The 288,358-nt window shown below is 38.7% G+C and overlaps 1 protein-coding gene across 2 annotated transcripts; it reads left to right on the top strand.

The window, feature by feature from the left end:
• The first annotated feature begins 72,500 nt into the window (after positions 1-72,500).
• LOC149820888 (uncharacterized) lies at positions 72,501-272,785 on the top strand. 2 transcript variants are annotated; one of them, XM_089982560.1, is made up of 22 exons: positions 72,501-72,919; positions 88,416-88,478; positions 99,623-99,939; positions 100,070-100,166; positions 100,236-100,313; positions 100,410-100,469; positions 100,835-100,939; positions 102,482-102,592; positions 105,029-105,070; positions 105,367-105,459; positions 105,540-105,730; positions 120,322-120,408; positions 120,484-120,593; positions 120,698-120,819; positions 120,970-121,012; positions 121,092-121,183; positions 138,852-138,900; positions 196,286-196,356; positions 196,553-196,660; positions 210,470-210,555; positions 211,278-211,323; positions 272,581-272,785. In XM_089982560.1, the coding sequence occupies exons 1-22, from the start codon at positions 72,779-72,781 to the stop codon at positions 272,632-272,634; spliced, it is 2,166 nt and encodes a 721-aa protein (XP_089838686.1). In that variant the 5' UTR covers positions 72,501-72,778; the 3' UTR covers positions 272,635-272,785. The 2 variants fall into 2 exon arrangements, with proteins under 2 accessions (XP_089838686.1, XP_089838685.1); XM_089982559.1 differs by having other exon boundaries at positions 120,322-120,593.
• The last annotated feature ends 15,573 nt before the right edge of the window (positions 272,786-288,358 follow it).

Genomic DNA, 288,358 nt, shown 5'->3' with positions numbered 1-288,358 from the left:
GAGAGATGATTATCACTGAGATCCAAAACCTTTAATTCTCTCATAAGTAGTAAATTGCCTGGCTTAATTAGTGAGCCAGGAATGAGGAAACTCATCAATTATTTCTGGCAAGTGTTGAAGAGGAAGATGCATTGAATAGAAATGATGCAGTGAGTGATGGTGATGCAACATTGCTAGATGCTATATAATGCTGAATGTTGGATGCAACAGAGACATTAACGAGAGGAAACATATTTGAGATACAGGAAACATGCATGTGTGAGTGAAAATGGAATCAATTAGATGATAATGCTCAAACGATATAGATGTTGTATTGATGCAGGATGATAGTAATCAGATGCCAAGCATGACATAAAACATAGCAGATGCAGGTTGATGCTCTGCAACAAGACATGTTGCAGCAATGCATAGGAAATCAGAGGATGCTGATACACAATTACAGGAAAATGTTGTGTGGTGAATCAAATGCAGATGAAGTGTGAATGAAGATGCAAAATAGAAGAGGGAATACAATGCACAGGTGATGTTGCAAATCCGATAGGGTTGAGGCTTGATGATGCAGAGATGGGATGGATGACAGAGAGCAGAGGAATGCTAATGCACAAATGTTGAAGATGACAATACAAGGGCACACAATGAAATGAGGGAATCAAGCATGTAGGTGAACGAATACAATAATTGCAGAATCAGAAATATAGGAATGCAATAAAGCACAGGTAAATCAAATAAAAATGTTGGATTTCACAGCAATTTAAATGTAAATAACTTCAAGGCAAATCAGATCAGATGATCTTTTCACTGCAAATCCGAGCAGAAGATTTATGATAGAGTAAAGCAGATGTTCAAATCTGCTTTCATGGCAGATCAAAGCATCTCTGATTCTACGGTAAATCAAAAGAAGCATTCATGGTGAAGTTGCTTTTCATGGGAGCAACTTCAGGACAAATTCGGCTTCCGAAAAGGAATTCGGCAAAATAAGTTCACAGTGAAATCAATAAGAGATTTCACAGCAAAGATGAGCAGAGTAGAAGATCAAATCCGATGCTGGATCAGATCTGATCGTATGCAAATGCAATGCCAAAATAAATTGGATGTGATTACTATAAAATGTAGAGAAGAGGAAATGCAACACGCAGAAGCTATTGATGAGGTGAAATGCAATAACAATACATGATCGATGAAAAAAGAAATAAAATGAAAGGATGATGCGACAGATACATAAAATGATGATGGAATGATGTTTTGCAGATGAAACCAGATGATGCTGAAACACAAAACATGAACTGATGGTGAAAATGCAAGGCACCACTAGAGACTGATATACGATGCAGATAAGGATGCAAATCACATCAACCGATGCAATGGATTTACAATAGAAAATACTGATGCGATGCAAATTTTTCTAAATCGTGGATGTATATGATGAACATATTTATATGATGCAGTATTGAATCAAGGAAAAGAAATATTTGTAATAAGATGTAACAAATGAAACAGAAATTGATATGTGTAAATTATGATGAAATCAAAAGAGCATTAAAAACACAAATCCATAGAAGAGAAAAGAGGAGAAAATGAGCTTCTTACCTGATTAACAGGAGCAGATCAGGGAAGGGAAGGCTGGCTTCTTGATGTTATCCATTGAGGAGGACAGATCCAAAGCTTTCGTTTAAGAAGAAAGAAGGAGAAGGCAAGAGGAAGAAGGAAGGAAAAGAAGAAAGTGGGAAGAGAGATCAGAAGGGAGGAGGGAAAGAGAGAAAGGAGAGGAGCTCGATTTTTCTGTTCCTCGTTTCAAAAGATTGAATCCCCCTTTTCCCTTTCCTTTACATGAATTTATAAAGGAGAGGGTGGTTATGTCATTTTTTAAAATGCCCCTTTTGGATTTTTAAAATTTTAAAAAGAAGGCTTTAGTTGCAAAAATTTTCAAAAACTCTTTCTTATTTAACCTAAAGTCGCTTTCTAAAATTAGGCATTTTTTTATTTTTCAAAATTAATCCAAAAAAATGTTATAAGGAATACAGGTGACTTAAGAGGTGGGTCCTAGGGTTAGAAAAAGTAATTTTGGAAAAATTGGGGTGTTTATAAAAAACTAGACCAATTTGGTTTTAAGAAAAGAAAATTCGAGTTGGAACTCGAATCCCAAAGAAAAATTAAACCAATTCAGGTTTTAAGGAAAGAAAATTTGAGTCAGAACTCGAATCCTAAGGGAAAAGTAAACCAATTCAGGTTTTAAGGAAAGAAAATTCGAGTCGAAACTCGAATCCCAAATAAAAAACTAAACCAATTAGGATTTAAAGGAAAGAAAATTTGAGTTGAAACTCGAATCTCAAACAAAAATTAAACCAATTCTGATTTAAAGGAAAGAAAATTTGAGTCAAAACTCAAATTCCAAAGGAAAATTAAACCGATTCAGATTCAAAGAAAAGAAAATTTAAGTCAGAACTCAAATCCTAAAGAAAAATAAAAAATTCATATTTGAAGGAAAGAAAATTCGAGTCAGAACTTGAATCCCAAAGAAAAATTAGACCAATTAGGATTTAAAGAAAAGAAAATTCGAGTCAAAACTCGAATCCTAAAGGAAAATTAAACCAATTCTAATTTAAAGGAAAGAAAATTCGAGTCAAAACTCGAATCCCAAAGGAAAATTAGACCAATTAGGGTTTAATATGTTTATTTATTTATGTGCAATAATATGTTTATTTATGTGTTTGTGTACTTACATTTCAATAAGTGAAAATGTTTTAACTATTGAATATGTGCATATGTACTAGCAACCATATTAGCCTCCACCAACTCGCGTGCACTGATTCTTCTGGCACAAAGCACACTTGTGGTTTCTAGCATTGACAGAGTCCCATGAGGATTTGTTGGATTAGGTGCGTTTTCGAAAATTCTTGGAGATCACCCATTGAAACATCGGCCACAATCTCGTAGATTCAATTGTGCGGTTTTTTAGTCTGTCTTCAAACACGTTCATCTTCAGAGACATTAAAAAGACAATTACATTGGAGGACATGACACGAATCACCAGATTGATGGGAATCTAGTGACTGGACATTGTTGGAGATCAATTAAGGATTTGGGTAGTGTTCTCATAGATGTAGATAATGAAGCATGAGACGGTGTTGGGGTCAACTTATCATGGTTAAAGAACTATTATGACCCCACATTAATAAAAAAAATTGGTGAAAAGCTGGTGTCGACTTTTAAAGAGAAGAGAGAAAAAAATCTACAGAATATCATCAAAGCATTTTTGCTCTACTTTTTTTATGCATGCTTATTCACCGACTTGGGTGAGAAGGTGATACATGGATCGTACTCGGAATTGTTGCAATCATTGACCTTATATATATATATATATATATATATATATATATATATATATATATATATATATATATATATATATATATATATATATATATATATATATATATATATATATATAATGCAATCATGTGTTTATTTCTGTGTTAGTGTACTTACATTTCAATCAATGGAAATGTTTTAACTACTAAATATGTGTATGTGTACTTAGGGTCACATTAGCCTCCACCAACCTGTGTGACTGATTCTTCTGGCACAAAGCACACTTGTGGTTTCTAGCATTGACGGAGATGCATAAGGATTTGTTGGATCATATGTGTTTTTGAAATTTCTTGGAGATCACCCTATGGAACATCGACCACAATCTCATATATTCAATTACGCAGTTTTGGAGTCTGTCTTCAAACAAATTCATCTTCAGAGACATTGAGATGATAATTACATTGGAGGACGTGACATGAATCACCTGATTGAAGTGTCATGGGAAGCTAGTGACTGCACGTTACTGGGGTCATTTAAGGATTTGAGTCATGTTCTCATAGATGCCGATAATGAGGCATGGGATGGTGTTGGGGTCAAGTTATCACGATTAAAGAACCATTATGACCCCACATTGACAAAAGAATTCTAGTAGAAAGTTGGTGTTGACTTTTGGAGAGAAGGGCAGAAAGAATCTGGAGAATCTCAGTAAAGTATTTTTGCTCTACTTTTTTTATGCATGATTATTCATCGACTTTGGTGGGAAGACGATCCATGAAACATACTTGTAATTGTTGCAACCATTGACCTTTTATGTATATATATGTAGTCATGTGTTTTTCTTTTATGTTTGTGTACTTACATTTTAATCAGTGAAAATGTTTTAACTACTGAATATATGCATGTGTATTTGCAACCACATTAGCCTCCACCAACCCGCGTGCACTAATTCTTCTGGCACAAATCACACTTATGGTTTTTAAAACTTAGAGTCCCATAAGGATTTGTTGGATCAGATGTGTTTCCTAAAATTCTTGAAGATCACCCTATGGATAGTTACAGTCTCGTAGATTCAATTGTGCAATTTTGGAGTACATCTTCAAACACATTCATCTTTAAAGACATGAAGATGACAATTACATCGGACGACGCGATACAAACCACCAGATTGAAGTGGCATGAGAAGCTAATGATTGGATGTTGCTGGGGTCATTCAAGGACTTGGGTCGTGTTCTCATAGATATAGATGATGAGGCAAGGGATGATGTTGGGGTCAAGTTTTCATGGTTAAAGAACCATTATGACAACAAAATTTGGTGAAAAGCTGGTGCCGACTTTTGGAGAGAAGGGCAGAAAGAATATGAAAGCATTTTTTGGTCTACTTTTTTTATGCATGCTTATTAATCGACTCGGGTGGAAAGATGATCCATAGATATGGAATTGTTGAAACCATTGACTTTATATATATATATATATATATATATGCAATCATATGTTTATTTCTGTTTTTTGTACTTACATTTCAATCAATGAAAATGTTTTTGGATTGAAAATCTGAACCTGAATCCCATTAGCTTCTCAAGTCCAAATCTGCTTGAATTTCCAAACCTGGATTCATCTGGCTTCTCAAGTCCGAGTCTGGTTGAATATCCGAACCTGCATTTTTACAGTTTTTAGGATTTAAATTTGGGGCTCGTTCATGATTTGGGTTTTGCTTCAATGTTAGGGTTTGTTTGGGCATGCCAACATACTGACATGCATGGAAAAAAGAAAAAAAAGGGGTCAGAAGTCCTGTCCCATCCGAACCGGTTGAAGAGTCACTTTTTCGATCAATTGTCAAACAAAAATAAGTAAGTTCTCCAACAACTTTAGCTTAGTTCAAAATCCAAAATCCAAAATCCAAAATCCAAAATCCAAAATCCAAAATCCGAAGTCAAGTCAGGTTAGGTTTGACATCGCTCACACGGACAAGAGTATAGGAAAAGAAGGCGAAAAACCATTCCTTCGACTAATTCATATATCGTGGGAAAGAGAATATAAAAGGACAGAAAATTTAGGGCTCGATCGCAACGAATCCGTTGCGAAATAAATCACTCGCTCTCCTTTCCTACACTCCCTCATTGAATTCCTCTATTAACTACCGCAATTTCCTTCAAATTTCTTAGAATTTTCCTCCCTCTCCCTCTCTCTTTCCCTCTAGGGTTTTGATTCTCTTGTTCGTCTGCAATTTGTAGAGCTCTTCTTCTTCTTCTTCTCTCTCTGTGTTCATCATATATAGGGCTACATTGATCGGTCGCCAGGGGTTGCATGATAGTGCACGAGGGGCACTCTGCGGATTAAGATAGGAGAATGGAGGTAGTATTGGGGGGCCTGATTTAGAGGATGGAGTGGATTGGGATTAACGGCGGAGGCGATGAGTCTTCATCCAGAGAGTATCACTTTCAAGTTCTTAAGGCGATAGAGGCGGCATACTTGAAGATCCAGACACACGTCTTCTTCTTCTTCTTCTCTACATGCTTCGATATGCTTCGTATCTTTTGTTCTTTATGTTTTATCCAAGAATTTTGTCTGTTTATTTATTTGGAGTTTGATTGTCTTGTTTCTTGTCTACACTCTTGATTATTTGTTGTTTTGCTAGGATTATAATCTTAATTTTTGGGTTCAAATGATACACAAGTCTGTCGTATCTAATTTCTGCTCACCAATGGGAAACACTTGTGAGGTTGTTTTGGTTTTGTGACAGAATTTAATCTGTCGCTAATTCATCGCTAAAATTTAACGACGGATACGTATCCGTCGCTAATGTTCATTGCCAATTTAGTGACGAATTAAATTCCATTAGTCTGAATGATATGCAAGTCTCTGTCGTGTCTACTTTCTGTTGACCAATGGGAAACACTTGTGAGCCTATTTTATACCAAATTTTAGATGCATATCACCGACCACTGTTGTCATTTGAGACTCGTTTTTCGGTGCATATACGATTATTTTGTACCAAGTTAGTTTGCTTAAAGTGCTTATGGTGGGCTTCATGTCAGCCTTGTAAGAAAGATCAACATTTAGAAGCTCGTTTGGATGGAGTATATTCTCTCGTCACAATGCCAAACTAGGATAAGTAAGATTTTGGCATGATCTGCATTGGAAGATTGACAACTGACATCTGGATTAGCGGAGAGGCCTTTGTTGGATTGCATACGTCAATGCAGTTGTCAGCAATGTTTTAAAAGTTATAATTCATGAGGTGGTCCTTAAGTAAGTTTATAAAGAAGGGGAAAACCAAAAGAAGTAAAACTGGGAAGTGTTAAGGAATTCATCAAAATAAGATAGTATATAACATGAACATCAGCATACAGGTGTAAGAAAATTTTTGAAGCTCTTAATATTATAAAGGAAAGAGAAAAATGCATGGAAGATAGCTCACATCATGTGATAGCTAGATTGTAGACTTATATAGTCCTACCTAAGCACTTCTACATTTGAACCCTGCAGGTTTATCATGCAATAAAATAAAAAAGGGGCTTACCAATGGCTTGAAATGGACACATGGGTTCAATGATTATGAAACATTGCTTCTTATTCTTAAGAAAAAAAGGAAGCCTTTCTTCTTATTATATCACAATATTCAGACAATTTGCCATTAACTATTGCACATGGCTGCATTGTCGTAGATGGTGTTAAGAAATCATTTAACATGCATCCATTTGGAATAGGTTTATATGGTATAACACTTGAGTAGAAAAACCTTAATATGAAGGTGTGCAAATGGGAGTGACTCTGCTTCAACTGAGCACTTTTATTTGTCGTTTGAAGTAGTGAAGAACACCAAGTGCCTTAGCATATCTTTTATCAAAATGCCTATTTTATTGGACTGTAACCTCCATGTTGGCAAGGTGGGCCCACCAGGTGTCTCGGAAAAAACCGTTTGGGATCTGACTCACGACTGTACGAGTCAACTCATATGACTCGGCAATTTTTACTTTTTAGGTTTTTTAAAAATAAAATTTATTAAAAAAAATCTACATTTAAAAATATTCAAAAAATAAAATACAAGAAAATAAATAAAATATAATTCACAAGATGTCAAAATGATGGATTGCATATCAAGATATAATGGAAAAAATGTGAAAAACAAATAAGCATGCACACCAGCTATCAAGAAAAAATGGTATGTAGTTAATCCAATTATTTTCTCATAATAGTCCTTGTTTTTTATTTTGAAATGTTTCAATTTCAGCCTATCTAGTTCATCGAGAAAAAGAGTAAACAAACTACTAGACATCTAATAATTCAATTATTCACTACCGATTTACCAGGTTCAACACCGTGATCCATGCAAGGCTACAATTGAGCACCTCTCAAGCATAACATGAGCATACTATCAAAATAAATATAAACCTGAACAACTTGCAGGTTGCAAAGCTGCAACTTCTCTTAAGTCTGTCAATGGTAACTCAACTTAGCACGATAGTTGCTTATGACCTTCCAACCTTCCACTTTCCAACCAGGCTTACAAAAATGAGAGTTATGGAGTTGGAGACTTTGGGAGTATGGGATGAGAACGCAAAGTGGCAAAAAAACTACATTTTATTAAACAAATGATAAGGATATGCACGAGAAGAATTTTGAATTGACATATCATATGATTTTCCTTCTCAAAATAGGTTTCTCAAAGGTAAAAGCTGCAATTTATATGCAGTACCTGAATCGGCTGATTTTTAAACAACTCATCACTCGGTTGAGTTCACCGGGTTCAACTCGAGTGGGAAGAAGAGTTTAGGCTAAAACAAGTTTGTCTAAAACTGTCATCCATTTGGTATCCAACTTGAACCATCATTGAGTCAACGAGTTGACTCGCTGAGTTCACCAACCTTACTTGTTGGGACGTGGGGGCTTCAAGTACATGTAAGGAGCTTGTGGCCTTTAAGTTTGTGAAGGATTAGCATGAAAATGTGACTTTGATAGCATAACTTCATATCTTCCAAACTGCTCGTTAGTTGCAGTGGACTTGTTGCCTTCTATTTTTAGAATAGTGTAGTTGGTGAATGGTACAAGGCAACAAACCATCTTGACTACAAGCCACATTATACTGCCGTGGAATCATATGGATCGTGAGCATAAGCAGGACCAATCAAAGAGTTGAGAGGAAGATTTCGGGTAAGCACACCTGAACATTATCTAAGATTTGAGAATTGGGCTTAGGCATGTTGGAATCAAGAAAGACATAAACTGTTAAAATACATGTAATTCATATATATATATAATTGTCTAAAATACCCGATAGGGGTATTTTAGTCATTTCACAAGTACCCGATAGGGGTACTTGTTTTTCTTATTTTATTTTCCCTTTTATTTTTTGTAAAATATATTTTTCCTTTTTATGTTTTTTGCTCACACAAAAGGAGCCCCACCATGTAGTCGATGGGGCCCCCAACGGTCACATTTGTGACCGTTGGGGAAATGTGGCCGTTGGGGACTCCCAACGACTACATGGGGAGCCCCTAGGTGGCTCTCCTTTTAAGGCCTCTTGGCCATCCCCCCTCTCCTTCTTTTGTATATAAATAGGGGTGAACCCCTCTTGTATTCTTCACTCTTGAGAGCTCTCTCTCTTTTTCAATAAGAGACATTTATATTTTTATGTTGTGTTGTCTCTTGTGGGTTTGGGTATTAGCCCTTTTGTTTGTTCATTAGTGGATGTTGTAAGTGCTTAATGCACTCTTTGCTTTTCCGCATATTTCATTACATGGTATCAGAGCAAGGTTTATGCTCTTCTTCTTAATATAGCTAGTTGTGTAGCTATATTTTTTTTTCTTGTTGTATCTCTCTTCTTTTATTCTCTTGTGAGTGATTAATATGGAAGGAGAACAAAAGATTGATCTCTCCTTCAAGCTCAATGGCTCCAACTACATGATGTGGGCCACCGCCATGGAGAACAACCTCAAAGGAAAAAAACTTTGGGGATACGTTATGGGCACCATTCCGGAACCACAACTTCAACTAACTAAGATGGATGGTGATCAAGAAAAAGCTCTTGAAGGAAATGCCCACATGAAGGCCATTGAAGATCACCAATCTAAAATAGAAGATTGGGAAAGTAAGCATGCCGAGATTTTTGCTTGGTTCATGAACAATGTGGAGCTCAAGATTTGCGCCAACATTGCCAAATTTCGGATGGCGAATGAAGCATGGTTCTTCATGAAAGGTATGTTTACTCAAAAAGACCTTGCTCGTCAATTCTTTCTTCAAGAAAAAATCTGGACTATCAAGCAAGGAGAAATGAGTGTAAGGGATTACTTTAACACTCTTGGTCCTCTATGGGATGAACTATCTTTACTAGAACCAAAATGGGTTTCTAGTGTGGATGTGGAATTAAGGAGAGAACAAATGGAAAAAGAACACTTTTTCCAATTTTTACATGGGCTTAGGCCCGAATATGAACAAGCTAGATCTTCCCTCCTACATAGATCTAAGCCTCTTCCCTTCGAAGATGCCATAGCCGAAATATGCCAAGAAGAAACCCGTCTTGGCATGATTAAAGGAGGAGATGATGTCTTGGCCGTATCAAAACCCGACAACCATATGAAAACTTACAAACCTCCACATTTTGGAAGACAAAATAATTATAATGGCAATTATAAAAAAGCCATTTGCCATCATTGTCAAGAGCCGGGTCATATAAGACCTAATTGCCCTAAGTTGAATGAAGCACCTAAAAATAAGGTTGCTTCCGTTGAAGAAGCTACTCAAAAAAAAGAGGAAGCAATCAAAGGAAAGGACTCTTTTTCTCTTGCTCAACTATCGGAAGCACTACAAACTCTACTCAATATTCCATCAACTTCAGGTGCCGCCATAGCTTCTTACTCTTCTCCAGGTATGTCGTCTTGGATCCTTGACTCTGAAGCTTCCTTTCATATGACCCCCCTTGAAAATGAGCTTTTCGACTTATGTAATAATTATAAAAACTCCTATGTTTCAACTGCCGATGGTACATCCTTACGAGTAAAAAGTTTTGGAACCTTAAACTTTTCAAAAGATTTCTTTGTGCCAAACGTGAGAGTGGTACCTCAACTTAACTTAAATCTTCTCTCTATTGCTCAAATATGTGATCATTGATGTGAAATCTCCTTCTCAACTAAGGATTGCTCTATACAGGATCTCCGGTCCGAGAAGCAGATTGGGCAAGGCCATAGGAGGGGAGATCTCTATTACATGAGCAACTTGAAACTCTCCACTAACTCTTTTTGTAACCATGTCCAAGATAAAAATATTGATATTTGGCATCAAAGACTTGGACATCCAAGTTTCTAAAAAATGTACTCCTTTCCATTTGGAAAGAAATTTTGTAATGAGAAACATTTTGTTTGCAAGAATTGTATTTTTGGCAAAATGAAATCTACTTCTTTTCCAAACCAAACTTTTGTGTCTAAAAGACCTTTTGAGTTAGTCCATTCGGATGTTTGGGGTCCTTCCCCCGTCATGTCTAAAGGAAGGTATTCCTATTACGTCACTTTCATCGATGACTACACTAGGTATGTATGGATCTACTTTCTCAATTTAAAATCCGAAGTCTTTGACTTTTTCAAAAAAATTCATATGATAGTTAAAAATCAATTTTCAAGTAATATTTCTACTCTTAGATCCGATTCGGGTGGAGAATATTTATCAAATGAATTTCAAAACTATTTAGAAGTAAATGGAATTTGTCATCAAAGATCGTGTCCTAGGACTCCCCAACAAAACGGCTTGGCCGAAAGGAAGCATAGACACATCATGGAAACCACTAGGACACTCCTTATTTCCAAAGAAATTCCAAAGAGTTTTTGGGCCGAATAGGCCTTAACCTCAACTTACTTAATAAATAGAATGATATCTTCATCCTTACAAAATACATCTCCATACGAAAAACTATTTGAAAGAACACCCGATTTCAATAGATTAAGAATTTTTGGATGCAAATGTTTTGTCCTTACTCATAAATGGGACAAATTATCTCCTAAAGCTATTGAATGTGTTTTCTTGGGATATGGAGAAAATCAAAAGGGTTTTAGATGTTTTGACTTGAAAAATAACAAACTCTATGTATCCAAAGATGTAACATTTTTGGAAAATGAAAATGGTTTTGTGAAAACTAAAGATATTGACGAAAGTGAATATGCTTTTTTATTTGATCTTCTATCTCAAGAAGATGAGACTCCTCAAGAAGAGGAAATCTCTAATGAGTCTTTGAATGACCTAGAGGAAATTCCTCTTGATAATGTTATAGATGAAAATAATAGACCAATCCAAACCTATGTTAGGCATGGTCAACAAACTCATATGAGCGCCTTAGAAAAATACTCTCAAGTATCCAACATAGAAGAAACCTCTTTAAGGAGATTCGGTCAGATCTCCAATCCTCCCAATAGGTTTGTTTCTTATGAGTCCCTAACTCCAAGATATAGAGCATGTCTAATTACGTTGCATTCATTTCATGAACCCTCACACTATAATGAGGCCAAAGATATTCCCCAATGGGTTGAAGCCATGAACTTAGAGCTTAGTGCCCTTGAAAAAGCAAAAACTTGGGAAATAACTTTGTTACCCACTGGAAAGAAATCAATTAGATGTAGATGAGTCTTCAAAATTAAAACTAAGAGTGATGGTTCATTAGAATGTTATAAAGCACGGTTAGTAGCTAAAGGATATACTCAGGGAATATGGTATAGATTATGAGGAAACCTTCGCACCTGTTGCTAGAATGACTAGTGTTAGGACTCTTATTGCTATTGCGTCAGTGAAAAAATGGCCTATCTATCTACTCGATGTTAAGAATGCATTTCTAAATGGCGAATTAAATGAAGAAGTTTACATGGATCCCCCACCAGGAGTATGTATTGGTAAAAATAAAATTCTCAAACTTAAAAAGGCATTATATGGTTTAAAACAAGCCCCAAAGGCTTGGCATGATAGATTTAGTAATATAATGACAAGTTTGAATTTTCGTTCATGTTATACTGACACTGCTTTGTTTGTGAAAAATGCAGGGTCTTCAGTAGTTATTTTACTACTTTATGTTGATGATATGATCATCACAGGAAGTGATGAACAAGGCATTAATGATATTAAGAAGGTTTTGAAAGAAAATTTTGATATGTCTGACCTTGGTTTCTTAAGATATTTTTTAGGAATTGAAGTGGCGTATTCTCCTCGAGGATACATTCTCTCTCAGATGAAACTTGCTGCTGACATCTGTTCCAAATCTGGTATCTCCGATGATAAGAAGACAGAAACCCCAGAAGTCATCAATGCAAAATTAAGGTTGGAAGATGGAACACCTCTCGAGGATCCTACTCCCTACCGGCAACTTGTTGGGTCTCTAACCTACTTATCCATCACTCGGCCAAACATTGCTCATGCCGTCCACTCTGTCAGTCAGTTTCAACATGCACCTACAACCGTGCACATGGGTGCAGTCTTAAGGATCGTCAGATATATCAAAAATACCATAACTAAGAGAGCTTTTCTTTCCTCTGCCTCATCACTTGATTTAATTGCTTATACTGATGCAGATTGGGGAGGAAATCCCAATGACCGAGTCTCAACTACCGGATTTTGTGTTTTCTTAGGTGACTCTATGATTTCTTGGAGATGCAAGAAGCAACACAAAGTATCCTTGTCCTCGACGGAAGCAGAATATCGTGCTATGGCCACTACAACCATGGAACTTGTGTGGCTAAGAAGCCTCCTCAGTGATATGGGCATTGTCATCTCTACTCCTTCGAAGATGTGTTGCGACAACAAAAGTGCAATCTATATTGCAAGCAATCACACCTTCCATGAGCGTACTAAGCATATTGAGATGAATTGCCATTACGTACGTGATGAATACCTAAGAGGAACCATAGCACTACCTTATGTCACATCAGAGTACCAGTTGGCGGACTTCTTCACTAAGGCTCTTGCGGCTCCTCGATTTTTGTTTCTCCTTAACAAGCTTTCGGTTATATCCCCGTAAAGCTTGAGGGAGGGTGTTAAAATACATGTAATTCATATATATATATATATATATATTTATATATATATGTAATTGTCTAAAATACCCGATAGGGGTATTTTAGTCATTTCACAAGTACCCGATCGGGGTACTTGTTTTTCTTATTTTATTTTCCCTTTTATTTTTTGTAAAATATATTTTTTTCTTTTTATGTTTTTTGCTCACACAAAAGGGGCCCCACCATGTAGTCGATGGGGCCCCCAACGGTCACATTTGTGACCGTTGGGGGCTCCCAACGACTACATGGGGAGCCCCTAGGTGGCTCTCCTTTTAAGGCCTCTTGGCCATCCCTCATCTCCTTCTTTTATGTATAAATAGGGGTGAACCCCTCTTGTATTCTTCACTCTTGAGAGCTCTCTCTCTTTTTCAATAAGAGACATTTATATTTTTATGTTGTGTTGTCTCTTGTGGGTTTGGGTATTAGCCCTTTTGTTTGTTCATTAGTGGATGTTGTAAGTGCTTAATGCACTCTTTGCTTTTCCGCATATTTCATTACAATAACTTGTATTGGAGAATGAGAACTAGAAATGCTAGTTATTTTATTATGCAAACATCATATCCATACAATTTTATATTACTTGAAAAAGATTTAAGGCTATTCATATGAGAGCTTGCCCAATCACAAAAATACGCGGTTGAATCCATGTCTAAGGGACATGCCAAGTATATGGCTCATCTTGGCTGACATGACTTGACACTAAAAATGGTTCTAAATGCTCTTTGATTCATTGTGGACATGGTCAAGGTCATGCATGACATAGTATTGACCATGTTTAATGTCAAAAATAGTGACTTCTATTTTTCCATTTGTTTAGAGAGAGTTATTAAAGCAGCTGGTAATGTGTTGGTGTTCTTCACCAAAGAGAAAAAAAAGTTTTTGGCAAAGGGTATAGAGTGGGATGGGATGTGTATTGCTAATTTAGTAATCAAAATAAACAATGTTACTTGTACATATACAGTGATATATATAGAGAAAGAGAAAGTGGTATGAATTAAATTGTTTCATATAAAATATAGACCTCTATAGAAACTTGAGACTAAGAAGTGCTATTGTAAAAGACAACTTTCCCATACAGAGATATATAGAGAATCATTGTCCCAAAGAAAATATCAGAAAGTAGTCACACAACCTCGTAAACCCCATATAGCAGACGTCCTCATCACTGAGCTTTAGGTCCTGTGAAAAACATAAAGGGCGCAAGGTCAGAATCAAAGATCCTGCGTACGAATTCTTCTAAAGATCCAAGTAGGCAAGAAAAACATAAATCAAATCCATGCAATATTTTTAGAGGAACATAAGTACAAGAATCTCATAACTTAATAGCTATTCAGGCATTCAAGATTAAATATCATGCATCGACTATAGTTAACAAGGAAGTAAATAAATAAAATTGCATGAACTAATGCAAAACAGTAAATATGCATGATATCAATGCACATGCATGATTAACTTATTAAATTATTATTAGAGCTTTTTCTTTTTATGCATGTCCCTATTAAATGCATATAAATTTAGTTTCACTTTTCATTAAAACCTGTGGATACTAAAAACGTCTCAAAGTTCAGGATAGGTTCTCAGTTGTAGCTTAACACACAATTTGTATTTTATTACTCGGTTCCACACTTGTCCCTCGACTGATATAAAAAATTAACACCATCTATCAGAACATTAGAAATCAACATCTAATATAGAGACACAAGGGAAATCAACATCCACTGATGCTACATTCTTAGTATACCAATACCAACAGTTGTGTCTACACACTACCCCCAAGCAAAGTCGCGAAAAACTTCCTAAAACCGTGGTCGAGAAGTGAACCACCATATCGGGTTCAAGGGCACAATCACATATGAAGTTTTAGTATTCTTACGGTTCCCCAAAATCGCCATCAAGGATTCTCACACTATGGAAGAGACATCCAGGAAGAAAAATATTAATTTCTCTTTTATCTTTTTATCAAGAGTCAAATTCTTTATAAAAAAGTCATTTTGCAAATCAACATGAAAAAAACAACATGAGACCTTGGTCCGTTATAATATTTAACAGTGCAATTAATTTAGAAAACCAATAATTTTAAACGAATTTTGCAATGCATAAAAAAAACTTTAGCAACACAAACACCTAGCTCATATGGCCTACAGTGGCTCATATCTGACCACCGATGCATCTTATGCAAAAATCCTCAGTGAACATATTACCACATACATTTAAACATGTCCACAATGCATATTCATTCATACACAATAAGAATGTACGTATAAAAATAATTTACATATGCATATGATGTAATGAAGTATGCAGAAGAATCAATAATGCAAATGCATTCACAAGGTCCAACTTTGGACTTGGCACAAAGGCACATAAAGAGGCAATCCACTAGGGGATAATACGAAAAGGCCTTACAAGAAGGCTACACATAAAAAAGATAGATTCTTTTTATTAAAGGAGGAGCTTAAAAGAACTTAGAAAGCACAAGGGGGAGTGCCCCTATTTATACACACAAGGGACCACAAGGGGGCTCCCAATAAAGTCGTTGGGAGCCCCAACGACTCTATGGTGGCCCCCTCTATGTGGCTTAAAAAAATAAAATAAAAAAAGGAAAAAGAAAAAGAAATACAGAAAAAAAAAAAGAAAATAAATACCCCTATCGGGTATTATAGTGTATAAGAAGGAATATATATATATACATATATATATATATATATGTTAACACCCCCCTCAAACTTTACTGGGAGATGACTGAAAGTTTGTCAAGGAAAAACAAGAAGCGGGGAGCAGGAAGTGCTTTAGTAAAAAAGTTTGCAAGCTAATATTCAGATGTGACATATGGCAGTATAAATGTCCCACAGTGATACTCATCACGAACATAGTGACAGTCCATTTGTATATGTTTGGTCCGCTTATGGAAGGTGTGATTGCTCGCAATATAGATGGCACTTTTGTTGTCACAGCAAAGCTTCGAGGCGCCGAAAATTTCAACTCTCATATCTTGAAAAAGACTTTGAAGCCACACAAGTTTCATTGTAGTAGTTGTCATAGCCTGATACTAAGCATCAGTAGAAGATAACGAGACTTTCTGTTGTTTCTTGCATCTCCAAGCATTTAGAACCTCCTAAAAAAATACAAAAACAATAGTTGAGATTCTGTCATTTGGGTTTCCTCCACAGTCAGCATCAGTATAAACAAACAAATTTAATGAAGAGAGTGAGGATAAAAATAACCCTTTAGTTAGAGTGTTTTTGATGTAACGAATGATCTGAAGAATGACACTCATATGCACAGTTGTAGGAGCATGCTCAAATTGGCTAGCAGAGTGAACAACGTGAGCGATGTCTGGTCTGGTGATAGTCAGATAGGTGAGAGATCCAATGAGTTGTTTGTAGGGTGTAGGATCTTCCAGTAGAACTCCATTTTCCAACCATAGTTTAGCATTGATAACCTCTGAAGTCTCTACCTTTTTATCATCTAAAATTCAAGATTTGAAACATATATCTGCAACAAGCTTCATCTGTGATAATATATACCCTCGGGAAGAGTATGCAACTTCAATGCCAAGAAAATATATGAGAAAACCTATATCAGACATATCAAAATTATCTTTTAACATATTTTTAACATTATTAATACCTATTTCATCATTGTCTGTGATGATCATATCATCAATATAAAGTAAGAGAATTACAATGCTATTACTTGCACTCTTAACAAAGAGAGCAGTGTCAGTATAACATGAACGAAATCCCAACTTAATCATGATAGCACTAAATCTATCATACCAAGCCTTAGGGGCTTGTTTAAGACCATATAAAACTTTTAATAGTTTAAGAGTTTGACCTTGTTCAAGAGTAATTCCTGGCGGAGGATCCATGTATACTTCTTCATTTAATTGGCCATTAAAAAAGACATTTTTAGCATCTAATTAGCATATAAGCCATTTTTTAGATGATGCTACATCAATTAGGGTTCTGACACTAGTCATTCGAGCAACTGGGGCAATTCGAGCAACTGGGGCAAAAGTCTCCTCATAGTCAATGCCATATTCTTGTGAGTATCCCTTAGCTACTAATCTTGCTTTATAACGTTCTAAGGAACCATCACTTTTTATCTTAACTTTGTAAACCCAACGACATCCAATAACTTTTTATTTGGAGGAAGTTGAACTATTTCCCAAGTTTTAGCCTTTTTTAAAGCATCTAGTTCTATCCTCATTGCTTTAATCTAATGTGATATATTTTTTGCTTGATTATAATGCGAGGGCTCATAGTAAGAATGTAAGGCTATTAAACAAGCTCTATAATTAGGTGAAAGAGATTCATATGAGACAAACCTATTAGGTGAATTGATTCTCTAGAGGATCGCCTAAGGGAAGTTTCTTTTAGAGGTTCGTTAAGTCGCGAGAATTTTTCTAAAGTACTAATAAGTTTCTCTTGCTCGCGTCGGGTGTAAACATGGAGATTGTCACCATGAGTTGGTGATATTTCAATGTTATGTGTATCTTCACTATTATGTGCATTTTCTAATATTTTCGGATGACTTAAAGAGTCATTATTTATATTTTCTAAAAGATCATTTAGAAACATATATTCAATTTAATTTTGTTTGTCTAATACTTCAAATATGTTCTCATCCTCTAAAAAAGTCACATCTTTTGAGACATATAACTTATTGTTTTTATAGTCAAAGCATCTATAGCTCTTTTGATTTTCACCATATCCTAAAAATATACATTTAATTGCCTTTGGTGATAATTTATCTCTTTTATGTAAAAGAACAAAGCATTTATATAAAAAAATACGAAGATGATTGAAATCTGGTGTCATTTTAAAAAGTTTTTCATAAGGAGAGATGCTATTTAATTTTGAGGACGTCATTTGATTGATTAAGTATTTTTAGGAATATTTTTAGAAATAAGTAATGATCTAGTGATTTCTAAAATATGCCTATGTTTTCTTTTGGCTAGACCGTTTTGTTAAGGAGTTGTGATTATCGCAAAATTTTTCCTCTCGTAATGTTCTCTCTCTTCCTTCTCTTTTCCTTTCCAACCTCTTATTTTCCTCCTTTTTTAAAGGAGAAAGATAAAAGACGGAAAGAAAGAGAGAAGAGAAAAGAAAGAAGAGAAGAGAAGATGAATTCTTTTGCGGGTCTCACTTGACCTTAATTTTGAAAATATTTTGAAATAACTCGCCTCCGTTTTTGAAATATTTGCGGGAAAACTGGGAGACGGGATCCGCTCGTCGGTACGAGGTTCGACCATTCCTGGCGCCTTTACCAGGGGTAATCGAACCAAGGGTTGAATTAATGCCTTTTGCTTTGCAGTGAATTTATCTAAGTATTTATCCTAAGTCTAAAATGCACAATGAATCATGCTTGTGCAAATGCAAAGATGAATGCTCTTTTTTGAAAATATTTTGAAGAATTTCCAAGTGAATCAGATAAAGTGAAGAAATGTTTTCTAACTTAGAACTTAAGATTTGAAGTTCTAAGTTTTTAGAATAATCAGAGCTTAGGAAAATGAATTTGGATCTTTGAGAGAAATGATCTTAAAACTGAAGGAAAGAGAATTTCAAAGTCATAAATGGACTTTGAATTTGGAAGTTTGAACTTGAATGAATACTTGGAATGGAATTGAATTCTAACTTTGAAGTTTTGAAGTTAGAAGGAAATGTGGGGGATTTAAAGGAATTGAGGAATGGGATTTGGAACAGTTGGAATTTCAAGATGAAATCCGAATCCAAATTCTGGATTCTGAATAGAGTTTTGAGTTGATTTTTGGATTTAGGATCTGAAATAGGAACTTTGGTTTGAATGAAATGGGACTGGCTTTTAGAATTGGAATTTAAAGTGGAATTTGGACTTGGAATTTTGAATGAAATTGGATTCAAGATTTGGAATCCAAGATGGTATTTGGATCTGAAATCTGAGATCCGAGATAGGGTTGGACTCTGGATCCTAAGATGGAATTGGATCTGAAGTTTGAGATCCAAAGTAGAATTGGATTCTGGATCCTAAACTGGACTTGGATCTGAAATCTGAGATCCGAGGTGAATTGGGTTTTATATCCTAAAGAATGGATTTGGATCTGAAGTCCAAGATTCAAAGTAGAGTTGGATTCTGGATCCTAAGAATTGGAATTTGGATCTGAATCTGAGATCCAATGGTAGAATGGGATCTGAATCCTAAATGGATTTTGGATCTGAAGTCTAAGATCCAAAGTAGCATTGGGTTCTAGATCCTAAAGGGAATTTGGATCTGTAATTCGGGATCCAGAGTGGAATTGGAATTTTGGACCCTATGGATTTGGATTTGAAGTCTGAGATCCAAAGTAGAGTTGTATTCTGGACCCTAAGAGTTGGAATTTGGATCTGAATCTGAGATCTCATGGTAAAATGAGGATCTGGATCCTAAATGAAGTTTGGATCTGTGATTGGAGATCCAAAGTAGAATAAGGATTTGGATCCTAAATGGAATTTGGATCTGTGATGGGAGATCCAAAATGGAATAGAGTTTTACACTTGGAAATCTGGGTCCAAGTTGAGATTAATTTTGTATTTTGGGTTTTGAAAGTCCAAATGGGACTTTTGAAGATGGATCTGGGTTTTGAAAACCCAGATTTGAACTTTAGGAAGGTTTGGATTTTGAGATTCAGAGTCAATCTCAACTTTGATTTTTTTTTATTTTGAAGATGAGAAGATAAACTTGATTTTTGAATTTGAAGATGAATCAGAAACTTCAAAGTTAAATTGAACTTTGAAATTGAATTTTGAATTGAGTTTGGAAATTTGAAGTTTGAATATGAAATGATTTTGAAATTTCAAAGTCAAATTGGACTTTGAAATTGAGATAGGTTTGGAATTTGAAATAGAAAAGATGTCAAAAATCACTTGGGTTTTTGAAAGAATTTTGGAAAATATGATGCAATTCTACCCTATATGATGAATGAATTTGAATAAGTTTGAAATTGGACTTTGAAAAGCTATTTCATTCTTTAAATGAATTAAAATAAGATTGAAAATATAATACATCCTTGACTATGGTCATTGAATGTATTATATGATAATCTATATTTAAATTCAAAAGAAGAATAAAATACATTTTTAGTGCTTTTATAGAATTTAAAATGAAATCAACCCTCAATATACCCTGACTATGGCCATTGGTATATATTTTGAGTTAATCCTAAGTTAAATTCTGATAAGAGAAGAAAAATATTTTGAGAAAATATGATGGATTTTGAAAGTGGATCCAGTGTGGATCCAATGTTATTTCGTAAAAGATAAGAATTCTAAGTTTTGTTCACACCCCGACTATGGTCGTTGATGTAAATCGTCAACTTAGAATTAACTTACCTCTTACGAAATGGTGCACGTGCCATTCGTGTTTCACCATTGTGGGGATTTTGAGAAATAAAGAAAAATGCATGGAATAAACCATTCATGGTATTCTATAATGCTCATTCATTCTACCTAAAGCAAGAAATGTAAATTCTTATTCCAACCTAACTATTACAATGTATAAAATCAAATGTACAACCCCAAATAGTGGCTTTATCTACATATTTCCTGCAAAACAACTTGGTTAGTATGGGAATAAAAGTAAGTTATACATACCATATGAATATTAATGGTGGAAAGGCTCAATATACAAAGATGTTTATGATGGAAAGGAGAAAGGTGATATATATGCTAATATGCCATCATATATATGTACTGTATGTGAAAACCCTTGCAGCTAAAACCCTTAAAACTTCCTAAAGCTAGAATTGTGGCATCCTTAAAGAAAATTTCTGTAGGTAGGATCAAGAATTCTCCAGCGTACTTCTCATTAGTGTGAGAAACAATCTCAACTATACCACTGCAAAAGGGGGTAATAGGTGTAATGCAGCTGGGAAGGAAACTGAAAACATGAAGTGCTGGTGGTAGGCTGGAGTGTATTTTGAGACTGAAAGCAGTTGGGTAATGGGATGGAGAGGAGCAGCAAGGTGATGCTATGTGAGCAGCATCATGAGGCTGCTGTGCTTGACAAATGCATGAACTTGTAATGATTTTCATATGGTGCAAGAATTAAAGCCACAGTGAAGGGGCTATCCGTGCAGTGGAGTGGCAGGGAGAATAGGTGGAGTGAAGGACTTGATATATGATAATGGACTGTGGATATATTGTTTGCACAGGTGTATGTGCTACCATTGCATGGTCATGAATGCTAGGGGTTGTTGATGGTACAGAGGTGAGACCGGGAGGTGGATACTCGCAAGACAGTGGATACAGGGTATCGACATTTGTAGGCACTGTCATGGTTGTTACAACAACCTTCAGTAAATGATCACTATCCTAAAGGGACAACTCTCTCAGAGATGGATGTGACGAGCTTCACCTCCAAGGTTTGCTCATTTCTGATCAAGCCTTCCAAGGAATCAAGGCTAAGGACCTTAGGCTACTGATATTCAGGACTCTTTACATAAAGCCCCATGAGACCCAACCATTTTAGGGGTATTTTGAACTGTAGCAAGCACGGCCTCTGTACTGCAAATGTGAGCCATCGGCTAAAATCCCCTGGATCACCTCTCTTGAATGGAGTCAACAAAATGATCGGGTAGCCTTTGACTTATAAGTGATATATCAATGTACCTAAAAGCAGTATATTCTTTGCTACTGAAAATTTATTTGAAAAAGTAGTTTAAAATCTGTAAAAAAAAATCCTCTGCCATATCAATGAAGGTTGTGGCACACTTTGAACCGGCAGCTGCTCAAATAGATATCACACTTATTGAAATTTCACTGTCAAATTCTGATATGGTTGTCTCCAGAGGAGCTGCCAGTGAAGAGAAACAAAGGGTGAGCTTTCAAGCTGGAATGGTTTAGTCTCCGGATCATATGCAAGAATGTGATTGCATATCCAGAGCCTGTGAAATGAGACAGCCATTGTTTTGCCAATCCAGCTGATTGACCTTAAATATTAGCAAAATTCAGCCATTTGCTGAGTTTTTTTTTTTGTAACTCCATGTAATTACAATGCTCAAATGAATCAGAACTATACCCTGCATCCTTATATTTTCAAAAATCATTCATAAGGTAAAATTACAGATACTCTTATGCTCAGATTCAATCATAAGTAATTTTAACCTTGGATCATTTAGCAATTCAACAGATAATAAGATAAATGAGGAAGAATCTAATATACCTCATGCATCCAGATTTTGCTTAGAAGATCTGTCCCGGATTCATATGTTCCTGAACTTACTTTTCTCTTCTTCTTTTTTATGGAGATATCACACAGCAGACCCTACATATATCATAGTACATGGGGCATGTATAGGGCGCAGGAAAAACCATTAGATGGAAGTTAAGTGTTAGGTGATAGGTGAAGTTAATGGGGATCAGAGCATGAGCACGAGGTAAGATGTCTGCAAAAAATTATGATGATAATTAACTATCCACTCTACATTCAGAATTGATGCAAAGAAGTGCAGAGGCATTTATAAATCAAAGTTTTTAATGCCATGCTAGTGAAGGAAATTTTATCTGTATTCAAGATATATGGAGAATGTTTACAAAAAAAAAAAGTTATGAATTAACAAAGCTTGTATGCTACAGAAAACTTCCTTCTAGTTTCAAAATAACAACTACGCAGGCCCCTATTGCATCTTGGTAGTGACGTTAACTCTTACATCCTCCTATCCTGGATCGATTCACTGCTGGAAAAAACTTGGCACCAAGTATTTCTTCAACCAATTTTGATAACGTCTCTGATCTATCAGTGTATGGGCTTATGACCATATGGAATTCTCTGAAGTGATCTGATGCTTTTCGTGGGCCATCACTGACGATGGCAATAACGAGGCTACCATAGGCGAGTCTTAGTTTCGGCGATGAGCTTCACTTACCCATGATTGATTAAGGCGATATCTGAGTTATTTCCAGAATGGGATGAAATAAAGCCCATCATGATAATGGCAGACCTATGAGAGGATGTTATGGGACCATCTGGTTATGCTGAGTTCTACAGGAAATTCGATCAGGAGATGTTATGGCATGCAACGATGAAGCTGGGAATATCAGTTAAAGCGACATCACCGGAATGTAAAACACATCGATGGAAGAATAACAGTAGGGGGAAACTGATGCGATGAATTACCAAAGGAACTTGAAATAGCCTAAGCAATCATATACTCTTGCATAAACCGGGAAGCCTCAATAAAACATAACATACGCATATAAAAATGTGGGAATTAGAAAATTCCCTTTGATATTGCACAGGGGGTGAGTTGAGATTGCTACAAACAATCCAACACTTCCCTTGGTGCATTAATGGGGGTCAGAACAGAAAATATTACAAGAAAACTTGGAGGAAATCAAAGAAAAAGAAAGGGTACCTACCGTATTCTTGTTGCAGATCCGGAAGGAAGAGGTTTTCCTTCAGTAGCCTTGTTTGTGGAGGGCTTGAATCTCCTTCGAACAACTCTAGATGAGATACTTCAGAGGGGCGCCCTTCGGCTCTTACAGGAGAGATCCTTATGTAGGGAAAATGGGGAATGGAAGAGAGGATGCTAGTAAAGAGTTGTGGGAAAAAGAAATCTGATCCCCCCAAAGGGGATGGGGTGTCTCTTCTTAAAGAGAGGCTGGATGGTTCGAGAATGGAGGCTGTTAAGGATCGAAGGTTGAGGAGAGGGGAGGCTGTTGGAAGATCAACGGTGGAGAGAGAAGGAAAGAGGTGCGGGAGGAATCTGTTAAAGCTTTTTCCTTTTTTCAAAAAGATGGTCCTCTTTTTAGGAAATTTTTTACAAAATGGTTTTGAAAATGAGGTTTTTGGTAAAAATGGCTTCAAATGCTTGGAAATCATCCGTTTTCTTTGTAGCTCTTCTCGATTTTTTTGGTTTTTATGTTATTTTTCTATTTTTTTGTATTTTTAGAATAAAATCCTAGAGCTTTACGAGAAATCAAAGATTTAAAACTAAATTTTTGTGTTTTTGTAGAATATTTACAAAAGGGAATTTTTCTGAGCTATTTTGAGAAAATTTCTTCAAAAAAAAAATGGGTTTTGATCCGGATTTCGAGGAAATGCGGATTTAAAGTGCTGGATTTGAACTTGAAAATGATTTTGAATGGATCAATATGGTTTTCAATCCAGAAAGTCTGAAGAATTTGCTTCGATTTCTCAGAAAATGGAGTTAGGGGCAAAAGGGTCATTTTTACAAGACTTTTGAAAATTTTGGGGTGTTCACAGATGCCCCTCTTTGCTACTAAGCCGGTTGAAAGCCGAGCTTAGTGGCAAAGACAACACTCCAAATTTTGAAAATGCCCCAGTCAGCAAGTCTGAACTGGGTGTGGAAGAATTATTTTGAAAATATGGTTTTTCAGGCTTAAAACCTTATCCTGAATGGTTTTGGGGGGACGAAATCCTCGAAAATGCTATGATTGAGTAGAGAATGAGGAAATCGTGATGAGACTTTGGATGGAAATTCTGAAATGGTGGGAAATGAAAATTTTGATCAGGTCTCATGGGTGAGACAAGATACTCTTTTTGGAATGATTCAGGTTTAGCCCTTAACTTGGATGGGACATTTTGAGAAATGCCTCGTGAATTGAAGCTCGAGTGTAATCCTATCCCGGATGGATATACAGAGCATGGGTTCCTTGACGAGAAGGACCATGATGGGATTGGAAGAAATCATCTCATCCAAACGAGGAATCTCGTTGGAACGAGACTGAGGTTTAACCCAAACCTGCAAGGAAGATACCTCGCAAAGCGAGGTTCCGGGTTAACTTTTAACCTGGATAGGGAATCTACCATATGGATTTCTCAAATGGAGATACCATAATGGGACCTTCAGAATTTGGACGAACGAATCCGAAAGGGGTTTTTGCGAAAGGAGGAAATATGGAGTCCCTAAAGCTTTGAAAAGGGGAAGAAATTGGGCGTCTCATTTGCTGAGACTGAAATAGCTTTTGAAATCAAAGAATCTTTCGCAAATGGTTCAGGTTTGACCCTTATCCTGAGTGGGTTGTCCATACGAAATTCTTCAATGAGAAAACCGTGATGGGACAGGAAGAGATACTTCCTTCAGAGGCAACTCTTTTGAGAAATATAAACAACGCTAGGTTGCATCAAAATGGATATTGAATGTTTATTTTATTTTTGGAATAGCTAGAAAATTTTGCCAATAAGATAAAATCATAGTAGGTTCAAACACTTGGAAATGTGCCCGTATGTGCAAAAGATATTCTCTCTTTTACCTAGAGTATTTCCCCCAAATGAGGTTAACTCCTCAGTTCTAAGAGTCAAATTCAAAATTTTAGCACTGATGATTTTCTTCAAGGAAGCTATCCATTTCCCTGATATGAGAATAAAAGAAATATTCTTAATTTCATAAAAGCAGAAAATGAAGAGATGTTGATAAAAGAATTTTGCATGAGAAAAGATGACTTCTGGCAACTTTGGCGGTTTGATATCTGGGTGTTTTCCCATGATGATCTTTTTGCACTCTTTTTGAGTCATTCGGCTTTCTCGGGTTTTTCTCATCATCCTTCATTTGGATGTTCTGACTTTTTCTCTTTTTCAGGGAAGGGCACGTCACAAACTCCTTCATCTTGGAGATTGTGAACACCCCAAATTTTTTAAAATCTTTTAAAATATTCCCTTTTTGCCCCTAAATTCATTTTCTGAGCAAACGGGTCATTTCAAATCTAAATTCCAGTTCATTTCTCTAGTTTTATTGAAATTAAATTCATTTCATATGTTTAAATTGATTTTGGATCTGGATCCACTGTCCAGATCCAAATCTGAATCTCCTTGTTCAAATTTTAAATCAAAATTCTAAAAATAGCCTTTAAATAGCTCGGACAGTCCATTCAACATCCGTTTAGATCCATCACATTGTATTTCTCGATTCAAGTGTCAAAACTCAAACATTTTCTCACAACCTGGGTCCAAACCTATTCTTCTGAAGAAATTTCCCCGAAATGGTCTGAAATTTTCAGGAAAATACTTTTGTAAATATTCCTTTTAGAAAAATACAAAAAAAATTAGGGTTTTAGTCTTTGTTTTCTCAAATCTTCATTCTAAAAATGCAAAAAAATAAATAATAAAAATACTCAGAAAAGAATGAAAAATTCAATACAAAAAGGAAATTACAAAAATAGTTTTTAGAAAAACCCCTTTTTCGAGGATAAACTTCTGAAACAAGCCTTCTTCTGGAAAGTTCGTAAATTTAAAGAGACCCCCTTTACAAAACCTCTTTTAGGGTTTTTGTAAAAGGGGCAGATGGGTTACCGCGCCTTCTCCCCCTCAACCGCCGCACTCCTCCATGGCTCCTCTCCTCAACCCTCTCCATTCTCATCGCCCAGCCGCCCGATCACCTTCCCGAGCCACCCATCTGCAACAACCTTCATCCAACCACCCATCTACAACCGAACCCCCCCCCCATCGACCCTTGATCTCCAACAACTCGAGTCAGCTTCTTCTTTAAGAAGGGGTCGCCTGTGCCTCTTCAAAGGATCCGTCTTCACCACACCACCGGTCTCCTCTTCTCTCTACTTCACAAACCGCATTTCACCCCTGCATCTTCTTCTTCCTTCTTCTCTGATCGGCCTTCACCCTTTCCTTGTTGCTTCTTCATGCATCATTCATCTTCATCTCCCCGGGAAACCAATCATCCTGGCAGCAGAACTACAGATAAGTGATCTCTTTCCTCTACTCTTCCTTTTTTTCCTGTAAGCATTTCTTTCCCTTTGTTGTCAACATCCATCGGTTTTGATTTTTTTTCGTTTCCCATCATTTCCCTCCTTTTTTTTTATAAAGCAAAGTGGTGGAATCGACCTGCAATGTATGCAGGATCGATCCACCCATTTGCAACATTGACGGAATCTATCGATTCCTACATTTAAATTCCCATTTTCCCTTTCCCTTGTTGTCATTTTTGTTTTGTTTATCTTTTACATTTTGATTCATCATTCAGAAGCACCAGATGGCCTTTCCATTGTTCTAATTCATCGTACTGGATTCATTCTTTTTTATGAGTTCTTCTATGTATTTCACATAAGTTATAATTCATTTACTATATATCGGTTTTTTCTTTACAGCATATCCCTTTTTCACAAATTTTTTTTTTCCTTTCATCCTAGCATCTAAATGTTTTTCGTAAATGATTTCTGATCAATGTCTTTGGCATTGATGTGTATTTATGTTTTCATTTCATAGGTTCTCATGTTTTTCATCTCTTTTTGTTCATTGCATTTTGAATCCACACCTTTCCTGTGAATTCAGCATTGCATCATCTGGCATACGGTTACAACATATCATCTTCATCAAACTGATGTCCAATAATGCCTATATTCGGATATACGCATCTCATCTCTCCATTCATTACATTTATAAGCATGCCTCTTTGTTCTGATTTCATGCTCGGATCTAATCCTCTGCTACATGGTGACTCGCGTTTTAAACTTCTTTCGGGCCAGTTGTTGCAATTTGTATCTTGAATGGTATAACCGTTTGTTCCTGATGTTTGTTGTTGCAATAAGATGTCGGATCATATTCAGCATTTGGATCTCGATGTTAGAATTCCTCTATGGGGCTTCGCACCATTCTCAAGAAAGGTAACTGAAGCTACTGGGGATATCGGTGATCCCTTGAATTCATGATCACCTGATCATGATCGGAGGTCTATGGGAAAGCTGTGGAGGCACTAAGGGCGATTATGGAAGCTGGAGTCGAGCTATTGACTTTGATTGCACCACTTGCTGCGATAATCACAGTGTCTATCACTTAGAATCACACCCACAATTATGTTAACAGGTGCAAAAGTATTGGAGTTTTGGTATCTGAATGGGGATGCTAGTCCTGTCTATGATATGAAACGACGCTGTTGAAGCCAGGACAACCATTTCAAAGACACTTCATGCTGATAAGTGCAGGCTTTACACTCATCTGGGTTACTACAAGGATGGTTCTGCTTTGGGTGATTATACTGCTTCTCGTTTTATAGCAATGAACTGTCACTGTGTATGCGTTTATTTCTGTTACTTTTGATTTTCCTCCATGACTCTAGATTGTGGAAATGTAACCCCATTGCAGATTTGTATTTTTGTATTAATACTCTTATGTCCTATCATTTCGGCTGCTCAGGTTATCCACTGTTTTTAGATTGTTTTCTAAATTTTCGGCATACTAGAAAATACAATTCTTGCGGGTCTAGCAACCTGGTTTTTTATAAACCTCACTGAATCTGATGCAGGAAGTCTTTTTATTTTCAGTACAATTGTTAGCAATTTGTTCAATTATCCTTGTACCTGACCTATATAATTCATGTTGTTTTCTATGATTGTCCTGCAATATCTGTCTGTTGGGAAGAACGTTTGCAGCTTCTTAATCATATACTTTGTTCTAACCATTTGATCAGTCCTGTGCCAGATGAAAGACTTTCATGATTGACCTAGTGCTGGCCATTCTCTGTTACTGCGAATTAAATAATGAAAATACATGAATGGAATCTTTTTGACAAAGGGGAAGAAGCTTCACGAAGTTGAAAGATGCTTATGCTACTATTCAAGAGTGACATTAGCATCTACACAACTACCTGGGAATATGACCTGAATTTAAAAGCATCTAGATAGTCACAACTCGAGGTATGAGGTAATCAGTTTTAAAATATGTGTGAAGCCAGCAAGGGTGGGTATATTATCATAGCTACAGGAGTGTTTTGCTAAACACTCACTTTGAACTTCATTTTATGTGAAAATCTAGTGCGAAGGCAGATCTACTGTAAGCAAATTATTATGGACACTTTCTGCATCTCGAGTGGCATAATCTATAATTTCAATATTTTACTGATTTCTATGTCCTCATCTCTAATGTTACGTCTTCCACCTTTCAGGCGTTACACAACATCACCGCCATCTGCTCTTCCGAGCAAAGAAATCTTCTGCTGGATCAATACCACCTTTTAGGATAGCGGAAGTGGCAATCATTCCTCAGCAGAATATATCTTCTTGTAAGATGCCTTGGTGCAAGTACTGAAGTCATCCTGTTCCAGCTCTATCAGATTAAGCCGGGTCATGGGTTTCGCTATCTAATTGCTTGGAGAAACAATAAATCAAAGTTCCAGACATCAAATTCACTCTGCAGTTATCATCTTGGATCATCAAAGCCTCATGTTACTATCAGCATCCAGGAGGACCAGCTGGTGTTTTGAATAACATCCTGCAGATGGCATCATAGAGGGTCAGTAAGTCTAACAATACAGTGATTCATATGCCTCATCTTCATAACAGGGTAAAAGGAAAATTTTCACAAAACCTATGCAATAACAAGTAATAAATGTAGGGATTTACTCAGGTAACTGCTCTCTATTGCTTTCTTCTTTTCTTTTGCATATACCTTGGCATACAATTCTCCGTTAATCTTAGTATATCATGTATGAATGACTTCCCACCAAGTATGAGGTGTCGAATTTTTGTTAGTATAAAGGTACATTATATCAATTGTCTTCTAGATTCAACATAGTACTTGGCAAACTGTTTTCTGTATGATAACCTGGAGTTCTCTATATCTTTCTTCTCCATTTAAGAAATTGAATCTCAACCCAATTCAAAATTTTGCAATAGTTAGATTGTAATGTTAGATTAGAATACATGAACATATATATGTCTTGAAAATTGCTCTTTTCGTATCATTTTCCCTTTTATTTTCAAATTCTCACAATGGTGAAACACGAATGGCACGTGCATCATTTCGTAAGAGGTAAATTAATCCTAAGTTGATGATTTACATCAACGGCCATAGTCGGGATGTAAACAAGACTTAGTGTTTTTATCTTTTATGAAATAACACTGGATCCACACTGGATCCCTCTTTTCAAAATCATCATATATTTCCTTCTTTTATTAGAGTTTAACTTAGAATTAGCTCAAAATATATACCAATGGCCATAGTCAGGGTATATTGAGAATTAATTCCATTTTAAACTCTATAAAAGCACAAAATATGTTTCATTCTTCACCTGAATTTAAATATAGATTATTATATAATACATCCAATGACCATAGTCAAGGATGCATTATATCTTCAATCTTATTTTAATTCATTTAAAGAATGGAATAGCTTTTCAAAATCCAATTTCAAAAATCTAGATTCATTCATCATTTAGGATAGAATTACATCATATTTTCAAAAAATTCATTTTTTTAAAAACTCCAAGTAAATATCTTTCTTCAAATCTATCTCCAATCCTTATCAAATCCGATTCATTCTTTCAATTTTCAAGATTCTATTTCATTGTTAAATCTCAAAATTCAATCAAACTCTGAGATTTCAAATTCATTTTTTATTCAAATCAGATTTCAAAGTTCAATTTGACTTTGAAATTCCAAATTCATTTATATTCAAATACTCCAAATCAAATCCAAAGTTCAATTTAACTTTGAGATTCTCTTCCTCTTCTACATTTCAAAATTCAAACTTCAAATTCAAGGTCTAAATCGACTTTGAAATTCATTTATTCAAGATTCAATTCCTGAATTTCATTTTCCAAATTCAATTCAAAATTGGAAATATGGATTCATCTTCTAAATTCCAGATTCAAGCTTCGAAGTCCAATCTGACTTTAGAATTCATTTGCATATTCAAAATTCAAATTCTCAAATCAAATTTTTGGAAATTCTAAATCCGAAATGGGATCAACTTGGATCCAGTTTTCTAAAAACAATTCTACATTGGATCTCAGACTTCAGGTCCAATTCTCCTTTAGGATCCAGACTCTAATTTCACATTGGATCTCAGACTTCAGATCCAAATCCATCTTAGGATCCAGAGTCCAACTCTATATTGGATATCAGACTTCAGATCCAAAATCCATCTTAGGATCCAGAATCCAATCCCACTTTGGATCTTAGACTTCAGATCCAAAATCCATCTTAGGATCCATAATCCAGTTTCACTTTTGGATCTCAGATTTCATATCCAGTTCCGTTTTAGGATCCAGAATTCAATCACATGTCGGATCTTAGATTTCTGATCCAAATCCATCTTAGGATCCAGAACCCAATTTTATCTCGGATCTCAGATCTCAGATCTTAAATCCATCTTTAGATCCAATTCCATTCCCAATTCTAGATTTCAAATCCAATTCCATTCTTCAGATCTCGTCTGAACTCCCTAAATCCATTTTCTATCCTTAAGTACCATTTGATTATTTCAGATCCATTCCAAACTTAAATTCAATTCCATCTCAAGTATTCATTTCCTTTTCTAAAATCAAATTCAAATTCAAAGTCGATTTTGACTTTGAAACTTCATTTCCTTTCATTTCAAAGCTTCAAGTCATTCTCTCTCATTTATTCTTCCAAATCCTGATTTACTTCAAGAACTTAGAACTTCTTTGATTTATCTCAAGTTCTAAAGTTAGATTCAGTCATTTCTTCACTCCTTTATCAAGTTCATCTCGGAATACTTGGAAATTTTCAAAAATATCTTTTAAAAAGAGCATACATCCTTGCATTGCACAAGTATGATTCTTTGTGCATTTAGAGTTAGAATAAATTCTTAGATTATATTTAGGCAAAGCAAAAGGCATAGATTTGATCCTTGGTTCGATTACCCTTGGTAAAGGCGCCAGGAACGGTCGAACCTCGTACCGACGAGCGAATCCCGTCTCTCCATCTTTTTCCCGCAAATTTTTAAAACGGAGGCGAGTAATTTTTTAAATACTTTTTCAAATCAAGGTCAAGTGAGACCACGCAAAATAGTTCATCTTCTCTCTTTCTTTCTTTCTTTTCTCTTCTCTTTCTCTTTTCTTTCTTTTATTCTTCTCACTTCAAAAAGGAGGAGAATAGAGGTTAGAAAAGGAAAAGAGAAGGAAAAGAGAAAAACCGCCAAGAGAGGAAAATTTTGCGATGATCACAGTTTTGGCGACCGTGATGGGACCCGTCTTCGTCCGGTCGAATTTGTGCCTTTGCTTTGCCTTTATATAATCTAAGTCTTTATTCTAACACATGTCAGCTACATTTTCATGCAAACCTTAGGAAGCCAAGATTTTGTCCTAAGCTGACATCATTGCATATAGGATCTAAGTATGGTTTGGTAGGACCATATTGAGGAGATTATCCATGTTCACATTAGACTTAGGTCTTAAATATAACTCTCCTCAATTTTTAGGGATTGAATGTAAAACAATGTATGCAAGTGTATGCTTCTTCTTATTTAAATCTATCTCTTCAGGACTTGCATTAGAGCCTTCTGATTTTATTGCATGTTGATCATACTTTGAAAACATCCCTACCTATATTGTCCCGGTCTTCACGTTGCTGGGCTGTCTCACTGAACCATAGTTCAGGAGAGAGCCTCACAACTGGACCACTTATCTGGGTTCGCGCCCCCCTACCACGTACCTAAGGGCCATAGTCCGAGGTATATCGGTAGGTGCTCAAGGATGTTGGGGAAGCCTTTACCTTAGAACCGAAGAGATATCTTATATGCCACGTACTTCGAGCTTCGGCTTGAGTATATCGGCGTACCTTGATTGGAATCAGATGATATAAATCTTAGAGTTAGGATTAAGGTCCTATCAGCCATTTCAAATGTTGCATATAGAGTCAGCTTTAGGGAGTGCTATTTGTGTATCCTTGCTTGTATATCTGTGATTATATGATATTTTATATATATCTTCCTTATATTTTCCAAAACCCTGGGTATATATTATTCAAAAATTTCCTCTTTTAAAAACCTAGGTGTATTGCCTTTTCTTTCTGATTTCTTCAAAATCTTTTTGATCCTGCCTGCTATTTTTCAAAAAAATTTAAATCTTTGTCATCTATTTTCAAAAACTTGTTTTCTTCCATCATGAGAGAAATGATAATGCCTATGAGGATTTTCAAAATCATAAAATCTCAAAGGTTTCTGCAAAAGTTTTTAAAAAGTTCAAATATTTTGATCTAAATCCCTTTTAAATAAACCAACATGTTGATTTTTCCTTTTTCAAATTAGGTTTTGAGAACCATTTGTCTTCAAAATCAATCATCTCATGTTTGTTTTCTCTTTCAAAATTGGTTTTTAAACCACTATCTTCGAAATCCAACCTCATGATGATCTCTCATGATGATTCTCCTTTTTATAGGATTGGATCTCGCGCTGATCGTTCATCTTACAAATGAATTTTCCTCCCAAAATGATTTCTCACTTATCTTTTAAATAAACATTTTCCTTTCAAGATCCCATATGCAGGCAGGATCAGAAAAACTCCTTTTTCTCAAAATCTTGTAAATCTTCAGTTAATTTTGATATCTTCATCAGTTTCATTCATTTTATTCATATTTTTATCAAGTTTTATCAAGTTTTATCAAGTTTATCAATATTTCCTCAATTTTATTAATTCTATTTACCCTTTCAGGTTAAGGGATAAACCTGACCCTCGTTGTCCGAGGTGTACCCCTTTCAGGTTAAGGGATAAACCTGACCCTCGTTGTCCGAGGTGTTCCCGCTCAGGTTAAGGGATAAACCTGACCCTCGTTGTCCGAGGTGTTCCCATTCATGATAAGGGATAATCCTGAAACCCCTTGTAGGAGCAACAACGCTACCTATAAGGATTCTTTTGTAAATACAAGTTTTTGTTAATCTTTATTGACTGTCTAGATTTATATCAATTTGCTTTCGCTAAATTTTCTTAAATTTTTCCCCCATTCAGGATAAGGGAAAATCCTGAAACCCCTCGTAGGAGCAATAACGCTACCTATGAGGATTCTTTTGTAAATACAAGTTTTGTCAATCTTTGTTGATTTTTTTTAGATTTATATCAATTCCCCTTCATTAAATCTCTTTAAATTCTATTCTTTTTCCCATTCAGGATAAGGGAAAATCCTGAAACCCCTCGTAGGAGCAATAACGCCACCTATGAGGATTCTTTTGTAAATACAAGTTTTGCCAATCATTGTTGATTTTTTAGATTTATATAAATTTCCCTTCATTAAATTTTCCTTAAATCCTATTCTTTTCCCATTCAGGATAAGGGATAATCCTGAGACCTCTCGTAGGGGCAACAATGCTACCTATGAGAATTCTTTTTGCAAATACAAGTTTTTATCGATCTTTATTGATTTCTAAATTTATATCAATTTCTCTTTAAATTCTATTCTTCTTCCCATTTCAGGAAAAGGGATAATTCTGAGATCACTCATAGGGGCAACCATGCTACCTGTGAGAATTCTTTTTACAAAAATAAATCAATTTTCTCAAATGTTCTACATTTTTTTCAAAGTTCTATATCCTTTTCTCTTCTCAAAGTTTATTCTTTTTATATCCCCCGTTACATACCTGGTCCATCTAAATCATAGATCATAAATTCTAAATCTTGTCATATCCCCTCTAAATTCAAGTCTCAGGTTACCTCTTCATAAAATCTTCCATTTCCCCTTCAGGTTAAGGGATAAACCTGAATCATTCTTTTCCTAAATTTCTCATCAAATGTCTATTCCATTTCCCCTTCAGGGTAAGGGATAAACCTGAATCATTCTTTTCCTAAATTCTCATCAAATGTCTATTGCATTTCCCCTTCAGGTTAAGGGATAAACCTGAATCATTCTTTTTCTAAAATTCTCGTCAAAAATGTCTATTCTATTTTCCCTTCAGGATATGGGATAATCCTGAAACCCCGGCCATTCTTCTTGCTTCAATTTCTAAATATCTTAAATAGGCCGATCTCTTTCCCGACTCTCAGTTGGAAAAACCTAGTGCTCGCATGTGTTATTTTGCTAAATTTTCAAAATCTAAAGATCAAGTTCAGTCCTCGTGCTGTTTGTTCCTCAGAAAGTCTCAATCTTAGATCAAATCATTAAATCAAAGGTCGTTAAATGATTAAATGAAATGTCCCAGCTACTTCGCTGGTCGTTAAATGATTAAATGAAATGTCCCAGCTACTTCGCTGGTCGTTAAATGATTAAATGAAATGTCCCAGCTACTTCGCTGGTCGTTAAATGATTAAATGAAATGTCCCAGCTACTTCGCTGGTCGCTAAATGAAATGTCCCAGCTACTTCGCTGGTCGCTAAATGAAATGTCCCAGCTACTTCGCTGGTCGCTAAATGAAATGTTCCAGCTACTTCGTTGGTCGCTAAATGAAATGTTCCAACTCCTTCGTTGGTCATTAAATGAAAAGTCCCAGATTTTTCTGGTCATTAAATGAAATGTCCCAGCTACTTCGCTGGTCGTTAAATGAAATGTCTCAGCTACTTCGTTGGTCGTTAAATGAAAGGTTCCAGCTCCTTCTCTGGTCGTTAAATGAAAGGTTCCAATTTTACTGATCAGAATGTCCAAAATCGTAAATTGCAACTAAAGGTCGCATCAAAATCTATATTGGGTAAATATTTCACATAGAAGTCATGAAAAATTTGCCAATTTGCTAAAAGTATTTGTTGATTTCAATATTCTTATTGCACAAAAGAATTACCTTAGATTACCTCTAGTATTCTTTCCAAAAAGGTGAAACTTTTTGTGAAAAAGGGATAAAATTCAAATCTTTTTCCTGTTGATCAACCAAAAGGATGAAAGAAATATCCTCGCTATGGTTAGTGAAATAAATATTCAATGATGTTGAAAAGCCAGAAACGAATTGATATTGATCATGGCTATGGCGCGTGTTTAAAGATGATTTTCTGGCAATCAGACAGTGGAAATATCCTGAGCTACAAAAAAACCCACTTAATCCATATCTTCTCATTTGAAAGTTGCAATCAAATATCTGCAAAAGGGATCTCTCAATTGTCGTCAAGATGAAGGCGAATTAAGCGAGTAGACCCCCGGGGCCAAAGAAGATTTGGATCACCTACCAAGATGAAGGAGTTTGTGAAGGATCCTTCCAGGGAAAGTTCAGATCACCGTCGAGATGAAGGCGAGTGTGATGGACCTACCGACAAACCCTAAATGATATTTGATTCCAGCTATCATCTAAAGACTTTTGAGCCAGTATCATATATAATCCCTGAGAAAATGAAGGATCGAAGCATCTCCGAGATGAAGGAGTTTGTGACGTACCCTTCCCTGAAAAAAGAGAGAAAAGTCAGGACATCTCCAAAATGAAGGATGATGTAAAAAGCACGAAAAAGCCCAATGACTCAAAAAGAGTGCAAGAATATCATCATGAGAAAACACTCAGATATCAAGCTGCCTAAATTGCCAGAAGTCATCTTTCCTCATGCAAAATTCTTTTATCAATGTCTTTTCAATACTTGCTTTTATGAAATTGAGAATATTTCTTCTCTTCTCATATCGAGGAAATGGATAACTTCCTTGAAGAAAATCATCAGCGCTAAAATTTTGAATTTGACTCTTAAGACCGAGAAGTTAACCTCGTTGGAGGAAATACTCTAGGTAAAAGAGGGAATATCTTTGCACACATGTGCACATTTTCAAGCGTTGAAGTTAATTATAAATTTATCTTATTTGGCAAAATTTTCTAGATATTCTAAAGAGTGAAATAAATATTCGATATCCATTTTTGTGCAACCAAGCGTTGTTTATATCTTCCAGAAGAGTTACCCCATTCAGTTGAAGTATCTCTCCTGTCCCATCACGGTTTCGAGAAATCCGTATGGTTGTTCCCACTCAGGTTAAGGGTCAAAACCTGTACTTCCTGCGAGAGGTCATTAAATTCAAAAGTTGGTTTCAGTCTCAGCAATGAGACGCCCAAGTTCATCCATTTTTCAAAACTTTAGGGAACCCCATTTTTTTCTTCCTCCTTTCGCAAACCCCTTTCGGATTTGTTCATCTAAACTCCAAAGGTCCCATCATGGTCTCTTCACTCGAGATTCCATATGGTCGTCCCCTTCAGGTTATGGTTAAACCTAAATCTCGTTCCAACAAGTTTCCCTTGTTTCGACGAGGTGTTTTCCTTCAGTCCCATCATGGTTCTTCCCATCGAGGAATCCATGCTTTGTATATCCATCCAGAACAAGATCTTGCTTGAGCTTCATCTCACGAGGCATTTTTACAAAAATGTCCCATCAAAGTCCTCATATATTCATTTCCCCATTCAGGTTATGTTGAGATATATTCGTCCCATCCAGGTTAAGGGCTAAACCTGAGTCATTTCAAAAGATTGATCTCGTCTCACCCATGAGACTTGATCAAAATTCTTATCTTTCACCATTTCAGGATCTTCGCACAAAGTCCCATCACGATTTCCCCATCTCTATCATTCAGTCATATCATTGTCGAGGATTTCGTCTCCCCAAGCCATTCAGGACAAGGCTTTAAGCCTGAAAAGCCATAATTCTTCCACACCCAGTTCAGATTTGCTGACTGGGCATTTTTTTCAAAATTTGGAGTGTTTTCTTTGCCACTAAGCTCGGCTTTCAACCGGCTTAGTAGCAAAGAGGGGTATTTGTGAACACCCCAAATTTTTCAAAATCTTTTAAAATGTTCCCTTTTTGCCCCTAAATTCATTTTCTGAGCAAACGGGTCATTTCAAATCTAAATTCCAGTTCATTTCTCTAGTTTTATTGAAATTAAATTCATTTCATATGTTTAAATTGATTTTGGATCTGGATCCACTATCCAGATCCAAATCTGAATCTCCTTGTTCAAATTTAAATCAAAATTCCAAAAATAGCCTTTAAATAGCTCGAACAGTCCATTCAACATTCGTTTAGATCCATCACATTGTATTTCTTGATTCAAGTGTCAAAACTCAAACATTTTCTCACAACCTGGGTCCAAACCTATTCTTCTGAAGAAATTTCCCCGAAATGGTCTGAAATTTTCAGGAAAATACTTTTGTAAATATTCCTTTTAGAAAAATACAAAAAAAATTAGGGTTTTAGTCTTTGTTTTCTCAAATCTTCATTCTAAAAATACAAAAAAATAAATAATAAAAATACTCAGAAAAGAATGAAAAATTCAATACAAAAAGGAAATTACAAAAATAGTTTTTAGAAAAAACCCTTTTTCGAGGATAAACTTCTGAAACAAGCCTTCTTCTGGAAAGTTCGTAAATTTAAAGGGACCCCCTTTACAAAACCTCTTTTAGGGTTTTTGTAAAAGGGGCGGATGGGTTACCACGCCTTCTCCCCCTCAACCGCCACACTCCTCCATGGCTCCTCTCCTCAACCCTCTCCATTCTCATCGCCCAGCCGCCCGATCACCTTCCCGAGCCACCCATCTGCAACAACCTTCATCCAGCCACCCATCTACAACCGAACCCCCCCCCCCATCGACCCTTGATCTCCAACAACTCGAGTCAGCTTCTTCTTTAAGAAGGGGTCGCATGTGCCTCTTCAAAGGATCTGTCTTCACCACACCACCGGTCTCCTTCTCTTCTCTCTACTTCACAAACCGCGTTTCACCCCTGCATCTTCTTCTTCCTTCTTCTCTGATCGGCCTTCACCCTTTCCTTGCTGCTTCTTCATGCATCATTCGTCTTCATCTCCCCGGGAAACCAATCATCCTGGCAGCAGAACTACAGATAAGTGATCTCTTTCCTCTACTCTTCCTTTTTTTCCTGTAAGCATTTCTTTCCCTTTGTTGTCAACATCCATCGGTTTTGATTTTTTTCGTTTCCCATCATTTCCCTCCTTTTTTTTATAAAGCAAAGTGGTGGAATCGACCTGCAATGTATGCAGGATCGATCCACCCATTTGCAACATTGACGGAATCTATCGATTCCTACATTTAAATTCCCATTTTCCCTTTCCCTTGTTGTCATTTTTGTTTTGTTTATCTTTTACATTTTGATTCATCATTCAGAAGCACCAGATGGCCTTTCCATTGTTCTAATTCATCATACTGGATTCATTCTTTTTTATGAGTTCTTCTATGTATTTCACATAAGTTATAATTCATTTACTATATATCGGTTTTTTCTTTACACCATATCCCTTTTTCACAAATTTTTTTTTTCCTTTCATCCTAGCATCTAAATGTTTTTCGTAAATGATTTCTGATCAATGTCTTTGGCATTGATGTGTATTTATGTTTTCATTTCATAGGTTCTCATGTTTTTCATCTCTTTTTGTTTATTGCATTTTGAATCCACACCTTTCCTGTGAATTCAGCATTGCATCATCTGGCATATGGTTACAGCATATCATCTTCATCAAACTGATGTCCAATAATGCCTATATTCGGATATACGCATCTCATCTTTCCATTCATTACATTTATAAGCATGCCTCTTTGTTCTGATTTCATGCTCGGATCTAATCCTCTGCTACATGGTGACTCGCGTTTTAAACTTCCTTCGGGCCAGTTGTTGCAATTTGTATCTTGAATGGTATAATCGTTTGTTCCTGATGTTTGTTGTTGCAATAAGATGCCGGATCATATTCAGCATTTGGATCTCGATGTTAGAATTCCTCTATGGGGCTTCGCACCATTCTCAAGAAAGGTAACTGAAGCTACTGGGGATATCGGTGATCCCTTGAATTCATGATCACCTGATCATGATCGGAGGTCTATGGGAAAGCTGTGGAGGCACTAAGGGAGATTATGGAAGCTGGAGTCGAGCTATTGACTTTGATTGCACCACTTGCTGCGATAATCACAGTGTCTATCACTTAGAATCACACCCACAATTATGTTAACAGGTGCAAAAGTATTGGAGTTTTGGTATCTGAATGGGGATGCTAGTCCTGTCTATGATATGAAACGACGTTGTTGAAGCCAGGACAACCATTTCAAAGACACTTCATGCTGATAAGTGCAGGCTTTACACTCATCTGGGTTACTACAAGGATGGTTCTGCTTTGGGTGATTATACTGCTTCTCGTTTTATAGCAATGAACTGTCACTGTGTGTGCGTTTATTTCTGTTACTTTTGATTTTCCTCCATGACTCTAGATTGTGGAAATGTAACCCCATTGCAGATTTGTATTTTTGTATTAATACTCTTATGTCCTATCATTTCGGCTGCTCAGGTTATCCACTGTTTTTAGATTGTTTTCTAAATTTTCGGCATACTAGAAAATACAATTCTTGTGGGTCTAGCAACCTGGTTTTTGATAAACCTCACTGAATCTGATGCAGGAAGTCTTTTTATTTTCAGTACAATTGTTAGCAATTTGTTCAATTATCCTTGTACCTGACCTATATAATTCATGTTGTTTTCTATGATTGTCCTGCAATATCTGTCTGTTGGGAAGAACATTTGCAGCTTCTTAATCATATACTTTGTTCTAACCATTTGATCAGTCCTGTGCCAGATGAAAGACTTTCATGATTGACCTAGTGCTGGCCATTCTCTGTTACTGCGAATTAAATAATGAAAAAACAGGAATGGAATCTTTTTGACAAAGGGGAAGAAGCTTCACGAAGTTGAAAGATGCTTATGCTACTATTCAAGAGTGACATTAGCATCTACACAACTACCTGGGAATATGACCTGAATTTAAAAGCATCTAGATAGTCACAACTCGAGGTATGAGGTAATCAGTTTTAAAATATGTGTGAAGCCAGCAAGGGTGGGTATATTATCATAGCTATAGGAGTGTTTTGCTAAACACTCACTTTGAACTTCATTTTATGTGAAAATCTAGTGCGAAGGCAGATCTACTGTAAGCAAATTATTATGGACACTTTCTGCATCTCGAGTGGCATAATCTATAATTTCAATATTTTACTTATTTCTATGTCCTCATCTCTAATGTTATGTCTTCCACCTTTCAGGCGTTACACAACATCACCGCCATCTGCTCTTCCGAGCAGAGAAATCTTCTGCTGGATCAATACCACCTTTTAGGACAGCGGAAGTGGCAATCATTCCTCAGCAGAATATATCTTCTTGTAAGAGGCCTTGGTGCAAGTACTGAAGTCATCCTGTTCCAGCTCTATCAGATTAAGCCGAGTCATGGGTTTCGCTATCTAATTGCTTGGAGAAACAATAAATCAAAGTTCCAGACATCAAATTCACTCTGCAGTTATCATCTTGGATCATCAAAGCCTCATGTTACTATCAGCATCCAGGAGGACCAGCTGGTGTTTTGAATAACATCCTGCAGATGGCATCATAGAGGGTCAGTAAGTCTAACAATACAGTGATTCATATGCCTCATCTTCATAACAAGGTAAAAGGAAAATTTTCACAAAACCTATGCAATAACAAGTAATAAATGTAGGGATTTACTCAGGTAACTGCTCTCTATTGCTTTCTTCTTTTCTTTTGCATATACCTTGGCATACAATTCTCTGTTAATCTTAGTATATCATGTATGAATGACTTCCCACCAAGTATGAGGTGTCGAATTTTTGTTAGTATAAAGGTACATTATATCAATTGTCTTCTAGATTCAACATGGTACTTGGCAAACTGTTTTCTGTATGATAACCTGGAGTTCTCTATATCTTTCTTCTCCATTTAAGAAATTGAATCTCAACCCAATTCAAAATTTTGCAATAGTTAGATTGTAATGTTAGATTAGAATACATGAACATATATATGTCTTGAAAATTGCTCTTTTCGTATCATTTTCCCTTTTATTTTCAAATTCTCACAATGGTGAAACACGAATGGCACGTGCATCATTTCGTAAGAGGTAAATTAATCCTAAGTTGATGATTTACATCAACGGCCATAGTCGGGATGTAAACAAGACTTAGTGTTTTTATCTTTTATGAAATAACACTGGATCCACACTGGATCCCTCTTTTCAAAATCATCATATATTTCCTTCTTTTATTAGAGTTTAACTTAGAATTAGCTCAAAATATATACCAATGGCCATAGTCAGGGTATATTGAGAATTAATTCCATTTTAAACTCTATAAAAGCACAAAATATGTTTCATTCTTCACCTGAATTTAAATATAGAATATTATATAATACATCCAATGACCATAGTCAAGGATGCATTATATCTTCAATCTTATTTTAATTCATTTAAAGAATGGAATAGCTTTTCAAAATCCAATTTCAAAAATCTAGATTCATTCATCATTTAGGATAGAATTACATCATATTTTCAAAAAATTCATTTTTTCAAAAACTCCAAGTAAATATCTTTCTTCAAATCTATCTCCAATCCTTATCAAATCCGATTCATTCTTTCAATTTTCAAGATTCTATTTCATTGTTAAATCTCAAAATTCAATCTAACTCTGAGATTTCAAATTCATTTTTTATTCAAATCAGATTTCAAAGTTCAATTTGACTTTGAAATTCCAAATTCATTTATATTCAAATACTCCAAATCAAATCCAAAGTTCAATTTAACTTTGAGATTCTCTTCCTCTTCTATATTTCAAAATTCAAACTTCAAATTCAAGGTCTAAATCGACTTTGAAATTCATTTATTCAAGATTCAATTTCTGAATTTCATTTTCCAAATTCAATTCAAAATTGGAAATATGGATTCATCTTCTAAATTCCAGATTCAAGCTTCGAAGTCCAATCTGACTTTAGAATTCATTTGCACATTCAAAATTCAAATTCTCAAATCAAATTTTTGGAAATTCCAAATCCGAAATGGGATCAACTTGGATCCAGTTTTCTAAAAACAATTCTACATTGGATCTCAGACTTCAGGTCCAATTCTCCTTTAGGATCCAGACTCTAATTTCACATTGGATCTTAGACTTCAGATCCAAATCCATCTTAGGATCCAGAGTCCAACTCTACATTGGATATCAGACTTCAGATCCAAAATCCATCTTAGGATCCAGAATCCAATCCCACTTTGGATCTTAGACTTCAGATCCAAAATCCATCTTAGGATCCATAATCCAGTTTCACTTTTGGATCTCAGACTTCATATCCAGTTCCGTTTTAGGATCCAGAATTCAATCACATGTCGGATCTTAGATTTCTGATCCAAATCCATCTTAGGATCCAGAACCCAATTTTATCTCGGATCTCAGATCTCAGATCTTAAATCCATCTTTAGATCCAATTCCATTCCCAATTCTAGATTTCAAATCCAATTCCATTCTTCAGATCTCGTCTGAACTCCCTAAATCCATTTTCTATCCTTAAGTACCATTTGATTATTTCAGATCCATTCCAAACTTAAATTCAATTCCATCTCAAGTATTCATTTCCTTTTCTAAAATCAAATTCAAATTCAAAGTCGATTTTGACTTTGAAACTTTATTTCCTTTCATTTCAAAGCTTCAAGTCATTCTCTCTCATTTATTCTTCCAAATCCTGATTTACTTCAAGAACTTAGTACTTCTTTGATCTATCTCAAGTTTTAAAGTTAGATTCAATCATTTCTTCACTCCTTTATCAAGTTCATCTCGGAATACTTGGAAATTTTCAAAAATATCTTTTAAAAAGAGCATACATCCTTGCATTGCACAAGTATGATTCTTTGTGCATTTACAGTTAGAATAAATTCTTAGATTATATTTAGGCAAAGCAAAAGGCATAGATTTGATCCTTGGTTCGATTACCCTGGTAAAGGCGCCAGGAACGGTCGAACCTCATACCGACGAGCGAATCCCGTCTCTCCATCTTTTTCTCGCAAATTTTCAAAACGGAGGCGAGTAATTTTCTAAATACTTTTTCAAATCAAGGTCAAGTGAGACCACGCAAAATAGTTCCTCTTCTCTCTTTCTTTCTTTCTTTTCTCTTCTCTTTCTCTTTTCTTTCTTTTATTCTTCTCCCTTCAAAAAGGAGGAGAATAGAGGTTAGAAAAGGAAAAGAGAAGGAAGAGAGAAAAATCGCCAAGAGAGGAAAATTTTGCGATGATCACAGAGATGCTCTGATCCTTCTTTTATCTCAGGGGTTCTATTGATCTCACTGGCTCAAAAGGTCTTTAGATGATAGCAGAAATCAAATATATTTTAGGGTTTGTTGGTAGGTTCATCACACTCGCCTTCATCTCGACGGTGATCTGAAGTTTCCCTGGAAGGATCCGTCACAAACTTCATCATCTTGGAGATGTTTCAAATCTTCTTTGGCCTCGGGGATCTACTCGCTTAATTTGCCTTCATCTTGACGACAATTGAGAGATCCCTTTTGTGGATATTTGATTGCAACTTTTAAACGAAAATGAGAAAGGATGGGTTGAGTGGATTCTTTTTATAGCTCAAGATATTTCCACTGCCTGATTGTCAGAAAGTCATCTTAAAACATGCGTCATAGCCATGATCAATAACAAATCACTTCTGGCTTTTCAACATCATTGAATATTTCTTTCACTGATCATATCGAGGACATTTCTTACATCCTTTTGGTTGATCAACAGGAAAAGATTTGAATTTTACCTCTTTTTCACAAAAAGTTTCACCTTTTGGAAAGAAATAGTAGAGGTAATCTGAGGAAATTCTTTTTGTGTAGTCAGACTTTTTAGAATCAACTAATGCTTTTAGCAAATTGGTAAAGTTTTCACGAATCTCTTGTGAAATAATCATTCAATATAGATTTTGATGAGACACTTAGCTGTAATTTAAAGAAAATGGTGCAAGAATCAGACCTTAGAAAACTGAACTGATGAAATACATTAGGTTTTGGAAATCCCGACCAGTTTATGAGAAACTGGATTTTTGATAATCCCGACCAGTGAAAACATTGGATTTCAAATCCCGACCAGTGAAAAATACTGGATTTCAAATCTCGACCAGTTATGAAAACTGGATTTTAAATCTCGACCAGTTATGAAAGTTGGATTTGAAAATCCCGACCAGTTATAGAAACTGGATTTGAAAATCCCGACCAGTTATAAAACTGGATTTGAAAATCCCGACCAGTTATAGAAACTGGATTTGAAAATCCCGACCAGTTATAAAACTGGATTTGAAAATCCCGACCAGTTATAGAAACTGGATTTGAAAATGCCGACCAGTTATAGAAACTGGATTTGAAAATCCCGACCAGTTATAGAAACTGGATTTGAAAATCCCGACCAGTTATAAAACTGGATTTGAAAATCCCGACCAGTTATAGAAACTGGTTTTGAAAATGCCAACCAGTTATAGAAACTGGATTTGAAAATCCCGACCAGTTATAGAAACTGGATTTGAAAATTCCGACCAGTTATAAAACTGGATTTGAAAATCCCGACCAGTTATGGAAACTGGATTTGAAAATCCCGATCAGTTATAGAAACTGGATTTGAAAATCCCGACCAGTTATAAAACTGGATTTGAAAATCCCGACCAGTTATAGAAACTGGTTTTGAAAATGCCGACCAGTTATAGAAACTGGATTTGAAAATCCCGACCAGTTATAGAAACTGGATTTGAAAATCCCGACCAGTTATAAAACTGGATTTGAAAATCCCGACCAGTTATAGAAACTGGATTTGAAAATGCCGACCAGTTATAGAAACTGGATTTGAAAATCCCGACCAGTTACAGAAACTGGATTTGAAAAATCCCGACCAGTTATAGAAACTGGATTTGAAAATGAAGGATTTAATCTGATGATTTGCAAAGTGACTGAATTTGGGAGGTTATAACCCGAGGGTTGAGAGAATGATGAGATTTTGAAGATATTGTAACCAAAGGTTGGGAAACTGATAGAATTTTAAAAGATTGAAGATATTAAAGGTTTGGGAATGATAGAATTGAGGAGTCGCACCCTAAGGGTTTGATCTTTTGAAATACACGACCAGCGGGAGCTGGATCTTTTGGAATACAGGACCAACGAGATGCTGGATCCTCTGGAAATACATGACCAGCGAGATGCTGGATCTTCTGGAAATACATGACCAGCGAGATGCTGGATCTTTTGGAAATACATGACCGGCAAAAGCTGGATCTTTTGAAAATACATGAAGTTTTGGGAGATTTAAGTCAGAACTTGAACTTAGAAGGAGAAAGGTTTTTTTGTCAGAAGACTGATTTTAAAAAGGTTACCGGTGTGAGAACCAGTTTTTTTTCAAATGAGCTCAATATATGATTGAAAAAGTTTGAGAAATAAGCAGTGTGAGAACTGGTTTTTAGAAGATAATTCAGGATTTATCCCCTTATCCTAAACGGGGGAAATAATAAAGAGAATACCTCATTGAAAGGAGGCATCAGGTTTATCCCTTAACCTGAAGGGGTACATTTTAAAGATAAAGGTAGATGAAATTTTAATAAGATTGAAAAATTTGTTAACACTTGACAGAGATGAACATTTGCTTGATGTAAATCTGATCAAACCAAAATGAATTAAATGAAACAAAAAATAAAGACCGCAAGACTAATTAAGATTTAACAAAATTTGAGGAAAAGAGCTTTCGTCTAATCCTGCCTGCATATGATGGAAGAAGACGATTATAAAAATGAAATAAAAATGCCCCAGTATCATGGAGAAGAATGTAAGAATTGATAGAAGATCATTATTTTATTGAATTGACTCTTTGAATAGTACAAAAGATTTTTGAATGAAAATTCTAAGTATAAAATTTCTTCAAATGCAAAGCATTGATGGGATCTGGCATCTCCACTCCATCTGCGTTGATTAGACGATACGAATTGCGAGGCAAAGCTTCCTTAACCACATAAGGGCCTTCCCAATTGGGTGACCACTTGCCCCGTGGTCGATGCTTGAGATGAGTTGTCGATCTGAGCACCAAATCGTTAACTCGAAATTTTCTCTCAATGACGGACTTGGCATAGTGTTGAGCTATCCTTTGTCGATAAGCTTGAGCATGCTCTGCTGCCTTGAGCCTCTTTTCATCCAATAAATCTAGCTGCACCAATCTCTACTGCTGATACTGATCAAGTGGCAATTCTATGAGAGAGGCGAATTTGAGAGCGGGCTTTTGGATATGGAGAGGTAACACTACTTCAGTCCCGTAAACAAGTTCTGAAGGAGTGGCATTAGTCGGAGTCCGAATGGTGGTCTGATATGCCCAAAGCGCGTCATGAATTTTCTCATGCCAATCTCGACCTGTCTTCACAGTCCTTTCCAAAATACGGATCAAAATTTTATTGGTGGCCTCTGCTTGGCCATTCCCTTGAGGATAATAAGGAGCTGAGAAGTGATGGAAAATTCTGAATTTAGAACAGAAGGTCTTCATCCTCTCATTTTTAAAATGGGTTCCATTATCTGAGACGATATCATGTGGTATGCCGAAGCGGCAAATAATGTTTTTGTGAATGAAAGAAACCACATGGTGATCTTCTACTGTGCGTAGAGTAACAGCTTCAACCCAATTCGTGAAATACTCTGTCGCAGCCAGGAAGTATTTGTGGCCGTTGGAAGCAGAAGGAGTAATCGGGCCGACGACATCAAAAGCCCACATAGAAAATGGCCAAGGAGAAACAATTGATTATAGATATGCGGCCGGAGCATGAATATAAGGCGCGTGTAATTGGCACTTGACGCATTTCTTCACAAATCTATGACAGTCTTGCTGCATGGTATTCCAATAGTACCCTGCTCGAACGATCTGCTTGACGAGAGTCTGATAACCGACATGGCCACCACAAATCCCTTCATGCGCCTCTTGGATAACTTCCATAGCTTCTTCTTTGTCTAAGCATCTTGCATACTCAGAGCTGAAACCACGGCGGTAAAGGACATTGGCAAGAATGAAATATCGGGTAGACATACGTTGAATTGCACGTTGCTCCCTTTTTGGCATCTCTGGTGGAAATTCCCCAGTCTCAATGAAATTCTTGATACTTTGATACCAAGGCTTCTCCTTCGGATTGACCTGGTTTACTTGCATAATTGAATCGAAAGTGGCTTGCTCGAGTCTGCCAACTTCGAAAGAGCGACATGACTCACCACCTTTGAAGGATAGAATGGAGCCTAGACTGGCTAAACCATCAGCTATCTGATTGTGCTCACTTCTGATGTGACTGAGCTGAAATTCTTCGAAGTTGTCCACAAGAGCTAAGACAATCTTCTGATATGGAATCAATTTTGGATCTTTTACTTGCCATTCAGTGTTAACTTGACTGACAACAAGTAGTGAGTCGCCAAAAGCATGCACTCTCTTGACATTGAAACTTTGCAGAATTTTGAGGCCTTGTATTAAAGCTTCATACTCGGTCATATTATGAGTGCATTGGAAACCAAGCTTGAGAGAATAAGGGATCATTTCTTTTTTTGGAGTGATCAACAGGACTCCAATCCCGATGCCAGACATATTTTTAGAGCCATCGAAGAACAAGTTCCAAACTGGAAGCTGTTGGATATTACAGATATGCTCATCAGGAAAATCATCCTCTGCTTTAATTTCTTCTGTTAGGGGAAAATCTGCCAACTGATCTGCGATCGCTTGGCCTTTAATTGACTTTTGAGAGACGTACTCTAAGTCATATTGCATCAGCAGGACTCGCCACTTTGCGATTCGTCCAGTGAGAAAAGGTTGTTCAAGAATGTATCTGAGCGGATTGAGCTTTGAAAGAAACTTAATTTCAGAAGCCAACAAGTAATGTCTCAATTTTTGGCACATCCAGACCAGAGCTAGACAAGTTTTCTCCATCTGAGAATACTTCTTTTCATAATCAATGAATGTTTTGCTCACGTAGTAGATGGCGTGCTCTATCCGGCTGCCTTCTTCATACTGAGCGAGGAATCCACCACAGGCATTCTGATTGACTAAAATATATAGCAAGAGAGGTTTCCCCAGCTTTGGTGGCTTCAAAACTGGTGGATTAAGGAGATATTGCTTGATGTGCTCAAACGAGAGCTGACATTCCGACCCCCATTCAAATTTAACTCCTTTTCTAAGCAAATGGTTGAAAGGCTCGCATCTCATGGCCAGATTAGAGATGAACCTGCGAATAGACTGAATACGCCCTTGAAGGCTCCGCAATTCTCTGAGATTAGTTGGAGGCGGCATGTCAATAATGGCTTTTGCCTTGGCCGGATCCACTTCGATCCCTTTCTTGCTGATAATGAAGCCGAGTAATTTGCCGGACTCAACTCCAAAAACCCATTTCTGAGGGTTAAGTCTCAATTTGTAAAGAATGAGTCTTTCAAAAACTTGACTAAGAGCATCAAGGTGATCCTCTTCTTCTTTAGACTTAACCAAAATGTCATCCACATATGCATCCATATTCTTGTGCATTTGATCATGAAAAATGACGGCCATCGCCCTTTGATAGGTTGCTCCGGCATTTTTGAGTCTGAATGGCATCACCGTGTAGCAAAAGGTTCCCCAAGGGGTAGTAAATGAGGTCTTCGACTGATCACGAACGGCCAACTTGATCTGATTATAACCTGAATATCCGTTCATGAAGGAAAACATGGCATGACCTGCTGTGCTATCGATCAACAGGTCAATGTTGGGAAGTGGATAATCATCTTTTGGGGTAGCTTTATTTAGATCCCTGAAATCGATGCAAATTCGAACTTTTCCGTTCTTTTTTGGGACTGCTACGATATTTGCCAACCAATCTGGATAATCAATGGCCCGGATGAAGCCTGCCTTTAACAAATCTTCAAGTCCTTCTTTGACTTGTTGTTCAATTCGAGGATCTAACTTCCTCAATTTCTACTTGATTGGTCTGGCTTCTGGTTTCAACTTGAGTCGATGCTCAACCAGCTTGATATCCAATCCTGGCATATCTTCGTAAGTCCAGGCAAACACTTCCTGATGCTTTTTGAGGAATTGGATGAGTCTAGCCTTTTCAATTTCGCTTAGACTCGACCCGATTTTGAGAATTTTCGGATCATCTTCCGATCCAATGTTGACATCCTCAGTTGGATCTTGAACCAAAGATGATGGTTCATCCTGCTTCTGAATGTGAGCAAATTCTGGCAAATCCTGAATAGTGGAATCAAATTCGGCTGACTCTTCAGTCTGTTCTGCTGCCTGACTGACTTCTGCTCTGTCTTTCATCTTAGGAAACCGTGCCAATTTTAGATACTTGGGATTGATAACAAATATTGTCATTGATTCAGGAGTTAAAAGGTCCTGAAAATGCCAAAAAAGAGGTTGTTTTGAGAAAATATACGAGCCAAAGCAAAGAATAATGACACAGACAAGGCATAAGAATGAATTAATGGATACTTGAAGAGAAAATTTTGATCTTTCATTGATTGAAGTAAAGTATTTACAAGACTTTTAACAAAAGATGGGACTGTATTGCCCCTACAAGATAAAAAGAGAATAAAAGAAAACAGGAAAACTAAGGCATCATCTTCACTTGTTTCCTTTGACAAAAACTGTCTTTTTGCTCGAATCCTGGCCGGTGAACCCCAACCCTGAACTGTCCGCATGCCGAACTGGAATGATGGGCCCTATCATGCCGTCTTCATCTTTTCCCATGCCTCGAAATGGCTGGTATCCATGTTTTATCAACAGATCGAATCCCTTTCTTGCTTTAGAAAACTGAGGAAATAAGGGATGATCTTTGAAGGAGGTGTAATTGATGCGTCCTCCTAGCTTGAAGAAACAAGGTCCCTGTCATTGGACCGTGGCTGCGACATTTTTTCTCTCCCATGACATCTTTTAGCTTCAGCATCTCTAGACTGTCACTGAGATTAATTTCCTCTGCCTCCCGAATGCTAGGAATGTCTGCTGTAAATGTGGGACAAGGAATCATAGGCTGTGGCAGCCTTTCTTCAGGGTCTTCGCCCAAAACAGTGGTAATCATTCCGCCCTTAGACCACTTTATGCATTGGTGGAGGGTCGACGGAACTGCATTGGCATTGTGGATCCATGTTCGTCCCAACAACAGATTGTAAGTTGGCGGCACATTGACGACATGGAACAATACCGTGTGCACAGAGTAATTGGTGAAGATCTCCAAAAAGACTTTGCCTTTGGCAGTTTGCCCATGATTATCGAAGCCATAGATGGTGATGGGATCAGGCACATATTCTTCCTCTTTTAATCCCAATGCTTTCGCTGTCATTTCTGGGCAAATATTCAGACTGCTGCCCCCGTCAACAAGTACGTGCGGGACAGTCATGCCCCTGGTCCTGACCACGATGTATAATGCATTGTTGTGGAATGAATGAGGCTTAAACAAGTCCTCATCTGAAAAGGTAATAGGCGCGTTTGTCATTGCTTGATTTACAATCTGCGCCATGTCATCGGGCGTGGTATCCGGTTTCACCTTGATCTTCCTTAATAGATCATCTAGTTTTTCTTTATGCTGGGGAGAGTCGTGAGTCAACTCAAAAATGGAGATGTTGGAGAGCGCTGTAATCGGCTTCTGAAGGCTTCTGGCTCGCTCTTCTGCTGCTTCTGAGGTTTCTGCTTCCTCTCTACCAGCTTCCTTTTTCAGAAATCTTTTTGGAAAAACTTGGGTTTTCCCATTCTCCACTGACGTGTTTCTGATGTTCAAAAATGAGAGGATATCCCCTCTCCGAGATGCAGGCTGGTCCTGGCGTAGAACCATTACCTGATGCTGCAGACTCATCTCCTCTTCGAAACAAGGATGTATGTGACTCTGCGGGAGAAAAGAACCTTCTGAAATGGTTGACACTGAATGTTTTGGGAATGGGGCGGACAGAATGTCCATTTTGCCCTCTTCTTCATCCTCTATGAGGATGCTTTTATCAATACAATCCTGAATCAGATGCTTCAAGACGAAGCAATACTCAGTGTCGTGGCCCATCGCTCTATGGAACTTGCAGTACTGTTCCTTAAATCTTCCCATGAGCACTAGTGGATCTGCCACCTTGGGAAGTTTTACCATCCCGTGAGACAGCAAGTATTCCAGAATTTTCTCCAAAGGCTGGTCGAGGGGAGTGAACTTTCGATCCCTACTCCAGTTTATATGTTTGGGCTTTTCTTGAAGGTCTCCCTTTTGTTGAGGACCGGTCGAGAGAGGCTTGTCATTGTTCTTGAAGAATTTGCCCTTTCTTCCCCTGTTCTGTTCGGGTTTTGCGCCACTGCCACTGCCCTGCTTGCTGCTACTGCCCTGATCATCCCCTGGAACCTCGACGGAGTAGGTGAAGTGTGCCTTCTTCTTTAGGTCTTGCACATTTTTGGCTAAGGCGACACCTTCATACATCCCGTTCTCTACCCCCATCTCGAGCCATTCTGCTCGCTCCGTCAGTTCAATAAACGATTTGGAGGGATATGGGAAGAGGAGACTTTTAAGGGGTTGGGAGAAATTATTGAGGATGACTTGGAGGGCATGCTCCTCAGAAATAGGGTTCCTCATTTTGTTGCAAAGGCTTCTCCACTTATGAATGAAGTCCATGGCCTTTTCATTGGGCTCCTGTTTCAGGTTGCACAGGTGGTTTAGGGTGGGCAAAGCTTCCATGTTGAACAGAAAGCGTTCAACAAACATATTGACGACTTTGTCAAAATCCCTTAGTTCAATGGGATTGACATGCTCAGCATACCATTTGGCAGCTATTCCCTCCAAACTGCGGGGGAAACAGAGGAAGAGGGCGCGGTTGTCTTCGTTGAATCGGGTGCATTCCGCGAAGAACATGGCAAGGTGGGCCTTGGGATCTCCGGATCCATCGAATTTAATGAATTTTCGGGGGAGATTCTCCAAATTGATGTCTCCTTCCAAACCAAGGTAGAAATCATGCCTGGTGTATGACCTTTTTCCTTTATCTCGGACTTGCAGGTCTTTGACTATTTTGGTCAAGGCCTGGATTGAGTCCTCTGCGGGGGTCTCATGCTTGGGCTTGTTCACTGACACTGGCTCCTCTACCGGCCTCTTGGACTGCCGCAGATGTTTCGGGATGTAAATCAACTGCTCTTCTTCAGAATTTCCTTCCGCTGACTCAGAATCTTCAGAGGTACTGTCACGCTGTACCTTTTGCTTGCTGATCTTGACGGGCTTCTTCATGGGCTTTTTCTTCGCTTTGCTCTTGGAAGCTGCCTTTTTGGGAGCAGCTTTGGCCTGCTCAACCATCATCTTGGTCATCATTTTCTGAAAAACCCGATACATGGCTGGATCAACATCACTCTCATCTCCAGAGTCATGCTTTTTGGATAATCTGGGAGAATTCATCTCCTCTAGCTCGCTGTCACTGTGTTGTTGAGCGGCCCTCTTATCAGCCCTTGTCTGAACCATTTTCAGATGCCAAAGCTTTCTTGCAGAATATGGGAATGGTTAGAGTATGGAGAAGCTTTTTGAAAAGCATATTTTCTTTGAGAGAAAGCAAGAAATGAAGGGATTTGGTAGACAATTTCAAGAGATTATCCCATTACCCGGGATTGGATCATCACACGATTTGTGATAATTGTATTACCATTTGATGATAACAGAGAAATGTGCCTTGTTACCTAGGCGAGGTCGTCAACCATGATAAGATTTGAAGAAATGCAGAAGGAATATCCCTTTTACCCGGGATTAGGTCGTCACTCAAGTTTTTGTGACTTTTATTTGCGCTACAAACAAAATACAGAAAGCAACATTTTTGGCCAAAAAAATAAATTTTTATTGATATCTTTAACTTTCAAAGACAAAGAGAGGGTGGGCAGACAGTTTGCCACCACTCTTGATATTCAGATGATACATTTGGCCCAGGAAAAATAGACAGAGAAATAAAGGAGTTCCAGGTATATTTAGCGACATGATATGCCCCAGACCACTTATCCGACTGCAGGTTGAATTCTGACACGTTGCCTGTCGGGAAACGGGTGTTGGCACGAACTTGCCGCTGCGAAAACTGCCTCAGACATCGTTCCGGCTGATAACCAACACAAAAGAAAGGGCCCATCAACTTGTAGCGCTTGTCATGGGCATAAGTGTACCGAGGAATAGTCTCCCTTCTATCAAAGAAATCCCAGGTGATCTCCTCCTGATGCAGCTTCTCGATCAGAGCTCGGTATTGGATGACTGTCTTCGGTTGCTTACTGTTGAACCTGAAAGAACTGGCCTTCGAAGGAACGTGTCGCAGGAACCATGACTGCAAGGCGTAAGTGCATCCTTCTACTAGAATGGTCTCCCCAAGAGCAAATCGAGCCAAGCCTCTGTAAAGGAAGGCTAATGCGGCCATGGAGACTGAGAGCTGACGGGTCTGCTTGCTTCCCCATCTCCGAAAGAGCTGAGCAACTCTGATATCTATGAAATTCTGACCATCTTGGAAGAAAGCTAACCCCACTGTACACAGGATCATGGCATGCTGAATCCTGTCCTTCGCTGCTCGAGACAGAGTGTCAACCTCTTTATAGGCTCCATACTTTTGATATAGTTCAAATAGGTCGATGAACTGATTTCCACCAATCTCAGTGAGAGGCCAAGATCTGCTCCCTGTTGCTCTAGCTAAGGCTTCTCGAACATCTACCCCTTTAATGTTGATCAAAAACTGCTGCTCGACAGGATCATCTGGCTGACCAGCTGGTTCGGGCAACCCCATAATGTCATTGAACTCATCCATCAGTAGAGTCATTTCTCCCCATGGAAACCAGAATGTGCAAGTACGTGGATTCCACCGTTCTGCCATGGCCTGAATCAGAGCTCCGTTGATGATTCGTTTGCCTGCCGCCGACGCCATCTCCAACCCACAGTCATCCAAGTGGTCTGAGAACATACGTGAGAAGGTGGCGAACCAAGAATAATACCACCATGGGAAGAAAGGACGAGACTGGATGACCCGCAGATCCGGGGGTCCATCCTGGATCTGATAGAAGACATGATCTTGGGGGAAGACAGCATCGAGGGAATTTGACGCCATTGAGATGATACTGGGGTAAAAAGGAGAAATGAGGAGAATTAGATAGAATGCAGGACTTATGGATAGACTTTTTAAACCTGAAAAAAAAAAATTGAAAGATTGAGGAGATTTTAAAAGAATTTTCCAGGGTTTTGAAGAAAATTTGATCTAAAAGAAAATGTAGGTAGAGAGAAATATACACCTGGGGTTTTTTAGAAATAAGGGTAAGTTTTGAATAATACACCCAGGGTTTTTAAAAAAGGGTTTGATACATACATGAGAAAATAAGAGAATTATCATACAACTTAAAGCTGCACAAACAAGGATGCGCACACAGCACTCCCTAAAGGCTGACTCTAAATGCAATATTTGAAATGGCTTGTAGGACCTTAATCCTAACTCTAGGGTTTAGATCATCTGATTCCCATCAAGATATGCCGATATACCCAAGCCGAAGCTCGAAATACGTGGCATAGAAATATTTCTTCGGTTCTAAGGTAATGGCTTCCCAACATCCTTGAGCACCTACCGATATACCTCGGACTATGGCCCTTAGGTACGTGGTAGGGGGGCACGAACCCAAATAAGTGGTCCAGTTGTGAGGCTCTCTCCCGAACTATGGTTCAGTGAGACAGCCCAGCAACGTGAAGACCGGGACAGTATAGGTAAGGGATGTTTTTTAAAACATGTTCAACATGCAAAAATCAGATGGCTCTAATGCAAGTCTTAAAGAGATAGATTTAAATGAAAGGAAGCATACACTTGCATACATTGTTTACATTCAATCCCTAAAATTGAGGAGAGTTGTATTTAAAACCTAAGTCTAAAGTGAACATGGAATAATCTCCTCAATATGGTCCTATCAAACCATACTTAAATCCTATATGCAATGATGTCAGCTTAGGGCAAGATCTAGGCTCCTATGGTTTGCATGGAAATGAAGCTGACATATGAAGAATAAAGACTTTAGATAATGTCAAAGCAAAAGAAAAGGCATAATTCGACCGGACGGAGACGTGTCCCATCACGGTCGCCAAACCTGTGATTATCGCAAAATTTTTCCTCTCGTAATGTTCTCTCTCTTCCTTCTCTTTTCCTTTCCAACCTCTTATTTTCCTCCTTTTTGAAAGGAGAAAGATAAAAGATGGAAAGAAAGAGAGAAGAGAAAAGAAAGAAGAGAAGAGAAGAGGAATTTTTTCGCGGGTCTCACTTGACCTTAATTTTGAAAATATTTTGAAATAACTCGCCTCCGTTTTTGAAATATTTGCGGGAAAACTGGGAGACGGGATCCGCTCGTCGGTACGAGGTTCGACCATTCCTGGCGCCTTTACCAGGGGTAATCAAACTAAGGGTCGAATTAATGCCTTTTGCTTTGCAGTGAATTTATCTAAGTATTTATCCTAAGTCTAAAATTCACAATGAATCATGCTTGTGCAAATGCAAAGATGAATGCTCTTTTTTTAAAATATTTTAAAGAATTTCCAAGTGAATCAGATAAAGTGAAGAAATGTTTTCTAACTTAGAACTTAAGATTTGAAGTTCTAAGTTTTTAGAATAATCAGAGCTTAGGAAAATGAATTTGGATCTTTGAGAGAAATGATCTTAAAACTGAAGGAAAGAGAATTTCAAAGTCATAAATGGACTTTGAATTTGGAAGTTTGAACTTGAATGAATACTTGGAATGGAATTGAATTCTAACTTTGAAGTTTTGAAGTTAGAAGGAAATGTGGGGGATTTAAAGGAATTGAGGAATGGGATTTGGAACAGTTGGAATTTCAAGATGAAATCCGAATCCAAATTCTGGATTCTGAATAGAGTTTTGAGTTGATTTTTGGATTTAGGATCTGAAATAGGAACTTTGGTTTGAATGAAATGGGACTGGCTTTTAGAATTGGAATTTAAAGTGGAATTTGGACTTGGAATTTTGAATGAAATTGGATTCAAGATTTGGAATCCAAGATGGTATTTGGATCTGAAATCTGAGATCCGAGATAGGGTTGGACTCTGGATCCTAAGATGGAATTGGATCTGAAGTTTGAGATCCAAAGTAGAATTGGATTCTGGATCCTAAACTGGACTTGGATCTGAAATCTGAGATCCGAGGTGAATTGGGTTTTATATCCTAAAGAATGGATTTGGATCTGAAGTCCAAGATTCAAAGTAGAGTTGGATTCTGGATCCTAAGAATTGGAATTTGGATCTGAATCTGAGATCCAATGGTAGAATGGGATCTGAATCCTAAATGGATTTTGGATCTGAAGTCTAAGATCCAAAGTAGCATTGGAATTTTGGACCCTATGGATTTGGATCTGAAGTCTGAGATCCAAAGTAGAGTTGTATTCTGGACCCTAAGAGTTGGAATTTGGATCTGAATCTGAGATCTCATGGTAAAATGAGGATCTGGATCCTAAATGAAGTTTGGATCTGTGATTGGAGATCCAAAGTAGAATAAGGATTTGGATCCTAAATGGAATTTGGATCTGTGATGGGAGATCCAAAATGGAATAGAGTTTTACACTTGGAAATCTGGGTCCAAGTTGAGATTAATTTTGTATTTTGGGTTTTGAAAGTCCAAATGGGACTTTTGAAGATGGATCTGGGTTTTGAAAACCCAGATTTGAACTTTAGGAAGGTTTGGATTTTGAGATTCAGAGTCAATCTCAACTTTGATTTTTTTTTATTTTGAAGATGAGAAGATAAACTTGATTTTTGAATTTGAAGATGAATCAGAAACTTCAAAGTTAAATTGAACTTTGAAATTGAATTTTGAATTGAGTTTGGAAATTTGAAGTTTGAATATGAAATGATTTTGAAATTTCAAAGTCAAATTGGACTTTGAAATTGAGATAGGTTTGGAATTTGAAATAGAAAAGATGTCAAAAATCACTTGGGTTTTTGAAAGAATTTTGGAAAATATGATGCAATTCTACCCTATATGATGAATGAATTTGAATAAGTTTGAAATTGGACTTTGAAAAGCTATTTCATTCTTTAAATGAATTAAAATAAGATTGAAAATATAATACATCCTTGACTATGGTCATTGAATGTATTATATGATAATCTATATTTAAATTCAAAAGAAGAATAAAATACATTTTTAGTGATTTTATAGAATTTAAAATGAAATCAACCCTCAATATACCCTGACTATGGCCATTGGTATATATTTTGAGTTAATCCTAAGTTAAATTCTGATAAGAGAAGAAAAATATTTTGAGAAAATATGATGGATTTTGAAAGTGGATCCAGTGTGGATCCAATGTTATTTCGTAAAAGATAAGAATTCTAAGTTTTGTTCACACCCCGACTATGGCCGTTGATGTAAATCGTCAACTTAGAATTAACTTACCTCTTACGAAATGGTGCACGTGCCATTCGTGTTTCACCATTGTGGGGATTTTGAGAAATAAAGGAAAATGCATGGAATAAACCATTCATGGTATTCTATAATGCTCATTCATTCTACCTAAAGCAAGAAATGTAAATTCTTATTCCAACCTAACTATTACAATGTATAAAATCAAATGTACAACCCCAAATAGTGGCTTTATCTACATATTTCCTGCAAAACAACTTGGTTAGTATGGGAATAAAAGTAAGTTATACATACCATATGAATATTAATGGTGGAAAGGCTCAATATACAAAGATGTTTATGATGGAAAGGAGAAAGGTGATATATATGCTAATATGCCCACATATATATGTACTGTATGTGAAAACCCTTGCAGCTAAAACCCTTAAAACTTCCTAAAGCTGGAATTGTGGCATCCTTAAAGAAAATTTCTGTAGGTAGGATCAAGAATTCTCCAGCGTACTTCTCATTAGTGTGAGGAACAATCTCAACTATACCACTGCAAAAGGGGGTAATAGGTGTAATGCAGCTGGGAAGGAAACTGAAAACATGAAGTGTTGGTGGTAGGCTGGAGTGTATTTTGAGACTGAAAGCAGTTGGGTAATGGGATGGAGAGGAGCAGCAAGGTGCTGCTATGTGAGCAGCATCATGAGGCTGCTGTGCTTGACAAATGCATGAACTTGTAATGATTTTCATATGGTGCAAGAATTAAAGCCACAGTGAAGGGGCTATCCGTGCAGTGGAGTGGCAGGGAGAATAGGTGGAGTGAAGGACTTGATATATGATAATGGATTGTGGATATATTGTTTGCACAGGTGTATGTGCTACCGTTGCATGGTCATGAATGCTAGGGGTTGTTGATGGTACAGAGGTGAGACCGGGAGGTGGATACTCGCAAGACAGTGGATACAGGGTATCGACATTTGTAGGCACTGTCATGGTTGTTACAACAACCTTCAGTAAATGATCACTATCCTAAAGGGACAACTCTCTCAGAGATGGATGTGACGAGCTTCACCTCCAAGGTTTGCTCATTTCTGATCAAGCCTTCCAAGGAATCAAGGCTAAGGACCTTAGGCTACTGATATTCAGGACTCTTTACATAAAGCCCCATGAGACCCAACCATTTTAGGGGTATTTTGAACTGTAGCAAGCACGGCCTCTGTACTGCAAATGTGAGCCATCGGCTAAAATCCCCTGGATCACCTCTCTTGAATGGAGTCAACAAAATGATCGGGTAGCCTTTGACTTATAAGTGATATAGCAATGTACCTAAAAGCAGTATATTCTTTGCTACTGAAAATTTATTTGAAAACGTAGTTTAAAATCTGTAAAAAAAAATCCTCTGCCATATCAATGAAGGTTGTGGCACACTTTGAACCGGCAGCTGCTCAAATAGATATCACACTTATTGAAATTTCACTGTCAAATTCTGATATGGTTGTCTCCAGAGGAGCTGCCAGTGAAGAGAAACAAAGGGTGAGCTTTCAAGCTGGAATGGTTTAGTCTCCGGATCATATGCAAGAATGTGATTGCATATCCAGAGCCTGTGAAATGAGACAGCCATTGTTTTGCCAATCCAGCTGATTGACCTTAAATATTAGCAAAATTCAGCCATTTGCTGAGTTTTTTTTTTGTAACTGCATGTAATTACAATGCTCAAATGAATCAGAACTATACCCTGCATCCTTATATTTTCAAAAATCATTGGATGAGTCTAGCCTTTTCAATTTCGCTTAGACTCGACCCGATTTTGAGAATTTTCGGATCATCTTCCGATCCAATGTTGACATCCTCAGTTGGATCTTGAACCAAAGATGATGATTCATCCTGCTTCTGAATGTGAGCAAATTCTGGCAAATCCTGAATAGTGGAATCAAATTCGGCTGACTCTTCAGTCTGTTCTGCTGCCTGACTGACTTCTGCTCTGTCTTTCATCTTAGGAAACCGTGCCAATTTTAGATACTTGGGATTGATAACAAATATTGTCATTGATTCAGGAGTTAAAAGGTCCTGAAAATGCCAAAAAAGAGGTTGTTTTGAGAAAATATACGAGCCAAAGCAAAGAATAATGACACAGACAAGGCATAAGAATGAATTAATGGATACTTGAAGAGAAAATTTTGATCTTTCATTGATTGAAGTAAAGTATTTACAAGACTTTTAACAAAAGATGGGACTGTATTGCCCCTACAAGATAAAAAGAGAATAAAAGAAAACAGGAAAACTAAGGCATCATCTTCACTTGTTTCCTTTGACAAAAACTGTCTTTTTGCTCGAATCCTGGCCGGTGAACCCCAACCCTGAACTGTCCGCATGCCGAACTGGAATGATGGGCCCTATCATGCCGTCTTCATCTTTTCCCATGCCTCGAAATGGCTGGTATCCATGTTTTATCAACAGATCGAATCCCTTTCTTGCTTTAGAAAACTGAGGAAATAAGGGATGATCTTTGAAGGAGGTGTAATTGATGCGTCCTCCTAGCTTGAAGAAACAAGGTCCCTGTCATTGGACCGTGGCTGCGACATTTTTTCTCTCCCATGACATCTTTTAGCTTCAGCATCTCTAGACTGTCACTGAGATTAATTTTCTCTGCCTCCCGAATGCTAGGAATGTCTGCTGTAAATGTGGGACGAGGAATCATAGGCTGTGGCAGCTTTTCTTCAGGGTCTTCGCCCAAAACAGTGGTAATCATTCCGCCCTTAGACCACTTTATGCATTGGTGGAGGGTCGACGGAACTGCATTGGCATTGTGGATCCATGTTCGTCCCAACAACAGATTGTAAGTTGGCGGCACATTGACGACATGGAACAATACCGTGTGCACAGAGTAATTGGTGAAGATCTCCAAAAAGACTTTGCCTTTGGCAGTTTGCCCATGATTATCGAAGCCATAGATGGTGATGGGATCAGGCACATATTCTTCCTCTTTTAATCCCAATGCTGCGATGAATTACCAATGGAAGAATAACAGTAGGGAGAAACTGATGCGATGAATTACCAAAGGAACTTGAAATAGCCTAAGCAATCATATACTCTTGCATAAACCGGGAAGCCTCAATAAAACATAACATACGCATATAAAAATGTGGGAATTAGAAAATTCCCTTTGATATTGCACAGGGGGTGAGTTGAGATTGCTACAGACAATCCAACACTTCCCTTGGTGCATTAATGGGGGTCAGAACAGAAAATATTACAAGAAAACTTGGAGGAAATCAAAGAAAAAGGAAGGGTACCTACCGTATTCTTGCTGCAGATCCGGAAGGAAGAGGTTTTCCTTCAGTAGCCTTGTTTGTGGAGGGCTTGAATCTCCTTCGAACAACTCTAGATGAGATACTTCAGAGGGGCGCCCTTCGGCTCTTACAGGAGAGATCCTTATGTAGGGAAAATGGGGAATGAAAGAGAGGATGCTAGTAAAGAGTTGTGGGAAAAAGAAATCCGATCCCCCCAAAGGGGATGGGGTGTCTCTTCTTAAAGAGAGGCCGGATGGTTCGAGAATGGAGGCTGTTAAGGATCGAAGGTTGAGGAGAGGGGAGGCTGTTGGAAGATCAACGGTGGAGAGAGAAGGAAAGAGGTGCGGGAGAAATCCGTTAAAGCTTTTTCCTTTTTTCAAAAAAATGGTCCTCTTTTTAGGAAATTTTTTACAAAATGGTTTTGAAAATGAGGTTTTTGGTAAAAATGACTTCAAATGCTTGGAAATCATCCGTTTTCTTTGTAGCTCTTCTCGATTTTTTTGGTTTTTATGTTATTTTTCTATTTTTTTGTATTTTTAGAATAAAATCCTAGAGCTTTACGAGAAATCAAAGATTTAAAACTAATTTTTTGTGTTTTTGTAGAATATTTACAAAAGGGAATTTTTCTGAGCTATTTTGAGAAAATTTCTTCAAAAAAAAATGGGTTTTGATCCAGATTTTGAGGAAATGCGGATTTAAAGTGCTGGATTTGAACCTGAAAATGATTTTGAATGGATCAATATGGTTTTCAATCCAGAAAGTCTGAAGAATTTGCTTCGATTTCTCAGAAAATGGAGTTAGGGGCAAAAGGGTCATTTTTACAAGACTTTTGAAAAATTTGGGGTGTTCACAGGAGTTCTTGGGCATGATCTTTGATGACAAATGTCATGTTGTTTTAAATATGTTTGAAATTCATTTGATAAGTATTCTCCACCGGAGTCAGATCTAAGAATGAATATCTGACTTTGAAATTGGTTTTGAATTTTTGCACAAAATTCTTTTAAAAAGTTAAAGACTTCCGATTTAAGATTAATAAAATAGATCCATACATATCTAGTATAAACATCAATAAACGTCACATAGTATGAATAACCACCTTTAGATAGAACCGGATATGGTCCCCACACATCTGAATGCACCAATTCAAAAGGTATTGTTGAAATAAAGGTTCTCGTAGGAAATGAAATAGACTTCATTTTTTCAAAAATATAATCTTTGCAATTGATATCTTTTTCTTTACAAAATTTGTTTCCAAAAGAAAAAAGATACATTTTAGAGTAACTTGGATGTCCAAGTCTTTTATGCCATGTTTCAATACTTTTATCTTGGACATAAGTAAAAAAATAGTTTGTAGGGAGCGTCAAGTGATGCATATAGTAAAGATCTCCCTTTCTATAGCCTTGCCCAATCGCTTCCTGCACTTGAGATCCTGCACAAAGCACCTTTGAGATGAGAAAGATATTTCATATCCATGGTCGACAATTTGGGAAAGAGAGAAAAGGTTAAGGTTTAGTTTAGGAATTGTTCTAACTTTTGGAACAAAGAAATTTTTAGGATTTAGAGTTCCAATGCCATTTATTTTGAGAAAAGTTTCATCAACCGTAGAGACACAAGATATTTTTGAATTGATGCATACATTGGTTAAAGCATTTTCATGGGGAGTCATGTGAAAAGAAGTTGCAGAATCTAAAGTCCAAGAATACGTATCGGGAGGTGACGAAGAAGCAATGGCAGCACCAGAGGTGGAGGAAGTAGCCTTTAGGATTTGTTGGAGAGCCATGAATATTTGTCCAAGTGTGTCCTTGAGATCCACGCTTTTGCCTGCATCTTCTTTAGTGGAGGATTCCTCAACGGAATCCACCTTAGGCTTGAAAGTCCCATTCAATTTTGGGCATGCGGGTTTGATATGTCTCGGCTCATAACAATGATGACATATAATCATTTTTCTTTCATCATTCCCTTATTTTTCAAAATGGGGAGGTTTGTATGTCTAAACATGATTAACGGGTTTAGATACGACAAGAACTTCATCCACACTTTTACTCATGCCATGCCGAGTCTCTTCTTGAGTAATTTCGGCAATGACATCCTCTAAAGGAGGAAAAGTGGATCTATGAAGGAGTGAGGATCTTGTTCAAATTCGGGACGAAACCCAAATAAAAATTAAAACAATCTATCTTGTTCCATTTGTTTTTGTCTAAGCTCCACATCCTCCATAGGTCGTTGATGGTCTTCAATTGCTTTGAGGTGAGCATCTCTCTCAAGAGCTTTTTCTTGACCTCCTTTAATCTTGGTGAGCTCAAGTTGAGGTTTCGGAATGGACCCCATTACATAACCCCAAAGTTTTTTTCCTTTGAGGTTATTCTCCATTGTGGATGCCCACATCATGTAATTTTTTGCCATTTAGCTTGAATGATAGGTTGATCTTGACCTTCATTGCTCTAATAAGGAAGTGTGAGAATAGAGAGAGTCACAACTTCACCTTACAAGAGTCAAGTGACTCTGATACCATGTAACGAAGTATGCAAAAGAATAAAAAATGCAAATGCATTCACAAGGTCCAACAATAGACTTGGCACAAAGGCACACAAAGAGGCAATCCACTAAGGGATAATACGAAAAGGCCTTACAAGAAGGCTACACATAAAAAAGATAGACTCTTTTTATTAAAGGTGGAGCTCAAGAGAACTTAGAAAGCACAAGGGGGGTGCCCCTATTTATACACACAAGGGACCACAAGGGGGCTCCCAATAGAGTCGTTGGGAGCCCCCATCGACTCTATGGTGGGCCCCCCTATGTGGCTTAAAAAAAGGAAAAAGAAAAAGAAAAAGAAAAAGAAAAAGAAATACAAAAAAAAAGAAAAGAAGAAAATAAATACCCCTATCATGTATTATGTGAAAAGACCATAATACCCCTATCGGGTATTATGGTGTATAAGAAGGAATATATATATATATATGAACACATGTTTGCAACATACATTTTTGTTTTCATGGTTCATTTCATGCATAACATCCAACGATACACATGATCATGTTAATGTAACAACAATACAATTTCAGAATTCATGTGTTCATAATATGCATATTTATGCCAACATAATGTTAAATTTCATGAGCGTATGCGAACAACCACATTTTTACCAAATTCGGGCATGCTCAGGTTACGAAATATAAGTACCGAGCCAAAGCCATGCCCCCATACACAGGACAACACTAACCTGCTATTGGTAGCATGTTTCTCATGCATAAACATACAACCAATAGTGTTGGACAGCAGATAATGTTGCACATAAATGTGTAATCTTGTTCTGCACTATAGCAGCCCACCAAAATTACAAATGGGATACCTCTCAGAGCATTAAGAAGCAATGCAATTTCAGCTAAACCATGACAGCATAAAGGAAACTACGGTTTCAACATGTTGCTAAAAAGAAACCGAAGAAAATAAGTCTAAGCAACACTCTAGTACATAGAGTAAACAAATTTTGTACTCTCGGTAACTTCCAACCATGCCAACCGATACATATAACCAGACATTATCACGCTTAACCTGTATCCGAACTTGACACGGGTCCATAAGCATCTAGCTAACATGAGTCAACATGAATCACTACACAAAACAAAGGAGGTCCAGATCTGTCCTTGTGAATAGTGGGACTGACATAATTCCAAACAACGTGCACATGCCAAAATAGAATTTATTGACTGATTTACCATTACATATATATATATATATATATATATATATATATATATATATATATATACACATATATACACATGTAGGGATATATGTGTTTATATATATATGTATATATATTGGCTGAAAAAGAAAGGAAATCATCTCATATATACATATATGTATATACATAATTGATGTGTTGTTATGTATATCCTTATATATACATATCGGTTTTTTGTGTTTCCCTTTTTCCTATCCACTAAAACATTACATAAACTTGACCTAAGCTATTTCTCCCCATTCGAATCAAGGGAGAAGCCCGTACCTTTGTTGAAGTTTGAAAAAGACCGGAAAAAAAATTAGACGATCGGAGAGGAAGGTCTCCTTTTTTCTTCTTCTTCTCCAACGATTTCCCTTCTCTCTCTCTCTCTCTTTCTTTCTCCTTTCCTCTTTCTTTCTTTCTCTCTTTTTTTTTTGAGTTTTTATAATAGAGGGAGTCCTCTAGAAGGTGACACCCCCCCTAGTTTCCCATATGGGTTTGGAAATAGCGCTTTCCTACGTGGGACTCTATCTCCGATCCTTCTTTCCTTATGTTGACTTTTTTTCTACTTACTACCTCTTTTAATACTTATCTTTTTTTTTACTCAACCGAATTGGGATCTTCTAGAGACCTTAATTATTTGGTAACTACCACATCTACATAAATTTCAGAATTAATTAAATTTTTAATTTTTAATTTTTAATTTTTAATTTTTAATTTTTAATTTTTAATTTTTAATTTTTAATTTTTTATTAATTAATAAATATCTAAAAAATTCCATAGGGTTTTTTACCCCTCTCGGAGTCTTTTTAACTTTAACTCCTCTTAAACCAAACCTTTATATTGAATTTTAAAGCTTTAATTTCGTTGGACCTGGATTTTGGATTTGGATCTAGATCCAAGATTCAAATCCATGTCTAATATCTATATGGATCTTGAACTGGATCAAATCCTAATTAATATGGGTCTTAGACTGAGTCCAGATTCATATTAACTTGGATCATACAGATCAGATCTGATCAAACCCAGACCCGGGTGAGCCTTTTTTGAAAAAATACAATTTTTGAGCCAACCGTAGCCTGAATTCAGGAAAATAAAATATCATTAAATTCAGAATTTGAGGCGCATCTAATGATATATAACTTGAATTTTGCTTGGATTTAACTTGAATTTTGCTTGATTTTAAAGGTCGAAAATAAAAGTTTTTATCATATCTTGTTTGGCTCGTTTAGGTCTTGTCAATGAGACCTGGGACGAACCCAAACTCAATTGATACCACCTAATATCGAGTATTTTACCGATGTTTCTATAACACAACCAAAATTTAATATAGTATAAAAACACACGATATTACACAAGACATGTTTATGTGTTTTCTTAGGTGAATCATTAATCACATTGAGGTGCAAAAAGGAACAAAAGGTTTTTCCTTCCTCATCTGAAGCTGAGTACCCAGCTATGGCCACAACCACAATGGAGGTGGTTTAGTTGAGAAGATTGCTGGCTCATATGAAAATCCAAATGCTAGGAGCTTCAAAGATATGTTGCGACAATGAGTGTTATCTACATTGTCAGCAACCACACTTTTTTACGAAAGAACAAAACACATCGAGATGGACTGCCACTGTGTACGAGAGAAATATTTTCAAGGGATTATTGATCTGCCCTATGTCATATCGAAGTACCAGTTGATAGACTTCTTCACCAAACCTCTCTTCATTTAGGTTTCACTTCCTTCTAGGAAAACTTTCGATCATTATACCGTAAGTTTGAGAGGGAGTGTTAAATTGTATATATATAAAACTGTATATATATATGTATGTATATACATATACATATATATATTTTATAGTTTTTTCTTTCTTTCTTGTATTTTCCCTTTTTTTGGGCTTAGTCAAACTAACTTGACTAAGCTCCCAACGATTAGATTTCTAGTCGTTGGATTGTTCCAATAGCTAGAAATCTAGTCAGTGGAAGGTCTTTCTTTCTCTTTCTTTTGGCTCTCTTAGCCCTCTCTCTCCTCTCTTGCCTATATAAATAGGGGTCTTTCCCCCTTTGTATGGTATGCTTTTTGCATACTTTGTGAATCAATAAAGAATATTATTTTTATATTATGAGCCCACTTGTGTACCCCTTTATGGGTTTTGTAAGCGAGTTCCTTGGAGAACACTTTTGTGTTTGTCCACTTGATAATGTTGGACATTTTGGTTCGTGATTTAAGGTTCCTTGTATCTTTATAATAACATACCAATGAGAAAGTACTCAAATTTCGCTCATAATTCGATGCATTACACGTCAAACTTAGAATTCAAATTGCAAAATTCATCAGTTTAGGATTTTCATGTCCAAATGAACACTAATTAGTTACATTCAACGAAAAAATGATAAAAACAATAAGAATCTCATAATTAACAAAAACATTTAAACATAAAAGTAATACTATATTTTAACAACATAATTGCAAACTTACACGGACTTTTTAATTTCTTTATTGTAACAATTGCCTCTGTACAAAACACCCCCTTTGCCTTTTTAAATGCATCTATTTGTGTTGTAATTTTCAACCAAACATTTGCGTCAGAAACCATTTTTTCAATACAATTATAAAAACAAATCATAACTTCTCCATCTGAGGTGAAGTTTTCAGCATAATGAAATTGACGATGTAAATAATAGGCAGCTGCATGCAAAGGCTTATGAAGTTGCAACTCCCATCATTTGTCAATAATGCCCTAAATAGGTTTATATTTTCTTTCAACATTATCAAGATTCAAAGCAATTTCCTTCTTTACTCTATCCATTGTCTCGTATAATAATTCCATATCAGGCTCATCCACATTCACTAATCGCATCACTTTCATGAGAGACAAGGTAGCTTTAATTGCTTTAAATATAACTCCAAAATTATAACAATATAAACAATGTTCTTAGCATCGGGCTTCTTATAGTAATTAGGTGATCTTAAATTTAAAGACATGAACACCGACTTCAACTCTTTCTTGTGGCATCCAATACTATGAAGCGTGAAATATGACGTAGCAAAACAAGTGACAATTGGACGCGAAGTTCTCTCTTCTTTGTGAACTTCCTTATCAAATTTAATATTCATGCATGACTATAGAATCTTGTGATTTTCTTTGCCTTTTCTATTGTATTTTTAAAAATTGATATTTTTTCAATATCTTGTAATATCAAATCCAAGCAATGACCGCACATGGTGTCCAAAAAAATGCTTTACCTGTTAACATATTCTCAACTGCCACATAATTTGGTGCATTATTTGTAATGAATCGCAATACATTATCTTTACGAATTTCTTTAATAACTTTTAGCAATTTTTTCATGCCACTGATTTCAACAAACTTCAAAAATATTATCCCTGAAGTGCTACTCACAAGAATATTAATTAAATTTCTTCTCTTGCTGTCTGGCCAAGAAGGTGGTTTGAACCCTCACCCATAATTTGCAACAACTTCTAATTTTGGAATAAAATATAAATTGTTATAAAGACTAATTGATAGGGCATTGACATAAAAAAACCTTCAAATGACATGATATATGTCTTTTCTCTCATCCCTTTTGAATGCACTATTAATTGTGGTTTGTCGTGCTTCTTTGTACTGTGTTTATTTTTGTCATACTACTTGATCCACTGACATTCACATTATTGGCCACAGATGATATTGAACCAAAATAAATACTCTTAATTTCTAACTTATTTTGTTCCTTTTGTTTCCTTTCCTTATGGTCCCTTAGATAATTCTGAAAAAAACATTTGTTTTCTTTCCTTATGGTCCCTTAGATAATTCTGAAAAAACCATTTCACGTCAGGTTGAACCCTGTCACATGAAATTACAATATGTCTTGTGCCAGCTAAATGATGTTTTAACCTTAAAATGCCACATGAATATCTTTCTGACAGGAGTTGCATATTACATGCCCTATGAGTTTCTTATCTTTTGTGGGATTTGGAACTTTAGTTCCATAATCCCATCCTACATCTCTTCCTATTGTTCAATGGCAACAATGCGAATGAAAATTATATGTAGTTATAATAACTCATAAGAAAAAACTATAGAAACTAAAAAAAGTTCTACAAACAAAGAATCAATTGCAAATTACATCTAAACCACAAATAACGAGTTATAAAAAAAATCAATTACAATTTCAAAAATTTTGGACACGGGGACTCGGCTATATATATATATATATATATAGAAGCAATAACATAGCAACAGAAAAAATTTATTAGCAATTTCATTGTCATTTATCAGTACATGAATATATAAAAATATCAAGTTTTTCAGTAGAGAAAATATGACTTGCATATGAAAATATACATCTTACAGGAAGAGGGCACATTCATGTTTCAGTTACCTTTGCTCTGGCTAAATCCTGGTTGTATTGTATTTATATTCCTTTAAATTGATAAATTGAAAGATATTTCAAAGCAACTTTCTAGTAGGCAGCTCACCCTTCGTTGGAGGAATCACGCTTCCCCTTAAAGATCACACATCCCCAATCAAATGGACTGCAGTTGCATAGACTGTGCAATGCAGTCTGTGACTGTGCACAGTCACAGACTGTGCAGTTGCAGTTGCACAGACTGTGCAGTTGCAGTTGCACAGACTGTGCAGTTGCAGTTGCACTGCATTGCAGTCTGGTTATATATATATATGTTTTAAAAAAAGTTATATAAAAAATGATTTTTTTTGTTTTTCGTCTTAAAAATGGACATTTTTGGACTTGGTCAAAGTTGACCGAGTCCAAAATGTGGACGGACTCGGCCTCGACTCTTTGACCGAGTCCGACTCGGCGTTGACCGAGTCTGGGCCGAGTCCGAAGCCGCACCCGTGTCGGGGCGTGTCGACTCGGGTGCGGCGCCTCCCTAGCCGAGTCCGTGTGACATAGGATCTAGCCTTATTTCACAATATAATCCCAAAAAATGAAGGACAAAGAGAGAGCCCTAAAGTGACGGGTCTCCCCTAATTTGGGTGAAACGTGGGCTTCTATGTGACACAGGCTCTTCTAACACCTGCGTTGCATCTGCAACCATGCGGGTGCGACACTTGGACACGACTTCCTTTGTGTTCGGTGAAGTCAACCATACCGAGGTCTATTTTTGTCAAAAAATAGATTCAGTTAACCCTAACCAAGTCCAGTTTTATCTATATAAAATTATAAATACATAAATGCACACACACACACACACTTTATATATATAAATACATAAATGCACACACACACACACTTTATATATATATATATATATATATATATATATATATATATATATATATATAGGGCAGGTACAAATGCACAGTAAAAAATAAATCAAAACCCTGAATTCTAACAATATAATTCATAGATATGTTAATTGAAAAAGAAACATAAAATCCCTAAAATTCTAACCAAAATCAAGCATGTATTCAAGAAATCATGTTTAATGTTGATTGAAATAAAAAGACAAAAATGCTTAATTAAATACTCATGGCATTTAAGAAACCAATTAAAAAACTTAAATTGTAAAAAAATCAAAGATTTAGAGGTTTAATAAGTAACAACCAAAATCAAGCATTCATTAATAGAATCTTGGGCAATGATATATAAAAAAGAAAAAATATCTCAAAAAACCAAAATATTGTAAATAAACATTTGCATCATTAGGAAAAATGCTAGCCAATACCCTAATCTCTGAAAATTTCATGGATTTATGTTCATTGAAAAAACCCCTAATATTCTAACTAAAATAAAGCATTCATTACATGCCTAATTGCTAATTAAAAAATATACAAAAAACCTTAAAACCTTAATTAAATATTTATTCTATTTAAAACATAAACTAAAAAAACAAAAAACCCTAACAAGCATCATACATCATGCTAAAAAATCAAATAAAACTCTTAAAATCAAAACATTCATGCTATTATCAGATAATTCTTAAGAAAAAGAACAAAAAAACCCCCTAATTAAACATTTCTAATTTTATATCATTCAAAAAAGTCCAAATCAATAGCTTAATTAAAAAAAATAATAAATTTATTTTAACTGAAATTAAAAAAAACTAATTGTCTAACCAAAGGAATACAGTCTAGAGAGAGAGAGAGAGAGAAAGAGGGGTGGGTATGTACTTGACACACTCGGCTCGGGGCCACCTTGACCTATAGTTGGTCCACAGGGTGACTCGGCCAAAAGTCGTTTGGGTATGACTTGTGACTCGGCAAGATTCGGCGAGTCAACGTTGATGATTTTAATTTTTTTGTATATTTTATAAATAAAATTTCTAAATAATAAAAATACATATAAAATATTAAAAAAAGGAAACATACAAAAATTAGACAATACTTCAAAAACTCACCACTCGGTCCAGTTTCATAGTTTTATGCCAAGCTTTCACTAGTTTTTGGCAACTTTGGGTTTTACTTCAGATAAGAAATCGCTAGGGTGTCTGCTCGAGCCAAGTCGATGGTTTGTCTTGGATGAGTTTGCCATTTGTGCTCTGACCCATTTGGGTCGAGCACGAGTGGTGCCCACCCCAACCCGGGGCAATGCCCACCTGTGGTTTGGGTCAGGGTGGGCACTACCCACCTACGCTCTGGGTTAGGGTGGGCACGTGCCCACCCTACCCACCATGTGGCTCTGCCCCTATATATATATATATATATCTGTACCTTCGCAATTGTAGATTTTTTATTGTTGAGGAATAACAATTGTAAATTGTTAATTTGATTTTTTGCATGAATTTCTGCATTATGAATTGATGATGTGATAATTATTTTTATTTCATTAGTGTTAATAAAACTGTTAAAAATTATATATATATATATATATATATATATATATATATATATATATATATATATATATATATATATATATATATATATATATATATATACACACACTCTCCCCGCACCCAAGTTTTATTAAAGTGCCGTATTGCCGCATCCACACCCACACCTATGTGACATAGGTGGGCTTTGACCCCCATTTGACGCAAACACCCTTAGGCGTGCCTTGGCTTGTGGCGTACACCTCATAGCCTATGAGGAGCATGCCTCAGGGTGTTTGCGCTTTTTCAGCGTGCTGCAAGGCGAGGGCCTTTGGATCCTCTAGATCAAATGAATGCAACTGTTGCCACTTTCCAATCTAGTTTTTCTTGTGAGATATCCATGCCATTCATATCATATTATCTTGATTACTGAATGTTCTCTATCTTATGCACCTCGTAATTTTTTGATATGTGCCATTATATTATCTTAATTGTTTTTCTTGTGAGATATGCATGCCATTCATAACATATTATCTTGATTATTGAATGTTCTGTCATATGCAGCTCATAATTGTCAGTTTTATAAGATAGAAATCGACTGGATTCAGATTCAAACTCAAATCCTTAAGTCAATCTGATAGCATTCCTATTGGCACATGTGAGCGTTGAACTTGCAACCTGCGGCGTACTAACGTTTTTTTGACACAACATTCTAACCACCTGCAAACTTGACAATTGCTGAAGGCGGATGGATAGAATATTTAGTAGATGATGTTGTAAATCTTCCCTAGCGACTTGTTCGGATGGACGCCGATTTGGATTAGGGCATCACCATTACGGTCATACTTGTTTTTGCTTTGTGCTTATCACCAGATCTGCAACGTAGCGCACAAGGGGAGCTCTGCGGATTACGATAAGAGAATGGAGGACGGATTGGGGAACCTGATTCAGAGGATGGAGGGGATTGTGATTAACAGTGACGGCGATGAGTCTTCATCCAGAGAGTGTCACTTTCAAGTTCTTAAGGCAATAGAGGCTGCAGAATTGACGATCCAGACACAGGTCTTCTTCTTCTCTACATGCTTCACTGTGCTCCGTATCTTCTGTTTAGTTATTTGCTGATTGATTGTCTTGATTGTTGTCTACACTCTTGATTATTTGTTATTTTGCTAGGATTATAATCTTAATTTTTGGCTTCAAATGATATACAAGTCTCTGTTGTATCTAATTTCTTATCACCAATAGGAAACACTTGTGAGGTTGTTTTGAACCGAATTATAGATGCATGTCTCCGACCACTGAAGTCATTTAGGTCCCATTTTCTGGTGCATATACCATTATTTTCTTGTCTGAATGATATGCAAGTCTCTGTCGTGTCTAATTTCTGCTGACCAATGGGAAACACTTGTGAGGCTATTTTGTACCAAATTATAGATGCATATCACCGACCACTGTTGTCATTTGAGACTCGTTTTCGGGTGCATATACGATTATTTTGTACCAAGTTAGTTTGCTTAAAGTGCTTATGGTGGGCTTCATGTCGGCCTTGTAAGAAAGATCAACATTTAGAAGCTAGGTTGGATGGAGTATATTCTCTCGTCACAATGACAAACTAGGATATGTAAGATTTTGGCATGATCTGCATTGGAAGATTGACAATTGGCTTTCTTATCTGGATTAGCGGATAGACCTTTGTTGGGTTGCATACGTCAATACAGTTGTCATCAATGTTGTAAAAGTTATAATTCATGAGGTGGTCCTTAAGTAAGTTTATAAAGGGGAAAACCACAAGAAGTAAAATTAGGAAGTGTTAAGAAATTCATCAAAACAATATAGTATATAACATGAACATTAGCGTACAGGTGTAAGAATTTTTTTTGAAGCTCTTAATATTATAAAGGAAATAGAAAAATACATGGAAGATAGCTTGCATCATGTGATAGCTAGATTGTAGAAATATATAGTCCTACCTGAGCGCTCTTACATTTGAACCCCCCAGGTCTATCGTGCAGTAAAATGAAAAAAGGGGTTACCAGTGGCTTGAAATGGAGACATGGGTTCAATGATTATGAAACGTTGCTTCTTATTCTTAAGAAAAAAAAGGAAGCCTTTCTTCTTATTATATCACAATATTCAGACAATTTGCCATTAAATATTGCACATGGCTGGCATTGTCTTAGATGGTGTTAAGAAATCATTTAACATGCATCCATTTGGAATAGGTTTATATGGAATAGCACTTGGGTAGGGAAACCTTAATATGAAGGTGTGCAAACGGGAGTGACTCTGCTTCAACCGAGCACACTTGTATATGTCGTTTGAAGTAGGTTGGAACTTAGAACACTAAGTGCCTTAGCATATCTTTTATCAAAATGCCTCTTTTATTGGACTGTAGCCTCCATGTTGGCAAGGTGTGTCCACCAGGTGCCTTGGAAAAAAACCGTTTGGAAAAAATCAACTCGTATGACTCGGGAATTTTTGTTTTTAGGATTTTGAAAATTAAAATTTCTTAAATCATAAAAAATACATTTTAAAATATTCAAAAAATAAAATACAAGAAAACAAATAAAATATAATTCACAAGATGTAAAATCATGGATTGCATATCAAAATATAATGGCAAAAATGTGAAAAACAAATAAGCATACACACCAGCTATCAAGAAAAAATGGTCTGTAGTTAATCCAATTATTTTCTCATAATAGTCCTTGTTTTTTATTTTGAAAAGTTTCAGTTTCAGCCTATCTAGTTCATCGAGAAAAAGAGTAAACAAACTTCTAGACATCTAGTGATTCAGTTATTCACTACGGGTTTACCAGGTTCAGCACCATGATCCATGCAAGGCTGCAGTTCAGCACCTCTCAAGCATAACATGAACACACTATCAAAATAAATATAAACCTGAACAACTTGCAAGTTGCAAAGCTGACTCAATGGTAACTCAACTTAGCACGATAGCAGCTTATGACCTTCCAACCTTCCTCTTTCCAACCAGGCTTACAGAAATGAGAGTAATGGAGTTGGAGATTTGGGGAGTACGGGATGAGAAGGCAAAATGGCAGAAAAACTGCTTTTTAGGAAACAAATGATAAGGATATGCATGAGAAGGATTTTGAATCGGCATATCATATGATTTTCCTTCTCAAAATAGGTTTCTAAAAGGTAAAAGCTACAATTTATAAGCAATAACTGAACAGGCTGATTTTTAAACAACTCGTCACTCGGTTGAGTTTGCCGGATTCCGCTCGAGTAGAAGAGTTTAGTCTAAAAAAAAGTTTGTCATATGGTAGTGGGCTTGTTGCCTTGTTTTTTAGGATAGTGTAGTTGGTGAATGGTACAAGGCGACAAAGCATCTTAACTACAAGTCACATTATACTGCCGTTGAATCATATGGATCATGGGCATAAGCAAGACCAATCAAAGAGATGAGAGGACCACTTCTCAACATTATCTAAGATCTGAGAATTGGGCTTAGGCATGTTGGAATCAAGGGAGACATAACTGGTAGTGGAGAATGATAACTAGAAATGTTAGTCATTTTATTATGCAAACAACATATCCATACAATTTTATATTATTTGAAAAAGATTTAAGGTTATGCATGTGAGAGCTTGCCCACGTTGTTCAATCCATGTCCAAGGGACATGCCAAGTATATGGCTCATCTTGGCTGACATGTCTCGACACCAAAAATGGTTCTAAATGCTCTTTGATTCATTGTGGACATGGCCAAGGTCATGCGTGACATAGTATTGAGTCTATTGACTATGTTTAATGTTAAAATAGTGACTTCTAGTCTTCTATCGTTACATTTGTTTAGAGAGGGGGAGAGAAAAGAGAGTTATTAAAGCAACTGGTAATGTGTTGGTGTTCTTCACCAAAGAGGAAAAAGGTTTTTGTCAAAGGGTATACAGCAGGATGGGATGTGTATTACTAACTTAGCAAACTATATTCACTTTCCTCAAAATTTACAAGAAAATCTAATACCCAGTTAGTGTGTAACGCCCCAAAATCATGGACTTGAAACCTTTTATGAAAAAGGTTGAAAACTTTGAAATCAATCATTTATCAGAGTTTAAAACAGAAGTTCAGCGGAAGATCAGGTTTAAAACAACAAGTCCCTAGACCTTGGGCACATTACAACCAAAAGCAGATTCCCTCTTACAAACCGATTTGCAGTTTAAATATATATTTTATTGAAATGAAAAGAAGAACCACATTTTGGTAATACAGTTTTAGAAATGCAGAGTTATAATCAAAAGAGATGCTTTCAAAGAAACCTTATACCGCATCTATCAAAAGTATCCCCAGGAGCGCAACGTCAGGAAAGGGCATTGCCTTGAGTGCATCGCGTCATCATGCCATCGCAAGCTGTCTCAACCTGTTCACCACCTGCCCATGAAAATGGGTCAGTCACACAACAGACTAGTAGGGGTGCAAAGGACAAGAAAGTGCAGAAGCTGCAATAAGTAAGATAAACGCTAGCCCAAGCAAAAACAAGCAAGACTAGCAGATCTAACCAAATGTGCTGTGGAGTAAGCAAAGCTCTAGTAAAGCAGACAACTACGTAAAAGAGCAGGAAGGATCAGAGTGCTTGAACAAACCACTATAGCAATCTCACAAATATAATAGGTGAAGAGTAACTAACTCTATCCACCAGCCAAGCAAAAGCAATTGCAAATGCAAAAGACAAGTATTCATAACAACATTCGAAATAAATACAAGTACCATTATATGGTTCAGCCTATCGGCCAACAGCTACATTAATCATGAGGCACAAGCTATTGCATCACAAACAATTTGTAAGCTACACAGGATAAGCAATCAACTAGTATGAGAAGCTAGTTATCACCAAGCACAGAACTGCGTAAGCAGTTTAACCAACAAGGGTAACGCCTCGACAGGCGTACCTAGCTCAACGAGTAGCATACCTAACTACCGAGATAACAAGCAAGCAAGCAATGCACGTCACAATATGCATATCTCAAGATCATGTGCATAAGTTATATCTTGTCTCATTACTGAGCAGGCCGTTGTGGGTACGCACAAGGCAAAACGTAGAAACAGCCGAGATCGATTCGGGGGTCCATTATGCTATGTATTTTATTATACCCCGAATGACTGACTGAGTCCGCTTCCTAAGGGGACGGTCTGTGACAAAGAGAGTAAATCCCCAAAGGCAAACAAAGGCCTAATGGATGCGCATCCGTACTTCTGCAGAAGTGGCCCAAAGGATTTCCCCTAACCTCCGATGACTAGAGAAGGTCGGATCTTTGCCCGAGATTGCCATATATGACTGTCCATCGGAGTTTTGTACCATCCATCCTCTCTCTTGATGAACCGTTCCGAATGAGCACGACGGAGGGTTTCTTAACTGCCGTCCCATTCTCATGCTCTGGTCTTTCAACCCAATCGAGCATCTTGCCTGTGAAGGCGCATGATTATTATTTAGGTGAGTTATACGCGCCATTGCGCGTTCGAGACAAGCACATAATTCACATCTTACTCACAGCAGTACGCATCGTAACTATTCACATATACAATCACGATGAAAAGGGGGTCAATTCTCAGTGAGGGTAGAAACATCACTCTTGTGATCTCAAACACATGCCATTGCATGTTCGAGGCAGACATAGGCTTCTCATCCTACTCATCGTAGTACGCAACGTACCTGTTCAAAAGTACAATCACGATAAGAGGGGTATGGATCTCTCGCACGAAATCCCAAAGCTTCTACTTTATAGAAACCCGCAGTGAACTCATTCCAGTTCCAACTGATCGTGCTCGGGTCCTTTAGACAATCGCGAGCAATCTGCCTATTAGGCGAAAACAACATAACAGAATTAGCTTAATGTGTCAATACACGCTTAGAGGTTACTATATACCTTTTGTTCTGCTCTCGTAGCCCAAACATATCGTATGAGACTAAGGGTACAACTACAAGAGGAGGAACATGGATCTCTCGTAAGAGATCCAACAATACCTTCACGAAAGAAGGCACCACAATCATGGTTGAACCAGAAAGCCTAGAAACTAGGTCTCGCATCAAAGGTGAGGTAGCGCCGATCTAGCGATGGCGCAAGTACCTCGCCAGGATTCCCGCCCCTACTCGTGCACAGGCTTCTAAACCAGGCTATCTGAGTCAAATCGAATAGGTGAACTAAGGTTGTAACACACCTATCCCGAATGCACCGATTTGGGAGATCTGGCCGCAATCACTTTACAAGCTATACATTCCGGAAAATAGGATCGCACCTAAGACGATGTCTTTTGAGAACTGAAGTGCATAAGTGCGTGCCGTGGCTTGTAAGCCAAGTGAAATGATATACACTATACATTCGAAGCTGCACGCAGGGAGTGTAAGCTGACAAGAGGCAAACTCATGCACATACTAATACAAAGGCAAAACGAGGGACAAGACTCGGTGGGCGAAGCCGCACCGCGAGGGTAGAATGCTAAAGCTCCACACGAGGTATGAGATCATACCTCGATCATCGTAACGCACAAGCAGGCAAACCCGTAAGCAACTCGTGAGGTAAGAGATCCTATACTGACCATGCGAGTGTAAGGGATGACTCACGAGGCATGGGGTTGCACCTCGATAGATCAATAAACGCAAGTAGGAAAAGGAGCGTGCGACAAAGATAGGATACATGCACGAACAAGGCATATGCACGAAGCGCAGCAACAAAGTAAAGACGAATACATACAAAAGGTAAGTGCAAGAGCAAGCACGACAGCACAGGAAAGTAAAATACGAAGAGTAAAGCAGAAGCAAAGCCATGGCGCATAAAGCGCGGGGCAACAAGTAAATACAAGAAGTAAAGTACAATAACGTAAAGGAGGACCAATCATCCTGGAGAACAAGGCAAACATAAGCAAGTAAATGCCAAGGCGCAAAGCGCGGGGCAGCAGGAAAGTAAAGTGCGAGAAAGTAGGGAGGACAAGGATCGCGAAACCGCGTCCTTGAGTAAAGAGACATGAAATGTAAAGACAGGAATGAAAAGCCTAGGCACATATAGCGCGGCGGCGATAGAAACGAAAGTGCAAGAAAGTAAAGAGGACAAGGATCGCGAAACCGCGTCCTTGAAGGTAAAGACATACGTATATATATTATACGTATACATATATCATCCTCTTTTAGTTATCTTTCTTATTTTAGCATTTATCAGTTCATTGTCCTTTCACGCAAGAATCCCCTACCTTAAGGGGTTGCGGGTCCTCGTACGCATGCAGCGTAGGCAAGCAAGAGCTCGAGCCACAGAGGGCGAGCTGGATCCACCGTTCAACCTGGAGATCTCAGAACATTAGCATATGCCGAATATAAACAAGAAGCAACAAGGCAACCAAGCCTTTTGCCTGCAGGAGGCAGAGGCAGGAGCTCTGCATCCTGCAGACAAGGGTGCCAGAGGCAGGGGCCTCAGCCCTGCTTGGCAACAACAGCAGAGGCAGGGAGCAGGAGCTCCCTGTCTGCTAGCACAAGGAAAAGCAGGGGAGGGAGCAGAAGCTCCCTGCCATACCTGCCACAACAAGGCAGGGGGGGGAGCACCCCCTGTCAGAACACAAGACAGGGGCGCAACCCCCTGCCGGCAGCAAGAACAAGGCAAGGGGGCAAAGCCCCTTGCCGGAGAACAACGAAATGCAGGGGGCAAGCCCCTGCTCGAAAACAGGAAAGCAGGGGGCTTCGCCCCCTGCCGGCAAAAATGCAGGAGGCAGGGGGACAAAACCCCCTGCCGAGAAGGAACAAGAGAACAGGGGGGGCTCCGCCCCCTGCTGGGCCACAAATACAGGGGGAACTCCATCCCCTGCAGCAGGCACAAGGACAGGGGGACAGAGGGTGCAGGGGGGGGGGGCTCCGCCCCCTGCTGGGCCATAAATACAGGGGGAACTCCATCCCCTGCAGGCAAAACAGCAGAAGGCAGGGGGGCCTCGCCCCCTGCCGGCAAACAAAAAGAAGACAGGGGGCAAAGCCCCCTGCCGAGAGGCAACACCAAGGCAGGGGGACCCCTCCCCCTACCGAGAATCACCAAAAGAGCAGGGGGGCTCAGTCCCCCTGCTGCCCTACGCAAAAAGGCAGGGGGGGTAACCCCCTGCCGACAAGAGGCGACAGGGGGCTCAACCCCCCTGTCGACCAAGAACAAAAAGGCAGGGGGGGGGGTAACCCCCTGCCAAAACAAGAGGCGACAGGGGGCTCAGCCCCCCCCCCCCCCCTGTCGTCCCACAGCAAAGAGAGTGACAGGGGGCGGAACCCCCTGCCAAGAAGAGCCAACGACAGGGGGCTCAGCCTCCTGTCGACCAACAACAAAGGGTGGCAGGGGGGTTTAGCCCCCTGCCAACAAGCGGTGGTGACAGGGGGCTCAGCCCCCCTGTCGATCCACCCAACACACAGGAGAAAAGAGGGGAGGGTTATACCTCCGAAGACCGTAGCGACCGGAGGAGGAGCGGCCGACAACCCCAGCGTCGAGGTCAACAGCGTCAGCCTCCCACGAAGGGGAGCCGAGAGAAAAGGTGGTCGCCGGAGCTGAGAGGTCGTCGGGGAACGAGGTCGTCAGTGGCCGGCGCAGTCGACAGCAGACAGGAGGGTGGCGACGAACGTCGGCGGCTGTTGTCGACCGAGGTCACCGAACGGAGGGGGGGGGGGGCGCTGCCGAGGCTCAAGGGGAGACAACGAAGGGGCGGCCGACGCTGCCAGCTGCCGAAGACCACCCAGAGGGGAGACGAGGGGCGAATCGCCGGCGCTCGGCGACTACAGGGAGGAACGCAACTCGTCGGGGTGGCTGCCGAAACTCAGAGGGGAGGCGGCCGGACGGAGATGCTCGCATCGTCAGGAGGCCGGCAGCGAGGATCATCGATCATCGGGGAGGCTGCCGGACTGAGAGGGGAGTGCTCCTATCATCGGGAGGCCGCAGGGAGGATCGCCGGTCGGAAACGCTCGCCGGCGTCTCCGATCGCCGACGGGAGCGTGATGGGGGCGGCGCAGAAGAGAGAGAAGGGGCGAGGGGGTTTGCCCCTCGCCCGAGACGCCTGCGTCTTTTTAAAAGACGCAGGTTCTCGAGAGTTCGAGAACCCGGGTCCGGGTTGAGCTCGGGTCCAGCCCGGATCCGGGCCCGACACAGGGGTCAGACTCTGACTCGTGTCCGACACGTGCCGGGCACGTGTCTGACACGAGTCAGACGCGATTTTTTTTTTCAGGGGCTTTACATAGTGTCCTACTTGTATCACTATCCTTTAGAAGAAATTCTAACATCCAAATAGTATCATGATTGAATTGGGATTTCCATGACTAAGAATTAGGATTCTTGTGTTCGGTATTCAGGATTCTTGAGGAAATGAGATTCGTACTTTAAGGACTTCTTGTTGCTTTGATCGAACCAAATCAGACCCATTCCTTAAGTGTTCCATTTACATATACACATTTATATGTATGTGCTGCATTTTAAACAATTTTTCTTACAAACAATTTGTTTGTTAATTATAAATATTTATAAACGTTGGTTTGGTTTAGTTTTATATGCAATAAACGAAATATATCCAGACAGAGCCTTTCATGCAGAGAAGAAAGAAAGAGAATAGAGTGCTAGGGAAGATTTCTGGATTCACGTTTCCCATTATGGGGACGTGCTGTGTAACCTCCTATAAAAAATAAAATGTTCGTTTACAATAATGCCCCTATATTACAAAACATAACATGTACATTAAGTGAGGGCAAAATAGACAAAACATAAAATTACAGTTATACACAAATTCGTGACCCAGATCCACATGAACCAGTTTTGGAGCGAATCTGGTTCAAAATCCAGAACTGGATCTGGGTCCAGATTCATGGTCCAGCTACTATCCAATACCTTCCCTCAAGTTGTACATGGTGTTCACCATGAACAACTTGATTTTAAGGTACCAAAATCTTTGTGTTGTCAATCCTTTTGTGAATAAATCAGCTATTTGATTTTTTGTACCCACAAAATTTGCCTCTAACTCTCCATCTTCAGTCTTTTGCCTGATAAAATGCTGATCAATTTCAATATGTTTCATTCTACCATGTTGAACCGATTAATGATATTTTAATGTCCCTTTGATTGTCACAAAATATCACAGCTTTTTGCAATCTTTCTCTCAATTCTGACAACAAAAATCTTATCCATGTAAGTTATGAAGTAACCGCTGCCATCCCTCTATATTCTGCTTCGGTGATTGATCTAGCAATTGCCCTTTGCTTTTTGCTACTCTTGTACTTGTTAAAGGCTTCGCATAGGCGACCTAGGTGCAACCCCACCGCCTAGGCGACTGGGCTTAGGCGGTGGGTTTGGGCGAGGGCCCTATTTTACCGCCTAGCTCGCCTAGGCTGGGACCGCCTAGGCCCTAAAGCCTTTTTGGTCTTTTTTGGTTGACGTTGACCACAAGTATAAAAAGGGGAAAGGGGCTTTCCCTTTCTCCTTTTTGCGCTCTCTCCCTCTCTTGCCCTTTTTGCTCTCTCTCTCTCTCTCTAGGGTTTTTGCTGCAGCAAGAAGAAGAAAAAGAAGAAAAAGAAGAAAAAGAAGAAAAAGAAGAAAAACAAGAGGTACAGCCTCTATCTCTCTGTTTCTCTCACTCATTGTCTCGTTTTCACTTTCTTTTTGTCTCATTCTCTCACTCTCTTGCTGTCTCGTTCTCACTCTTTGTCTCACTCTCTCACTCTCTCTGTCTTGTTCTCTCACTCTCGTTGAGGACATACAAGTTTCTGTACCTTTTTCCTTCAGCGAACATTTTCCTCTTGAGAAGATCCTTCATATAAACAAAATCAAGTGTAAATGTGACGCTAGAATTCATGTCGTCCGTAAGCTTAAAAATGAAAACCAACTTTTTTTTTTTATGTTGGGAACATGCAAGGTACTTAACAATGAGAGAGACTCTGAATTAGAGATAAGAATAGAAACATGACCAACATGTGAAATTGGGTGTCGAGTTTCATCACCAGTAACAACATTGCTATTACCACGATAAGGAATTAATTAAGAAAACTTACCCCACATTACCACTAATGTGATTGGTTTCTCCATATCTATATACCACACCCTTTATTCATTCTGCCTCAGATTCAAGCCTGTAAGTGCAGTGAGAAGGAGATTCTTGTCCAGTTTGACAACATTTGAACTTTTTGCCTCACTCGGTTGCCCTTTTTGTTGTTCCTAGCCATTATTATCCCTCTTAATTTGAACCATATTAACTTCTGAATTATATCTGGCATCATCTTTGTACCAACAATTTGCCTTTGTGTCCAGACTTTTTACATACATAACATGTAGGAACTCTTTGTCCTCGATTATAAGTGGAGTTTTTGAAGTAGGCAGTAAGCCCCTATCTCCACCATTGTTTTTACCACAATCTCTGCCTCCTCGATAACCACTGACCTATCCCACGAGGTCTAGTGAAAAGCACATCTTGAGAATCTCCCTGGCTTTTATTCATCAGACCAGATAAACCCTTCAAAGACATCTCATAATCTAGTAATTTTGGCCTCAAGTTCTCAAAGGTGGGAAGAGAAGGGAGGCATGATAATAAGGTTGATAAGATATGATACTCAGTACCTAAACCATTAAGTGTTTGCTGCACCTTGTCTTTATTTGGAACCTTGCAACCAATTAAGGCCACCTTATTCAAATATTCCATAATGTTGGTGTTGTTGTCTTTCTTCAAGTTTTGAAACTCTCTCTTCAAAAACATAACTTTGGATTATGGTATTTGGTAATATGTTTGTGCATGATACATCCAAAGTTGCATGGCTTTGCAATCTTTTGTGATACTGACCAATACCTCTTGTGAAAGGGTTGATGTAATGTAGGCAAAAAGAGCCCAATCTCTTTTCATTCAATTGATAAATTCTGGATTCTTAATCTACAATCTGCCCTATCTCATCCTTCTCTTCCTGCAAAATAGATTTTGCCGGGACCGAGATGGACCCATCCAGGTGCCCTGACAGATATTGACTCCCTGTGAAAGGAATAATTTGCCTTTTCCAGATTAAAAAGTTGGAATTATTTAACTTTTTGGAAACAATATGGGGGAAGAAATTTGAGGAAAGATTTTGGAGGAGAGTAGAAATTAAAATCAATGAAAAAAAAAGATTGAAACTCAACTTGATCTGCTCTGCAGTTTTTTTTTTAAATAACTGATCATGAGCAGTCAGACTAGAGTTACCAGTCGAGGAAGCGGGAGCGGGAAGCGAGGCACTTTCAAAATTTTAGGAAACGGGAAGCGTGGGACCACTTAGAAGAAAATTACGAACCGTCTCGGAAGCGAACCGGAAGCGACCTAGGAAGCGAACCGGAAGCGAGGGGGAAGCGAAAAAAATAAAAAAAATGAGAAAAAATGAGAAAAAATGGGGAAGCGAGGGGGAAGCGCGCTTCCCATAAATGAGAAACACGCTTCCCCATGCATTTCGGGGAAGGGCGCGTATCGGGGAAGGGCGCTTCCCCATACGCCTAGGCGCTTCCGGTAACTCTGAGTCAGACCTCAATAACACCTTGAATGAGGTTAATTCAAGAGGCTGAATTCACTAGGAATAAAACAAACAAGAATTGAATTTGCGATAACCAGATCCGAGATATCTAGATCTGATTTTATGATGTCTAGATTAAATAACACAGATAAGAGGGAAATCTGGATTTTTTTTTGAGACTGGAGACATGAATATAATTGAAAATATGCAATAAAATTTCATGAGTAATATGGGATTTCAACAAAGATATGACAATCTATATATATAGATCTGACATGTGATAATCAGATCTATACAATAGGACGGGCCTGTTAGAATCCTTCAAAGTCGACATCAAAGAAGCTGCAGAGAGGAGAGGAAAAAGATGCTGCAACTAATCACGATTTTCCGTAATGAAAAAATCCTGATCTCTTCCTTTTAATATAAGAAACAAAACCTAATACACAGTTTTTACAAGTAACCCTAATAAGTTACAAGTATTTACAAGTATGTCCAATATATGTTGGACATGTTACACAAATGTAGTTTGGATCCGGATCCGGATCCAAATCCAAACTCAAATACAAATACACAAATATCTTGTTTAATAGTCTCTCTCAAGTTGTGCATGATTTTGAATCATGAACAACTTGCTCTTTAGGAACCAAAAACGACACTTTGTGAGTCCCTTAGTGAACAAATCATCCACTTGGTCTTCTGTTCTAACATAATGAGGCTCAATCTCTTTTTCTTCAATCTTCTGCCTGATAAATTGCTGATCAATTTCAATGTGCTTGGTCTTGCTGTGATGAATATGATTAAGAGATATTTGAATAGCACATTGGTTGTCACAAAGGAGGGAGCAACTAACAATCGACTCCTTTAACTTTGTTAACAAATGTCTAGTCCATGTTACTTCTGCCGTAGCAACAACCATCGCCCTGTATTCGACTTTCGTGCTCGATCTAGCCACTGCCTTCTGTTTTCTACTACTTCAGGAAACAAGATTGGCACCAATGAAAATACCATAACCTGAAACTGACTTTCGATCATCAGGATCTCCGATCCGGTCTTCATCTGAAAAAACAATGATACCATGAGCAATATTTATGGATCTGCTTTTGGTGTACAAAAGTCCATCTCCAACAGTACTCTTCAAGTATCTCAGTATCCGTTTTACTGCATCCATGTGTCCTGTCCTTGGCTCATGCATGAATTGAGAAACTTGACTAACTGAATATTAGGGGTGGCAAAATCTGACACGACCCGCCAACCCGCTTCTTAGCCGGGTTCGGGTTTGGCTTAAATGGGTTCGTGTCGTAAACGGGTCGATCCGCCTAACTCGTTTATTAAACGGGTCCGGTTCGTGTTAGGGGTATGCCAAGCCGCCAACCTGGCTGACTCGTTTAATAAACGGGTTAGGCGGGCGAGTCAACCCGTTTACCCGAACCCGACCCGCCAACCCGCCCACTAACATGCCAACCTGTCGGCTAACCCGAACCCGAACCCGACCCGCCAACCCGTTTACCCGACCCGATTATTAAACAGGTTAACCATGTCGTGTCGGGTTACCCGTTTAATAAATGGGTCTGGTTCGTGTTTGCCACAGCCGACCCGTTTAATAAACGGGTCGGGTTCGTGTCAAGGTATGCTGACCCGTCAACACGCGGACCCGACCCGCCAACCCAACCCGATTGCCACCCCTACTGAATATGTGATATCGGGCCTGATAAATGTAAGATACTGAAGCATCCCCACTAAATTCTGATATTTGGTGGGATCATGATACAAGTCTCCGTCTTGTGTACCACACTAGGAGTAGCAAGAGGTTTACAATCCTCCCTTCCAGCCTTTTTTAGCAGATTCAAGGTGTATTTATGTTGGGTTAAAGTAAGCTTATTTTCTTGATTATCCACCTCTACTCCAAGAAAGTACCAAAGATTTCCAAGGTCCTTCATATTAGACAAGATATTCGTGTATTTGTATTTGAGTTTGGATCAGGATCCAAACTGCATTTGTGTAACATGTCCAACATATATTGGACATACTTATAAATACTTGTAACTTATTAGGGTTACTTGTAAAGATTGTGTATTAGGTTTTGTTTCTTATATTAAAAGGAAGAGATCACAATTTTTTTTTAACAGGAGAAAGCACAAGTTAAAAACAATCTGAACAATCTCATCAAGGGAGAGTAAACTGCGATTTTTTTTGTTTTTGATATAAAATTGCACACAGCAATAATAAAAACAGATGTCTAGAAAGAATCCAGGAAGACTACAGACCTCTATATCACATAGATGAAGACAAATAGTATGAAAACAAATCAGATCTGTTCATACACAGATCTGTTGTTATAAACAGAAAAGAAAAGAAGTATGAGCAGACATCAGATCTGATACACAGATCTGGAAAAAAAATCAGATCTGATACACAGATCGGACAAATAAGGAAGGAAGTATGAGCAGACGTCAGATCTACAAATCTGAAAAAAATCAGATCTGATACACAGATCGGACGAATAAATCCGATATGCACAGGTCGGCGGTTACAAAAAGGAAGAAATGAAGATATCGTAAACGGGAAAACTGATTTGACGCAAACCCAAATCAGTTTAAAAAAAAATTGGACGCAAAATGTGAAGGTAAGCAGAAAGGAATAAAGATTTGAATGAAAAGCTTAGAAGAGAAAGGATCTAGAGAATAGAATAGAAGCCGGCAAGAAAAAAAATATTTTAGAGATGGAAAAAGGAGTCGGCAGAATGGAAAAAGGTTTAGAAAAGAAATAAGAGGGATAAGAGGATCTTTAGAGACACACCAGCTGGAAACTTTTAGCCCTTAGATCAGATCCGCTCTGATACCATGTTAGAATCCTTCAAAGTCGACATCCAAGAAGCTGGAGAGGGAAAAGACTGCAACTAATCACAATTTTTTCATAATGAAAAAATAGTGATCTCTTCCTTTTAATATAAGAAACAAAACCTAATACACAATTTTTACAAGTAACCCTAATAAGTTACAAGTATTTACAAGTATGTCCAATATATGTTGGACATGTTACATAAATGTAGTTTGGATCCGGATCTGGATCCAAACTCAAATACAAATACATGGATATCTTGTCTAATAAGGCCAAACAAGAGAAAATATTTGAGAAAAAGCAAGACAACAATCTTAATTTTAAAAGAGTGCAAGAAAAGAGGGAAGAAAGATAAGACGATAATCTTCGTTGAAAAAGAAAAAGAAAAAGAAAAAGAAAAAGAAAAAGAAAAAAGAAGAAACCAGATCTGAAACCCATAAAGACAAAGGAGAAAATAGAGAGAAGAAAGAAGAAACAGGAAGAGGGGAAACAAAATAGGAGGATTGAAAAAGTCAAAACAGAATCTGTAAAAACATACCTTCGGTGCGCCCTATCGATCGATCTGCTCTGAAACCATGAAAATCTGGTATCTAATATAAAACAGAGCCTTTCACGCAGAGAAGAAAGAAAGAGAATAGAGTGCTAGGTCAGATTTCTGGATTCATGTTTCCCAATGTGGGAACCTGCTGTGTAACCTCCTTTTATAAATAATAAAATGACTGTTTACAATAATGCCCCTATATTGCAAAACATAACATTCACATTAAGTGAGGGCAAAATAGATCAAACAGAATTATAGTTATACACAAATACGTGACCCAGATCCACATGAACCAGATCTGGAGCGAATCTGGTTCTGGATCCAGATCTGGATCTGGGTCTAGATTCATGGTCCACCAGCTACTATCCAATAGGGCCTTGGTGGTATTTTGAATGTCGTGTTTCACTTTGTCCAAAACTCTTTTCCGCTCTACTTTTCCTCAAAATGGAACCCCTGGTCCAAAAAAGAGTGCTTCTAGTTGTTTCTGCTTTGAGATGCCTGTCAAATGCTCTGTTCTTATCTGCTGGAGTTTATAAACACATTCTAGGAATCTTGGTCTCAAATCAATCTGTTATTACTTGTATTATGATTATTGTGTCTGTTTCTCCTCACATTTGAAACTTTTAAACAGACATAGGGATGCATAACTCTTTCCAATGAAGCTTTTAATTATTTTTGTTACATATTTCTGTTCTTTTCTTGCAGTTGAGGGAGAAAGAGCACTTGAGGGATGAACTGCAAGCTACAAGGCGAGAACTTGATAATTATGTATGTGGCGATCCTATCTTATTTAAATTGCAAAATCTCATTATTTCTCCAAAGATATAGTTCTGAGTGTGTGCAAGAAGAATGAAACCAGTGCTGCATTATGTATACCTATGGAAAGATTTAATGGATCCAAGAAATGATTCTGAAACTGTCAGTGCCATAGCCTTGCCCCAGAAGCCCTCCATGGCCTCATTCATGAGCTCCTCCATGGTTCATCGAATAGTTGCCAGAAACAGGTACAAGTACTGGTATGAGTACGAGGTACTGGTACTTTTACATGAAGGCTTAAAAAGCTCCAGGTCCGTGTTTATCTGAAACACATATTGATATGATTCCATAAATACTGATACAAGTTTCTAATAAACATTGATATGGTGTCCAAAAATACACAGCAATGTAATAAAAAAAAGCATCAGGGCAAGTTTGAAAGATTTCCACCGCAGCCCTATTCTGCAGAAAATAAGAGAAGAGAAGAGAGAGACTTGCAGGAAAAAGGGAGGAGGCTGCACACATTAACCCCTCTCAACCCTAATATGATCACTTATATAACATGATTTACAATATGTGAATATTACAAAGTGCCATTGATTAATGAAACGAATATAGCACATGCTGAAAACAATATAAGTGAGCAGTTTGGATCCATCAGACGTTTGGATCTGGACCCAAACATTCCCATACTCGATGCACGACCTCTTATCACCCTCCCTCAAGTTGTACATGGTCTTGGACCATGAACAACTTGCTCTTGAGAAACCAAAACTGATGTTTTGTTAATCCTTTAGTGAGAAGATCTGCAACTTGTTCTTTTGTACAAACATACAACAGTTGAATTTCCTTAGTCTCCACCTTTTGTCTGATAATGGTCTATCTCAATATGTTTGGTGCGACTGTGATGAATAAGATTAAAAGCAATATTAATGGCACTTTGATTATCCACCATTAACACTGAATCCTTGACCTTTTCTTCAAGATCCTCAAGCAAATGTCTAATCCAAGTCACTTCGGCAGTACCAGATGCCATAGATCGATACTCAACTTTCGTGCTAGATCGTGCCACAACTTTTTTTTTGCGACTACTCCATGACACAAGATTTTGCCCAATGAATATGCAGTAACCAGATGTAGACCTCATCTCATCAGGGTCTTTCGCCCAATCTACATCTGTATAAGTAATAAGCTTATGCTTGGTCCTACCTCCCTCACTCTTACAATAGACAAGACCATCTCTTACTGTTCCCTTTAGATAACGTAATATCCTTTTGACTGCATCCATATGAGTCTCTCTTGGATCATGCATAAACTGAGAGACCTGATTAACAACATAAACAATATCAGACCTAGTAAACGGAAGATACTGTAAAGCCCCAACAATACTTCAATATCTAGTGGGATCAATGCATAACTCTCCACCATCTGCACTTAATTGCTGATTTAAAACACTAGGAGTCCCAATAGGTTTACAATCCGTCATACCTGTTTTGTTCAACAAATCAAGAGTGTATTTTTGTTGCAACAGAATAAGAAAGTCGGTCTGCCTGTCAACCTCTACCCCAAGAAAGTATCGAAGGTCTCCAAGATCCTTCATTTTAAAATTTTTCATTAGAAGAGTCTTCACTTTCTCTATATGTTTCTCTGAACTCCCAGTGATGACAATATCATCAACATATATGAGCAATAAAGTGATTACGTTTTCACGTTTGAAAATAAAGAGAGAGTAATATAGGGCACACCTGCGAAATCCACATTCTTAGATTTTGAGAGAAAAATTGTCAAACCACGATCTCGCGGCCTGTTTGAGACCATAGAGAAATTTTTGCAATTTACAAACCCATAGCCGAGGATCTCTTTCTACATATCCACGAGGTTGTTTCATGTATACTTCTTCCTTTAGATCACCATGAAGGAATGCGTTTTTAACATCCATTTGACTTAATTTCAATCCATGTTCTACAACCAAAGATATTACTACTCGAATAGTGCCCATTTTAACCACAAGATTGAATGTCTCATCGTAGTCCTCACCAAACTGTTGTGTAAATTCTCGGGCCACGAGTCTCGCCTTATAATGCTCAATGCTCTCATTGGGTTTATATTTTATTTTATAAACCCACTTGGAGCCTACTACATTCTTTCCTTGAGGCCTAGGAACAATTTCCCAAGTTTGACATTCACGCAGGGCAGCCATTTCTTCATTCATTGCCTCTATCCATTTTCGGGATTGAGATGCTTGCTCAAAGAAAACAGGTTCATCTTGCTTTGCAACTTGAGTCATGAAAAGTTTAAAATCCAAAGAAAAGTTTTTGTAGCTTACCCATCTATGTATAGGATGCTGTGTCCTCCCAGATCTCCTATTCTGTTGCTGTTCCTGACTCCTATTATCAACACTTTCAGAACTCCTATTCCCTTCTCACCGAGTGTATACAAATCCTGAAAAACGATCAGGCATCGTGTCATTCTTTCCCTTTGCAAATCTTTTATATCATCTGAAGGACATGATAATGAATTGCTAATCTCATTTCTATGAGTGTTCTCTGCGAATAATTTAGCACTCATCCATGGATCATACACTTCAACTAACCGTGAAGGTTCTACAGACGTACCCAAAATTTTCTCATCAAACAAAATACTTCTAGAGATTTTGATTCGCCGAGCTGCGGGATCATAACACTTAAACCCCTTTATACTCATCTACATATCCAACAAATTTGCACTGAACAACTTTGTCATGAAATTTATTCCTCAATGAAGCATCAATATGGACATAACATATACTTCCTATGAGAATTCATGTGTATGTGGTTCAACTTTCACAGGAGACATGAAAAGGGAGAGAGAGAGGGAGATGCACAATGGCTGGAGCGACACACTTGGGCTCGACCTCCAAACCCTAACCTTTATAAAATAAAACAAGTATACAATGAGCCTTGTAATATCAGAGATATTACAAGGATGCCATTAATGAAGTTGTATTGAGCATGTGTTTCATTTAACATGCCATGCGTATGGATCTGGATCTATATGCAAACTATATTTTAACACCCTCCCTTAAGTTGTACGTGATTTTGGAGCATGTACAACTTGCTCTTCAATAACCAAAATTAACGTCCTGTTAACCCCTTGGTAAACAGGTCTGCCACTTGATCTTCTGTTCGAACATGACGTAGTTCTATCTCCTTCATCTCGACTTTCTGTCGTATGAAATGTTGATCAATCTCAATGTGCTTCGTTCTGCTATGCTGGATAGGATTACATGCAATGTTTATTGCGCTTTGATTGTCGCATAGAAGAAATGATCGAATAATTGTCTCCCCAAGATCACTCAATAAGTGTCTAATCCATGTGGCTGCAACCATCTATCTGTATTCAGCCTCTGTACTCGATCGTGCCACTGCCTTTTGTGTTCTGCTGCTCCAGGACACTAAATTGTGTCCAATATATACACAATATCCAGAGACAAATCGTCTCTCATCTGGATCCCCTGCCCAATCTGCGTCTGTATAAGTGATGAGTTCATGTCCTCTATGCAGATTATTGTTCTTGCGATAAACAAGTCTGTCTCCTATAGTTCCTTTTAAATAGCGTAGAATGCGCTTCACAACTTCCATATGACCCTCCGTTGGAGCATGCATAAACTGGGATACTTGATTGACAACATAAACTATATCAGGTCTGGTAAGGTCAAGTACTGTAACATCCCCACGAGATTTCTATACGTTGTAGGGTTGACACAAAGATGACCATCTTCAGAGCTCAGCCTTTGATGTAATACACTAGGAGTACTGACTGGTTTGCAATTCATCATCTCGGCTCTTTCCAGAAGGTCAAGAGTGTATTTTTGCTGCATGAGTGTCAATGTGTCTTGTTGTCTGTCAACTTCCACACCAAGAAAGTACCTCAACTCCCCTAAATCTTTCATCTTGAAAGTTTTCATTAAAACTGCTTCACGTCTTGCACATGATTATCCGAACTCTCAGTGATCACAATGTCATCAACATATATAAGAAGTATAACAATGTCTGCCTTTTGGTAAATAAAGAGTGAGTGATCCAGATAGCATCTTCTAAAACCATAACTCTGAATTTGCATAGAGAAACTTTCAAACCAGGAACGGGACACCTGTTTCAACCCATACAAAGATTTCCTTAGTTTGCACACCCATGCAGTAAGATCCTTCTCGACATAACCAGGAGGTTGCTCCATATACACTTCTTCCTTTAAAATTCCATGCAAAAATGCATTTTTAACATCCATCTGGCTAAGGCTCCAACCTCGATCGACTGCTAGGGATATGATGACACGAATAGTACCCATTTTGACTACCAGACTAAAAGTTTCATCGTAGTCTTCACCATATTGTTGTGTGAATCCTCGAGCAACAAGTCGTGCCTTATATTTGTCAATGCTTCCTTCAGGCTTATACTTTGTTTTATAAACCCATTTTGAGTCAACTACATTCTTTCCTTTTGGCCGAGGGACTATTTCTCAAGTCTGGCATTCATGAAGAACTTCCATTTCTTCATTCATAGCTTCAGTCCAATGACGGGATTGAAGAGCTTGATTAAAACAAGTGGGTTCATCCTGTTTTGTGAGTTGAGACATAAACAACTGGAAATCAAGGGAGAATGTCTCATAACTCACCCATCGTTGAATAGGATGCTTAATGCGTGACGGCCTTTGAGCCAGATCATTGGCGATGCTTTCCACATTCCTCGGCTCTGTATTTTTGTCCCGTCTAGTGTAGATCTGCCCAGAGAAGCGTTCTACTGGGGGTGGCTCAACTGGAGACTCAACTGGAGATAATTCAACATGCATCTGCGAGTCATTCAACTCCCTACTCAAGCCGAAGGAAGAACAATTTGTCTGACATGTTTCTCCTGTATTATAAAAAAGATTTGCACTCATCCATGGATCATATACTTCTAATTCTCGAGATGACAACGCTGCAGAGTCATTGACCTGAAAATTTCTTTCGTCAAAAACAACATTTCTGGAGGTCCTAATACGTTTTGTAGTAGGATCATAGCATCGATAACCTTTGTATTCATCTGCATACTCAACAAATCTGCACTTGACAGCCTTGTCCTGAAACTTATTTCGTAGAGATGAATCAATATGTACATAACATACACAACCAAAAAACACACAGCTCATCGTAAGAGGGATGTTGCCCGAATAAAGTATAATAGGGAGATTTCCGATCCAAAAGTGCCATAGGAAGACGATTTATGATATGAACAGATGTGTGAAAAACTTCTATCCAGAGACTAACGGGCACATTGTTATCATGTAACATGCTCATCGCGCTCTCGACAATATGCCTGTGTTTCCTCTCCGCAACCCCATTTTGTTGAGGAGTATGAGGGCAAGAAACCTGTCGACTTATTCCTTTATCCTGAAGAAACACAATAAACTCGTTCGATGAATACTCTCCTCCACCATCACATTGTAAATGCACAATATCACAAGCAAACTTTGTTTTGACCATCGAATGGAATTCTCGAAATATTTGAAAAACTTCATGCTTGTGTTTTACGAAATATATCAAAGTATAACGGGAATAAGAATCAATAAAGATAACATAGTAACGACTGTCAGAAAGAGAAGGAATAGGTGCGGGTCCCCAAACATCGGAACAAATAATCTCAAATGGCTTTGAAGCTCTTTTATTTATAATATGAAAAGGAAGAACATGACTTTTGCAGAACGAATCTAGAATATGAAAACTTGAAATTTTAAAATAAACTTTGAAATTGGATTTTGAAATTGAGAATAGAATTTGAATTTAGATTTGGAATTTGGAATTGAAATTGAAATTGAATAGGAATTGACCCTTGATTTTGAAATGGGAACTTAAAAATGAAGTTCAAGTTAAAATATAGAATTCATAAATATGGAATTCAGAAATGAGAATTGAAAATTGGAATTTTGAAATAAAATTTTAAAACTGAGTGGAATTGAGAATGAAAGATGAATTTGATTTCTTAAATAAAAGTTGAAAATGGGGTTTTGAATTTAGAAATAAAATCTGTGTTTTGAGAATTTATTTAAAAAAAAATCACTTGGAATTCTAAAGACAACTTCAAATAATTTGAGAAAAGAATGCAATTCTACCCTAAATGATGAATGCTTTAAAAGAATTTAAAGATTGAAATTTAAAAGCAAATTTCATTCTTTAATAGAATTGAAATAAGATTAAATTATAATACATTCATGACTATGGTTACAAACATATTATAATATAATCTTTATTTAAATTCTAATAGAGAATAAAATAAATTTTTATGCCTTTATAGGATTTAAAATAAAATTAACTTTTAATATATCCATGACTATGGCCACAAATATATCTTAAGTTAATTTACATCTTAAATTCTGATAGAGGAAGAAAAGAATATTTAGAAAAATATGATGAAAATCAAATGTTATTCCATAAAAGATAAAAATCAAGTATTGTTCATATTTTGACTATGGCCATAAATGCGAATCATTTACTTAGGGTTATTTACGTTTTATTAGAATGGTGCACGTGCCATTCGTGTTATTCCACAGTGCTTTTTTGAAAATAAAGGAAAATGAAATGCTACAAGTAGTTGCGAGAATTTAAAATTGCAACTATATGTTCATACATTCTATCCTAAACAGAAAGGGAAAAATTCTCGTTAATCTGGAATTATTACAATCTTAGATTGAAATTGAAATTTCCTATTCTAGAAAGAGAAATCAAAGTCTTTTATGCTTTCCCTGCAAAAATGAGTTAGTATAAGGCTATAAAATGCAAAATAGAGAAAATAGAAAGTATCATGTTAAAACTAATCATGCACATGGTTATGCCTATTCAGACGAAGAAATGAATATGCAAAGTGTTATGCTTATGCTTTGATGAAAATGAGAATACATATACTAATTGAGAAATGCATATGAGAATGCCTATATTAATAGGAAAATGCATATTCATTTATCAAAGGACAATGCTCGTACTAATGGGAAAGTACATATGGGAATGCATATGCAATGCCCATGCTGGTGAGAAAATATACGTGAGAATGCATATGTGATGCTTTATGCTAAATGAGAATGAAATGAAATGTTATGATGTCATATAACTCATAACACACACGAACCGGCTGTCATAAGATTCAGAAAGAGCATATGGCTATAATGCAATTCAAGACCTAAAGCATGCGACTATGCTTAAGACACAATGCCTATGAATATGCTATGATATGATAAAGCACATGAACATGTTATGAAAATGAAGCAAGGGAAGTGAAATACTGTAATAAGTGAGGTGCTGAACATAATGTGCAAAATGTGCAGGAGATGTGCTGCATAAGTGCAATGGACTGATATCAAAGGTGCTGTGAAAGTGCTATGGAGAAGTGCAGGTGCAGCAGTGAAGAAGGCAGGTGCAGCAAGGGTGTGACTGGTGCATACTAAATCAGAATATGAGAAAACACACACACACACAATAAACAGAGAAAAGGAGATACAAAGACCTATTGATGATTCTATTTCTTTTACCAGATATAAAGAATAACATTAGTGGGAGACTGGCTCCCACTTTCCAGAAACAAGGCAACTAATTAACCAGGATATCATGTGCATGTAACATGCAAAAATTACACCAAAAGGACCCGCTTGTTGCCCACGTTTGCACCTGCAATAGAAAGAATAATCTGGATTTTTTTCTGCGTACATGTATCAACCACTTGTCTGATCCATGTGACTAGATTGAGGCTTCTCCAAGCCACCACTGGTGCTTTCTGTCATACAGTTAACATGCACTATTAGTTTTGCTGAAAAGCCAATATCCATGCTCCCAGAACCATCAGTAGGAAGAGTCATATACGCTGCCCCTTTAAACATCCACTCATCCCTCTTATGACAGTAAAAATCTTCAAGTGGCTCATTACATAATGCACATATAATCTGACTTTCATCGGCAAGGACCATTGGTTCAGACCTGTCAGCAGACAAAGTCATTTCACTGGCTGGGCTATGGATTGGGCCAGAGGATGAACCCGGCCTCCCTTCAACCCAGTCTCTCCAGCTAACATACCACTTCCTCGATATTCTCTTGAAACTGTTAAGTTCAAGCTTTCTTGAATCATGCCAGTCTAGGTGCTTGCTGAGATTGCTTTCACATAAGAGTCAAAGGCCACATATGTTGCATTGATGTGGAAGGTAATGAAACAGACCATTGATGACTGAATGGTGAAACTCTCGGATTACCTCTGGCTTGAACTCAACGCCTATCTGGGCCTCGATTTCAATTGTTGCATTTGAACAATCAGAAGGCCTCAAACTAGACTCAGAAACAGACAGCTCACCATCTGGAGGGATAAGAGGGGAGGTTGTTGAAACCAAAATTGAGGAGCCTGGCATAGAGCTACTGGTAACAAGGCCTTCACTCTGGTGAATCTGAATTGGCACCTGGAATGGGTTAGGCTTTGATGATTCTGGTTCTGATGTAGATATCAAACCCTTAGCAACTAAAGAGCTCAACAAACTTGAAAGTGGATTTGCCGTGACATTTACAGAATTTGAACTCTGTGATGAGGTACCTATCATCGATGATGCAGGTGGGAAGAGGGCAGGTGGTAGTGGAGTACTGTGCTGATGATGAAGTTTAGTGTACAAGTGCTGCTGTATACAGGTGCAAAGGTGCAGGGAATGCCAGTGCAGTAGTGCAAGTGATAAGTGCAGCAGGTGAGGGTATAGGTGCTGCTGTAAGTGCAGCAGGTGCTGTGTAATGTATAATGAACGATTACATGCAGATGCTATGTGCAGTGAACTGCTGTAAAAAAAAAATGGAGTGTTGCAACATGAGGTGGTGAGATGCTGTAAGGAATGCTACAAAATGAGATGCTGTGCAAATAAAACAGAGGCTAAGTGACAATAGAAGATTGGTTGCAATGCTCTTTACACACAATGGCATGTAAGAAGAGGTTTCTACAGGACAATTCATCATGAGTCTTTTAACATCAAACAACACTAAACTGAGGTCCATAGGCAGACAGGAAAAAATGGAAGGCACAAATATGAATTGTGGAATTTCATGTTTCTGACTAAATAACGAGGGATTGGAATCACTTGACAGGTATAGTTGGCCTGCGTTGAAAATCCCAACTCCTCATGGCTTTTGTTCTTGTGGATAAGCATGCCTAATATTGATTGCAACTTACCAGGGCCATCAAATACCTGATCCAGAACATCATGTCTACATGTTGTTCGACAGATCTAGTCCGAAACAACTTTTTCGTTAGTTCTGATTTGAAACAACATATGCATACTGTTCGGCAGATTTGATCTGAAACACCATATGCGTGCTGTTCGTCTGATTCGAAACGACATATGCAGGATGTTCAGCATATCTGATTAGAGATAGCATATGCACACAAAACAATATCAAGATATTCAGGTATACAAAAATAAAATCCAACGAATCTGAAATCAGAAAATATTTTTCAGATGCATGTTCGATCTTAAATATGAAAAATCAGCATCTATGGAATTGGGATCATACATATTTTCAGAAATTGATATTATAGGGAAATCGACAATCTCAACATATATATATATATATATATATTCTTTTAGATCAGATTTTCCTTTTCCATTGAATATTTTACATAAACTTGATTTAAAACCCTTTCTTCCTATATGAATCTAGAGAGAAACCTGTACTTTAGGTCGGAGACAGAAAAAAACCTGAATGATCTTCGGACGATCGGAAGGGAAAGGATCTTATTTCCTTCTTCTCTTTTCCTTTCTTTTCTCTTCTCTGTTTTTCTTCTTCTCTCTTTCTTTCTTTTCCCTCCATCATTCTCTCTCTCTAGAAAACGAAATCTAGAGAGACGAGTCAAACCTTTTTATAATTGTTTTTTAGCCTTTTAGAGAGAGGGTGACGTCCCCTCTAGAGTCCTTTTATAGATGATAGAGTTATATCTCTCTAACTACTCATATTTATCCTCTTATTAGCACTTATTTTATTTTATTTTTCTAATTTGGGATCTATCTAGAACACCTACCTAGGTAGTTATCCAATAAATAAAATTTCAAAATTTAATTAATTAATATTTTTATTAATTATTTAATATTAAATTATTATTTTTTAGAATATTCCTGAGGGTGTCTTCCCCCTCTAGGAGTCCTCTCAACATGGAATTTACTCAATTTAACCTTTTAATTGAATTTAAAATTTTAAATTGGTTGGACTTGGATTTTGGATCTAGATTCAAATCCAAGATCCGAATCCATATCCACATCCAAAATTCATATGGATCTCAACCTGGATCAGATCCTAGTTAATATGGGTCTTGGACTGGGTCCAAATCCATATCAACTTGGATCAAACGGATCCGATCCGATCCAGAAACTGGTAAAATAGAGGCGGGTCATTTTAAAAAAAATGCAATTTTCGAGCCAACCGAAGCCTGAATTCAGAAAAATAAAATATCAATATTTTCAGAAAAAAATGCGATTTCACCTGAATTTTGCTTGATTTTCCCTTGATTTTAAAGGTCAAAACAAAAAGTTTTATAAATCTTATTTGCCTCGTTTTGGTCTTGTCAATGGGTCCTGGGTCATGCCCAGACCCAGCTAACACTACCTAAAATCAAAGATTTCTATCAACTTACAAAATACTTAGTCAAAATTTTCAGAAATTTTAGAATAAAAACACACACTATATTACACTAAGCTATCACTATCGACATAATAAATACTCAAAGCACACAAAAGGATATGTATTCCGTATCACAAAGATGTAGGATAAACATGTTGTACAAAGATTGTATGACTCTACCACTCCATCTCCCAAATTTGGCCCTCGCTTACGTGTATATTGTTATGCGCGCATCTACTGGCATTGGTCAATATATCCAAAACCATTTAGTGTTGTAGCACTGTAGTATATACACTGATGGGGGCCTATTGTGTACTGTTGCAGAATGATTCATTAAGTGTTGCCCATTTTTGTGTTGTCACAGAACTCTCCATTCCAACTTCTGCTAATCTCTACAACTGACAGCCCAGTTGCAGCTTAGTCATGAAATTTCTGGATTTTCTAGTTGATGCTTTATTACCAATTGATCGGGCTTCATATGAAATTTGGAGAATTCTGCCTTTTCTTTTTCCAGCAGAGATCTGATCGAGCTCTGGTCCATTCTGCTGCTGGTTCAAGGGATGCATATGGGCCTGCACAGGGATCTTATGCAATGCAGAATTCAGATTCTGCTGTCAGTCAGGAAATGGAGAAGACCTTCTGGACAGCTGATAGTCCTGTAAGGAATTCACCTGGCACACTGGTTGTCCGCCAAGGTATGCTTCCAGGAAATCATGACTCCGTTCTACAAGCTTATGCCGGCCAACATTATGATCAGGCCTGCAGTTCAAATGGCACATTGAAGGGTTTTGCTGATATGGGTTTCTCTCAACCGCCTTCGTCATCCTCAAGGTTTTTTCTCATTGTTTTACTTACACTGTGTGTTTATCACTAATTGGTTGTTGGTTCTCTCATTCTATAGTGATGTAATTTGCTTTTTTATGAGTTAAAATGCTTGAGATGCCCTGGAAACTGCAAACAGGAATCTGAACGAAGCCGAATATAATCTTGGTTCTAATGTGGTTACTCACGGGATGATGCAAGTTCAAGAAGGGACTAACATGGTGCTTTGTAAACAGGTATATTCATGAGATGTGTATGTCAACAAACATTCATCTGTTCCTGATAAATATTGATCTATGTTATAGGATTTGATTCCCAAAATTAGAGAACGTGATGAGGAGATAATGCAACTGCGAAAACATATTGCAGAGTATGCTATGAAGGTCAGGATCTGCTTGATAAAATATACCTTTTATTTGATATTTTATCACGTTTCATTCTTCAAACTAAGTTGCAGCTAACAACTTCTCTATTAACAGGAGGCACAGATCCGCAATGAAAAATGTGTGCTCGAGAAAAAGATTTCTTATATGCGCACTGTAAGTAGTTAACTATGTCACATCAGTTTCAGGAAATATCTCATGAGTCAGATGTCTTGAGGGTTTTTTTTTTCGGGCATAATTTAAGTGGGAAAATAAAAAATAAAAGATTATATGGTATAATGTAAGTGGGAAAAATTTATGTAGAAAGAGAAACTTTTTCTCCTGAGCTTTGAGGTAAACTCATTATATTATTCTGTCAGATAAAATTTAAATCCATTGAAATTTTGAAAATGTCAAGATGTTCTAAGGGGATCATCATTTTCAGTCTCATACTTTTTCAGTTTCTTACAATAGGGGTGGATATCAATGTGTAATTATCCTCTGGAACTTCTGTCCATCTAAATCTAGAAATATATGATCAGGCATTCGATCAACAGCAGCAGGATTTGGTGGATGCTGCATCCAAGGCTATCTCTTACCGACAAGATATAATTGGGGAGAACATACGGCTAGCTTATGCATTACAAGTAATATCTCTTTTCTAGTTATGATATAGTAAATACTTGTAGGAAACGTTTTCCTGCTATTTGCTTGTAGTGCTGTTTGATTTCTGCATATAAAAAATGGATAATCATATGTAGTATGAACTTCATAAACATTCTGCCATGTCACTTTTTGCCTCATGAAGGTAATACCTGCTCAGTGTAAAATCATCCCTTTTCATGGCTTTGGGGTGTCATTCAAGTGTGATTTAGATGAAGTATTGGATTTGATGGCAGACAAAAGCTGAGACAAAATTTTAGTTTCAGCTTAGTTTGATTTTTTGTCTGTTTACTTCCTATTGAAAAAAACGTCTGCATGCTTGAAAACAGACTGCTGTTGGTACAAGAGTCCTTTGAGTAATGGATGAAGCATTGGCTGGAGATTTTTTTCCTCCTGGAGAGAGAGAGAGAGTTTGCATTTTGAATCTGTCCTCTGATAAGCACGTGAATAATCCTACTCTTCTTCTCTCCCCTTCCTCTTTTTTTCTTCTTCTTCTCGCCCCCTCTTCTTCGTCTTCTTCTTCTCACCCTTTCTTTTTTCTCCTCGTCCTCTTCTTCAGCTGATAGAGAGAAAAAGATGAGAATATATATATATATATATATATATAATGAATTTTTTGTTAATGTATTTTAGATTTTTTCAGTTAATATATTCTGTTAGTATACATCAAGTTCGAGACTAGGGTCTGTTTGAATGATGTGTTCAGTCCAAAGCGTTTTCAAGTTTGGGTAAGTTCGGATACAGATAACATATGATCATTTGGATCACACATAAAGAAGTCCACTATGAAACAGGTGTGCTTGAAAATCATCTGATGAGATAGGATTGAATCTTGAACTGAAATATATTCATCTTGCTTCTTACATGGAAAATGCAATTGGATCAGTTTGTTTTAATCCTACTAACGTGACATGTTGGATTTGGAGTTAGTGTCTAATTTCAATAGATATATATGAACCCTTACCCGGGTGTATAAGGCGGGCAACCTGATAAGTATATTCTGTCCATAAAAGTTGGAAACTAATCCATAAGCATGTTAGAAAGATAATCCCCTACAAGCCAAACGTCTTCCATATGCTTCCTTTAGAGCCATCTCAACCTTATATATACCTATTCTCTCATTCAATTGATAACAGTGAGCCATCCCTTCCTAATCCTTGAACCTACTTTTGAAGCAATGTGTTATCGAGTCATGCAACGTAGGGGCATTGAATGAGGTTGATTATGAAATACTGACAATCTGCAAATATGTGGTGTGAATTGTATTGGAAAGACCATTTAAGATATTTTATTACCTTTAGAGAACCCTTCTGTTTGATTTATACTTCATCAAGACGCTTATAGTTGTTTTACCATATATTTGAATTAGGAGTTTTGGTAGCATGAGATGTCCTTCCATCTGCTTCATCTTTTCTTTTTTATAATATTCAGGTTGGTTTTACTTGCTATGTATCGTGTTTAGTATGGAACTTTCATCATGTTCTCTCTGATTGTGATATTGCTGTAAATTCCTTTGTTATGTTCAGGTTGCGGAGCAAGAACGTTCCATTTTTGTTTCTTCCTTGTTGCCTCTTCTTGCTGAGTACGACTTACAGCCGCATGACATTGACGCCCAGTCCATTGTTAGTAACCTCAAGGTCTGTTCTTTGCTGTTCGAGTATGCACACACACCAATTCCATACTCAAAACACACACACACAAGATCCCTCTTCTCTCACTCTTTCTGTTTGTCTCTCTTTATACATATGCACATACGCAGACATCTATGTCACATGGGTACGAGTACGGGTACAGAGGGCACGACACGGCAATTTAAAAAAATGTGGGTACGGGGACATAGATATATATATATATATTAAATATCACATAAATACAAAATAAATCACATACACTAAATATAATCTAAATATATATATTAAATATCACATAAATACAAAATAAATCACATACACTAAATATAATCTAAATATATATGGTATATCTAAAATATATATTATATACTGAAAATATAAAGTTATAAACTGAAACTATAATTATAAATTGAATACAAACTTGCATTTATGGAGGGTAAAATGGCATATCCAGGTGTTGACACGGGTCCGGAGAGCAAAATGGAGTGTCCATGTGACATAGACAAACATATATGCATGCATCATAAACACATCCATATACATACATACATGCATACATGCATGTATTTTTGAGTGAAACATGAAATTTCATAAGTATCGCTGTATATCTACTTTTTTGATAGGCAAGCTGAGACCCTTGGTTATGATAGTCCAGCCCAACCATCCAGCTGTCTCATTCCTAATAAAATTGCATGATCTATTTGGTATCAAAATTTGAAAAGTTCAAAGCATCAAAATTCCTAAACTCAATTTCCTTTTTTTTTTCTAGTACAAAGCATCAAAAGTTCAAAGTATCAATATATTACATGTTGTTCCTAAATTGCATGATCTATTTTTTTTTTTCTAGTTTTTGGGCATGGCAAGCCATTTCCTGGCCAGAAAATGGCTAGCTTTATTTTTTAATATTTTTGGGTGACCAAAAACCTAAAAACCAGGTTTTTGGTCACCCAAACAGCCTCCTCAATGGTTTTTTTTTTTTTGGCAAACCTGGCTTGCCAAAAATCAGGTTTTGGCCTCTGTCATCCAAATAGGGCCTAAATAAGAATCTATATACATCCACACCATTCTCAATCTTACTTGGTTAATAGCTATGCCTTGTTCCTCCAAACCCAAAATTCATGAGTTGACCCCCGTTTTATTTATTTTCCAATCCTTGATTTGCTTATGTAATCAGCCTCTCCAACTTTACCTTTTGCTTTGGCTCCATCACAGTATCTTTCAAGCCCTTATTCTTTCATCCTTTGATTGCAGTCTTTGTAAATTCTCCCCAAAATGTATAGTTGGTCCAATCAAGCTTGACGTGAACTGGATTGGGCTATTTTTATCCATCATATTGAGCCAAGGGAAGCCAACTAAAACACCAAATTACACAAGTATGTCAATAGGAGATGTAAAACTCCCAGCATCTCCTCAAAGACAAGCTGTCCAAAACTACAACTCTGATGACTTCAACGACACTTTTATTGTGATTGTATACAAAAAATGACCCAAACACAAGTAATCCGAGTTTGCAAAATCCTAACTCAAAACAGAAAGTGAACTTCTGGAAATCTGACCCTATTTCCCCAATACAAAGTAGAACAGAAGGACAATTTAATAACTTCCACTATAGGGCTTCAAACTGAGTTCGGTTTGTTTTTTAGAATTTCTGATGCTCTTTCAATAAGGAATTTCTTGGGATTGAACCATTCCATGCACTGTCCAGGCATCCTTTGTATGGCTGACATCATCTCCTAACTACACCCAGCAGCAAAAAGAGCTACTCTAACTTGATATACCTCACTATTTAAATCTCATAATGCTCTTCTAAGTCTGACGCCATCTTCAAAGAAAATCCAAGGTAAAAGAGCAAGAAGATGGAGGATGATGGCTAAATAAATATAGGTTCTAGTCAACCTATTTATTAGTTACATAACAATTAGAAAAATGACTATAATGTCCTAAATGATCTAATTACAATATGATACAAAAAAGGTAAAATGCCTACTTTGCCTTTTGAGCGCAACCCAATTATATTTTCAGTTTTCACAAATCCATAGTGAGAAATGTTCATGTTGGGGTTCTCTCAGCAAAGGGAAATCTTGTGATAAAATTGAATACCTTTCACGAAATATCAAGGAAAACATAGCATGTTGAAAATGGAATATCATGGAAAGCATAACATATTGAAAATTAAATGTGATAACATAGAAACTAAAAATCATGGTGAAATTGAAATATATTAAAAACAGTCTAATTTATCTTGGATTTGTTCGATTTTATTGTTTTGCGAGTTTTTTTGTGAAAAAAATACAATAAATTCAAAATATTGCTGATATTTCTGTCAGTGTTAAACTGCTAAGGTCTTTTCCCATTTCTGTGTTAACTATATTTACCCAACAATGCACATCTCACAGTTGTGGTCTCTGTTGTAGTTGACGGTACTTTTGACTATGTTTGCAGATCCTGATTCAACATCTGCGTGAGAGGGTTAATCTCAGTGAGGTATTCCAGATATTCTTTTTGTCTAAATAGTGGTACTTGATGGTAGGTCTTTGTTATGATCAGACCTTCCATATCATGCATTTGCATCACTGCTCCTGCTTCTCTATATTCTTTTCTATTTAATGCTAGGTGATAAAAGGTAGGTATTAGTAATTGAGATATTGCTGTGAGCTTTTGCATTCATATGGATTTTACTAGCATTTGACTCTATTAGATGTACGCTTGAATAACATTTGCAATTTTTTTTCTCAATTGTTGGGATCTTCAACCTGATTTATGCACTGTAAATAATACAGACAAAGTTAAAAGAGTCTCAATATCACCTAGTACCTTGGCGGACTGATCAGTCTAACAATACATATTTTCCTTCACAGTCACCACCTCATCTGGTTGGTGTAGCATCTACTATTCAATTGGATTATATTCCTATCTTTTCTTTTCCTTTTTAATGGAGCATCTTACTGTACAGAGAAGTGGTCTTGATATGGTCCCTCAGCAGATATATTCTCCTTTACAAACAGTAGTATCTGCCCCCATTGTTGTGGCAACAGGAAACAATTGGGACACCTCTGGGAACCATCAGCATCAACTTGGTTCAGTGCATCTTGTTTCAAAAAGTCGAGAACTTGACGATCAAGGGCCACCTTCCCCCAGAACTAGGTGAGGTCTTTTGTTCCACATGTTGATGCTTGTCAAATGTCTGACTAGGGAATACATGTATTGCTTTGCTTGATTTTACTTGGCTTCTTTATTTCCTTTCATTCTGAAAGGTTTGCATAACTTCAGGCTCATATGATCATTTTCTGTATTACTGTCTAATTTCACCATTCTCAACTCCAAAGCAGCATTGGTGAAGGAGAAAAATAACTATGTTTCTCCTAAGGTTCTCTTATGGGTGAATATTCCTACAACTTAATAATCAAAAGCTGTTCCAACTGATACCTATCCTATAAATAGATAATATTGGGAACTTGGAAGGGCACTCTTACTATTTCATTGTGTATCTTCACTCCTTGTTTGTCCAGGAATTATCAATCGCTCTTTTATGTTCATGTAACCTTTTGTGTAGATATGATCTGTTGAAGATCGGCTAACTGTACTTACCATTTTGTGGTGTATTTTCATTTTGTGTTCCTCATGAAATACTGTACTTTATGTTCATGTGAAAAGGTCTTAATCAAGATAAGATTGATTGGAGATTAATAAAGCATACTTCCATAGCTAACCACTATTGCAAACTGCAGATTGATATCATGATCCGTTTCCTTAAAGGACTTTGAGTCAATCAGTATATTCTTCTGTGGTTTTATTCTCTACCCTTAGTGATGTAGGAATCTCGAAGTTAAGTTCAAGAGAATGACCAAGCTACCCCTTAATTATTATGCACTTTCTGATTGCAAAATCAATTTAAGAGTTGGATAAGAGATTATAAAAGAAAAAGTTCATGTAAAAATGGATAAAAATGATATTTTGCTCAGGGATCCATATCCAATGAAGAGGATATTCTAATTCAATGACATGAATATTAGACCCATGGATCTTGATGTCTCTGCCATTCTATTGGAAAGATGAAAGGCTCTGTGGCTGTCGTATGGTATCATGGCTTGGCTTCAGACTTATAGAACCTTCTTGCCAAAATTGACTCTATTATTATGATTGAATATCTTAATGGAAGCTTTATGTGATCCTGCAATCTGAAATTTCTGAGTATGTTCTGATATTGAGCAAAGCCTGGAAAGTTTCTGGACTTTCCTGATGTCCCTTTCCATTTATAGAGACCACTCACTTTTAAGCTTTTCTCCTTCTTGTTTTGCATGCCCAGGTTCTTATAGGAATACGTCTCCATTCCCTCTTGTTATTGTTTCTGTCCAAAACTCCCATGAACTTGAAGCTTGTGAAGTTTGCAAACAGGTGATTCACTGATTCTCCTATTCCTCTTCTTGCAATTTGAAAATGACATGAGCTCACTTCCAAAAATTGTTAATTGTCAAAGGCTTCCCTTTGAATACTATACAAACAAAATTTCATGCTTATGGTGTGGGTTCCTAACTCTAAATTGCTTGATGCTGGAGGCTCTTCATTGAATTTTCAGGCAAACATTGGTAGCATGATTTGACATGTAATATCCCTTACTGAGCTCTTCTCCTTGCAATCTTACTGCCAAATTCCACATGAAAAATTATTTTACTGATGTTGCTCATAATTGGAAAGGGTTCTGTTTAAACACATCCACAATAGTTATTTCTTTTTACAGTTGTATTTTGATTTTCTGTGTGTGTGCATGTTGGAGGTGGGGTGTAACGCCCCAAAATTTCAAACTTGCAAACCTTTCAGAAAAACAGACAAGAGACTATAAAGAAATCTCCTTATCTCAGAGATGGTTTATGAAATCAGCGAAAGACTATTCTTTTGTTAATTTCAGAAAGGCAAGCTCACAACTTTGTGCGCGTTAGCTAAAAGCACTAAAGCGCACAACCCATGCTACTTGCAAACACTTAGAAAAACCACTTTCATTTAAGTTCTTCAAATAGTACAAAATTCGGATATCCCAAGGAAAAATCCGTTATAAAACCCCAAACGTCCAGGACGCGAGCTAAGAGCAAGAAGAAGAAAGTCTTGGAGCCATATTGCCATCACGCCATCGCTCGTGGTGTACCTAATCATTACCTGTACTCATAGAATGTGTTAGTTTCACGAAAAACTAGTAAGTGCACAAGAGAGACTACATGAAACTGAATTATGTACATTTAATTCAGTAGGTTATGCAATTTAAAGCAGATATGCAGTTAAACAGGTAAGTAATGCAAACAAGTAAATAGTGCAAGCGAATAAGCAACGCAAACGAGTAAGTAGTGCAAGCGAGTCAGTAGTGCAAGTAGTGCAAGAGAGTCTCACGACCCAACAACCAGTGTGAACAGACTTTATGTTTTGGTATTACTGGCCTGTGGGTATGCGCAGGCAAAACATAGAAACAACTGAGACTAGTTCAGGCGTCTGTTATTCTATCTATTTTGAATAACCCGAATAGCTAGTTGAGAGAGGATTCCCCAAAGGCTGATAAGCAGTGCCACGGATGCATCCAACTTCTGCAGAAGTGTTGAGCTAACTATTGTAGCCCCTTTTCCCTAACTCCAATGACTGGGGAGTCCGGATCATTGCCCGTATGGTGGTTGTTAACAACCTGTCCATTGGAGTTTTGTATCGCTCTGTCATCTCCCTAGACAGACAACAAGAAGCGAATGGGTGCGTTAGGGGTTGTTTAACTAATGACCCATTCTATGCTGTTGTCTTTAAACCACTCGAGCATCGTGCCTGTGAAGGCGAATGTGAGGCCATTTTATGTGATTACAACATTGTGCATTTAACACTGCTCGAGGTCGCACGACCGTCTCATCCGATCATCGCAGTACTAGACGTGTCGTGCATGACTATAAGTACTCTAGGATGAAGGAGGTATAGCTCCTCAATAGAAGCCTCAACAGGAGTGTTTCATAAAGATGTAATGTTTATTAACTTTACTTTTGACATTTTTTATCTTTTGAAACAACCAGTACCTTGTGCCAACATTATGCATGCGATTTTTTAGAATCTCATCCACTATCGGGGTATCTACATGCCTCACATGACTCGTTACCGGCCTCGATAGACGGAATACGAGTTTCTCAACAGAACCCCTGCTAAGTAGTTCGCTCGAACCCCAACTCGTCTGCAGGATTGCATACTCAAAGAGTCAGGATCCTTGCAAGGTATCCCTCTCCTTAGAAGAGGATGTAACGCTAGCTCCCAACTCAACTCTTGTCGCAAGAGAGAGAGTGGTAAATGCTCCTTGCATCCTCCATGAGGATGCCTTTAAGGCATACGCAAAGAGCAAGAACCTGCACGTCATCTGCAATATCAAGGCAATACCAACACATATGCAAAAGCAAGAGCCTAGGCGCAAAGAGCGACGACAAGGTAAAGGCGATAAGCAGAAGTACAATACAAAACCTCGGCACAACGCGCAACAACAAGTAAAAACTGTAAGCAGGAGTGCAACGCAAAACCTCGACGCGATGCGCGACGACAAGTAAAGACTGATAGAAGGTAAAGGGCAAGGATCGTGAAACCGCGTCCTTAAGTTAAGTGCATACTCGTATAAATATATATATATATATATATATATATATTTAAGGGTCATTTTTAGTTTAATTGAACTTAATTCAATTATCCAAGTCTTTCGTGCAATCTTCCTCTACCTCGGAGAGTTGCAAGCTTGCTGGCGTCTGCGGGTGTACACGATTGACGGCTCGGGTCGCGGAGCGCGAGCGGGATCCGTCGTAGCTGCAAATATGCGATATTAACATGCAGCCAAGACAAAAGCAAAAAATAAGGACAAGACTCAACTTCTCCAATACATAGGGCTGGGGCAAGGCCGAACAACTCTTGCTGCCAAAGAACAGGTGCAGGGGCCATAGGCCCCCGCTGGTTATTTTAAAAAGGCATGGGACTTCGGCCCCTGCTGGAAATTTAAAAAAAAGAAAAGCAGGGGGCCATCGGCCCCTGCTGGAAAAGTACAAAGGGCAGGGGCCGATGACCCCTGCTGAAAATGTACAAAGGGGAGGGGTCGATGGCCCCTGTTGGAACAACAAAAAGGGCAGGGGCTGATGGCTCCTGCTGGAACAGTAAAAGAAAATGGTATTTGTCGTCAACATTCTTGTCCAAACACTCCGCAACAAAATGGTCTTGCAGAAAGAAAGCATAGACACATAATAGAAACCACAAAAACTTTATTAATTTCAAAGAACATTCCAAAATCCTTTTGGGCCGAAGCGGTTCTAACCTCAACATATCTTATCAATAGAACTCCTTCATCTTCTTTGAAAAATCTTTCTCCATTTGAAAAACTTTACAATATGTCTCCCGATTATAAAAGACTAAGAATTTTCGGGTGTAAATGCTTTGTTCTAACTCACAAAAATGATAAACTTTCTTCAAGGGCAATTAAATGTATTTTCTTAGGATATGGCGAAAAACAAAAAGGTTATCGATGTTTTGACTTATTCAAAAACAAACTTTTATACCTCAAAAGATGTCACGTTCTTAGAAGAAGAAAGTGTTTTTTCACCTAAACTAAATGAAAATATTGATTACTTCTTTTTATTTGACTTGTTACCCCAAGAAAAGGTTATAGATGATCATGTTGAATCTAGTGAAACTCTTGTAGAGGATCATGTTGAACCTCCAAATGATGGGCAACATGACCAACATGAAAATTTAGAAGAAAATATACCAAGTCAAACACAAGTTTACTCTAGAAGGAATGAAAGTAATCCTCCTTGTGCCCTTGAAAAATTCTCTCAAAACGAGTCAGTTGAAGAATTCTCTCAAAGAAGATCAAATCGTATTTCTAAAATACCAAATAGATTTGTATCTTATGATTCTTTTTCTCCAAATTTTCGAGCATGTTTGCTAGCCATTCACTTATTCCATGAACCATCTCATTATAATGATGCTAAACAATATGCTCATTGGAGTGAAGCAATGGAACTTGAACTTAATGCACTTAAAAAGGCACAAACTTGGGAAATTATTGATCCTCCTAATGGCAAGAAACCCATTGGATGTAGATGGGTTTTCAAAGTAAAAACTAAGAGTGATGGCTCTTTAGAAAGATATAAGGTTAGGTTAGTAGCTAAAGGATATGGCCACGAATATGGGGTAGATTATGATAAAACTTTTGCCCTAGTTGCTCGAATGACTAGTGTTCGAGCTCTTATTGCAATAGCCTCTATTTAAAAAATGACCAATTTTTCAACTTGACGTTAAAAATGCCTTTTTAAATGGAAATCTAAGTGAAGAAGTTTATATGAAACCACCTCCTGGCATGAATTTAAATGGTAAAATTTTGAAATTGAAGAAGGCCTTATATGGTCTTAAGCAAGCTCCTAAAGCTTGGTATGACAAGTTTAGTAATGTACTAATCAATTTGGGATTTATTTCTTGTTATACTGACACTGCTCTTTTTATTAAGAAAACATGTGACTCCATTGTTATTCTACTTCTATATGTTGATGATACGATCATCACTGAAAGTGACAAAAAGGGAGTAAATGAAATTAAGGTTATGTTAAAGAAAACTTTTGATATGTCTGACCTTGGATTTTTGAGATATTTTTTAGGTATTGAAGTGGCATACTCTCCGCGAGGATATATTCTATCTCAAATGAAATTAGCAGCAAACATCTGTACCAAGTCAAGAGTATCTGATGAAAAGAAAGTGGAAACTCCTGAAGTTATTAATGCAAAATTGAGACTTGAGGATGGCGTTCTACTTAAGGATCCCACTCCCTATCGCCAATTGATTGGATCCCTTACTTATTCATCACCCGTCCAGATATTGCTTATGCGGTTCATACTGCAAGTCAATTTCAGCATGCTCCTATTACAGTTCACATAGCGGCCGTGATGCGAGTTGTGCGATACATCAAGAACACCATTTTCAAAGGGCTTTTCTTATCCTCTTCTTCATCTCTTGAATTAACTGCTTTTACTGATGCAAATTGGGGAGGAAATCCCAATGATCGTATGGTTTTTGCATTTTCCTAGGTGAATCCCTTATTTCGTAGAGATGTAAGAAGCACCAAAAAGTCTCTCTATCATCCACTGAAGCCGAATATCGGGCCATGACAATGACAACTATGGAAATTGTGTGGCTTAGAAGTCTCCTTTGTGACATGGGCGTCCTCATTTCTTCCTCCACCAAGATGTGTTGTGATAACAAGAGCACAATTTACATTGCAAGCTACCATACTTTCCACGAGCGCACCAAGCATATTGAAATGGATTGTCACTATGTTCGAGACGAATTTCTCAAAGGAACAATCACACTACCATGTCACTTCAGAATATCAGTTAGTAGATTTCTTCACCAAAGTGCTTCCAACTCCGCGTTTTTTGCTTCTCCTTGGCAAACTTTCGGTTTTCTCCCCATAAAGTTTGAGGAGGCGTGTTAAAATATGTATATATATATATACTTATATATATACATGCATATATATAAGTATATATATATTTATAATTCAAATACCCGAAAGGGGTATTTGTGTAATTCTCATGTATTTTTTTACTTTTTCTTTTTCTTTTTGTTTCTCTTTTCTTTTCTTTTACTTTTCCTTTTTTTCCTTTTTTTCTTTTTATTGTAAGAGGACCACTAGAGGCCCCACCTTGTAGTCGTTGGGGCCCCAACGACTATAAGGGAGCCCCTATGTGGTCCCCTTCCTCTTGCATTATAATGGTTTTTTCACCCTCTTCTTTCTTTTTTCAATAATATTCAACTTATGACTTTTAGTCATTTTTCCCTTTAGTGGGTTTTGTATACACTTTTAGTGTTTGTGTTCTTGGCTCTTGGCTTCACTCTTCTAAAAGAGTGTTTTGCTTTATTGGTGCTTCCACCCTTTTCATTACACCCTGGTTCATGACAATGATGGCAAATGACTTTTCTCTTGTCAAAATCATCATTTTGTCTACCAAAGTGAGGTGACTTATAAGTGCATACATAATTTTCCGGTCTAGATACAACTAGAATGAAATCATCTTCATACTTTGGAGTATTATTTTTTAGTCTATTTTCTTCCATAGTTAGTTCCTCTATAGTATCAATGATAGATGAAACCTTTCCTCGATATAAGCGAACCGATTTAGTCGTTTCAAATTCCGGCCTTAAACCATTTACAAATTGATAAAAATATTGCATATCGACTCGCTTTTGGCGAAGCTCGATGTCCTTGGAACAATGCCATTTTGGCTCTAGTAGAGCCAACTCTTCCTAAAGTTCGGATAACTCATTGTAATATTCCCTAATACTTTTATTTTTTTGAGTCATAGACCGAACTTTGTCTTACAAATTGCACACGTGCAATATCTTTAAGGGAATACATATTTCTAAGGTATGACCAAGCTTTATCGGCATGCTCAAGTTTGGCTGGACTAGATCATTTTTTGATGTCAACGCTATTAATTAGCCATGACATAATTTTGGCGTGCCCGATCCTCCATTCTTTTCATTTTTTCTTATCGGTCGCCAACACCTTATTCTTCTCTCATTCTGTGAGAGTTACTTCTTTGTCATTCTCAATTTTTGTGAGAACAAGTTTAGGTTTCGAATCAGAATCATCTACTGTTCTCCACAACCCTTTTCCCTAAATGTGGTGCTTCAAAGCTCACATTACATAGTTGGTGTCATTTAATTTCATTGGCATAATGACTTTATCATTGTCATCCATTTTTTACAAGGGTGAGAAAAAGAAAGAAAGATAAGAGAAGAAAAAAAAGAAATAAAAGAGAGAGGAAGAGAGAGTACAATCTCAAACTTTCCTTCAAATGTCTTCCTTCTTTAAAAAATAGCACTTTAATCACGAACAAGAGGATGAGTCACCCTTTAATAAGGAGACAAAAAACAACATAGAATTTCTCCAAGAACTGAAAAAGGCTTCAAAGCTTTGATACCATGTAATGAAATTGTGGTCTTCTACAAATGCACAAAAGCTCACAATGGGTGTCTATTGGAGACATTACCAGCACTACCCACAAAAGTGTATAAATGAAAGAACACAATAAAAATAATAAATATTTATTTCTCATGAGAAATACTTAAGAAGCATTGTATTACAAAAAAGGGGATCACCCCTATTTATACAAGAAAGAAGAGGAGTGAAGAGCTCTTCCTAAGAGTCGTTGGGCTCTATTTATAGCCGTTGGATTGGACTAGGTCCTATGACTATAATGTTAGTCAAGATCTAAGTAGATCTTGACTAACTAGTTCACATTGAACTAGATAAAAAAAGAAAAAATAATAAATAAAATAAAGAAAGTAAAAAATATAAATGTATATTATATTATTATTATATTATATATATTACACATTTTGTATTTTTAATAGGAAATTTCCTCTATATGCGAGATTTTTTCCCTTTCCTTCCTTTTCTTTATTTGCAGAGATTAATCCATAGTGGCAAGAGGGGTCAAAGGTGTAATATCATGCATTTTTATACTTGGTCAAATTTAGAGGTTTATGAAAATTTGTCTGTGTTGAAGAAAAGTCGATATATGCTCGATATTAGGTAGCGTTAATTGAGTCTGGGCTTGGTCCAGGTCTTATCGACAAGGCCTAAACGTGCCAATTAATGGGTGATAAAAAAATTTATTTTCAACCTTTAAATTCAAGCAAAATTCGGGTTTAAATTCAGGCAAATTTCGGTGGCAAAATTTGAAGTATATACCATTAGATGCGTCTCGGAATTCTGAGCTTAACAATAGTTTATTTTTCTGAATTCGGGCTACGGTTGGCTCGAAAATCACAATTTTTCAAAAAAGGCCCGCCTCGATGGGGCGGGTTCGGATTTGGATCGGACTGGATCCAATCCATATGAATGAAATTAATATGGATCTGGACTCAATCCAAGACCCATATTAATTAGGATATGATCCAACTTAAAATCCAAATGAATTTTGGATATGGATTTAGATCTTGGATCTGGATCTAGATCCAAATTATAGATCCAACTAAAATACAACTTTAAATTCATTATACTGGTTAAATTAAAGCAATTTTAAGGTTTAAAAGACTCCCAGAGGGGTAAGGTACCCTTTGGAAATTTTTGAGAATTTATTAATTAATAAATAAATTTTAATTAATTATTTTAATATAAAAATTAATATATTACGAAATTTACTAGAAGAGACATCTAACTAATTAGGGTTTCTATAAGAGTCTATTAGTAGCTTTAGAAAGAGTAGAAGTTGGAAAAATTTAGAGTTCTATGGAATTGGGAAAGAATTGGAAAAGTCAACAAGGAGAATTTTAGAAAGTTTGGAAAGAAGAGTTGGAGATGGACTCCCATATGAGAAGTCCAATCTCTAGCCCTCTTTAGAAGGGGCTGGTAAAGGGAGAAGGGCATCACCCCCTATGCTCATTATTTAAGCTCAAAAGAGAGAGAGAGAGAGAGAGAGAGAGAGAGAGAGAGAGAGAGAGAGAGAGAGAGAGAGAGAGAGAGAGAGAGAGAGAGAGAGAGAGAGAGAGAGAGAGAGAGACCTTCTTCCTCTCCATATATCCGAAGTTTTTCTGGTTGTTTTTCAAGCTTCGAAAAGGTACGGGTTCATTCTTTCGATTCGAATAGGAAAAAGGAACCTAAATCGGATTTAGGTGATGTTTTTGGAGAAATCCTTAAAATTTGATCTGGTTTCCTAAGTTGAGTATGAAAAATCAGTAGAATCATGATTATGTATACGTACTTCAGATTTTCATTGTTTTTTCATGGTAAATAGCATGTTTTAATGATGATTTAGGTTTATATATATATATATGTCTGGACAGATCTGTCCCATAAAACGTGTGGTCAGATCTGACCAGTGCAACGAGGGATTGATCTGGACAAATCTATCCCATCGTGAAGGCACTCAGATCTGAACAGGTCGGAAGAGGAATATATATATATATATATATATATATATATATATATATATATATATATATATAGCTGGGCAGGGTTGAGTCCCTACTGGCAAGGATGATGGGCTCGGTCTGTCTGGTAAGATAAGTTAGTGCTCGTCACCTTGTCTAAGGACGTTGCAGTTTCCAAAAAAAAAAATTTAATATGACAGGCCCAGCCGATCCATAGTCGACTAGGTAGTCGAGCTTGCTTTGTTCACTATATGCATAATATGTAAACATGCACGTGATCATGTTAGTGCAACGACAATATAAATTTCAGAATTCACGTGTTCACTATATGCATATTTATGTAAACAAAACAAACCATTAAATTTCATGAGCATATGTAAACAACACATACCCACCGAGCCCGAAGCTATGCTGCCCGCACACGAGACAGCACTGAGACTCTATTGGCAATCGACTGGGCATCGGCAAAACGATCACAACCCCAACTGTTGACCATATGCTGTCTCAATTGTTTTATGCACATATGTGTTGACTCTTTACAACACTGAAATATATATTTTTCACGACATTTTATGACACATGATCATTCACATAAAAGTATGCATAATCAGTCACACAACATTTTTTTTTGTAGCATTCATAAAGCATGACAGTCCTATGAATAGTTATATAACAGTCCAAAAATAAATCAGACTTATGACAGTCCACTGGGCTTATCAGTTTTTAAAAATCTGCCCAGCTGACTGCAATCGATTGGGCTTCTTTTATATTTTTTGAACTGTCCAATGCATATATGCAAACAATCCATATTACATATCAAAAGTCTAGTAAGAATATATAAGTGGACACAATTAAATTTCCAGATTCATGAGAACATAAAAACCATGCTGAGAAATAGCCGAGACCAACGTTGTTGACTAGGCTAATAAGAGTATATAAGTGGACACAATTAAATTTCCAGATTCATGAGAACATAAAAACCACACTGAGAAATAGCCGAGACGAACGGTGTTGACTAGGCTACCACACTATGAATTGAAAATCTTGACATGCACTCTACAACATAACATAAACATAATTCTAGAAGGCTGTTAGTTAACAAAAACAAATATTAGATTAGAAAGAAATTTTATTAACGTACAAAGAAACTCCATTATACTAAAGTGTTGGACACTTTGTCTTTTGTTGATATAAGAAATTTTTTTATCTATGTGTAACTTGGTTCTGAATAAGCCCAAATCTATTCATTATCAAACTCAACTTTCTATTATTAAATATCTATCACAAAAGTATGGATCAAATCTGGTTTGAATTGTTTTTTTTTTGTACCAAAGACTATTCGAAGAAAATTTCTGCTTAAGTGTTTCCTCACCTGACATATCCAATTCAAGTCAGCTATGCTTGAACATGGTATGGTCAGATTCACATAAAATAAATAATTTTAGCGGATCTGGACCAGATCTGTACACCCTCTCAAAATTGGCAGATTTGTCTTTTCACTAAGTGCTCAGAGATCAACAACCTCTACAATCCATTCTGAAATTTTATTAAATATATATATATATATATGAATATATACGCATAGATATATATATATACATATATCGGTAGAGAAGGAAAAGACATCTTATATATACATATGTATATATATATATACATAACCATTGTAATGTTATATATATATATATACATATTCCAAATCGGATTCTCATTCATTCTTTTCCCTTTCCACCAAAAGCATTACATAGAATTCACTTATACTATTTCTTCCTGTTTGAACCGAGAGAGAAACCTGTACCTTTTTTTTTTGAAGCTTGAAAAAAAAAACTGAAGATATCGGATGACCGGAGAGGAAGAAGGCTTTCTTCTCCTTCTCTTTCCCATGGTTTTCCATTCTCCCCTTTTCTCTCTCTCTCTCTCTCTCTTTTGAGTTTTTATAATGGGGAGGCCCTCTAGAGGGTGACCCCCCCCCCCCCCCCCCTTTGGATTCCCATATGGGGTGGAGATAGAGCTTTCCCCTATAGGACTCTATCTCCAACCTCCTTTCCTAATCCCATTGTTGATTTTTTTCCACTTTTACTTCTTTCCTTTTTCTTTACTTACTTTCTTGTTTTGTTTTGTTTACTCAACCAAATTGGGATCTTCTAGAGACCCCATTATTTGGTAACTACCATATTTGAATGAAATTCGGAATTAATTATTTTCAATATTAAATTAATTTATTATTAATTATTTATTAATTAATAAATATTCAAAAAATTCTAGAGGGTGTCTTACCTCTCTGGGAGTCTTTTTAACTTTAAAATTTTTTAAATTAAACCTTTATACTGAATTTAAAGCTTTAATTTTGTTGAACTTGGACTTTGGATCTGGATTTGATCTAGGATCTAAATCCATATCCAATATATATGGATCTTGAACTGGATCAGATCCTAATTAATATGGGTCTTGGACTGAGTCCAAGTCCATATTAACTTGGATCATACAGATCGGATCCGGTTTGATCCAACCCAGACCCGGTCCCATCGAGACAAGCATTTTTTTAAAAAAGCGATTTTCGGGCCAACCGTAGCCTGATTTTAGGAAAATAAAATATCATTGAATTTAGTATTTCGAGGCACATCTAATGATGTATAACTTGAATTTTGCCTCCGAAATTTGCTTGAATTTAACCCAAATTTCATTTGATTTTAAAGGTCAAAAATAAAAGTTTTTCCATATCTTGTTTGGCTCGTTTAGGTCTTGTAAATGAGAGCTGGGCCACACCTAGATTCAATTGACGCCACCTAATATCGAGTATTTATCGATTTTTCTACAACACTAAACCAATTTTTCTGAAATATCAGAACTTAACATAGTATAAAAACACACGATATTACACAGATGGATGGTATCACCCATTCTTCTCTCTTAATTCCACTTATGGAAATAAGATGGAATGCAAAGTGATGCCAATCATTTTAAAATAACATTATGGGTATCTTCAGATGCCCTAGGTGAAGATTCTCATTTTTTTGAGAATTATAGAACTGGTGTCTAGAGTTCCTTCAATTTCTCAAACACTAGACAAAAATGAGATTTTCAATGATGTCCAGAGTTACTGGGTATATAGCTGGTAAACAGATTTTTTGGAAATTGCAAAGTCAACAACACATTACAATTTTCATATTTCGGATAGAAATCCTGGTTATTGAGGATTCCCTTTTACCTGTAATTTGTTTCCTATCTGAAATACACCATATGTGATGATTGAATGAAAAGGTTGCACCATAAAAAATTGGGTCTGGGTTCAATTTCTGCCTACTGCTATCCTGCAACTTGACGATATTGGTGCCTGCTGTTATTCAACCTTGGTCTTTAGCAAATTAGTTACAGATTTAAGCTTGAGCTCAATTCTGGGGATTGAATACACCAAGTTTGAGCTGTATGTTTCATATATCAGCCAAACCATAAGTACAAACTTGTGTTGTACAGAATTACAAAAAAAAAAGGTCAATGTGCATTTTTTTGCACAACCAAAACTTTTGGCCTAAGCATGGGCAACACTTATGGAAATTGCATCCTTTCCCTTTAAAGTGTAAAATGTGAGTTTACGCACCAAATCCTCCTATCATTGCTCCCATAGAATAATTGTTTATTTATTTTATAATGTGACTTGCATGAACTAGGGGTTTGTGAGTGTGATTGCATAGATTCTATATGATTTAAATAAAATGGGCTCAATAAGTTGATGCATTACTATCTATTTTCATATCCAAAAGAGGCTGACATTTGTACAAGTTAAACATTTCATCACCACCTTGTGAAAAATTGTTAGTTTTGAATATGTTGGATAATTATGGCTCAATTGGTGAAATGCTCTTTAAAAAAAAGGAATTTTTTTACCAACGCACAGAAAATATCTTGTCCGAGATAAACAAGATACAAACATGTATATACATATATGTAGGTATCTAGGAATGTGCATGTGTTATGCATGTATATATGTACATAATACTTATGTTAGCTTGAAAATTGCATGCATTTATTGGATGCACACTTGCATAAATGTGCTCATATTTATAGAAACGTTTACACATGATCCTTAAGAAAAACTTAAATTGTTTTATATTGTTATCTTTGTAAGTTGTAATCATGTTACATTTTTTGGGAGCGAGCTTCTATCTCATTAAGAGCATGAATTGTGTAGCTGCAATTCTCTTGATCATGAATTTGAAAATGGAACATGACCCAACTAAAAGACTCCAGTGACTGTACTTGAAATTGAACTGTTTGTCTTTTTCAAAGGGCAGAGAGAAGGATCTGCATGGTAATGGATGTGCCAGGGTACCTCTTCCATTTATAAATTTAGTCGGTGACCACAATGTCTTTCGAATCGAGAAGATGTTCAAAATCAATCTGGACTTTATTTACGCAATGATGAGTATGCTTTTGTCGTTGTGGCTTATGCTTAGAGTTATGGCTACAGTTGGATTAGAAAGAAAAGGAATTAATGGAAAGAATGAAATGTTGCCCAAATGTATTGATAAAAATTCAGGTTGTTACATTAATAAGCAGAGGAAAGTTCTTTTAAGGGATGAAAGCAAGTTAGCTAAAAAATGTGGCATTTCAATCCTAAGGTTATTCAACTTGATTATCATGATCTATGTGTGTTTGTCTATTGCTTTGTGTTTGTGATCTGGGTTTATGGCCAATTTCTTCAATATTTCGAGTTTGCTTTATCCAGAAATGTTTCTCAGTGTTCAGATTATTTTCTAAGAACTCGTTTCTTCTTTTCTTTCCTGTTCATTTCAAAAAATGCTGTGGGAAACAGCATACAATGCGGTCCTTTTATTACTCAGGGTGGTACTCATGCACTGCAGCAAAGTGAAGGCTACACCAACAGGGATTCTTTTAATAGGTTCGTAGGTGGTGCTTCAAGGGATGGTGCTAATTTACTTGTCCAACAGAATGACAAAGAAACTTCTATGCATAGGTCATCTGTCAATGCTACAGGCATTGTGCCTGCACAGGAGGATCCAAGCTATTCATATTCTCCTTATTTGCCAACTGTATCAGAGGAACCTAGCTCCTCTTGTTCGGAAGGTTATTTCTTTTCTGGCAGTAGCCTAATTTACCATGTTTCTTAACTTCATGTTAGCTGTATTGATTATTGTCTAAAATTCGCATTATAAATTTATAATTTACAGCGGCAGATGATGATGCTTTGCCAGCTATAGAGGGTCTCCAATTCTTAGGTGAGGCTTTCCCAGGGCATGAAATTATGGCATGCGGGTTTTCTACTAATGGCACTGCTACCTGTAACTTTGCGGTAATAGTTAATCCTCTTATGTTCAATAGTAAAAGTTTCGAAGATGCATATGATGGTCATGATTGCTTGTTCATCTTTATGACAGTATTGCTGTCCGTTTTCCATAATAATTTCTATATTGTTTGTGCTTATTTTCTTATCACTCTTCAGTGGGTACGGGAAGCTGAAGATGGTTCTATTACATACATCATGGGTAAATATTAATAATCCTTATCACTTATTGTTTGCTATCATTATAATTCAGTTATTGAATGCAATTATTGCCATAATAGGAGCAAACCAACCTACATATTTGGTGACTGCTGATGATGTTGAGTCACGACTTGCCATTGAAATAGTTCCGATGGATAACCAGAGAAGAAAGGTAGGTATTTTTTGCATAGTTTTATCATATACTTCAATAAATAACTTAAATGATTTGCTGACTGTTTATTTAAGATGATTTGTCAAGATGAGAAGAGGGTTAGGCAAAAGTTTGTGCTAACCTCCTCGATCAGCACAAGTTTCTAATATTTTTATGCTGATAGTGCAATATGCATATGTAGTATCATTAGACTGGTGTTGACCTTAGTTGTCAAAAGGGATGCCTAGGCGGGCTGTGTTGGGCCACTGCCAAGGCTTATGGGTCTTGGCAGTAGGGGCCTGTTTTCCCACCTAGGCTGCCTAGGTGGGCGCCTAGTCTGTCTCTGCCTAAGCTGTAGGAACATGGTTGTCTTTTTATTAATCTATTTTCTTCCTTCTTTTTCTCCTTCTCACCCCAAACCCTTTCTTTTTTCTTCTCTCATTTTTTCTTCTTCTTTCTTTATTTTTTTCCTTTATCTTTTTGTTTTTTCCTTTATCTTTTTTTCATTTTTTCTTCTGCTTTCTCCCTCCACCTTCTTTTTCCCCTTTACTTTTTTTTTTCTTATTTTCTCTTCCTTTTCTTCTTCTTCCTCCTCTCGCCCCTCCACTATCTTCTTTTGCTTTCTTTCTTTTTCTCCCATTTATCTTTTTTCCTTCTTTTCTTCCCCTTTTTTCTTTTTTCCTTCTTTTTCTTCCCTTTTTCCTAATATTTTATTTCTATTCTTTACATGTATGCTTGTGTTTCACACACACATATATGTGTATATATATATCTTGTATATCTTTTATATATAGTTTTTGTAGATGCATTATACAATCTCTCTCTCTCTCTATATATATATATATATGTGTGTGTGTGTGTGTGTGTAACGCCCCAAAATTTCAAACTTTCGAACCTTTCAGAAAACAGCCCCTTGTGTGGGTTTATGTGTTAGCACATTATGTGCTTGTGTTGTTCCCTTTAATGGGTTTATTCGCACTTCATGTGCATGTGTATGGGTTCATTATTGAACCTAATGTATTCAAAGTCACTTTCTAACAGTTACATAGTTTGAATCGTTGAGTTTTATGGACTTAATGGTGACATTATCATTGTCATCCATTTTACAAGGTTGGGAATGATAGGGGAAGAAAAAAAAGCAAGTGGGAAGAGGAATATTTTAACCACAAAGATCGAAAATAAGTAGCCTTCCACGCCCTTCAAGGCTACACACGATCACTCCTTCAAAGAGACTTCACTTTCTTGAAGAGTAGTTGCATGGCACGCTTCCCAATACACGTCCACCGACCTTGCTCTGATACCATGTAAGAAAGTGAAAAATACGCTATAACAAATGTCTCTCAACAAGTTCTCACAAATACACCATAAGAACCACAAAGGTTCACAAAGAGAACTTAAGAATACACACAACCTGAAACGGGTATAAAAATGAAAAATAAACAATTTTATTGAGTTGAGATAAAAACCCAAAACAAGAGTAAGTCTTTACAAGGGGAATAGCCCCATATTTATAGAGAGGTAGAGAGAAGCCTTAAGAGAGTTGTTGGACTCTCCAACAGCTCTAATAGAGGTGTTGGGGAGTCCAACAGCTCTTTTTGTATTTACCTTTTTGACTTGGTCAAAAAGGTACCTTTTTGACTAGTCAAAAAGGTAAAGGCCAAATCAGTCCAATGATGGACTAGTTTGGCTAATTCTAGTTGTATTTTAACTAGAATTAATTAAACGAAAAATCCTAACTAGAAAGGAGATAAAACATTACATGTCTATGAGATTACATATGAGATATTGTATGAGATTACATATTTTAACAGAATGCTCCCACAACCTTCTCAACTCCAATGAATCAAATCTTCTACCCGTATCTGGATCGATTTGTAATCCTTTACTTGGACTACATTGTCATCTACAGTGACAATTTGGAGGATCATGTGCAACATCTGCGAGTGGTGTTCAGACCTTGAAGGACAATGACTTGTACGTGAAGTGGGAAAAGTGTTTGTTCGGCAACAAAGAGAAGTTTCCTAGGCCACATAGTTGGGAATGGTCGTATGAGGATGGATTGCCAAAAGGTGAACGCCATTCAGGATTGGGAGGTACCAACCAAGGTTCTCGAACTCTGATCATTTTTGGAACTAGGTAACTACTACCGTCAGTTTATCGCAGGATACTCTGCTATTGCGGTACCACTAACTGAACTGTTAAAGGACACAAAGTGGATGTGGCAAGGGGAGTGCTAGAAGGTGTTCAAAATATTGAAAGAAGCCATGACAAAAGTGTTAAAATTATGTAATCTCATATAATATCTCATAGGCTTGTAGTACCTTTCTCTTTTTCCTACTTAGTTTTTTGTTTAGTTAATCTTAGTTAGAACATAACTAGAATTAGGCTAGTTTTTTGTTTTTGGACCTTTTTAAGCCTTCACCTTTTTGACTAAAGTCAAAAAGCATCTTTCAAGGGAGCCGTTAGACTCCCAACAACTCTAATAGAGTCGTTGGGAGTCCAACGACTCCCTTGAAGGCTTCTCATTCTCCTCTATAAATATGGGGACTATTTCCCCTTGTAATTCATGGTTTTTGTGGGATGGTATCCCAAGTTAATAAAATTCTTTTTCTTTTGAATACCCTTTTCGGGTAGTGTGTGTTCTTATGCTTGTATGAACCCTTGTGGTTCTTGTAACCTCTTTGAGTGTGGTGAAGAGATAGTTTGCTTGTGAGTTTCATTTTCTTTCATGGTATCAGAGCAAGGTTGGTAGAGGCAATCGGTACAAACTTCTTTGTGTGCATTGTGCATTGAGAAACATGCCTTCTTCAAGAGAGTGAAGCCTCTTTGAAAGAGTGATCATGTGTAGCCTTGAAAGCTTGGAGGGCTACTTATTCTTGCTCTTTGTGGTAGAGTATTCTCCTCTTTTATTCGTTTATTTCCCTTTTCTCCTTCCCAAGTGTGTAAAATGGATGACAATGAAAATGTCACCATTAAGCCCATAAAACTCAATGATTCAAATTATGTAACATGAGCTTCTATCATGAAGCACCTTATTTGGAGAAAAGGTCTATGGGGATTAGTGGATGAAATCAATGAGGAACCTAAAGTAATTCTCACCAAAGGAGGAAGAGAAGTACCTCTTTCGGAGGTAGAAAAAGCCAAAGCCATCTCCACATATGCGAAAAAGTGGAAAGAATGGAGAATGGGCCACATCAAGATCATGTCTTGGCTTATATCTAGTGTTGATATAAAGAAGTGTTCAAGTCTTTCAACATTTGAACACGTCAATGATGCGTGGGATTATCTTAAGAGAATGTACTCTCTTAAAGATATTGCCCACATATGTAATCTTCAAGAAAAAGTCCGCAATATGGTTCAAGGGGATAAAAGTATTAGAGAATACCACAACAGCTTGCCCGAGCTATGGGAAGAATTGGCTCTCCTTGAACCAAAGTGGCATTGTCCACAAGACATTGAGCTTCGCACAAATCAAGTAAATACGAAGCATTTTTTTCAATTTATTAATGGGTTGAGGTTAGAATTTGAATCAACCAAATCCACTCTTCTACATCGGGGAAAGGTCCCCTCTATTGAAGACACAATTGAAGAACTAAGTATGAAAGAGAATAGACTCAAGAAAAGAGTCGCCAAAAGTGATGATGATACAATTTTAGCCGTATCTAGACCTGGTAATCATGTTCGCACATAGAAACCCCCACATGTTGGGAGGACAAATGATGAAAGGCAAGGAAGTGACTTTGAAAAAAGAAAAGTTATTTGCTATTATTGTCGCGAACCGGGACATGTCAAGACTTACTGTCCAAAGCTAAAAAGGCCTTATGAAAAGAAGGTAGCTTCTGTCAAATCTTCAAGGGAGTCGAATGAGACATCTATTGGAAACATGTCTCTAACTCAGTTGGTGGAGGCACTGCAACCACTCCTCAAAGGAACTTCTTACTCTGCCGGAGCCGTTGTTTCTTCAGTTGGCATTTCCGATCCTAGTAAATCTCTATGGCTTCTTGATTCTGGTGCTTCCTTTCATATGACACCAAACATAAAATTACTATCACAATGTTATAACTCAAGTGGATCTAATGTTTTTACTGCTGATGAAACGTCTCTTTAGATAAAAGGAACAGGGGATTTTGAAAATAGTTCTCAAAACTCAAAAGGATTTTGTGTTTCAAAGATTAGATATATTCCTAAACTTAATTTAAATCTCCTATCTGTTTCTCAATTAACTGACCATGGGTGTAATGTTTCCTTCGCTTCTCATGATTGTCGAGTACAAGATCACCAGTCAGGGAAGCTGATTGGGGAAGACCATAGAGGAGGCTTGTACTATATGGATTTTTTGGAAATACCCAAGAATACATTATGCTGCAATGTTAAAAAATTAGGCTTGGATCTTTTGCACCAAAGATTTGGTCATCCTTGTATGTTCAAGCTTCAGTTTTTTCCAAACATGGAAAATTTTTGTAATGTTGAAACTTTTACATGTGAAAAATGTATTCTTGAAAAAAATGAAAAGACTACCTTTTCACGAAAGAACCTTTGTTACCTTTGTTTCTACACGACCATTTGAGTTAATACATTTTGATGTTTGGGGTTCTGCACCGGTTATGTCAAAAGGCGGTTTTTTGTATTATGTAATTTTTGTAGATGACTTTACACGACATACTTGGATTTATTTTCTTAAACATAAGTCCGAAGTGTTTTCTTTTTTTTCAAATATTTCACAGTATGGTCAAAAATCAATTTAAGAATGATATTTCAATATTTCGCACTAATTCAGGGAGAAAATTCTTATCAACTGAATTTAAAGAATATTTGAACTCATATGGAATTTCACGTAAAAAATCTTTCCCCTATACCCCTCAACAGAATGGGTTAGCTGAGATAAAACACAAGCACATTATAGAAACAGCTAGAATGTTACTCATCAGACATCAAGTTCCCAAAATTTTTTGGGCCAAAGCTATTTTAACTGCTGCTTATCTTATTAATAAAATGCCCTCATCCTCGATAAAAAATATCTCTCCCACTGCAAAGCTTTAAAAACAAACTCTGATTATTCTAGATTAACGGTATTTGGGTGCAAATGCTTTGTATTTATAGATAAGAATGATAAATTTATGTTCCAAGAAATGCATCATTTCTAGAAAATGAAAGTTTTTTTGAAAACAAAAACTCTACTGAAATAGATGAGTATTCCCTCTTATTGGACCTAGTTCCAAGGGAAAGTGAAAGAGAAATTGATCAGGATGATCAAATTGATATGATCGATTCTGATCCAGTTAGTAACAATCAGGAATGCATTCAATACTCTAGATGAGGAAACTTAGAAAGACAATGTGCCCTGGATAAATACACAATGGAACAAGAACCCGCATCTTCATCTATTAAATCCACTAGGATCTCGAAAGTTCCTGAAAAGTTTGTGTCATACGAGTCTTTTTCACCAAAATATCAAGCCTTCATTGCCTTAATTCACTCTTATGAAGAACCCTCCAGTTATACTATAGTTAAGGATCAACCTAAGTGGGTCAAAGCTATGGAAGTTGAATTAGAAGCCTTAGAAAAAGCAAACACTTGGACCATTCAAGATAATCCTCCCAACAAAAAACCTATTGGCTGTCGTTGGGTGTACAAGGTTAAAACCAAGAGTGATGTCACTCTTGAAAGGTTCAAAGCTCAGTTGGTGACCAAAGGATATTCTCAAGAATATGGAATAGATTATGAAGAAACCTTTGCCCCAGTACCTAGAATGACCACTGTTCGAATCTTAATAGCTCTTGCATCTATAAAAAGATGACATATTTTTCAAATGGATCTTAAAAATGCATTTCTAAATGAAAATTTAGCTGAAGAAGTGTACATGGATCCACCACCAGGAATGAATGTCCCTAAAGGGAAAACTCTTCACCTAAATAAGGCGTTGTATGGTCTCAAACAAGCTCCAAAAGTTTGGTATGATAAGTTTAGTAAGGTTATGCTTGATTTTGGTTTTCAATCTTGCCTTATTGACACAACTTTGTTTGTTAAGAATTCTGATGCAGGTATTATTATCCTTCTACTCTATGTTGACGACATGATCATCACCGAAAGTGATAAATAGGGAGTTTACGATATTTTTTTTTTTAAAACACATTTTGAAATGAGTGATTTTGGTTTTTTGAAATACTTTCTTGGTATAGAAGTTGCATACTCATCTAGGGGATATTTGCTAACTCAATCTAAGTTTGCATTGAATATTGTTGTCAGGTCAGGTGTTTTAGATGAAAGACACGTTGACACTCCCGAAGTTGTGAATGTCAAGATGAAGATTGATGTTGGAGAGCCACTTGAGAATCCAACTCCTTATAGACAACTCGTCAGAGCACTATCGTATCTATCAATTACAAGACTTGACATTGCACATGCTGTCCATACAGTCAGTCAATTTCAACATGCCCCAACTTTTGTTAATATGGGAGTAGTTTTGCGTATTATTAGATATATTAAAAATTCTATTTCTCGAGGTTTATTTTTGTCTGCTTCCTCTAATTTAGAATTTCTTGCTTTTATTGATACAGATTGGGGTGGTTATCCAAATAACCGCCACTCAACTACTGACTTTTGTGTCTTCTTAGAAGAATCTTTGGTGTCATGGCGATGCAAGAAGCAACAAAAGGTCTCTCTCTTATCAACAAAAGCTGAATATAGGGCAATGACTGAAAGTTTTTATCCCAGGGGTTGCGTTCACGCAGTGGCACAAGCGAGAGAGTTTTTAGAGACGTCTGCAACAAAGATGGCATCTCTTCATTCTAATTGTGAGAACGTGCCCTAATCCATCCTTTTATTTCTCTGTCTGGTCGAGTCTAACATAAATAGATATCGGGTCTGCTCCAGACCCAAACACCTGACCCAATAATATAATACAGAGATACAAGCATAATACAAAAATACAATAGTAAAGTAACATAAATACTCCTGGACGACTATCATCCTTAGTACCCGCCTTCAAGTTGTGCACGGTTTTGAACCATGGACAACTTGCCTTTTAAGTACCAAAAACATATGCTAGTGAGACCCTTGGTAAACAAATCTGCAACTTGATCTTCAGTGGAGATGTACACTCGACCGATTTCTCCATCTTTAACTCTCTGCCGAATGAAGTGTTGATCAATTTCTATATGTTTAGTACGACCGTGATGAATAGGGTTAAAAGCAATTTGAATGGCACTTTGATTATCACAGTGGAGTGTGGTAGGCAAAAACTTTTCTCCTATCTCGCCCAGGATATGCCTCATCCAAGTGATTTCTGCGGTGGCTGCAGCCATAGATCGATACTCTACCTCTGTACTGGATCGGGCAACGACTAGTTGCTTCTCGCTACTCCACCCCACTAATTTTCCATCGATAAACACACAATATCTCGAAACTGATTTTCTGTCGTTTGGATCTCCAACCTAATTTGTATCTGAATATACGATAATTTGATGTTTGCTCCCCTCAATCTGAGACCAATGATAAAGTAAACCATCTCCAATCGTGCCTTTTAAATATCGAATAATCCTTTTAACCACATTCATGTGTTCGGTACGAGGATCATGCATAAACTGTGACACTTGATTCACTGCATAGACAATATCAGGCCTAGTAAAAGTAATGTACTGAAGCATTCCCACAAGGCTACAATATTGCTTGGGATCACGATAAGATTCTCTATCTTGGGCACTGAGCTTATGATTCAACACACTAAGAGTAGACAACGACTTACAATCTCTCAACCGTGCTTTATCCAATAAATCCATCGTGTATTTATGTTGAGTCAGGGGTAAGGTTTCATTTTGTTGATCCACTTCTACTCCCAAGAAATAGTGCAACATGCCTAAATCTTTCATTTTAAATTTTCTTCCTAGTAAGTCCTTGATGATCTCTATATGCTCATCCGAATTGCCGGTGAGCATAATATCATCTATATAGATAAGAAGTAGAGTGCTGACCTTCTGATGCTGATAGATAAACAAGGAGTGATCAAGTTGAGATCTGAGAAACCCATGTCGCTGAATTTCAAGCGAAAAACTATCAAACCATGAACGAGATGCTTGTTTCAAACCATAAATAGCCCTTCGTAATTTATAGACATGTGAACTGGGACCATGTTCTGCATATCCGAGTGGTTGTTCCATGTACACTTTTTCCTTTAGGTCGCCATGCAAGAAGGCATTCTTTACATCAAGTTGACATAGAGTCCATCTATACTGTACTGACAAACATATAACCAGTCGGATAGTGTCCATTTTAATAACTGGACTGAACATCTCATCATAGTCTTGTCCATATTCTTGAGTGAAACCCTTAGCCACAAGACGTGCTTTATAGCGTTCAACAGATCCATCAGGCCTGTATTTGATTTTGTAGACCCATTTGGATCCCACTACATTTCTGTGCGAGGGTCGTGGAACAATTTCCCAAGTTCCACATTCGTGCAACACTTTTATTTTTCCGTTCATGGCCTCTATCCACCTCTTTGATCTAGATGCATCTACAAAGTTGTTCGGTTCCTCCTGTTTTTCAGCCTGAGAAATAAACAATTGTAAATCCATGGAGAAGTTATCATAACTTACCCATCTTTCAATGGGATGAAGGGCGCTTCTAGACCTCCGAGGCAGAACGTCAGGGCATGAGTCATTATTATGGTCATTTCTTCTTGTATAGACAAGTCCCTGAAATCTTATATCACCATCAGATGTAGATGGTACACTTGGCTGAGAATCTATGACTCCCTCCATCTGAGAATTTCTACCGGCCTCTTGCGTAATAGTTGATGACTTGCACGAACAATCATCCCGTGTTTCCATCTGATAAAAAAATTCTGAAGCCATCCACGGTTCATACACTTCATCCCTTTTGTTCTGCTCTGCTTGCTTTTCACCCTGACTCTGCTTTGCTGCCCTTTCTGATTCTCCAGCAATGATTTCATCAAACACAACATTCCGCGAGATTTTAATCCGACGAGAGGTTGAATCATAGCACCGATACCCTTTGTAGTGTTCAACATATCCAACAAAGTAGCACTTGCACGCCTTGTCTTGAAACTTGTCACGTTGAGAACTGTCAATGTGAACATAACAGACATAGCCAAATGCTCGCATTTCGTTATAATCAGGATGTCTTTGAAAAAGAGTAAAATATGAAGATCTATCTTCAAGCAATTTCATAGGCAGACGATTTATGACATATGTCGCTATGTGGAAAGCTTCTGTCCATAAGCTCAAGGGAACACATGAGGCGTGGAGCATACTTAAGGCACTTTCCATGATGTGCCTGTGTTTTCTTTCCGCAATACCATTTTGTTGTGGTGTATGTGGGCAAGATATACGACGATTGATGCCATTCTTTTGAAGAAATTTAGTAAATTCATGTGATAAGTACTCTCCTCCTCCATCACATTGGAAATATTGGATTTTAGATGAAAATTGATTACAAACAAGAGCACAGAACGAACAAAAGATTTTGAACACTTTAGATTTATGTTTCATAAAATATATCCAGGTGAATCTAGAATAACTATCAATGAAGATGACATAATAGCGGCTGCCAGATAAAAAAGTTTGTGGAGCAGGGCCCCAAACATCGGAGTATATGATTTCAAAAGGAATTGAAGCTCTTTGATTTATTGAATGAAAAGGGAGTACATGACTCTTACATAACTGACAACTGGAACAAAGAGGTTCTTCTGACCTTTTATTCAAACTAGACTCTGGAACAAGCCCATTTGACACAAGCTTTTCTATAAACGAACGACCACAATGACACAATCGACGATGCCAAACTTCTGGCTTATTACATTTAGACAAACTAAAACAATTTTGAGACAACTTTGAGTGGATAATTGACGAGATTGGTGAAGCAACACAAACTGAAGAGGGAGACTCCTTGAGGACATACATATTCCTTTGTCGCTCTCCTTTAATGAGCGTCTTCTTCGTAAGAAGATCCTTAACACATACAGAAGGAGTAAATTCAATAGAAGAGTTAGTATCATCAACAAGTTTAGACACAAAAACAATATTCTTAACTATGCCCGGGGAATGGTAAACATTAGGCAAAGTTAGGGAAGAATTAGAAAGAGGAAGGTCAACGGTTCCAACATGTGATATAGGGTGAAGAGTACAATCGCCAGTCTTAATGCTGAATTTTCCAAAATAGGGAATCAATTTTGAGATCTTACCAACATCACCTATAACATGTGCTGCCGCCCCAGAGTCAATATACCATGTTCCTTGCTCATTCTGTTTGAAACTCAGCCCTGAAAGTGCAGAAATCAAGAGATTCTTCACGTTATCCTTATCCTCATCTTTAGGTCCTCCCATTTCTTTTCCTTTGCTGGGAAGTGTTGCTCCATTCATCTTTCCTTGTTTTGAGGATTATGCCAGCAATTTGCCTTAATGTGTCCTCTCTTATTACATAAATAACATGTTGGTACATTTCTGGAGTTTTGATTGTTGGAAAATGAGTTGAACTGATTATTTGGAGTAGGTAACAATCCACGTCCTCCAAAATTAGCTTTTCCTTGTCCACGTCCTCACAGAAGGAGTTGCGCCCCCTTTCTGATCCCATCCCTATGATCATTACCTCGTGGCTGCTGTGATTTGAAAAGGTCTCCCCTTTAATGGTGACTTCATACTGTAGCAGCTTTGCACGGAGATCTTCAAGGTTTGGTAGTGATGGCAGACATAGCAAAAATGTGACCAACATGTGATTTTCAGGCTCAAGACCATTCAACACTTGTTGCACCTTTTCTCTGTCAGGGATCTCACAACCCACCATAGCTAACTGATCTGTGATAGTCTTGACTCGATTCATGTACTCCGTCACAACCAGACTTTCCTTCTTTAACAACTGAAACTTTATTTTCAAATGAAGAATTCTGGCCTCCGAAATCTGTGAATATATCTTAGCTAACTTCTGCCACAGCTCCATAGCAGAGCAGTCATCTGAAATACTCACCAATACCTCTTGAGAGAGAGTAGAGGTAATGTATGCTACGACTGCTTGGTCTCTCATACTCCATGATGTGAAATATGGATTGCGAATTACCGTGCTGGAGACATCTCCTTTGTCACCCTGTTGTTCCTGCGTGGCTAACTCTGGTGTTGCGCGGACTGTCCCATCAAGGTGCCTAGAGAGATTCAAACTCCTGATAAATGGCAGGATCTGTCTTTTCCAGGTCAAGCAATTTGAATTGTTGAGTTTTTCAGAAATGAGAAAACTAGACGGCAAAGAGGGAGAATCCATGATGATGAAAGAAGGAAGAACAATGGGTGAAGGTGAGGCTGAAAGGTTGTGAATAGATGTGTGAAAATTGTCTAAAATTGCAGGAAACGTGCTTGCCTATCTCTATTCCTTTTTTTTAGGTAACGACAAGCACAGTAAACAGTCTGATATAAAATCAGATTTGTTATAATCTGATCTGACGCAAAGGCAAGATTAAAACCAGTAAATCAAACAATTTAGATTTAACACATAATTCAGATCTGACGCAAATTCTAGATCTGATGTAGTTTGGGGTGAATCTAAAATAGCTCAGATCTGCTGCAGTTTAGGGCAAGTATTGAAAATCGATAGACTTATCAAGATAGGATTCCTTTAAAGGATTGAGAAACAGAAACAAAGAGAGAAGAGGTGGCAGATCTGACGACAACCAAGAGAGAAGAGGCGGCAGATCTAACGACAACCAAATTTGGGGTTGTCGATCAGACCTAGGGTTGAAGAACTCGATATTAGATCTGAGAACAATCAGGTCTGACGACACAGATGACGAATGATAAGGAATAGAAAGGAAGAGAAGAAGGATGAAGGTTACCAGAAGAACAAATGAATCACCTAACCTGTTTACGACAGAAAATCTGAATCTCGCAGGGCACTCTTGCTGGAATTCGTCCTGCACACTTTATATGAGAATCACAGGCGAACCTGCTCTGATACCATGAAAGTTTTTATCCCAGGGGTTGCGTGGCACAAGAGAGAGAGGTTTTGGAGACGTCTGCTGCAAAGATGGACTCTCTTCATTCTCATCGTGAGAACGTGCCCTAATCCATCCTTTTATTACTCTGTCTGTTCGGGTCCAACATAAATAGATATCGGGTCTACTCCAGACTCAAACACCTGACCCAATAATATAATACAGAGATACAAGCATAATATAAACATACAACAGTAAAGTGACATAAATACCCCTGGATGACTATCATTCTTAATAATGGCTACAACCACTATGGAATTGGTCTGGCTTCGACGTCTACTTTTCGATATGGGAGTTGAAAGTTCAAAAGCATCAAATTTGTGTTGTTACTATAAGCGCTCTATCTATATTGTCAGCAATCAGACATTCCATGAACACACCAAGCATATAGAGATGGATTGTCACTACGTACGAGAAGATTTTTTGCGTGGCACCATCAATCTTCCCTATGTCTCTTCAGAGTATCAGTTGGCCGATTTCTTCACCAAGCCTCTCGCTGCTCCTAGATTTCACTTTCTCTTAGGCAAACTTTCAGTTATCCAACCGTAAGTTTGAGGGGGAGTGTTAAAATATGTAATCTCATAGGCTTGTAATACCTTTCTCTTTTTGCTAGTTAGTTTTTAGTTTAGTTAATCTTAGTTAGAACATAACTAGAATTAGGCTAGTTTTTTGTTTTTGGACCTTTTTAAGCCTTCACCTTTTTGACTAGTCAAAAATGTGCTTTTTGACTAAAGTCAAAAAGCATCTTTCAAGGGAGCCGTTAGACTCCCAACAACTCTAATGGAGCCGTTGGGAGTCCAACGACTCCCTTGAAGGCTTCTCATTCTCCTCTATAAATATGGGGACTATTTCCCCTTGTATTTCATGGTTTTTGTGGGATTGTATCCCAAGTTAATAAAATTCTTTTTCTTTTGAATACCTTTTCGGGTAGTGTGTGTTCTTATGCTTGTATGAACCCTTGTGGTTCTTGTAACGTCTTCGTGAGTGTGTGGTGAAGAGATAGTTTGGTTGTGAGTTTCATTTTCTTTAAAAAGAACCAGTATTGCAGTTGCCTAACCACGTGAAGCCATTCAAAGTGTACATGAATGCCTCTGATTATGCCATCGGAGCTGTGTTGATGTAAGATGGGCATCCCATTGCCTAAGAGAGTCGGAAGTTGAATAGTGCCTATCAACGGTATACTGTGCACAAAAGGGAGATGACCGCTATTGTCGACTGCCTATGCATCTGGAGGCACTATCCGTTGGGGTTGTCGTTCGTCGTCTACACAGACAACGTTGCTACAAGCTACTTTCAGACCCATAAGATGCTCAGTCCTAAGCAAGCTCAGTGGCAAGAGTTCTTGGTTGAATTCGATATGATTCTAGGGTATAAGCCTATCAAAACCAATATGGTGGCAGATGCCCTGAGTAAAAAGGACGAGTTGACAACTTTGTTTGAAGATGATACTGCAATCACGAAACCTCACAACGATCTCCTCGATAGGATTTGTGAGGGTTTGCAGAAAAATTCCATGACCCAACACCTCTTTTCCCTGGTGAAGGAAGGAAAAACAAGACAGTTTTGGCAACAAGATGAACTGCTGATGACAACAAGAAGTCGTGTATACGTACCTCGATAGGGATCTTTGTGACGAGAGATATTGAAGGATTGCCACGACTCTTCATGGGCAGGGCACCCAGGGAAGGAGAGAACCTTGGCGCTGCTCGGACACATATACTATTGGCCGCAGATGTGCGATGACGTAGACAGATATATACACACTTGCTTGATCTGTCAGCAAGATAAAATTATCAATCAGAAGCCCGCAGGACTACTGGATCCTCTCCCCATTCCAGGTTGGCTATAGGAGAGCATATCATTGGACTTCATCGTGAGTCTGTCGGAGACAAAGGGGTATCACTCTATATTCATCGTGGTTGATCGGTTCTCTAAATATACGACCTTTACACCCACTCTCACCACTTGTTCGACTAAAAACACTGCCTGATTCTTTGTGAAGCATGTAGTCAAGCATTAGGGCATCCCAAAAAGCATCATTAGCGGTCGTGATGCTCGTTTCACCGACAAGTTTTGGGGGAAGTTTTTCGGTTGCTGGGGTCTGAACTGCATTTCTCTACTAGCTTCCATCCACAGACAAACATTAATAGGATGTTGGAAGAGTACTTACGACACTTCGTCGGTGCCAACCAAAAGAATTGGACAGAGCTGCTTGACGTTGCTCTATTCTGCTATAATCTTTAGAGGAGCGAAGCATCAGGTCACAACCCCTTCGAGATTGCTACTAGGCAACAACCGCAAATGCCCCATTCCATAGCCTCCTAAGGTCGAGGAAAGGTGCCATTTTCCTACCAATTTGTTAAGACTTGGCACGATCAAATTGAATTAGCAAGAGCATTCCTACACAAAGCCGCCAAATGAATGAAGAAGTTGATAGATCAGAATCGTCAACAAGTTGAATTCCGAGTAGGGGACAAGGTGTTAGTCAAGTCATACCCCGAAAGGCCAACTATCTTTCGTGGACACCATCATAGGCTCATTGAGAAATATGATGGGCCCTTTGTCATTACACAATGGATTGACAACTTGGCTAGACCTCCCCACCAATTTTCAACGCCATCCAGTTTTTCACGTGTGTAACTTGAAGCCCTTTAATGAAGATAAAGAAGATCTCCGACGCAGTGTACCTCAGCGAGCGCCTTCGTTAGCACTGGTGCCAGCCTTCCAAAAAGTCGAGTTTATAATGGACCATGTCAACAACTACCTCAGATAAGTGAAGAAGTACCTCGTGAAGTAGAAAGGATTACTAGAGAGCGACACCAGTTGTGAGACTCTATGCCACATCAGTCAATTTCAACACCAGATTAAAGATTACTACCAACGTATAGCGCTGAGGACGACGCCAACTTAGGCAGGGGAGCATGTTCTGAACCACCAAGTTTTTCACTCTGTTTTCCCTGATGTAATACCTTTTCGCCTTGTCTAAGTGTTGTAAATGGGCTTTGCCCTAAGATCTGCCATATACGAAGTGATACGGGTCCCTCCCTCTCTCTCTTTGTATATTCTTATGTTTGCTATAAGAAGTTTCTGCTCTCTTGCATTCTTTCTCTTTGCCTTCTCGCTCTCTTCATGTGAATGTGTGCTTGTGAAACTGCACCCCGTTGCGATCTTGTGCTCTTTGCTGTGTGTTTACGTTAGTTTTCCTAGACTCGTTAGGTTGACTTGGTCGGGATCACCAGGTGCCGCACGGTGCTCCTAGTAAGCCCGTGACCTATGTCACATAGGTGCGGTTGCGGATGCGGGTACGGGTGCGAATGCGGCACTTAAAAAAACTTGGGTGCGGGAAGTATATATATAATATTTTTAATAGCTTTAAGCTAACACTATGTGTATTTGTGTGCATTTATGTATTTATATATATAATATAGATAAAAATGGACTTGATTAGGGTTAACTGAATCTACTTTTGGATAGAAATGGACCTCAGTGTGGTTGACTTCACCTAACACAAAGGAAGTTGTGTCCAAGTGTTGCACCCGCCTGGGTGCGGGTGCCATGCAGGTGCGGTGCCCTGTTAGAAGAGTCCATGTGACACACTTGGCATGCCTGTGACTACTGCTTATATTTTCGGTTTACATTTAGTGCTGCATGACTGGGGTCAGATCTGAAATAAGCTTAGAAACCTGTCCGATTAAAATGATTATCAGAAAATTTGTTTAGTTGGACCTATGTCAGAGACATGGAAATGGCTGGGGCACAATATTGACACACTTGGTACAGCATGGTGGTTTTGTAAAACTAAGTTATTCGGGCATGGCTAGACCTTTCCTGCGGACCCAATACAAGAAATTAAAGGCATTAATCATGCCATAATAAATGTATGGGGCAAAAAGTTTACATAATATCATTGCTATATTCTATTTCTAAATAAAAAACTTGACTATAAGAGAGAGTTTCAAAGATTCTGGTTACTTGTGGTAGAAACAGTGCTTTCATAGTGAGACACTCAGACTCAAACTTAAGGTCATCTTTTTGTTGAAAAATTCACAGTTGTGTGAATGTTTATGGGCAAGTTTCTTATGCTATTGGGACATGAAAGATTCCTAAAGTGTCTTAATAAATCTTTGCTCCTATCGCATCTGCTTAACATTAATTACTGTCCTTTCTTCATAAAAGATGAGCATACAAGTGACAATGGGGACCCAATTGGCTGAATCCAAGGTTGAATCTAGAATATCTAAACTTTAGAGATTCATTCATAGCACAAAGAATACACGGGCAACACCAGGCGGCTGGTGGTGAGATAAATGCCACTTTCTAAACTTTAGGACACTGCTATTTGTGCAATTGGTTGTGGGAGAAGAATAATCTTAATTTGGTGGTTATAATTCATACAAAGCATTAGGCTTTCTACTGCTGATGGTTATAATTTATACAAACCTCACAAAAAAAGAAGGCTTTCTATTGTCATGGCAATGTCAGGTCAGCAGCATGGCCATGCAGACCCCATCCCATGCCAAGGGATCAAATAGGGAGTAGCTGTCATTCAGCTCAGGAAAGGTACTCTTTTCAGAGCAAGTCACTGGAGAAACCTGTTGTCTCTAGTGACTTTTCTCGGGAAGGGCAAGAGGGAGCTAAAGAATTGTCGAGGAGTCTAGGGTTGGCTTTTGGCCATTCCCAACTGGTGGAGCATGTGTACACATGGACCACTAGCCAATGGTAGCTTGCAGAACAATCAGTGTGAGTCTAGGGTTGGCCTTCATTATGAAGGCATGGCATGCTGAGTTTCCATATGCTGAAATAATTAGGTATGCACGAGTTTCATAGGCCATTGTCTTATTTGTGAGGCACTTATGTTTTGAATCATGTCCAACTTATGCAGACCCTTTCTTTTTCCATTATACTCATAATGTACTCTTTCTTTCCTGTGAGGGATTTAAGAGGGCAGAAGAACTCAAAAGAATGGGCTCTTTTATGTTGTAGGAGTGAGTCAAGAAGGTAATATTGGACCCCATCATAATTGCTAAGGGAGTTCTCAAAACTGTGCCCTTTTTATTCATCGGGAACCCCATAAATTTTGTTTCTGCTCCTCTTTGACAAGGATTTTGCTTTTACTGCTCTTCTGACACTAATCTCGACAGTGTTTTTTGTTCCACCTCAACACCTATGTGCATGCAAGGGCACTGGAAGAGTGGACTGAGACCACTCCATTATGGAAAGCAAAATTGTAATTTCTAAGGCATTCACCGATGGATAATAAGAGCAATTGCAACCTCATCATCTTGGTAGGCTTGCCATGAAATGTACGAAGCAGTCTGTACATGGGTGTCTCGCGAGGAATTTGAAATTGCTTTTGCTTGTTTTTTGGAATGGAGGAGCAGCCCATTTAACTACTATCTGGATTTTGCAGTACATCACCTAGGACTATGAGAGGATAGATCTTAGGTGAGTGGCCTAGGGAGGGGAGAATGTGCTGTTATTCTTCATCCTTGTATTGTGCTTTACTCTCTAGGGCATGAATCTTAATTATGTCTATCTATGTATCTATGTGTGTGTGTGTGTGGAATATCCTAGTTTCCTGACATTTATAATTCATGGCAACAGTTGGATTGCTCACATGGACTCAAGTTAAGATTTTTTTGCTATTCCCCCTTGTTGAATTACAGAAATGACATGTCCTATGTGTACCCACAGGGTGAGCTTATTAGAGAGTTTGCTAACGAGAAAAGGAAGATAACATGCGGTATGTATTTTTTGCCTGCATTCTATTATTTGTTTCCTTAGGTTTATAGCCCTTGAAAGCCTCTTGTAGTTGCACTACTTCGTTTTTCTGGCTTAGACAAAATGCTGTTTTGATCTTGTTAATTTGTCTAATCCATATTTATGTATTGTTCTTTTTTTTGTTTCCCCCCTCTATTTTGAACTATCTTGTGTAACCTACTTGTGGTGCTTGCATGACTGACAATCAGTTACTTTTATTTCGGTCAACCTAGTTGCAAAAGACAACTATACATGGGTTTTGCATTTGCTACAATTTACTTGTGAGTACAATGTAGAGAGCAATGTTATCTAATTAGTCTATCTTAAGCAGACAAAATATGGTTGCCTCTTTCTTTAAGGTGGAACATGTTCGTTAGAAATTGTTACTTTTGGAACTTACTATGAGTTTAGTTGATGTTTGATTTTATCTACATGCCTTTGAATTATTTTTCTTTGATTTAGTAAATAAATTTTTTTGCATAAATTTTGTTGGTTATATTTATTACTGATGATGCGTTCATGTTCGGTTGATTCATATGTAGGCTTGATGAAGATGTGTATTTCATAAGTAATTAGACCAACATGCAATGTAGCAAGGATGTGTTTGTGGTCATGTGTTTACAAGACACGGCATGACACGTGGATACATAACAACACGTGTTCGACATAAGTGTCAATGATCTAAAGTTCTAAACTAAGTGAGGATTATTAGAGATGAAAAGGTTCTGGTTAAGGACTATCAAATTAAAGGGAGTTGGAGAAAATATTTTTGTCATTTGTTAAACGAAGAATGGAATAATGAATCAAAGTGAGGAGGGGACCTCAACTAGGGACTGATTGATAAAATTAGTGAGGGGAAAGTGAAAATGACTGTAGAAAAGATGAAAAAAGGACGATATGCCTATCAATATTTGGATGTCAGTGGATAATATTAGGATAACATGGTTAACAAAATTGTTTGATAATATTTTGTATACAAAAAAAATGTAGAAGAGTAGAGAGAGTATTTTGGTTCTTATATATACTAGACGATCGGCTTGTCCGTATGTCCAGGCCTTACAAGATAACTATAATGGAAGAATAAATTGATATAGAGTACCTTTATCAAGATTCAAAGTAGTCTAAATCCTAGCAATGGCTAAAAAAATACAACAGTAACATCATCAACAGTCATCACAGTCACCATCATCATCATCATTAATCATGATTAGTGAATAGCACTAATGAAAAATTAAAGAAAGTGGAAAGCGAAAGAAGCAATAAGTTGAAACACTGTAGATACAAATGGCCAAGAAAAGGATGTTCTACAATCATACCTATAAAGACTTGTTTTTAATAGCTTTCAGATCATATATGAGCGATAACTATGCAAAGGATAAAGACTCTGTGGCCTCAAAGTAGTCCAAATGATATTAAACACATGAAATTAAGAAAACCACAATTTTACTATCTTCGCCATTGATCAATCCAAACACCCACAAACAATTAGCAAAAAGGGAAAACACAAAAAGCAAAATGCATCTAACAAAAAGGAACAGCAAGAATTAACATATCCACAGATGAGGCTCGTGTTTTTCATTTCCATAACGCTTGTTAATACACATGCCAAACTCATCTTTTATGATGAACTTGGTTCATTGTATGCTCATTATATGCTGGCCTTTCTTTGTCATAACTTTTTCCGTTAACTTGATAGTAATCCTTTGGTTTTTTTCTCTTATCAATGTTACCATTTAGAATTGATGTATTAGATTTGGTTTTTGCTGGATATCTTGGAAGGTAAATGTCATTTAGAGAGAGAGAGACCCAATTATGTGGTAATTATTTAAGTTAAATATGATATTTGTGTTTAGTTAATTAGGGAGTTGCCTATTATTCCATTTGGTGTTTAACTTAGTAACTTATGAGTTAGACTATGAAGCTTTTAGAGAGAATAGTAGAGCACAATTAGAGAAGAAAATTAATGTATTAGAAAATTAATTTGGTCTCATGTTAAGGTCAATACTAGAAAGGCAACTTATATAAAGTTTGAGAGAAGGTAAAATTTCATATGGTTTTCATAGACCTTGTTAAGTTGTATCATATATATATATATATGTGTGTGTGTATATGATCATATATGTATATACATAGTGTATACATATAAATATATATAGAGTAATGCTACGGTGCTCCCACATACTAGAAATCATGGTTGTAGGTTGTGTCTTCTCAATTAAACCTTATGGATGTACTCAACACAGTTTAGTTGCTAGGAATCATGCTTTGGATCATGTTTTTTGGACATAAAAATAGGATTTTTTAAGTCATGAAATTTTGATACACCGTGAGCCGTTGATTTTTAAAGGTCTTAAAAAACATACATGTATGCTATAATCACATGATCCAAAACTTGTTTTCTACTAAACGGGTCTGATCAACAAAAATATTTTAAGAAGATTGAAAATCTAAAGTTTCTATTAGGTGGGATAGGTACTCCGGGAGCATCTTATCATTACCTATATATAAATTCTTGGACAAACCTGGGTTTGTATACCCAGACTGATTGAAACCTGGGTTTGTGTACCCTCACTGATTGAAACTTGGGTTTACTTTGACCCAGGTCTGAATCAGTCAAAGCAAACCCAACAGACCCAGTATGCTTTGACACAAGACTGAGTCTGACTTGGGTCAAAATAGGTTCAGGTCCGATTCAGATCTGGATCAGACCCAAACTTCGATCAGACCTGAGTCTGACCCAGTTAATGCTTGGTTGCTTGCTTGCACCAAGTGTTATAAAACCATAAAAAAATAATAAAGGGAAAAATGGCAGAACGTGAGAGAGAGAGCCTCGGTGTGGATGCAACAAAAGTGGAGATGAAGGAGGAGGGTGGCAAAAGAGGAGAAGCAGAAGGGCACAAGTGTTAGATTTTCACCTGTACCTGTATTGAGAGAGAGAGAGAGAGAGAGAGAGAGAGAGAGAGAGAGAGAGAGGAATCCAAAGAGATGCCTGCGACTGTCACGATTTCTGAATAGAAATCGTGACCTAAAACTGTGCATTTATAATTTTACATTACAAAGGTGTGAATCCAGGTCTGGTGTATCTAGACCCGATTAAAAAGAAAGGTTACATGGCTCGGGTCCTAATGTATCCAGACTGTACATAATCTTTACATGGATCGGGTCGGATCCTAGTGACACTTTTGCACCTTTTTCACCCCCCCTCAAGTTGATCATGGTTTTGGACCATGAACAACTTGCCTTTAAGCATCCAAAAACGATCCTTTGTTAACCCTTTGGTAAATATGTCTGTAACTTGTTTTTTAGTACTGACGAACTCAGGCTCAATCTCTTTTTCTTCAACCTTCTGTCTCACAAAGTGTTGGTCGATCTCAATGTGCTTAGCACGACTGTGATGTACTGGATTGAATGACATGTTGATAGCACTTTGGTTGTCACATAGCAAGGTAGTGTGGGAGATCTTTTCTCATACTTCAGTTAGTAGATGCTTGATCCATGTGGCTTTGGCAGCAACCATGGATCTATACTCAGCCTCAGTGTTTGATCTAGTGATAGCCTTTTGTTTTCTACTGCTCCAAGAAACTAAATTTCTTTCAATGAAGACACAATATCCTGATGTAGATCGTCGTTCGTCAGGATCTCCTTCCCAGTCTGCATCACAATATACAGTAAGTTCGTGCTCATCTTTGCCATATGACTGTGGTGAATATATCAATCCATCCTCAATAGTCCCTTTCAGATAGCTAAGGATCCTCTTGACCGCTTCCATATGTCCAGTACGTGACGCATGCATAAATTGAGACACTTGATTGACTGAATAAAAATATCAGGTCTAGTGAATGTGAGGTACTGTAACATTCCTATTATGCTTCGATACCTGGTGGGGTCATCACACGGATCTTCATCATGAGCGTTAAGTTTTTGATGAAGCACACTCGAAGTTCCTAGAGGTTTGCAGTCTTTCATGCCTGCCTTGCTGAGAACATCTACGGTATACTTGTGCTGAGTGAGTGTCAAGCCATGAGCCTGGTTATCAACTTCTACACCAAGAAAATAACGTAGAACTCCAAGATCTTTCATTTTGAACCTCTGACCTAGTAAGTCTTTTACTTCTTGGATGTGGGCCGCAGAGTTTCTTCTGATGATAATATCATCGACATAAATTAATAATAGAGTGGTCACAGTCTTACTTCTAAAAATAAATAATGAGTGGCCCAGCATGGAACTTGAAAATCCATGTTTCTGAATCTCTAGCGAGAAGCTATCAAACCAAGAGTGAGATGCTTGCTTTAGACCATAGATAGCTCTTTTTAACCTGCACACATGGGTTTTACAATTTTGTTCTTGATATCCAGGGGGTTGCTCCATGTATACTTCCTCTTTCAAATCCCCATGCAAGAATGCATTTTTTACATCAAGCTGACTCAACTTCCATCCATGTACAACAACCAGAGAAATAATAATTCGAATTGTTCCCATTCTTACAACCGAACTAAAGGTCTCATCATAGTTTTGCCTTGCTTCTTGAGTGAATCCTTTTGCCACAAGCCTTGCCTTATATCGTTAAATGGTTTCATCTGGCTTGTACTTTATTTTGTAGACCCATTTACATCCGACAACATTTTTGTCAGGTGGTCTGGGAACAACTTCTCAGGTTCCACATTCATGCAAGGTTTGCATTTCATCATTCATGGCTTCTACCCATTTGGTAGAAGTGGCTGCCTTATAGTACATAATAGGCTCATCTTCCTTATTGAGGGCAGTTAAAAAGAGTTGAAGGTCCAAGGAGAAGTTGTTATAGCTAACCCACCTGTCAATGAGATGTCGTATGCGGTTTGATTTTCTGACCTCAAGAGTATGAGAAGGATTAGGATTGGCGACTGAGACATGATCCGAATGGCTTGATGCTGTTGGTGTAATAACCCGAGTAAAAAAAAATCGTTTGGAACCCCTGCCACCTCCTTTCTTCGGGTTCTGGGTAGGTTGGCAAGGGTTGAGCCCTTGCCGCCTCCCTGAGTTCGGGAATGATGGCAGGGGCTGAGCCCTCTCGCCGTCTCCCTCTCTTTTTCTTGATTGGGTGGGCAGGGGTTGAGCCTCTGCCACCTCCCTATGTCCGTATAGGTCGGTAGGGGCCAACCTCTTTCGTTTCCCTGCGTTTTCATTGGCGGGGAGTGGTCGAGCCCCTCCCTGCTTGTTTATTGCGTAGGGAAGGGGTCGGCTCCCTCCCTGTTTTCGTGTTTCGCTGGGAAGGGGCCGAGACCCCCCCTTCCTCCCTCTATTGTTCAGGGGAGGGTCGGACCCTCCCTGTGTTCTGTTTCTGCTTGGCAAACAGGGGCCCATCCCCTGTCTTTGTTTCTTTTTGCATGACAGAACAGGGTTGTCGCCGCTGTCCTTTTGCAGAGATGGCAGAGGACCGAGTCCCCTAGCCCTCTTTGTATATTCAGCAGGCAGGGGCGAAGCCGCCCCCTGCCTTCCCCTTAGTGGCTTACAGGGAAGGGCCTCGCCTCCTTGCTCTCTTGGCAGACAGGGCGAAGCCTCCCTCGTTGTCTTCTTCAGGCAGGGGTGCATCCCCCTGCCTCCCTGTTTCTTGCTGACAGCAGGTCGGTAGGGGCTCGCAGCCCCAACCCCTGCCCCTGCTTCTTGCACTTATGGCAGGTGCGCAAGGGCACGATGCCCCTGCCTATGCTTCCCTTATATCAGGACGGCGACAGTGTCCCTGACCTTCTATTTTTGGTATTAGCTTGCTAAGATCGTTACTTTTGCAGCTCATGCGACGGATCCTGCTCACGGTCCGCGACCCGAGCCGTCCATCGCTTACACTCGCAGACGCTAGCAAGCTTGCAACTCTCAAAGGTAAGGGAAGATTGCACAGAAGACTTGGACAATTGAATTGAGTTCAATTAACTAAAAGGGACAATTAATATATATATATATATATATATATATATATATATATATATATATATCATATCATATATATTTATACGGGTACGCACTTAACTCAAGGACGCAGTTTCGCGATCTTTGTCCCTTATTTTGCCGTCACGCATTGCGCAAAGGTTTTGCGTTACACTCCTGCTTACAGTCCTTTACTTTGCTGTCGCGCATCGCGCAAAGGTTTCTGCGTTGCACTCCTGCCTACAGTCTTTACTTCGCCGTCGCGCTTTGCGCCCAGGCTCTTGCTTTTGTATGTGTTGTTACTGCCTTGCTATTGCAGATGACGCTCAGGTTCTCGCTCATTGCATACGCTTTTGAGGCATCCTCGTAGAGGATGCAAGAGACATCTACCACTCTCCCTCTTGCGACAAGAGTTCCGTCGGGAGCAAGCAATACATCCTCGTCTAAGGAAAGGGATACCTCGCAAGGATCCTGGCTCTTCGTGTGCGCAGTCCTATAGAATTGACTTGAGATTTTAGGGAGCTGCGCAAAAGCATCAAAGACTGCCCAAATCAAAGCATTTGGAAGGAGGTGATTGGCTGGTTCTGTTGAGAAACCCGTATCCCGTCTATCGAGGTCGGTATCGTGTCATGCGAGGCATGTAGATATCCCGATAGCGGATGCGATTCGAGATAATCACATGCCAAATGTTGGCACAAGCTGCTAGCTGTTTCAAAAGATAAAGAATGTCAAAGTATAGTTTGAGAAGCATTACATCTTTGTGAAACACTCCTGTTGAGGCTTCTATTGAGGAGCTATACCCCCTTCATCCTAGAGTACTTGTAGTCGTGCACGACATGTCTAGTACTGCGATGATCGGATGAGACGGTCGTCCGACCTCGAACAATGCTAAATGCACAATGCTGTAATCACATAAAATGGCCTCACATTTGCCTTCACAGGCAAGATGATCGAGTGGTTTAAAGACCACAGCATAGGATGGGTCGTTAGTTAAGCAACCCCTAACGCACCTATTTGCTTCTTGTTGTCTGTCAAGGGAGAGGACAGAGTGGTACAAAACTCCAATAGACAGGTTGTTAACAACCACCCTACGGGCAATGATCGGCCTCCCCAGTCATTGGAGTTAGAGGAAATGGGTTACAATAGTTAGCTCAACACTTCTGCAGAAGTTGGATGCATTCGTCACACTGCTTATCAGACTCTGGGGAATCCTCTCTCGGCTAAAGCCGTCCCCTTTGGAGCGGACTCAACTAGCTATTCGGGTTATTGAAAATACATAGAATAACAGATGCCCGAACTAGTCTCAGTTGTTTCTACGTTTTGCCTGCGCGTACCCGCAGACCAGTAATATCGAAACATAAAGTCTGTTCACACTGGTCGATTGCTTGCTTGCTTGCTTGCTCGGTAATTCAGTATGCTACTCGTTGAGCTGTACCCGCCTGTCGAGGCGTTACTCTAGTTTGTTAAACTGCTTACGCAGTTCTTTGCTAAGTAACATCTGGCTTCTCATACTAGTTAAATGCTTATAATAATAACATTATGTCAGTTGCTACATATTAGCATGTGACTTGCTTTACCCCTTGGTCGAACTGTTTGGTACTTATTGTAGCGTAGCACTTGTTGGCTTGCATCTCTTATGATTGATGTGATTGCATACAGCTCGTAATCTACGAACTGGTGACAATTGAGATTAATGTGACTGCTTGTCTTATAAGCTGCTTACATATTGTGATATAACTGCTGTCGTATGATTGCTTATGAATGACTTGTGATGCAATGGTTTATGCCTTACAATTATTTTAATTACTTGCAAATGGACTGAGCCATTTGATGGTAATTGTATGTATTACGATCATTGTTATGAGTGCTTGTCTTATTCAGTTGTTTTGTTTGGCTGTCGGATAGAGTTAGTTACTCTTCGCCTATAGAATCAGCTGAATTGCCATATCTGCATGTTCTTGTGCGTTGTGTTTTACTATGTGAAGTGATACGATGCATATTGCTGATATACGTGCTTGTGCCCATATTGTGGCTACTAACCCCAAGAGCGGTCAATTGTTCGGAGCAGTCGATTGTATAGATGCATGTATCACTGAGTATGATATCTGTTGATGACCTAATCTCCAAAGGATTATCTGTGCGGAGTGTATGGTCCAAGACCAGGAATACCATCTTGGGCGGAATTCCTTGTGAGGTTATACATTTCCCAGACCAAGTGATCCGGCGTTGATCTTGTTGATTGTAATAGTGGCTATCGACCCTGAGAGCGATCATTTGTATTGATGCGTGTATCATAATGATTTTCATTGGATATGACATTTGTTGGGGACCGACTTCCCAAAGGTTTCGCGGTAAGGGTATGTATGATCAAGACGAGGTGACCCAGCTAGAGTGGTAGATTCTCTGTGAGGATGTACACTGTCTACGAATGGGTAGCCGCAAAAACGGCGAACTCTTGTGAGAAAGTGTATGGTCCAAGATCATGTATACCATCTAGGGCGATAATTCCTTGTGAGATTGTACATTTCTCAGATCGGGTAATCCGTCTAGAGCGGTAGAATCTCTGTGAGGATGTACACTGTCCACGAATGGGTAGCTGCATAGACGGTGAACTCCTGTGAGGAAGTATATGGTCCAAGACCAGGTATACCCTCTAGGTCGGTAATTCCTTGTCAGGTCGTATATCTCCCGGATCGAGCGATTCGACGTGGATCTTGTGTTTTTGCTTACCATAAAAAGTTATGGTGAACTGTGATGATCTTCTGAGATTGTTTGAGATAGCCAGTTATAAATCTATAGTTTGACTTTCTGTTTTAGCATGATTACATGTAGGACTCAGATATGAGAATCAGATCATTAGCGATTTTAGATAGTGATCGTGTCTTGGACCTTCTATGGAAGGGTGGGTTTTTTTTCTGAGAAGTATGAGGCCTTAGGTGAGTCATAACAAGTGACAGTTGGTCGCGTAAGGCCTTGAGAGATGATAATAGATAAAGGTTGTTCAGGACAAAGCGTTTGTTGGAAGTAGTGAGAGCGATAAACGATGTCCTGATACTGTTTCAATGTAGAGATCCCGTTCTAGGAACGAGAACAAGCTAGTTGCGTGGTGGTTCACAGTCTACGATCAATTGAATCGTATGTTGCGTTTGTCAGTTGCACTACTTACCCGTTTGCACTGCTTACTCGCTTGCACTACTTACGCGTTTGCACTGCTTACTTACTTGCTTGCACTACTTACGCGTTTGCACTGCTTACTTACTTGCTTGTACTACTTACACGTTTGCACTGCTTACTTACTCACTTGCATTACTTACGCGTTTGCACTACTTACACATTTGCACTGCTCACTTACCCGCTTGCACTGCTTACCCTGTTGCACTGCTTCCCTGTTTTACTGCATGTCTACTTTAAACTACTTAACATTCTAAATTAAATGTACTTAATTCAGTTTTCTTTAGTCTCTCTTGTGCACCTACTTGTTATTTCGCAAAACTAACCCATTCTATGGGTACAGGTGATGATTAGGTACACTATGGGCGATGGCGCGATTGCAAGATGGCTTCAAGACTTCTTCTTCCCGCTCTTAGCTTGCGTCCTGGACGCTTTGGGTTTGTAACGGATTTTTCTTAGGATACCCGAATTTTTGTGAGTTTTGGTTCTTTTAGCTAACGTGCCCAAAGTTGTCAGCTTGCCTTCTGAATTAACGGAAGAATAGTCTTCCGCTGATTTCATAAATAAACTCTGAAGGAAAGAGATTTTTCCTAGTCTCTTGCCTGTTTTCTGAAAGGTTCGCAAGTTTGAAATTTTGGGGCGTTACAGTCGGTCTCTGTCTAGAATAGACAATGCCTTTGTATCTGCCCGGTACTTCCTCTGCATTCTGTGATCCCGACGTCCCAGTGTTCTCAAACATCTCTTCTTCTTGCTGCACGCAATCTGAGGAACATGCTTCATTGGAGCCAGCAAAAAGTTCTGAACTCAGACAAGGATAGTAAACTTCAGTTGACATATTCGTTGCGTCAGCTCCGTGATCAAAATTTTGTTCATCAAAGATAACATTTCTTGAGATTCTGATGCGTTTGTTGGTGGGATCATAGTACCTATATCCTTTGTAGTCATCTGCATATCCCACAAATCTACACTTCTGGGCCTTGTCCTGAAACTTGTTCCTCGTGGACTGATCAATATGCACATAACACACATCTAAAAACACGCAGATCATGATAACTAGGATGAGCTCCAAAAAGACAGTGATAAGGAGACTTATTTTCCAGAACCATAGGCAGTCTATTTATCACATGTACGACAAAATAGAAAGTTTTTGTCCATAGATTGATGGGAATATTACTCTCATGAAGCATACTCATGACACTTTCAACGATATTCCTGTGTTTTCGTTGAGCAATCCCATTTTGTTGAGGGGTGTGAAGGCAGGACACCCTTCTTCTTATTCCGTTATTTCGGAGAAAAGAAATAAAATCACGGGATGGGAATTCCCTACCTCCGTAACATTAGAAAAATTGAATGGACTCACAAAATTGATTTTTGACCAAGGAAAGAAAATTTTGAAACAAAGAGAAGACTTACGACTTATTTTTTATGAAATATATCTAAGTGTATCGAGAATAATTATCAACAAAGATTAAATAGTATCTGCTCCCAGATCTATAGGCAATCGGGGTGGGTCCCCATACATCAGAACAAATTATCTCAAAGGTTTTGAAGCTCTCTTATTAATGGAATGGAAAGGCAATACATGACTCTTGCATGAAAGACAACTGGAACACTTATGACTGCTCTCATCCCCATTGAGACTTTCTTTTGGAATGAGATTATTAGAGACAAGTTTTTCAATAAAATGACTCCCACAATGTCCTAATCGACTATGCCATAAGAATGACTTATTACATTCAGAAATATTAAAAACATTAGCAGAAGAGGATGAACATGACTCTAATGAAGGCTTCGAATTCAGATGAACAGGGTGGACAACATGACATGGAGTTTCTTCAAAGACATACATATTGCCCCGTCTCTTTCCTTCAGCGAATGTTTCCCTCGTGCATAGGTCCTTGACCTGCAGAGAGAAGGGAGTGAATTCAACTGAAGCATTATTATAATCAATAAGTTTGGAAACAGAGAATATTTTTCTTGATGTCAGGAGCATGAAGAACGTCAGAAAGAGTAAGAGTGGAATATGACATGGGAATGACAGTTTTTCCAACATGAGAAACAGGATGGTGGGATCCATCTCCAGTAACAATATTACTTTTTCCAAAATAAGGAATAGGGTTAGAAATTTTACCTGCATCGCCTGTCACATGAGTCGCTGCCCCTGAGTCTACAAACCAAGTTTCTTCATCACTTTGCTTTAATTTCAACTTTGACAAGGCAGATATCAGCAGATCTTTAATCTCTCCACTGTCTCTAGTATTTGTGAACTTTCTTTTGGTTTCTGTCTTTGGACCATTTCCTTTATTCTCTGGATTATGCCAGCAATTCGCCTTGATATGCCCCCTTTTTGTTACAAAGGAAGCAAGTAGGGATGGATCTTGGTCCCTGCGCATAAGCTAACATGTTTGGAGTGGGAAGCAGACCACGCCCTCCGTGTCCACTTTGCCCTTGTCTTTCTCGTCCCCGTCCTCTACCATAAGTCACTCCTGTGGCAAAAACTTCTTGAGAATTTTGGTGAATGTGAGTTTCTTCAGAGAATCCCTTCAGAGTCATTTCATACTGGATCAATTTGGCTCGTAGCTCATCAAAGGTAGGAAGAACAGGAAGGCCATATAGTGGAGTGACTATCATATTGTAGTCAGATCTCAATCCACTTAGAGTTTGTTGCACCATGTCATTGTTACTAACAACACATCCTATAACTGCAAGCTGATCTATGATGATCTTTATCTTGTTCAAATATTCCATGATGGTCATGAAATCTTTTCTTAGCAACTTAAATTTCCTTTTTAGAAAAACCACCCTTGCTTGAGAAACCTGCGAATACGTTTGAACCAGTCGCTCCCAGAGTTGTAGTGCTGTACAATTGTCAGGAATGGCAACAAGGACCTCTTGAGACAGGGTTGTGGTGATATATGTAACAACTGATTGATTTTTCCTTTCCCAATTGAGGAATTCAACATTTTTCACATACACGATCGAACTCGCCCCTTGATCATCTTTCTCTTCTCTCGGGACAAATTCTGGTGGGACTGGAGTGGTTCCATCCTGGTGACCTAAGAGACCTTGACTCCTTATAAAAGGAATAATTTGTCTCTTCCAAATCAAGAAATTTGAGGTATTCAACTTTTCAGAAACGAGCTGCTTGAGAAAACTTGAAGAAAGATTTGATTGAGAGTGATAAGAATCCATTGAGAATGAGAATCAACAAGAGTATCCACGAAATGTTCAACCCTCTTTTTTTTTTCAGAAACAGAGGGTCGTAGGTTGTCAGATTCAAAGAATAAAGGGACTGAAGCTTTTTCTATATACTCCAAAAACTGAGGCTGACGTGATGAAAAATACCTTCACATGTTAAATATACCTCCCTTTTTTTGACAAGTATAGAGATGGATAATCAAGAAGTAAATTGCACAGCATAACATTAAGGAATCATGAGAAACATTGTAGTATTTGAATATGCAAAGGTAGATTTGGAGAAGATATGGCAAAGGAAGATCAAGCAATTAATATATAAAAAAATTTGGTGTTTCACGTTAATCGATTCACGTGAAATACTGTCACCTTTTATCCACGGTCTGGGTTCACGTGAATAGGGTTCACGTGAATCACAGATTCACAAAAAATGTAAAACCCACGCGAGGTGTGAGTACACAGGAGATTTCAGAAAGAGAAGAAAAGGGAATGAGTAGAGAAGGCAAGAAATGAAGAAGAACAGAAGGGAAGAAAGGGAGGAACGAAAAACCTCAAATTTCTGATTGTCGCCCCTGTCAGAATCTTTTTCGGCCTTTAGATGGATTTCCGCTCTGATACCATGTTAGATTTTCACCTGTACCTGTATTGAGAAAGAGAAAAAGAGAGAGACAGAGAGAGATGAAGAAGGGAATCCAAAGAGATGCTTGCGGCTGTCACGATTTCTGAATAGAAATCGTGACCTAAAACTGTGCATTTATAATTTTACATTACACAGGTGTGGATCCGGGTCTGTTCTATCCAGACCTGATTAAAAAGAAAGGTTACATGGCTCGGGTGCTAATGTATCCAGACTGTACATAATCTTTACATGGATCGACATGGATCAGATCGAATCCTAGTGACACTTTTGCACCTTTTTCAACAGGAGAGGAGGAAGAAAGATACATACCTCTCCCCCTTAAAATTTCTGCATCCCTTTTAGCAACCTGACCATTTAGGTACGTACCTCTCTCTCTCTCTCCAACTCTATTTTTCTCTTTCTCGCTCTCCTCTTGTTCTTATTGAGATTGTAATATATGATTCCAGGCCATGCATTTCATTCCCAGTCGTGACTGTAATGCCCAAATTTCAAACTTGCGAACCTTTTCAGAAAAACAGGCAAGAGACTAGAAATATCTCTTTCCTTCAGAGTTGTTTTATGAAATCAGCGGAAGATTTTTCTTTTGATAAATCATAAGGCAAGCTGACAACTTTGGGCACGTTAGCTAAAAGAACCAAAACTCACAAGATTCGGATATCCCAAGGAAAATCCGATACAAACCCATAGCGTCCAGGAAGCGAGCTAAGAGCAGGAAGAAGAAGTCTTGAAGCCATCTTGCAATCGCGCCATCGCCCGTAGAGTACCTAATCATCACCTGTACCCATAGAATGAGTTAATTTCGCGAAAAACTAGTAGGTGCACAAGAGAGACTAATAGGAAACTGAATTAAGTACATTTAATTTAGTAGGCTACGCAGTTTAAAGCAAGTAAGCAGTGCAACTGACCAACGCTGCATACGATCCATTTGATCGTAAGCTGTGAACTACTACGCAACAAGCTTGTCCTCGTTCCTAGAACGAGGTCTCTGCATCTAATCACCACCAGGACATAGCTTGTCACTCACTACTTCTAACCAACGCTTTGTCCTGAACGACCTTAATCTATCCTCATCTCTCAAAGTCTTACGCGGCTAACCGTCACCGGTTATGACGCACTAAGGCGTCATACCTTCTCAGAAAATCTCACCCTTTCGTAGAAGGTCCAAAACATGATCACTAACTCAAATCGCTAACGATCTGATTCTCACACCTGAGTCAAGCATGTAATCATGCTAAAACAGAAAGCCAAAACTATGAATTTATAGTTGGCTATCACAAACAATCTCAGAAGATCGTCACAGCTCACCATAACTTTCTGTGGTAAGCAAAAACACAAGATCCACATCGGATCGCTCGGTCCGGGAGATATACGACCTGACAAGGAATTACCGCCCTAGAGGGTATACTCGGTCTTGGACCATACACTTCATCACAGGAGTTCACCGTCTTTGCGGCTACCCGTTCGTGGACAGTGTACATCCTCACAAAGATTTTACCGCTCTAGTCGGGTCACCTGTTCTTGATCATACATACCCCCACAGCGAACCCTTTGGGAAGCGGGTCCCCAACAAATGCCATATCCAATGAAATTCATTGCGATACACGCATCAACACAAATGACCGCTCTCAGGGTCGATAGCCACTAATACAAACAACAAGATCAACACCGGATCACCTGGTCTTGGAAATGTATAACCTCACAAGGAATTCCGCCCTAGATGGTATACCTGGTCTTGGACCATACACTTCCTCACAGGAGTTCACCGTTTTTGCGGCTACCCGTTTGTGGACAGTGTACATCCTCACAGAGAATCTACCACTCTAGCCGGGTACCTGGTCTTGATCATACACACCCTCGCAGATAATCCTTTGGAGATCAGGTGCTCGACAAACACCCTACTCGGTGATACACGCATCTATACAATCGACTGCTCCGAACAGTTGACTGCTCTCGATGTCAGTAGCCACAATATGGGCACAAACATGTATATCAGCAATATGCATCGTATCACTCCACGCAGAAGCATATAATCCTACGCATCATATGATTGCCACAAGGAATATTGCAATCCTCAAATAGGCCCTCAAAGCATGTATAAACGACACATAAGAACGCACATATATGGCAATTCAGTTGATTCTATAGGCGAAGGGTAACTAACTCTACCCGTCAGCCAAACAAAACAACTGAATAAGACAATCACACATAACAATGCTCATAAAACATATAATTACCATCAAATGGCTCAGTCCATCGACAAGTAATTAAATTAATTGTAAGGCATAAACCATTACATCACAAGCCATTCATAAGCAATCATACGACAACAATTATATCACAATATGTAAGCAGCTTATAAGACAAGCGGCCACATCAATCCTAGTTGCCACCAGTTCGTAGATTACGAGCTGTATGCAATCACATCAATCATAAGAGATGCAAGCCCATAAGTGCTACGCTACAATAAGCACCAAACAGTTCGACCAAGGGATAAAGCAAGTCACATGCTAATATGTAGCAACTGGTATAATGCTATTATTATAAGCATTTAACTAGTATGAGAAACTCCTTATTACTCCGCAAAGAACTGCGTAAGCAGTTTAACCAACTAGAGTAACGCCTTGACAGGCGTGCACAGTTCAACGAGTAGCATACTGAACTATCGAGCAAGCAAGCGAATTAGTAGTGCAAGCGAAGCAGTAGTGCAAGTGAAGCAGTAGTGCAAGCGAAGCCGTAGTGCAAGCGAATCTCACGACCCACGACCAGTGTGAACAGACCTTATGTTTCGATAATTACTGGCCTGCGGGTACGCGCAGGCAAAACGTAAAAACAACTGAGACTAGTTTGGGCATCTGTTATTCTATGTATTTTCAATAACCTAAATAGAAGTTGAGTCCGCTCCAAAGGGGATGACATTAGCCGAGAGATGATTCCCCAGAGTCTGAAAAGCAGTGCCATGGATGCATCCAACTTCTACAGAAGTGTTGAGCTAACTTGTATAGCCCCTATCCCCTAACTCCAATGACTAGGGAGGTCGGATCTTTGCCCGTGGGGTGGTTGTTAACAACCTGTCCATTGGAGTTTTTGTACCGATCTGTCCTCTCCCTTGACAGACAACCAGAAGCGAACGGGTGCGTTAGGGGTTGCTTAACTAACGACCCATTCTATGCTGTGGTCTTTAAACCACTCGAGCATCTTGTCTGTGAAGGCGAATGTGAGGCTATTTATGTGATTACAACATTTTGCATTTAGTGCTGTTTGAGGTCGCACGACAGTCTCATCCGATCATCGCAATACTAGACGTGTCGTGCACGACTACAAGTACTCTAGGATGAAGGGGGTATAACTCCTCAATAGAAGCCTCAACAGGAGTGTTTCACAAAGATGTAAAGTTTATCAACTTTACTCTATCTTTTAAAACAGCAGTACCTTGTGCCAACATTATGCATGTGATTATCTCGAATCACATCTGCTATCGGGGTATCTACATGCCTCGCATGACTCGATACCGGCCTCGATAGACGGGATACGGGTTTCTCAACAGGACACCCGCTAAGAAGTTCTCTCGAACCCCCAATTCGGGATCACCCGAGATATGCCAAAAAGGGCGAGCAGAACCGGCCGGTCACATCCTTCCAAATGATTTGATTTGGAGCAGTCTTTGATGCCTTTGCGCAGCTCCCTAAAATCTCAAGTCGACTCTACAGGACTGCGCACACGAAGAGCCAGGATCCTTGCGAGGTATACCTCTCCTTAAACGGAGGTGTATCGCCAACTCCCAACTGAACTCTTGTCGCAAGAGTGAGTGATAGATGTCTCTTGCATCCTCCACGAGGATGCCTTTAAGGCATACGCAAAGAGCAAGAACCTGCACGTCATCTGCAAAAGCAAGGCAATACCAACACATATGCAAAAGCAATAGCCTAGGCGCAACGGCAAAGTAAAGGCGGTAAGCAGAAGTGCAACACAAACCCTCGCACAACGTGCAACGACAAGTAAAACTGTAAGCAGGAGTGCAACGCAGTACCTTTGCACGATACGCAATGGCAAAGTAAAGGAACTGTAAACAGGAGTGCAACACAAAACCTGTGCGCGATGCGCAACGGCAAAGTAAAGGACAAGGATCGCGAAACCACGTCCTTGAGTTAAATGCGTACTCGTATAAATATATATGATATATATATGCATATATATTTACTTAATTGTCCTTTTTAGTTAATTGAACTCAATTCAATTGTCCAAGTCTTCTATGCAATCTTCCTCTACCTTTGAGAGTTGCAAGCTTGCTGTCGTCCGCGGATGTACGCGTATGGCGGCTTGGGTCGCGGAGCGCGAGCAGAGTCCGTCGTACGAGCTGCAAAAGTAACGATCTTAGCAAGCTAATACCAAAATAGAAAGTCAGGGGTACTATCGCCATCCTGACGTAAGGGAAGCAGAGGCAGGGGCATCGTGCACATGCGCACCTGCTATAAGCGCAAGAAGCAGGGGCAGGGCTGCGAGCCCCTGCTGACTTGCTGTCAGCGGACTCCGAGGAGGCAGGAGGTTGCACCCCTGCCCTCATAAAGCGAGGGCAGGCAGGGTTGCGCCCCTGCCTGACAAAGCAGAAGAGAGGCAGGGTCAAAGCCCCTGCCTGTCAACAACGAACGGAGGCCCGCCTGATGTCAGGGAAAGGCGAGGCGAGGGGGCTTGCCCTGGCCTACCGAAAAACAGCGAAGGCAGGCGCGATGCCCCTGCCTAACGAGAAAAGAGGCACAGGGAGGGCTCGACCCCCTCCCCGGCCGCAACAAGGAGCAGGGAGGGGCTCGACCGCCTCCCCCGTCAAAACAACGAGCAGGGAGGGGACTCAGCCCCTCCCCTGCCAACACAAAGAGCAGGGAGGGGGCTCAGCCCCTCCCCTGACATAACACGAAGTAGGGAGGGGGCTCAACCCCTCCCCTGCCATGATAGGGAGCAAGGAGCAGGGAGGAAGGGCTCGACCCCTCCCCTGCTGAACAGAGGGAACAGAGAGGAGGGGGAGGCGAGCACCTCCTCTGCCATAACAGGAGGCAGGGAGGAGGGCTCGACCCCTCCCCTGCCTTGACAGAGGAAACAGAGAGGAGGGGAGGCGAGCCCCTCCTCTGCCGTAACAGGAGGTAGGGAGGAGGGCTCGGCCCCTCCTCTGCCTTGACAGAGGAAATAGAGAGGAGGGGAGGCGAGCCCCTCCTTTGCCGTAACTGGAGAACAGAGAGGAGGGGGGCAAACCCCTCCTCTGCCGGAAGAACCACGAAGAGGCAGGGGCTCCGCCCCTGCCGAAAAATCCACAAAAAGGCAGGGGGCAAAAGCCCTTGCCGAAAAGATGGGCCGACACAGGGAGCTCCGCTCCCTACCGGCGAAACAAGAGGGACAGGGGGAGCGGAGCCCACTGTCGACACGGCAAGTGGCAGGGGGCAGAGCCCTCTGCCCAAAACAGTAAGCGACAGGGGGTGGAGCCCCCTGCCGACACAGTAAGTGACAGGGGGCGGCAAATGGCGACGACAGGGGGCTCTGCCCCCCTGTCAGTCGACCCAAAAAGAGAGAGGCTAGGGGGAGTCCCCTCTGCCGACGACAGGGGGCTCAGCCCCTTGTTGGCCGATCTCTCCCGGAGAAGAAGAAGAGGGGGCGGGAGAAAATAGGGGAGACGAAGAAGAAAAACGAAAGAGGAGCGTACCTGGTGGTCGCTGGCGGCGGCAACGTCGACATCGGAGGATGTCGGCTCCCTGCAGCACACGGGATGAACGCGGTGGCCGGCGGCAAGTCACCGGCGTCAGTGGCCGCAGGGAGGAACGAGGGGGAAAGAGAGAGTCGGTCGGGGAAGAGAGACCGAGAGACGAGAGGGGGAAGAGGCGCTGAGGGGGAGAGAGACCGAGAGAGGAAGAAGGGGGGCAGGGGTTCTCTCTGAACCCCTGCCTCGCTGTCTTCAAAAGACACGGGAGGCGGTGCCTCCCTTTTGGGTCCGGGTCGGGTCCGGATCCGACCCGAATCCAAGCTTAAATTTTTGTTTTTCAGTTTATTACAGTGACATTGTTTCTTTTCTTCAGCAACGATTACCATCAAATCTGATCGTATCTGATCAGATTTGTGTTTTCTTTTAAATCCAGATCGTTCTTCTACCTTTCAAGTCAAATCTCATTCTCCAAATTGTTTTGCTTATTCATTATTTCCTGTTCGTATCGATGAATCAGATCTAAATCAGATTTCAACGTCTCAACGTGAAATCTGATCTGATCTCATTTCTCGCCCAACGTGAACTCTCCTCTCTCGTTTTCACGTCAGTCACTTCCAATATCATATCAAAGTGACAGTATTGTTGAAAGAAGCACCAAACCCTAGGTAGATAGAGAGATAGAGGGAAAGATAGAAGAGAGAGAGTGAGAGGGAGAGACGACTGCACAAAGAAAAACACTTCTTACTTTCATCAGGGCATCTCTCTATGTTAAATAGAGAGGCTAAAAAGACTAATTACATCTAAGCCCTTTATGAAAAAAAAATTTATTTCAAATAACCTCTAATATAAAAAGACTTAACTTAAAACCACCTATTCTCAACACTCCCCCTCAAGCTGGAGCATAGATATCAATCATGCTCAGCTTGTCACAACATTTTGAGAAATTAGGTCTCGCCAGAGCTTTGGTAAAAACATCCGCTACTTGATCTTCGGAAGATACATGATCGGTGCAGATAAACCCAGCTTGAACCAGGTCACGAACATAGTGACAGTCAACTTCAATATGTTTAGTCCTTTCATGAAACACTGGGTTGTTGGCAATATATGTAGCAGCCCTATTGTCACACATCATCAACATAGGCAGGGATACTTTCTCCTGAAGCTCGGTCAAGACTGATTTTACCCACATAATCTCAGCTGTTGTCTGGGCCATTGCCCGGTATTCAGATTCAGCACTCGACCTGGCTACAACAGTTTGTTTCTTACTCCTCCAGGTAACAAGATTTCCTCCCACAAACACACAAAATCCAGATGTTGACTTCCTATCTTCGACAGATCCTGCGTAATCTGCGTCAGTGTAGGCAACCACATCCAACGATGGATTTCGTTTAAACAACAGACCTTTTCCAGGAGATGACTTTAAATACCGAAGAACCATCATAGCTGCATCCCAGTGAACTTTTGTAGGTTTGTCCATGAACTGACTGATTTTACTCACGGCTAATGAAATGTCAGGTCTAGTAACAGTCACATATAGCAACTTACCCACCAAGGATCTAAAGCTGGCACTATCCACACAGTCAGATTTCTCATCGAACATGTGAGTTTTGGGATCCATTGGAATATTAGCTGGCTTAGCTCCTAGCATTCCAGTCTCTTTTAATAAGTCCAACACATACTTTCTTTGAGACAACACTAAGCCCTCTTTGTTTCTTGCAACCTCGATAGAAGGTGACCAAGATCTTTGGGCAATGCTCCCTATTAATATGATGTCATTGACATATACCACCATAACAACAATTCCAGTACTGGTTTTCTTGATAAACAAGGAATGATCTAAAGCTGACCTGACAAATCCAAAGCTCGACATTACCTCAAATAATTTGTGAAACCATGCCTGCGGACTATGCTTCAGGCCATAAATAGCCTTCTTCAACTTGCACACCTTCTGACACTCCCCCTGAACCTCGAAGCCTGGGTGTTGTTGCATATAGACAGTTTCATGCAAATCCCCATACAAAAAGGCATTCTTGACATCTAATTGAAACAGGGGCCATCCATGGTGCACAACAACAGAAAGAACGAGATGAATAGTGCCAAGACGAGCAACTGGGGAAAAAGTTTCAAAAAAGTCAACCCCATAAGTCTGAGTATAGCCTTTTGCAACCAACCGGGCTTTGCAATGTTCAATTTACCCATCCAAGTTATATTTAATGCTATATACCCATTTGCAGCCTACAATATCTGCATCAGTGGGAGGATCAACCAAGTCCCAAGTGCCTCGAGACCATAGGGCATCCATCTCATCACGCATAGCCTACATCCAGTTGGAGTCGACTAGAGCTTGACTGTGATGAAGCGAAACAAAAGAGGCAGACAGAGCAGAAATAAAATTCTTCATAGAAGCCCCAAGATTAGCTTCTGATACAAATTGCGTGATGGGGTAAAGAGTGCACTGTCTCTTTCCCTTGCGCAGAGCAATGGGAAGATCAACATCAGATGTAGGGGCAACAGTTTGCTCAGAAATACTTACCTGAGGAGAAGGAGGTGATGACAGCATGGAGGTAGGAGGCACCCTGTGCGTGTATACTATGGGAGGGTTTCGGAAGCGAGACACACCTGACACTGAAACCAAGGACTGAGGAGGAAGCGACTCTAACGGAAAGGGAGGAATCAGCAGAGGAAGGATATCACCAAGGCTCTCCTGTAGTCTGAGAGTAGTACTTGAAAAATAAGGAATAGACTCAAAGAAGGTAACGTCCGCACTAACATACTCTTTATGAGATATAGGGTCGTAGCATCGATATCCTTTTTGGTTCTTAGGATACCCAAGGAAAACACATTTAATAGACTGCGCAACAAGTTTATCTCGATCCAGACCCAGCTTATGCACAAAACACACACATCCAAACACTTTAGGGGGGATAGGGAAGAGAGGAGCCTCTGGATGGAGAATTTGAATAGGGATCTGGTCTTCTACAGAGCTTGACGGCATACGATTTATCAGAAAACCAGCTGTCAGTACCGCATCGCCCCAGTATGAAGCAGGCATATTGGATTGAATCATAAGGCACCGAGCAACATTAAGGATTTGTCTATGTTTCCTCTCAGCCACCCCATTTTGCTGGGAGGTATGGGGGCATGTAAATTGAGGTTGAATCACATTACCAGAATAGAATTGAAGTAAGTCTTTGGATTTGAACTCAAGAGCATTATCAGTGTGAACAATTTTAACACATACATCAAATTGAGTTTTTATCTCGTCAATTAAAGATTTAAGAATGACAGGACCTTGAGACCGATCTTTTAACAGGAACACCCACGATAACCTTGAGAAGTCATCAACAATAACTAGATAATAACGACACAAACCTATTTGGAATCCTACTCGGACCCCACACATCGACATAAAGAAGATCAAACAATCCTTGACTTGACGGACTCTGACTAGTGGGGAAAGAGCTTCGACAATGTTTTCCCAATTGACATGTTTCACACTGAAAAGAAACTGAGGGAGGTATATGAGGAATGACACGACGAAGTTTTGTCACTGGAAGGTGACCCAAACGATGATGCCACAATAGAGGACTTGAGGATGATGTACCAACAGAATAGGCCGAAACTTCTGGTTGGTGTAGGTAATACAAACTACCTTCCTCATAGCCGCCACCAATCTTTCTCCCCGTCAGCAAGTCCTGAAAGGTGCACCCCATAGGATAAAAAATCACTCTACAATTCAAATCTTTTGTCATTCGACTGACGGATAGTAAATTCTGTGGAAACAAAGGAGCATGAAGAACATGCGACAATTGAAGAGTAGGAGTAATAGACATGCTTCCCTGCCCTACAATTGGGGAAGACCTACCATCAGCAAGACGTACTCCTTTTTGACCAGTCACAAGTTTTAAACCCAAAAAATTACTCGAATTTCCGCATAAGTGACCAGAGGCTCCAGAATCAATGATCCATCTATCACCTTGACCAGATAGGCCATCACCTGCCGAGCACACAACCTCCGCAACCGAAGACTTCGAAGTGGATGATCGTAAAGCAAGGAGCTCGTCATATTCAACCCTGCTAAGTGTTACATAATCATTGGAGGAATCTGCATCTGATTTAACCACGTGAGCCATAATATAAACAATTGGCTAGATTCACAAAATCAAGGAGCAACCACACGCGCACACCCACAATCAACTACGAACCCGACTATATCAAGTTTTGATTTCACCAATGAAATCTGAGAAAAACGACTTGCTACTATTCATATCCAAACTTAAAAATTTTAAAGAACCTTGACCAGCACCTTCCACCTCAACTGCGGATGGCTATTGGTTGCAAATCAAGATCACACATCCAACACGATAAAGTTGTGTCTGGTTTTCAGACTATCACACATCAGTTTTCCGCGACTACACAGTTTTCCACACCAGAGATAAAATCTGGACATGCTTCAAGTGACACAAGGAATAGCGTGTGTTATCATCACGCATCAGCAACTAAGACAACCAGTAGCAGAACTCAACACAGAATCCCTCGACAAAAAAAATTCCCTCAAACAAAATATTTTCCCACACTACAGGGAATCATGCCTGCTGCTTAAAAAATTTCTGCAATAAGTTAACATGCTGCTTTCACAACACATACTTTCCAGCCAAACAGATCACGACACAGCAGGGAACTGATCTACACACACAGGAGGGCTGCTAATATTCATCTTCTGAAATCTACCAACAAAATAGGATCTGAGATAAACTCACCATCCAGATTCACAACTAGCGATAACTTGAGCACGCAGAAACATAGGCCTTCAAAGAACTCGACAACAATACATCGCAGGTAATTACAGCATCACGACAGTGATAAACACAACAAGGAATCACGGCAGGGGATCACGGCATCACAACAGAAAATCAGGGCAGAAAACCACGATCCACACGCCACAATCAACTTCCACGTCAATCTTCAGCAGACCCGATCTCCACTTGATGGGTAGCAGCTGGTGACTTCAACCATGACAGAAAATCGAAGACTTGATTTTCTTTCCCAAGCCTTCCTAACAAACATACCCAGATCTGAGTAAGATCTGATTCCTCCCCCTTTTTTTTCAGATCTTCACCCTGTACACGACGAGTTCTGGCACCCACGACCATTGGGTCTTCATCCACATTCCAGATCTGGCTTCAGATGTGAGTCATGACCTCCAGTCAGATCTTCATTGTCGTGACTAGGTCTGACTACAAATCTGTCGCCAGATCTGATCTTCACCAAGAGGCGTTGTTCGCTGATCAGCAGAGGAGCGATATCCACCAAGAGGTTTTATTGCTTGAAGGAAGCTGAGATTAGAGCTCAGGCACCCAAGATCGCACGTGGCTCTGATACCATGTTGAAAGAATCACCAAACCCTAGGTAGATAGAGAGATAGAGGGAAAGATAGAAGAGAGAGAGAGAGTGAGAGGGAGAGACAGCTGCACAGAGAAAAACACTTCTTACTTTCATTAGGGCATCTCTCTATGTTAAATAGAGAGAGGCTAAAAAGACTAATTACATCTAAGCCCTTTATGAAAAAAAATTATTTCAAATAACCTCTAATATAAAAAGACTTCACTTAAAACCACCTATTCTCAACATGTATAATAAAAAAAAACATATCTTTCGACCCTTACTTTGCCATGTCCTATTGATTCTCTCTAATTTGTTGCAGTAATACTATTTTCGCAAAAAAAAGGTATCCTTTGCTGGGAACTCCTACTGCTGATTAGAGTGATCTTTTGTTTCCCTTTCACATAGACACTCCTTCCCTTCCCTCCAGTTTCCTTGGACAACTCATATCTGAGAAATTGAACACCTCAAACTACTTGACCTAGAAGCGGCAAATTTTGCCTTTTCTCAAGACTCTGGATCTCTCTGAATATCTTGATGGAACGATTCATGCACCACCAGAATTCGTCTTACAAGAAGAGCAAGATGATAAAGGAGAGGTTTGCACCAAATTGATTCAAAATTCAGAGTTTGTAACATGGAGACGCAAGGATCAGGCAATTGTGGCTTACATTACCTCTACACTTGCACAAAAGGTACTAGTGGCCATCCCTGATGAATGTTCTGCCCGAGAGTTGTGGCAACTATTGGCGTGACTTATTCACAAATTTCAGAAGCTAGGATTTTGTATTTAATGAGAGAATTTCAGCTTTTGAAGAAAGAGAGTTTATCAGTGACAGAGTACATGAACAAGGTCAAGAGTATTACAGATCAACTAGCCATGGTGGGTTGTGTGATTCCAGACAAAGAAAAGGTTCAACAAGCACTGAATGGCCCAGGATCAGATTACCATATGTTAATTACCTCTCTTCTATGCCTTCCTTCATTGCCTAGTTTTGAGGATCTACAGGCTAAATTACTGCAATATGAAGTTACTATTAGGGGCAAGGAGATGGCCCTACATTCCTACAACCATGAGGTACTTGTCACAGGCGTCATGTCAAGACAAGGACACAGGGGCTTTCAAGGCGGTCGTACACAGGGAAGAGGTAATCAAGGAGGCCGTGGGCTTCTTCCCACTCCAAATATGTCACCTAATTTATATCCGGGGAATCCTAGAAACATTCCAACATGTTTTCAGTGTAATAAAAGGGGGCACATTAAAGCAAATTGCTGGCATAATCCCCAAAACAAAGGCAAATTTAATGGCGTTGGGCCTTCCACTAGGGGAGATGGCCCTAAAGGTGATGAAAAGGAAAATGTGAAGAACCTTCTGATTTTCGCTCTTTCAGAATTGAACTTCAAGCAAACTGAACAAGGGACGTGGTAAATTGACTCCGGAGCCGCTGCACATGTGGCAGGTGATATTGGTAAGATTTCAAATTAAACTGGAGATGGTGCTCTCCATCCTATCGCTCATGTTGGAAATATTTCTCTTTCTCTTCCTAATTCCTCATTATCTTTAGCTGATGTTTATCATTCTCCTAGTATTGTTAAGAACATTGTTTCTGCTTCTAAACTTGTTGATGATACTAATTCTTCTGTCGAATTTACTCCTTCTGTATGTGTCAAAGATCTTCTCACGAAGAAGACGCTCGTTGAAAGAAAACGACAGGGGAACATGTACGCCTTCAAAGAGTCTCTTCCAGTTCGTCATGCATCAATAAATTCCCAGCCAATTCGTTCAGTGCCGTTCAAAGATTGTTTTAGTTTATCCCATTATAATAAGCCGGAGATTTGGCATCGTTGTCTTGGTCATTGTAATCATTCATTCATTAAGAAGCTTGTGTCTAGTGGACTTCTGCTACAGTCTAGTTTAAATGTTGAGACTGATTTTCCTCTTTGTTCTAGTTGTCAATTATGTAAGAGTCATGTTCTCCCATTTCATCCAATAAATCAAAGAGCTTTTGTGCCTTTTGAAATTGTCTATTCTGACGTCTGGGGACCTGCCCCACAACCCTCTTTATCGGGCAGCCGTTATTATGTTATTTTCATTGATAGTTACTCCAAATACACCTGGATTTATTTTATGAAACATAAATCTGAGGTTTTTAAACTTTTTTGCTCATTCTATGCCTTAGATGGTGGAGGAGAATATTTATCAAAGGAATTTACTAAATTTCTCCAAGATAATGGAATAGGTCGCCAAATATCTTGCCCCCCCACACCACAACAAAATGGTGTGGCGGAAAGAAAACATAGGCATATTGTAGAGAGTGCACTGAGTATGCTACATGACACTTTCATTCCTTTAAACTTATGGACGAAAGCTTTTCATTCAGCTGTTTATATCATAAATCGACTGCCAATGAAATTACTATCAGATTAATCTCCTTATTTCACACTCTTTGGGGATCACCCTGACTATAATGAGTTGCGAGCAAGGTTTTAAAACCCATGACTCGGAACTCGACTCGTTCTTTATTGACTCGTGACTCGGCGGGTCAACTCGGTGACTCGGACCGGGTTTTGTTAACTTTTGATTTTAAAAGAAAAACAATATATAATTTGTCTCAAACCATGTTTTTCAGTAAACATATAGTCTAAAGAGTTGACAATAAAAAATTGCAAGTTCAGAGTAGAAAAAGTACAAACTTCTTCATAACAAGGTCACATGGAAAGATCAAGTTACATGAAGAAACTTCTTCATAACAAGCATGTCTTTGGTATTCAATGAAGGCCCCATGTAACTGAGTCTAGAAACATACTTAAACTCAAGTTTCTAAATAGAATGGTTTAGGAATTTCAGCTAAACTTCTCCAGAAGACACCCTAGCTTTTGTTAGCTTTCCTTTGATCCTTTCTAGTGATCTCACCTCATTGAGAACAGCAACACATCATCTTGCATAAAAAGCCAGATTGAATTAGTTGCAACAAGGTAAAACAACAATAAGAGAATGAATCACCAGAAGAAATTCCAATTATGACCAAGGGAAATGCTGTCACATGGATACATGTACAAGCATACTGTACAAGATCAGCACAACTGGTATGATATAGGTGTTTCTGTCAAAAAATAAGGATGACAGGGTACAGATTGTTATGCACAGGTGTGATACAGACTTTGTACAAAAATGTATTTTTATATACAATGAAGGATATGATATGTGTTCATAAAACAACACTCAAAGGCACCCAACACCAGAACATGAAGTACAAGCACCGATACGTGTATGCTTCACTTTTTTGTTAGATCTTTGAATCATTTTTTTTGCCAATATGTTTAATCAACACATAAAGATTGATAGATTATTGTATCTTTGAACTGGTTTGTCTTGTAATTTATTATTTATTATTAAACTGTTATTTTGAAATACCCAAAAAATCAAATTTCAAATATCCCAGAACTCGGCCGAGTCAGACTGAGTCAGGCCGAGTCAGGCCGAGTCATGGCCGAGTCATGGCCGAGTCAAGGCAAGCCGAGTTTACCCTGCTGGGTTGACTCGCTGGAGGGCCGAGCCGAGCCGAGTCAACCGAGTCACCGAGTTGACTCGGCGAGTTTTAAAACCATGGTTGCGAGTGTTTGGCTGCATCTGTTATGTTCATATTGACAGTTCTCAACGTGAAAAGTTTCAAAACAAAGTATGCAAGTGCATGTTTGTTGGATATGCGGATTAGTACAAAGGATATCACTGCTATGACCCTACTACAAATAGTGTCTGAGTCTCATGAAATGTTGTGTTTGACGAAGCTCATAATGATGATTCATTTAATGCAGAGAGACACAGTAAAGATGCTGAAAGTTATCAACCATGGCTTGTTGCTGAGGTGCTTGATCACATGGGAATGCATGTTGCACCCTCATGTCACACCCTATCCGCAGAACGGAGTAGTACTGATGTCCACCTAGAAAAGGAAAGGACAACCAACACACCAGGTATTTCTATTTCTGTCGTTACAGTTGTTACCAAGTTTCAAGGGATTACTTATGTGCGGCGAAACAAAGACAATGTTCGGCAACCTATCGTTCAACCTAGGAGACCTGAAAGGATTCGTCATCCTATTGAAAGATGGGTAAGTTATGACAATTTCTCTACAGACTTGCAGTTATTTATCTCCCAGATTGAAAAGCATGATGAACCCGTCAATTTCTCTCAAACATCTATGTCAATCAAATGAGTTGAGGCCATGAATGAGAAAATGCAAGCCTTACATGAGTGTGGAACTTGAGAGATTGTTCCTAGGTCATCAGACAAGAATGTGGTAGGCTCTAAGTGGGTCTATAAAATCAAGTATAAACCTGATGGATCCATTGCACGCTATAAGGCGAGGCTAGAAGCGAAAGGATTCACTCAAGAATACAGACAAGATTATGATAAAATATTTAGTCCTGTGATCACGATGGGAACTATTCGATTAGTTTTGTCTTTATCAGTTCAGTATGGATGGGCTCTAAGTCAACTTGACATCAAAAATGCATTTTTACATGGTAGCCTCAAAGAAGAGGTGCATAGGGAGCAACCCTCTGGCTATACAGAACATAGCCCGAACACACATGTTTGCAAGCTACGAAGAGCCATCTATGGCCTAAAGCAGGCCCTCCCGCTTATGGTTTGATAGTTTCTCTATCGAAGTTTAGAAACATGGGTTCGTTCAATCTCATCTTGACCATTCACTTTTTATTTTCCGAGATCGTCACGTACGCACCTTGATTCTTATATATGTGGATGATATCATCATTACTGGGAACTCTAATGAACACATAAAAGCTACCAAGATCTTATTGAGTCGACAATTTAAGATGAAAAACTTGGGGGTTTTGCGTTATTTTTTAGGGGTTGAACTGGACCGACAAGATGACACACTTTCATTATCTTAACACAAATATACTTTGGATTTGTTGGACAAGGCAGACATGAAGGACTATAAACCTCTATCCACTCCTAGTGTCCTTAATCATAAACTCGGATCCCAGGATGGAGACACATATGAAGATTCCAAGCAATATCGGAGTCTTGTGGGTATGCTTCAATATCTCACCTTCACTAGACTAGACATTGTGTATGCAGTGAATCAAGTTTCACAATTCATGTATGAACCCAAAACAAAGCATATTAACGTTGTCAAGAGAATTCTTCGATATCTAAAAGGAACTCTTGGAGATGGTCTAGTTTATCATCAGTTCAAGACTAAAAGGGAGAAACATACACTAGACATATACACAAATGCAGATTGAGCTGGAGATCCAGATGACAGGTGGTTAATTTTTAGATATTGTGTTTTTCTTGATGGAAACTTGATAGCGTGGAGTAGCTAGAAACAACGTGAAGTTGCACAATCTAGTACTGAAGCTGAGTATCGGTCTATGGCGACTGCTACAACAGAGGCTACATGGCTGAGATACCTTTTGATTGAACTTAGCGAATCTATGCTACCCACCACTCTCTTGTGCGATAATCAAGGTGCCATACAGATTGCCTTTAATCCTATTCACCATAGTCACACAAAACATATAGAGATTGATCAACACTTCATTCGACAAAAGATTGAAGATAGAGAAATTGAACCTGCTTATGTTCCTACGGCTGATCAAGTGGCAAATTTGTTCACTAAGGGTCTTACCAGTATGTGTTTTTAGTTCTTGAAGAACAAGTTGTCCATGTTGCAAAAACATGCACAACTTGAGGGTGGGTATTGAGATTGTAATATACGACCCACGTTGACAGACCCGACTAGGTTGACAGACCCAACCCACGTTGTATATGGGTCTGCTGTATATTGATATATGGGTCTGGGCTGACAGACCCGACCCATGTTGTATCATAAATATAATACTGAAGATAGGGCACAATCAATTATGAAGAGTTGCTCCGGTCATTGCCGCCCCTTCTTCTTGCAATATTTCTCTCTTCTACAGTGGATGAAGAATAGATCGAAGGTGCGTGATCTCTTACAGTTCTGCCTCCTCCATTTTTTCCTCCTTTCATGCTTCTCTTTTTCCACATCCTCCTCTATCTCGTCCTTTGTTGCATCCACGTCGAGGCTCTTTCTCTCGTTCTCCCCTTTTCTCCTTTTTTTTATAGTTTTGCCCTCCCCTAAATTTTCTTTTTTTTAATGGACCAAAATTGACTCGGTCAAAATTGACAGAGTCCATTTTGGACAAAGCCGCACCAGGTGCCACACTCGCATCTGCACCCGCGTCGCGGGTGCGACGGCCTATTATGCGAGTCCAAGTGACATAGAGGTAATACCTAATTGGGGTATTTAAGTCTTTTCACTGTATAGGTTGTGCCCACTAGGGACACTAGTGTCTTTGTATATTTTTTGTTTATTTTTTCTTTTTGTAAATTCCTATTTTTGTAATGGGCAATATTGTCCTTGCCCAAATATAGTTGTTAGGAGATCCCAAATGCTATATTGGCTCTCCTTTGTCTATATATATAGGGGTGCTTCCCCTTAGATGGCTATTGCTTTCTCATGCACCCAATCTCTCAATAATGTTCATTATTTTTACTTGTGATTCAAGCCCATAAGTGGCTTATGTGTATGAGTTTTGTATTGACCCATAAGTGGTCATTGTGTTCGTGTGTTCTTGTAAGCCCATAATATGCATATATTTGTATTTTTTGCTCTTTCATTACGTGGTATTAGAGCCTTGGTGCTCCTTGATTGCTCTTTGTATTTGAAGACAGTGTGGTGGATCATAAAGATCGTAAGAGCGTCTCCTTGTTTCAGTAAGCGTGCCATCAACCATCTTCATCTTTCTCTCTGTCTCTCTCTCTTCTATTTTCTTTTCCTTCATGGCCGATAAGGAAGTTGTAACCGTTGTTTCCATCAAATTTGATGGGACCAACTACAACATGTGGGCTACTGTGGTAAAAAGAATATTAGTAATAAAAGAATTGTGGCATTTGGCTGATGGTTCTACTCTGAAACCTCAACCTACTCTTACCAAAGTTGTGGTGGGATGGGAGAGGATGGAATATCAAAAGAAGAGACTGTCAAAGGAATTGAGAGAGATAAAGTTCTCTTGGATTAAAAAATAGCTATAAAGCATGTAAAGTAGGTCATGCTAAAGTACTCTCACTCTTCATGTGAAGCATGTGTAACGAGCCATGTGAGAACATCTTAGAATTTAATAGAGCGGATGGGGCTTGGACTTTTGTCAAGTAAATATATACCCAAAGATATGCTGCTCACAAATGGAATATACGTAACAAGATCCATAAATGCACACAAGATGACAAAAGTGTGTGAGTACTATGGATCCTTCAATAGACTATCAGACCAAATGGGTAAATTGAAGCCTATTTGAGGCACACCCAATGATGCTCGTCTAAGAAATAAATAAATCTTAAAAGAGTAATTTTTTAAATTTATGCAAAGCTTAAAACCCGAATTTAAGGGCCACCATTGCTCATCGTGAGAAAGATGAGCCTCAACCTCTTCATGAAGTTTTGGCCGAAGTATGTTTAGAAGAGACTAGGTTGAAAACCATGATCAAGTCCAAAGAATCCAAAAATAATGTGTTGGTGGTCCAAAGACCCGGTGCCAACACTAACACTTACAAGCCTCCTCACTTCACAAGACCCAACTTTGGGAGACAATGTAATGATGAAGGAAGAAAGAAGCTGATATGCTATAATTATGGAAAACCGGGGCAAATTAAGCCTTATTCACCCTATTTTAAATGAAAGGATGCACTAAGAGCGGCAAGAGTAGATGCATCGTATGAGGATAATAATGGAATCAATGGAGTTTCTAAATCCGTTGGACCCATGTCGTTGTCTCAATTAGTGGAAGCGCTATAGCCGCTTCTCAAAGGTTCATCTTCTTCTGTGTCACAGGAGTCACGATATCCTCTTCTTCTCTTTCAGGTAAAATTTCTTGGCTCTTGGACTCCGATGTTGCTTTCCATATGACCCTCCATAATCATTTACTTTCCGAATATAGAAATAATTAAAGTATCTAATATCTTCACTGTCGATGACTTTTCTCTTGATATAAAAGGGTTTGGTGACTTTAAAAATTCTTCAAATTTTTCTATACTAAAAGTTAGATTTGTCCCAAAATTCAATTTAAATTTTCTTTCCGTTTCTTAAATTGCCGATCATGGTTGTAAAATCTCATTTTCATCGGACTAATGTTTGGTGCTGAATCTCCACTCTGAGATGCAGAGTGGAGAACACCATAGAGAAGGAGATCTCTACTATATGGATCGATTGATAATTCTCAAAAATATTTTTTTATAATGTACATGATTTGGATATTATTTTGTGGCTTCAATGGCTAGGTCATCCTAGTATATCTAAATTGTCCGATATACTTCATTTGAAGAAATTTTGTAATGAAATTTTTTATTGCACCGATTGTATTCTTGGTAAAATGATGGTCATCATTCCCTTTCAAGAGAACTTTTTTTTGCTACTAAACCACTTGAATTGATACATTCTGATGTATGGGGTCCGACACCAATTGTCTCTAAGGGTGGTTATGCTTATTATGTAATCTTTGTTGATGATTATTCTCGTTACACTTGGATTTACTTTCTTAGGCACAAACATGAAGTATTTGAAAATTTTAAATCCTTTCATAACTTGGTCAAAAATCTATTTGAGTCTGATATAACTATTTTTTCGCTTCGATTTAGGGAGAGAGTTTTTTAAATGATTTAAAAAAATATTTGGAACCAAATACAATTGTTCACCAAAGATCTTGTGCTTATACCCCTCAGCAAAATGACTTGCCTAAAAGAAAACATAGGCATATCATAGAAACTACTAGAAACCTTCTCAGGCCGAAGTTGCACTTACTGTTGTTTATCTCATAAATCATATTCCCTTTGTGAAGCTTCAAAACATTACCCTTTTTGAAAAACTTTAAAAAACCTTCCCTGATTTTTTGATACTAAGAAGTTTTTTATATAAATGCTTTGTTCTTACCAATAAAAATGATAAATTGTCTCATGTAATTCCTTGTGTTTTCCTCATATACGGAGAAACTCAAAAAGAATTTAGATGTTATGATCTTCATAGATAAACTATATATCTATCAAAATTATACTTTTTTGGAAAAAGAAAGTTTATTTGATCAAAATGTGCCTAAGAAAGCTAGTGATTACTCCTTGTTTGAATTACTTCCTAAAGATAAGAAAGATTCTTTTAAGTATTGATAATATAAATAAAGAACCTCAATTAAATACTCTTGATGATGTTTCTAATATAGATAAAGACAACCATCCTATACTTCAATACATTAGATGGGGCAATGATAGTCAACCCAGTGCTTTAGACAAATATTCTAGCCTTGAATCACAAGAATCTAGTACCCTTAGGAGATCCACTAGGTAATTTAGACTCCCAAATAGATTTGTATCCTATGAGTCTTTTTTTCTTCAATATAGAGCTTGCTTTATCAAAATCTTTTCTTATTTTGAACCCAATTCTTATAAGCAAGCCAAAACCCATCCTAAATGGATTGAAGCCATGAACATAGAAGTTGATGCTTTAGAAAAATCTAACACATGTCAAATAGCAGAGTTACCTCAAGGGAAGAAGTCCATAGGTTGTAGATGGGTATATAAGGCTAAAACTAAGAGTGTCGACTCTCTTGAACGATATAAGGCTAGGTTAATTGCCAAGAATTATTCTCAAGAACATGGAATAGACTACGATAAAACATTTGCACCAATAGCTAGGATGACCTCTCTTAGAAGTCTTATAGCTATTCCTGCCATTAGGATTTGGCCCATCTATTAAATGGATGCCAAAAATGTCTTTTTAAATAGGGAATTAAAAGAAGTATATATGGATCCTCCACCAGGGTATGAAATTCCAGCAAGAAAGGTACATAAAGTTGTGTATGGATTGAAACATGCTCCTAAGGCTTGGTATGATAGATTTAGCTTTGTTATGATTAAATTTGGTTTTAAATTTTGTTATAATGACACTGCTATGTTAAGCACTCTGATGCATGTGTTGTTATTCTTCTTCTCTACGTTGATGATATGATCATTCTTGGAGGAGATAAACATGGAGTTAATTATATAAAAAATGTTTTGAAATAAAGTTTTAAAATGACAGATCTAGGGTTACTTAGATATTTTTTAGGGATTGAGGTAGCATATTCTGCTTGTGGTTATTTTTTAACTTAGTCCAAGTTTACCACTAAGATTATTGATAGATCTGACATTATAGATGAAAAGAGGGTGGATACTCTTGAAGTTATCAATGCAAAGGGAAAAATCGATGATGGGACACCCTTGGCAGTGTTAAATTGTGTTTCTATTTTTTGTATACATATATATATATATATACATATATATATATATATATATATATATATATATATAAAGAGAGATACATATACATATATGTATCTATCGTTATATATATATAAATATATATTTTTCTCATCATGTAACCCCCAAGGGTATTTCAGTATTTTCCCCTTTTTGCGCATATTCACATTAGTGAATATGTTTGTAAACTTTTTCCCTTTTTTTTCTTTTTTCCTTTTTCTTTCTTTCTTTTTCTTTTTCCTTTTTCCTTTTTTCTTCTTTTTCTTTTCTTTCTTGTTGACTTAGTCAACCTTTGGAGGGGGTCCAACACTAGACGTTGGACCCCCTCTAAGGGCCCCTCTTTAGTATAAATAGGGGTAAACCCCCCTTATAAAGGTATTCAATGCTTGGAGCATTGTTCTCCAATTGTTCAATAAAATTCTTTATATTTTTGCATTTGTGTTCTTGGCCATGTGTTCTTGTGCCTTTGTGCACATATTCCTTCGTGAAGGTGGTGCTTATTTAGCATATTATCTCTTTTGAGATATTTTTACATGGTATCAGAGCAAGGTTGCAGATTGAAGATCGTTCGTATTTACAAGTGCCTCGAAAAGTGTGCCTTTGGTTTCTTGGTGAAAGGCGTGGGGGCTTCTCTTCCTTCATTATTTTAGAAGGACTTTACGTCAAGTAAGATTTAAAAGTCCTTTTGTGGTACATATTTCTCCACTCTTTCCTCTCTAATGGGTGAAAAAGAGTGTCATTTTTTACTTGGTTTTAAATTAAATGGCTCCAACTACCATGTTTGGACCGGTAATATGGAGGCTCACATTAAAGGGAAAGGTATTTGGGGATACGTCAAAGGAATCATTCCCGAACCCGAACCTAAGATCACCATTATTGAGAGGGGTGAAATAAAAGTTCTTGATGGTGAAGAGAGAGAAAAAGCCTTTGAAGAATACAACAAAAGGCATGAAGAATGAGAGATGAAGAACTACAAAATTCTTTATTGGTTCTTTTCTTCCATTGAAACGAAAATAAATGCCAATATTTTGAAGTTCAAGAAATCTTTTCAAGTATGGGAGTATCTTGAAAGAATGTATACTTCAAGAGATTTATCCCATAAATTGTAACGCCCCGAAATTTTAACCCAAATTTTGAGGATTTTTTTAATAACAGCGGAAACAAGTAATACTATAAGGTTAAACATTCTGGAACATTACAGCGGAGAGCAAGCCAAAACATTTATTTCATTTCATTATCAATGAATAATAACATCAGAGTTTTAATGACATGTTCTAAAAATGAACTCAAGTTATCCTGGGAACAGTAAATCCAAAGTCTCGATTGAAGCCTCATCCCGTAGTCGCTCATAAACTCTATTCTTCACCTGAAAAATGATAAATTTATAGGAATTAGACTACAACTGTTTAAGTAGGAATTTCTGTAATTTTTCTTGCAGGTACATCATGTGTCAAGTATGTAAAGTGGGTGTCGTGTGTGATCTTCAACATATACAGGATCAAATAAATAAACTATACAACAATAGTAACATGTATATCATTTAACTAACAACCACAACATTAGCATGGATAACATTTAGCTACACATCAACATGATTTAAATATCTCACATGTTACAATTTCTAAAGTATGTTAAAAGTACAAAACTATATTCTGAAAGAGTTGTGAAGCTATAAATCTAGCAATTTACTCATTGTGATACCTAAAATGTTCTAATTAAATGTTTATCTTTAATTATCCCACAGGTACACGCGGGCTGAATCACCCGTAACGGAAGAAAACATTCAGGGGTTTATTATTCATGAATGTTTTATTAACCCGAACATTCTAACCGAAACTGTAAATCCTAAGGGAGCGGCCAGTGACCGAGAGAACCTTCCAAAGGCCAAAACCAAAATAGGATGCATCCCTAATTTCTGTAGAAGAACAAAGAGCTACCACCTAGGACACATTGATAGTCTGCCTCCCCCCCCCCCCCCCAACCCCGAGAACTGGGGACCAACGAGTCACTTTAGCTCAAAATAGTTAAACACATGTCCCCGGAGTTTTGTACCACCTGCCCTCTCCAAGGTAAGCCCGAATCTGAGTGGGTTAATCTTTTCATTTATTTTAATTATCCAAAGTACAGGGGCATTTCCCTAACTACCTCCTACTATCATAGTAGTAGGTCCCCAACCTTAGTCATTTTACCAAGGCATACACATTCCAATTTTTTTCCATATTGATTATACATACCCACTCATAGTGCTCCGGTGCCTTTAAACCAGTCGGACAACAATATTATATTCTCATTTCCATGTAAATTCACATCATAACTTTGATGGTCTATGCATAACCCTCAACACACTCATATGTCCACAACAAACCGACCCATAGGTTCGGTTACCAAATCATCATTATTATTATTTATTTATTCTTCAATAGCAAATTGCCACAACGTACCATTAGGTTTTGACTTGTGACATCCTAACACATGGTGGCATGCACTAAAAGCTCTGCCAAACAAGCAGAGACACTGTTGGTGTCCTTTATTGAGCATGCAGTGTAATCTTAGAGATTTGATAATACAACTATATACCTTTCTCCCAACACATTCACATTTGAACATTCTAAAAGATATACACTTAATTGGCATTTTGAACATTTTAAAAGATATGCATTTGAACATACTAAATTATGCAACTTAGTATATAAAATTGAATATCATTTTACTATGCAGCTAAATATGCATTTGAGCATTAGTTTACTATACAGCTTCATGTAACATTGAATAACAACCTAATATGCAGTTAAGTTTGCATTGAATATCAGCTTGATATGCAGCTTTGTACGAAGTTGAACCTACACTCACTATGCAGTTACATGGGCATTGAGCATCTAACTAATATGCAGCTTCATATGGAACCGAACATCAACCTGTAGGCATCTAAATAGGAATTTACATATCAACTGAATATGCAGGTAAATGTTACCTTGAATTTCAACTTAATATGAATCCAACTAGATTCTCATTTACACATGCTTCCAAGATTTTTCCCACAACAAATTACACATAATAGAAATTTCAAATACCTGAGAATATTCCCTATGCACGCACACAGATCAGGAAGTCTCAACCAGGTATGTATATTCAGAAATAGCAATTGTTTCAATCCATTTCCAAATAAATTTAACGATCCCACAAAATAAGCAAGGTGATACCTAATCCTAACACATGCTGTTATGAACCTATAGATTTCATTTAACATAGATCACTGATATCACATACAGTGATATCACCTACAGGGCTAATCAAACTAAAGTTCTAGAATCCTATGATGAAACAACAAAATAGATTAGCATTGATCCTCATTTGAGGTCCAATAATAGTATAACTAGTATGAACATTTTACATGAATCAACAATTAAGAGAAGTCGACATTTTCAGAGCCACACTTAGCGCACATGTATCAAAGAACTTATTGTTGCTTAATTACACAGAAAAGGTCAACAAAATTCTGAGCTATCATGACATTTAAATAGAAATATTGCACCACTATGGTTCATTTGAATTGCAGGCTCCGCTACGAACCCACTTTTGTTTACCTTGTTATTCTTGATCCTAAAGAGCAATATTTTCGATTCTCATGAACAAATCAAGCATGCGAAAATCACTACTTGTTGATTACACAACATTTTAGAAAGATGGTATAGTCGAGTAAACAAAAGGGTCTGAATCAACATTTAGCAAACCAAAGACCCCATAATTTTTTTTTTGTTTAACTGAAACGAACCCTATAGCAGGCATCGAAAACCTCTCCCCTTTTTACAGAAATGCAAAACCCATAACCCCCTTCTACAATAACAATCTGAAACCCCCAAATCGTAGATTTGGGGTTTTCGGTTTAGGGTTGACAGAAACCCCCAATTTGGGGATTTTCCTTTTGGTTGCCCACGCACACACCCGAGCACATTCAATAACCCACAAAAAAAAAACAGCATCCTACCCATTCCGGCGAGAGGGAGAAGGCTGCCGCGATTGGGAGGTCGCCAACGTCGATTGCTCCACTGTCGAGCACGATCGAGAGGGAGAGGAACAGGGGGACAGAGAGGAGAAGGCAGAGAGAGAGAGAGAGACGAGGAGAGTGGGAGGAAGAGGGGTTCGGGACCCCATTTGTAGGAGGGTGGCCTCTCGGAAAGGGAGGAAACCTTCCCGGCGGCTGTGCAGTGCCCTTCCCCCTTTCCATTTCTTGGGCGTGTGTTAGGGTTTTGAACCCTAACATGCCCTCTTATCGGGCAGCCCTTATCGGGCCTTACCTTTACTTAAAACCCTTTTATTTTTTTTCACATACCTCTTTACACGGGGCGTGGCCCCGGGTTCGAGTCCGAGACCCGGGATCCAACCATGTGTTGGATCCGCGTCTCCCTCTCAGTGTGGATCCACGAGTTGGATCCAAATGGACCCAACTGTGGATTCATTTGATAAAATTTTATATATTTATTATATACTTATTATATTGCTATTATTATTATTATTCTTTTTTCTAATATATATATATATATGATATTATTTATAGATATATATGGACCCTAGTTGATATGGATCCTGGATCCAAAACATGGATTCCATCCCCAAACTCAAAGAATTACATATAAATAATTTAAAAAAAGTTACGGTTATTACATCTTTAAATTTTTAAATATAAACCCTAACTAGATTTCTTTTGATCCAAATACGCAACCATGGATCTCAACCACTTATTATGGGTCCAAGATCCATCGTACACATAAAACCCTCTTAAGAAATACGGATCTAAGGATCCAAAATTTTCTTCACTATGGATCTGAATTACCATACATGGATCTAGACCACTATTATGGATCCAAACATAAAAATTTCACTTGGATCCTTATCAAATCAAATCTCCGATGTTCGGGATCCAAAAAGAAATATTGTGGTTCCAAACTTCGCATAAGCTACTATGGATCCCATGAAAGTATTATAGATCCGATATAGAAATTTTCCTCATAAAAATTCAGTTTCAACATCGTGGATCAACTCCATTCGTCATGGATCCAATATTCAATATGACCCCGATATTGAGGATTCAATATCAGATATCCGATCCATTTGCCTAAAATCCCTTATTAAATATCAAATTTAGTGATCCGATATCTAAGATCCAAATGGAATATCGAAAATCTAAACATGATATTATGAATCCGCTATTGAAGATCCAAACAAAATATTTGATATCCGAATACAAATAACACATACAATAATAAAAATATCCTTGTACTAGTTCAAGGACATAAATTTCAAGTTTATTTATCGGATAAAATTCATGGGTATTACATAAATATTATTTCCAAAAGAAGGCGTTAACTCTTTAACAAGGGGGAATGTCCGTTAGAGAATACTTTGCCGAGTTATCCACGATTTGGGATGAACTTGTTCTCCAAGAACCTAAATGAAGTGGAGAGGCAATTGAATTGAGAGCCAAACAATTAGAAGGGGATTACTTCTTCAATTTTTTAAATGGGCTTAGACTCGAGTTTGAACAAACTTGGTCCTCTCTTTTGTCTTCTTTCTCTTCTCCTCCATTGGAAGATGTGCTTACCAAACTAAGTGGAGAAGAAACTAGATTGAGGATGAATAAAACCAATCTAAGTGTGTTGGCCGTTCCTTCTAAAGATGAGGATGAGGGTGCTTATGCCGTCTCAAGATCAGGGAATAATGTCAAAACATATAAACCCCCGCACTTCAACAAAAGTCAAGGAGGAAGAGAAAATGGTGGGCATTATGGAAGAAGAGATTATAGTAAGATCATATGCCACTTTTGCAAAGAACCGAGACACATTAAACAAGTATGTCCCAAATGAAAAAAGATGGTGGCTATGTCTACAACTTTTCAACCAACCGAGGAAGGACCTTCAACTTCCAACAATGCTACTTTGTCTCTAAATCAAATCATGAAAGCTCTTCAACCTCTCCTCAAGGGATCCGTTTTCGGAGCCGCCATGACCACCTTCTCTCCTCCCGGTAAGACTCTTTGGCTCTTAGACTCGGGTGCATCCTTTCATATGACTCCAAATGTTTTTGCTCTTTCTAAATACTAAAAAAAAATTCACCTTCTTTTGTCTCTACCGTGGATGGGGCTTCTCTTGAAATAAAAGGAATTGGAGATTTTGAAAGACATGATTTTTTTATTCCTTAAGTTAGATTTATCCCAAAACTAAATTTAAATTTGCTTTCCGTCTCTCAATTATCGGATCATGGGTGTGATATCAAGTTTTCATCAAATAAATGTTGGATACAGGGTCGCCGGTCCGAGAAGTTGATTGGGGAAGAATATAGGAAGGGAGATCTATACTTTATAGAATTTCTTCAAATTTCAAAACAATCTTTTTGTAATATTGCCCAACATAAAGATATAAATGTTTGGCATAAACGCCTTGGGCATCCAAATATTGTCAAGCTCTCTCATCTACATTTTGCTAAAACTTTATGTAAAGACAATTTCAATTGTAATGATTGTATTCTTGGTAAAATGAGAAGCTTACCTTTTCGACAAAGAACTATGTTTTGTGCATTCGGATGGGGACCGACACCCGTAGTGTCTAAGGGAGGTTTTTCATATTATGTTATTTATGTTGATGATTTCTCAAGATATAGTTGGATTTACTTCCTCAACATAAACACGAGGTTTTCTCTACTTTTAAGGTTTTTCATATGATGATACAAAATCAATTCAATAGTAAATTGCAAATTTTTAGAACCGATTCTGGGGGAGAATATCTTTCAAATGATTTCAAAAGTTACATTGAAAATAATAGAATTGTTCATCAAAGGTCTTGCCCAAAAACACCTCAACAAAATGGGTTAGTTGAACGAAAACATAAACATATAATAGAAACTACAAGGACCTTACTCATTTCTTAAAAAATTTCAAAAAGATTTTGGGCCGAAGCGGCTCTTGCATCAGTTTACCTCATAAAATCGACTTCCATCCAAAAATTCGAATCAAATATCCCCTTTTGAAACCTTGTATAAAAAGGAACCCGACTACAATAAACTAAGAATTTTTTGTTGTAAATGTTTTGTCCTCACCGACAAGAATGATAAACTATCTCCTAAAGCTATTCCTTGTGCGTTTTTGGGATATTCGGAAACATAGAAAGGATTTAGGTGTTATGATATTAAAAATGACAAACTATATGAATCAAGAAATGTAACCTTTTTAGAAAATATGAGTGATTTTGAAGAACATAAAATTCATGAAGATAATGCCGATTACTCTTTTTTGTTTGAGTTATTATCTAGAAACAAGGATTTTTTTAGTAATGATGAATCAAATGAGGATGAGGACATAAGTGAAAGTATTCCACAACCCATCCAACATGAAGAAGAAATGATAGTTGAACCAATTACCTATACACATAGAGATAAAAGTACCTTTAGAAGTGCAATAGAGAAGTATAGTGACCTTAGTGAACCTTCCAACTATTCTCGAAGAACCGAAAGATCTAGGAAAAATCCCTCTAGATTTATATCCTATGAGTCTTTCTCCAAAACATAGGGCATGTCTTAGTGCCATTCACTAATATCAAGAACCTAGGAATTTTAAAGAAGCTAAGAAAATGATAGAATGGAGGGACAACATAGATAACGAACTTAGAGCCCTCAACAAAGCCAAAACTTGGATCTTTCAATATCTTCCAAAAGGAAAGAAATCAATAGGATATAGATGGGTTTTAAAGTCAAAACCAAGAATGATGGAACTCTCGAAAGATATAAAGCCCGTCTTGTCGCAAAAGGATATAGTCAAGAATACGACATTGACTACGAAGAAACCTTTGCCCCCGTTGCTTGAATGGTCACTGTAAGATGTTTGATCATCATTGCATCTATTAAAAAATAAAACATTTATCAAATGGATGTTAAAAATGTTTTTTAAATGGGGATCTTAATAAATAAGTTTACATGAATGTCTGGCTTGGACGTACAGAAAGAAAAAGTCATTTGTTTGCAAAAAGCACTTTATGGTTTGAAACAAGCTCCTAAGGCTTGGTATGATCAGTTTAATGAAGTTGTGATTCAAGATGGTTTTACTTCATGCTACACTGACACTGCTTTGTTTGTCAAAAAGTCTAATGCAGGAATTGCGATTTTACTGTTGTATGTTGATGACATGTTGATAATAGGTAGTGACATAAAGGGCATCAAAAGTATTAAAACCACTTTAAAGGAAAGGTTTGAAATGCCAAACTTGGGGTATTTGACATACTTTCTTGGTATAGAGGTAGCCTACTGACATAGAGGCTATTTCTTGTCTCAAACTAAACTTGTGTGTGAGATTTTTGATAGATCAGGTATTTTTGACGATAAAATCTGAGACACCTAAGATTGTGAGATAAAAAATGAAGATCAATGATGGGATTCCTTTGGAGGATCCTACTCCCTACCGGCAACTTGTGGGGTCTCTAATGTATCTTAGCATCACAAGGTCAGACATCTCGCATGCGGTGCACACTGCAAGTCAATTCCAGCATGCTCCTACATCCGTCCATATGGGCACCGTTCTCCGAATTGTCAGATACATAAGGGGAACCTTAAACAAAGAAGTTTTTCTTTCCTCATCTCCTGAGTTAAATTTAATTGCATATACTGACTCTGATTGGGGAGGTGACCCAAATAATCGTCACTCCACTACAAGTTTTTGTATTTTTTAGGTGAATCCCTGATCTCATGGAGATGTAAGAAACAACATAAGGTGTCTCTATCATCGACCGAAGCAGAATATCGAGCCATGCCTTCTACCACCATGAAAATTGTATGGATTCATCAACTGCTAAAAGACATGGGGATTCAGGTTCAAGGGCCCACAAAGTTATGTTGTGATAATAAAAGTGCAATCTACATTGCTAAAAATCACACGTTCGATGAACGCACAAAGTATATTGAGATGGACTGCCACTACGTTAGAGAAGCATATTTGCAAAAAGTTATAGATCTTCCTTACGTAACATCAAAGTATCAGTTGACATATTTCTTCACCAAGGCGCTCTGCTCTCCAAGATTCAACTTTCTTCTCGGCAAACTCTCGGTCATTGTGCCTTAAGTTTGAGACAGGGTGTTAAATTGTGTCTCTATTTTTTGTATAAATATATATATATATATATATATATATATATATATATATATATATATATATATATATATATATATATATATATATATATTTTCTCATCATGTAACCCCAAGGGTATTTTGGTATTTTTCCCTTTTTGCGCATATTCACATTAGTGAATATGTTTTTAAACTTTTTCCCTTTTTTCCTCTTTCCTTTTTTTCTTCTTTTTCTTTTCTTTGTTGTTGACTTAGTCAACCTTTGGAGTTAGATTTCTAACCGTTGGAGGGCCTCCAACGTCTAGTGGGAGCCCCTTCAAGGTGTGAAATTGTCTACGAAGAGACAATACGCATACAAGCATAAATACTTTATAAAAGAAGTGCACAAAAGCACTCTCACAACACTTGAACAAAATACGTGAAAAGCGTATAAATAATAAACATGCAATAATGCATGTATTTCATAAATAAAAGCAAATGCTTGAGACTCTCAAGCTTATCTTACAACAAGGGGGAACACCCCTATTTATACAAGAAAGGAGAGGTGCAAGAGGGGGCTCCCCAAAGGAGTCGTTGGGGAGCTCCCAACGGTCACAATTTGTGACCGTTGGGGGCTCCCTAACGACTCTATTGGGGAGACCCCCAATACATCTTTTTGGAAATACAAAAAGGAAAAAATAAAAATAAAAGGAATTAAAAAATAAATGGAAAAATTACAGCATATTCCAAATGGAATATGCGCAAGAATGTAAAAGGACTAAAATACCATTTTCGGGTAAAAAGAGAAAAATGTATAAATATATATACTTATATATAGAGATACATATACATATAACATATGTATACGTATCTCTATGTATATAAGTATATATATTTATACTTACAATAATGTTTTTGAGTATACATTTTAACACCCCCCCTCAAACTTACGGTGTGATAACCGCAAGTTTGTCAAGAAGGAAATGAAATCTAGGCGAACAAAGAGCTTTTGTGAAGAAGTCCGCAAGTTGATACTCAGACGTCACGTATGGTAGATCAATGATCTTCTTTAAGTATTCTTCTCTGACATAATGGCAGTCCATCTCTATATGCTTTGTTCGCTCGTGAAATGTGTGATTCTTGGCAATGTAGATTGCACTTTTATTGTCACAGCATAGCTTTGTTGGTTCTTTGACAACTACTCCTATATCTTCCAAAAGACGTCGAATCCATACTATTTCCATGGTGGTAGATGCCATGGCTCTGTATTCGGCTTCAGTGGATGATAAGGAGACCTTCTGTTGCTTTTTTCATCGCCACGAGATCAAAGATTCTCCTAAGAAGATACAAAAACCAGTGGTGGAGTGGCGGTTACTAGGGTCACCTCCACAATCGGAGTCAGTATAAGCAAGCAATTTTAATTCAGAAGAGGATAGGAATACTCCCTTATTCACCGTTCCCTTCGAATATCTGATGATGTGAAGCACAACACTCATATGAATGGTTGTAGGAGCATGCTGAAACTGGCTGGTGATGTGTATAGCATATGACAAATCGGGTCGAGTAATGCTGAGATACATTAAAGAACCTACCAACTGTTTGTAAGGAGTAGGATCGATTAGAGGAACACCGTCGTCGATCTTCATTTTTGCTCCCACAACTTCAGGGGTTTCGTATACTTTGTCATCAGAAATTCCTGATCTGTTAATAATCTCACAAGCAAGCTTAGACTGAGATAAAAAATAACCACGTTGCGAATAAGCAACCTCAATTCCAAGAAAATATGTCAGAAAACCCAAGTCTGACATCTCAAATTTCGAAGTCAAGACGGACTTAATACCCTTGACTCCTTGAACATCATCACCTGTAATTAACATGTCATCAACATATAGTAATAATATTACAATCCCTGCCTTAGATTTTCTAGTAAATAGAGCAGTGTCAGTATAACATGAGGAGAAACCATTTTCCAGCATTACACTGGTAAATCTGTCATACCAGGCTTTGGGGGCTTGTTTCAAACCATAAAGAGCCTTTCGAAGACGAAGGACTTTATCTTTCAGGATCTCCATGCCTGGTGGAGCATCCATATATACTTCCTCATTAAGATCACCATTTAAAAAGGCATTTTTCACATCCATTTGAAAAATATTCCAATTTTTAATAGATGCAATAGTGATAAGACATCTAACTGTAACCATTCGGGCTACAAGAGCAAAAGTTTCTTCATAATCAGTTCCATACTCTTGCCCATACCCTTTTGCAACTAAGCGAGCCTTATACCTTTCAAGGGATCCGTCACTCTTAGTTTTAACTTTAAAAACCCATCGACAACCTATAGTTTTCTTTCCTATGGGTAGAGTTTGGAAATCCCAAGTTTCAGCCCTTTTAAGAGCATTAAGTTCATTTTGCATAGCTTCTTGTCATTCTATACATTTTTTTGCTTCTTCAAAATTTCTTGGTTCAAAATAAGAATGAATGACACTAAGACAAGCCCTATATCGGGGTGAAAATGAATCAAAGGTGACAAAACGAGTGGGAGGTCTCCTATTCCTCTCAGATCTTCGGTGATCGAGAACAGGAACAAGTTCACTATATTGATCAATAGCACTTCTAAAGGTGTCTTGGTTTCTACGTGAGTATGTTATTGGATCACCTGAAATGCTGCCTTCTTGTTGGTTATGCTCTTCGACATCACTCTCAATGTCCTCATCATGATTTGATGATACATCATCATCACTAGATGTATCATCATTACTAGACAATAAGTCAAAAAGGAAGGAATAATCAAAATTTTCTTGTTGAGAAACATTTTTTTCAAATCTACTTTCATTTTCCAAAAAAATTACATTTCTAGAGACATATAACTTATCTTCTCGAAGATCATAACACCGAAATCCCTTTTGAGTTTCAGAATATCCAAGAAAAGCGCAGGGGATAGCTTTGGGAGAGAGTTTGTCATTCTTATCCGTAAGTATGAAACACTTACACCCGAAGACTCGTAACCTATTATAATCCGGTTCGAGTTTATATAAAATCTCAAAAGGGGAAATTTTTCATAATATTCTAGAAGGCAAGCGATTTATCAAATAACCAGAAGCAAGAGCTGCTTCAGCCCAAAAATTTTTAGGGATGTTTTGAGAAATAAGAAGGGTTCTAGTGGTCTCAATGATATGCCTATGTTTTCTTTCGGCCAACCCATTCTGTTGAGGGGTTTTAGGACAAGATCTTTTGTGAATGATTCCATGATCTTCAATATATATTTTAAATTGGTTGGAGAGATATTCTCCTCCAGAATCACTTCTAAAAATATTTATGTTACTGTTAAATTGATTCTTGATCATTGAATGGAAGGTTCTTAAGCACGAAAAAACTTCATGTTTGAATTTAAGAAAAAAGATCCATGAATATCTAGAGAAATCATCCACAAAAATAACATAATAAGAAAAGCCTCCTTTTGAGACAACAGGTGCGGGTCCCCAAACATCGGAATGAACAATTTCAAAGGGTTTAGATGAGAACATAGTTCTTTGCTCAAAAGGTAAACTTTGCATTTTTCCGAGAATACAGTCATTACAAGACAAAGAAATTTTACATAGGTCCTTTTCGAAATGCAAATAAGATAACTTGGTGATATTAGGATGACCAAGTCTTTTGTGCCACACATTTATATCTTTGTTTCGGGCAACATTACAAAAAGATTTTGGAACTTGAAGAGATTCCATATAGTATAAATCGCTTTTTCTAAAGCCTTCCCCAATCAATTTTCCGGACAGGCGATCCTGTAGTAAACATTTATCACATGAAAATTTAATATCACAACCATGGTTCGAGAGTTTAGAAACAGAAAGAAGATTTAAGTTAAGTTTCGGTATAAATCTAATTTTTGGAATAAAAAAATCTTGAGATTCAAAATTACCTATTCCTTTAATTTCAAGATAGGTTCCATCTGCAGTGGAAACAAAAGATGGAGAAACATTTTTTGAATAATCGGAAAGTGAAAACATGTTTGGGGACATATGAAAAGATGCACCTGAGTCCAAAAGCCAAGAGACTTTACCTGGAGTGGAAGAAGTAGACACGGCGGCACCGGATGTAGCTCCCTTGAGAAGAGGTTGAAGGGCTTCCATTATTTGGTTCAACGAGAGTGACCCACTTGATGATACCTCTTCCTTTTGTGGTGCACCGGTGGTGGCCATAGCGAGAAGCTTCTTCCATTTGGGACATACGGGCTTGATATGCCCCGGTTCTTTACAAAAATGACATATAGTCTTGCTATAGTCCCTCTTTCCTCTTTGTCCACCATCTCCTCCTTGATTTTGGAATTTAAAATGAGGAGGACGATAGGTCTTTACATTATTTTCGGATCTTGATACGGCATTAACCTCACTATTTTCTTCATGATTACAAGGAACCATAAGAACACTTGGTCCTTGTTTACATAGACTCATACGAGTCTCTTCACCACTTAATTTGGTAAGAACATCTTCAAGGGAGGGAGGAGTAAATGAGGATAAAAGTGATGACCTTATTTGCTCAAATTCCGGTCTCAATCCATTCAAAAAATTGATGAAACGATCTTCTTCAAGTTGCTTGTGGCGGAGTTCAATTGCCTCTCCACTCCATTTTGGTTCAAGCATAGAGAGCTCATCCCAAATAGAGGAAAGATCGGCAAAATATTCCCTAATAGACATTTCACCTTGAGTAAGGGAGAGGGCCTTCTTTTGAAGGTAATACTTATGGGATAAATCTCTTGATGTATACATTTTCTCGAGATAATGCCAAGCTTCGGATGCTTTTTTGAATTTGATAATGTTGGCATTAATCTTTGTTTCGACGGATGCGAAGAACCAAGAAAGAATCTTGAAGTTCTTCATTTCCCTTTCGTCGTGCTTCTTGGAGTATTCTTCAAGAGCTTTGATCATTTCCTCTCCCTCAAGAATCTTGATTTCACTTCCGTCCATTACGGTTATCTTGGGTTCCGGTTCCGGAATTATTCCTTGCACATAACCCCACAACCCTTTTCCTTTTATGTGAGCCTCCGTATTCCCGGCCCAAATATGATAGTTGGACCCATTCAACTTGAAGCCAAGGGCAAAGTGAGACTCTTTCTCACCCATTAAGGCGTAAAGAGAAGAAGAAAAAAGGCGTACCAATACAATGTTTCAACTTCTAGTTTGCACAAGATCCTTCTAAAATATTTGAGAAGCAAGATCCACCACTTCAATCTCTAAAGATCCGAAGGCACGGTTTTCGAGGCACTCGAACAAAGGAGGATCCCACGATCTTCAATCACCAACCGAGCTCTGATACCATGTGAAATTGTCTACGAAGAGACAATACGCATACAAGCACAAATACTTTATAAAAGAAGTGCACGAAAACACTCTCACAACATTTGAACAAAATACGCGAAAAGCATATAAATAATAAACATGCAATAATGCATGTATTTCATAAATAAAAGCAAATGCTTGAGACTCTCAAGCTTATCTTACAACAAGGGGGAACACCTCTATTTATACAAGAAAGGAGAGGTGCAAGAGGGGGCTCCCCAAAGGAGTCGTTGGGGAGCTCCCAACGGTCACAATTGTGACTGTTGGGGGCTCCCCAACGACTCTATTGGGGAGACCCCCAATGCACCTTTTTCGAAATACAAAAAGGAAAAAATAAAAATAAAAGGAATTAAAAAATAAATGGAAAAATTACAGCATATTCCAAATGGAATATGCGCAAGAATGTAAAAGGACTAAAATACCCTTTTCGGGTAAAAAGAGAAAAATGTATAAATATATATACTTATATATAGAGATACGTATACATATAACATATGTATACGTATCTCTATGTATATAAGTATATATATTTATACTTACAATAATGTTTTTGAGTATACATTTTAACACAAGGGTCCCTCTTTAGTATAAATAGGGGTGAACCCCCCTCATAAAGGTATTCAATGCTTGGAGCATTGTTCTCCGATTGTTTAATAAAATTCTTTATATTTTTGCATTTGTGTTCTCCATTTGTACCTTGTGTACATTTTATTCTAAGTGTTCTTGTGCCTTTGTGCACATATTCCTTCGTGAAGGTGGTGCTTATTTAGCACATTATCACTTTTGAGATATTTTTACAGGCAAACTGCACTCCTTATCGTCTGATTATTGGGGCCCTTACCTATTTAATGATCACCCAACCTAACATATCTCATGCAGTACATACAACATGCCAATTTCAACATTCTCCTACAACTTTGCACGAGTGTTGTTATGCACATTATTAGATATTTACAAAATTGTCTCTAAAGGAATTTTTTTGTCTTCCACTTCTCCACTTGAATTAACTACATATATTAATTCTGATTGAGGAGGCGACCCTAATGATAGATACTCAAGTACCGGTTTTTGTGTGTTTATAGGTGATTCACTAGTGTCCTGAAAATGCAAGAAACAATAGAAGGTGTCTCTATCGTTAACAGAAGTTGAGTATCGCGTCATGACCACCACGACATTTGAAATCGTGTGGTTGAAAAAGTAAATAGAGGACATGGGATGCATATGCAATCACCTTCAAGGTTGTGTTGTTGCAACAAAAGCACCATTTGCATAGTTGACAATCATACATTCTATGAATGTACCAAGCACTTCGAGATCGATTACCACTATATTCATGAAGAATATATCAAGAAGACTATTATCCTGAAATGAAATGGGGATCTTCGAAACACGAGCTTAGATTAACAAGGGCAAGTGTCAAGAATGACACTAAAGCATAAACCTTAAAAAGGGTATAACTGGAAACAAAATAAAAATAAAAATGTATTCTTTATTGATATGAAAAACCAATTGCTTAAGAAGCATTGGAGTAAAATACAAGAGGGGCTGCACCCTTTTATATACACAGCTGAAAGAGGACTCAATAGAGCTGTTGGGCACAGTCCAACAACTCTATTTAGAGCTGTTGGAATGTGTCAGTCCAACAACTCTATTGCTAGTCAAGTCTGGACAGGACTTGACTAGCAACAGTCATTCTAGTTCAAACTGAACTAGATGACATAAAGACAAAATAAAAATAAAGGAAAAAAATTACAGAAAAGAAAGAAATGAAAAATGTATTTATATATATATATATATAATATAATATTATTATATATACATATATGTACAGTTTTACATTTTAACACTCCCCTCAAACTTACGGTACAATGAGCGAAAGTTTGTCTAAAAGAAAGTGAAATCGGGGAATAGCGAGAGGCTTTGTAAAGAAGTCTGCTAACTGATATTCTGAAGTGACATATGGCAGATCAATTATCCCGTGTATATATTCCTCTCTGACGTAGTGACAATCAATTTCGATGTGTTTGGTGCGTTCGTGGAATGTTCTGTTACTGGCAATGTAGATCGCACTTTTGTTGTCACAACACATTTGTGAAGCCTTTGTTGCTTCAGCTCCCATGTCAGCAAGCAGTCGTCGGAGCCAAACTACTTCCATGGTCGTGGTTGCCATGGCTCTGTATTCAGCTTCGGTGGATGAGAGAGATACCTTCTGCTGCTTTTTACACCTCCACGAGATTAATGATTCCCCTAAAAAGACACAAAAGCCAGTGGTTGAGTGTCTGTTATTGGGATCACCTCCCCAATCAGCATCAATATATGCAATTAAATCAAGAGAAGAGGAGGAAGATAAGAAAAGTCCTCGTGAAAGAGAGGACTTGATGTATCTGATAATACGCATGACTACTCCCATATGAACATAAGTAGGAGCATGTTGAAATTGACTTGTTGTATGAACAACATGTGCTATATCTGGTCTGATAATGGATAGATAGGAAAGTGCCCCGACAAGCTGTCTGTAAGGAGTAGGGTCTGCAAGAAGTTCTCCATCATCAATCTTCATTTTAACATTAACAACTTCTGGAGTGTCAACTTTCTTATCATCAGTAATACCAGACCTGAAAACAATATCAAAAGCAAATTTAGTCTGAGATAATAAATATCTTCTAGGAGAATAAGCAACTTCAATGCCTAAAAAATATCTCAACAAGCCCAAATCAGTCATTTCAAAATGAGATTTAAGAAGTGTTTTGATTGTTTCAACTCCCTGTTTATCGCTTCCGGTGATGATCATATCATCCACATAAAGAAGAAGCACAATGATCCCTGCATCAGAATTCTTAATAAACAAAGCAGTGTCAGTTAAACAGAATTGAAAACCAATATCAATCATAACACGACTAAACCTATCATACCAAGCTTTTGGTGCTTGTTTGAGTCCATAAAGAGCTTTTTTTAAGCGAAGGACTTTACCCTTAGGAATACTTAGATCAGGAGGGGGTTCCATATATACTTCTTCAACTAGCTTTCCATTTAAAAAAACATTTTTGACATCCATTTGAAAAATAGACCATTTTTTGATAGAAGCTAAGGCAATTAAGGTTCGGACAGTAGTCATACGAGCCACCGGAGCAAAGGTTTCTTCATAATCAATCCCATATTCTTGGGCATAACCTTTGGCTACTAAACGGGCTTTATATCTTTCAAGAGTACCATCACTCTTGGTTTTAATTTTATAAACCCATCGACATCCTATAGTTTTCTTCCCTGGAGGAAGATCTTGAATATTCCATGTAGAAGCCTTTTCAAGTGCATCTAATTCAGCTTTCATGGCTTCTATCCATTTGATATCATTTTTTGCTTGAAAATATGTAGATGGTTCTTCATATGAGTGAATTAATGCAATAACTGCCATATATGTGGGTGAGAAAGACTCGTATGATACAAACTTTCCTGGAGGCCTCGAGATTCGGGATGATTGTCTAGTTGGAATGTTAGAATATTTCTCAAGTGCACATGGAGGATTAGACTCTTGTCGCCTGGAATATTGAATACTAGTATCTCTATGAACTTCTTCATTTTCAACATTAAGATCAATAATTCTTTGATCATCATCAAAGTTACAGTCAAGGTCATATTCATTAGATGTTGATGTTAGATCTAGCAAAAAGGAGTACTCAGTGACGTCTTTTAATTTTCTAAAATCAAAGAAGCTCTTCTTTTCAAGAAAGGAAATATTTCTAGACACATATAGTTTATTATTTTTGAAGTCAAAACATCTATAACCTTTCTGGTTTTCAGCATATCTTAAAAAGGAACAGGGAATCGCACGAGGGGAAAGTTTATCATTTTTGTCAGTAAATATGAAACATTTGCACCCAAATATTCTTAGTCTAGAGTAGTTTGGAGAAATGTTCATAAGTTTTTCAATGAGAGTGATATTTTGTAACGAAGAAGATGGCATCCTATTAATGAGATAGGTGGCAGTTAAGGCAGCTTCTGCCCAAAAGTCTTTCGGGACTTGATTTGCTATTAATAAAGTCCTAGTGGTTTCTATAATATGGCGATGTTTTCGTTCTGCCAGTCCATTTTGTTGAGGTGTATAAGGACAAGATCTTTGATGTGTGATGCCATGCAATTTAAGATAATTTTGAAAATCTGTGGATAAAAACTCTCCCCCTGAATCTGTGCGAAAAATAGTAATATCATTTTGAAACTTGTTTTTAACCATATTATGAAAAGTTTGAAAGTATGAAAATACTTCAGACTTATGTTTGAGAAAGTACATCCACGTATGTCGGGAGAAATCATCGACAAAAATAACATAGTAAACAAATCCTCCTTTAGAAATTACTGGTGCAGGACCCCAAACATCCGAGTGTATTAATTCAAGTGGTCTTGAAGAGAAAAAGGTTCTGTTCTGAAATAATAATCTTTTCATTTTGCCGAGAATACAATCTTTACAATCAAATGATTCAGAGTTACAAAATTTCCCTAGATTTGGAAAATGTTGGATTTTGGCTATATGTGGGTGACCAAGTCTCTTATGCCACAGTTCCAACTCTATTTTTTGAATATTATAACAAAAAGCTTTCTTCGGCATTTCCAAAAAATCCATGTAATAGAGTCCTCCTTCTCTATGGCCTTCCCCAATCAGCTTGCCTGACTGGCGATCCTGTACCCAACAACCATGAGAAGAAAAAAAAATATTACACCCATAATCAGAAATTTGAGATACAGATAAAAGATTTAAATTTAATTTGGGAACATGTCTAATTTCTGGAATAAAAATTTTTTTTGTTTTATAAATTTTTTCAAAATTTCCTATTCCTTTTATTTCAAGAGAAGTCCCATCAGCAGTAAAGACCTTTGATACACTTGTTTTATTTTTAACACATTTGGATAGACTTTGATTATTTGGGGTCATATGAAAAGATGCACCAGAGTCAAGAAGCCAAAAAATTTTACCTAGATCAGAAAAAGATGAGGCTGCTGCGCCGGTTGAAGCTTCAGATGAGGAAGAGGCACCTTTGATGAGAGGCTGAAGAATCTCCATTAATTGGGTCAGGGAAACTGGTGCATCCTGATCTTTAGGCTCCGATCCAGCAATTGCAGCTCTTTTTTCTCTCAGCTCCTTAAGTTTGGGACATTGTGGCCTGTAGTGTCCCGGTTCATGACAGTGATGACAAATAACTTTCTTCTTATCATAGTCACCATTTTGTCGGTTAAAGTGAGGAGGCCTATATAATCGAACATGATTCCCTGGTCTAGACACGGATAAAACGGAATCATCTTCAATTTTTAAAGAACCTTTCCGGAGACGATTTTCTTCCATTGTTAACTCTTCAATAGTTTCAACAATAGAAGGAATTTTTCCCCGGTGAAGTAGGGCCGATTTAGTGGTTTCAAATTCCGGTCTTAATCCAGTGATAAACTGGTAAAAATGTTCAGCATCGAGTTGTTTCTGACGAAGCTCGATGTCTTCGGCACAATGCCATTTTGGTTCTAAAAGGGAAAGTTCTTCCCAAAGTTCGGACAACCCATTGTAATATTCACGAATAGTTTTGTCTCCTTGTGTCATCATTCGAACTTTTTCTTGGAGGTTGCACACGTGTGCAATATCTTTAAGGGAATACATATTCTTAAGGTATTCTCATGCCTTATCGGCATGATCAAATTTGGCAAGACTTGAGCATTTTTTAATGTCAACGCTATTGATAAGCCATGACATTATCTTCGCATGAGATATTCTCCATTCTTTCCATTTCTTCTCGTATGAGGCAATAGCCTTGATTTTCTCTTCTTCCGATAGAGGGACCTCTTTATCTCCCTCATTTTTAGTAAGAGATAGCTTAAGTTCCGAATCGAAACCATCCACAATCCCCCATAAGCCTTTTCCCCATATATGGTGCTTCATGATTGAAGCCCATGTTACATAGTTTGTATTGCTTAGTTTCATAGGCATGATGGTGACTTTATCATTGTCATCCATCGATTACAAGAAGAGAAAGAATAGGGATAGAAAAGAAACAAGAAGGAAAATGAAAAAGAAAAAGAAAAAAAAACAATACAACAAGATGTGAAATCTTCTCTAATGAAGTGATAAAACACTTCTCTTCAAGTGGTGAACACTTTTGCAAACGGGCACGGAAACCGAGGCAGCTTTTCCTCAAGATTTAGTACTTCCGCGGCTCTGATACCATGAAATGAAATGGGGATCTTCGAAACACGAGCTTAGATTAACAAGGGCAAGTGTCAAGAATGACACTAAAGCATAACCCTTAAAAAGGGTATATCTGGAAACAAAATAAAAATAAAAATGTATTCTTTATTGATATGAAAAACCAATTGCTTAAGAAGCATTGGAGTAAAATACAAGAGGGGCTGCACCCCTTTATATACACAGCTAAAAAAGGACTCAATAGAGCTGTTGGGCACAGTCCAACAGCTCTATTTAGAGCTGTTGGAATGTGTCAGTCCAACAGCTCTATTGCTAGTCAAGTCTGGACAGGACTTGACTAGCAACAGTCATTCTAGTTCAAACTGAACTAGATGACATAAAGACAAAAAATAAAAATAAAGGAAAAAAATTACAGAAAAGAAAGAAATGAAAAATGTATTTATATATATATATATATAATAATATAATATTATTATATATACATATATGTACAGTTTTACATTTTAACATATCCTACTTTATGTAGCATCAGAATTTCAACTAGTTGACTTCTTCACAAAAGTGCTTTCATCTCCCTGGTTTCACTTCTTACTTGACAAACTTTTGGTGATCACATTATAAATTTGAAGGGGAAGGTTAAGTTGTATGATATATATATATATATATATACACACATAGTATATACATATAAATATATATATGATACATATGTTGATATCATTGTAATAAGTAATACCCACTAGGGGCACTAGTGTCTTTGTATATTTTTTTCCTTTATTTTTTTTTTCTGTTTTGTAAATTCTTGTTTTTGTCATTGCCCAAATATAGTTGTTTGGATGCTCCCAACAAATATATTGGCTCTCCATTGTGTATATATATAGGGGTGCTTCCCCTTAGATGGGTATTGCTTTCTCAAGTACCCAATCTCTCAATAATATTCATTATTTTTACTTGTGATTCAAGTCCATAAGTGGCTTATGTGTATGAGTTTTGTATTGACCCATAAGTAGTCATTGTGCTTGTGTTCTAGTAAGCCCATAAGAGACATCTATTTGTATTTTTTGCTCTTTTATTAGAGACCTAAATAAAGCTTTTGACAAAGTTCCAATGAACCGAATTTGGTTAACGCTAAAAGATAATGGGATCCCATATGGATATATCAAAATCATTCAAGATATGTATGCAAGATCAATTATGACTATTAGAACTACATATTGTGAAAAAGTTTATTTCGAATTAGAGTTAGAATCATTCAAGCCCATACCTTTTTGCTTTAGTCATAGGCAAAATAACATCTTCCATTCAGGAAGAGGTTTCCTGGGGTATGCTCTTTGTGGATGATATGCTACTTGGCCAAGATATAGATAATGTACAAAGGGACTAGAATTTTGAAGGAGCATATTAGGGAAAAATGGTTTATGAATTAGTAGAACGAAAACAGAATATATGGAATGCAAGTTTAGTATAGAAGCTATTGAAAGCAATTCATAAGAATCAAAGATATTCCTACTCAACAATGCCATAGGTTTTGATATTTAGGATTTATTATACAATAGGATGGTGGATTTGAAGATCTCACTAGTAGAACTATTTCTGGCTGGATAAAGTGGAGATGAGTTGGTAGCATGCTATGTGATTAAAGAGCACCTTCACAATGAGAAGGGTGTGTCTATAAGATTGCTATAAAATCAACACTATTATATGGATAGCTGAATGTTGGGCGGTTAAGAAGCAAACAAGAAGATAAAGTGCATGTTGTAGAGATGCAAATGTTAAGATGGATTTCTTGGATAAGGACAAAGGATAAGATTAGAAATGAATATATTAAAATACACCTAGAAAGTCATTGTTCTCCGAAAAAAAATTGACATGATACAAGCGGAAGAAAATTAGAAAAGAAGACCATTGAAGACTTGGGAATCAAAAGTGATGTGAAGCATCATAAATTGACCAAAGTTGTAGCCCTAGTTAAAAAGGAATGAAAAAAATGGACTTATTAGAGCTGACCCCATGTGGTTGGGATAAGGCATGATTATGATGAGTTTTTTAGGGGTCGTTAATTGTTAGAAAATGCTTCTCTTTTGAAGAATGTGAGTTTTCATGCATACTGTGCTTAGTTCTTGTATATTATTAAGCAGTGAGGGACCAGAGATCAGTGCCCCATGTGTGATCTGAAGTCAACTCTATTATTTTGATAAAATAGATGTTACGTGCTTGACAGAGTATGTACCTTGCAGAACGTCTAATTTAGGTCCTCTAAAATACTGTACCACATTTTTTGGTGAACTTATTTGTTACATACGTGTTTGCTTTTTATGGGACTAATAATAGTTTGTGCTGTGTGCATCCCTTGAAAAACTGGAATAGTTGTTTTAAACTGGGGATTTTGTATCCTTGGCCTGATCATGGTAGTAACGTTCTGTTAGATTCTAATTATACATTTATTTATTCTATTAACAGATCCTTTGATGCAACAAGACATTGAGAAAATCCTATCTGATGGACAAGCTTCGTTTTCAGTTTCATTTTCGGTATGAAATATCATATTTATCTCTTCAATTTCCTCGTCTTTTATCTCTTTCTATTATGATTTTCAGTATATGTGGCTGGCTAATATGTCTACAAAAGTTTCTACTAAATTTTATTTTCCAGATTAGCTTGAATCTAGTTAAGCTTATTTGCACTTGAATTATGCATCAGTTTGACATTATTTTTCATTTACTACAGACTGGATACTGGGAACCAGCTGCTTTGGAGATAAAGAGCCTAGGATATAATATCAAATGCAATGAGCCTCGTAGAGTTGTTTCAGAAAAGTTCTCTGATAATATTACTGTAATTTCCTGACTCCTGTTCTTAGATGTTTTCTTTAGAAAATAGATGCAAGGTGGTTATTGTATTTGTTTCCTTTCTCATGGGGTCATCTGTAGATGGTGAGTTCGTTGTTAAAACTTTGTTCTTCGACATGTAAATCCCACTAAACTGAACTATTAACCCACATGACATTGGGGACAGTTTGGTTCTTTCTCATAAGGTCTTTATGTAATTTATTTTATTTTTTTCATGTAATATTTTTATTGTAATATTTTTATCTTTGATGTATTAAGCTGTAATCAGCCCTATTATTTTATAAGGTTATGGGATTTGCCCTCTCTCTACGGAGAAACATTGGAGGCTAAGTTAAGTGCTCTCTCCATTCTGCTTATCTTTTACCTTGGAGATAACCTAATTTACAAGGTGTCATGGTCAATATTCCCTAAAAAAGGTGCCACGCTCTGAAATAGACCAATGATCATACCTGCAACGACCCCAAACTGACCCTCGAAAAATGCATTTTTTTTAAAACAATTGTAGAAAACCTCCCAAGGACCAAGGGCGCATTAGAGATTTAATATTCCCATTTCATCAACCTTATCAAACATAGAGTTAATTTAAAACTATGAATTAAACTTCATTTATTTAATTAAATAAGTAAAGAGAGTTCAAAAATTCAAAATCAACTCTAATCCATCCCATGCACATCAGAACTCGGGCCACCAAATCATAAACCTCGAGTCCTCCAGCCAACCAGTCCCTCTTATTACTAGCCTTCACACCTAAAAAATATGTTTAGAAAATGAGTAAGAACCGAAGTCCTCGTACGAATTCCTCTAGAAATCCAACAGTAAGTAAATAACACAAATTAAATCATGCACAAATTTAAGAGAAAATCACATGCAACAAATCATTAGAACTAACTTACCATCTAAGCATTTCAAGCAAGCATTCAACAATTTCATGTTAAATCAAACATATCAAAGATTTAGAGATGCATGAAACTACTTAAACATTTAAGAATGCATAAATCAATGCAACATGCATGAATAACTTTTTAAGTTAATTATCAGAGTTGCTTTTGCATGCATGTCATTATTTAAATGCACACAAATTTAATTTTCACTTTCCTTACAAACCTGCAGATACTAAAAAATGAGTAAATTTTTTGATGTTTAAGACAGTTCTCAGTCATAGCTTAACTCACAATTTGTTTTTTAATTACTGGGTTTGAGCCATTTTCTTGGTATACCAATAACTACAGTTGAGTCAACACCACCACCCCTAGGCAAAGTGGCTAAAAGTTCTCTACAACCATAGTTGGGAATATGAATCACACATCGTGTTCTTGGGGACAACAATTGCACATGGTGTTTTAGTCTCCTGACGGTCCCCTATGACCGTCATCTAAGATTCTCACATTGTCGTAGGGATATCAATGTAACGCCCCAAAAATCCAGGACTTGTAACTTTTAGAATAGTTTAGAAAGCTTTGAAATCATACAATAATCTGAGTTTAAATAGTACTTCAGCGGAAAATGATATTTTTAAAACCACAAGTCAATGGATCTTGAGCGCATTACAGCGTAAACTTTCCTTTGCCGAATTCCGCACAACTATTGAAATCAAATGGTTTTGAAATGCAATTTCAGTGATGGAGAATTAGTTTGTTGAAACCGAGAAGAAGTTTACTAAAACAACTTTAGTAACTCAAAATTTAATAAAAAGAGAAATTTTGGAATACCCTTTATACCAAATTTACTAACATGTTCTCAAGAGCGAAACGTCAGGGAAAGAGCTCTATCTTGATCTCATCACGCCATCGTGCCATCGCAGACTGTATTACCTATCCAAAACCTGCCCATAAAATGGGTCAGTTTCACTAAAAACTGGTAGGTGCACAGACAGGACAATATAGAACATAATTAAGCAGAATAATTTAAAATGTCAAGTAGACAGGCAATTAAATAGCAATTTGCTTTCAGCAGGGTCATAGAGCAAACTATCATGAGCACAATGCTAAAATTATTACAAGCATTTTACTGGCACAAGTAAGCTAACAACTATAAGCAAAGAACTGCATAAGAAATTTAACTAGCAAAATACAATATTTCATCAACCACACACACAATTCCATAAGTATTGAACCGGTGGTACTCCATAACTTTCATACGCGTATAACTCAACAAATTGTGTAATCAGATTTAAATTATGTTTCGATATTAACTGGCCAAGTGGGTACGCACAAGGCACGACTCTAGAAACAACCTAGACTGATCCGGGGGTTTATTATGCTATGTATTTTATGATAACCCGGATAGCTGACTGAGTCCGCACCTAAGGGGACAGTCAGTGACCAAGAGAGAAATCCCCAAAGCAGCATAAACAATGGATGCATCCCGAACATGGAGAGCTACCACCTAGGATAATTATGGTAGTTTCCTTCCCCTAACTTCGATGACTGGGGAAGCCAAGTCTTTTGCTCGTAACTGCCATTAATGGCTTGTCCATCGAAGTTTTTGTACCTTCCTGTCCTCTCTCCTGACGGGAGTCAGCGATTCGAGTGAGTACATCAGGGGTAGTTAACTGAAGACCCATTCTACATACTCTGGTCTTTCGATCGAATTCGAGTATCTTGCCGGTGAAGGCGGAATCATCACTTATTTAGGTGATCTCAGCATTTTGTTATTTGCACTCATCAAGGTTGCCACAACCTACTCATCAAATCATCGCAACTTAAGAAGACGTACTTGTCAAAAAGTGCGGTCGTACATGTCATAAGTACGACTACGATGAAAGGGATATGGTTTCACCACAAATACCCCAACAGATATTATCTGCATAAGAAGTAACACAACATAATTTGGCAAGATAAGTCTTGAATTCATTTCAACAATATTTTGCATATTTCATGATACAAGGTCGTCTCGGACCTCTCGTCCGATCAACAAAGTACTTAACATGTCGTGCATGTCTAAAAGTACGCTATACTGAACAAGGGAGGTGTGTGGGCTTCTCAAAAGGAACACCCAACACACAACTTCATAACGATCCAAAGAATATAGGAGTGCTCATTTGGCACGATTCATCCTTAAAATCCATAATGCCACATTAAGTAATTCACACGAGGCACATCACTATCAATCTTGCATCCAAAATTTATCTTAATATCGACATGATTCACACGACACGCGACACTAAGTTTAATAAATGAAGAATGGGTCCTTCAACAGAACCTCACTCAATCATAGGCTCCTGCCCCCAATCGGGGTTATTCAAAATGAGCCACAACTTGAATCAAGGTTATAAAGCATTTCTCCCAAGTGTGTGGACTTGGGAGGGGCCAAATGTGACTTCGCAATCCTGCAAGACTTAATCATACTTTACGAAAGTTGTGCATTTTGAAGAGCACCGGGTTCACAAAAGGAAACTCGTTTTTAGAGAACTGAAATGCACAAGCACAACTTCTAGTGTTTTGAAAACAAGTGAAATCAGGATGGGCACAAGACTACATTTATGTATGTACATATTTACCACAAGTGTCAACATATGCAGGTTATAACATGACGACAAACAACTCTCGACTTGCGATGCCGCACCTGGAGCAAAAAGCACATAAGTAACACACGAGGTACCAAAATCATACCTTGGCCACTTAGATAGACAAACACATAAGGTCATAAGTAATACATGATACCCGAAGTCGTACCTCACTTAAAGGAAACGTGCAGGCAAAAATGTATGCAATCAAACAATGGCATAGGTATTGCAAGAAGTATGAAACCACACTTCAAATTCATAAACAACTACACAAAATAATAATCGAAGAATGAAATTGTACCTCGACCCATGAGCATGCAAACAAGAAAATATGAACTGCAGAAGCAATATAACTCTAAGCATGTCTAGCATGGGCATCTTAATTATTTCAACTTAATTAAGTCCATCTATTACCCTTTTGTGCGACTTTACCCTACCTCGAAATGTCGTAAGGTTATAATATTCTCTGAGCGGAGGTAAGCACAAACTCGAGCCACGGAGGGCGAGCAAGGTCCACCGCTTGACCTGCGAAGCTTAGAATGTTAGCAATATGCCCTAATACAAATGAAAAGCGGGTCCGGTAAAACCTATTGCAGTACCAGACCCCAAACACGAGAGCCGAGCAGGTAGGGAGCTCAGCTCCCTGCAGAAAATGGACAAAGGCAGCAAAACCTCCTGCCTGCAGGAGGCAGAGGCAGGAACTCTGCATCCCGCAGACAAGGGTGCCAGAAGCAGAGGCCTTAGCCCTGCTTGGCAACAGCAGCAGAGGCAGGGCCTACCAGAACGGAGAAGGGCAGGGGAGGGAGCAGAGGCTCCCCGCCACACCTACCACAACAAGACAGAGGGGAACAACCCCTGTCAGAAAGCAAATCAGGACAGGGGGCGCAGCCCCCTGTCGAGAAGAAGACAGGTAGGGGTTCTGCCCCTGCCGGCAACAGGATCAAGGCAAGGGGGAAAAGCCCCTTGACAAAGATCATACGAGGTGCAGGGGCTTCGCCCTCTGCTCGAAAACAGGAAAGCAGGGGGGCTTCGCCCCCTGCCAGGACAACAACAGAAGGTAGGGGGGCGAATCCCCCTGCCAAACAACAAAAGCAACGACAGGGGGGGGGGGGGGGCTCGCCCCCTGCCAAGAAACAAAAGAATGCATGGGGAGCGAAGCCCCCTGCTGAAGACGAAACAAAGGCAGGGGGATCTCGCCCCCTACCGAGAAACACAAGGCAGGGGGCGAAGCCCCCTGCTGGAAACAGGATGGGGCAGGGGCAAAACCCCCTGCCGAAAGACAACAACAACAGGGGGTGGATCCCCCTGTCGACAAGAGGCGACGACAGGGGGCTCAGCCCCCTGTCGACCAACTCTTCACAAAGGAGAAGAGGAGGTGAGGGTTATACCTGAAAGCAACGACTCCGGCGGCAAACAGAGAGAGAGAACACAAAAGAGAAGGCTGCGGTTCACAAGGGGGAGCAAGGAGGCAGTCGACAGGGTTGCCTGACGGCGACGGTTGTTGGGAAACCCAACCGAGAGGAAGAGATCAAGGGAGGCGAAGTCGACAGGAGCTCGAAGGTCACCGACGACTGCTGTCGTCGGGTGGCCGGAGACGGCATCAATGAGTCGACAGCCAGGGAAAAAAATAGGAGACCACCGGCAGTTGTAGACATCGGGTGGTCGAAGGCGGCAGAGGAAGGGAAGACGGTGGTGGTCGGCGGCTTCGATCGCCAACACTCGCTTAGAGGGTGTGAGGCGAAGAGGAAGAGGACCGAGGGGTTGGAGGGCGTACCTGGAAGGGTGGGCGTTGGCCTCGATGTCAGGCTCCCTTGCTGGGTCGTCGTTGACGGTGATTGGAAGGAGGCAGCAGTGTCGAGCTTGCTGGAAATCGCAATGAAAGAGAGAGACGTCGGGAGGAGAGGAGGAGAGAAGGGGGCGTGTCCACCTTCCCCTCCTGTGATGCTCTTAAAGAGCTCAGTGAGGGCCGAAAATCGGGGAAACCCTCAAGGGTTTCCCGTTATGCTGTCGTGGGGGTGGAGCGACACGAGTGGGGGGGGGGGGGGGGGGGGTTGCGGCGCACAGGGGAGAGGATTTGTTTTTAAACAAATCCTCTCTCGGTGTCGGGTTTTAAAACCCTACCGATAACGGGGCCCGGGTCGGGTCCCGACCCGACCCGGCTTGGGTCCGATAAAAGTTTTTTTTTTTTTTTGACGTGGGTTTTACAATCAAGATAGAACATTATTACACTGTTTGGTCTCTTTTACCATCTTAATCAATTAAGAGTTCTTTACACAAGAACAATTATACAAATCAACATGAATTAACAAATTCAGGCCCTTGCTCCATTAAATTAAACAATGTAATTAATTTAAGAAAAACCAATTTTCAGAAATCATTTTGCAATGCATAAAGAGTTTCATGAGCAACACATGTTCTTGGCCTCCATAGTCCCGTCAACGGTTTACATACAACCACTATTCAATTCAATAAATAATTCATGACATTGCAAAATTTCAGTAAATATAAATCACATATAAATATACAAACTTATGTTCATAATGCATAATCATCAATGCATATTGATGGCAAATGAATGAATGTTGTTAAGATAAGTCGACTAATTAATGTTTTATCCATGCTTAAGGGTGCTTCTGATATTTTACAAATAATAAGGGACCTAACTGTAATTTTTATTTTTTGGTTAATCTCTATTTAAACATAAGATTAGACATCAATGAAATATCGACTTCTCCTCCTCCTCTCTCTCTAGGTTCTCTATATGGTATCAGAGCAACGCTCTTGGGAACGTGTGAAGGAAATCATGTGAAGGTTGATCGCGTGTGGAAGATCGAGCGTGAAGGTGGATTGCGTGATTTTGAGATCGCGTGAAGGCAGATCGTGTGTAGAAGATCGGATAAGTTTTTCCTTTTTGGTTGAGATCTGATAACAGATCTGTAGTCTGACAAAAGTCATGACTCAGATCTGTAATCAGATCTACAAGTAGTGGTGAATCCATGGGCTTTCCCTTGTCCCGATCTGGTGAGTGGTATGGATGTTGTGCAGATGTCGTGAAGCAGACGATAGGCATTTTATGTGTTTATGCTTGGAATGACAACGTGGGGCAGACGCTGATCTTAAGGTTTTTGTTGGCAGTGTGAAGCAATTGCTGTTATCATTTTTTTTTTGTTGTTAGATCTGATACAAATCTCAAAGTTTTGTTGGCAACGTGAAGCAGACCTTACCTGTGTTTATGTTTTGGTGGAATGACTGCGTGGAGCAAACACTGGTATAAAAATTTTCTGTTTTTGGCAGCATGAAGTAGACATTTTTTTTTAGTGTGGACTTGCATAGTGTGGGGTTTTGTTTTGATACGGATCTGGACGTCATGGTGAAGACAGATTACTGTCATCGATCTGCATATTGTGCAACAATAACAGTTGAAGTTTTTTTTATTATGGGTGAAGCTCCAAAATCTGATTACAAAAATGAGGCTATTGGGGAATACAAAGCCTTTGCCAATCCTTTCTCGTATGGTTCTTCCGTTAAATTAAATGAAACAAACTATGCAAGGTGGTCCATGATGTTTATGATGTCAGTGTCTGGACATCGTAGAAAGCATATTCTACTGGAATCTGAACCAAATGATAAAACTGGAAAATACAATACTTGGGAAGAAGATAATGATATTGTTATGTCATGGATCATGAATAGCATTGAACCTCATACTGCATATGGCCTTATTTATTATAACACAACTAAAGAGATGTGGGATAATCTTCGAGATACATATTCTCAAGAGATGAATGTGAGTCGTATTCTCCAAGTTGAACATGCGATATATAATCTACAGCAGGGTGATCAGACCTTGGCCCAGCATTATGCTTCTGTTAAGGCTGCCTTTGAGAGACTTAATGCTCACAGACCTTTGTGTTGCTCAAAACAAAAGGATCATCAAGAGCAGACTATGGTTGCTCGGTTCCTCACAGGTCTATCATCAAAGTTCACTGTTGCTAAAGTCCAAATCTTGACCGGGTCTGATGTTCCTACTCTTGCTGATGCATATAATCGATTGAGTAGACTTGCCATCTCTCTTCCACAATCTCAACCTGCATCTCAGTCATCTGCTTTAGCTGTTCCATCTAGTTATGGATGAGGAAATACTACTAATATTAGAGACAGAGGTCGTGGAAGAGTTATGGGAGGTAGAGGAAAACTGCAATGTACCGATTGTGGAAAATCTGGACATTTAGAAGGTCGTTGTTGGGATAAACATGGACGGCCGACATTTCCTCCATTGAAGCCAAACGTTCCAAAAGCTAATGCTACAAAACTAGAGGTGGAGCATGAATCCAATTCCCCTAGTGAGCCCATCAGTCTTAGCCGTGCAGAATATGAGGAGTTGATCTCTCATCGTCCTTCAAGTTCTTCTTCTCATGTAGCTGGTGTGGCCTACTCTACCAGAGGCCATCTTTCTTCCCATGATAGTAAGTGGATTATTGACTTTGGTGCTTCTAGACATCTATGTGGAAACTCTCAAGACTTTTAAGATTTAAAGGCTATTACTGCACATCAGGGAGTCTCTTTAGTTGATGGGAGTTCCTCCTCGGTTATCAGTCAGGGAAATGTCTCTATATCCTCTTCCTTGCAGTTGAAAAATGTCCTTCATGCTTCTTCATTTCCTCAAAGTTTACTCTCAGTGAGTTGCCTTACAAAAGAACTAAATTGTAGGGTGATATTTGATCCTGTGTGCTGTCATTTTCAGGATTTGCTGACGGGGAAGAAAATTGGTGGAGGCTATGAAGAAAATGGAGTCTACTATCTACACCACCCTGTGGGGAACATTTATGCTGCAATTGATTCTTCCTCAAGTCCTGTTCAGTGGCATCGTCGTCTCTGTCATCCTTCATTGTCGAAGCTTCGTCATGTCATTCCTCAAATTCCGTCTACTACATCATTCTAATGTGAAGCATGTCAGTTGGGCAAGCATCATCGGAGTTCGTTTCCTTCTAGTCAGAGTCAGTCCACTCATAAGGTCTTTGAACTTCTTCATGCAGATGTATGGGGTCCTAGTAAGATTCCTACCAGGACCCAATGTTGTTATTATCTTGTTATTGTCGATGATTTTTCTAAGTTGTCTTGGGTATTTTTAATAAAAGAAAGATCTGAAGTTCCTAATATTCTAAAATCCTTGGTCATTGAAATAAAAACCCAGTTTGAGTCAGTTGTCAAGATTATTCACACTGATAATGCTCTTGAGTTTAAAACCACAACACTATTGCAATTTTATCGGGATCATGGAATTCAACCTCAAACCTCCTGTGCCTATACTTCTCAACAAAATGGGGTGGCTGAACGAAAACACAGGCATCTTCTTGACGTAGCCCACACCCTTATGATACAATCTAATGTCCATGCTTTATATTGGGGTGATGCAGTTACCACTGCCTGCTATTTGATCAACCGCATGCCTTCATCATCTGTGGAAGACCAAATTCCTTTACAAATCCTGTATTCGAGTGCACCTCTTTTTCCTCTTTCACCCAAGGTATTTGGGTGCGTTTGCTTTGTGCACAGACTTGGACCTGACCGTAATAAGTTAGCATCTCAAGCCACCAAGTGTATATTTATAGGCTATCCAAAAAACCAAAAGGGGTATCGATGCTATGATCCAATCTCTCATCGAGAGTATGTCAGTGCGGATGTATCTTTTTTGGAGTCCCTTTCATACTATTCTAGTACTGGTACTCGGCTGCAAGCTGATCACGATAACTCTTTTCTACTTTCTATTCCTCCTTTTCCTTTGGAATCGGTGCCTTTATTATCGAATCCAACTCCTCCTACCTCACGGTTCCACAATCCTCCATTGGTGTATGTGCATAGAGCTCCAACTCCTCTGGTGCCTCCATCTACTTCTTCTCCTGAGGTAAGTACTCCTGATAGCAATGACATTCACGTTGATGATGACAGGCCAATCGCTCTGCGAAAGGGGACACGACAGTGTACCTTATACCCTATATCTAAGTTTGTGTCTGATGCTGGACTCGGAAATCAGATGAAAGCTTTTATTTCAACCTTAACTGCTGAAACTATTCGTATGAGTCATCAAAAGGCAGTTCTCGATAGCCGATGGAAGCAGGCTATGCAAGATGAAATGGATGCTTTACTGTCTCAACAGACATGGGACCTCGTTGACTCCCTAGATGATGTGGACATTGTTGGATGTAAATGGGTATATACCATCAAATACAACTCAGATGGCTCAATTGAAAGGTATAGGGCCAGGTTAGTGGCAAAAGGCTATACTCAGATATACGGTGTTGATTTTTTTGAGACCTTTTCTCCTGTAGCACGAATGGGCACCATTCGTCTTGTTCTTTCTGTAGCTGTTCGTCGTGGATGACGTTTGTGTCAGCTAGATGTGAAAAATGCATTTTTATATGGAGATTTGTCTGAGACAGTCTACATGCAACAACCTCCTGCGTTCGAGGTTAAGAGGGAGTGTCAGAAGGTGTGTAGATTGAAAAAGGCGATATATGGTCCAAACCAAAGTCCTCGGGCATGGTTTTAAAAGTTGTTTGAGGTGATGTCAAAGTTTGGTTTTAATAGATTAGCGTCAGATCACACACTATTTATTAAGAAAACTAACTCAGGTATAATAGTTATGGTGGTATATGTGGATGACATCATCCTTACGGGAGATAAAATGAACGATATTGCCGCTATAAAGGCTCGTCTTCAAAAATATTTTGTTACAAAAGACCTTGGTTCCCTCAGAAATTTTCTGGGAATAGAAGTAGCCAGAGGCAGTGAGGGTGTGGTTTTGTCACAACGGAAGTATGTTCTTGATTTACTAAAGAGTCAGGAATGTTGGGAGCTAAACCTGCAAATATTCCCATGGACAACAAAGTTCATTTGTTTGATGAGGGATCAAAACCTGTTGATAGCAAACGCTATCGCTTATTGGTAGGAAAGTTACTATATGTGACAGTGACTAGACCTGATATTTCTCTGGTTGTAAGCAAGGTTAGCCAATTCATGGACAAACCGACTGAGGTACACTGGAACGCTATAATGATGATACTTAGGTACTTAAAATCCTCTCCTGGAAAGGGGCTGTTATTCAAGAAATGAGACACTCTGGAGGTAGTTGCTTATTCTGATGCTGATTATGCTGGGTCTGTAGAGGATAGGAAATCTACCACAGGATTTTGTGTATTTGTGGGAGGTAACTTAATCTCTTGGAGAAGCAAGAAGCAAACTGTTCTTGCTAGGTCAAGTGCTAAATCAGAATATAGAGCTATGACCCAAATAGTAGCTGAATTAATGTGGGTTTAAACAATGTTGACTGATCTTCAAGTGAAGGTTTTATCTCCTATGGTAATGATGTGTGATAACAAGGCAGCTACATATATAGCTAATAATCTGGTATTTCATGAGAAGACAAAACATATTGAAGTTGATTGTCACTACATACGAGATATGGTTCAAGCTGGACATATCTCTACCAAGCATGTAATCTCTGAGGATCAAGTTGCAGATATTTTTACAAAGCACCCAGTTTCTCAAAATATTGCGGCAAGTTGAGCATGATTGATATCCATGCTCCAGCTTGAGGGGGAGTGTTAAGATAAATCGACTAATTAATGTTTTATACATGCTTAAGGGTGCTTCTGATATTTTACAAATAATAAGGGACCTAACTGTAATTTTTATTTTTTGGTTAATCTCTATTTAAACATGAGATTAGACCTAAATGAAATATCGACTTCTCCTCTTTCTCTCTCTCTCTCTCTCTAGGTTCTCTACAAATGTAATCTTATCAAATTCATCACATTAGCCAAAAGCCCAAAACCTTCAAAATCGACCAGTTTCAGCATTTATTCATCTCAGGTTTAAATAAATATTCAAAACTGATCAGATTTCACAATTTCAATGGAAATCAGATTTTCAAATTGATTTCCTGCAGGTATAGACTGCAGCACTAATGCACATTCACTTCACATAGGCCAATGCACATATAGATACTGCAATCAGAAACTGGATTGCATACCGATATATATATATATATATATATATATATATATAGCAATCCACAACCAAATTGCATACTAGACTGACAGCGATATACATGCTGTAACATGCTTGAAACTGCTGCACATAAGTGAGCAGCTATATGTGTACCACTTACCTACTGTTGCTGCGTACATATATGCAACAATATACATATCGTATCCTTATTGTCACTATACACGTGTGGACAGCAACATGCGGACAGCGTATCACTATCACTGCACAAGTGTGGACAACAACATACGGAGAGCATGTTCGTTGTCACTGCACAAGCACGAACGGCATGCTGACATGTTTGTTGTCACAACACAAGTGTGAACAACATGTATGAACAACAATGGTCATTAATAAATTGTTACATTAATATTAACAATGAGCACCATCATGTTGGGTGTAGGTTTGTTTGATAAAAGCCCACGCTTCATCGAACATCTCAAATTCCAATATATTTTCGGAAGGCTCTTCACACATACTTCCCATAAATAGAGATAAAACCTTGGCATGTCTAACATCCCATGCTTTAATGACCTTTTTATAGTCTAAAAGAGCCTTTTCTCTATCTTTGTCTTTACGAGATTCTTCTTTGATAACTCTTTCCCAACAGATAGATTTAATGAGAATAGGTTGAGGTTTCATATAGAGTCATCAACATAGTCCCACAAGTCTTTGCCAACCAAGATTCTTTTCATAGTGGTGGCCCACATATTATAATTTTTCCCATCAAACTTGACGGGAACAACCATAATTACTTTTTTGGTCATTGTACCATAAAAAGAAAGAGTAGGAGAAGAGAATAGATAGAGAGAAAAGAAGAGAAGAAGACAAAAAATGTATTGAAAATGTTTGATGGCACATTTCTCGAAGCAACAAACCAATGCTCTACCAATTTCACGATCCTCCTCTTGATCGTTACGTACAAGTTACAACCTAAGAGCACCAATGGCTCTGGTACCATGTAACGAAAATAGAAAAATAGTACAAGTGGGTGCCTCCTATGTGCATACAAGAACATACACAATCACGACCACTTATAGGTTAATACACCAGCATATCCACAACCACACAAGCTACTTACGGGCTAAAACACAAGTAAAAAATATAGGTATTATTGAGGGTTGGAGTGCTTGAAACGAGCTTACAAATGAGATGAGATTCATCCCCTATTATACACAAAAAGAACCATAAAGAGCCATTGGGAGTACTCCCAACACCTCTAATTCAAGGGCATTATAAAGTCTATAATGCTTTTGATAAGAAGAAAAAATACAAAACTAAATGAAAAACCTAAAGTGCCCCTAATAGACAACAAATTACATAAAGTGAAAAGACTAAAATATCCCTACTGGGTATTACTTATTACATCAATAAAAATATTATATATATGTATATATATATATATATACTTTAACACCTTATAGGGACAGACATTAGTCACAAAACAAGAAAGCGAGGAACCTTATTGTTGTGTCAGTGAGTCACGGGGGGGGGGGTTGGGTTCCTTAACCCTCTTTTCACCCGATGAACTCGACCATTGTTGATCGAGTCCATATCTGGACCTTTTTTACCTTGGGTGTAGTTATCTTATGTGATCCCCTTTTTTTACCTCAATCGGATCCCCCATGGAGATCCAAATCCCGATGGTGTTGTCTAAGCGATGAAACCTTGCAAACATCCAAAAGTTCATCGATCCAACCATGGTCTGTGAGTTTCTCACAAAAGTACTGGGAATAATCCCGTATCATTTCTGAAAAACCTAGAAAATCACAGATTTTACATTCTCTGTTCATAAAATTGACTATCCTTCACTTGAAAATATAGATAGTAACAGACTTTTCCTTGTAGATAAATTATGTGCATATTTATGATATACACATCTGCGTATACATACAATACACAAAATGTGTGTATATACACCAAGAGAGAGAGGGAGAGGGTGAGACTCAATGGTCCAATTTGGTCTGAAGCCTGCAATTGATTTCTTTGTGTGCATGCTCACGAATGAGACCTTGGCTGCATGTCAATAATGAATATTCTCTGCATTTTCTTTTCCTGTTTTTGTGTCATGCATGCTTACTTTATTAGAATTGTTTAACCAATAGATGGTGGAATTCCTTTTGATGTACTGCTCTTGACTTGGTGGTTACATTCTTTATTGGTATATACCAAATCTCAGCTGCATATTTTGAACATTTATAGATCATTTTCATTAAGTTTTTACTTTTTATGTTATTTTCACAGATCATGATACCTTACGGGCATCCCACTGAGTTTTTGATCGATGGTTCTAGTGGTCGAGATCTTATTTTACGTGCACAAGATAGTTTGTAAGTCTGACTTATGTAATCATTATTCTTTATGGCTAAAAATGTGTTTAGCGTTTCAAATATATGATTCATCTTCAGTTTTAATATACCTTTCATTTTGATGTGTCCTTGACAACTGCTTAAGGGTGTAACTGGGTCGGCTATACCCGAACCAACCCGATTTTTCTTAAACATATACCACTGATATGCTTATGAGATCTTGTGTCCATTACTTTCCCATGTTATTGGAATTTGGAAGTGATGACTGAATTGCAGTTCCTTTGGATGTCATTGCGAAAAAAACTTTTTCATCTTCTCTCTATTTGGGACATTGTTTCTTCATTAGATTCTCTTTTCCTTTTATTTATAACATGAGGAAGTCGGCACCAGGTTGGGAGACCTGCCATGCTGGATGTCCTGCCAACCTACAGTCACCATGCTCAGTGGTGTAAAACCCCGTGGTCAGGCCCCTTGCCCCAGGGAGCCTGCTTCTTTGGCTTACATGCAAGGGACTCACATCTGACCCATGCAGGGCTTGTTTCTCCAACTGACAATATATTAATAATATCTATCTTGTCCTTTCTTACACCTGTTTCTGGATTGTTGTACCTATCCTGTAGATATCAAAGAAGGTGAATTTATGTAATTAAGATCAACCTTTTTTCCCTTTTTATAATTTTCTGTTAATAAGTCTCCCAAACTGTCGATTTTTCTGTAATAGTTTTGTTTGTGGTTTTCTGCAGATTCCGAGATCTCATTGTTCTCACTTTGAGACTGTTCCAGAAACGGGTAAGAACCTTCTTTTTTTGTAGTTGATATATATTTTTTTGATAAGCAAGTTGATATTGTTCATTATTAATCTTTCATTAAATATTTGCTTAAAAATGCCTTCCACATATCAATCTTTCTATTCTGTCTTTGGCATTAATAACAAGGATGTTATTTTCTTCCTTCCATATGTTTATGAGAAGGTTGCTGTTCATGCTATGTCATGTGGACACAGATTGACAGGGGTGGCATGAAGACAACAATTTTATGAAATGAAATACATAGGATCAAACTTTCTTAAGACCCTATGATTAAGAATTTTAATGTATGAAGTCAGTGTTAAAATATTATGTCTCTTTTAACTGTAAACTGAAATACCCATCAGGGGTATTTCAGTCCTTTTACTCAATAGATGTCAGCTACCCTAATGAGCTAACATTTTTACTTTTTTTTTTATTTACTTTTGCTTTTTACACTTTTTTTCTTTTTGACTGTTGTGAAAGGGACAGCTCCATATAGCTGTTGGAGCTGCCCCAACAGTCACAAATGTGACCGTTGGGTGCAGCTCCAACAGTCATATTGAGCTGCACCTGTGGCTTCTTTTTGCATTATAAATAGGCCTTAGTGGCCCTTGTAAACATATTCTTTTTTGTGAGTGCATATGCAATATTGTAAAGCCCCTCTTGGGAACTTATGAATTGAAGTTCATTTTGTTTCATGCTGTTGTGCATGTGTATCCGTGCCTTCGTGCACTTGTGAGTGTTCTCCTTTGTGCCTTTGTGCACTCTTTGTATTTCTTGTATTGTGGTGTTACACACAATCTCTTTTTGTAGAGATTTTCACATGGTATCAGAGCAAGGTTGTTTGGAGAAAAAAATTGGTGTGATTCTTCTCAATATCAAGTGCCTCGAAAAACGTGCCTTCAACTTTTTGGTGATTAGAGTGGAGGCTCTTCTTCATTCAATATTTTAGAAGATTACTACAACAAGAAAGATTTAAAATCTTATTGTGGTACGTATTCTTTTCTTTCTTTTTTCCTCTCTAATGGGTGAGAAAGACTCCCATTTTTCTCTTGGTTTCAAGCTAAATGGCTCAAATTATCATGTGTGGGCCGGAAATATGGAAGCTCACATCAAAGGGAAAGGGCTTTGGGGTTACATTCAAGGCTCGATTCCGGAACCCGAGCCTAAAATTACTTTGGTTAAAGAAAGAGAAATCAAAATCCTTGAGGGAGATGAAAGAACTAATGCTCTTGAGGAATATAGTAGGAAACATGAGCAATGGAAAATGAAGAATTTTAAGATCTTGTCTTGGATTTTCTCTTCCGTTGAGACAAGGATTAATGCCAACATTATAAAGTTTAAAAAGGCTTCTCAAGCGTGGGAGTATCTTGAGAAGATGTATACTTCTAGGGACTTGTCCCATAAGTATTATCTTCAAAAGAGAGCGTTAACTCTTGTTCAAGGTGATATGTCTATAAGAGAGTATTTTGCGGAACTCTCTTCAATTTGGGATGAGCTTGCCATGCTTGAACCCAAGTAGAGTGAAGAAGCCATAGAGCTTCGTCATAAGCAATTAGAAGAAGACCGATTCTTCAATTTTTTGAATGGGCTAAGGCCCGAGTTTGAGCAAATAAGATCTTCTCTCCTATCCTCTTTTACCTCTCCTTCTCTTGAAGATGTCTTAACTAAATTAAGTGGAGAGGAAACCCGTATGGGCATTAGCAAGCAAAATCCTAGTGTGCTTGCAATGTCCACAAATCAAGAAGAATGTGATGGTGTTAATGCCGTTTCTAGACCCGGTAACAATTTAAGAACATATAGACCTCCTCATTTTAAGAATCAAAATCAAGGAGGAAGAAGAGATTATAGCAAAATCTCGTGTCACTTTTGCAAAGAACCGGGTCATATCAAACCGGTTTGCCCAAAATGGAAGAAACTTCTAGCAATGGCAACTACATCTCAACCATCCAAAGAGGAATCTTCAAAAGAAGCTCTATCTCTCAATCAAATTGTGGAGGCTCTTCAACCTCTTCTAAAGGGAGCTATTTCCGGTGCCGTCGTATCCACCTCTTCTCCTCCAGGTAAAACTTCTTGGCTCTTAGATTCGGGTGCATCCTTTCATATGACCCCAAACATTTCATCTCTTTCCGAGTATTCTAAAAATGTGTCACCTTCTTTTGTTTCGACCGCGGATGGTACTTCTCTAGAAATTAAGGGAATTGGAAATTTTAAAACCCAAAACTTCTTTATTCCAAAAATTAGACTTATACCAAAATTAAATTTAAACTTGCTTTCCGTTTCTCAACTGACGGACCTTGGGTGTAACATTCAATTCTCATCTAATAAATGTTTAATACAGGATCACCGGTCCGGGAGATTGATTGGGGAAGGCTCTAGGAAAGGAGACTTGTAATATGTGGACTTTCTTCAAATTCCTAAAAACACCTGTTGTAATGTGGCCCAACATAAAGACATAAATGTTTGGCACAAGAGACTTGGTCATCCCAACATTACCAAGTTATCCTATCTACATTTTGTTAAAGATCTTTGTAAAAATACTTTATCTTGTAATGATTGTATTCTTGGAAAAATGAGAAGTATACCTTTTGAACCAAGAACTATGTTTAGTACTAAACCTTTTGAAATTATTCACTCGGATGTTTGGGGACCGGCACCTGTCATATCCAAAGGTGGTTTTGCTTACTATGTGATTTTTGTAGATGATTTCTCACGATATTGTTGGATACATTTTCTCAAACATAAGCATGAAGTTTTTTCATGTTTTAAAACATATCATATGATGATTAAAAATCAATTTAATAGTAATTTAAAGATATTTAGGACCGATTCCGGAGGTGAATATCTCTCTAATGAGTTTAAAAAATATCTTGAGGATTGTGGCATTGTCCATCAAACATCGTGTCCTAAGACCCCACAACAAAATGGTTTGGCCGAAAGAAAGCATAGGCATATCATTGAAACCACTAGAACCCTTCTCATTTCCCAAAATATTCCTAAAATTTTTTGGGCCGAAGCGGCTCTTGCTTCCGTCTATCTTATCAACCGACTTTCATCCAAAAATTTAGATAAAATTTCTCCCTTTGAGATTCTATATGAAAAAGAACCTGATTATAATAGGTTGAGAGTTTTTGGTTGTAAGTGCTTTGTTCTTACCGATAAAAATGATAAACTCTCACCAAAAGCATTTCTTTTTGCTTTCATTGGTTATTCGGAAACTCAAAAATGATTTCGATGTTATGACTCTAAGAATGATAAATTATATGTTTCAAGGAATGTAACTTTTTTGGAAAATGATAGTGGTTTTGAAAAAAATGAATCTCATTTAGAAAATGCCGATTACTCCTTTCTTTTTGACCTTTTATCTAAGGATGATGATATCTCTAGTGATGATGAATCAACATATAATAGTGAAAATGAAATGGTTGTGATCAACAATAACTCTAACCCTGCTACCCCTCAAGAAGAAAAATGTATCTATCACTTATTCGCATAGAGATAGAAGCACCTTAAAGAGTGCTATTGAACTATATAGTGAACCTAGTGAGACTATTTCCACTCATGATTCTCATCCTAGGAGAACTGAAAGAACTAGAAGGACTCCCTCTAGATTCGTATCTTTTGATTCTTTCTCTCCTAAATATCGAGCTTGTTTGAGTGTCATTCACTCTTATTTTGAACCAAAATTTTTTAGAGAAGCCAAACAATGTACTGAATGGAGAAAAGCCATGGAGAGTGAACTCAAAGCTCTTAAGAAAGCTAACACTTGGGAATTTCAATCTCTTCCCAATGGCAAGAAAACTATAGGATGTCGATGGGTGTTCAAGGTCAAGACTAAGAGTGATGGTTCTCTTGAAAGGTATAAGGCTCGTCTTGTAGCTAAAGGGTACAGTCAAGAATATGGGATTGACTATGAAGAGACATTTGCTCCAGTAGCTCGTATGGTTACTGTCAGATGTCTTATCACCATTGCTTCAATTCGAAAATGGAATATTTACCAAATGGATGTCAAAAATGCCTTTTTAAATGGAGATCTTAATGAAGAAGTTTACAAGGATGCTCCACCTGGTATGGAAATCCCTAAAAATAAAGTTCTTCGTCTTCGTAAAGCTCTTTATGGACTGAAACAAGCACCCAAGGCTTGGCACGATAGGTTTAACAATGTAATGACTGAAAATGGTTTCACTTCATGCTATACTGACACTGCATTGTTTGTTAAGAAATCTGATGCAGGGATTGTTATATTATTGTTATATGTTGATGATATGTTAATAACAGGTGATGATATCAAAGGAATCAAGAGCATTAAATCTATTTTGACTTTAAAATTTGAAATGTCAGACTTAGGATTTCTGACATATTTTTTGGGAATTGAGGTTGCCTATTCTCAGAGAGGCTATTTTTTGTCTCAAACTAAACTTGCTTGTGAGATTCTTGATAGATCAGGAATCACAGATGACAAGGTTTGCGAAACTCCTGAAACAGTAGGTTCGAAGATGAAGATTGATGATGGGATTCTCTTAAAAGATCCCACACCTTACCGGCAACTGGTTGGATCCCTAACGTATCTCAGCATTACCAGGCCTGATAGTTCTCATGCAGTACATGTTGCTAGTCAATTTCAACATGCACCTATTACAGTCCATATGAGCGCCATCCTTCACATCATCAGATACATAAAGGGTACAGTAAACAAGGGAGTATTTCTATCTTCTACGTCTGAATTAAGTTTAATTGCTTATACTGACTCTGATTGGGGAGGTGACACAAATAACCGTCACTCCACCACTGGTTTCTGTATTTTTTTAGGTGAATCATTAATCTCTTGGAGATGCAAGAAGCAGCAAAAAGTATCGCTTTCATCCACCGAAGCTGAGTATAGAGCCATGGCATCTACTACCATGGAGATTGTTTGGATTCGCAACTTGTTGGAAGATATGAATATTCAAGTTCAAGGGCCCACAAAATTATGTTGTGATAATAAAAGTACAATCTACATTGCCAAAAATCACACATTTCATGAGCGCACGAAGCATATCGAGATAGACTGCCACTATGTTCTTGAAGAATATTTAAGAAAAACCATTGACCTTCCTTATGTTACATCAGAATATCAACTGGCAGACTTCTTCACTAAGGCGCTGTGTTGTCCAAGATTTAACTTCCTTTTTGGCAAACTTTCGGTCGTGACACCCTAAGTTTGAGGGGGAGTGTTAAAATATTATGTCTCTTTTAACTGTAAACTGAAATACCCATCAGGGGTATTTCAGTCCTTTTACTCAATAGGTGTCAGCTACCCTAATGAGCTAACATTTTTACTTTTTTTTTTTATTTACTTTTGCTTTTTACACTTTTTTTCTTTTTGACTGTTGTGAAAGGGACAACTCCATATAGTTGTTGGAGCTGCCCCAACAGTCACAAATGTGACCGTTGGGTGCAGCTCCAACAGTCATATTGAGCTGCACCTGTGGCTTCTTTTTGCATTATAAATAGGCCTTAGTGGCCCTTGTAAACATATTCTTTTTTGTGAGTGCATATGCAATATTGTAAAGCCCCTCTTGGGAACTTATGAATTGAAGTTCATTTTGTTTCATGCTGTTGTGCATGTGTATCCGTGCCTTCGTGCACTTGTGAGTGTTCTCCTTTGTGCCTTTGTGCACTCTTTGTATTTCTTGTATTGTGGTGTTACACACAATCTCTTTTTGTAGAGATTTTCACAGTCAGGACTCTAAAATCATCAAGAAATGCCAATCAGCTCATGCCAATGACGAGTCAAGGGACATAGCAAGAGATTGTGAACGATAATCATTATAAAAGAAAGAAAATTTGAAACATGGATGAAATCACAAGAAATGTTGTACGTATCGTACTGTATCATACAATACCATCTAAGTCACACAGACTCGGCTAGGGAGGCGACGCACCTACGTCGACACACCCTGACATTGGTGCGGCTTCGAACATGGGCCAGACTCGGTCAACAAAGAGTCGGACTCGGTCAACGCATCGAGGCTGAGCCATCCTCGTTTTGGACTCGGTCAACATCGACTGAGTCCAAAAATGTCTGTTTTGAAATATGTTTTGGATCAGGGTCGGGTCCAGATCCGGACCCGACCCATATCCAAATTTCATCTGCATCGTTAGGGTCGAACCCTAAAAGGGGTTTACGATAGGGGGAGGGGCTTATCCTGTCGATTTTGCCCCCGGCCCCCAGCCCCTGCAGCTTCCTCCTACACTCACGCCGACGATCCAGACTCCGACGACGATAGCCGCAGGCGACGCCAGCCACCGTCTCCCCCTTTCCTCTATCAACAGGTATGCCCCTCATTCCCACTCTCTCCTCTTCGTTCGGCAGGGGGCTCCCCCTTCCTCATTTTTCGGCATGTAGCAGAGCCCCTTGCCTCTGCCCCCTGTCGAAAAAAAAGAACGAGCCAGGGTGCTCCGCCCCTGCCTCGTTCTTAGTTTTTGGCAGCACCCCCCCCCCCCCCCCCTCCCTGCATCCTCTGCTCGTAGAAGAGGGGCTCGACCCCTCTCTGTGCCTCTGATTCACAGAGGACGGGCTCGGCCCCTCCTCGTTTCGCTTCTGTCTGGCGGGCAAGGCTAGGCTCGGCCTGTCAGCCGAGCCCCCTCCTTCCCCCACTCCTCCTTCTTACCCCTGCCTCATTTTTTTTTTCTGGTAGGGGGCAGAGCCTCTGTCGGAAAAAAAAGAACGAGGCAGGGGGATCCGCCCTTGCCTCGTTCTTATTTTTCGGCAGCCCCCCCCCCCCCCCTCCCTGCCCCCTCTGCTCGCAGAAGAGGGGCTCGACCCCTCCCTGTGCCTCCGATTCACAGAGGAGGGGCTCAGCCCCTCGTTTCCCTTCTGTCCGGCGGCCAAGTCTTGGCTCAGTCTGTCAATCGAGCCCCCTCCTTCCCCCATTCCTCCCCTCTTCGTCCTCTCCTTCACTGCCGGCAAGCAGGGCTTGCCGACCCTCCTTTTTGCAGGATAGGCAAGGGCGAAGCCCTTGCCACCTCTGCTTTTCCAGCAAGGGCCTTCGCCCCTTGCCTTCCCGTCTTCTTCGCCATGCAGGGGCATGGCCCCTGCTGCCTTTGGCTTACTTTTTTATTTTTGCTTTAAGATTTACAATCTTTATGTGTTAATTTATTGTTATATATATAATTATATATATTTTTTAATATATATATATATAGCCGAGTCCCCATGTCTGAATTTTTTGAAATTGCACTGCACCCGCACCCATGTGACATAGAATACCATACATATTGTTACTATAAGGAATATCGATACAGTACACACTTGTATTGCGATACGAGTGCGTATCGTATGTATCGTATGATACACGGTTAACACTTAAAAATAGGCTAAATCATAATTTTCCAATTTTGGATTTTAAAGACCTCTTGATGGCCGACTCCCTTATTTGTATAGAAGCCATTAGAGAGGTATCCATGTACCCTAGGACTCATGAGAGCGATTTGGGAGCCAATCTGTTCACAAGGGAGAGGGCTTTTGCTGTTTGCTAAAGTAAAAGTGCATTTCCACCATTTTCCACTCAAGAAAGTGGGTTAGGTAAAAAAATCTTTATTATGAATAAAATTACAAAGCTACCCTCCAAAAAATTTCCTCAAGAATTAAAAATTTATATCAAGATAGAAATCAGGCTCCACCCTCTTCCAACAAAGATGGCATCAGCATGGCAATGGGGCACTCAAGTATCGAGTGCAACCATTGTCATAATATTTTTGTTTATGTAATATGAAAGTATGAGTCTTGTGGCATATACTTAATTGCAAGCTACTTAATATTTTGCATTGTTTTTGTGAGATAGTAGATGTTTGATGGTGTCTTATGCAGCTCATAGAGACATATAGAGACATAAATGTTTCATATCTGATTTTTTGGTTGTATTTTGTGCAATTCATCATTGTTTCATGTGTTATAATTTTTTTTAGAATTTTTACTAGTTTTTTCTTATTTTTCATGATTTTTTTTTTAAAATTTTTTGAATTTTTTATTACAAATTTATGATTTTTAACAATACAATACATATCTTATTTTGGGCTCGATTGTTATTGACCCTCTCTTACGTAGGTTCGATCTAGCGAAACCCACCCTAGCCCGGTATCTGATCTTGGGAGAGACCCACCCAGTCTGGACTCCGAGCCAGACTAGGATTGCTTAGGGATTCATGTCCAGCCTGGAGTCCTCTTCAAGCTGGGATTTTGCTTGTTTAGTTTACTCTTTTATCTCTTTAGGTTTCTATAAATATATATATATTTCATTAGTTGTTTTTCAATGACATTTTTTAGAGTTTTCATCTTAAGTTTCATTCAAGGATTGAGTTCGCTCCTAAGGGGACGACCAGTGACCAAGAGAGTAAATCTCCGAAGGCGTAGGTGGTTTGTGGATGCATCCAAACTTCTGCAGAAGTGGCTTGAAAGTCATCTTTTGTAGCCCATTTTTCCTAACTTTGATGACTCGAGAAGACGAGTCTTTTGCCCATGGGGTGGTTGTTAACAACCTGTCTATCAAAGTTTTATATCATCTCGTCCTCTCTCTTGGCGGGATTCAACGGGTCGAATGGACACGATGGGTGTTTCTTAACCGTCGCCTAATCTACATGCTCTGGTCTGTTAGACTCACTCGAGTATCTTGCCTATGAAGGCGAAACCATCACCATTAGGTGATTTATACGTACCATTGCACGTTCAAGGCAACCACACACCTCTCATCCTACTCACCGCAATACACAACGTATCTGTTCAAAAGTACAACCACGATGAGAGGGGTCAACTTATGGTGAGGGTGAAAACATTACCATTTTTTGGTCTCAAACACGTGTCATTCCACGTTCGAGGTAAACATAAACCTCTCATCCTATTCATCGTAGTACACAATGTACCTGTTCAAAAGTACAACCACGATGAGAGGGGTATGGATCAAAGGAAATCCCCACAACATAGTTTTGCAAAAAAAATCATGGTGTAACCATTCAAGTTCAAACTTGCCATACTCTGGTCATTTAGACTGTCACAAACTTCTTTGCCTGTTAGGCGAACATCAACATTACATGATTACCATAATGTGTCGAAACATATTTCGAGGTTACCACAAACCTCTCATCTTACTCCTCGTAGTCCAAACTGTAACACCCCAAAATTTCAAACTTGCAAACCTTTCAAAAAAATAGACAAGAGACTAAAAAGGAATCTATCTCAGAGATGGTTTACGAAATCAGCGGAAGACTATACTTTTGTTAATTTCAGAAAGGCAAGCTGACAACTTTGGGCGCGTTAGCTAAAAGAACTAAAACGCACAACCCATACTACTTGCAAACACTTGGAAAAACCACTTTCATTTAAGAAGTTCTCCAAATAGTACAAAATTCGGATATCCCAAGGAAAATCCGTTACAAAACCCCAAACAACAAGACGCGAGCTAAGAGCAGGAAGAAGAGCGTCTTGAAGCCATCTTGCCATTGCGCCATCGCCTGTGGTGTACCTAATCATCACCTGTACTCATAGAATGGGTTAGTTTCGCAAAAAACTAGTAGGTACACAAGAGAGACTGCAAGGAACTGAATTATGTAAATTTAATTCAGTAAGTTACATAGTTTAAAGCAGATATGCAGTTAAACAGGTAAGCAATGCATGCAGATAACTAGTGCAAACGCATAAGTAGTGCAAGCGAGTCAGTAGTGCAAGCGAATTAGTAGTGCAAGCGAGTCAGTAGTGCAAGCAAATCAGTAGTGCAAGCGAATCAGTAGTGCAAGCGAATCAATAGTGCAAGCGAATCGGTAGTGCAAGCGAGTCAAATGACCCTACGACCAGTGTGAACAGACCTTATGTTTCGATAATTACTAACCTGCGGGAAAGCGCAGACAAAATATAGAAACAACTGAAACTAGTTCGGGCGTCTGTTATTCTATGTATTTTCAATAACCCGAATAGCTAGTTGAGTCCGCTCTAAAGGGACGGCTTTAGCCGAGAGAGGATTCTCCAAAGGAGTCAATGCCACGGATGCATCCAACTTCTGCAGAAGTGTTGAGCTAACTATTGTAGCCCCTTTCCCCTAACTCCAATGACTGGGGAGGCTGGATCGTTGCCCGTAGGGTGGTTGTTAACAACCTGTCCATTGGAGTTTGTACCGCTCTGTCCTCTCCCTTGACAGACATATAGAAGCAAATAGGTACGTTAGGGGTTGCTTAACTAACGACTCATTCTATGTTGTGGTCTTTAAATCACTCGAGCATCTTGCCTGTGAAGGCGAATGTGAGGCCATTTATGTGATTACAGCATTGTGCATTTAGCACTGATCGAGGTCGCACAACCGTCTCATCCGATCATCGCAGTACTAGACGTGTCGTGCACGACTACAAGTACTCTAGGATGAAGGGGGGTATAGCTCCTCAATAGAAGCTTCAACATGAGTGTTTCACAAAGATGTAAAGTTTATCTACTTTACTTTATCCTTTGAAACAGCAGTACCGTGTGCCAACATTATACATGTGATTTTCTCGAATCACATCCGCTATCGGGGTATCTACATGTCTTGTATGACTCGATACCGGCCTCGATAGATGGGATACGGGTTTCTCAACAGAACACCCGCTAAGAAGTTCGCTCGCTCCCGACTAAACTCTTGTCGCAAGAGGGAGAGTGGTAAATGCCCCTTGCATCCTCCACGAGGATGCCTTTAAGGCATACACAAAGAGCAAGAACCTGCACGTCATCTGCAATAGCAAGGCAATACCAACACATATGCAAAAACCGGAGCCTAGGCGCAGAGTGCGACGGCAAGGTAACAACAATAAGTAGAAGTGCAACGCTAAATTTCGACGCGATGCGTGACGGCAAGTAAAAACTGATAGAAGGTAAAGAGCAAGGATGGCGAAACCGCATCCTTGAGTGAAATACATACTCGTATAAATATATATATATATATATATATATATATATATATATATATATATATTTGTATATATATATATTCATTTAATGGTCGTTTTTAGTTTAATTGAACTTAATTCAATTATCCAAGTCTTCTATGTAATTTTCCCCTACCTTGGAGGGTTACGAGCTTGCTGACGGCTGCGGACGTACACGATTGACGGCTCGGGTCGCGGAGCGCGAGTGTGATCCATCGTAGCTGCAAATATGCGATATTAACATGCAAACCCAGACAAAAGCAAGGCAAAGACTCGACTTTCGATACATAGGGCTGGGGCCAACCGTCCCAAATGACTCGAAAAAAGGGATAGGGCAGGGCCAAATGAGTCTTGCCGCCTAAAGAGGGATGTAGTCAATGCGAGCAGATGACTCACATTTACTAGGAATTCCTCATTGGAGACCAACAATTGTAATGATCTGTCCCCATCATGATGTAGCTTCCAAAGATTTCCCGGGCCTGTTGGCCAAGGGTATAGGCCCACGCGCAAAGGGCAGGGGGCCATCGGCCCTTGCTGGCAAACAAAAAGGCAGGGGCCATCGGCCCCTGCTGGCAGACAAAAAGGCAGGGGCCGATGGCCCCTGCTGGCACAACAAAAAGGCAGGGGCCATCGGCCCCTACTGGCACATCAAGAAGGGGGCAGGGAGGAGGGGCTCAACCCCTCCCCTGCCGTAGCAGAGAACAGGGAGGAGGGGCTCGGCCCCTCCCCTACCGTAACGGAAGCAAGGAGGGGGGTGTCGTGCTCCACCCCTGCTAAAAGGGGGCACAGGGAGGGGGTTTGACCCCTCTCGTGGCCACACAGAGAAGTGAGGGAGAGAGAGATAAGAAACTGAGAGGGGAAAGAGGGGAAAAGGTGGCGTACCAGGGGGTTTTCGGAGGAAGCTCGCCGAAAAGTTGCTCGCCGGAAAGAAAGGAGGGGTCGCCAATGTCGGTGGCGGTGGGCTGTCGAGAGTCGCAGGCGTCGATGGCGGTGGATGAGCGAGAGAGAGAGTCGGGAAGAGACGAGAGGGCGAGAGGCGGTGAGGGGGTTTCGTAACCCTCCTCCCGCCTGCCTCATTGTCTTAAAAGACAGCGAGAGGCGGTGGTTTGGGTCGGGTCCGGATCCGGCCCGAACCAAAACAATTTTTTTTTTGTTACACAAACATATCGTACATGTCTGAAAGTATGACTACGAAGAGAGGGGATGGATTTGTCAAAAGAAACTGTAACGACCCCAACTCCTTCCTTTTCAAAAATGCAAGATTTTTTATTTTTTTTTATATACAGAAATCTTTCCAAGGATCTGGGGTCCTCACAGTTCCATTTTCCATTGGATATCCCATCACCACAAAGTACTGACAATCATCATCAATGAGTAGCAACACCAACCATTTATTTATGAACCGAAGTAAATTGTTATTACCATTCTTTATACAACCAAAGAGTACAAGAACTGAAGAGAAAAATGGAGTCAAAAACAAAAATAAAATCCCTCTGCCACTGCCGAACTATCCATTCCAAAATGTGAACCTTATCCATCCATAGTGAACAACTCATCTCTCACTGCTCTCCATTTCCTGTAAAACCAACGAAGTAGAAGGGTCAGAACAAAATTCTGAGCACTACTAATTCAAGGAAATTAGGTGAGACAAAGATCATAGGTAAGATTTCATATGTTGGTTTGAGTGAGTCAGATACAACCAACATGCAACAATCCGATCCTGCATAAGTATAACAGATTATTCATACTCACGGCTAAAGGACAGTAAGACAGTAATACATAGCAATAATAAAACATTTCAACATGCTTTTAAGAAATGAATTGCATACATTTACCATATCATGAACTAGAGATCATTTCAATTGATGCATGACATAGTGCAAAGAAGAAAATGCATGACTTCCTTATTATCATACATTTACATTTGAGTTTTCTTTCCATATGCATGACCTTATTTAATGCATACAACTTTAAAATTTCTCTTTTAAATTTCCATCGCCCGCGGATACACCAAACGGGTAAAAACCCCGAGGTCAAGTAGGTTCCCAGAGTAGATTAGCACACAAATTGGTATTTTATTTCTGGGTCCCAACCTAGCCCTCGACCGAGTCACCCTCGGAACATTAGACCTCCCCATTTAATGTCGGGGACACAAGGGACACTCCACGCCCACAAGTGCCACTTCCTTTGGTACCAAACAAATTCACAGTTGTGACCAACACCACCACTCCCGGGTAAAGTGGCGGGTTCTCCCTAAAACCGTGGCCAGGAGAAAGAACCTCCATATCGGGTTCTGTGGACCAAAATTCACGCACACGGAGTTTTTGTATCCTCTCAGCCTCCCCAGGACTGGAAACTCTAAGATCTCCATTCTCCAGATGGAAGACCTCAGATCAAAAGTTACACTGTTCTGTATTATGTTTTTATTTAATTCAGTTCTAAAATCTGCAACACCCTATGCGAAAGTGAAGTGTAAAGCTCGCATACACCCCTGCGAGAACTCATATGGGACTCCCGCCCACGAATACCCTGTGAACAGTGTAGTTGTATACCACCATCTTACGTTGTGTAAGTGATGCAACCAATGTGGAAACAAAACCAACTTTCTTAATAAAGTGCACAAATTACCACACCATATGCATGTACTATCCATGTACAAGTGTCTCTATGACACCCCCTACCTCTTATGCATTCATCCATCGATCATAAATTCATGACAACAATCCATGCATGATATCACATTTTAAAACCCACATTGATCCATATATGCATATGAGACTTTAAACAATACATACTTCCATGTAACATGCCACATATTTCAACAAGCATTCATGATTAAGACAATCAGCAATATACTAACCAAGCTCACATTTAAATATCATGAAATGAAATGCTATCATTCATCCATCCATCAGAATGGTGTAAAATCCCAGCACCTACTATAAGAAGTAGTTAGGCTTGCCACACTCGGCCTTTCGTCCTACTGTCTAAGTAGTCCACACTACTTAGACTGCTGGCTGTACTAGTTAGATGAGAGCATCCAGCACATCCCCTGCTCATATTATTGCATATACACCATAAAAAAAAACAGAGAAGGACACAAACATGCTAATCCCCTCCGGCTGGTGGTCTTTATACAAAGAAACCACCCTTAGCAGCCGACCATGGAGAGACAGTAATGGCATAAAAAAAATGCTAATAATGGCAGTCATCGGTACCCGGACATCTGTTGACAGGGGGTGTCCCCTGCAAATCCTCATAACATTAAAAATGAACAACATCTTAAAGTGCATTATGTACTTGTTTTAGATTTAAAGCATGCAGAATGTATACTTAAATTATTTCAGAAACATCGGCTTAAGAGTGTCACTATAAAACCCCAACTATCACCATTGCTATCATGAACTGCAAATTGAAATTTAAGAGTTATTTTGATACACTCCTAACTGGTTGAGTCCAACCCTCAATACCTTAACACAATTCGGAGAAATCATAGACTTCAGCAGACCCATGATAAAAAAATGACACTTCGCAGCCCTGAAGTTATGGTGAACCGAGCTGCAAATATGAGGCTCCCTCATACATACACCAAATTTAACCCACTGTTGCAACTTATTATAAAGCCCATGATCAAGACTATTGTAATCAAATGAAAACTGTAAAAAGATGCTACGCATAAAGTAACTTACCATTCATGATTTTAGTTCTATCAACACCCCTGTACAGGAGAAATCAGATTTTCTTTACGGGAATCGTGTTTTCCCCAAAATCGACAGATGAAACCCTAGATTAGGCAAATCAGGTGCTTCCACACTGATTCCCTAAATCACTACACACCAAACCCACAATCGGTGTAGAGCACGCATGTAAAATCAGGGATTTATATTGACAAGATAAACCCTCATTGCTGTCCGAGTAGGGCTTCCCCTATAACCCCTCACATGGAAGATCCGAAACCCCAATCTCACCGATTTGGGGTTTTAGGTTTAGGGCTAATGTAAACCCCCAAACCCTACCCTCAAACCCTCATACAAGATCGAACCCACGTTCGATCCCTCACCCATTTCCGAGAATAGCCGTACCTTTTTACGGTGATTTCCGGCGGCTGGTGGCTTCCGGCGTGAAGAGGTGCAGGCCGATCGTGTTCCCCCCCTACTGCCATGAGGGAAGATCTTCGCAAGCCTTGACAGGTGCAGAGGGTCGAAGCTCCTGCCGTGAAGGGCTCCTTCCTCCACTGTGTGCGCACCGGTCGTGAGAGGGAGGGAGGTCGAGTGGGGGAAACAAAAACCTGGATGTGGGGGCTTCCCCTCCTTTTTAAATGCCGAGCTCCCCCCTTTCCACCTCCTTCCGGGAAAAGAGGGGTTGGTTACGTTCGGCGTAACCTCCCCCTTTCACCTTTCTCGCCTTCTTGAAATGCAAGAATCGTGCTTGAGGCACGATTCTTGATTTTTGTTTCATAAGGCTTGCACTCGGATCCGGGTCCAAACCCTGCGACCCGTAACACCCGATCCAACATGTGCATGGATTCGGGTCTTTCTGGGCTAATGGATCCTCAGTTGGATCCTTGCGGGTCCAACTGTGGATCCGACCCTAATACCTCAGCATTTTCCTAATTAGATTTATTATAAAAATCCTAATTTTACACCTATTTATTGATTCCTTTATGGGTCCGGATATCGGGTCCTAGACCCAAATCGACTAAATATGCCCTAATTCTTCCGGATATTACATCCTACCCCCCTTAAAAGAATTTCGTCCACGAAATTAGAACATACCGAATAAGTGTGGATAATGTTGGCGCAGGTCCGCCTCGGGTTCCCACGTGCATTCATCCAACCCATGATGCTGCCAGAGCACCTTTACAAAAGGGATTGTCCTACTGCGTAACACTTTTTCCTGGCGTTCCACAATCGCTATCGGCTTTTCATCTGTAGTTAAGTCAGGTTGTACCTCGATTGCCTCATAACGAATCACGTGCGAGGGGTCTGGTACATACTTTCTCAACATAGAGACATGGAACACATCGTGAATCTGCGAAAACTGAGGAGGAAGTGCTATACGGTAAGCAGTTTCTCCGACCCGACCAAGAACTTCGAAAGGTCCTACGTATCGGGGACTCAACTTTCCTTTCTTACCAAACCGAAAAACACTTTTCGTAGGTGAAATCCGAACAAAAACGTGGTCACCAACCTCAAAATTGAGCTCGCGACGCCGCCGATCGGCGTAGCTCTTTTGCCTACTCTGAGCCGCGACCAACTTTTGCCGTATTAAGCGCACCTGATCCGTATAATGCTGAATGATTTCGGAAGACTCCCCCGCTCTAATCCCAACTTCATCCCAACACACTGGAGACCTACATGGTCGACCATATAAAGCTTCATACGGCGCCATCCCAATACTAGAATGGTAGCTATTGTTGTATGAAAACTCCGCAAGTTTCACGTGCTTATCCCAATCTCCTGCCCAGTCCAGGGCACACGCTCTCAACATATCCTCGAGAGTTTGGATTGTACGTTCTGATTGCCCGTCCGTCTGTGGATGGAAAGTTGTACTGAACTTCAAGGTAGTACCAAGAGCCTTCTGCAGTTGTCGCCAAAATCGAGATGTGAACCTTGGGTCTCGATCTGACACTATAGAACGAGGCACACCATGGAGCCTAACAATCTCCTCTACGTAGAGATCGGCCAAGCTCTCCAAACTCTGGCTGATCCTAATCGGAAGAAAATGCGCACTCTTAGTCAAACGATCCACAATTACCCAAATGGCGTCATGCTGACGTCGTGTCTAAGGAAATCCTACGATAAAGTCCATTGAAATATCATCCCACTTCCATTCTGGAATCTCTAGTGGCTGCAGAAGTCCGCCAGGTCTTTGGTGCTCTATCTTCACCTGCTGACAAGTGAGGCATCGGGACACAAATTCCGCTACATCCCCCTTCATTCCATTCCACCAGTACGTCCTCTGAAGATCCTTCAACATCTTGGTGGAGCCAGGGTGAACAGAGAACCTAGACCTATGAGCTTCACTTAATAACTCTTCTCGCAAAGCCTTCGGGACCCACCTGAAAAGAAGGCATCGTTATCTTCATTGTGTATGTCTGACCCGATCCATTTATGTAATGGATCGGGTCCAGATCCGTAAAATAACATTTTGTAAAGGGGTATTTTCGTACCCTAGTGTTTTACATTTTATTTTAAATAGAATGAGAGGGCAGTCACGATGGACTGAACCCTCCTTCATCTGGAATCTCTCTCTCCCTCTCTTCTCTTCTCTCACTATCGATTAGGGTCTCCTTCTTTCATGGTATCAAAGCCCAGCGTGATCTGCGTGAAGAAAGCCCAGCCTGCGTGAAGAAAGAAAGCCCAGCCTGCGTGAAGAAAGCCCATCTGCGTGAATCTGCGTGAAAGCCTAGTCTGCGTGAAGAAAACCCAGCCTGAATCTGCGTGAAAGCCTAGTTTGCGTGAAGAAAACCCAGCCTGAGTCTGCGTGAGCCAAAAATCTGGGAGCAAATCCCAGCGTGAATCCATCAGTGTCAGCAGAGCAAATCCCAGCCGTGAATTTGCGTGAGCCAAAAAAATCTCTGTGAAGAAAATCTGCCGTGAATCTCAAAGAATCACAACATCAATCTGTGATTTCTTTCATCAGTGTTTGTGGTACTGTGACCCTCAAATATCTAGCGTGCATCTGTGTGAAGAAAATCTCTGTGAAGAAAATCTGTGTGAAGAAAAACCACAACATCAATTTCTTCATACCTAAGTGTCAGTTCAAGCATATTCATCAAATGGAATTTACTCACGGGCAATCATGCCTGTCCTCAAGTTTTCTTGGTCAACTAGTCTCTGAAAAATTGAATAACTGTAATTTCTTGACCTGGAAAAGACAGATTATTCCGTTTATAAAAAGTCAGGACCTTTCTGGTCATCTGGATGGATCGGTCCCACCGCCTCCAGAATTTCTCTCGCAAGAAAAAGTGGACGATAAAGGCGAACAATCTGTTGTTCTTCACAGGAATCCAGAATATGTTGCTTGGATGAAGAGAGATCAATCGCTAGTGGCATATATCACTTCAACTCTTTCACAGGAGGTCTTTATTGCTCTTCCTGATGATTGTTCGGCAAAGGAACTGTGGGATATGTTAGTTCAAACATATTCACAAATTTCTGAGGCAAGAATTATGTTTCTTAAGCGAGAATTTCAAATGCTGAAGAAAGATTCCATGTCTATTATGGAATACCTGAATAAAATGAAAGGCATCACAGATCAGTTGGCGGTTATTGGGTGTCTTGTCAGTGAAAAAGATAAAGTACAACAAACCTTGAGTGGATTGGGGCCAAATTATCATGTTATGACGACAACCTTACTATGCTTACCAGAACTTCTGAAAGGTTCCTCTGAAGCCTTTCATGGGAATTCCGGAACACAAGATGTGCTGGCTATGAGAATGAGTTATGGTCGAGGTAGAGGAAGTTCTTTTCGAGGAAAAGGAGGACAAGGGAGAAATAACTATGGAGGTCGTGGCATACTTCCAACACCCAATGTTCAGGGACAAAGACCCATTCCCACCTGTTTCCTATGCAACAAGAAAGGGCACATTAAAGCGAACTGTTGGTTTAATCCTCAAAACAAAGGGAAAGCTCCACAAGCAGAGGCTAGAAAGGATGGAGAAGTAAAAGAGTTGTTGTTGGCAGCCTTGGCAGGATTGAATATGAAACAAAATGACAAAGGAACTTGGTATGTCGACTCTGGAGCAGCTACTCATGTTACAGGTGATGTAGGTAAACTCTTGACTCTTACACCTTATGTTGGAAAGAATAGCATTGTCACAGGAGATGGATCACATCATGCCATCTCACATACTGGAAATGCCATTATACACATGTCAAAGTCCTCTCTTAAACTTCCAAGTGTCATCCATGCTCCTAATATTCAAAAGAACATTGTTTCTGTCTCAAAGCTTGTTGATGATGCAAATGCTTCAGTTGAATTTACTCCCTCTTCTGTTTATGTCAAGGATCTTCGCACGAGGAGGACATTCGCTGAAGGAAAACGATGGGGCAACATGTACATCTTCCAAGAAGATCCTTCCTTCATTCATCCTTGAAGCCTCACCAAGTTTTTGATTCTTATTTTTTATTTAATGTTTCTGAAAGTAATAAGCCAAGACTTTGGCATAGTCGTCTTGGCCATTGTGGTCGCCATTTTATTGAAAAACTTGTCATGAATAATCTTATTCCTAAGTCCAGTCTGAGTTCAGAAGTCGTTGATACAAAATGTTCTAGCTGTCATCTATGTAAGAGTCATGTCTTACCTTTTGCTTCCATTAATAAAAGAGCTTCAAGGCCATTTGAGGTCATTTGTTCAGATGTCTGGGGTCCTGCTCCAATTACTTCCTTTTCTGGCAGTAAATACTATCTTATTTTCATTGATAGTTATTCACGTTATACTTGGATATTCTTTATGAAGCACAAATCAGTAGTTTTTGGATTGTTCCAGAAATTCCACTCTTTCGTTCAAAATCATTTCTCTACCAACATTCTTAATTTCCAGTGTGATGGAGGAGGTGAATTCTCCTCGAGTGATTTTGTTAATTTTCTTCAACATAATGGGATAAAGAGAAGAGTGTCTTGCCCTCATACACCTCAACAAAATGGGATTGCTGAGAGGAAGCATCGACATATTGTTGAGACTGCAATGAGCATGATGCACGGGAGCAATCTCCCTACATCATTATGGACTGAGGCCTTCCACTCCACAGTTCATGTGATAAATCGTTTGCCCATGAATATCTTAGAAAATAAGTCACCATACTTCTCTCTTTTTGGCATACAACCTGATTATCATGAATTACGTGTGTTTGGGTCTGTTTGTTATGTGCACATTGATAGCTCACTTAGGCACAAGTTCCAAGATAAAGCTTTGAAATGCAGGTTTATAGGATATGCCGAAGATTACAAAGGGTACAGGTGTTATGATCCCTTGAGTAAGCGTGTCAAAGTATCAAGGAATGTTATTTTCGATGAAATGAACTTTGTTGATCAGGATAATAATTCAACTATGGTGGATACTGATAACTCAAGCTCCAGCATTGAGGTATACTACCCATGGTTAAATTCAGAACTCTTCTCCAATGGTACAGTAGAATGTCCAGAAAATTGCAGTCAGAATGAGCCACATGAGGATTCAGCCAATGAGACTCAAACGGGGGAAACTGTCACATATGACTTGGAGCCAACAAGGTATAAGGGAATTGTGTACACTCGGCGAGAGAAAGAACCCTCATTCATTTCTTGTTCGAACACGGATCCATCTGGATCATCCGTTTCGTAGCAAATGGATATCAGAAGATCTTCACGGATTCGACATCCACTTGACAGGTGGGTAAGTTATAAAAAATTTTCAATGGATTTTCAGTTATTCTTGACATCCATAAGTAAAGAGGATGAGCCTCTTATGTTCTATCAAGCTGCGAGCTCTAGAAGATGGGTAGAAGCAATGAATGAAGAAATGGAGGCCTTACATGAATGTGGCAAATGGGAGATTGTGCCTAGACCACTGAACAAAAATGTCGTTGGGTCAAAATGGGTGTACAAGATAAAATATAAACCAGATGGGAGCATCGAAAGGTACAAGGCTCGACTGGTAGCCAAGGGATTCACACAAGAGGAAGGCCAAGACTTTGATGAAACTTTTAGTCCTGTAGTCAAGATGGGGACTATTCGTATTGTGTTGAGTCTAGCCATTAAACATGGATGGACATTGAGCCAGCTGGATGTAAAAAATGCTTTTTTGCACGGGGATTTAAAAGAAGAGGTCTACATGGAACAACCCACTGGATATGCAGAACGAGACGCCAAAAAATATGTATGCAAATTAAAAAGAGCACTCTATGGTTTGAAACAAGCTTCTCGTTCCTGGTTCGACAGTTTTTCTCTAGAAATACAACGGCATGGCTTCTCTAGGTCTCTTCTGGATCACTCATTATTCATTCACAATGAACAAGGAGTTACTACTCTTCTGTTGATATATGTTGATGATATCATCATCACAGGGAATTGTAAAAGCCACATTGAGCAGGTGAAGAAGTTATTAAATCAGAGATTTAAGATGAAAGATTTGGGAGAGCTGCGATATTTTCTTGGGGTAGAAGTTGATAACAAGAATGATACACTTACCCTTACTCAACACAAATATACGCTGGACATTCTCGGCAGAGCAGGCATGACAGATTGTAAGCCGTTAACAACTCCAAGTGTCATTCATCAGAAATTGAGTTCACAAGAAGGGGATATATATGGAGATCCCACTAAGTATCGCAGTTTAGTTGGCATGTTGCAATACCTGACTTTTACTAGACCCGACATAGTATATTCAGTTAATCAGGTATCCCAGTTTATGCATGAACCTCGTGTGTCACATATGGAGGCAGTCAAACGTATACTTCGCTACCTAAAGGGTACAGTGGGTGATGGGCTGGTATACAAAGGCAAGGAAGAATTAGATCCAGGCGGGGGCCATGAGATTGTTACTTATGCTGATGCTGATTGGGCGGGTGATCCAGACGAACGACGATCAGTATCCGGTTACTGCAGCTTCATTGGGCCAAACTTGGTATCCTGGAGCAGTAGAAAACAAAAGGCGGTTGCTAGATCGAGCACTGAGGCTGAATACAGATCAATGGCCACTGCCACGGCCGAGGGTACGTGGATAAGACATCTTCTGACTGAAATGGGAGAGCCGATTGCTCGGTCACTGTTGCTGTGTGACAATCAAAGTGCCATCAACATGTCATTCAATCCCATTCACCATAGTCGAGCAAAGCACATTGAAATAGATCAACATTTTATTAGGAAAAAGGTTGAAGACAAAGAGATTGAGCCCATGTATGTGTCAACTAAAGAACAAGTTGCTGATATCCTCACTAAAGGGTTGACAAAGGATAGATTTTGGTTTTTGAAGAACAAGTTGTTCATGGTCCAACACCATGCACAACTTGAGGGAGGTTGAAAAGAAGGCATCGTTATCTTCATTGTGTATGTCTGACCCGATCCATTTATGTAATGGATCGGGTCCAGATCCAGTCCATGTGTTGTAAAATAACATTTTGTAAAGGGGTATTTTCGTACCCTAGTGTTTTACATTTTATTTTAAATAGAATGAGAGGGCAGTCACGATGGACTGAACCCTCCTTCATCTGGAATCTCTCTCTCCCTCTCTTCTCTTCTCTCACTATCGATTAGGGTCTCCTTCTTTCATGGTATCAAAGCCCAGCGTGATCTGCGTGAAGAAAGCCTAGCCTGCGTGAAGAAAGAAAGCCCAGCCTGCGTGAAGAAAGCCCATCTGCGTGAATCTGCGTGAAAGCCTAGTCTGCGTGAAGAAAACCCAGCCTGAATCTGCGTGAAAGCCTAGTTTGCGTGAAGAAAACCCAGCCTGAGTCTGCGTGAGCCAAAAATCTGGGAGCAAATCCCAGCGTGAATCCATCAGTGTCAGCAGAGCAAATCCCAGCCGTGAATTTGCGTGAGCCAAAAAAATCTCTGTGAAGAAAATCTGCCGTGAATCTCAAAGAATCACAACATCAATCTGTGATTTCTTTCATCAGTGTTTGTGGTACTGTGACCCTCAAATATCTAGCGTGCATCTGTGTGAAGAAAATCTCTGTGAAGAAAATCTGTGTGAAGAAAAACCACAACATCAATTTCTTCATACCTAAGTGTCAGTTCAAGCATATTCATCAAATGGAATTTACTCACGGGCAATCATGCCTGTCCTCAAGTTTTCTTGGTCAACTAGTCTCTGAAAAATTGAATAACTGTAATTTCTTGACCTGGAAAAGACAGATTATTCCGTTTATAAAAAGTCAGGACCTTTCTGGTCATCTGGATGGATCGGTCCCACCGCCTCCAGAATTTCTCTCGCAAGAAAAAGTGGACGATAAAGGCGAACAATCTGTTGTTCTTCACAGGAATCCAGAATATGTTGCTTGGATGAAGAGAGATCAATCGCTAGTGGCATATATCACTTCAACTCTTTCACAGGAGGTCTTTATTGCTCTTCCTGATGATTGTTCGGCAAAGGAACTGTGGGATATGTTAGTTCAAACATATTCACAAATTTCTGAGGCAAGAATTATGTTTCTTAAGCGAGAATTTCAAATGCTGAAGAAAGATTCCATGTCTATTATGGAATACCTGAATAAAATGAAAGGCATCACAGATCAGTTGGCGGTTATTGGGTGTCTTGTCAGTGAAAAAGATAAAGTACAACAAACCTTGAGTGGATTGGGGCCAAATTATCATGTTATGACGACAACCTTACTATGCTTACCAGAACTTCCAAAGTTTGAAGATCTTCGTGCAAAACTGTTGCAATATGAGATGAATCTGAAAGGTTCCTCTGAAGCCTTTCATGGGAATTCCGGAACACAAGATGTGCTGGCTATGAGAATGAGTTATGGTCGAGGTAGAGGAAGTTCTTTTCGAGGAAAAGGAGGACAAGGGAGAAATAACTATGGAGGTCGTGGCATACTTCCAACACCCAATGTTCAGGGACAAAGACCCATTCCCACCTGTTTCCTATGCAACAAGAAAGGGCACATTAAAGCGAACTGTTGGTTTAATCCTCAAAACAAAGGGAAAGCTCCACAAGCAGAGGCTAGAAAGGATGGAGAAGTAAAAGAGTTGTTGTTGGCAGCCTTGGCAGGATTGAATATGAAACAAAATGACAAAGGAACTTGGTATGTCGACTCTGGAGCAGCTACTCATGTTACAGGTGATGTAGGTAAACTCTTGACTCTTACACCTTATGTTGGAAAGAATAGCATTGTCACAGGAGATGGATCACATCATGCCATCTCACATACTGAAAATGCCATTATACACATGTCAAAGTCCTCTCTTAAACTTCCAAGTGTCATCCATGCTCCTAATATTCAAAAGAACATTGTTTCTGTCTCAAAGCTTGTTGATGATGCAAATGCTTCAGTTGAATTTACTCCCTCTTCTGTTTATGTCAAGGATCTTCGCACGAGGAGGACATTCGCTGAAGGAAAACGATGGGGCAACATGTACATCTTCCAAGAAGATCCTTCCTTCATTCATCCTTGAAGCCTCACCAAGTTTTTGATTCTTATTTTTTATTTAATGTTTCTGAAAGTAATAAGCCAAGACTTTGGCATAGTCGTCTTGGCCATTGTGGTCGCCATTTTATTGAAAAACTTGTCATGAATAATCTTATTCCTAAGTCCAGTCTGAGTTCAGAAGTCGTTGATACAAAATGTTCTAGCTGTCATCTATGTAAGAGTCATGTCTTACCTTTTGCTTCCATTAATAAAAGAGCTTCAAGGCCATTTGAGGTCATTTGTTCAGATGTCTGGGGTCCTGCTCCAATTACTTCCTTTTCTGGCAGTAAATACTATCTTATTTTCATTGATAGTTATTCACGTTATACTTGGATATTCTTTATGAAGCACAAATCAGTAGTTTTTGGATTGTTCCAGAAATTCCACTCTTTCGTTCAAAATCATTTCTCTACCAACATTCTTAATTTCCAGTGTGATGGAGGAGGTGAATTCTCCTCGAGTGATTTTGTTAATTTTCTTCAACATAATGGGATAAAGAGAAGAGTGTCTTGCCCTCATACACCTCAACAAAATGAGATTGCTGAGAGGAAGCATCGACATATTGTTGAGACTGCAATGAGCATGATGCACGGGAGCAATCTCCCTACATCATTATGGACTGAGGCCTTCCACTCCACAGTTCATGTGATAAATCGTTTGCCCATGAATATCTTAGAAAATAAGTCACCATACTTCTCTCTTTTTGGCATACAACCTGATTATCATGAATTACGTGTGTTTGGGTCTGTTTGTTATGTGCACATTGATAGCTCACTTAGGCACAAGTTCCAAGATAAAGCTTTGAAATGCAGGTTTATAGGATATGCCGAAGATTACAAAGGGTACAGGTGTTATGATCCCTTGAGTAAGCGTGTCAAAGTATCAAGGAATGTTATTTTCGATGAAATGAACTTTGCTGATCAGGATAATAATTCAACTATGGTGGATACTGATAACTCAAGCTCCAGCATTGAGGTATACTACCCATGGTTAAATTCAGAACTCTTCTCCAATGGTACAGTAGAATGTCCAGAAAATTGCAGTCAGAATGAGCCACATGAGGATTCAGCCAATGAGACTCAAACGGAGGAAACTGTCACATATGACTTGGAGCCAACAAGGTATAAGGGAATTGTGTACACTCGGCGAGAGAAAGAACCCTCATTCATTTCTTGTTCGAACACGGATCCATCTGGATCATCCGTTTCGTAGCAAATGGATATCAGAAGATCTTCACGGATTCGACATCCACTTGACAGGTGGGTAAGTTATAAAAATTTTTCAATGGATTTTCAGTTATTCTTGACATCCATAAGTAAAGAGGATGAGCCTCTTATGTTCTATCAAGCTGCGAGCTCTAGAAGATGGGTAGAAGCAATGAATGAAGAAATGGAGGCCTTACATGAATGTGGCAAATGGGAGATTGTGCCTAGACCACTGAACAAAAATGTCGTTGGGTCAAAATGGGTGTACAAGATAAAATATAAACCAGATGGGAGCATCGAAAGGTACAAGGCTCGACTGGTAGCCAAGGGATTCACACAAGAGGAAGGCCAAGACTTTGATGAAACTTTTAGTCCTGTAGTCAAGATGGGGACTATTCGTATTGTGTTGAGTCTAGCCATTAAACATGGATGGACATTGAGCCAGCTGGATGTAAAAAATGCTTTTTTGCACGGGGATTTAAAAGAAGAGGTCTACATGGAACAACCCACTGGATATGCAGAACGAGACGCCAAAAAATATGTATGCAAATTAAAAAGAGCACTCTATGGTTTGAAACAAGCTTCTCGTTCCTGGTTCGACAGTTTTTCTCTAGAAATACAACGGCATGGCTTCTCTAGGTCTCTTCTGGATCACTCATTATTCATTCACAATGAACAAGGAGTTACTACTCTTCTGTTGATATATGTTGATGATATCATCATCACAGGGAATTGTAAAAGCCACATTGAGCAGGTGAAGAAGTTATTAAATCAGAGATTTAAGATGAAAGATTTGGGAGAGCTGCGATATTTTCTTGGGGTAGAAGTTGATAACAAGAATGATACACTTACCCTTACTCAACACAAATATACGCTGGACATTCTCGGCAGAGCAGGCATGACAGATTGTAAGCCGTTAACAACTCCAAGTGTCATTCATCAGAAATTGAGTTCACAAGAAGGGGATATATATGGAGATCCCACTAAGTATCGCAGTTTAGTTGGCATGTTGCAATACCTGACTTTTACTAGACCCGACATAGTATATTCAGTTAATCAGGTATCCCAGTTTATGCATGAACCTCGTGTGTCACATATGGAGGCAGTCAAACGTATACTTCGCTACCTAAAGGGTACAGTGGGTGATGGGCTGGTATACAAAGGCAAGGAAGAATTAGATCCAGGCGGGGGCCATGAGATTGTTACTTATGCTGATGCTGATTGGGCGGGTGATCCAGACGAACGACGATCAGTATCCGGTTACTGCAGCTTCATTGGGCCAAACTTGGTATCCTGGAGCAGTAGAAAACAAAAGGCGGTTGCTAGATCGAGCACTGAGGCTGAATACAGATCAATGGCCACTGCCACGGCCGAGGGTACGTGGATAAGACATCTTCTGACTGAAATGGGAGAGCCGATTGCTCGGTCACTGTTGCTGTGTGACAATCAAAGTGCCATCAACATGTCATTCAATCCCATTCACCATAGTCGAGCAAAGCACATTGAAATAGATCAACATTTTATTAGGAAAAAGGTTGAAGACAAAGAGATTGAGCCCATGTATGTGTCAACTAAAGAACAAGTTGCTGATATCCTCACTAAAGGGTTGACAAAGGATAGATTTTGGTTTTTGAAGAACAAGTTGTTCATGGTCCAACACCATGCACAACTTGAGGGAGGTTGAAAAGAAGGCATCGTTATCTTCATTGTGTATGTCTGACCCGATCCATTTATGTAATGGATCGGGTCCAGATCCAGTCCATGTGTTGTAAAATAACATTTTGTAAAGGGGTATTTTCGTACCCTAGTGTTTTACATTTTATTTTAAATAGAATGAGAGGGCAGTCACGATGGACTGAACCCTCCTTCATCTGGAATCTCTCTCTCCCTCTCTTCTCTTCTCTCACTATCGATTAGGGTCTCCTTCTTTCATGGTATCAAAGCCCAGCGTGATCTGCGTGAAGAAAGCCCAGCCTGCGTGAAGAAAGAAAGCCCAGCCTGCGTGAAGAAAGCCCATCTGCGTGAATCTGCGTGAAAGCCTAGTCTGCGTGAAGAAAACCCAGCCTGAATCTGCGTGAAAGCCTAGTTTGCGTGAAGAAAACCCAGCCTGAGTCTGCGTGAGCCAAAAATCTGGGAGCAAATCCCAGCGTGAATCCATCAGTGTCAGCAGAGCAAATCCCAGCCGTGAATTTGCGTGAGCCAAAAAAATCTCTGTGAAGAAAATCTGCCGTGAATCTCAAAGAATCACAACATCAATCTGTGATTTCTTTCATCAGTGTTTGTGGTACTGTGACCCTCAAATATCTAGCGTGCATCTGTGTGAAGAAAATCTCTGTGAAGAAAATCTGTGTGAAGAAAAACCACAACATCAATTTCTTCATACCTAAGTGTCAGTTCAAGCATATTCATCAAATGGAATTTACTCACGGGCAATCATGCCTGTCCTCAAGTTTTCTTGGTCAACTAGTCTCTGAAAAATTGAATAACTGTAATTTCTTGACCTGGAAAAGACAGATTATTCCGTTTATAAAAAGTCAGGACCTTTCTGGTCATCTGGATGGATCGGTCCCACCGCCTCCAGAATTTCTCTCGCAAGAAAAAGTGGACGATAAAGGCGAACAATCTGTTGTTCTTCACAGGAATCCAGAATATGTTGCTTGGATGAAGAGAGATCAATCGCTAGTGGCATATATCACTTCAACTCTTTCACAGGAGGTCTTTATTGCTCTTCCTGATGATTGTTCGGCAAAGGAACTGTGGGATATGTTAGTTCAAACATATTCACAAATTTCTGAGGCAAGAATTATGTTTCTTAAGCGAGAATTTCAAATGCTGAAGAAAGATTCCATGTCTATTATGGAATACCTGAATAAAATGAAAGGCATCACAGATCAGTTGGCGGTTATTGGGTGTCTTGTCAGTGAAAAAGATAAAGTACAACAAACCTTGAGTGGATTGGGGCCAAATTATCATGTTATGACGACAACCTTACTATGCTTACCAGAACTTCCAAAGTTTGAAGATCTTCGTGCAAAACTGTTGCAATATGAGATGAATCTGAAAGGTTCCTCTGAAGCCTTTCATGGGAATTCCGGAACACAAGATGTGCTGGCTATGAGAATGAGTTATGGTCGAGGTAGAGGAAGTTCTTTTCGAGGAAAAGGAGGACAAGGGAGAAATAACTATGGAGGTCGTGGCATACTTCCAACACCCAATGTTCAGGGACAAAGACCCATTCCCACCTGTTTCCTATGCAACAAGAAAGGGCACATTAAAGCGAACTGTTGGTTTAATCCTCAAAACAAAGGGAAAGCTCCACAAGCAGAGGCTAGAAAGGATGGAGAAGTAAAAGAGTTGTTGTTGGCAGCCTTGGCAGGATTGAATATGAAACAAAATGACAAAGGAACTTGGTATGTCGACTCTGGAGCAGCTACTCATGTTACAGGTGATGTAGGTAAACTCTTGACTCTTACACCTTATGTTGGAAAGAATAGCATTGTCACAGGAGATGGATCACATCATGCCATCTCACATACTGGAAATGCCATTATACACATGTCAAAGTCCTCTCTTAAACTTCCAAGTGTCATCCATGCTCCTAATATTCAAAAGAACATTGTTTCTGTCTCAAAGCTTGTTGATGATGCAAATGCTTCAGTTGAATTTACTCCCTCTTCTGTTTATGTCAAGGATCTTCGCACGAGGAGGACATTCGCTGAAGGAAAACGATGGGGCAACATGTACATCTTCCAAGAAGATCCTTCCTTCATTCATCCTTGAAGCCTCACCAAGTTTTTTATTCTTATTTTTTATTTAATGTTTCTGAAAGTAATAAGCCAAGACTTTGGCATAGTCGTCTTGGCCATTGTGGTCGCCATTTTATTGAAAAACTTGTCATGAATAATCTTATTCCTAAGTCCAGTCTGAGTTCAGAAGTCGTTGATACAAAATGTTCTAGCTGTCATCTATGTAAGAGTCATGTCTTACCTTTTGCTTCCATTAATAAAAGAGCTTCAAGGCCATTTGAGGTCATTTGTTCAGATGTCTGGGGTCCTGCTCCAATTACTTCCTTTTCTGGCAGTAAATACTATCTTATTTTCATTGATAGTTATTCACGTTATACTTGGATATTCTTTATGAAGCACAAATCAGTAGTTTTTGGATTGTTCCAGAAATTCCACTCTTTCGTTCAAAATCATTTCTCTACCAACATTCTTAATTTCCAGTGTGATGGAGGAGGTGAATTCTCCTCGAGTGATTTTGTTAATTTTCTTCAACATAATGGGATAAAGAGAAGAGTGTCTTGCCCTCATACACCTCAACAAAATGGGATTGCTGAGAGGAAGCATCGACATATTGTTGAGACTGCAATGAGCATGATGCACGGGAGCAATCTCCCTACATCATTATGGACTGAGGCCTTCCACTCCACAGTTCATGTGATAAATCGTTTGCCCATGAATATCTTAGAAAATAAGTCACCATACTTCTCTCTTTTTGGCATACAACCTGATTATCATGAATTACGTGTGTTTGGGTCTGTTTGTTATGTGCACATTGATAGCTCACTTAGGCACAAGTTCCAAGATAAAGCTTTGAAATGCAGGTTTATAGGATATGCCGAAGATTACAAAGGGTACAGGTGTTATGATCCCTTGAGTAAGCGTGTCAAAGTATCAAGGAATGTTATTTTCGATGAAATGAACTTTGCTGATCAGGATAATAATTCAACTATGGTGGATACTGATAACTCAAGCTCCAGCATTGAGGTATACTACCCATGGTTAAATTCAGAACTCTTCTCCAATGGTACAGTAGAATGTCCAGAAAATTGCAGTCAGAATGAGCCACATGAGGATTCAGCCAATGAGACTCAAACGGAGGAAACTGTCACATATGACTTGGAGCCAACAAGGTATAAGGGAATTGTGTACACTCGGCGAGAGAAAGAACCCTCATTCATTTCTTGTTCGAACACGGATCCATCTGGATCATCCGTTTCGTAGCAAATGGATATCAGAAGATCTTCACGGATTCGACATCCACTTGACAGGTGGGTAAGTTATAAAAATTTTTCAATGGATTTTCAGTTATTCTTGACATCCATAAGTAAAGAGGATGAGCCTCTTATGTTCTATCAAGCTGCGAGCTCTAGAAGATGGGTAGAAGCAATGAATGAAGAAATGGAGGCCTTACATGAATGTGGCACATGGGAGATTGTGCCTAGACCACTGAACAAAAATGTCGTTGGGTCAAAATGGGTGTACAAGATAAAATATAAACCAGATGGGAGCATCGAAAGGTACAAGGCTCGACTGGTAGCCAAGGGATTCACACAAGAGGAAGGCCAAGACTTTGATGAAACTTTTAGTCCTGTAGTCAAGATGGGGACTATTCGTATTGTGTTGAGTCTAGCCATTAAACATGGATGGACATTGAGCCAGCTGGATGTAAAAAATGCTTTTTTGCACGGGGATTTAAAAGAAGAGGTCTACATGGAACAACCCACTGGATATGCAGAACGAGACGCCAAAAAATATGTATGCAAATTAAAAAGAGCACTCTATGGTTTGAAACAAGCTTCTCGTTCCTGGTTCGACAGTTTTTCTCTAGAAATACAACGGCATGGCTTCTCTAGGTCTCTTCTGGATCACTCATTATTCATTCACAATGAACAAGGAGTTACTACTCTTCTGTTGATATATGTTGATGATATCATCATCACAGGGAATTGTAAAAGCCACATTGAGCAGGTGAAGAAGTTATTAAATCAGAGATTTAAGATGAAAGATTTGGGAGAGATGCGATATTTTCTTGGGGTAGAAGTTGATAACAAGAATGATACACTTACCCTTACTCAACACAAATATACGCTGGACATTCTCGGCAGAGCAGGCATGACAGATTGTAAGCCGTTAACAACTCCAAGTGTCATTCATCAGAAATTGAGTTCACAAGAAGGGGATATATATGGAGATCCCACTAAGTATCGCAGTTTAGTTGGCATGTTGCAATACCTGACTTTTACTAGACCCGACATAGTATATTCAGTTAATCAGGTATCCCAGTTTATGCATGAACCTCGTGTGTCACATATGGAGGCAGTCAAACGTATACTTCGCTACCTAAAGGGTACAGTGGGTGATGGGCTGGTATACAAAGGCAAGGAAGAATTAGATCCAGGCGGGGGCCATGAGATTGTTACTTATGCTGATGCTGATTGGGCGGGTGATCCAGACGAACGACGATCAGTATCCGGTTACTGCAGCTTCATTGGGCCAAACTTGGTATCCTGGAGCAGTAGAAAACAAAAGGCGGTTGCTAGATCGAGCACTGAGGCTGAATACAGATCAATGGCCACTGCCACGGCCGAGGGTACGTGGATAAGACATCTTCTGACTGAAATGGGAGAGCCGATTGCTCGGTCACTGTTGCTGTGTGACAATCAAAGTGCCATCAACATGTCATTCAATCCCATTCACCATAGTCGAGCAAAGCACATTGAAATAGATCAACATTTTATTAGGAAAAAGGTTGAAGACAAAGAGATTGAGCCCATGTATGTGTCAACTAAAGAACAAGTTGCTGATATCCTCACTAAAGGGTTGACAAAGGATAGATTTTGGTTTTTGAAGAACAAGTTGTTCATGGTCCAACACCATGCACAACTTGAGGGAGGTTGAAAAGAAGGCATCGTTATCTTCATTGTGTATGTCTGACCCGATCCATTTATGTAATGGATCGGGTCCAGATCCAGTCCATGTGTTGTAAAATAACATTTTGTAAAGGGGTATTTTCGTACCCTAGTGTTTTACATTTTATTTTAAATAGAATGAGAGGGCAGTCACGATGGACTGAACCCTCCTTCATCTGGAATCTCTCTCTCCCTCTCTTCTCTTCTCTCACTATCGATTAGGGTCTCCTTCTTTCATGGTATCAAAGCCCAGCGTGATCTGCGTGAAGAAAGCCCAGCCTGCGTGAAGAAAGAAAGCCCAGCCTGCGTGAAGAAAGCCCATCTGCGTGAATCTGCGTGAAAGCCTAGTCTGCGTGAAGAAAACCCAGCCTGAATCTGCGTGAAAGCCTAGTTTGCGTGAAGAAAACCCAGCCTGAGTCTGCGTGAGCCAAAAATCTGGGAGCAAATCCCAGCGTGAATCCATCAGTGTCAGCAGAGCAAATCCCAGCCGTGAATTTGCGTGAGCCAAAAAAATCTCTGTGAAGAAAATCTGCCGTGAATCTCAAAGAATCACAACATCAATCTGTGATTTCTTTCATCAGTGTTTGTGGTACTGTGACCCTCAAATATCTAGCGTGCATCTGTGTGAAGAAAATCTCTGTGAAGAAAATCTGTGTGAAGAAAAACCACAACATCAATTTCTTCATACCTAAGTGTCAGTTCAAGCATATTCATCAAATGGAATTTACTCACGGGCAATCATGCCTGTCCTCAAGTTTTCTTGGTCAACTAGTCTGAAAAATTGAATAACTGTAATTTCTTGACCTGGAAAAGACAGATTATTCCGTTTATAAAAAGTCAGGACCTTTCTGGTCATCTGGATGGATCGGTCCCACCGCCTCCAGAATTTCTCTCGCAAGAAAAAGTGGACGATAAAGGCGAACAATCTGTTGTTCTTCACAGGAATCCAGAATATGTTGCTTGGATGAAGAGAGATCAATCGCTAGTGGCATATATCACTTCAACTCTTTCACAGGAGGTCTTTATTGCTCTTCCTGATGATTGTTCGGCAAAGGAACTGTGGGATATGTTAGTTCAAACATATTCACAAATTTCTGAGGCAAGAATTATGTTTCTTAAGCGAGAATTTCAAATGCTGAAGAAAGATTCCATGTCTATTATGGAATACCTGAATAAAATGAAAGGCATCACAGATCAGTTGGCGGTTATTGGGTGTCTTGTCAGTGAAAAAGATAAAGTACAACAAACCTTGAGTGGATTGGGGCCAAATTATCATGTTATGACGACAACCTTACTATGCTTACCAGAACTTCCAAAGTTTGAAGATCTTCGTGCAAAACTGTTGCAATATGAGATGAATCTGAAAGGTTCCTCTGAAGCCTTTCATGGGAATTCCGGAACACAAGATGTGCTGGCTATGAGAATGAGTTATGGTCGAGGTAGAGGAAGTTCTTTTCGAGGAAAAGGAGGACAAGGGAGAAATAACTATGGAGGTCGTGGCATACTTCCAACACCCAATGTTCAGGGACAAAGACCCATTCCCACCTGTTTCCTATGCAACAAGAAAGGGCACATTAAAGCGAACTGTTGGTTTAATCCTCAAAACAAAGGGAAAGCTCCACAAGCAGAGGCTAGAAAGGATGGAGAAGTAAAAGAGTTGTTGTTGGCAGCCTTGGCAGGATTGAATATGAAACAAAATGACAAAGGAACTTGGTATGTCGACTCTGGAGCAGCTACTCATGTTACAGGTGATGTAGGTAAACTCTTGACTCTTACACCTTATGTTGGAAAGAATAGCATTGTCACAGGAGATGGATCACATCATGCCATCTCACATACTGGAAATGCCATTATACACATGTCAAAGTCCTCTCTTAAACTTCCAAGTGTCATCCATGCTCCTAATATTCAAAAGAACATTGTTTCTGTCTCAAAGCTTGTTGATGATGCAAATGCTTCAGTTGAATTTACTCCCTCTTCTGTTTATGTCAAGGATCTTCGCACGAGGAGGACATTCGCTGAAGGAAAACGATGGGGCAACATGTACATCTTCCAAGAAGATCCTTCCTTCATTCATCCTTGAAGCCTCACCAAGTTTTTGATTCTTATTTTTTATTTAATGTTTCTGAAAGTAATAAGCCAAGACTTTGGCATAGTCGTCTTGGCCATTGTGGTCGCCATTTTATTGAAAAACTTGTCATGAATAATCTTATTCCTAAGTCCAGTCTGAGTTCAGAAGTCGTTGATACAAAATGTTCTAGCTGTCATCTATGTAAGAGTCATGTCTTACCTTTTGCTTCCATTAATAAAAGAGCTTCAAGGCCATTTGAGGTCATTTGTTCAGATGTCTGGGGTCCTGCTCCAATTACTTCCTTTTCTGGCAGTAAATACTATCTTATTTTCATTGATAGTTATTCACGTTATACTTGGATATTCTTTATGAAGCACAAATCAGTAGTTTTTGGATTGTTCCAGAAATTCCACTCTTTCGTTCAAAATCATTTCTCTACCAACATTCTTAATTTCCAGTGTGATGGAGGAGGTGAATTCTCCTCGAGTGATTTTGTTAATTTTCTTCAACATAATGGGATAAAGAGAAGAGTGTCTTGCCCTCATACACCTCAACAAAATGGGATTGCTGAGAGGAAGCATCGACATATTGTTGAGACTGCAATGAGCATGATGCACGGGAGCAATCTCCCTACATCATTATGGACTGAGGCCTTCCACTCCACAGTTCATGTGATAAATCGTTTGCCCATGAATATCTTAGAAAATAAGTCACCATACTTCTCTCTTTTTGGCATACAACCTGATTATCATGAATTACGTGTGTTTGGGTCTGTTTGTTATGTGCACATTGATAGCTCACTTAGGCACAAGTTCCAAGATAAAGCTTTGAAATGCAGGTTTATAGGATATGCCGAAGATTACAAAGGGTACAGGTGTTATGATCCCTTGAGTAAGCGTGTCAAAGTATCAAGGAATGTTATTTTCGATGAAATGAACTTTGCTGATCAGGATAATAATTCAACTATGGTGGATACTGATAACTCAAGCTCCAGCATTGAGGTATACTACCCATGGTTAAATTCAGAACTCTTCTCCAATGGTACAGTAGAATGTCCAGAAAATTGCAGTCAGAATGAGCCACATGAGGATTCAGCCAATGAGACTCAAACGGAGGAAACTGTCACATATGACTTGGAGCCAACAAGGTATAAGGGAATTGTGTACACTCGGCGAGAGAAAGAACCCTCATTCATTTCTTGTTCGAACACGGATCCATCTGGATCATCCGTTTCGTAGCAAATGGATATCAGAAGATCTTCACGGATTCGACATCCACTTGACAGGTGGGTAAGTTATAAAAATTTTTCAATGGATTTTCAGTTATTCTTGACATCCATAAGTAAAGAGGATGAGCCTCTTATGTTCTATCAAGCTGCGAGCTCTAGAAGATGGGTAGAAGCAATGAATGAAGAAATGGAGGCCTTACATGAATGTGGCACATGGGAGATTGTGCCTAGACCACTGAACAAAAATGTCGTTGGGTCAAAATGGGTGTACAAGATAAAATATAAACCAGATGGGAGCATCGAAAGGTACAAGGCTCGACTGGTAGCCAAGGGATTCACACAAGAGGAAGGCCAAGACTTTGATGAAACTTTTAGTCCTGTAGTCAAGATGGGGACTATTCGTATTGTGTTGAGTCTAGCCATTAAACATGGATGGACATTGAGCCAGCTGGATGTAAAAAATGCTTTTTTGCACGGGGATTTAAAAGAAGAGGTCTACATGGAACAACCCACTGGATATGCAGAACGAGACGCCAAAAAATATGTATGCAAATTAAAAAGAGCACTCTATGGTTTGAAACAAGCTTCTCGTTCCTGGTTCGACAGTTTTTCTCTAGAAATACAACGGCATGGCTTCTCTAGGTCTCTTCTGGATCACTCATTATTCATTCACAATGAACAAGGAGTTACTACTCTTCTGTTGATATATGTTGATGATATCATCATCACAGGGAATTGTAAAAGCCACATTGAGCAGGTGAAGAAGTTATTAAATCAGAGATTTAAGATGAAAGATTTGGGAGAGATGCGATATTTTCTTGGGGTAGAAGTTGATAACAAGAATGATACACTTACCCTTACTCAACACAAATATACGCTGGACATTCTCGGCAGAGCAGGCATGACAGATTGTAAGCCGTTAACAACTCCAAGTGTCATTCATCAGAAATTGAGTTCACAAGAAGGGGATATATATGGAGATCCCACTAAGTATCGCAGTTTAGTTGGCATGTTGCAATACCTGACTTTTACTAGACCCGACATAGTATATTCAGTTAATCAGGTATCCCAGTTTATGCATGAACCTCGTGTGTCACATATGGAGGCAGTCAAACGTATACTTCGCTACCTAAAGGGTACAGTGGGTGATGGGCTGGTATACAAAGGCAAGGAAGAATTAGATCCAGGCGGGGGCCATGAGATTGTTACTTATGCTGATGCTGATTGGGCGGGTGATCCAGACGAACGACGATCAGTATCCGGTTACTGCAGCTTCATTGGGCCAAACTTGGTATCCTGGAGCAGTAGAAAACAAAAGGCGGTTGCTAGATCGAGCACTGAGGCTGAATACAGATCAATGGCCACTGCCACGGCCGAGGGTACGTGGATAAGACATCTTCTGACTGAAATGGGAGAGCCGATTGCTCGGTCACTGTTGCTGTGTGACAATCAAAGTGCCATCAACATGTCATTCAATCCCATTCACCATAGTCGAGCAAAGCACATTGAAATAGATCAACATTTTATTAGGAAAAAGGTTGAAGACAAAGAGATTGAGCCCATGTATGTGTCAACTAAAGAACAAGTTGCTGATATCCTCACTAAAGGGTTGACAAAGGATAGATTTTGGTTTTTGAAGAACAAGTTGTTCATGGTCCAACACCATGCACAACTTGAGGGAGGTTGAAAAGAAGGCATCGTTATCTTCATTGTGTATGTCTGACCCGATCCATTTATGTAATGGATCGGGTCCAGATCCAGTCCATGTGTTGTAAAATAACATTTTGTAAAGGGGTATTTTCGTACCCTAGTGTTTTACATTTTATTTTAAATAGAATGAGAGGGCAGTCACGATGGACTGAACCCTCCTTCATCTGGAATCTCTCTCTCCCTCTCTTCTCTTCTCTCACTATCGATTAGGGTCTCCTTCTTTCATGGTATCAAAGCCCAGCGTGATCTGCGTGAAGAAAGCCCAGCCTGCGTGAAGAAAGAAAGCCCAGCCTGCGTGAAGAAAGCCCATCTGCGTGAATCTGCGTGAAAGCCTAGTCTGCGTGAAGAAAACCCAGCCTGAATCTGCGTGAAAGCCTAGTTTGCGTGAAGAAAACCCAGCCTGAGTCTGCGTGAGCCAAAAATCTGGGAGCAAATCCCAGCGTGAATCCATCAGTGTCAGCAGAGCAAATCCCAGCCGTGAATTTGCGTGAGCCAAAAAAATCTCTGTGAAGAAAATCTGCCGTGAATCTCAAAGAATCACAACATCAATCTGTGATTTCTTTCATCAGTGTTTGTGGTACTGTGACCCTCAAATATCTAGCGTGCATCTGTGTGAAGAAAATCTCTGTGAAGAAAATCTGTGTGAAGAAAAACCACAACATCAATTTCTTCATACCTAAGTGTCAGTTCAAGCATATTCATCAAATGGAATTTACTCACGGGCAATCATGCCTGTCCTCAAGTTTTCTTGGTCAACTAGTCTGAAAAATTGAATAACTGTAATTTCTTGACCTGGAAAAGACAGATTATTCCGTTTATAAAAAGTCAGGACCTTTCTGGTCATCTGGATGGATCGGTCCCACCGCCTCCAGAATTTCTCTCGCAAGAAAAAGTGGACGATAAAGGCGAACAATCTGTTGTTCTTCACAGGAATCCAGAATATGTTGCTTGGATGAAGAGAGATCAATCGCTAGTGGCATATATCACTTCAACTCTTTCACAGGAGGTCTTTATTGCTCTTCCTGATGATTGTTCGGCAAAGGAACTGTGGGATATGTTAGTTCAAACATATTCACAAATTTCTGAGGCAAGAATTATGTTTCTTAAGCGAGAATTTCAAATGCTGAAGAAAGATTCCATGTCTATTATGGAATACCTGAATAAAATGAAAGGCATCACAGATCAGTTGGCGGTTATTGGGTGTCTTGTCAGTGAAAAAGATAAAGTACAACAAACCTTGAGTGGATTGGGGCCAAATTATCATGTTATGACGACAACCTTACTATGCTTACCAGAACTTCCAAAGTTTGAAGATCTTCGTGCAAAACTGTTGCAATATGAGATGAATCTGAAAGGTTCCTCTGAAGCCTTTCATGGGAATTCCGGAACACAAGATGTGCTGGCTATGAGAATGAGTTATGGTCGAGGTAGAGGAAGTTCTTTTCGAGGAAAAGGAGGACAAGGGAGAAATAACTATGGAGGTCGTGGCATACTTCCAACACCCAATGTTCAGGGACAAAGACCCATTCCCACCTGTTTCCTATGCAACAAGAAAGGGCACATTAAAGCGAACTGTTGGTTTAATCCTCAAAACAAAGGGAAAGCTCCACAAGCAGAGGCTAGAAAGGATGGAGAAGTAAAAGAGTTGTTGTTGGCAGCCTTGGCAGGATTGAATATGAAACAAAATGACAAAGGAACTTGGTATGTCGACTCTGGAGCAGCTACTCATGTTACAGGTGATGTAGGTAAACTCTTGACTCTTACACCTTATGTTGGAAAGAATAGCATTGTCACAGGAGATGGATCACATCATGCCATCTCACATACTGGAAATGCCATTATACACATGTCAAAGTCCTCTCTTAAACTTCCAAGTGTCATCCATGCTCCTAATATTCAAAAGAACATTGTTTCTGTCTCAAAGCTTGTTGATGATGCAAATGCTTCAGTTGAATTTACTCCCTCTTCTGTTTATGTCAAGGATCTTCGCACGAGGAGGACATTCGCTGAAGGAAAACGATGGGGCAACATGTACATCTTCCAAGAAGATCCTTCCTTCATTCATCCTTGAAGCCTCACCAAGTTTTTGATTCTTATTTTTTATTTAATGTTTCTGAAAGTAATAAGCCAAGACTTTGGCATAGTCGTCTTGGCCATTGTGGTCGCCATTTTATTGAAAAACTTGTCATGAATAATCTTATTCCTAAGTCCAGTCTGAGTTCAGAAGTCGTTGATACAAAATGTTCTAGCTGTCATCTATGTAAGAGTCATGTCTTACCTTTTGCTTCCATTAATAAAAGAGCTTCAAGGCCATTTGAGGTCATTTGTTCAGATGTCTGGGGTCCTGCTCCAATTACTTCCTTTTCTGGCAGTAAATACTATCTTATTTTCATTGATAGTTATTCACGTTATACTTGGATATTCTTTATGAAGCACAAATCAGTAGTTTTTGGATTGTTCCAGAAATTCCACTCTTTCGTTCAAAATCATTTCTCTACCAACATTCTTAATTTCCAGTGTGATGGAGGAGGTGAATTCTCCTCGAGTGATTTTGTTAATTTTCTTCAACATAATGGGATAAAGAGAAGAGTGTCTTGCCCTCATACACCTCAACAAAATGGGATTGCTGAGAGGAAGCATCGACATATTGTTGAGACTGCAATGAGCATGATGCACGGGAGCAATCTCCCTACATCATTATGGACTGAGGCCTTCCACTCCACAGTTCATGTGATAAATCGTTTGCCCATGAATATCTTAGAAAATAAGTCACCATACTTCTCTCTTTTTGGCATACAACCTGATTATCATGAATTACGTGTGTTTGGGTCTGTTTGTTATGTGCACATTGATAGCTCACTTAGGCACAAGTTCCAAGATAAAGCTTTGAAATGCAGGTTTATAGGATATGCCGAAGATTACAAAGGGTACAGGTGTTATGATCCCTTGAGTAAGCGTGTCAAAGTATCAAGGAATGTTATTTTCGATGAAATGAACTTTGCTGATCAGGATAATAATTCAACTATGGTGGATACTGATAACTCAAGCTCCAGCATTGAGGTATACTACCCATGGTTAAATTCAGAACTCTTCTCCAATGGTACAGTAGAATGTCCAGAAAATTGCAGTCAGAATGAGCCACATGAGGATTCAGCCAATGAGACTCAAACGGGGGAAACTGTCACATATGACTTGGAGCCAACAAGGTATAAGGGAATTGTGTACACTCGGCGAGAGAAAGAACCCTCATTCATTTCTTGTTCGAACACGGATCCATCTGGATCATCCGTTTCGTAGCAAATGGATATCAGAAGATCTTCACGGATTCGACATCCACTTGACAGGTGGGTAAGTTATAAAAATTTTTCAATGGATTTTCAGTTATTCTTGACATCCATAAGTAAAGAGGATGAGCCTCTTATGTTCTATCAAGCTGCGAGCTCTAGAAGATGGGTAGAAGCAATGAATGAAGAAATGGAGGCCTTACATGAATGTGGCACATGGGAGATTGTGCCTAGACCACTGAACAAAAATGTCGTTGGGTCAAAATGGGTGTACAAGATAAAATATAAACCAGATGGGAGCATCGAAAGGTACAAGGCTCGACTGGTAGCCAAGGGATTCACACAAGAGGAAGGCCAAGACTTTGATGAAACTTTTAGTCCTGTAGTCAAGATGGGGACTATTCGTATTGTGTTGAGTCTAGCCATTAAACATGGATGGACATTGAGCCAGCTGGATGTAAAAAATGCTTTTTTGCACGGGGATTTAAAAGAAGAGGTCTACATGGAACAACCCACTGGATATGCAGAACGAGACGCCAAAAAATATGTATGCAAATTAAAAAGAGCACTCTATGGTTTGAAACAAGCTTCTCGTTCCTGGTTCGACAGTTTTTCTCTAGAAATACAACGGCATGGCTTCTCTAGGTCTCTTCTGGATCACTCATTATTCATTCACAATGAACAAGGAGTTACTACTCTTCTGTTGATATATGTTGATGATATCATCATCACAGGGAATTGTAAAAGCCACATTGAGCAGGTGAAGAAGTTATTAAATCAGAGATTTAAGATGAAAGATTTGGGAGAGATGCGATATTTTCTTGGGGTAGAAGTTGATAACAAGAATGATACACTTACCCTTACTCAACACAAATATACGCTGGACATTCTCGGCAGAGCAGGCATGACAGATTGTAAGCCGTTAACAACTCCAAGTGTCATTCATCAGAAATTGAGTTCACAAGAAGGGGATATATATGGAGATCCCACTAAGTATCGCAGTTTAGTTGGCATGTTGCAATACCTGACTTTTACTAGACCCGACATAGTATATTCAGTTAATCAGGTATCCCAGTTTATGCATGAACCTCGTGTGTCACATATGGAGGCAGTCAAACGTATACTTCGCTACCTAAAGGGTACAGTGGGTGATGGGCTGGTATACAAAGGCAAGGAAGAATTAGATCCAGGCGGGGGCCATGAGATTGTTACTTATGCTGATGCTGATTGGGCGGGTGATCCAGACGAACGACGATCAGTATCCGGTTACTGCAGCTTCATTGGGCCAAACTTGGTATCCTGGAGCAGTAGAAAACAAAAGGCGGTTGCTAGATCGAGCACTGAGGCTGAATACAGATCAATGGCCACTGCCACGGCCGAGGGTACGTGGATAAGACATCTTCTGACTGAAATGGGAGAGCCGATTGCTCGGTCACTGTTGCTGTGTGACAATCAAAGTGCCATCAACATGTCATTCAATCCCATTCACCATAGTCGAGCAAAGCACATTGAAATAGATCAACATTTTATTAGGAAAAAGGTTCAAGACAAAGAGATTGAGCCCATGTATGTGTCAACTAAAGAACAAGTTGCTGATATCCTCACTAAAGGGTTGACAAAGGATAGATTTTGGTTTTTGAAGAACAAGTTGTTCATGGTCCAACACCATGCACAACTTGAGGGAGGTTGAAAAGAAGGCATCGTTATCTTCATTGTGTATGTCTGACCCGATCCATTTATGTAATGGATCGGGTCCAGATCCAGTCCATGTGTTGTAAAATAACATTTTGTAAAGGGGTATTTTCGTACCCTAGTGTTTTACATTTTATTTTAAATAGAATGAGAGGGCAGTCACGATGGACTGAACCCTCCTTCATCTGGAATCTCTCTCTCCCTCTCTTCTCTTCTCTCACTATCGATTAGGGTCTCCTTCTTTCACCACCATCTATTCCCAAACATGATGACTCCATCCTCTGTTCTGCGAAATTGTGCTTTTGGTTTCTTAGCACTCTCACATAATTTCTCAAAATCTGGATCTTCCGACTGAAGTTCTTCGATCCGTTCCAATATTTCCGGTCGTACCTGCATCCCCGAGCAAAGGATGCGTTCAGAATTATCCATAAAAGGTTGCCATCTGACAAACTCCTCGACCAGATCCCAACTACGTTCTATCAAGATTGTCGCTGTGACTGATGCCTTTCTGCTGAGTGCGTCCGCCACCACATTCGCTTTACCCGGATGGTAAGCGATGGAAAAGTCATAATCCTTCAAGAACTCCAACCACCTCCGCTGCCTCAAATTCAAATCCCTTTGAGTGAAAATATATTTGAGGCTCTTGTGATCGGACATAACCTCAAACTGTTCCCCATAGAGGTAGTGGCGCCAAATCTTCAACGCGAAGACCACTGCCGCCAACTCCAAGTCATGCGTGGGATAATTCTTCTCGTGCACCTTCAGTTGTCGGGAAGCATATGCTATAACCCTTCCGTGCTGCATAAGAACACACCCTAACCCAATCCCTGACGCATCGCTGTATACCACCAAACCACCCGTACCGGAAGGCAACGACAGAACTGGGGCCGTGGTCAACCATTTCTTTAATTCTCGAAAACTATCTTCGCATCGAGGGGACCATTCAAACTTTACCCCTTTCTGCAACAACCTGGTCATTGGTGCTGCAATACGAGAAAAGTCTTGGATAAATCGACGGTAATACCCCGCCAATCCCAAGAAACTTCTTATATCAGTCACAGTCTTTGGTTGTTCCCAAGACAACACAGCTTCTACTTTGGCTGGATCAACCTCAACACCCTTTTCTGATATTACGTGACCGAGAAACATCACTCTATCGATCCAAAACTCGCACTTTGAGAATTTAGCGTACAACTTATGTTCCCTCAGCGTCTGCAGTACAATACGCAGATGCTCCCTATGATCATCCACGCTTTCCGAGTAGATTAAGATGTCGTCAATGAACACGATGACAAAAGAATCCAGCCATAATCTAAAAACACAATTCATTAGATCCATAAACGCCGCAGGAGCATTAGTGAGTCCAAAAGACATCACCAAGAAGTCATAATGCCCATATCTGGACCGGAAAGCTGTTTTTGGAATATCCTCAGTTGATGATATCCCGACCGAAGGTCAATTTTTGAGAATACTTTTGCCTTTCTCAATTGATCAAACAAATAGTCAATCCTCAGCAGGGGATACTTATTCTTTATGGTCACTTGATTTAACATGCGGTAGTCAATACAAAGCCGCATAGAACCATCCTTCTTCTTAACAAAAATGACCGGTGCTCCCCAAGGAGACACACTTAGTCTAATAAATCCCTTGTCCAGAAGTTCCTGCAATTGTTTCTTTAATTCTCCCAATTCCGCGGGTGCCATACGATACGGAGCGCGAGAGACTGGTGCCGTGCCAGGCACTAGCTCAATTGAGAACTCAACTTCCCGCTGCGGGGGAAGTCCCGGTAAGTCCTCCGGAAAAACGTCTGAAAACTCGCAGACAACATCTAACTGATTTAAAGGTACCGCCTGATTATCTTGAGCTGATACACTAGCCAAGAACACCATGCAACCTTGCTTGTAATACTTGGATACCTTCAAGGCGGAGACGATCTTTACTCCACTGGTCGGTCTCTGCGGAAGGAAAAACAACATAGACAATTCGGGGCGCTCCAAGATCACTTTCTTGCCCCGACACTGGAGAGTCGCGTTATGTTTTGATAACCAATCCATACCCAGGATAACGTCATAAAAGGTCATATCCAAAATAACCAAATCAGCGGACAATTCATGGCCCTCGATCACAATGCATATCGCGGGAAAATACTTCCCGCAGGAAGAAGACACACCCATTGGTGACATCACATATAAAACTTTTTCGAGGCTAGAAGGAACTAAATTGAGTGATTTTGCAAATGCAGAAGAAATAAAACTGTGGGTTGCACCCGAATCAAACATCACACGTGCAAGATGATCAGCAACTAGGAATATACCTTCGATCAGGTCAGGCTGATCGTCCTGAGGGGCGGCTGTAGCAGCGTAGACTCGCCCATTGGTTCTGCGTGGACCTTGTTGTTGTTGCTGTTGGGGCCTCTGTTGTTGTTGGCCTGCGGCTGCTGGCTTGTTTGGGCAGAAAGGAGCGATGTGCCCCGGTTGCTGGCACTGAAAACAAACCCCTTTGAACAATGGGCAGAAGCCTTGTTGATGGCTCTTGCCGCACTTACGACATACGGGCGAGGCCCTCCCCTGCTGCCTCTGGTGCTGGGGTCGTCCCTGTTGTCCCCCACCATGGGTCCGCTGTTTCTTGCCACCATGCACTTTACCCCCAGTTGGTGGATTCTTCCTTGTTCCACCAGAAGAACCTTCTCCATTGCCGCCTCCTTTCTTAAACGTAGCTCGTGACTTCTCCCAATCTTTGGTTAGGACAGTGGCTGACTCGATAGCATCGGCCAACGTAAGAGGCCGGCTAGTCAGAACACGAGTCCTCAACCCATCTTTCAGTCCGTGCACATATTTGGCCGCTCTTGCCTTCTCGCTCTTAAAGAGGTTCGGACAATACTTCTCGAGATTCCGGAACCGGGTAGTGTACTCCACCAGACTCATGGTTCCCTGAGTCAGATCAAGAAACTCTCTTTGCATCTGTTCCTCAGCATAAGGAGGAAAGTATGCATCCAAAAACTCATCCTTAAACAATTCCCAGGGAATCCCGTCCTGGCCGACGAACTTTACCCTTCGTAGGGTATCCCACCATTTCTTGGCATCTCCCTGCAGACGGTACGTGCCAAATGGAGTCTTTCTGTCCTCGGGAACAGGTAGGACGTCGAACACTCGTTCCATTTCTTCGACCCAGCTCTCGGCGGCTTCTGGGTCCGACTTTCCTGAAAAAGTTGGTGGGTCCAACTTCAGAAACCTTTCGAACGAGACACCACCCACATGTGTACCAATGTCGACCGGATGATCACGCGCCGCCGCCTGAGCCGCCTGAGCCGCCTGCGCTGCCTGAGCAGCTTGCGCCGCCTGCATGGCCTGTGCAGCCTGCAAAGCCTGAGCAGTCTGATTTGCCTGAGCCGTCATAGTCTCGGTCAGGGTGTGAATGGCTTCCATCATAAAGTTTCTCTGCTCCTGCCAGTTTGCGGGAGCAGCTGTAGATGACGAAGCACCTCTGCGGGTATAATATGACATCTACAACACTTACATTATTAACATGATTAGCCTCATAGTGGTCCTACCCTCTCGGGTTTAATCACGAACAAGAACGTTCATAAAAACATATTAAACTTTTAATTCCCTACTAATCAAACACATCGAACTATGAATGCAATCAATCATGTATAGTTCATATACTTTTAAATAACAACATTAAATAACTTTACCAGTGAGGATGACTGCTCTGGAGGACGGGTCACAACCAGTGGATGTTCCGGGCAGGGCTCTCTTACAAAAATAAAGATATCTTACTACTTAGGGATGATAAAAATTTCAGTCTTTTGTGGTGGCTCTGATACCAAACCTGTAACGACCCCAACTCCTTCCTTTTCAAAAATGCAAGAATTTTTTTTTTTTTTTATATATATACAGAAATCTTCCCAAGGATCTGGGGTCCTCACAGTTCCACTTTCCATTGGATATCCCATCACCACAAAGTACTGACAATCATCATCAATGAGTAGCAACACCAACCATTTATTTATGAACCGAAGTAAATTATTATTACCATTCTTTATACAACCAAAGAGTACAAGAACTGAAGAGAACAATGGAGTCAAAAACAAAAATAAAATCCCTCTGCCACTGCCGAACTATCCATTCCAAAATGTGAACCTTATCCATCCATAGTGAACAGCTCATCTCTCACTACTCTCCATTTCCTGTAAAACCAATGAAGTAGAAGGGTCAGAACAAAATTCTGAGCACTACTAATTCAAGGAAATTAGGTGAGACAAAGATCATAGGTAAGATTTCATATGTTGGTTTGAGTGAGTCAGATACAACCAACATGCAACAATCCGATCCTGCATAAGTATAACAGATTATTCATACTCACGGCTAAAGGACAGTAAGACAGTAATACATATCAATAATAAAACATTTCAACATGCTTTTAAGAAATGAATTGCATACATTTACCATATCATGAACTAGAGATCATTTCAATTGATGCATGACATAGTGCAAAGAAGAAAATGCATGACTTCCTTATTATCATACATTTACATTTGAGTTTTCTTTCCATATGCATGACCTTATTTAATGCATACAACTTTAAAATTTCTCTTTTAAATTTCCATCGCCCGCGGATACACCAAACGGGTAAAAACCCCGAGGTCAAGTAGGTTCCCAGGGTAGATTAGCACACAAATTGGTATTTTATTTCTGGGTCCCAACCTAGCCCTCGACCGAGTCACCCTCGGAACATTAGACCTCCCCATTTAATGTCGGGGACACAAGGGACACTCCACGCCCACAAGTGCCACTTCCTTTGGTACCAAACAAATTCACAGTTGTGACCAACACCACCACTCCCGGGTAAAGTGGCGGGTTCTCCCTAAAACCGTGGCCAGGAGAAAGAACCTCCATATCGGGTTCTGTGGACCAAAATTCACGCACACGGAGTTTTTGTATCCTCTCAGCCTCCCCAGGACTGGAAACTCTAAGATCTCCATTCTCCAGATGGAAGACCTCAGATCAAAAGTTACACTGTTCTGTATTATGTTTTTATTTAATTCAGTTCTAAAATCTGCAACACCCTATGCGAAAGTGAAGTGTAAAGCTCGCATACACCCCTGCGAGAACTCATATGGGACTCCCGCCCACGAATACCCTGTGAACAGTGTAGTTGTATACCACCATCTTACGTTGTGTAAGTGATGCAGCCAATGTGGAAACAAAACCAACTTTCTTAATAAAGTGCACAAATTACCACACCATATGCATGTACTATCCATGTACAAGTGTCTCTATGACACCCCCTACCTCTTATGCATTCATCCATCGATCATAAATTCATGACAACAATCCATGCATGATATCACATTTTAAAACCCACATTGATCCATATATGCATATGAGACTTTAAACAATACATACTTCCATGTAACATGCCACATATTTCAACAAGCATTCATGATTAAGACAAACAGCAATATACTAACCAAGCTCACATTTAAATATCATGAAATGAAATGCTATCATTCATCCATCCATCAGAATGGTGTAAAATCCCAGCACCTACTATAAGTAGTTAGGCTTGCCACACTCGGCCTTTCGTCCTACTGTCTAAGTAGTCCACACTACTTAGACTGCTGGCTGTACTAGCTAGATGAGAGCATCCAGCACATCCCTTGCTCATATTACTGCATATACACCATAAAAAAAAACAGAGAAGGACACAAACATGCTAATCCCCTCCGGCTGGTGGTCTTTATACAAAGAAACCACCCTTAGCAGCCGACCATGGAGAGACAGTAATGGCATAAAAAAAATGCTAATAATGGCAGTCATCGGTACCCGGACATCTGTTGACAGGGGGTGTCCCCTGCAAATCCTCATAACATTAAAAATGAACAACATCTTAAAGTGCATTATGTACTTGTTTTAGATTTAAAGCATGCAAAATGTATACTTAAATTATTTCAGAAACATCGGCTTAAGAGTGTCACTATAAAACCCCAACTATCACCATTGCTATCATGAACTGCAAATTGAAATTTAAGAGTTATTTTGATACACTCCTAACTGGTTGAGTCCAACCCTCAATACCTTAACACAATTCGGAGAAATCATAGACTTCAGCAGACCCATGATAAAAAAATGACACTTCGCAGCCCTGAAGTTATGGTGAACCGAGCTGCAAATATGAGGCTCCCTCATACATACACCAAATTTAACCCACTGTTGCAACTTATTATAAAGCCCATGATCAAGACTATTGTAATCAAATGAAAACTGTAAAAAGATGCTACGCATAAAGTAACTTATCATTCATGATTTTAGTTCTATCAACACCCCTGTACAGGAGAAATCAGATTTTCTTTACGGGAATCGTGTTTTCCCCAAAATCGACAGATGAAACCCTAGATTAGGCAAATCAGGTGCTTCCACACTGATTCCCTAAATCACTACACACCAAACCCACAATCGGTGTAGAGCACGCATGTAAAATCAGGGATTTATATTGACAAGATAAACCCTCATTGCTGTCCGAGTAGGGCTTCCCCTATAACCCCTCACATGGAAGATCCGAAACCCCAATCTCACCGATTTGGGGTTTTAGGTTTAGGGCTAATGTAAACCCCCAAACCCTACCCTCAAACCCTCATACAAGATCGAACCCACATTCGATCCCTCACCCATTTCCGAGAATAGCCGTACCTTTTTACGGTGATTTCCGGCGGCTGGTGGCTTCCGGCGTGAAGAGGTGCAGGCCGATCGTGTTCCCCCCCTACTGCCGTGAGGGAAGATCTTCGCAAGCCTTGACAGGTGCAGAGGGTCGAAGCTCCTGCCGTGAAGGGCTCCTTCCTCCACTGTGTGCGCACCGGTCGTGAGAGGGAGGGAGGTCGAGTGGGGGAAACAAAAACCTGGATGTGGGGGCTTCCCCTCCTTTTTAAATGCCGAGCTCCCCCCTTTCCACCTCCTTCCGGGAAAAGAGGGGTTGGTTACGTTCGGCGTAACCTCCCCCTTTCACCTTTCTCGCCTTCTTGAAATGCAAGAATCGTGCTTGAGGCACGATTCTTGATTTTTGTTTCATAAGGCTTGCACTCGGATCCGGGTCCAAACCCTGCGACCCGTAACACCCGATCCAACATGTGCATGGATCCGGGTCTTTCTGGGCTAATGGATCCTCAGTTGGATCCTTGCGGGTCCAACTGTGGATCCGACCCTAATACCTCAGCATTTTCCTAATTAGATTTATTATAAAAATCCTAATTTTACACCTATTTATTGATTCCTTTATGGGTCCGGATATCGGGTCCTAGACCCAAATCGACTAAATATGCCCTAATTCTTCCGGATATTACAGAAACCCAACAACACAATCTCGCAAAGGAAGTGATGCAACAAAAATCTAGCGATGGTGTAGGTTCCTCAGTAGAACCCTCGCCCAATCCATGGACATGCCCCTAAATAGGGTTATTCGAGTTGTATCAGAAACGCAAACCGGAGTAGCAAAAACCCTATTCTCAAATACATCGATTTGGGAGACTTGGCTATTATTTCGTAATCAAAAGACTAAAACTTTACTTTGGAAAACTGTTTATTTGGAAAGCTGGACTCATGAAAAGAAATCCTTTTTAAGGATTTTAGTGCTCACGCACAAACCCGTATCTTTTGAAAATGAGCATACTTGGAATGTGCTAACCAAACGCCTTACTTTGGAACATGATTTTGTCTTTCAAACTGAGTACGACATTGGGCAACTCGCACGAGGCAAGATCGTCACAGATCTCTCATTTGTTTATCGCAGTATCTATATGCTACGCATACCTCGTGATACTGGTCTTGATAAACGAGATAAGGGTATTCCAAAGGACCAAACCAAAACACAAGTTTGTATCCCTAAATTGGGATCATCTGAGTCGTATCGATTACACGAACCGGAGTTGTAAAACACGTCCTCCAAATACATCGACTTGGGAGATCTAGCCGTTATCTCGCAAAAGACTCAAAATTTGCTTTATAAAACATATACATTTCGAAAATAGGTTTGCACCTAAGTATCACCCTTTTTGAAGGATCAAAGTGCATAAGTGTGCATCGTGTCTTTTAAAAACAAATGAACGAAATGGAATACACTCAAAGTTGTACTTAAGTGCAAGTCAGCAAAAAGCGAGTTCGTGTCCAATAAAGTGCGACGTAAGACGCAATTGATCCCTAAAGTGCAAAATTGCGTGTCGAGTGCAAAACCTTGTAAGTAGTGCATAAAGTATGAAACCGTACCTTGGCTAAAGAACTATCCAAGCAAGTGAATACGCGAGGTAGTGTACGAAGTACGAAACTGCACCTCGACTAATCAAACAAGCAAGTAAATACACAAGGCAGTGCACGATGTTCGAAACTGCACCCTAGCTAAACAAACGAGCAAGTAAATGTATAAGGCAGAAAGAAAAACCTAGGCACACTAACCGTGGTGGCAAAATAAATACAGAAAAGAAAATATAGAAAAATAAGAGCGAAAGTAAAAGCCTGAGCATATAAAGCGCGACGGCAAAGTAAAGACAAGAAAGTAAAGACAGAAAGTAAATGCGAAAATAAAAGACTGGGCACATAAAGCGCGACGGCAACAAAAAGCAATAAGGACAGAAAAGTAAAAGGACAAGGACCGCGAAACCGCGTCCTTAAGTTAAATGTGTACATATATAAATATACGTATACATATTGTCCTTCATCCTTCCTTTTCTCATTTTAAGTTTTAATTGTTTAATTTAAGTTCGTTCATTGTTCTTTACGCACCTTTCCCCTACCTTGAGGGGTTTCAGGGTTTCACTTGTCTCGAGTGTACGAGATAAAGGTCTCGGGCCGCGAGGCACGAGAGGACTCCGCTACGCAAATCTGCGAAGGTACAACATGTTAGTGCACAAAAAGTAAAATAAAATAAAAGAAGAAGGGGCAGGGGTTGTGTCCCAAGATCTAGATTGGGTAAAGTATAGGATATAGTTCAACTACTAGACTGAGATTTAGTTATTGAAACTAGATCCCAACCAAACCAGACCCAAGGTCTGGTTGGGAATTATTGGGCCAGATCTGGATCTTGGCCCAAGATCTAGATTTGTACCCATGTTCTCAAAACCAGCCCCATGCGTATGTTATAAATCCACTGATTTGCGCCCCATAGGTAGAGCTCCCTTCACAAGTGTTGAGTGTTACCCAACACTTGTGAAGGGTAGCACCCTCACATGGCCCATTTGGTGTTGCCATTTGACCACACCAAAAGGGTCTCTCCTCCCCTATATAAATGGCCCAAGTGATAAGACATGCTTAGGTGTGATTGGATCTGGATCTGGATCTAGATCCAATCCAGATCCATGTGTTTGATATTATAATCATGTTTTTACATTATGTAATGGCATGTTATAATTTTATTTGTATTTTAAAGGCTTATGTCTAATGGATATTGTAGAAGTTTCGATGAGATGCACAGGAACCTAGGCAGAGAGAGAGAGAGACGGCTGTGAAATGAGAAAACTCGTTAACTTTGATTAGGGATAATCTCTATGTTAAATAGAGAGAGGCCAAAAATAAAAATTACATACGAGTCCCTCATTAAGCGCAACGGCAACAAAAAGCAATAAGGACAGAAAAGTAAAAGAACAAGGACCGCGAAACCGCGTCCTTAAGTTAAATGCGTACATATATAAATATACGTATACATATTGTCCTTCATCCTTCCTTTTCTCATTTTAAGTTTTAATTGTTTAATTTAAGTTCGTTCATTGTTCTTTACGCACCTTTCCCCTACCTTGAGGGGTTTCAGGGTTGCACTCGTCTCGAGTGTACGAGATAAAGGTCTCGGGCCGCGAGGCACGAGAGGACTCCGCTACGCAAATCTGCGAAGGTACAACATGTTAGTGCACAAAAAGTAAAATAAAATAAAAGAAGGGGCAGGGGTTGTGTCCCAAGATCTAGATTGGGTAAAGTATAGGATATAGTTCAACTACTAGACTGAGATTTAGTTATTGAAACTAGATCCCAACCAAACCAGACCCAAGGTCTGGTTGGGAATTATTGGGCCAGATCTGGATCTTGGCCCAAGATCTAGATTTGTACCCATGTTCTCAAAACCAGCCCCATGCGTATGTTATAAATCCACTGATTTGCGCCCCATAGGTAGAGCTCCCTTCACAAGTGTTGAGTGTTACCCAACACTTGTGAAGGGTAGCACCCTCACATGGCCCATTTGGTGTTGCCATTTGACCACACCAAAAGGGTCTCTCCTCCCCTATATAAAGGGCCCAAGTGATAAGACATGCTTAGGTGTGATTGGATCTGGATCTGGATCTAGATCCAATCCAGATCCATGTGTTTGATATTATAATCATGTTTTTACATTGTGTAATGGCATGTTATAATTTTATTTGTATTTTAAAGGCTTATGTCTAATGGATATTGTAGAAGTTTCGATGAGATGCACAGGAACCTAGGCAGAGAGAGAGAGAGATGGCTGTGAAATGAGAAAACTCGTTAACTTTGATTAGGGATAATCTCTATGTTAAATAGAGAGAGGCCAAAAATAAAAATTACATACGAGTCCCTCATTAAACAAGAAATATCAAATAACCTACTTTTAAGAAACCTTAAACTTAAAACCTCTTTAATCTCAACACTCCCCCTCAAGCTGGAGCATAGATATCGATCATGCTCAGGTTGTCACAACATTTTGAGAAATTTGGTCTAGCAAGAGGCTTTGTAAACATATCTGCAACTTGGTCCTCAGACTTTAGATATTTGGTAGTGATATGACCAGCTTGAACCATATCTCTTACATAGTGGCAATCAACCTCAATATGCTTTGTCCTCTCATGAAAGACAGGATTGTTCGCTATATATGTGGCGGCTTTGTTATCACACATCATGGTCATAGGAGAGGAAACCTTCACCTGAAGATCATTCAGAACCGTACAAACCCACATTAATTCAGTAGTTGTTTGGGTCATAGCCCTATATTCTAATTTTGCACTAGACCTAGCAACCACATTTTGCTTCTTACTTCTCCATGAAATTAGGTTATCTCCCAAAAACACACAGAATCTTGTTGTAGATTTTCTATCCACTACAGATCCTGCATAGTCAGCATCAGAGTAAGCCACTATATCCAGAGTTCCACCTTTCTTGAATAATAACCCTTTTCCAGGAGAGGATTTTAAATACCTGAGAATCATTATAGCTGCATTCCAGTGTACCTCAGTTGGTTTGTCCATAAATTTGCTAACTTTGCTTACTGCTAAAGCAATATTCGGCCTGGTCACAGTTACATATAGTAGCTTCCCTACTAGTGAGCGATAGCTTTTGCTGTCAACGGGTTTCGACCCTTCTTCAAACAACTGAACTTTATGGTCTATGGGGATATTAGTTGGTTTAGCTCCCAGCATTCCAGTTTCCTTTAATAAGTCAAGAACATACTTCCGTTGGGACAAAACCATCCCTTCACGACTCCTGACAACTTCTATACCCAGAAAATATCTAAGTGAGCCAAGGTCTTTTGTAACAAAGTGTTTTTGAAGATGAGCCTTTGTGGTTTCAATATCTTTCACATCATCTCCTGTAAGAATGATGTCATCCACATATACCACCATAACAACTATGCCTGAGTTGGTTTTCTTAATAAATAATGTATGGTCTGTTGCTGACCTATTATGCACGGGGACTTTGTTTCAAGCCATATATTGCCTTTCTCAATCTACACACCTTCTGACACTCCCCTCAACCTCGAAGCCAGAAGGTTGTTGCATGTAAACTGTTTCAGATAGATCCCCATATAGAAATGCATTTTTCACATCTAATTGACACAAACTCCCATGATAAACAGCTACTGAGAGAACAAGACGAATGGTGCCCATCCGTGCAACAGGAGAAAAGGTTTCAAAGAAATCAATATCATAGGTCTGAGTATACCCTTTTGCTACTAGTCTGGCCTTGTACCTTTCAATAGAACCATCCGATTTGTACTTTATTGTATATACCCATTTGCATCCAATAATGTCAGCATCCACTAGGGAATCAACTAGATCCCTTGTATGCTGAGACAATAAAGCATCCATTTCTTCTTGCATAGCCAGCTTCTACCTGTTATCTAGCTCTGCCTGTTGATAGTTCAGAGGAATAGTTTCAGCAGATAAGGCTGAAATAAAAGTTTTCATTTGATTTCCAATTATGACATCGGACACAAAATGAGATATGGGATATAAGGTACATTGTCGAGTCCCCTTTCGTAGAGCGATGGCCTGTTATCATCATCATGAAGATCACTGTTGTCAGTAGTACTTACCTTAGGAGAAGAAGAAGATGAAGGCACCGGAGGAGGTGGAGTTTTATGCACATATACCAATGGAGGATTATTAAATCGTAAAGAAGATGAAGTTATGTTCGGTAATGAGGGCACAAACTCCAAAGGAAAAGGAGGTATAGGTAATGGAAAAAACTCAGTTGGATCAACTTGCATCTGGGAACCAGTACTAGAGTAATATGGAATGGATTCCAAGAAAGATACATCCGCACTGACATACTCTCGGCGAGAAATTGGATCATAACATCGATATCCTTTTTTATTGTTTGGATAACCTATAAATATGCATTTTGTAGCTTGAGCAGCTAGTTTATCACGGTCAGGGCCAAGTTTGTGTACAAAGCAAACACATCCAAATATTTTAGGTGAGAAAGAGAAGAGTGGGGCATTAGGTTTTAGGATATGTAATGGAATTTGATCTCCCACAGAAGATGAAGGCATGCGATTGATCAGATAACAAGCAGTGATAATAGCATCACCCCAATATACCGCAGGAACATTGGATTGTATCATAAGGGTCCGTGCAACATCAAGTAGGTGCCTGTGTTTTCGCTCAGCCACACCATTTTGCTGAGATGAATAGGCACAGGTAGTTTGGGGTTGGATGCCATGATCTTGGTAAAATTGTAACAGGACTTTTGATTTAAACTCAAGGACATTATCAGTGCGAACAATCTTGACAACAGATTCAAACTGAGTTTTTATTTCTAGAATTAAGGATTTGATAATACTTGGAACTTCAGATCTTTCTTTTATTAAGAACACCCACGACAACTTAGAAAAGTCATCAACAATAACAAGATAATATCGACACTGAGTCCTAGTAGGAATTTTACTAGGACCCCATACATCTGCATGAAGAAGTTCAAAAACTTTATGACTTGACTGACTCTGACTCGAAGGAAACGAACTTCGATGATGCTTGCCCAACTGACATGCTTCACACTGCAATGATGTAGTAAAAGGAATTTGAGAAAAGACATAACGAAGCTTTGACAATGAAGGATGACCAAGACGACGATGCCACTGAACAGGACTGGAGTAGTGGTCCACTGCAGCATAAACATTACCCACTAGATGATGTAGGTAGTAGACTCCATTTTCTTCATAGCCTCCACCAATCTTCTTCCCCGTCAATAAATCCTGAAAATGACAACCCATCGGATCAAATATCACTCTATAGTTTAGTTCTTTAGTAAGACAACTAACAGAGAGTAAACTTTGAGGAAAATTTGGAGCATGCAGAACATTTTTCAACTATAAGAAGGAGGATATAGAAACATTTCCCTGACCAACAATTGGTGAGGAACTCCCATCGGCTAATAAGACTCCTCGATGAACATTAATATCCTTTAGATCTGAAAAGAACAACGAATTTCCACACGAATGTCTGGATACACCAGAGTCAATAATTCACTTACTATCATTCCTTGTTGAGTAGGCAACACCAACTACAGGAGAGGAGGAGCTCGAAGGGCGAAGAGCTATCAGCTCATCATATTCTGCTCGACTGAGGGTGATATTGTCACTTGTAGAGGTATTCTCATGTGCATTTGTTACTTCTAGTGTAGTAACATTTGCTTTTGGAGCATTTGACTTTGATGAAGAAAAAGGTCGGCCATGCTTATCCTAGCAGCGATCTTCTAAATGTCCCGATTTTCCACAGAATGTACATTGAAGTTTTCCTTTGCCTCCTATACCTCTGCCATGACCTCATCCTCTGATATTCTGAATATTTCCACGCCCATAACCAGATGAGACAGCGAGAGCAGATGACTGGGACACATGATGAGATTGTGGAAGAGGATGAGATTGTGGAAGAGAGATCGCAAGTCTACTCAGACGATTGTATGCATCAGCAAGAGTAGGTACATCGGATCTAGTCAGCATTTGGACTTTTGCAACAGAGAATTCGGAAGATAAACCAGTGAGAAACCGAGCAACCATAGTCTGTTCTTGATGAACCTTGTGTTTCGAACAACAAAGAGGTCTGTGAGCGTTGAGTCTTTCAAACGCAGCTTTGACGGAGGCATAGTACTGGGCCAAGGTCTGATCTCCCTGCTGTAAATTATATATTTCATGTTCGACTTGCAAGATACGACTCACATTAGTCTCTTGTGAGTACATATCTCGAAGATTTCCCCACATCTGTTTAGCTTTATTATAGTAAATTAGACCATCTGCAATATGAGGTTCGACACTATTCATGATCCATGACATAACAATGTCATTATCTTCATCCAAAGTAATATATTTTCCCACCTTTTCATTTGGTTCATTTTCCAACAAAATATGTTTTCTACGATGTCCAAATACCGACATCATAAACGTTCTGGACCACTTGGCATAATTTGTTTCATTCAATCTCACAGAAGAACCATACGCAAAGGGGTTTGCAAATGCCTTATATTCCCCAATATTCTCATTTTTGGAATCAAATTTCGAAACATCACCCATAATGAATAATACTTAACAGGGAATGAGATATTTGATGCTAATGCTGCTGCAAAAGGAAACAGATTCACTCTCTTAATCACTTATGATTAAAAAAAAATTAATGTTCATCAACCACAAGCCAACTAACACAGGAGCAACATATTTCATAATCTTGTGTCAGTCAATTTCCACGACCACCCAAAGTTGTTCAACCCACATCAGGGATAAAATCACGTCAGCAAAGAAAAACAATGTATTTCACCCTCATACGACAACTTCTTTCACAACTACACAGGGTTATTTAACCCAAAACAGATATCAGATCAGATCAGGCAATGAGATCTGAAAAAAAAAATGGAACCACGTCGAACTCGGCATCCAGGTTCACGACTACAGAAAAAAAAAACAGCACAGGAAATGAAATCTGAGAAGAACAGAACCATGTCGAACTCGGCATCCAGATTCACAACCAAAGATAATATGAGCATACACAAAAAAAAGTTCAAGGCAACTGCTCCCAGACACAGAAAATTCACGGCAGCTGCTCCCAAACACAGAAATCACGGCAGCTGCTCTCAGACACAGACATCACGACAACTTAAAAAAAATTCCACAACACAGGGGTTACAACAAGAGAACACCTTTCACATCCAGATCCAACACTGCTGCTTATCAATAGGTTTTCCTTACTTCCACAAAACAAACTTTTGTTTCTTTTGCGCACCATTCAACTCTACCATATCCCGATCCTGAAGACACGCAGTCACCGTGTCCCTTAGATCTGATGACAGATCTGGGTCATGACCTTAGTCAGACACCAGATCTGTTATCAGATCTATGCAAAACAAAATAAATGTACACACCTGGTTCCAACTTTTTCTTTTTTTTAGTGTAGATCGATCACGATCGATCACGCTCCCGAGATCTACCGCTTTGATACCATGTAGAAGTTTCGATGAGATGCACAGGAACCTAGGCAGAGAGAGAGAGAGAGAGAGAGAGACGGTTGTGAAATGAGAAAACTCGTTAACTTTGATTAGGGCTAATCTCTATGTTAAATAGAGAGAGGCCAAAAATAAAAATTACATATGAGTCCCTCATTAAACAAGAAATATCAAATAACCTACTTTTAAGAAACCTTAAACTTAAAACCTCTTTAATCTCAACAGATATCAAGTCATATATAAAAGAGATTAGGGCACGCACATAATAGTGTGGTTGTCATTTTTCTGTGTTTCTCTTTCTTTCTCCTCTCTACTTCTTACTGAAAGGTGATTGTGGTGGTTCTCAAATATCTAATATTTGAATTATTTTCATTGTATCAAAGCAAGTCTGTGGATTTTTTCCAAAAGGTATGCCCATAGAGATTTGAAATTTGATCTTCTAGTCAGAAACTCTCTTCCTCTTTATTCTTATTCAGTCTAAGCCCTCTTTTCTTCTTCTTTTCTCATTGTCCTGTTCTCTTTTGAATTCTTTCCTTTAAAATAGCATATAGTTCCTTTTAACGTCAAGTATTCGATCTAAAATTCAAAGTATTTTGACGTCAAATTAGTCGTTCTGCTCTCTTTTGGGTTTCTCTCGTCAAAATAGCCTATATTTCTCTTTGATGTCAAATATTCAATCTAAAACTCAAATTAATTTGACGTCAAATATGTGTTTCGTGTTTTACGAAAATCTTAAACTATAAATCTTGTCTTTTCTGGTATTAAACCAAATTTTATTTTATTCCATCTGTCGATCATTCTGAAATATTACCTTGTGTTGACATCTCTTCATCGTTGGAGTATTATTATTCTTTTTCGTCCTCACGTATATTCAGTCAATTTATATATTGGCAGCGACTTTTCTGTGTTAGCTGGGCCTGATTACATGGATAATATTGTGTCCGGAGAAGTGCCTATTTAAAAAAAAAGGCACATTTTGCATAAATTTTTCTTTCTTCCCTATTTTTTTTTGGCTTAATCTGATTTTGATTGTTTTACGTTAGTAATTGACTGAATTAGTCCTTCTCTTTCCTTGTTTTATTTTTCTTTCTCTTCTCATTTTAATCAATGGACTCTTCTACTTACGTTGGACTCTCTTCAAATTTTTTAAGTCAGTTTGTCTCCGAAAAGCTTAACCATACTAATTTTCTGACTTGGAAGAGACAAATTGTTCCTTTCATAAGGAGCCAAGATTTATTTGGGCATATAGATGGATCGATTCCAGTCCCACCACACTTTATTTCACAAGAAACGAAGAATTGCATCAGTTAGCTATATTTCAAATCTTGAATTTTCAACATGGATCAAGCGAGACCAGGCCTTGGTTGCATATATTACTTCCACGTTATCACAGGAAGTGTTGATATCAATATCAGATGATTGTACGGCTGCACAACTATGGAACAGGCTTGCACAAACATATTCTCATATTTCAGAGGCAAGAGTGTTATTTTTAAAAAGGGAATTTCAAACACTTAGGAAAGGCTCAATGTCCGTCATGGAGTATATAAACAAGGTAAAGTCCATTACAGATCAGCTTGCTATTGTTGAAAGTGCAGTTTCTGACAAGGAAAAGGTACAACAAACTCTTAATGGAGTAGGTCCAGAATATCATGTTCTCTCTACATCCTTGGTCCTACCAGTGTTGCCTAGTTTTGAAGATCTTCAAGCTAAACTTCTTCAGTATGGGATGAGCATAAAGAACATGGCAGAAGGTGGTGAACATACAAATGCCCATAGTGTCCTGGCCTCATACATGTCTCAAGGTGTTGGCCGTGGAGGTAACAATTTTCAACGTGGTAGAGGACGTGGCCGTTTTGGACAAGGAGGTCGTGGCATTCTTCCTACTCCGAACTCACCAGGATATTTTAATATGGGGAGTAAGAGGAGAGTGCCCACATGCTTTTTGTGCAATAGGAAATGACATTTAAGGGTCCTTGTGCACCTTTCTTTTGTTGAGAAAGCATCATTTTGTGTATTGGAAAGATAAGCCACCGGATTGACTCCCATCTTTGGGATGATCCCTTAGTTTTCATATGCGCTAGGGGGAGCCTAGGCGGTACCCAAAATAAAAGAAAATAAATAAAACATAAAAAAATATAATAAGAAACATGTATACAACATAAAATCAATCAATAATAAGCAATAGACAGATAATATGTCGTTGAACACTGTAAAACAATTATATTACATAACCTTAACCTTCTCAAAACAAATTAAGAATAAACAAACAATAGACAAATAATGTCTTCTTATTCTTCTCAACAATAGACATAATACAAGCAATAGACAAATAACATGTCTTCTCTTTCTTATTCTTCTCCTCCTCGAAGAAAAAAATAAATGATGTCTCCAAAAAAAAACTTCAAAAAAAAAAGCCTAGGCTTCAAAATAGGGCCCCACCGCCCAGACCTGGTCGCCCAGGCAGTGCCTAGGTCGCCTATGCCGCCTAGGCGCTGCCTTTGACAACTAAGGATGATCGATGTAATTTTTTTATGATTGATTAATAGATTTCAGAGCAATTCTCCAGCGTTTCCATTAAAAAAAATGTGAGTGATATCTTCTGTATGTTCATAAGTAGTAGTATTAAACAGTCCTTTCATCATTTTGTGTATTGGAAAGATAAGCCACCGGATTGACTCCCATCTTTGGGATGATCCCTTAGTTTTCATATGCGCTAGGGGGAGCCTAGGCGGTACCCAAAATAAAAGAAAATAAATAAAACATAAAAAAATATAATAAGAAACATGTATACAACATAAAATCAATCAATAATAAGCAATAGACAGATAATATGTCGTTGAACACTGTAAAACAATTATATTACATAACCTTAACCTTCTCAAAACAAATTAAGAATAAACAAACAATAGACAAATAATGTCTTCTTATTCTTCTCAACAATAGACATAATACAAGCAATAGACAAATAACATGTCTTCTCTTTCTTATTCTTCTCCTCGAAGAAAAAAATAAATGATGTCTCCAAAAAAAAACTTCAAAAAAAAAAGCCTAGGCTTCAAAATAGGGCCCCACCGCCCAGACCTGGTCGCCCAGGCAGTGCCTAGGTCGCCTATGCCGCCTAGGTGCTGCCTTTGACAACTAAGGATGATTGATTAATAGATTTCAGAGCAATTCTCCAGCGTTTCCATTAAAAAAAATGTGAGTGATATCTTCTGTATGTTCATAAGTAGTAGTATTAAACAGTCCTTTTTTCTGTTGTAGCAGTAGCGGAATCATGGAAACTCTTTGTTTTGGATACTTTAAATTATCCTAAATAATACAAATTTACAGGAGAGCAGACATGAAGTGATGTTGGATTTAATTTTTGTTGTGCAAATGAATATCCAACTTTTCTGACATAAAGAATAAATATCTTGTTCATACTTTCTAGGTGGGAACTGCAGAGTCTTTGGTTTTTGTTACATAGCTTAAGATTGCTTTTGCCTGCAATTTTCCTGTTGATGGTTTTAAGCATTTGTCAAAATGGTGTATTTTCAGATTTCACTGTTTCAATGATAGATTTGGTTTCATCAAGGTTTTTATTGATGGGTACGGCATTTGCTAAATTTGTTGCACTTGAACCTGGTTGCAGGCTGTACAGTTTAAAAGAAAAGGAAAGAAGAAAGGGCTCTTTTTCAACAAATAAGCCTAATGGTAATTCATCAGATGTGCTGCTTATAACGAGTATACACTATACATAGTCCTCAAGTAAATTCTTTGGGGATTTCTTCCCATTGTTTGTTTTAAATTGTATATATTTTTGTATTATCTGACATTGTAATTTAATATTGGACCCTGTAATATATCATTTTTTACCTGTGTAATTTAAGGTTCCAGGATCAAACTTGCCTTTTCCTTGTCGCCCCTGCTGACTAATGTCTGCAAGCTTATGTGCATTGATCATGCCCTTGTTTTCTTTCCTAGCGAGTGTTTGGTGACTTCAAAATAGTCTCTTATATTTTCTTCAGCGGTTTGCAATTGAAAAGTTCTCTTTGCTTGCCTAAACATAATCGCATGATCACGTGCTTGTGGGCAACGCATTATCAGTGACCATAGCGCATTCTAATAGATATGTCATTTGCTACCCAAGCACTCAGTGCAGATGCCGGTCAGCGTAGCCAGTCACTAACACGTACATTGACGCACGCTAAAGATATACTTCGCTGGCATAAAATTTGCATCAGGGATGGTTTTTTACTGATGCAAATCAACATCAGGAACATTATTGATACAATTGTTTGCCGACTTATTAGCAGAATTTTGCTGTCAATATTGCCTCTTTATTGGCGCAAATATGTCACTAATGTTGCTTTATTGACAATGCTTTGTGCCAGTAAATGTTCTTTAAGGGCGTGTTTAATGGTATGTCCAGCTTTGGATGCCACGTCCATCAAACACTGGACTTGACGAACACTCTTCTGCCACCTTTGTGAACAGTGAACCCACCCACCTACCCCGTTACTCTGGGAACAGGGATGGTGGTAACACCCCTTAAAAAAAAGAAACTTGGGTGAAGGGGGTCTAACACCGACTCTCTCCCTCTCTCATCCTTCTTTTTCTTCTTTTCTCCATCTTTGATAAGGGCTTTAATTAAGAAATTTTGTTTATTAGGACTTTAAATCAAATTCCTTAAATTAGGTTTTTTTATATTTAGTTTGATTAGGTTTTTTATTATGGATTTTTTCTTTGAATTGCATTGATTATTGCTTTAAATGAAAAATCTTTAATTAAGGATTTTTTATATTTATTTTGATTAGGGCTTTCTTTTGATTTGATTAGGGATTTTTTCTTTGATTTTTTTTATTAGGGCTTTGAATCGGATTTTTGAATTTGAAATTTTGATATTTAATTTGATTAGGGTTTTTTTTTCTTTAGTTTTCTTTTATTAGGGCTTTGAATTGAATTTCCTTAATTATAACATCTTATAGTTAATTTGATTAGAGTTTTTTTTGTATTTGATTAGGGTTGTTTTTTTTATTTTTTATTAGAGTCTGAATTAGGGATGATTATATTTAATTTTATGATTTATTTATAGTTTTTTTTATTTTATTGTTTATTTTTTTTGTAATTTATGTTTTTTTGGTTTATTTATTTATGATTTATTTTGTTCATTTTATTGTTTTATGATTTATTGCATTTGTATATAAAAATATGAATTCTTATTTTTTTCTCAATTGCCCAAAATTTTAAGCTTTTTGGTTACTTGTATCCGGTTTGAGATCCATATTCAGGGCTAAAATCCATAACTTTTTATAAACTTTCATAATTATATTCAATGTGACACCGATTATGTAATACATGCAATTTTTTTAGGATTTATTTAGATTATCTGGTATTTAATTGAGAATTTATGTTGTATTTAGATTTGGATCTCAATAGAGATCCAAATTGCTCAACCCATGTGTTAAGGATGGATCTAATTGGTGGACCTAATCCAAAGTTGAATTATTAACTTTGGACTTGAGAGATGATTCAAACTTAAACAAATCCATTGTGAGTTTCGAGACTTTGGATTCACTCAATATGAATCTTTGAATAATTTGGGTCAACCCAAATAGACTTAAGGAGGATTTAGACTTATATTAGGGTTTAAACCAAACATAGAAGGGATTTGGATCCATTTGAAACCTAAATGGATTTCTGTTTAAAGTAGAGAGTATTTTGGATCTATTTGAAAGACCCAAATGGATCTCACTTAAATAAAAAAGATTTGGGTAAGCTTAGGGCCCAAATGAATCCAATTATCAAGAGAACTAATTATTATTAGTAATATATCACTAGGGATTTAAATAATTGTATTTGGATTAGATCCATTGAGTGGATCTGACTCAGATCAAAACCAAATTGGATTGGGACTCTGTAACGACCCCAACACATAACCGTGAAAAAGTGTCAATTTGTTTTTTTAAAATAATTGCGGAAACATTCCTACAAACCTGAGGCCTCTTATATTCATCTTTCAAACAAACCAAACTTTATTTATTAAAGTGCATAGAGTCTGAGACATAAACAAATAATATATAAATAAACAGAAAGAAGAGTCACGCTATCCAAAAAAAAATTGTCAAGTAGTCGCATAGCTTCTGTAACTTCTCGCAAAGCAAATCACCTCACTGGGCCTCTGAGGCTACAGAAAACACAAAAATAGGAGTGACATAATTCAAAGAATTATGTGTACGAATCACTTTAATGAAACAAATAAGTAAAAGGAACACAAATAAGATTCATGCAATATTTTAGATGGATGTAATTATGACAAATTCATAACTTAATTAACTATTTATGCAATATAAAATAATTATTAAGCATGAGGAAACAATTTAATAAACAAAAGAGAACACAAGTTAAGCAATAAAGACATTTAACATGCGTTAGAGAACAAGCATCATGCATTCACCAATGTATTATAATTAAGGAAACAAGTAAATATGTATGATCTAATGCATAACAGGAATATGTATGATTTCAGTGCACATGCATGAATAAATTATCTTTTATTAGAGTTTTATTTTTATATACATGTTCCTATTAAATGCAAACAATTTAAGTTCTTTTTTTTATTACTGTTGCCCGCGGATACTCCAAATGGGTAAAAGCTTCTGAGGTTAAGTTATAGGTTTTTAGTTGTAGCTTAGCACGCAATTTATATTTTATTACTGGGTTTCAAACTTAACCCTCAACCGAAATAACCTTCAGAACATTAGAAATCAACATCTAATGTTGGGATAATATGAAAATCAACAATCATAATACCACTTTATTGATATACCAAAATAACAGTTGTCTCTACACACCACTCCCAAATAAAGTAGCAGATTCTCCCTAAAATCGTGGTCAGGAGAAGAACCTCAATAACGGGTTCAGGGGCACAACAACGCACACTGAGTTTTAGTATCTTCATAATTTTTTAAAACCGCAATGTCTAAGATTCACATACTATAGAAATGACATCAAGAAAATATAGATTATACGCTTCTTTTAATTTCTTTTATCTTGCTATTAATTCATCTCTTTTAATTTGCAATTCAAGATGCAGAATTAATAACACAAGCTCGTGAATCAACATGTGAAGCTCTTCATAGGACTACTGCTCGTGGCAACATAGAACAGTACAATTAGAACAATAATATCGCATTTGATTTTTGCAATGCATAACAATATCTCAAACAAAGAGCAACGCATGCTCAAGGCTTGCACAACATACGATTATCAATTTTGATCATCAATGCATTCTTATGCAAAAATCATCAATAACATGTCACTATGCATTTCTTTCAAATGCTTCTTAATGCACATTCATATATACAAATTTTAGAGATGTGCATGAAACAATAATATGCATATGCATGTGCATGAGTTCACACAACCATGCCAAGTGCATGCTTTCATTCAGTTCACATATTCGTGTCAAAGGCATCCTTTCATTCATGAATCTTATCAATTAAAATATGTGAACATTCATGCAATTATGTACATACAAAACATATTTATTTCACATATACACATGCACATGAGAGCCACTATACAATAATATGTTGATCAAGCCAAGCATGAAAAAAAATCATTCTTAATATGCATAGAACCAGATCTATTATCATAAGCGAATCTGGAAATTTGCATGCCAAACTTAAATTTTTCCCAGATTTTAATATGCACTTCACATGAACACATAATGAAAATTCACATATACTAATCTAAACTTCACCTATGCATAACTGATCATGCGAAGCACATAGGAAATCTGGATGTTTTCCAGACTAGAAATAACATGCATAGAAAGCCTTTTCTCTTTAAAAATTTTTGTTTTTAAAACAAATATTTTTTTTTCTTTTTAAAATCAACACTCAGCCGACCCAATCGGCTGGGGCTCAGATCCAGCCCAGTCGATTCAGTCGGTTGGGCCTAGTAGTCACCACACAGGCCCATACCGGGCATGTGGGCACCTTGCCAGGGCTTGGCAGCTAGTCGAATACCACTCGGCTGGGATGCCAGCCAGACCAGCAAGTAAAAATGAAGGGGTTTTTTAAGATCCATGCCCAGCCGAGTGGGCTCAGCTGAGCCTTGTAGCCTAAAGTCAGGCCTGTCAAACCAGGCTTGGCGAGTATAAATAAGTTAGGTCTAGCTAGCCGAGCCGAGCTCGGTTGTTCTATCGATAAGACCCTAGAGCCCAAAAAAAATATGTAAATATGATTCTTCCTTTCCTTTTTGCGAGCATATACAAACTTAAAATTCTAAGCATACATTTGTTTGGACATAAGCCTATAAACACATGTAGTATGCATATGCAAAAACTAATATGCAAGCATGAGCATACTAGTAACTCCAAAATATTCTGAATCATTAACTACATCCACTATTATACAAACCTTTAATGAAGAATGCATGCATATAAAATATTTTATCACATGCTTGCATGCATCCAACAATCCATATCATGGGCCATCCACGGAAAAATCGTTATTCATCAAAGAACAAGCTCTAAATAAGCACTTCTTTCATGAATCAAAATTATGTTTTACCATAGAAATAAGCATATACATAATTTATTTTTGGAACGATGAATAAAATAAAAATACATCCATGAAAGAGGATTCATAAGTCATCATCCATGTATTTTAGAGTAAACCTCTAGATTCACCCTTTTTCATGGATTTCTGCCAAAATATTGCATAGAAATGTAATCTATGTTCAATTTCTCACTTGAATCAGGAGAGGAAACCTGTACCATACATGTAGATCAAAAAGAAATATAAAGTTCCAAAAATTTTTAAATTCTTAAGTGTTAACTTTTCAAAGTTTTATTTTAACCAAATTTTTTAAAACCTTCTTAGCTCTTCTATGTGTATTTAAGGACTCTACTAGGAGTCCTAAACAAACACCAAAATGAAATTTCAGAATTAAATAAAATTAATTAATTATAAAATAATAAATAAATATTCAGAAGCTTCCAAGGGAGAGTTCTTAACATTAATTAACTTCAATTTAAAGATATCTAATGAATTTAAATTTAGAATTTCGTTGGGCATGGATTTGGATCTAGATTTAGATTTAAGATCTAAATCCATCTCCAAAAATCCAAATGACTTATGGGCTGGATCAAATCCAGATTAATATGGGTCCTAGATAGTCTTCAGATCCATATTAAATTGGATCAAATCCATTGGATCCAGTTCAATCCAGAATCCAAATCTGGATTCGAACTGATAAACTGCTCTTTTTTTTTTAAAAAAAGCATGATTTTTGGGCCAATCGTAGCCCAAATTCGAAAAAGTAAAATATTGTTAGTCATAATTTTGAGATGCATCCAACGATATATAACTAGAATTTTGCCTCTGAAATTTGTTCAAAAATAACCTGAATCTCGCTTGAAGTTTTCTTGAATTTAAAGGTTAAAAATAAAACTTTTTCTCACTTTTTAAGTGGCTCATTTAGGCCTTGACAAAGACACCTAGGCCAAGCTCAGACTCAAAAGTATCTGCCGAAAATCGAGAATCTACTGATTTTTCTTCTATACTTGGCCAAATTTTTGAAAAAAAAAAAAACTCAAAATGATTAAGTGTGAAAATATGCGATATTACATCCCTACCCCCTTAAAAGAATTTTGTCCACGAAATTAGAATGTACCGAATAAGTGTGGGTAATGCTGACACACATCCGCCTCAGGCTCTCAAGTGCACCCATCCAGTTCGTGATGCTGCCAACGCACCTTCACAAACGGGATTGTTCTACTATACAACGCTCTCTCCTAGCGATCTACAATCTTTACTAGTTTCTCCTCTATCGTCAAGTTAGGTTGTACCTTGATCGCCTCATAGAGAATCACATGTGAGGAGTCAGGTACATACTTTCTCAACATCGACACATGAAAAACATTATGGATTTGCGAAAACTACGAAGGAAGTGCCACATGATATGTGGTCTCCCCAACCCGCTCAAGGATCTCAGAAGGTCCCACATATCGAGGACTCAACTTTCCTGAACCAAAAGACACTCTTTGTAGGAGAGATTTGCACGAACTCATGATCACTTGCCTCAAAATTGACCTATCTATGTCGTTGATCGGCATAACTCTTATGTTTGCTCTGCAACTAACTTTTACCGGATCAAACGCACTTGGTCCACATAATGCTGGATGATCTCTGGAGACTCCACTGCTCTCACTCCAACCTCATCCCAACACACAAGAGATCTACATGGTCAACCATACACAACTTCGTACGGGGCCATAATAATACTGGCATGAAAGCTATTATTGTACAAAAACTCTGCAAGCTTTATATGCTTGTCCCAATCTCCTGCCCAATCCAAAACACACGCTCTTAACATGTCCTCGAGTGTCTGGATCGTTAGCTCTGTCTGCTCATCTATAGATGGAAGGTTGTGCTGAACTTCAAAGTAGTGTCAAGGGCTTTCTGAAGTTGGCACCAAAATCGAGACATGAAACAAGGATCTCAATCTGACACTATCGAACGTGGCACCCCGTGAAGTCAAACAATCTCATCCACATACATGTTTGCTAAGCTCTCAAAGCTCTGACTGATCCTGATAGAAAGAAAATTGGTACTCTTCGTCAGTCTCTCCATTATCACCCAAATGGAAACATGTTGTCGTCGGTTCCTCGACAACCGTATGATGAAATCCATTGATATATCATCACACTTCCACTCTGGGATATCAAGCGACTGCAAAAGTTCACTAGGTCTCCGGTGCTCGATATTCACCTGCTGGCAGGTGAGACACTAGGACACAAACTCAGTGATGTCTTGCTTCATCCCATTTCACAAATAAGTCCTCTAAAGATCTTTGAACGTCTTGGTGGAACCAGGATGAACGAAATATCTAGACCTATGGACTTCCCTCATCAGCTCCTCTTGCAACGCCTTTGGGACCCACCATCTGTCTCTAAACATGATGGTCCCGTCCTCCTTTTGACGAAACTGTGCCTCTGGCTTCTCGGCACTCACGCATAACCTATCAAAATCTGAATCGACTGACTGAAGCTCCTCGATCTGATCTATAATCTCCAGCCATGCTTGTATTCCAAAACAAAGGATGCATCTTGAGTCATCCGCAAAAGACTGCGGTCTGACAAACTCCTCAATCAGATCCCAATTATGCCCTATCAGACCGACTGTCATGACTAACGCATTCCTGCTAAGTGTATCTGCCACCATATTTTCCTTACCAGGATCGTAGGTGATTAAGAAGCCGTAGTCCTTCAGGAACTTCAACCACCTACGTTGCCTTAAATTCAAATCATGTTGAGTGAATATATACTTGAGGCTCTTGTGATCAGATAAGATCTCGAATTGCTCTCTATATAAGTAGTGTCATCAAATCTTTACTGATGTTAATTTCAAGTCATGCATGGGGTAATTTTTCGCATGCACCTTCAGCTGCCGAGAAGCGTACGCGATGACCTGTCCATGTTGCATAATAACACATCCCAGTCAGATCTTTGTAGCAACATCAAAATCGGGGTCGTAGTCAACCTCCTCTTCAGCTTCTGAAAGCTCTTCTCACATCGAGGTAACCAATCGAACTTTATTGCCTTCTACAATAGTCGAGTCATCATGGCAGCTATACGTGAGAAGTCCTGAATGAATCGACGATAGTAGCCTGCCAATCCCAAGAAACTCCTAATGTCAAAAACCATCTTCAGTTGCTCCCATGACAATACGGCCTCCACCTTGGCTGGATCGACCTCAACACCCTTTGCAGAGATCACATGGTCGAAAAACATCAATCTATTGAGCCAGAACTCGCACTTCAAGAACTTAGCATAAAGTTGATATTCTCTCAGTGTCTGTAAAACGATCCGTAGATGCTCTCGATACTCTATGCTCTTCGAGTATATAAGAATATCATTGATAAACATGATAATAAAAGAATCCAGCCATAAACTAAAGACTCGATTCATGAGGTCCACAAACGCTACAAGGGTATTGGTGAATCCAAAAGACATTATGAGGAACTCATAATGCCCATACCTGGATCTTAATGCAGTCTTCGGAATATCCTCTACCCTGATCCTCAACTGATGGTACCTAAAACGAAGGTAAATCTTCGAAAACACATTTGCCTTCCTCAACTGATCGAACAAATCATTGATCCTAGGCAAGGGGTATTTTTTCTTCATCATCCTCTGGTTCAACATGCGGTAATCAATACATTGCCGCATCGAACCATCCTTGTTCTTAACAAAGAGGACTGGTGTACCTTAAGGAGATACACTCAGTCTTATAAAACCTTTGTCAAGAAGCTCCTGCAACTGCTTCTTCAGCTCCACTAACTCTGCATGTGCCATGCGATACAGTGCTCGAGAAACAAGTGTCGTACCAGGCACTAACTCGATCGAGAATTCGATCTTTTGGTGCAGTGGCAATCCCGAAAAGCCTTCAAGAAAGACATTCAAGAACTCACGAACAACGTCTAGCTGCTCTAAGGGTGTCGCCTGACTGTTCTGTACGGACACACTGGCCAAGAATACCATGCAACCCTGCTTGTGGTACTTGGAGATCTTGAATGCGGAGACAATCTTTACCTCGTTCGTTAGTCTAGTCGACTAAAACACTAACACAAATAATTCAGGACGCTCCAATATAACTTTCTTACCATGACGCTAGAGGGTAGCATTGTGTCTAGACAACCAGTCCATACCTAGAATGATATCATAAAAAGTCATATCTATTATAACAAAGTCAGTAGACAATTCATGCCCCTCAGTGACAATACAAATTGCCAAAAATATTTCTCACAAGAAGAGGGCGCACCCTTAGGTGACATCACATTAAGAGCTTTTTCAAGGCTAGATGAAACTAAATCAAGCACACTCGCAAATGAGAACGAAATAAAACTGTAAGTAGCACCAGAATCAAACATAACACGAGCATAATGATCTACAAGAGCATAATGATCTACAACAAGGAAGATACCTTCGATCAGATTAATCTGATCACCATGCGTGGCTGCTATCCTCCCTGAGTCATCGGCCTGTTGGTATAGTAAGTAGCAATGTGCCCAAGCTGCTGACACTGGTAGCAGACTCCTCTGAACAAAGGACAAGAGCCTTGAGGATGACTCTTGTTGTACCTGCGACACATTGATTGGGCCTTCCCCTGGTATTGATGCCTCTGTTGGGGCCCCTGTTGAGTCTGTTGTCTCTTATCCCCCTGCATCTTGCCGCCCGCAAGTGGGTTTTTCCTTGCTCCACTCGAAGTGCTACCGTCGTTGCCATCCTTCTTTTAAGATTCATTTCTAGACCTTTCTCATTCCTCAGTCAGGACTGTCGCTGACTCTATAGCATCGGTCAAAGTAATAGGTCGGCTCATTATCACACGGACCCGAAGTCTGTTCTTCAAACCATGCACGAACTTAGTCATTATCGCCTTATCATTAGCGAACGAGTTTGAGCAATATCATTCTAAACTCCTGAATTTAGTGGCGTAGTCCACCAAACTCATGTTCCCCTGAGTCAGCTCGAGGAATCATTGTTACATCTACTCTCGAGCGAAGGAGGAAAAATAGGTGTCCAAGAAATCCTCCCTAAACACCTCTCAAGGAATCACATCCACTCCATCGTACTTCACCTTTCACATGGTGTTCCACTACTTCTTGGCATCGCCCTTCATACGGTACATGCCAAAAGCGGTCTTCCTGTCCTCAGGAACAGGTAGGATGTCAAACGCATGCTCAGTCTCCTCGATCCAACTCTAAGCTGCCTCTAGGTCGGCCTTCCCTATGAAAGTTGGTAGATCCAACTTCAAGAATCACTCGTAACACCACCAGGGTTCAGAGCAACCACAGTGGGATGGATACACCTAGGTATCTGTGTTGCCTGCATTGTCTATGTTGTATGTGCTATCACAACCTCTGTCAGTGTGTGGAGGGCATTCATCATGAAATCCCTCTGCTCCTGCCAGTCCGTAGGAGCACCAGAAGAAGTCGACGCGGGGTTGCGGCGATACATCTAAAATATAAAAAATTAGAAAGGTTATACCGGGATCAATCCTACCCTCTTAGGATTGATCCCGAATATAATTTATACAAGCACATCAAAATTTCTTAATTCATATCACAAAAAATAAGAATTAAACCATAAAAACATAAGAAATTTACATACTTTCATAAAAGTATCTAATAGCCTTACCAGTGGAGTCTGCTTTGGAGCACGAGGCATGACTTGCTGACATTCTTGGACATGGCTTAATTACCAACATAGACTTTTACTACAAAAAAATGATAGAATATAAGATTTTGTGGTGTTCTCTGATACCAAACATGTAACGACCCCAACTCATACATGTGAAAAAATAGCATTTTTTTTAAAATAATTGCGAAAACATTTTCAGAAACCTGGGGCCTTTACAATTTAAACACAACCACCACCACAAGGGATCTTGTACTCATCTTCCAAACCAAACCAAACTTTATTTATTAAAGTGCATAGAGTCTGAGACATAAGCAAATAAAATATAAATAAAGCAGAAAGAAGAGCCACACTATCCAAAGAAAATAGTGTCAAGTAGTCACATAGCCCTCGTAGCTCCTCGCAAAGCAAATTACCTTATTGGGCCTCTGAGGCTGCAAAAAACACAAAAATAGGGGTGTTGAAATCTAAAGAATTTTGTGTACGAATCTTTCTAATGAAAAAAAATGAGTAAAAAGAACACAAATAAGATTCATGCAATATTTTAGAGAAATGTAATTATAACAAATTCATAACTCAATTAACTATTCATGCAATAGAGAACAATTATTAAGCATGAGGAAATAATTTAATAAACAACAAGAACCACAAGTTAAGCAATAAAGATATTTAACATGCGTTAGAGAATAAACATCATGCATTCACTAATGTATCACAATTAAGGGAACAAGTAAATGTGCATGATCTAACGTATAACAGGAATATGCATGATTTCAGTGCACATGCATGAGTAAATTATTATCTTTTATCAGAATTTTCTTTTCATATGCATGTCCCTATTAAATGCACACAAGTTAAGATCATTTTTTTATTATCGTTACCTGCGGATACTACAAACGGGTAAAAAAATTTTAGGTCAAGTAAGGTTTTTAGTTGTAGCTTAGCACACAATTTGTATTTTATTAAAGGGTTCCAAATTTAACCCTCGATCGAAACAGCCTTTGAAACATTAGAAATCAACATCTAATGTCGACACACTATAAAAATCAACAACTATAATGTCACTTTCTTGGTATACCAAAACAACTGTATCTACACATCACTCCTAAGTAAAGTAGAGAATTCTTCCTAAAACCGCGATCAAGAGAGAAACCTCAATATCGGTCTCAGTGGCACAACAATGCACACAGAGTTTTAGTATCTTCACAGTTTTTTAAAACTGCAATGTCCAAGATTCTCATACTATAGAAAGGACATCAAGAAAACATAGATTATATTGTTCTTTTAATTTCTTTTATCTTGTTATTAATTCATCTCTTTTAATTTGCAATTCAACATGCAGAATTAATAGCACAAGCTCGCAAATCAACATGTGAAGCTCTTCATAAAACTACTGCCCATGGCAACATAGAACATTACAATTAGAACAATAATAGCATATTTGATTTTTGAAATGCATAATATCTCAAACAAAGAACAACACATGCTCAAGGCTCGCACAACATACGATGATCAATTTTGATCACCAATGCATTCTTATGCAAAAATCATCAATAACATGCCACTATGCATTTCTTTCAAATGTTTTTCAATGCACATTCATATATGAAAATTTTAGAGATTTGCATGAAACAATAATATGCATATGCATGTGCATGAGTTCATACAACTATGCCAAGTGCATGCTTTCACTCAGTTCACATATTCATGTCAAAAGAATGCTTTCATTCATGAATCTTTCTAATTAAAATATGTGAACATTCATGCAAATATGTACATACAAAACATATCTATTTCACATATGCACATGAGAGCCACTATGCAATAATATTTTGATCAAGCACAATGTATCAAGCTAAGCATGAGAAAATTTTCATTCTTAACATGCATAGAACCAGATCTATTATCATAAGCGAATCTGGAAATTTGCATGCCAAATTGAATTTTTTCTGAGATTCTAATATGCACATCACATGAGCACATAATGAAAATTCACGTATACTAATCAAGACTTCACCTAAGCATAACTGATCATGCGAAGCACATAACAAATCTAGATGTTTTCCAAACTAGCAATAACGTGCATAAAAAACCTTTTCTCTTTATTTTTTTTTTAAACAAATATATTTTTTTCCTTTTAAAATCAGCACCCAGCCGACTCAGTCGGTTGGGGCTCAGCTCCAACCCAGCCGACTCAGTCGGCTGGGCTTGGCAATCACCACACAGGCCCAGACTGCGCCTGTGGGCACCCTGCCAGGGCTTGGCAGCCAGCCGGATACCACTCGGTTGGGCTGCCAGCCAAACCAGCAAGTAAAAACGAAGGAGTTTTCTTTTTTAAGGTCCATGCTCAGCCGAGCCCACTCGGCTTGGCCTTGCAGCCTCAAGTCAGGCTTGTCAAACCAGGCCTGACGAGTATAAATAAGTCGAGTCAAGTCTGGCCAGCTGAGCCGAGCTCGGTTGATCTATCGGTCAAACCCTAGAGCCCCAAAAAGACTGTAAATATGATTCTTCCTTTCCTTTTTTAGAGCATATACAAACTTAAAATTCTAAGCATACATTCGTTTGGACATAAGCCTATAAACACACGTAGTATTCATATTCAAAAACTAATATGCAAGCCTGAGCATACTAGTAACTCCAAAATATTCTGAATCATTAACTACACCCACCATTACACAAACCTTTAATGAAGAATGCATGCATATAAAATATTGGATCACATGCTTACATGCATCCAACAGTCCATATCATGGGCCATCCATGGAAAAATCATTATTCATCAAAGAACAAGCTCTAAATAAGCACTTCTATCATGAATCAAAATTCTGTTTTACCATAGAAATAAGCATATACAGAAATTTATTTTTGAAAAGATGAATAAAATAAAAATACATCCATGAAAGAGGATCCACAAGTCCTCATCCATGTATTTCAGAGTAAACCTCTAGATTCACCCTTTTTGCATAGATTTCCACCAAAATATTGCATAGAAATGCAATTTATGTTCAATTTCTCACTTGAATCATGCGAGAAAACCCATACCATACATGTAGATCGAAAAGAAACATGAATTTAATGTTGAAAACGTCGAATGATTGAAGAAGAAAGACCCTTCTTCTTCCTCTTCCTCTTCCTCTCTTCTCCTCTCTTTTTATCTCTCCCTCTTTTTCTCTCTTTCTTTCTCTCTATTGAGTTGACATTTTTTTTGTACTATATATAGAGAAGTAAGGGGTGACACCCCCCCCTTTCTCCAGCCCCTTCTAGATGGGTTGGAGAAGAGAGTGCAACCCCATATGGGACTCTCTCACCCACTAAAGTTTCAAAAATTTTAAAGTTTTAACTTTTCGAAGTTTTATTTTAACTAGATTTTCTAAAACCTTCTTAGCTATTCTACGTGTGTTTAAGGACTCTACTAGGAGTCCTAAACAAAACAAAAATAAAATTTTAGAATTAAATATAATTAATTAATTAATTAATTAATAATAAATACTTATTCAGAAACTTTCAAAAGTTGCTAGATTAACTTAGGAGACTTCTTAACATTAATTAACTTTAATTTAAAGGTATTTAATGAATTTAAAGTTAGAATTTTGTTGGCCATGGATTTGGATCGTGATCCAAAGTAATATGAGTCTTTGATAAAGTCCAGATTCGTGTTAATTTGGATCAAATCTTTTGGATCGAGTTCAATCCAAATCTAGATTCGAATCGACAAACTGTTCCTTTTAAAAAAATATAATTTTTGGTCCCACTGTAACCTGAATCTGAAAAAGTAAAATATCGTTACGCTCAGGATTTTGAGACGCATCCAACGATATATAACTTAAATTTCACTTTTGAAATTTGTTCAAAAATGACTCACATCTCGCTTGAATTTAAAGATTGAAAATAAAACTTTTTCTCACATTTTAAGTGGCTCGTTTAGGCCATGATAGTGAGACTTGGGTCAAGCCCAGACTCAAAAGCATCACCCTAAAATCGAGAATCTACCAATTTTTCTTTTATACTTAGCCAAATTTAAAAATAAATAAATTAAAATGACTGTATGAAAATATACGATATTACATACTCAGTTGAGATCCAAAGTAGATTAGATCCAAATCCAATCCCCCCCTCCCCAAAACCCACCGACGTCTTAGATGCTCCCCATCAGTGTCACCCCCAACACCCATTATGACCCCCTTTAAATGCCTTCTTTTTTGCCTATTTAAATCCTTGACACCCCTCTTTCATGACACGCATACATGTTCCCCCTCCCTTAAGCTCTCTCTCATCCCCTCTCTCACTTCTCACCATTTTCGTCATCACCACCTTTGGTATCTTTGGTTTTGCATCACCACTTTGTGGCTTTATCGGTTTCATTGGCCTTGAACACTACCATCAGAAATGATTATGGTGATACCCAGAAGAAACACCCACTTCTCCCTTCATCTCTTGATCACCCACAAAGAATCCATGCTCTTGTTCCAATAGAGAATGCAGCAAGGTCCTCAACAGTCTGAGTCGTGACTCTGGGGCAGGTTTTTCCCAAATTGCCTTGCCAGTAGCATCACCGTGTCATTTATCTACACCTGATCATCAAACCATCACCATAGCCAACTTCTTACTTCCACCATCAGCACCAGCACCAGCACCACCATGTCAAGCAACGTACTTGTAAAAATATCTGCTGCCACCGTCCCCACCACGTACAGCAGCACACTTCTGTTTAACCATGTATACTAACACTACTTCACCCAAACTTTTTGCTTAGCAACCAGATGCACAAACATCTACTGTAAATTGGTGATCTTCAGTCTCTCTTCTGATTATGCGCAAATGAGAACTTGTATATAGGATGCCAGGTTGTGATAATCTTCAGTTACCACACTTTGGGTAGTAAAGCTACAGCTTGCTTAGTACACTAATGTTACTGAACAACCCATATCTGGAAATCCTTGCAATGACCAAAAATATTTTTCAGGTTGATGTGTAGTCTTCAGTGGTTCAACCGTATCGATCTGTGAACATTAGGGTATGGACACATTACAGTAGGTTTGATTAGCTAATCAGGTTGAACCCCAAGATCCAAGTAGTGGATGGACCTTGTTCTGGTGTGGCAGTTTATAAACCAGAGTCGCATCTGACTCGAGATCTAATTAAGATCCATCAGCATTATATGTAAGATCAATTGAGATCCTTACAGGTTCCCTCGGTTGCTTGGAGGTAATTGTGGCCTATA

The sequence above is a fragment of the Nuphar pumila genome, chromosome 12, assembly GCF_984573655.1.
Source record: "Nuphar pumila chromosome 12, dmNupPumi1.hap1.1, whole genome shotgun sequence".
Classification (NCBI taxonomy): Eukaryota; Viridiplantae; Streptophyta; class Magnoliopsida; order Nymphaeales; family Nymphaeaceae; genus Nuphar; species Nuphar pumila.
Note: the sequence above shows the minus strand (reverse complement) of the source record. Positions and strands in the feature narration are given on the sequence as shown.

Coding starts and splice junctions, on each gene's coding strand:
- LOC149820888 (XM_089982559.1), top strand. CDS start 72,779: ATGGAGGACGGATTGGGGAACCTGATTCAGAGGATGGAGGGGATTGTG. Junction 120,820..120,969: donor CTGCTACCTGTAACTTTGCG/GTAATAGTTAAT, acceptor ATCACTCTTCAG/TGGGTACGGGAAGCTGAAGA. Junction 121,184..138,851: donor TGGATAACCAGAGAAGAAAG/GTAGGTATTTTT, acceptor GTGTACCCACAG/GGTGAGCTTATTAGAGAGTT.